At 36.1% G+C, this 288,358-nt stretch overlaps 13 protein-coding genes and 2 long non-coding RNA genes across 22 annotated transcripts in view; 6 read left to right on the top strand and 9 right to left on the bottom strand.

The window, feature by feature from the left end:
• Positions 1–266: 266 nt before the first annotated feature.
• LOC129745840 (PAT complex subunit CCDC47) lies at positions 267–2,260 on the top strand. Its single transcript, XM_055739199.1, has 4 exons — positions 267–427; positions 523–1,409; positions 1,483–1,827; positions 1,884–2,260. Exons 2-4 carry the CDS (start codon positions 525–527, stop codon positions 2,118–2,120), a joined length of 1,467 nt encoding a protein of 488 aa, XP_055595174.1. The 5' UTR covers positions 267–427; positions 523–524; the 3' UTR covers positions 2,121–2,260.
• A 32,032-nt stretch (positions 2,261–34,292) lies between these two features.
• LOC129744295 (PI-PLC X domain-containing protein 3) lies at positions 34,293–70,082 on the bottom strand. Of its 2 annotated transcripts, XM_055736752.1 has the most exons (3): positions 69,912–70,082; positions 38,347–38,669; positions 34,294–36,230 (listed from the first exon to the last, which is right to left on the bottom strand). In XM_055736752.1, exons 2-3 carry the CDS (start codon positions 38,598–38,600, stop codon positions 35,498–35,500), a joined length of 987 nt encoding a protein of 328 aa, XP_055592727.1. In that variant the 5' UTR covers positions 38,601–38,669; positions 69,912–70,082; the 3' UTR covers positions 34,294–35,497. The 2 variants fall into 2 exon arrangements, with proteins under 2 accessions (XP_055592728.1, XP_055592727.1); XM_055736753.1 differs by lacking the exon at positions 69,912–70,082 and having other exon boundaries at positions 34,293–36,230.
• On the bottom strand, positions 38,609–44,244 carry LOC129744293 (thyroid receptor-interacting protein 11). Its single transcript, XM_055736748.1, has 2 exons — positions 40,419–44,244; positions 38,609–40,133 (listed from the first exon to the last, which is right to left on the bottom strand). The coding sequence occupies exons 1-2, from the start codon at positions 40,921–40,923 to the stop codon at positions 38,806–38,808; spliced, it is 1,833 nt and encodes a 610-aa protein (XP_055592723.1). The 5' UTR covers positions 40,924–44,244; the 3' UTR covers positions 38,609–38,805.
• Positions 47,778–54,422, bottom strand: LOC129744294 (uncharacterized). Of its 3 annotated transcripts, none has more exons than XM_055736751.1 (3): positions 53,826–54,422; positions 48,149–53,763; positions 47,778–48,093 (listed from the first exon to the last, which is right to left on the bottom strand). In XM_055736751.1, exon 2 carries the CDS (start codon positions 51,884–51,886, stop codon positions 50,351–50,353), a length of 1,536 nt encoding a protein of 511 aa, XP_055592726.1. In that variant the 5' UTR covers positions 51,887–53,763; positions 53,826–54,422; the 3' UTR covers positions 47,778–48,093; positions 48,149–50,350. The 3 variants fall into 3 exon arrangements, with proteins under 3 accessions (XP_055592726.1, XP_055592725.1, XP_055592724.1); XM_055736750.1 differs by having other exon boundaries at positions 48,149–49,342; positions 49,442–54,422; XM_055736749.1 differs by having other exon boundaries at positions 48,149–54,422.
• A 611-nt stretch (positions 70,083–70,693) lies between the features above and the next one.
• On the top strand, positions 70,694–77,700 carry LOC129746859 (uncharacterized). Of its 3 annotated transcripts, none has more exons than XM_055740764.1 (14): positions 70,694–70,809; positions 71,060–71,225; positions 71,289–72,329; positions 72,590–72,730; positions 72,795–73,313; positions 73,375–73,486; positions 73,566–73,831; positions 73,903–74,115; positions 74,316–74,357; positions 75,401–75,593; positions 75,666–76,003; positions 76,063–76,501; positions 76,578–76,753; positions 76,821–77,700. In XM_055740764.1, the coding sequence occupies exons 2-14, from the start codon at positions 71,135–71,137 to the stop codon at positions 77,303–77,305; spliced, it is 4,056 nt and encodes a 1,351-aa protein (XP_055596739.1). In that variant the 5' UTR covers positions 70,694–70,809; positions 71,060–71,134; the 3' UTR covers positions 77,306–77,700. The 3 variants fall into 3 exon arrangements, with proteins under 3 accessions (XP_055596739.1, XP_055596738.1, XP_055596740.1); XM_055740763.1 differs by having other exon boundaries at positions 70,699–70,830; XM_055740765.1 differs by lacking the exon at positions 74,316–74,357 and having other exon boundaries at positions 70,699–70,830.
• Positions 77,701–100,204: 22,504 nt separating this feature from the next.
• LOC129748177 (short neuropeptide F) lies at positions 100,205–210,588 on the bottom strand. Its single transcript, XM_055742685.1, has 7 exons — positions 210,065–210,588; positions 161,421–161,473; positions 122,351–122,441; positions 121,006–121,163; positions 113,719–113,889; positions 113,440–113,622; positions 100,205–101,013 (listed from the first exon to the last, which is right to left on the bottom strand). The coding sequence occupies exons 3-7, from the start codon at positions 122,436–122,438 to the stop codon at positions 100,966–100,968; spliced, it is 648 nt and encodes a 215-aa protein (XP_055598660.1). The 5' UTR covers positions 122,439–122,441; positions 161,421–161,473; positions 210,065–210,588; the 3' UTR covers positions 100,205–100,965.
• A 9,297-nt stretch (positions 210,589–219,885) lies between these two features.
• On the bottom strand, positions 219,886–221,380 carry LOC129748782 (uncharacterized). The gene is made up of 5 exons (XR_008737814.1): positions 220,841–221,380; positions 220,685–220,779; positions 220,555–220,621; positions 220,393–220,463; positions 219,886–220,282 (listed from the first exon to the last, which is right to left on the bottom strand). It is a non-coding gene; the product is annotated as an uncharacterized LOC129748782 (long non-coding RNA).
• A 12,757-nt stretch (positions 221,381–234,137) lies between these two features.
• LOC129741964 (uncharacterized) lies at positions 234,138–234,892 on the bottom strand. Its single transcript, XR_008736499.1, has 4 exons — positions 234,570–234,892; positions 234,414–234,508; positions 234,284–234,350; positions 234,138–234,192 (listed from the first exon to the last, which is right to left on the bottom strand). It is a non-coding gene; the product is annotated as an uncharacterized LOC129741964 (long non-coding RNA).
• Positions 234,893–239,422: 4,530 nt separating this feature from the next.
• LOC129749965 (uncharacterized) lies at positions 239,423–240,104 on the top strand. The gene is made up of 2 exons (XM_055745120.1): positions 239,423–239,564; positions 239,625–240,104. The coding sequence occupies exons 1-2, from the start codon at positions 239,478–239,480 to the stop codon at positions 239,949–239,951; spliced, it is 414 nt and encodes a 137-aa protein (XP_055601095.1). The 5' UTR covers positions 239,423–239,477; the 3' UTR covers positions 239,952–240,104.
• A 779-nt stretch (positions 240,105–240,883) lies between these two features.
• Positions 240,884–243,866, top strand: LOC129747305 (DNA replication licensing factor Mcm6). 2 transcript variants are annotated; one of them, XM_055741451.1, is made up of 4 exons: positions 240,884–241,171; positions 241,234–242,326; positions 242,389–243,602; positions 243,663–243,866. In XM_055741451.1, exons 2-4 carry the CDS (start codon positions 241,276–241,278, stop codon positions 243,765–243,767), a joined length of 2,370 nt encoding a protein of 789 aa, XP_055597426.1. In that variant the 5' UTR covers positions 240,884–241,171; positions 241,234–241,275; the 3' UTR covers positions 243,768–243,866. The 2 variants fall into 2 exon arrangements, with proteins under 2 accessions (XP_055597426.1, XP_055597425.1); XM_055741450.1 differs by having other exon boundaries at positions 240,885–241,171; positions 241,293–242,326.
• A 338-nt stretch (positions 243,867–244,204) lies between these two features.
• LOC129747306 (GATOR complex protein WDR24) lies at positions 244,205–247,675 on the bottom strand. 2 transcript variants are annotated; one of them, XM_055741452.1, is made up of 3 exons: positions 247,476–247,675; positions 246,861–247,414; positions 244,205–246,791 (listed from the first exon to the last, which is right to left on the bottom strand). In XM_055741452.1, the coding sequence occupies exons 1-3, from the start codon at positions 247,579–247,581 to the stop codon at positions 245,055–245,057; spliced, it is 2,397 nt and encodes a 798-aa protein (XP_055597427.1). In that variant the 5' UTR covers positions 247,582–247,675; the 3' UTR covers positions 244,205–245,054. The 2 variants fall into 2 exon arrangements, with proteins under 2 accessions (XP_055597427.1, XP_055597428.1); XM_055741453.1 differs by having other exon boundaries at positions 247,469–247,565.
• Positions 247,676–251,701: 4,026 nt separating this feature from the next.
• On the bottom strand, positions 251,702–252,916 carry LOC129746645 (proliferating cell nuclear antigen). Its single transcript, XM_055740437.1, has 3 exons — positions 252,762–252,916; positions 252,198–252,701; positions 251,702–252,140 (listed from the first exon to the last, which is right to left on the bottom strand). Exons 2-3 carry the CDS (start codon positions 252,691–252,693, stop codon positions 251,854–251,856), a joined length of 783 nt encoding a protein of 260 aa, XP_055596412.1. The 5' UTR covers positions 252,694–252,701; positions 252,762–252,916; the 3' UTR covers positions 251,702–251,853.
• Positions 252,917–260,936: 8,020 nt separating this feature from the next.
• Positions 260,937–264,899, bottom strand: LOC129742476 (uncharacterized protein K02A2.6-like). The gene has a single exon (XM_055734375.1). It carries the CDS (start codon positions 264,897–264,899, stop codon positions 260,937–260,939), a length of 3,963 nt encoding a protein of 1,320 aa, XP_055590350.1.
• Positions 264,900–269,826: 4,927 nt separating this feature from the next.
• On the top strand, positions 269,827–276,094 carry LOC129749552 (uncharacterized). The gene is made up of 5 exons (XM_055744559.1): positions 269,827–270,134; positions 274,822–275,051; positions 275,124–275,375; positions 275,446–275,629; positions 275,701–276,094. The coding sequence occupies exons 1-5, from the start codon at positions 269,948–269,950 to the stop codon at positions 276,069–276,071; spliced, it is 1,224 nt and encodes a 407-aa protein (XP_055600534.1). The 5' UTR covers positions 269,827–269,947; the 3' UTR covers positions 276,072–276,094.
• Positions 276,095–287,432: 11,338 nt separating this feature from the next.
• The window catches only part of LOC129748961 (uncharacterized), a 2,886-nt gene continuing 1,960 nt past the window's right edge, over positions 287,433–288,358 (top strand). Inside the window, exons 1-3 of the mRNA XM_055743777.1 lie at positions 287,433–287,748; positions 287,805–287,989; positions 288,168–288,358. The exon at positions 288,168–288,358 is cut by the window's right edge and continues 61 nt beyond it. Coding sequence (XP_055599752.1) covers positions 287,598–287,748; positions 287,805–287,989; positions 288,168–288,358 — 527 coding nt within the window. The 5' untranslated portion in view covers positions 287,433–287,597. The remainder of the gene's footprint in view (positions 287,749–287,804; positions 287,990–288,167) is intronic.

A 288,358-nucleotide genomic window follows, 5' to 3' on the forward strand; every position in this document is an offset into this window, starting at 1 on the left:
TGTTTAAAAGTCGTAAAAAAACCTCTAAAAAGAAGAAGTCCAATGTATATTGTAAATCATTGTCTGAGCAATGTCTGTATGGGAAATGGGAGTTTTTCAAAGAATACTAATGCTAAACCTTTAAAACTATATAATTTCCCAATATACTCAGTATACCATATGTGGTGAGTATGAATTGATTTACCTCTTCAGGGAATGCTTCAATGGGTATTATCAAATTACAGTGTTGTACTAAAATCAGTTGTCACGTGGTCTAAAGTAATGTCACTTTCATAAATCGAATCTGCATTATTTTCCAATTTTCGTGGCCTGCCCGTCTTTAAAATCACCTATTTAGAATAAATTTAATTTAATGAGTAAAAAATAGAGTTTCTTAAAATTAAAGATTTAGAATTCAAGTGGAAAGGGTAGTGTCAATCCTCGCATGGTAAGTAGACAACCTAATCGTTTAAATTAACACCTTTTATGGAATTCACACGGCGAAACTTAAAATAATTTCATCGATTAAAAATCTATTTCTAGTCATGAGGATTCTCACTAAAGTATTGGCCGTGGCCATCCTCTTGGTGGTACCATTATTTGTTGTATCAGCAGACAACTTCGAAGAGAACGACTTTGCGGAATTTGAAGATTTCGATGATGATGAATTCATTGTTGGCAATGGCGCCGGTAATGAGGGTTTTCAGCAAAGAGGAAATCAAGACAGAGAAGGTCCACCTTCGGTCCGTTCTAATGATAACACCCCATCAGATGATGATAACGCCGATTTTGCGGAAATTGATGCTAACGACGCTGACGAGGCCATAGTTGAGGACGAAGAAAACGAATTTGAACATTTCCAGGACGAAGAAGAATTCGAGGGCTTCCCAGGAACAGCAAATGATCAGGATGATATAAAGCTGAGTGACACGAAAAAAACCGAGCCGAAACTCACCATGGCGAAAGTGCCAATGCATTTCAGGACACACTGGGACTCTTATTGGATGGAAATGTTGATGCTAGCGGGTCTTCTCGCATATTTTGCAAATTACTTATTCGGCAATAAAAAGAATTCATCAATAGCCAATCTTTGGTTATCGACACACAAAAGTTTGCTGGAAGATAACTTTGTGCTTGTCGGTGACGATGGCAAGAAAGAAACTCAAGGTTCTACACTCGCTTTCATTAAAGAAAGTGAAAGTGTGTACACTCTTTGGTGCAGTGGACGTACATGTTGCGAGGGCATGTTGGTAGAACTCAAAATGATAAAGAGGCAAGACTTGGTATCATTGATCGCTGGGATTATGAAACCGGTTCAAGATCAGCTTCACATCAAGGTTGAATTGTCACAAGATGCCATGGACAACTATGTATTTTGCATTGCTACCAAGAAACAAGCAACGAAAATGTTCAAAGAAATGAGCGATCTGGTAAGTTCCTCAATTGCGTATAGATACATATGTGTTCCAACTGTAGATATATGTAACTTTTATAAATTTTTAGAGTAAATTCTGTACCCTAGTCAACAAAACGGAGGAAAAATTCAACATCCCCGGTTACTCACTCCTTTCGGAGATTGCTGAAGCGTCTTCCAGCTTGTTAGATAGTAGATTAATTGCAGCTTTAAATAAATATGCGCCTTTGATCGAGTACATTCACGTATCGGATCAATATTGTGGACCGATTCAACAGGAAGATTCTAGCGCATTGAAACAACCAGAAGTCAAACGTATTTTGCACTGTGGCTTCAATATACCAGCGAAAACGACAATGGAAGAGATGAAACCTCTGTTGGTTCTAGTATTCTACCTAATGGAACGCATCAAGCGATTCCGTTTATCTAAGGAAGTAAATATTTACAACATCAAGTTTTCAAACAACTTTTATATTGAAATTTTTTTTAGGGGAAAGCAAAGTCTGATAAAAATCGTGCACGTGTTGAAGAAGAATTTATGAAGAATACTCATGCTGCCCGAGCTGAAGCCGCCGCTCAACGCCGCGAAGAAAAACGTAAAGCTGAGAAGGAAAAAATACTAGCTGATGACGACCCAGAGAAACAACGTCGTTGGGAGGAAAAGGAGCGCAAGCGGCTAGAGAAGAAACGCCCGAAAATGAAACAACTTTCAATCAAAGCCCTTTAAAAGCAGTAAAAATTTGAGAGCAAGCAGCCATTTGCTGTACCATTTGCGATAGAACAAATTCAATCCATCAAATAAGTGTTTAATATATAGATGTAGAAAATTGTAAGTTCGTCTTTTCATGAATAAAGAATCGAATAGAACTGCGTTGGGCGAGTTTTTTTTTAATTGAGAAAATATTTCAAGCATTGAATAACAATAAAATAGTCTCAGTTCTCAAATCATAAATGAAATGAACAATTTATTTTAAATTGTTCAACGGATATTTCAAGCATAAGTTCCTTCTTATGGATGAAGCAATTGGCATTTATGACCAAAAATATGAAAAACACAAAATTAAGAATATATCTTAAATTGACTGTGTAAAAGTCACCGTTCACTATAGTTCAAATTTCACATGTCCTAGAAAAATATGTAGGTAAATCTTCAAAAATGATCAATTATCGTCCGTTCCATCACTGAAATAGCCGTTGAAAATGAAAAATTAAAACATGTTGTAATAACTTCCATCTGTACCGTTGAGCCGTCAACGCGTACGCCGGAGCATCGTATCATTGCTATGTACCTGCAGGAACATTTTACATTATTTATTTTTCCCTTACCTGTTTTTCAATCAGCACTTTTCAGTGCTAAAATTATTTTCATTTTCTGTTATTCAGATTTTTCTCTTTTCTTTCCAGCATGGGGAGTCATCGGCCGGCTCAAGAGCCGGAAGAAAACGGATTGCCGAACCTAATTCAGGTCCATCGCCCAAAAAAGTTGAAATTTCCAATTCATTCGATGTCCTTCATAACATCGGTTATGAGGAAATATTCATATTTAATTCTGATAAGAGTACTAAGAAACCTTCTTCTTACTCTTAAAAACGAAAAGGTTCCACCAATTACGGTCACGATTCCGGACTTCAATGCCTTTCGGAAAGAAATTGTCACTTCTGTCAAGGATGTGAAGATTTCTTTTCAAATCGGTCGAAGGGGAACTGCTCGTATATTGGCGGAATCTTTAAATGATTTTCAAAAAATTTTAAACTATTGTAATAATAAAAACCCCAATTTTTTACGTACGACTCTAGAAGTGATCGTCCATAATCAGACACCGGGTGAGATCACAACTGAATTAAATTCTTTGTTGGGTTTTTCTCCGATTCAAGTAATTCAAATGAGGAAAAGAACCAACACGAATAATATTAGTAGTGATGGTTTTGCTCCTGAGCTTTATTTGATCCATTTTAAAAAGAATAAGATGAATAATTTGCAAATTCATGAAAAGGCTCGTCTTATGTTTCATTGTCGAGCCAAATTCGAACCTTTTCGAAAATCTTCAATCTGAAGTAACCGGGTAAATATTGTAATTTTGTAACTTAACATTTGATTAATTTAGTTATAATTAAAACTGGGGTTTCTTCTTTAAAATAAAACACACGAGACACGCGTCTGGTTTGGTCGGATGTCAGGACTAGAAGACCGATTCGTTTATTGAGAGCTTAACACAGAGACTCGCCAGCGAGGATCTCATTTTACTTAATTCCCAGAATGGAATTACACCTAGACATCGAATAGCTATCTGGCCGAATACCACAACTCCTTCATCCTTTAAATAAAGTTTTCATTTGAAAACTTAACTTTTAAAAATCCGATTTTTAACATTTTCGACCGTATTTTACAATACAAAATTGTTCAAAAATAATCCGAATCCTATCCTATAGGTTATACAATAAACATAAAAATCTTCTAAATTTTCTTTTACACTTTTCTTAGGTTTTTTTTTTACTTTCCAAGGTTTTGGCTGGTAAACGAAACAGCAAAAAAAAAAGGCAAAATCGCCGATATAAAACTCAGTTGCTTCAGAGCAATTTTCATTTCATCGCTAGCAAAAACTATCGTGCTACAAAGGTAGTAAATCCTAATACTGGAAAACATAATTTGACGCTCCTTCTTCTTCTTGTTGAAAATCTTCTTGGTCATTAGGAAAACGTCTTAGTTTTCAAAGAGAATTCCAAAAACTCCTTCATACGACGCCAGTGATGCCACATTTCTATCGGTATTTTGAAACCAAAAAAAATCTTTTATCGGTATGTAAATCCTAAAAATCGGTATGAGGCCTTTATCTCCTCCTATCTAATACTGCAAGAAAGCAAGAGCAGAAACTTCAAACGCGTTTTTCTCGAAAGCACATTTTTAAAGTCCCTGGACATCGTCATTTGAAATCTACTTATCTGATTCTTTTCAAATTTGGAACATATTTTCTACATATAAAATACCAGACCCCAACGTTTTTCTTTTTTTTTTTACTTTGGGGAGATTTTACAGATAAAAAATGGCGGATTTTATCGTGAAAAATCGTGGTTTTTACTTCAAACAGCCACAAAAATGTCATAAAATTTTTTTAAATTAAAAAAAAAACGTTGGGGTCCAGAAAAACATCTATTAAAAATATTTTGCTCTGATTTTTTTGATTTCAGATGATTCTGTGCTGAGATACAGTTTCCACCGCAAATCCTGTTTTCTAAAAGGCATCCTCGAAAGTGCTGCGTCACCGGCTCATTTTTCAATATTTTTCTACGAAAAAATTACTAAATGTTCTTTCAACAATGCTTTGTATAATGCAAAAAATTTGAATACATTTGTTTGAACTATAGCTCTTGAAAAAAATCGTGAAAATGGTGTTCTTTCTACCCGTTAGACCCCCCCCCCCCCCCCCCCCCCCCCCTCCCCTTGAATAGAAGCTTGCAATTAACAGCAAGTCTAAAAACTCTTATGAATGATCATTTTTAGTTCAAAACTAGCTGACTAAATGTGTTTTAGCATATATTATTGCATTTTCTCCGTAACTTGGTTCTAGGTAACACATAGTTTACACAAAATGAAGGTTTTGAAATTTTAACAGAACATTATGTTTGTTATGACTTGTACATTTTTTTTTAAATTTTAAAACTATCTGCTTTTGCTGACGAAATCAAACATCACAAATGAAAATTCAGCTGAAAATCCGAAATAAGTATTTCTTTCCAGTGCTCATAACTGAATCGAAATTTATTTTAAAAGTTACCGTTTGATAAGAAAAATAGGGGCATTGTGAGCACCTTCAGGTTACACGTTGTTTAGGCATATAAATTAAGTAAAAACTTGAGACTTTGATGTTTGGCTAAAGTGGGATGTAAATTTGATAAATTCGATAAGGCAATAGAACCAGGTCAACCTAAAGAAAATCCAATGGCTTTTTGATGTTCGAGGTAAATAAAGGTCCAAGTTGGTGTTCTTCGTTTTATTGATGGATTTTCGCCAATCTGGCCATTTCAGCTTTTAGTATTAGATATGAGTTCTAGCGATTAGAAAAAGAAATGATTGCAGAAAGTTGGGAGAGTTGTTGCTTCAATTTTTTTTAAAGCCAATTAAAAATTAATTTTATTTTATGAAAAATCACGCATTAGTCATATGAAAATCCAAGAATTTTATGCGAAAATAAATGAGAAATGTGCTCTAAAAGAAGGTGTTCTTTCGAAAAAGATTAAAAAGTACATAGTTTTACTATAACTGAAAGTATCCATTTTAGGTACTTATGAAATCATTTATTTGGCTAACAAGATGCAGAAGGATTGAACATTATACCAATGATATTACATACCGTGTATCTGATTGTACTTCAAATCTCGACATACCCCGTCTGGCGACGAGTTGAACAAGGATTATATTAAAACGGTGTATGTATTTCCTTGAAAAGTTAGCATCTCACAAGACTGAGATGACCACCAAATATAATAAGTTATATAGAAATAGTTACACATGTGAAAATTAGGGGAATTTCAGTAACAACTGGAAGCAATAGAAAAACACATCTGGATACGTTTGTGGTCACTTCAAAAGAGAAGGACTCTTCGTTTATTCTTTCTTTAATCTTTGTACAAATTTGAGCACAGCTCTCTCACTAAGTCGATAGTCGACTTAGTTCCCAAATGGGGTTTTGCTATCACGTCGAAACATGGATACTACAACTCCTCCATCCTATAAGAAGCTTAAGCTTTTAACCTTTCAATACAAAACTAGTTTTACAATATACATTAGTAACACTGCGTTCGAACGGTTTGTTAATTCAACTCGAAAATATTATTATTATTTTTTTTTTTAATTTAATAGTTACTTATTTTTAGAAATCCTTATAGAGGACATTATATTCAAAAATGAATTGTGTAATTTTTTAATTTAAAGATTTTTTTTTTATTTTAAACATTCCGGTATATATATTTTTTTATATAGTTTAAACTAGTAGGACTATTTACCCCAATTTTTTTTTAAATAGCAAAAAGGTCATTCAACTTCGCTCCATCCCTCTTCGTTGAGTCAAAACCATCAACCATACAACAGCTGTTGGAAACAAATTTAGCTTCACTGTCAAAAACTGGCTTATTGGTTCTAGCAATAAAAATTTCAGTTACGAAATCAGAAGGAAGTAGTCTTTCTTTCCTGCATGAACCAAGGACACTTCCAAAAAAAAATTTATAAGCCACTTTGATCCATAATTATAAACACCTGTGTGACATTATACAACCTTTAATAGTTATAAAGGTGAAAAAATTACATTTCAGGAGTTTTGAAGTTTATAAAAAAAATCATGCTTTGAATTACTCATTCAACAAAAGACTATGCTACTCAAGATTAATTGTTCAAACAATTTGATGTTTGTTTGATTAATTAAAATTGTTTTTATCAGATTGGATGAGAATATCTCCAACCAAAATTAGAAAACATTCTTGTATGGGCAATTTAAACATCATGATATTATGATTACGATAACAAAACTTATCTGTACGTTGCAGTCAGCCTATATATTATAAAGTTATCTTCATATTTTGTAAATTAATTTAATCAAAAATTTATAACCAACCGACAAATCCTCTACGCTTGAAAATTCACTTTTTTTGTTTTATTTTTTCAATTTGGGTTTGTTGAACTTTGAGCTATAAACTAAAAACAATGTCTGATATTGGTATCGGGTGTGTCACAAAAAAATCAGCAAAAATACTGTGCAGCTAAATAAAAAAACTGTGTTGTGTAAAATGTTTAAAATTCTAAATAAAATAAAGCACAATCGCAAAACACAAAAAAAAACACAAAATATCACAGTTAAAATATCTGAGGGATTTTTATATACCTGACACACCTGTTTGCTGGACCGGTGTGCTGTTCACGAAAATAAAACAAAATCCTCAGTATAGAAAAATCCAAAAACATTTGTTGAAACATTAGCAAAACTCACTGATAAATCCATTTTCACATCAGCAACCAACCTCATAATGAGGGAAACGTAACTTTGCAGCTAATGTTTTGGCCACAACATCCGCGCGTTCTATAAGTATTATCCAAGTCTCTGGCAAACATTTGGTTCCTCCAATAGATCTTTAGAAAACCACCAAACAAACAGTCGGAACCGACACTCACCCGTTTGATGCAAATCCATTATGAAGCGGCAATGTCGAAAAAATTCTTCTGTTTATCAGCGTCAACAACTTCGTTTTCGTCATCTGTAAATCAGCGGGTCCAGAAAAAACACAGTCGAGCACTAGCAAGGAACTTCATGTTACCAAAATGGTTCTTTGGACACAGCATCAATCCATGGAACCAGTAGACATGAAAGACGGCAATGTAGAACGTGTTAGAACTGTTGAACGGCATCACCTTTCTCACAGTTCACTTATGTTTCCTCTGATGATGAGATGTGTGCCTGTCACTAAAAGTGTGACCAAAATTTTATCTAGAATAAGAAAGGAAACTCACTCCTTCAAAAGCTGATGGAAAAAAAAAGAAAATATCATAAACTGCTAAAAAAACAAAATGGTGATAGAAATTACAAAAAAAAAGTGTTTCAACAAAACCTTCGGAAAATTGCAATGTCTATCAAAATTTCCGAAAAATACTCTAAATACTCTAAACTAATAGAAATCATCAGATAGCTGATTCCAAAACTACAAAAGACAGCTAATAAAAAGCTTTGGCCACAATTAGCGTTCATCTCACCTAAAATCACTCCATTTGATACAATCAGAAAAAAAACTTACACAGCGTATATTCCAAAGATACAGATTTAATCCGTAATCCCATCCTCGTCGCCATTTGAGATGACCACCAAATATAATAAGTTATAAAGAAATAGTTACACATGTGAAAATTAGGGGAATTTCAGTAACAACTGGAGGCAATAGAAAAACACATCTGGATACGTTTGTGGTCACTTCAAAAGAGAAGGACTCTTCGTTTATTCTTTCTTAAATCTTTGTACAAATTTGAGCACAGCTCTCTCATTAAGTCGATAGTCGACTTAGTTCCCAAATGGGGTTTTGCTATCACGTCGAAACATGGATACTACAAAGACAAGAGCTTTAATGCGATCGTCAATTGAGATTGACCTTAAGAAACTTCTGTTGGCAGTCGCAGAAGGTCAAATTTCAGCTTTGAGCTTAGTCCATTGGCTTTGAGGTTGAGTAATAATTGTGCATCATTTGACAGAACAAAGGAACAAAAAAAAAAAAGGAAAAAAGGAAAAAAATTATGAGAGTGCGCCGTGGAGATCTTTGCAAAATACTTTAAAGGTTGTACAGATCAAGGTTACGCAACGCCAGCTACCGAACTATGTCTTCTTTCTACGGGACCTTTACGAGGATAGCTTGAATGAAGTGGGAATGTTGAAGTGGAATGAATTTTGAGTTAAAATCTTAAAAATCGGTATGAAATCGGTATGTTTTGACAAAAATCGGTAATCGATATAAACCGATTCTTGGTCAAAATATTGCTCAAAAATCGGTATAAATACCTGAAAATCGGTATGTGTGGCATCGCTGTACGACGCCCAAGCGTCAAAATGGTTTTTACAAAACACCTCACCAGGATATTTGACTGGTGTTCCAATATCAACAAACCAAAAAACTTTCTTCCACTGACCTGAACGCGCAACAAAATGTAACAATATCAAATCTTGCTCGAAAAACCAAAAACACTTCTCGCACAACAGCAGCAACACAACTCCGGGTATAGCGGCAAAACATCCCCTGGCTTAAGCCTAGTCCACACTAGGAGACGGTTCGTCTCGAGACGGTCTCTCGCTAAATTTGAAATACTCAGAGCCCGACTACCTTTTACTTGTTAAGATGGATAGGTTATGACATCCCAATTAACCACTGGGCCCATAACCTGTAGAGATTTCTAGAGTAATCGAATAAAAACCGAATTCAAACTCTTGTTTAAGGTTTAAGTTTAAGATTAAGACAACTTTATTTGAGACGAACACAGAGTATAGCTTTAAACTAGATCGGTTACATTAGTGATGTTTGTATTTATTTCATGCACTTTCTTCCACGTGCTTATTTCCTATTTGTAGAACCATGAACATTTAATCCAGTTGTCTACTAGATTCCGTTCAATATTGTATCAAACATTGTATCCAATCTCGTGCAATGTTCCGTGCAAGTTGTCCGTTTGACAGATGACAGCTGACAGATGAAGTCTCCACACGTGGTTGTGTTATTGTTTGTAGAATGTCAAATTGATATTGTGTGCAATTCACTCGACTTGTATCTAAAGGTGCATTTACAGTTCTTTCGAACGTGAAAATGAAAAAACTTATATTCTTCAAAAACTCGACTATGCTGCATTTCATGGCTGCGAAACTAGGTGGAATAGATGCGGAATGGTTGAACGATTATTTTTGAACTGATTTCCTTGTACAAAGCCCTTTAATATTAATTTTATTTCAATTCCCCCGATTTTCACTGCGGAATATTTTTTCCACGTTCACTGACATTCCGCTCGAAGTGTAAACGCACTGAGCGAACGTGAAAACTGATGGGCGGAACGACTAGCAGAGCGCACGCACATCAACTATCAGCGGGATAAGTTGGTGAAAAGGATATTCCGGATTAATAGGGAGAAAACACTCGCGTTAGTTTAATACAAAAGAACTTTATTATAAAGAAGCAAAACGATGGCGACTTGTCGTGTGAAAAACGCGGTAAGAAAAGATACACACTCTTAATGTATTCTAGTCACTTTACAGCGAGGGATAAACCACCAGCTGGACTAACGTATGCGAAGGGCGTAATCATTGTACTTCGACACTCCTCCTCAATGTCGCGCCTCTTCGCCTCTACTTACGGACTCCCATAATCTCGCGGAATCGCTCAAGCTTGCACGGACCAAGGGGTTTGGTCAGTGCATCGGCTACCATCATATCAGTCGGGCAGTACACCAGGTCCAATTGTTTGTTTACGTACAACTCCTCAACAAACCTCTCTCTGGTGTCGATATGTTTCGATCGTCGACTAGTTCGGCCCGTCTTCACGAAGGATATGCATCCTTGGTTGTCCTCGGCGATAACGGTCGGCTGCTGCTGAATCTCGTCCAAATCTTTGAGCAGCTGCCGGAGCCACAGCGCTTCTTGACAGGCTTCGCTGAGTGCCACGTACTCAGCCTCCATCGAGGATAGGGTAACACATGATTGACGTCGACTAGCCCAAGATATAGCTCCGACGCCAAACTTAAACACAAAACCAGACGTCGAACGCCTCGTTTCGATGTCATCACCCCAATCGGAATCCGAATAACCAGACAATACAAGGTCGGATTCTCCACCAAGGTGCAAGAAATACTCTCGGGTCATCTTCACATAACGCAACACCCTCTTGGCTGCGGTCCAGTCACGTTCCGAAGGTTCGGCAAACTTACGACCCAAAATAGCGGTGCAAACGCTCAAATCCGGTCTGGCAGCTACGGCCAGATAAAGCAGTCCACCAACTAAACTACGATACAAAGTGGCATTACTCAACTTTTCACTAGTGTCTACAGTCTTCACATAACCAGGATCCATGGGAGAACTAATAGTCTTAGCTTCTTCCATCCCAAACTTCACTATCATCTGGTCGATATACGGTAGCAAACGAATTTTAAAAGTTTTCTTCTCTTGTTGCACTTCCATGCCTAGAAAATGTCTAACTTTTCCCAAGCATGTCAACTCAAATTCGTCCTTGAGTTTGTCCAAGACACTTATCACTTCACGATCGTCTGCTGATGCTACAAGCATATCGTCAACGTACACTAGTAGTACCACTTTGCTACTCTTATTCTGTTTCACAAACAAACACTGATCTGCGTTGCACCGAACGAAACCCAACTTCGAGAGTACTTCGTTCAACTTCTTACTCCAACACCTCGCCGACTGTCGCAGGCCATAAATACTGCACCGCAAGCGGCACACCAGCTCCTCCTTTCCCGGTGCTTCGTAGCCAGGAGGTTGCCGCATGAAAAGCTCTTCGTCTAGCTCCCCATTCAAATAGGCCGTCTTGACGTCGACGTGTCGAACGGTGAGACCTTGCTTCGCAGCCACTGCTAGAAATGCACGGAAGGTTGCCTGCTGAGATACTGGAGCAAACACTTGGTCAAAGTCAACTCCGAGCTGCTGGGTAAAACCCTGCGCCACTACTCTGGCCTTACACTTCACTACATGGCCTAGCTCGTTCTTTTTAACTTTATACACCCACTTTGACCCAATCACTTTTCTTCCTTCCGGCAGTGGAACCAGGTCCCACGTCCCGTTCCGTTGATGCGATTGGAGCTCCTCCTCCATTGCGTCGCACCATTCCTTCTTCCGTCGCGCTTCGTGAACATCAGTGGGCTCCTCTACAGCACATGCCGCAACACCAGCGGCGAAATCCAAAACAAAATCATCAAGACGTTTTGGAGCTACACCCTGAGTTCTACGAAAAGAACGACGTGGTTGCACTATTTCATTCTCACTTGCTGATTCATAGTCAGCTTCACTTGTATTGTTTTCGCTGTCTTCAGCAGCCAATGGATCACTTTCACTCACTAAATCGTCTTCTTCTTCTTTCTTTTGTACACTCACTTTTTCAATTCGACGATTTTCTGCTTCCACTGGAACCTCCTCCACGGACGACGATCCATTCTCGAGCTCGATAAACCGAGCGTCTCGGCTAACCGTGATGTATCCCGTTGCTCGATCCACAAACCGGTACGCCTTGTGCTCCATCGAGTATCCGACGAGCGTCAACTTCTTGGCCTTGCTCTCCATCTTGCTTCTCTTGGAGGCCGGCACGTGAACATAGGCTTCACTGCCAAACACCCGCAGGTGTCCCAAATCCGGTTTTCGCTCCCACCAGAGCTCGTATGGGGTTTTCTCTAGCGATCTCGATGGCAAACGGTTTTGAAGATACGTTGCCGTTAGCGTCGCTTCGCCCCAGTACCGCTTCTCCATTCTTGCGTCGAGCAACATACACGTAGCCATTTCGATAATTGAACGGTTTTTCCGTTCCGCTACACCGTTCGATTGCGGGGAATAAGGCGTCGTAAACTGTGGCTTAATTCCTTGCTCCTTGTAGAATTTTCGCAACTCGGTATTATCAAATTCGCCGCCACCGTCGGAACGCACGACGGCGGGCTTCCGTCCGAAAATATTGTGGACCCACCGCACATAATCCTTGAGGCACTCGGCAGCCTCGGATTTCAACTTGAGCAAGTACGTTACAGTAAAGCGACTGTAATCATCGATTATGTGCATAATATACCGATTGCCACTAGGAGTTGCCACGCTCATTGGGCCGCACAAATCTGTGTGCACAATATCGAGAACTCTGGATGACTTCCGATCGAGTACAAGGGGAAACGGGGCACGGGCAGACTTGCCCTCCAAACAACATTCGCAAACAATTTTCAACCCACATGAACTCACCTTCATCCCAGTTGCAAGGTTCTCCTTCTCGATACGCTCCAATGCCTTCCAATCGCGGTGGCCTAGACGCCTGTGCCACTGGTGCTGGCAGTTCTCCAGATGCTGTCCGATCGTCGCTCTCATTGATGGATATCCTTGTCGCAGCTCGTACAATCCACCATTGCGACAGCCCGTTGCCAGTACGGTTCCATCACGATCGATAATTTTACAGCCATCACTGCCAAAATTCACTTTCAAATTCATCATGGCTAATCGTCCAACCGAAACAAGATTGGCAGCCAAACCAGGCACAAATTTCACTCCGCTTACATCGATTCGAATAACTTTTTCTTTGCCGTTAACACAATACAAAACACCGCTACCTTCACCCTGGATTTTGATCTTGTTGCCATCGGCAAGGGTAATAAATCCACCCTCACTCTCCACCAATGACGTAAAAAACGACCGATCGTTGGTCATATGTGCAGTTGCACCACTATCAATGATCCAGGAGGATCCACTACAACCCGTGACGAAAGCAGAAGCTCTCTCATCACTGCTAGCCACTTTGGCATTTACACTTTTCTTCGGATCAAACTCTTCTTCTTTGGTAGCATATTTCTTCACTCGGCAATTTCGAATCAGATGGCCATTTTTGCCACATCGGAAACACTTTTTCGAACTTGACTTGCTCTCAGAAGAGCGCATAGCATTTTCCTGCTTTCCACTTGCACCATCACGCTCGAGCCGTCGATTGTGCTCATCCATGAGCTTCGACTTTACCACATCCATGGTAACTTCCTCTTCCGACCGACTATCCAGGGCCGAAACGAGGGCATCATACGACGGAGGCAGGCTTCTTAACAACAAACACACTTTTGTGTCAGCCCCCAACTCCGTACCCGCTGCTTCGAGGCGATCGAAAAGTTCGTCAACTTCACTCAGGTGCCTCTCAAGTTCACCGTGTTCCGGAAGATTCTTCGCGCACAGTTTCTTCAATAAAGAAACGCGCACCGATCGACTGCTCTTCTGGTGATAATCCTTCAAGGCATTAAAGGCATCACTCGCAAAAACACTTCGCTTAACTAGCGGTAACTGGCTATCTTCCAGCAACAGAATGAGCGTAGCTTTAGCTCTCCTGTCATCAGCCAACCAATCGGCAGAACGATCTTTTTCTTCTGGCAGGGGATTTTCGATTGTATGCCACAAATCTTCCCGGCATAACAATGCCTCCAGACGCAATTTCCACGTCTGCCAGTTTTGCCCATTCAATTTCGGAATGGCAAACTTCCCCTCTGCCATTTTCACACACTTTCCGTTTGTCCAAACACTAAAAACGGACAGTTCTTTTCTTCGCTATCTCCCGAAAGCGGAACACGCAAACCACGCGGAAAACTTAACCTCAATCGGTTACTCCCGGACACTTTCCGAAAACGAACAACTTTCCACGAGTCTATCTGCTGGGCCCATAACCTGATGGGCGGAACGACTAGCAGAGCGCACGCACATCAACTATCAGCGGGATAAGTTGGTGAAAAGGATATTCCGGATTAATAGGGAGAAAACACTCGCGTTAGTTTAATACAAAAGAACTTTATTATAAAGAAGCAAAACGATGGCGACTTGTCGTGTGAAAAACGCGGTAAGAAAAGATACACACTCTTAATGTATTCTAGTCACTTTACAGCGAGGGATAAACCACCAGCTGGACTAACGTATGCGAAGGGCGTAATCATTGTACTTCGACAAAAACGGAAAACGAACAAGAGTGGTGAATATAAATTCCGCGTTCATTTTCACGTCCGAATGGCAATGTGCATTCTGAAAAAAATTTCACTGATGACGGAAAAATTTTTGCTTCATAAAAAATTAGTTTTTTAATTTGTAAGCACATTTGAAGGCAATTAAAGGCTTAAAATACTACGAGTTTGAAATGAAACGCATACGATATTGTTTTTTTTTAACTTTAAAACCCGCTTGGGCATCATTTAATTGCACCTGTTGGAAGAGTTTCTCGACGAATAAATGTACCTGTTGGAAGAGCTTCTAAACAAATAAATGTAAATGAAGATCATCGAATGGCCAGATTCCATTGAAATAAAAATATAGATTCCGCTTTGTTCAAATGTGTGTTTCAGAAAAGGTATGGAAATAATTATAAAAATTTATGAAATCATTCAAAAATAATGTGTTTTGAGGAGAACTGAAAAGCAGAAAAATTAACAAACAAAAGAGTACTGATGCCTTTTAATTAAATAAAAACCTTTTCAATTGTTTCACCAATTAAAAGTAATTTTGAAATTTTTGATTGTCAATTTTTAATCAAGAACAAAAAATGGCTATCTTGTAGAAGTTATATTCATAACGTCCTTTCAATAAGTTTTTCAAAAGAAACGAATCGCTAAAGCTCGTTACTCCTTGATCGATAAATACTTTTAGGGAATACTTTAAATTCATAAAATTTAATTTAAATTCATTAGGTGGTATGAAAAACCCCTAGCAATTGCTTTTGCTAAACTTAATCGAGCATTCGAGCAGTCGCAGAAAGCAATTGCTTCGGTTGATATGAATAAAGTTTTTTCTTACAGCTGTTTTCTCAGTCAGGAGCTTTTACTTTTAGAACAAGCTAGTTCGGTATGAATAAAGCCCAAATCGGAAGCAATCGCTCGAGAAATCTCCTAGCAATTACTTTATTTTCTAAGCATGCTTAGTAGCAGACTTTTCCAATAAACAAATTCTTCAACAACGTCATGAATTTATAAAATAAGAAATATTACACTTCAATACAATTTAAAAAGCCATTTTCAACATAGATAAAGAACAGTCGAAGTGATAATCCAACTTTTTTCATATTCCTGTCATTGTATGAAATGATTCGTCTAAGACCTAAGATGAAACAAAACAAATCAATTAGTAAATATTTCTAATTAAAAAAATCCGGCTACAGTGGAAGAAGTCCCAATCGCCTTGAAGTTGGAAGAAAGTTGTAATAATTTAAAACATAATTCAGATCTCCCAAATTTATATTATTTGTTTATAATTCAAAGATTTAAAAAAAAAAAAAACATCTAAGTTAAGATGCGCGCCTTTTGCCTATTTTTTTTATATATCGGATTATCCCGATCCGAAAACGTGTGGGAGAGCTTATGATAAATGCTAAAAAGCTAGGCCATTTTTTGTTTGACAATATTCAATTTTCTTTAAACATCAACATACGAGCATGCATTGACTTAAATTTTTCCGATCGTTCTTACACCCACCACCCGCACCGTCGATTTCATGGCTATTTTAGCCGTACTTTTCAATTTTTTTATCGTCTTCTTTCATTTTACTTTAGAAAATTTCAGATTCTGCTGGTTGGATAGCTCTTTTTTTCGAAGCAAAAGCTATGTTCTAAGACTTTAGTACACATCTGCTAAGCAAACGTTTATTCATACCAAACTAATACCGTATTTGTTTATGCCGAGTGTTGCACTAGTGTTGCACTGGTGCACCACTAGGTGCTGTCAAACTGTTTGTTTATTCGGACGGTGTTGCACTGGTTTTGACCTGGTGTTGCACTGCCATCGGGCGGTGTTGCCCCGAAAATTTTGTCAGTGTTGCGAGAGAGCGTGTGAGTTAGCTAGATAGCAATACACTGGCGACGATTTGTGTTTGTTTTTATCGGGTACGGTGGAACACTCCACGAGTGGAGAAAACAAATACAATATAAGCAAATGCTTTGGGCTTTTGCTTTGCTTGATTTCGAGCAAAGTAAAACCTACCGAAGCAAATGCTAAACCTTATTCATACCACTAATTGTATCACTGATTGTATTCAAAGATAAGAACTTTGGGATTATTTGATTAAATCAATCGTTTTCAAAGCTGAATATGTTTTGAAGAAGAACAATATGTTTTTTTTGAGAAATTTGAATTTAAATTTGAGCATTGGTTCGACAAGTATCGATCAAAACATTGGTTGAATGATCTGTCATTTTCCGATCGAAACCAATTTGTACCCGCAGTTGAACAAACCTCTTACTAATTTTGAAGATTTGACCGATTTGACATTTCACTGCGGAATATTTTTTCACTGTGGTGAGTTCACGTTCACGTTCGAGTTCGAGTTCACAAGAACTGTAAACCGGGCTTAACCGATAGTTCCCGAATGAAATGATTTCTCAACACTTCCCCTCAATTTGAATATTCAACACGCTGAACAATTTCCGATGCGATAATTAAGGTAACCCCTTTGTAAATGCATCTGCCTGTTGATCTTCGCTTGGGATGAGCTGCAACTTCAGTCGACCTTGTCTGATGTGATCTCGTACAAACATATATTCAATATCCAAATGTTTCATACGTCGATGTGCCTCGGCTCCTCAGCTATGCTAATGCACGGAATGCTTTCTTCCATTATGATGAAAGGTGTTAAGTTAATTTCCAATCCGTTGAGAAGGTTATCCACATTCCTTCTTTTGTAGCTGCACAAAGTGCAATAAGTTCTGCTTTGCTCGTTGACAAACTGATTGATGGCTGACGTTTCGTTGACCACGAAACGAAGCTGCCGTACAGTATAAATAAATATCCTGATACCGATTTTCCATCGTCAGGATTATTTGCAAAATCTGCATCTCCAAATCCCACTAAACGTGGGTACTCGCTTTTCTGGCTGTATATTATGTTTGTATTTCTGCTGCCGCTTAAGTATCTTAAGATACGTTTCAATCCAGACCAATGCCATCCGTGCACAGTTGGCATAATTGCACAAAATGCTAACCGCTGCGCAAATATCAAGTCAAGAAATTAATGAGAGATATTGTAAGCCTCCCAATAGCTCTCTGTAGGGTTCTTCAATATATACTAATCTTCAATTTTGAACCATTTAATGTTGGTATCTAGTGGTGTCCTCACTGGTGTTCATTTATTCATTCCGAATCTTTGAATAAGTTTTTCGGTATATTGTACTTGAGAAATCGCTAACGTTTGATTCTCAAAGTCACGTGTTATTTCCTTTCCCAGGAAATGTTTCACTTCGTTCAAGTCCTTCATTTGGAATAACCTTCCAAGTTCCTTTTTGATCCATTTTATGGTATCAATATTTTTGGCTATCAATAGGATGTCGTCTACGTAGAGTATGAGAAATATTCCTTTGGATTTTGATTTATAGATACAACAGTCAGTTTTGAGAGGAGTAAAATCAAGAGCTCTCATAGCATCATCAAATCGTTTATTCCATGATCTGCTAGCTTGTTTCAAACCATACAAACTTTTATGCAGGCGTACAGTTTGACTTAACCCATCCTCATTTCGTGGTAATTTCATGAATATTTCTTCATCCAATTCTCCATTTAAAAATGCCGTCTTGACATCCATTTGATGGACTTATAATTTGTGCTCGTTTGCAAGTGCAAGAATAAGTCGAACACTTTCCAATTTTGCAACAGGTGCATATGTTTCACAGTAATCAAATCCAGGTCGCTGTGAACATCCCTTTGCAACCAATCTTGCTTTATATCGCCCATCTTCCTTCATTGTGAAAACCCATCTCGAGTGAATTGGTTTCACTCCTTTTGGAATACAGTTTACCACTGTCCAAGTTTCGTTTTGATGTAATGCATCAAGTTCTTCTTGAATTGCAACTTTCCATTCCGTCCAGTCGTCCGTTTTCTTCAACTCGTCGATTAGTTGTGGAATATCATTAAAAAACGTTGCTAACTTCGCTGCATAATCCGTAAACCACGTTCTTGGTTCTATTGCTTCGCCGCAATGTTTGGTACAAGACGTTGTCACTTATATCGTCTTTCATTCGGACTCTCATAATCACTTATTCCAAATGATTCTTCAGTTTGACCATTATCGATCGAAGTATCATTATCTTCTCCAGATACTGATTCTTGGTCCTCAATTTCGTTTTGCTCCCTTTCGAATTTATCAATTTTCTCGTGCAAGATAACCTCCTGCTTTTCATCAATTAAAATTGATTTATCTTCATTATTTACAATACTGGTTTCATCAAATATAACATTTCTTCCGATTTCAATAGATCGTGTTTCTTCGTTCCAGAGTCGAAAACCATTATTTGCGTAACCCACAAAAATTAATGTCTTGGTTTTCGAATCTAATTTTTGACGTCTTTCATTCGGAATTTGTTTGAATGCTTTGCATCCAAAGATCTTTAAATGTTTTACGTTTGGTATTTTCCCATACCACATTTCGTAAGGTGTTTTGTCTTCATTTATCCCGTTTGTAGGCGATCTATTTAATAGATATGTTGATGCATATAATGCTTCACCCCACAAATCTTTTGAAAGTTTACTTTCATAGAGCATTGATCTTACCTTTTCCATCAATGTTCTATTCATCCGTTCACTCACTCCGTTTTGTCGTGGAGTGTATGGAACTGTGAACATCATCTGTATGCCTTGTTTCTTGCAATGAGATTGAAATTTTGTATTGGTGTATTCCCCACCATTATCACACCTAAACTTGGAAATTATAGTTCCAAAGTGTGAACATACCAGTGCTTCATATTCTTTGAATTTCTCGAAGACTTCCGATTCCGATGCTCCATCAAATATACCACCACAAAGTGCGTGTAATCATCTATGAAGGTGACGAAGTAACGATACCCATCGTACGTTTGCTCCTCCATGCTACCACAAACATCTGAATGCACCAATTCTCAAGGTCTTTTTGAACTTGGAAGTTCCATCTGTTGATACTTATTGGCTACTTGCTTTCCTGCCAAACAAGCATCACATACTTTCGCTTTGCTGATCTCATCAGAAGTAAGATTGATACCTCTCAACCATGCCCTTCTGTACGAGTTTTTCCAAACCTGTGTTGTTCTGATGTCCTAGTCGTTTAAGCCATGTCTCTAGACTTATTTGCTCTCCAACATAAAGGTTCCGCCGACTTAACTTCCCTAATGGTGAACGATAACCTCTTCCTAATATTTTCATTTGTAAAAGTAACCCTTTTACCTTGTTTGCTGGACTTTCTTACTGAAAGTAGATCCTCCCATGTCGAAGAATAAATAAAACTTTTTATTATTCCAGAATGAGTTCTTTCTAACTACACTCATTAGCCTTTTCTTCCCCATCTTCGTAGCCCAAAGATTCTTTATATGCTTGGCTATTCAAATTATCGCCGGATTCTTCAGCTCTTGGATTTCTTCTATGTCCACTAATACCGCTATTCCTGCTTCCTAGTAGATTCCATCCGGGAAATATAAATGCATCCTCAACGCCGATGATTTTGTTGAGCACTCCGTTGTTGACCACAATGTTGATTCCGTCGAGCCCGCTGATGTACGCTTCCTAAGAGTGACCTTAAGCTCTTACTCCTGCGCTTCGGTAGCCCCTGCTACCTGGTTGACGATTTCTTGGTTGACTGGCGTCCGCAGCAATATGTGTGCTCCGGCTTAGCCAGCCGATTATCTGCTCGCCACTTACGAGCTGCCAAAGTAGCCTTGCTGCCGTCGAAGATCAGTGATTTATCTATGTGAAGAGTTTTCGTGTACGACACTGTACGCTCGAGAGTTCCCCTCTCGTAGCGACTTTCTCTCCTTTCTGCATAACTCATGCTCCAACCAGATCCTTCGCCGCCGTCGGTTGACATCCTGCTTCCGCTTTTGTCCGTCAGTCCAAGTTTATCAGCTTCATCCTCGATGATCGGTTCAAGTCCAACCGATTCCTCCAATTTACCAATTGGAATGATTTTACTAGTAATCCACTAGTCTTCTTATTACCAGTTAAACCACTGGTTCAAATTTGCCGCGTCTGGCAAATTTGTTATGACCAGAATACTTCTGGGCCCAAAACCTGTTAAGATGGATAGGTTATGACATCCCAATTAACCACTGGGCCCATAACCTGTTAAGATGGATAGGTTATGAGAACACCAGTTAACCACTGGGCCCATAACCTGTAGATATGGATAGGTTATGACATCCCAATTAACCACTGGGCCCATAACCTGTAGAGATTTCTAGAGTAATCGAATAAAAACCGAATTCAAACTCTTGTTTAAGGTTTAAGTTTAAGATTAAGACAACTTTATTTGAGACGAACACAGAGTATAGCTTAAAACTAGATCGGTTACATTAGTGATGTTTGTATTTATTTCAAGCACTTTCTTCCACGTGCTTATTTCCTATTTGTAGAACCATGAACATTTAATCCAGTTGTCTACTAGATTCCGTTCAATATTGTATCAAACATTGTATCCAATCTCGTGCAATGTTCCGTGCAAGTTGTCCGTTTGACAGATGACAGCTGACAGATGAAGTCTCCACACGTGGTTGTGTTATTGTTTGTAGAATGTCAAATTGATATTGTGTGCAATTCACTCGACTTGTATCTAACCGATAGTTCCCGAATGAAATGATTTCTCAACATTACTCAGACGTCGCCACATGTATGAAACAGCCGACGGCTGATCTTAATGAACTCACATATCAGCGGAAAAATTACTCAGACGTCAGCCAATTCGGCACTCAGAAAACTCGAGTGCATGAAGGCGACAACTGAGTAAATGTTGATCAGTTTGTGCGAGGCGGTCGAACTTTGTTTGTTTTCGTGCAGCAGAATTTACATGGTGAATTTTAATTTTGAAGGTAATTTCTAAATATTATGTGTGTTCAATGGAAGTTAGTCGAAATAGGTCGAAACAAGTAGGAATGGATTTTGACAGTTGGTAATCTGTCTCTTTCCAATTGACTTCGACCGATTTCAACCAGGTCGTCCGTTGAACATACTTACACCAATACTAATGCGTGTTTTGTGAGTTTTGCACACGAATTTCTAGACAGACCAAAACAGATCACGCGAAAATTGAGACGCGTATCGTAACGGGCTAGAAAACAAGCTTATATGCATGGAATCCTTAAATGTATTGAAATAAAAAATTTCGTTATATTAAATGAGACTGAACAAGCGATGATGGGACAATCTGAATTTATTGCAGAGTTCCGCGACATTTTGGCGGTTTGCTTTTTGTGGACGTGTTCACATTAGTAGACCATCTTAGTCTTAGCCGTCCGCAAACAAAAGATGAATAACAAAAATTGCGTGGACTTGTTTCAAACGCATTCGTGAGGTAAAACCATTAAATTTCTTATAAATAAGATAACTTTATGACAAGTTTTTATTTCATTCATTCCCCCCGGGGCAAGTACAAACGTCTTCTACTGCACAGCACAGGAATAATTGCAGGAAGAGTTAGCACAGTGACAATCGACTCGAAACACACAGAACCGACTGCCGACTGAATCCAAACATCCAGAGCACTTGACGAAAATGAAATGGCGAGAACAAAACAAAAACTTGCTCTCTGTCTGACACACACGCTGCATGTGTGTTAGTGTGGTAGAAATGAATCCTGCTTTCGAGCTGGATCGGTTTCGACTAGTTTCGATCGATTTCAACTTGCTCCGTTGAACAACGACCAGACCTGTTTCGACCAAAACATGAGCCCGTTGAACAACGACCACTTGACAGAAACTAGTCGAAACCAATCGCTACTTACGATTGAACGCAGCTATTAATCTGATTTTCTTCATATTACAGGGTTCTATGACGGAGTGATAATGGTCCATAGTTAAATCTGGTACGGCATAATAGATTCCGGCGTGGAAGACGAAACCCGACGGGTGAAAATAAAATTCATTTAGTTTGTCGATTTTTTTTTCAAAATTAAAGATGTATGAACAATATTTTGACTTTTGTTATTCATGAAATCAACCAATCCATCATTTGTCTGAATAATAATACAGGTTTTAAGTATTTTAGCATGAAAAAAGCGGCCAAAACCGCTTCAGAATTATTCGCGCATTCTGAGTAACCATGACTCAGTTGTCGCGAAAAGGGCTGTTAGTCAGTTCTGAGTAAAGGCCGTTTAGTCAGAACTGAGTAGGTGCGGTTTTGGCGACAACTGAGTAACCGTCACTCTGAACTGAGTAGCTGAAAGTTAGCGAGCTCAGCGTCTCCCATTTTCTTCGGGAGACACTGAGACCGTCACCGTCCCAGGTTTCCAACAACAACAACAGACAACAAAGTTCGTTTCATAACAAAAATCGCAGTTCATGTTGCGCAAAAAATGCACTTTTCTGACCCCCTCCCCCCCGTATGTCACAAATTGTAACGCTTCGACGTACCCCCCCTATGAAAATTACGTAACGCTGATAATTACCCCCCCCCCCCTTTCAAGTTTTAAAATACTGATTTTCGAAGGTAAAAAAGACTTATATATCAATTTTTTTAACGTTCTTCAAAACGCAATTCATATCTATCCAAATCGCTTCTTACTTAGTGCTTATTGATGAAAACTGTCTGAAAAATTAATTGATTGTGTCTAATTACGAGATGCACTGTGCTTGTTAACTGATGATCTACCTTGTTTTCTTTATTTTGTTCAAGAAGCTTAACTTGTTATACAAAATATACTCCACTGGGTTATATTCGTCGGTATAGTCAAAATTCCATTTTTTAAATCAATTGAGAAAAAAAAGTTAAATTTCCATTTTACTTTTGAATTGAGTTCTTGGAGGTAAATGTTCCTAATATTTGGTTTTCCAACGGTTATTTCACGGCTATTCAATACACATTTTAAGGGGTTTATCTCAGAATTTATAAAGAGGACAGGTTACAAATCAGTTTCAATCATGTTGAAATTTTAAGCTGATTTGGGTTTGTTTATTATTCTGCAAAAATTGCATGACATCCAAACAGCTGCGATTAAACTGAAATTTTTGAGGAAAATATCGTTACGTAACGATGCGCATACCTCCCCCCCTCCCCTATGTAATAGCTTTTCTATTCGAAAAAATTCTCGAAAGGATCTCTACGATGCACTTGATTAAAAGGTTGATGCCGTTGATGCCGATCACGTTCAATTTGCAGTTTAAAGAAGAAACTCACCACTCCTGTCGATGATGTGGCGTTTCTTCTGCAAATGAGTGCCGTTGTAAATATCACTCAATGGCCGTGCTCCCAGGAGTGTGGTCAAAAATGGCTAAGTGGGGAACTCACCACTTAACATAAAACTGTTTGAGAAAAAACAAACAAAATAAAATCATAAAAAAGAAGAAACAAAATGGCGTTCAATCGACCAAAAATGTGATTTCCTAAATAATAAAATATTATAAATTTTATTTAACGAGAAACAAAAAAAGGAAAACACCATAAAAACGTCTATGCGTAAAGAATACAAATCCGGTAAAAAAATGGTGCAGCGTGAAAGAAAATAAAACTTCTATTAAAAAAGCATAATTAGCCACTAATGAAGAAACTCTTTCAAAACCACAAAATGCACCAAACCAACTTACAATACGGCTGCTCAAAAGTTAAAAACAAACTTTGAACTAGCCGCTCCTGCATCCTCGTCGCCACTTGAAGTAACCGGGGAAATATTGTAATTTTGTAACTTAACATTTGATTAATTTAGTTATAATTAAAACTGGGGTTTCTTCTTTAAAATAAAACACACGAGACACACGTCTGGTTTGGTCGGATGTCAGGACTAGAAGACCGATTCGTTTATTGAGAGCTTAACACAGAGACTCGCCAGCGAGGATCTCATTTTACTTAATTCCCAGAATGGAATTACACCTAGATATCGAATAGCTATCTGGCCGAATACCACACAATCAATATCCTTCAAAATATTACGCAATGTCGTCGTTGTCAAGCTTTTTGTCACGGCACTAAAAATTGTAGAATGAATGCCAGATGCATGCTTTGCGGCTCATTAGATCATGAAAAATCTAAATGTCTTTTTGGTGGTGATAAACCACAATCAGAATTTTTCAAGTGTGCTAATTGCGCAGGTAATCATTCCTCGAATTCCATAAATTGTCCCATTAGGGCAAAAATGATTGCTTCTAGAAAAAATCCCAAAGTTGACAGAAAAGTTTCTTCTCCTCCTTCCTCTTTTTCCTCTTCACACGTCAGGCCGGCAAACAATCTGCCTGTTCGCGGTCAGCCTCTGCCTGTTCTCAGAGGTGGTTGAAAGTGGATTGCCCTCTTCAGGTTTAACTAATGAAAATGGGAAAAAACCAAGTCTCAACGTTCATGCGAAGGCTTGGGAAAATCCCCGAAATTCAGATTCAAATACCTGTTCTTCTCCTTCATTCTCTGATCCTAACAATTTTGATGATTTGGGTGAGATTACTGAGGAAAAATTAAAATTAAAATTTAATGGAAATGATACAACTTATGTTGAAAGCAAATTAAATGTTTGAAGCTTTCCAAACTTCTTTTAATTATGCTAACAAAATTATTATGACTTTACGATTCCCTCATGGATCCAAATAGATGTTTAAATATTATGAATTGGAACGCCAGATCTTTGCTGGCTAACCAAGATGAATTCTTTTTATTTTTGAAAACTCAAAACATACATATTGCTGCCATCACTGAAACTTTTTTAAAGCCAGACAATAACTTGAAAAGCAATGCTTTCTTTAAAATTTTGCGAAATGATCGACTTGATCGACAAGGCGGGGGTGTAGCTATTGTCATCAATAGTCGTCTTAAATTTAGACTTCTTCCTTCTTTCAATACAAAAGTCTTAGAAACAATTGGAATTGAATTAGAAACTCCTATGGGGAAAATTATAATTGTTGCCGCATATTTGCCTTTTCAATGAAGCGGTGAACAGAAAAATTTTTGAAGGGAGATTTACAAAAACTCACCAGAAATAAATCTAATTTTTTTATTATTGGTGACTTAAATGCAAAACACCGATCTTGGAATAATATTTCATCAAATTCTAATGGGAATATTTTATTTAATGACTGCTCTGCAGGTTATTATACTGTTGAATATCCTAATGGGCATACTTGTTTCTCTTCAATTAGAAATCCTTCCACAATTGATTTGGTTCTAACGGATTTAGGCGAGCATTGTAGTCAATTAGTTACTCATGCGGACCTCGATTCAGACCACCTTCCAGTAACCTTTTCTTTATCCCAAAGTCCCATTGAAAACCCTTTAAAATCAACTTTTAACTTTCAAAAAGCTGACTGGGACTGGGACTAGGAATTTTATTGAAGGTAATTTGGATGTAAAAGTTCCACTGAATTCAAAAGAAGATATTGATTTGGCTGTAGAAAATTTGACAACTCCAATAGTCAAAATAGTTCAAAACGTGTTTGTTTGCTCTCCGAGTAGGTACGGTGGGTGGTGATTTGGACAGAGAGACGAAATAATGATGCGTGTCGTGCGTTTCTTGGTTGCAAATTTTCTATTGACAGTAGTTCTCGTTTGCTAGTCACGACACGCATCATTATTTCGTCTTTCGGCTTCGCTCTCTGCCCGAATCACCACCCACCGTACCTACTCGGAGAGCAAACAAACACGTTTTGCTGGACGTGCTGCTTGTGGTTCTAGAAATTCAGGAATGATTTTACGTTTATAATTTGAATATTTTTGTGAAATCTCACAGCGTGAGTTGTTGCACCTCACTAGAATGTAGATTAAATGTGCTTTCCAATGAATATACTTTTTATTGGTCCAAACAAAGTAAAAGCACTGAAAATCCGGGTACAACCTGACGGTGGACCACAAAAACAAATGAAATTTCAATTTGTAAAAAAATCGCGCAAAGTAGTCAACTTTTAAAAATTCCAGTAAATTCAATTTTTTTTTTTTGTAAATTCTTTATTTGAAACGGCTCATACCTTTAGGCTTTAAGGAGCCAAACTCATTTTGTTTGATAACAATTGTGTGCTTATATCTAGTTCACTTTTTCAAGAAAAGATAGAAGATAGATAGGGAAATGTGAAAATAAAAAGAATTATAGACGAAGATCAATAGCTTTTAGGAAAAGATATATTTCGAACATGTAGTCCAAATCTATCACAGCCAGCACATCTCTCACTGGAACATAGGGTGGTTTTCCTCGGGCCCTTAGGGAGTCTATTAAATTCGTTCTAGCGACAAGATGGACCTCGCACGACCAAACAATATGCTCGATGTCATGGTAACCTTGGCCGCAACCACATAGATTGCTGCCAGCAATATCAAAACGATAGAGTACCGCGTCTAAGGAACAATGATTGGACATGAGACGGGAAAATATACGAATAAAATCCCGACTCAAGTTCAATCTATTGAACCATGGTTTAAGGCTTACCTTTGGGATAATCGAGTGGAACCACCGACCCTTCTCATCCTCGTCCCATTTGCGCTGCCAGTTGACAAGAGAGTTTCTTCGCACCAAATAGTAAAATTCGCTGAAGACGATTTCACGTTGATACGTGTCGCCTTCCATCGCTCCCACCTTTGCCAGAGAGTCTGCCTTCTCATTGCCCACTATCGAGCAATGAGAGGGAACCCAAACAAAGGTGATGGTAAAGCGACGTTTTGATAAAGCACTCAAATTATTTCGTATCTTCTCGAGGAAGTACGGCGAGTGCTTTCCCGGTTTTATAGAATGGATTGCTTCAACAGAGCTCAGACTATCCGTTACAATATAGAAGTGTCCATCTGGCCGTGATGCGATACTGTCCAAAGCCCAGTGAATAGCTGCTAACTCCGCTACATATACAGAGCATGGTGACTGAAGACTGTGAGAGGCGCTATATATTTCGTTGAACACTCCAAATCCTGTTGATTCCTCTATAAGTGATCCATCGGTAAAGTACATTTTATCAGCATCGACGTGTCTATATTTAGCTTCGAAAATTCTTGGAATCAGAAGAGGGCGATGCGAGACCGGGATTCCACGAATTTCCTGCTGCATAGACAAATCAAACTGGACAGAAGAATTGTCGTAGTCTGGGCTACCAACACGAGTTGGAGAATACGAAGAAGGGTTTACCTGCATTGACATGAGGACATAGTATATAGACATAAATCTAGTTCGAAGATTTTGCTCAAGTAACCTTTCAAAATTCACAATCACCAATGGGTTCATGACCTCACACCTGATGAGGAACCGAAGTGATAGTAGATTGTATCGATCTTTCAAAGGAAGTATTCCTGCCAAAACTTCAAGACTCATGTTGTGCGTTGTGGACATACAGCCCAAAGCGATGCGAAGACAACGGTATTGGATACGCTCGAGTTTGATGAGGTGAGTTTTGGCAGCCGACTGGAAACAAAAGCTACCATATTCCATCACTGAAAGAATAGTTGTTCGATACAATTTTAAAAGATCTTCTGGATGGGCTCCCCACCAGGTGCCAGTGATTGATCGGAGAAAATTGGTTCTTTGTTGGCATTTTCCTTTCAGATACTCAATATGGGCTCTCCAGGTACATTTGGAATCAAACCAAACCCCAAGATACTTAAAACACCTCGATTGAGTGATCGTTCTACCTAGGAGTTGAAGCTTAGGTTGAGCAGGTCTATGTTTCTTAGAGAAAACAACCATCTCCGTTTTCTGAGGGGAAAACTCAATCCCAAGCCCCAAAGCCCAGGAAGACAATCTGTCTAAAGTGTCTTGTAAAGGTCTGTGCAGATGAGACTCGGAAGATCCTGTGACAGACACCACGCCGTCATCTGCAAGTTGTCTTAGAGTGCAGCCTTCAGAGAGACAACTGTCGATGTCACTTACATAAAAGTTGTACAAAAGTGGACTCAAACATGAACCCTGTGGAAGGCCCATGTAGGAGATTCTTCTAACTGCAATATCTCCGTGAGCAAAGTTCAGATGTTTCTCACAAAGCAAGCTGTATAAGATGTTGTTCAATAGAGGAGGCAGACCCCGGGAGTGCAACTTGTCTGACAAAACCTCTATTGAGACTGCATCAAAAGCTTCCTTTATGTCTAGAAACACTGAAGCCATTTGCTCACGTTTTGCGTACGCCATTTGTATCTCTGAAGACAGCAAAGCAAGACAATCGTTTGTTCCTTTGCCCCTTCGAAACCCAAATTGAGTATCTGAAAGGAGACCATTTGTTTCCATCCATTTATCCAATCGGAACAAAATCATTTTCTCCATCAATTTCCGAATACAAGACAACATCGCTATTGGACGGTACGAGTTGGGGTCAGACGCTGGTTTTCCGGGCTTTTGGATAGCAATGACTCTCACTTGTCTCCACTCTTGGGGGACAATGTTGTGCTCCAAAAATTGATTAAATAAATTTAACAAGCGAAATTTTGCGGCATCCGGAAGGTTTTTCAACAAGTTAAACTTGATTTTATCAATTCCCGGAGCTGAATTGGTGCAAGAGAGGAGGGCAAGTGAGAATTCGACCATCGAAAAGCTGGAATCCAGATCGCATCTGTCTAGGGACACATTCCGGACAACTTTTCGGTTCGGTGTGGAATCGGGACAGACTTTTCGTGCAAAGTTGAATATCCATCTATGTGAATGTTCCTCGCTTTCATTTGTTGAAGATCGATTACGCATGTTTCGTGCTACTTTCCACAAGGTATTCAAGGACGTTTCTCGTGATAACCCTTCTACGAATGTACGCCAATGTGCTAGTTTTTTCCCTTTAATCAATTTTTTGAATTGATTTTCAAGGGACAGATATGCTTGAAAAAGATCGAGGGTTCCATGTTTTCTAAAATCTTTGAATGCTTTTGATTTGTCCTTATAAAGCTTGGAGCACTGGTTGTCCCACCATGGGTTAGGAGGTCTTCGACGTACAGATGAATTTGGGATGGGTTTCGTTTGAGCACAGACTGCGCTTTCATGTATCAAACAAGCTAGGAAGTTATACTCTTCCAAAGGAGGAAGAACATTCATAGAATTGATGGCTGTTGTAATCGTGTCCGCATATTTTTTCCAGTCGATGTGTCTTGTAAGGTCATATGCCATATTTGTTTGATTCGAAGTGCTGGCCCCATTGGTGATTGTAATTTTGATTGGTAAGTGGTCACTACCATTGGGATCAGAGATTACCTTCCACTGGCAATCCAATGATAGTGAATTTGAGCAGAGTGAGAGGTCAATTGCACTTGGTCTTGCAAGAGGTTTAGCTACTCGTGTTTTTTCACCCGTGTTCAAAATTGTTAAATTGAAACTGTCACAAATGTCATAAATAAGAGTAGAACGACTATCGTCAATTTGTTCTCCCCAGACAGTTCCATGTGAATTGAAGTCACCCAGGATCAACCTTGGCTCAGGAAGTACTGAGCACAGGTCCTCTAAGTGACTTCGATCCACTGCAACTCTATGAGGCCAGTACAAACTGACAACGCATAAGTCCTTACCTCTTATAGTTGTATGACATGCAACAGCTTCAATTCCTCCTGATAAAGGGAGGTGGATTCTAAAAAAGGAGTGGCGCTTATTGATCCCCAAAAGCACCCCTCCATAAGAATCGTTGCGATCCAGACGGATAATGTTAAAATCGTGGAAGGAGATGTTTGATTCGGAAGAAAGCCATGTTTCAGAAAGGGCAAAAATATCGCAACTAGTTTCATGAAGAAGAAATTTGAACGGATCCAGTTTAGGGATAATACTACGACAATTCCACTGTAACACAGTGATATCTCCGACCTCTCGGCGTAAATTAGCCATCGAGAGAGATAAACACTGAAATGAGGGGCCAATTTTCCATCAATTGCTTTAAAAATGTCTTCACAATAGGAAGCATTGAGAGTACAATGCCTCTGATTGATTCTGATACGTTGAAGAACTTGAAGACTCCATCCAAGATATCCGACAACTTAAAAAGTCCCGATTGGGAAGTTGATTCAGGTGAAACTACGTTGGGATTGAAGGTATTAGATGTTCCCGCTACTTCGGGTTTATTTTGAGGTGTAAAACACATTCGGAATCCAGGAGGAGATGGTTTTTCTTTCTGTACAGTTGGCGCTTTTTGTCTTTCGACGACTGGAGGGTTCAACGTGACTATTTTTTTGGGGATTCTGGTGTTCTTAGGAGCTGGTTTTGGACGTTTCCGGGAATTAGCAGTAAACACAACTGGAAGTTCTTCGTCGGCTGTGTCCGTGTCTACATTGTCAACTGGCAATACAGCAAAAATATTACTCGAATGAGTTTGGATCGGAGGCGCCGCGCCCTTTAAAATGGCGGCATAAGACCGCCTTGACCGTTCCTTTAAAGAGCGCTTTTGGTTATCCCAGCGACTCTTAAATGCCTCACACGAAGAGATTTCATGGGGTGAGCCCCCGCAATAGACACATTTCTGTTCTATTGCTGAGCACGCTCCATCCCCATGATTCTCCCCGCATTTGGGGCACCGCGGCTTGTTGCAGCAGTGCGACGCAGTGTGCCCCAACTTAATGCAATTTTTGCAATCCATTGGGCGAGGCACAAAGAGTCGCACAGGTAATCTTAAAACTCCGTCAATCAAAACGTAGTGAGGGAGGGCGGTACCCGCAAAGGTCACACGGAATGAGGCCGAAGGGGAGTACTTTTTAACTCCATTCACGACGGTGGCAGTTTGGAGTTGGCGACAATCCAAGATATCGACCGAAGTCGAATCAAGGCTCCTAAACTTACCAACGCCGTTGGATTTAACGTACTCCGCCTGTAGGCTCATTTCAGTGATCACGCCCTCGATCTCTACGTTTCGAGACGGGATGTAGACGTGATATTCTAGGTTTATGAACTTGCTGGCCACAATCTCATTTGCGGCTTTCCAGTTAGCCACCACAACGCGCAGCTTGTTCGGACGCAATTTCGTAACACTGGTTACAGAGGGCCACCTCGCCAGATCTTTGGTGATCTGAACCACATTTAGATGTTTACCGTTCGCTTTGGGCCGGATGAAAACCACCCATGGCCCAGAGGAAGATGAGCCCTCTGTATATTGTCGGAGCCGGTTGACTCTCCTCTCAACAGGGGATGATGCAACATTGTCATCCACCCGAGAACGATTTGCATCTGAAGGACCGGCATCAACCGAATCCTCCAGATGCTCCTCATCTTCATAGGAGACATTTGCATCATCCCCAGTTGGAAGGTATAGTCCCCCGCCTTCGCTCATATTTCTCAACGGGAAAACGAATGTTCTCCGTGTTTAAAATATGAGCGAAGCTCAAAATGATCGAAATATATATATTTAAAGGGAAATAAGATAGAGGAAGTAAAAGTGAAAAAAGAATAAAAAAAGAACTCACAATTGTTTTTTTTTTATCGCTTCGCTTCAATTTTTTTCCTGAGTGTCCGTTAATTGTTTCGAGCACGTGGTCCTCCGTTGAAAAAAGATGGCGACGTCGATCGGGGAGCACGACCAACCAAACACCGAATCGACCCGTAGCGTAGCTCTGCAACTGGGTCACGATAATCAAGCTTGTCCACACACTGACGGTAGAAAAATCCGGATTCCTGGGTGAACAGGGGGGCGATGATGATGGTTATTGCCGTAGATGGTGATGGCAAATACTTGTGGTAGCAAACCAAATGGCGATGGCAATTTTTTCCCAATTTGTTGTAGCGCGCGAGTCTCGGCAATTGACGACCGAGCGGGATGAGCAGGAAAATCACTCCGGGCTAACAAAAATGCACTTTCGCAAATAACCGACAAATAATAACTCCGACTTGGTAAAAAACCAAACTTCGTCACAGCGGTGAGGAAACGCATCCGAACTGATCGAACGATTGGAACAGAATGAATTCAATTTTTGTTGCATAAAAAATCTAAAGACAACAAAATGTCAGAATTAGAATAAAATTTGTAATGATATTTTTTCAAAAACTCTACCACCGCTCAAACAGTTTTTACTAGCAATCTAATGAAAAGTAGGTTTTTCCGATCACTTTTTTTTTAAGTTTTTGTGACCATTTCATTAAATTTTTTTAAAAAAAATATTTCTTGGCTTCATGATGTAGACATTAACTTCAGCTTTCATATGCATAAAGCAAATATTTTTTGGACGTGTAATAGATATATGAACTACAGCACTTTTCCTGAGGCATGTTTTTTCGGATTTTTTTATCTTTCATGCTGAATAACGAGAAAACTATAAGCTAAAGCTATATATAATGTTCTAAACATAATTTACTGACATTACAAGGTTTCTAGTGATATAAGTTTCATTGTAATCGGTTAGATAGAAAAAGAGCTATGACGATTTTAGCTTGGAGTGTCAAATTGACACTCCTAGTGCTGATTAGGGTAATGAAATCGAATGTGGATGAGGGTTAAGGAATTTGAATATATCGATAAGAACTTAAATTTTAAGCTGTATAGAATGCTATACAGCCCTCTAGCAGGGCTGAGTAAACTTCCTCGAAGCGAAATCTCAGGAATGGTTAAAGGTAGGTACATGAAATTTTGTGACTTTTCCTACAAGAAGAGCTCTACAATTTCTCATTTTTAAATTTTTGAATAGGGTTACCAGAGTCAATGTTTCAAATACAGAAGCGTCGTTGACTGCTTCGATTTTTTGGCACTGAATGTAGTAAAGCATGGCTCAGTAAAAATGGTAGATTTTCGCAACATTGGGTTAAACTTCCTATCGCTTTGTACGAAATATTTACTTATAAATTGAGAGATTAAAATCAGCAGTTCACCACTGTGCAGGCCGGTTATCCAACAGAGATCACTGACCAAGATATTCTCGGCCACTTGACGGCTGTGCGCCTCACTATTAGCTGACGGCTGCGTCATTATTGGGGGAGATATTCGTGCCTCACACAACCAAGGGATTCAAATCGAGAGAGAATACTTTGCATTTGGAATGGTAATGATCAAAATTGCACAACTGCTTCACAAATTGCAACAATTAGTACATTTTCGTTCTCTCTGAGCACTGGTTTCTCTCATTTCAACTCAAACCTTCTCATTTATTCTAACAAATTGCCACAAATTGTGATGCACAATTTGTGTGATTATTGACGTATTTTCTCCCTTCATCTCAGTACCTCGCACACAACTACAAATATATATTTTGCATTAAATTTTCATTAAAAAGATAGCCTTTATTTTAAACCATTCGGTTGATGTAAAATACAAACAAATTGGATATATAGTGGAAAAAGTTTTCATTCATTTTTTAAATGAAGAATTAATCACAGTGAATTAATTTTAAGAAATTATTTTATACATCGGTGAAATTTTATATTTTTTGAGAAAGAATATTATAGACGGATAGAAGATTAGAATAAGGTGAAAGATGTTGAAAATGAGCGGGAAGGGTAATTTTAATTTGAACAACTTTTCATAACATTTCATCTTTTTGTTCCTCACGGGTCTACTAATTTGCAGTGGTAGATACAGTTAGAATTGTAGCTACCACCACACAATAGTAGGCCTAGCGTGGTTCGCCCCACAAGAGGAAAACTTGCAGAGCGACCGAACAAAAAAGACTGTCTCGATCGAGTTGTATGCAAGCCTTCTAAGCAACGTTTTGTAAATTGCATAAAGTTTAAACTTCAATGGGACTAACACTGAATCGCATTCTTCTGTCCAATACTCGACGTTTGAGATCGATTGGCAGACCATATACCCCTTTTCATGTAGTAAATATTAAACCATATCTTACTGATCTGCCCCATAGAACGGCATACAATATAAGACTTGATTTCGGATGCTTTAGAGGAAAAAAAAATGAATTCACTACAGAATTACCTGTTTTATTGAAACGCTGGATTCATAATACATTCATTCAACATCGAGTTTCAGCACAAAAATGTTTTGTACGGTTACAAATTTGTTGGTTCAAATATTTTCTACGTTTTCTGTAATGATTTCCGAGAATCAGGAAATTCTAAATACGTGCAAAAACTCCAATAACTGCAATCTACTGGTCGTGTAATTGATTTAAAAAAATACTTGGTAAGGATTACATATCTTACGTATCAACATGTTAAAATCTTAATATCACGTTAAAACAGTACGATAAAATATGTGCTTTTTGTTCACTCTTAACTATAGTTATTCAATTAGTTCCCGTTTTTTTGCATTCATAGATACTTTAACCGGACGGGATATAGTAAGATTAGCATTGGAGATTTTTTTTGAATCTTTCACTACTTATAGTAACCGAAGTTTATGAGCGAAACTGGAAATTCAGTCGTCGTGAAATATTATCAGCTATCTATATCTTGTTGAGCATTAACATCATAGATTCCCCAGTCAATTAAAGATACTTATACGTGAATACTTCTAAAGAATATTATTATCAGAGAATGGTAAACAATTACTATGGAAACTAGTCACCTGAACTATTTCTTTGTTATTTATGTAGAGTTGTATTCGAAAGGAAACGTCTTTCATGTATCGCAAGGTAAATCACAAAGAAATAAACAAAATGCGTAACCTTCACCTTTCACACAATATGTTCGTTTTAAGTTTGTATACCTAGATATAGATGTGCGATGAAATCCAGAGGAACTAAAATATGCTTCTTTTGCCTCAAAACTTTCTAATCTTAAAGGTAAATGAATCCTATTTGAGGTTTGATTGTTTCTTTAATTCAAAATATTGTGCTTGACTTACAGTAACATGAAACTGGTGATTGTGAAGAAACTGTTCTATGGAAAATACACTGTTTATATAAGAATAGAGTTCAGTTTTCGTCAGTAGATTATGTAGTTGAATTTGGAAAAGCCATTATTCCACTGTAATATTACAATAAAATACCATCACAGAAACACACACGATTTATGTATAAGTGGTTAATTTTGATTATATAGTAGAAAAGTGAGCCTAGCTATAATCAGTTCAGTTGTTGCATAATATTGCACAAACCTGTCTTTCAAGTATGCATTAGCGTTTTTAACGATTGTCCCTGGAGAATTAGTCTACTTAAAATATTAGACACTTTTTTTGGATGGTGAGTTTTGTGTGCTACTGTTTTGATCGAGAATTTTTTTATTGAGGCTCACTACAGTTTTACAAAAGTTGTTATCTTGAATATCGATAAAGTCTGCCAGAAAAACATTGCATTTTGGTTTATCATCGGCTCCAAACGGACCTGGAACTTGAGCTTTCACCCAATCGAGTAACTTTCTTTCCACTTCCTTGGCACAAGTAGCACGCAACGAGGACATGAATCTTGGTACGATAAATCGAACGCTCGGGGTAAGAACGCACTGTGAGACATAACCTGTATCTGGCTTACGTTGGGTTAGAGATTCGTCGAGATACTGGCGTAATTGTTTTACATTCACTTCGTTAGGCCAAGGCGTTGGCCAATCCTGGCTGAGCCAAAAGCGTTCATTGACGCATGCATCGCTACGATACACAATGAGGATCTGTTTTCCGTTTGCTGTAGCAGACTCAAGGGTACAATCTTTGAGCTGGCTGGTATTGCGAGAGTAGATTTTTTGATCAAAAATACGATTCAGCTCTGCCGATAGAACGCAATGATCCGTTGGATTGAAGAGATAAAAATGCTGACAGTCCAACACAACGAATTCACGGGGATGGGTTCGCAGAAAGTTCTTAAGCTGTTCCAACGGTTCATTGATTTCTTCACAGAAAAGTCCGTGTACGAAGTAAAACTTATTTTCCGGCCTTTTCATGCAAATTCGTAAGTCGAAGTAGCTGAGGGAATAATACAGAGCGTTACTCGTGATTTCTCTAATCGGCGTTAAAGTTGGATCAACTGTTTTGAAGTGGTAGAATCGAACAGGGTTGGTTCTACCACTTCAAAATAGTCTATCCGTGCTTGAACAAAAGGTTAGTATGTGATGAAAAATGCTTTTCAAAAATCTCTACTCGCTCATTTTCAACACCGGACATTTTCTTCTAATCTATCTATGATTCATCAAACCTTAAAAAGTTTATACTTCACCTATAAGGCCGTAAAAATATGATTAACAAACAAAAAAAATCACGGTGATGTTCCATCTGCAATTAATATGTATAAATCATTTTAATCAACGGGAAACCTCATTAGATATATGCCTTTAAGTGAAAAAATGACTTTCTGAAGATTCAGCTCATTTGGTTGAAGCACGAGCTAGCGCAATCTGCTTCTTTGTATGGAGGTTTTCATGAAATGCATTGAAATTCTTCACACTTTCACTCAAAATGTTTCCGTTGTACTATACAGCTCAGAATTTCAGAATGTTACATATAGTTCAAACAATGAGGAAAAAATTTGTAGAAGATTGTTATGCAGTACGAGTTGACTATGGTATAATATTACCAATTGAATATTTAAATGTTTTGCATTTTGTTGATGTATCGTTCAAAAATTACTTTGATTCTGGGAAAAATAAAAAAAAAAATCCTTTGTTTCTAATCTGTTTTCCTTTATTTCAAAGAATTTTTCATCCTTGAAATTAAAACCAATTCTTTGATTCAAAATATTTTTTTAAGTTCAAAGAATGAATCCTTCGTTTCAAAATTTTTTCTGAATCAATATCATTTTTTTTGGTTCAAACACCAAGATTTCTCTGATTGTATATCCAAAATCCAATTTTTTCAATTGAATCATTCAAGTAGGCACAATCATTGAGGCACAAGTAAATGAAATTTAAGGTATATTTACCGTTCTGGTTCGATTTTTACATTAACAAGGTAAGTTTTACCCCGAGAGGTTGAAGAACATTTTCCGGTTTTATATTTTTACCTCGGTGAATTTTACCTTTTTATTCTGCTCTATTCAGATAAACTTCACCTTGTAGTGAGGTTAAAAATTAACTTTTTGGATTTCATGAGCATTCACCTTATTATATTTTCTTTTCTTTGTAGATTTTCGCAAGACTTAAACAAAACTTTTTCTTATCAAGCACGACAGAGTTCAAATCGTGGGTGCTAAGCTGCCTTCCAATCGACAAGTCTTGCAAATTTTGTTTTACAATCTGAAGAAAGTAATCCTCAGTCTTAGAAAAGGTACAGCTTCGTTGGCTAAGGCAAGGTTGCCGAATAAAAATTCTGTGTTTTTGACAAAAAAAAATCAATTAACGTGTTACTCAAGGGGACGACTGTATTTTTATTTATGTTATTTTTTTTCTTTTTTTACGGCGAATTAGTCCAAGCTGTTTTATGACACGAATTTTATTACATTCTCGACGTTTCGGTGTCGTATGATCTTCAGGGATTAAATAGTCGTGGTGTCTTGATTTTGAAAAAGCGTACTGTTTTAGATTTCGTTACTAGAACAGTTTCACAAATATCAAGAAAACATTTAGCCGTAACTTTTAGGCGGCAGAACTCTCAATGACTATTTAATCCCTGAAGATGGTGTCATACGACACCGAAACTTCGGGAACGTAATAAAATTCGTGTCATAAAAAAAGCTTGGACTGATGTGCCGTAAAAAAAATTAACAAAATCCATTTACATTACCTTGTTTTCACATTTTCATGAGTTAGAGTCAGAAATAGAAAGTCGAGAGTGACATAAAAAAAATCAAGTAAATGAACGGTTCAATTGAAGCTTGTAATGAATATTCACGGAAATCAATTTGAAGCGATTTTTTTTGTCCGGTTAGTTCCAGTTAGAATTGCTAATGTTTGGATTTTACAGGATATGTCTTTTTTTAAGGGCTGACTGATTACATAATGGTTGAGTTTCCTTGATTTTTGAAAAGTATCCAGGTAATAATTAACACATCTTCTATTCGTTCCCAATAGCTTGTTCCTTTCCCAAAAAGGCGAGATATAGGAACTTATGAAATAGAAAATCAATCAAGAAAAACTAAACTACTTACCGCACTCCATTTTTCAGCTGCTCGGTTATGTCATAACGTTGTGTAACTGCCCAGCGCCTCACAACGCAAGGAATAAACTTATTCAACGTTCCAACGATTGGATCTGCATCAGGTGCGATTTCAGCGTTATCTTTGATGCCATAAGACATCGTATCATGTGATCCTGGAATCGCAAGATTGATGATAGGGACAGCCTTCAGCTCTGACGGGAGCTTACTCATCCAGTTCTCTAGATCATCCACGAAGTTGTTCATTTTTAAACTCAACAACACTATTTGGTCCCAAAGTCCTATTCGCAAAATATTCCCGCCTGCGGGATAGACCTAATAAAAATAAATTAAGAATATTAGGTTCATCTAGAATTGTCATTTTACTAAAACTTTATTAACTTTAATAAAAAATTAACGGATTGTTATCATTTGCTTTATTCAGAATAAGAAAAACAACAAAAGAAATCAGTTAAGCCCTCGAGATCCTTTCATTCTGCAAATACGTCAGCTGGTTCCGAAGGGATTTGATTTGCATTTGTGCATCTTCAAAGCTTGCGGACAAGACACCGATTTGGCGATGCATCTCTCGTAATGCTTCTTCCCGGTTTTGAATCGTTACTGCAGCTGCTGCACGACATTGCGCCAACTCCAATTCCACAACACGCAATCGCTCTTGTGCGGCGTTTTTATCCTCTTGAATACGGTTGTTTGTTCGGCAGATGATTTTTGCTGCTTCAGATCGCACTTCTTCCATTTCTTGCTGCATACTCGATACTTGTTCTTGGAGTTTTTGTTTCGCTTTCTTTTCTTCCTCTAGCATGTCTGTAGTTTGTTCCATTTCTGTTTTCATTAAACGGTAAGCTTGTTCCAATTCAGAGTTTTGCGAAACATGTGCGTTATGCAGTTTACTTTCTAAGCATCTGATTTCTTTGGCGGATTTTTTCAATTCTGCCAGCAATTTTTCATTCGAATCCTTGAGATTTTTAACTTTTGTTTCTTCGGCCTCCAACAAACCAGGGAATGGAAGAAGCTTTCGTAATTTGTCCTGAAATTTGGCTTTTATCCTTTGCACCTCGATGTTGATTTGCTCCTCAATCCGATTATTTGTTATATCCATCTTGTTCATCTTAAGTTTTTGCTCTTCAACTGTTTGTTGTGCATCCAAGAATTTTTTGCGATATTCATCAAGCTGTTCACCTTGTTCTTTAATTAGTATCTTGAATTCATCATGTTCGTCCAGAAGCTCCGAGCACCTTTTCTTGAGTAAATCTAACTCAACCTGTTCAGGAGAATCGGCTTTACAAGAACATGATTTCGCCAAGCGATCGGTTAGTTTTTTACATTCCTCGGATTTGTTCGCGAATTCTTTCATCAACTCGTTATATTGATCATCATTATTTTTGGGACATGATTTCTTTGGAGTAGAACATTCATGGTTCCCACTGAAATTCGAAGTCCGATGGAGACCAGAACAGTCAATAAAATCAGGCGATGTTCCTGCAATGTTGGTTCCCAGCTCTGATCTTATGACATTCAAAGCGGCTCCCATTTGATGGAGGTTTTGTTCAAGAGCATCAGTGTTTTCTTTATAGAACCGTAAACGATTCAACATATCCGCTTCGCAAAATTTGGTATTTTTTGGAGTTTTGTCCAGAATAGCATTGTTGTCTCGTTTTACTTTCATCACATCTGCCGTAAGTCCATCGAGACGGTTTTGCAAAATTTCAATTACTCGGTCTCGATTCATCAGTTCTTTTTGGAATTGTTTAGTAACATCATCATACTTCATGGTGTCATCTGCAGAATTGTAAAATTTTTTGCGTTGCTATCAATTTGGTTTAGAAAATATAGATAAACGTACGGTATTGCCGTGTGGTCAATTGATTCTATACAGTACCCACTATGAAATGAAATGTTTGATTTTCTATTTCTTTTGTTACGTTGGTTCAATTCGATTCATAAAGTATGGACGAAAAGCACAATTATACTACGGCGTCATCGTGAAGTTAGGACTGCATTTTACGAAATGAAACCATACGGCAATGTGAATTAACTGATTAAAGACTAGACATAAAAAGTCACCTATGTCTCCATGACCCTGCGAACTCAATGAGGATAGCGTTGAATCAAATGAAAAGCGTGGATCTTGCATTGCAACGCCACCCAGCATCCACGGACTTCGAACCACATCGTCCATTGGGTCGGTGCACAAACGGATCGGTTCCCAGGATTGTTCCTTCTTCTGTTCTTCGATGAGGGTTCTCATCAAGCTATTCAGCAAATCATTTTCCTTGGCTAAACGACTTTTGAGAAAAGCCAATTCTTCCTGATCAGAAATCGATTTCGGCGAAGCAGCACCAAGAACACGGATCTTTTTTTTGAGGTCAGCGATAAAGTTGTTCTGTTTGTTTAGTTGTTGGCGCATTTTCAAAATTCTTCGAGTTCCCATAGGCTTGGAGGTAGCACCTTGGGTTGTTGTTCCGAATGCGCTTGCATCAGTATGTTCCGGTATGGAATTTATAAGATTTTCAATGAAATCGAACACATTGTCCTGGGCCGAGGAAGAGCAGGGAATTTGGGAATCCATTTTATCAAAATTTTGTGGTTTAAACTTCTTAATTAAAGGTAAGAATGAAAATTAATGACACTGACGAAATGTTTGTCCATGGCATGCTTTTCTTCAATTCCATGATGCAATATTTTTAAAATAAGTAAAAAACTAAAAAACTAAAAATTCTAAAAAATTATTTAAATTATCAAAATTGTTAAATTTGTGCGAGTAGTGATGTATGTATGTTTAAATTTTCGTGAGCTAAGAGCAATTCAAACAAGTAAAAACTTCAAAGATCATACTTTCAACACTTGGTTTATCTTTGAATAAACGCACTTTTTAAGTTTATGTCATTCCCAGTCATTGAACAACTTACATGGACCATGTTCTGATTAACGGTTTTTAACACTAAATCATTTTTCTAACTTTAAATGATGATTACGCCTAATCTAATATTTTTTCGCCAATTTAACGACAGGACTATTTTTATTTTTAAAATGCAAGTAATTTTGCATTTTTAGAAATTTTCTAAGTGTTGTGGTTTTCGAATAACGCATGTGGTATACCTATTCATACTGCGAGCGGTCAAATGATGGCTTACACTGTATTCGCTGAAACTCTCTTGTTTCTCAACCGATGTCTACAAAATCTATAGTTTTGAAAAGCTGATAATGTGACTCAAATATGTTTCTCCGACAATTTTCAGTTACAATCAATAACATAAAACTCATCCAAAGACCAAAATAATTTTTATGAAAAAACATGCTTCAGAAAAAAGCCTGAAAATCAGTTATTAAGGGCCCGTACAAAATTTTGCTTAGTGCCTGAGAAAGCTAAAGATAGAAAAAAGCTGTTCCTGTTACAGTAGACAAATTTTAAAACGTGAATTGGAAAGTTGACATAATTTGTCACATTTTGGCATCTTTAGATTTTTAAAATACGAAATACATAATTTATGACGACTTTTCAAAAGTAGCTGTTTTTCGAACTTTTTATCAGTTTGGATTTTCTGAGACAACTCCTACACCTAAGCTCAGCTTTGCACTGGATTTTGAGTATGTTAACGTAAGGTTTAGGCAATAAAATTATATTCAAAAGAAAGCAAATTTCATATCAATTTTAGTGATGTAACTGCATTGGCGGTGCAATGCTTGACAAAAATATGATAAATAAAACAGTGAAGTAGTTTCTGAATTTTTTAAAAGACAGCACAAATTCTTGCTTGGCAGACGGGCGCAGTGGGTGGTAATATGTCAAAGGTATTTTGCACACGAAGACGGATAAAAGAGAACAAAAAAAAAACAAACAAGCATTAGCGCAAATTTTCTGGTTTTACTTTCAGAAATATATTTATTATATTTTTGTCGATCATCGCACCGCCATCTAATGCAAATACATCACTAGAACCAGTATGAAATTTGCTTTCTTTTGCATATAGTTTTATTGCCTAAACCTTACGTTAACATACTCAAAATCCAGTGCAAAGCTTATTCAGGTGAAGGAATTGTCTCAGAAAATCCCGATTGATAAAAAGTTTGAAAAACAGCTAGCTTTGAAAAGTCGTCATAAATTATGTATTTCGTATTTTAAAAATCTAAAGACGTCAAAATGTGACAAATTACGTCAACTTTACAATTCACTTTTTAAAATTTTTCTACTGTAACAGTAACAGCATTGCCGGTTAATTGATGAAAAGCACGAATTTTACAAATTTTTTGTGTATATTCCCTTTTAAGTATATCCCCTGTACAACATTTAGCTTCTTATTTCAACTTTCTCAGGCACTAAACGAATTTTTTTTCGAGCCCTTAATAACTGATCTACAGCTTTTTTCCTGAAGCATGTTTTTTCATAAAAAAAAAATTCTTGAACTTCAAATAATTTTCAAATTATTGATTTTAGCTGAAAATTGTCTAAGAAACATATTTGAGTCACGTTATAAGCTTTTCAAAACTATACCTAGATTTTGTAGATATCGATTGAGAAATTTGACCGCTCGCGTTATGAATAGGTATATACAAAGTGTCGGTATGATTAGAGTTGATTATGTTCTATGATTTATTAAAAATAAAACGGGCTCAAAACTCTCGAAGGAAGGAATGGAAGGATAATGATTCTTTACAGTCAGTCAAAGCAATCTCCGAGAAGATTCAGCGTGAAAACCGGTAGGAGAGGCTTTGAAGTTTGAACCTATAGTATGTACATTTACACAGCTTATGGAGGAGATATTCAAATTCTCCAACCGCTTGTACTTGGACACCATTGCTACACAGAGTACACAGCATTATTGAGTTTTTAAAGTTCTGCTAAAACTTAAACATAACATATATTTTCTAGTTTTATCAAAGTTAAACACCTCCGAAATTTTTCAAAATTTTCCAAATTTAAAGTATTGTAAATTTAATCTTCTCTTTAAATAAAAAAAAATAATCGAATAATTTTCCAATGATTTTTATTCAGAGGATTTGTCTGGTCCAAAACTAAACCGGAAGTTTTGAAAATCTTCTGCAGAGTTTGTATTAAGGTACTCCTGGGAAAGTGCAAACGGATTTCACCATAGTACCTTACCAACGGTACTTTAGTGAAAAATTTCAAAGTCTGCACTTGCCCCCATAAATGCAATACTGTTTCCTAACTATTCACAGATGCGTCAGCGTATCGGTCCTAAAATAAATTAAATGCATGTTCTGGTATGTTTTATTAACTTTCATTGATAAATTTGTAGAATTTTGTGCAGATTTTTTAGGTGAATTTCAGAGACCTGTTTCTTTAATAGTAAATATTATTCATAAAGAATCAATTCCATCATGAAAATCCTGTGGATGATTTTATTAAATCAATTTTTTGCGTAAAACCAAACTAAGAAAATAAACTCAAATTCTATTTTATATTTGTGGTTTTAGCTGAATTGTGTTTATAAACAAATTTTGATTAAGAAATTTGAAATCTGTAAATTGCATTGACAAGAAAATTTTTAAGTTCATGTTCTCTTGAATTCCTCAACAATTTTATGTTGATTGAAAAACTCATTTACAAGCTAAATCCTTTTCTGAATTTTGATTCTGCATTCTGATCCTGAATTCGTAACCTGAGTTCAAAAATTGTGCTTTGAATTTGTTTCCAAATTTTCATACGATTCCTGAACTGTACAAACAAAAAACGAATTTTGAATTTTCATTCCAGATCAGAATTTTATGAGCCAATTTTAAGAGCCTTCATTCAGGAACGTAATATTTAAACTCTGAAATTCTGGTATAATCTCAATTTATCATATCAACTATTTATTTTTAATCTGTATTGTGAATCTGAATTAAAATGTGAAGTTCAAATGATAAATCTGACTCTGAGTTTTTAATTTTGTTTCGCCATTTAGAAGCTATGTTTAAGAACTTATAATTTGAATTTAAAACAAAATTCTTGTTTCCTTCATATTCGGATAAATATAATCAAAATATTGAAAATGCATATGATTTGCGAAAAATATGATTCAAATTTGCTATAAAATGCAAAACCAAGTTTGAGTTAGGATTTTAAAGCAGCTTTTCATTTCGAATAATCATTAGAAATAAGGAACTTTCCTTATTGCTTATGATTATTCGAAATGAAAATCATGAATTCTCAACTGTATACAGAATCAGAAATACAAAAAATAGAGATACAATTTTGGTTATGGGAAAATGGAACCAGAACCTCAAAAATGGGTTATATTTAAAATTTGGTAAATTTTTTCATTTAAAATTATATATATATATATACAAATATATATCTATTATATAAAATTCTCTTGTAACGGTGTTTGTAGTACTACTCCTCCGAAATGACCCAAAACATTCAAATGAAATTATTTTAAGAATATTCTGTAGGCATGCGAATCGGTTTATATCGAATAAAAATAGCAAAAAGTCGCATCAATTATCCATATTAATTAATTTTGTAATAATTTGAATGAAATAAAAGTCATGACATCCATTTTTTTCGAGATTTTCTTTACTTTGGGCGCCGGGCGGGCGGTTTGTTTTTCGTCTCCATGGTCGAAGCGTCGCGAGCCAACGTCGTGAGAGGATAGTAACCATGACATGGCATTCTGATTAGTGGGAACATTTGGGCGCCTATTTCTCAACCAAGCATACTATTAATGCACGTGGTGGCGATATGAAGCCTAGATGTATTTTTTGGTTCTTGATTCCTAGCTTATTTGTACAGCACATATGAATAAATGAAACCTAGATGTGACCCAGATTGATATTTTTCTGATCAAATCAAAACCATTTAAACGATTTTGAACATTGAAACTATTTTGATTTCATGTTAATTGAATCAGCAGTGGTTGTCTGAAAAACATGAATTTAATACTGATGCATATGAAAAAATGGTATGACTCTTTGCGGACGTTTGAAAAAAAAAAAGAAAGTGGGAAGATTTGCGTACGATTGTATAATCCAATACGCCTAGAAACATTTTTCGAACATGTACAAATGTGCGTTACTGTAGATGAATCAAGCGCCTTTAAATTTACAGAACAACAACAAAATCCGTTGAAAATGAACAGACACATGAACTGAACAAGAGTCTGTCCTTTAAAATGGATTAAATAGGATTGATTTTTATTTAAAGGCCGGATGCAAAGAATTTTTAGATTTTTTGCAACCATATGTGAAAGATATCAATAAAATAAGAGGAATTTTTAGTTAAAAGATTTTGAAGGTACACTAGAGCGAGTGCAAACGTTCAACATTTACAAAAAATGTATACATCATTTCTTCATTTATAAATGGTTGGGCCCAAATAAACAATCTGACTAAAAAATCTCAACGTTTTCTAAAATCATTCATCGAAAAACTGTTTACAAGTTCACTGTTTGTTTACACATAATTGAAGTACGTACTGAACATAAACGTGAGTTTTTGTTTAACATATTTTGGCTACATAGAAGAGACTTTAGATCCGCGTTTTTGTTGAAAAAATTTTTTTTTTGATTGATATTCCAGAAGCATATTTTTGTTTATAGCAGAAGCAGATTTTTTTTTGATAACCATTGGATAACCAACATACATAGGCAGATATTTCTTTTTGAAAGAATATGAAAGTTGAACTGTGATGGTATCCGTTTGCACTTGCCCCGATGTTTCTGTATTGAAAATTACAATTTATAATAAAAAAGAAGAATGAGGCTTGGCAAGTTTGATGGTTACGTTGAGTGCTGAAAAAAAAAACTATTTTACGACGGAAAGCTGATACCTGATACCATTTGGCAATATTCAAAGCATCAGAATCCCTGAAAGGGTAATGAAAAGTATTCATGTTAGAAAAGTATTCATGTAAGATTGATTGGAGGTTTTTTTTTTTATTAATTTACATAATTTACAGCCGTAGAATTGAGTTAAAATTCTAAGGTTTGATTCCGATAGAATTAAGCAGGACAATTCGAGTAAACGGAAAGGAAGGATATGTAAAAAAAACTAGACATGTTTACGAAAGCGAGACGATTAACAACTCAAGATTCATGCTTTTTTAAAGTCAAACAGCGAAGAAAAAATTGAAAATGGACGACAAGTTTAACATGCAGGGCTGGTAGCGGTTTGACAATGAATTAGTAGGGACTTTAGTGACCAAAATTTGAAAAAAAGTGACCAAAAAGTGACTTTGAGGACCGAAAAAAGTGACCAAATAGTGACTATGTAGAACGAAAAAATAACTTTGAAGTACAAAAAATGTGACCAGTCAGGCCCGTGCGATGGACCCTTCCGGGGGGGTTTTCAAAATTCAAATTTAGATAAAATTAATAACAATACCAAAAATAAACAATTGAAAAGGAAAGGGTTTTCTTACACCATTTGTCACTCATGTTCAACACAAAAACTAAAAAAATGACTGATAAACAAAATTTTGGAAACATATTACAATGAATGTTTCAAATTTTCGATAAGTCAAGAAAGTAAGAAATAAATAAGTTTCAAAAGAATTTCTTAGCAAATTTAAAATTAAAAAATATCTGAATTCTAAAATAAATGTCAAGTCTTGTACAAAACTTAGCATGAATAGATGTTAGGAAAATGATAATAATTGTTAATTTTTATTCATTTAAATTGGGAATTCTTTTCCTCATTTTTAACTGGAAGTTTAGTGAGGAATTCCGCTGTAATTTTTTAATTTGAACAAAAAATATTTAATCACGATCTAAAATGTAAATTATCGATTACTGAATAGAAATGAATTTTGAACAGAATTTATTCAATGTTTGATGTTTTAATTTAATTTTATAAAAAGAAGAATATATTTATAATTATTTTAAAAGTGCCAGTTATAGAAGCCAGACATGAAACCTTTAATAAAGTAAAATCCTCCATGTTCAACTACACTGACAAAGAAATGTTAGAAAATGAGTAATTATGTGAATGATAAAAACTGATAAAAAATTAAAAATAATGAGTTCAAAACTTTTGTTATTAACACTGCGTATTAAAATTTATTTTGAAAGTTGCTACTTAGAATAATTTTTCAAACTTTTTAGATTAATTTCAAAATCATGATCGATCCAAAAATATGATTTCATATAAAAAATATTAATAAAAAGTTTATAAAGTTTCAATCGCAGGTTTTTAAGCTTTGAATTACAAGCTCTGAGTGTTTTGTCTCTTTCGATTAAAATATTGGGTCCTGAAAGAACAGAAGGTTGAAATTGTGTTTTTTTTTATTTAAAATTTGGAGTTAAAGGCTTATGGTTTAAGAACACGAACATTTAGAATTTAAAAATGTGATAGCGATGTGCCACGGTCGAGAGTCTACGTTAGAATGCTCGAGACGGCTCACCCACGATGTATGCTTGCTTGCCGTGATCGTTCACTGCGTGGGTGTTAGTATGTGTATTAGTTGAAAGTAGTACTTACAGTATGCTGCGGATTTCGTACATCACCACATCTCCCTTTCCTTGAAATAAATAAAACATTATTATTTTGAACAGATTTTTCTTTTGTTATACTTTAATTTTAAATTTCAATATCAATGATTATTTTTCTTTAACAATGAAAAGATATTTGATTGATCACTCTTTGTCATTTTTAAGAACGGCTTGATAAGCCCTAAGTCGTGTAGATCTTCTCGGCTGTAAAGATGATAGTTCTGTGGTTGTTTCGGTGTTCGCTGTTGATTCCGTAAACTCATCTGAAATTCTTTTCAAGTGAGATACGTTCCTGTTGAATGTTTTACCTAAAGAAACCAAATTTATAATTACTGTTGTTCAACTTTTAAAGTGACCGATTACCTGTTTCAATGGATTTGATTCGACATTCTGAACCGTTTCGTTCTTCAACTATAAATTTCTCGGGTAAGAAATTCGTTGAGAGTTTATTCCCCGGAAGTAGGTTGCGCATGAGCACTGTATCGCCAGCTTTAATGTAATTCTCCTTTGCGTTACGTTTTTGGTCTTCTGTTTCCTTTCCTTTTCTCTTGAGGATTGCATCACGATCAGAATAATCAGTCGATACGGGCGTTGTTTCAAGATCTCCTGCGTCCGGTAATTTAAATCGGAGTTTCCTATTTTGGAGCAGTTCACTCGGTGCTTTCCCAGTGGTCGAGTGTGGGGTGTTGTTATACATTTCGAGATAATTGGCAATTTCTGATTTCCAGTTCCCGTTTATAGCGTTTGCAATTTTTAAGCGTTTTAACAGTGTACGATTCTGCCTTTCCACCTCCCCATTGGCTTGCGGCCAATACGGTGTGATATGATTCAAATGAATCCCTTTTATTTTACAAAAATCATCCATTTCAGAAGACACAAATTGCTTAGCGTTATCCAGAGTGATTGTGATGGGATTTCCCCAAACGCCAAAAATTTTGGATAACCTTTTGACAGTCTCTTTAGCCGTTATCATGTTCATAACCTCTAGTTCCACATATCGACTGAAATAGTCAATAACTACCAAAATATACTCTCCTGTTGGCATCGGACCCAGAAAATCAATTGCAATGTCCACCCATGGTTTAGAAGGTAGACATCTACGTTGCATGGGTTCGGGTGGATCTGATGTCTAAACCAATCGACACCCTTCGCACTTTTCACATATACGTACTGCTTCTTGATCCATATTAGGCCACCAACAGCGGTCCCTCAGTCGACGTTTCATAGCAGACTGACCAGGATGGCCTTCGTGAGCCAATACTAACATCCTTGCTCTTAGTTCAAACGGGATGACCAGCTTAGAACCCCGCATAATCAAGCCGTTAATGTATGAAAACTCATCTCGAAATGCAGAATATGGTTTAAGATTTTCCGCTTTCCATTCGTTTGCCATTAATGCGTTTTGTATAGCATTCATCTCCAAATCCTTAGAAGTAGCTGTTTTTATCTCATTTATATCTATCGCAGCTGCTTCTTGGATAGCTCTTATTGCTATTTCCGTACCATCATCAAAATTTGTAATTTCAAATTTTTCATTCAGGGTGGATAAACTTTCTGCTGCAATACGGAAAATATATGTATCAGAATCATCACTCCACGATAGGTCTTGTATGTGGGAGGCCATCCTTGACAAAGGATCGGCAATGTTCGATTTACCTCTTCTGTACACAACGTTGAATCTAAATGCCTGTAATCTTAGGACCCATCTTTCAATTCTTGCAGTAGGTCTGGAGTTTGTGGAGAACAAAACTTCAAGCGGCCGATGATCGGTTTCTAAGGTGAATGTTATTCCCAACAGATAAATTTTGAATCTTTCTACTGCCCATATGATGCCCAGTGCTTCTTGCTCAATGGGCGGATATCGTTGTTCTGCGGAAGTTAAGCTTTTAGATGCATAGCCTATGACACGTGGGCAGTCTCCTTTAAATTGAAGCAGTACTGCCCCAAGGCCCTTGCCTGAAGCATCGGTTATCAAAACTGTGCGATCCTTGGGATTATAATAGCCCAAATGTTTTATAGATCCAATCAAGCGTTTTAGTTCTTCAAATGATTTTTGATGTTCGGTGTTCCATTGAAACGGGATGTTTTTCTTAAGCAGTTGTCGGACAGGATGACTAACTTTAGCAAGATTGGGAATAAACTTTGCGACGTAGGTCACCAAACCTAGAAAACTACGAAGTTCTTCTTTCGTCTGTGGAGGCCTGCATTGTAGTATGGATTTCACTTTGGAATCAGCTGGTGCAACTCCATTACCAGAGAGCTTATGTCCCAAAAAGTCTATTTCGCATTGTTTGAACCGGCACTTGTTTACATTCAAAGCAATGCCTTTTTTGGTCAATGCAGCTAAAGTTGTTTTAACTGCGTCATCGTGCTCTATTTCAGTAGCTCCCCAGACAACTATGTCGTCTATGAATACAACTGTATTTTTGCATTCTGCTAGAATTGACTCCATTAGATTTTGGAAGAATTCAGGAGCGTAATTTATTCCAAATAATAATCTGGTATAGCGAAACAAGCCCCAGTTTGTGATGAACGTAGTAGTATATCGACTTTCTTCCGCCAGTTCTACTTGATGGAAAGCCTGACATCAAGTGTAGTGAAAAATTTTGCTCCATTTAATTTTGGTAAGATGTTGTCGAAAACTGGTAACGGATGATTCAACCGTTGTATAGCTTTGTTTGCTTTTCGCATATCTACACAAAGTCGTAAATCTCCATTGTCTTTGATAATTGGAACCAACGGTGACACCCATGGAGAAGGTTTATCAACACGCTCGATAATACCTACGCTCAAAAGCTCATCCAACTTTTCTTTCACTTTATGCAACATAGGAATAGGACAACGACGGAGTGGTTGTATAACTGCTGGTATAGAATCATCAATAGGAAGTGTCAGCTGAAAATCTTTGATTTTTGGAAAGGACTTGTTTACGTTGACTCGATTCACTTTATTGTTGACGCAGCTTGGCAGTCCAACTCTTAAAAGCCCCAAGTTTTGAGCTGTTACTTTGCCCAGTAAAGGCTGCTGACCTCCTTCGATGACGTAAAACGTTGTATCCGCTGTAATTATGTCGTTTCCATCGATTACATTTAGAGTAGCGTCAAACACTGTAAGCAGGTTCAACGGCACTCTTCCATAAGCCAAAAATCGTTTGGTACTATCTTTTCTTTCAGATTGGTAAGACACTCCTTTCATTTTCATAAACTCCCATGTTCGATCATCGATTAGATTGTGTGTTGAACCTGAATCAATTAACATTTCAATAGAAACACCTCCGATTTCACAAGTCACCATTTCATCTTTTTCATCATCAATCCTGTATACCGACAAGTGCACTTTTCTGTCTTCCTCCTCCTCGCTTTCCACTCGATGTACATACTTGGGTCGTTTGTCATAATTTTGGTTCCGTTGACTAGACCATTTTCGCTTATTTGAATCCCGGCCTTTAGCTATTCTTTCAATGTTCTGAGGACACATGTTAGCTAGATGATCGTAGTCATGGCATCGAAAGCACTGCTTCCCTACTGCAGGGCATCTCATACCGTCACGATGTCTGGCAAAACCACACATGGCACATTTAGCTGGTATGTACTCCATTTTAGATTTATTTTTATTGAGCGATGTTCTAGAGAAATCAACTCGATTGATTTGCGTTGCATTTGTTTGCTGACTCATTCGAGCTGCTTGGTACTTAATCGCTTGAAATGAGTTCACAATTCGTGTGGCATCATCCAACGACAGGTGTTGTTTCTCAAGCAGTTTCCGGCGCAGTTCTTCTGGAGCATTTTGGTTAAGTTTGTCTAAAATTGCAATCTGGCGACTTTCAACTTCCGTTTTTCCAAAATAACATTTTTCAGCCTGTTGTTTAATGCGAATCAAATATTTCTCAATAGGTTCGTCATCACCCTTTTTCAATGTCCAGAACTCAAATCTTTCATAGCTTTCGTGTTGTTTTGGGGCAAAATGGTCAGAAAGTGTTTGTTTAGCCTTCTCATATGGATCAGTTCCAGCTGAAACTTCTGAATCATCACCAGTGATTCCGTAATAGACAGATTGTAGTTCAGCTCCTCCAATGGCCTGTGTCGGCAAGCGCCAGCACATAACGACCGCTTGGAGCCGCCACTAGTTCCCTCTCATTGGAGAGAGAGAATCAGTTGAAAGAGAGAAAATTTTATCCGTTTTGTTATGATCTTGATTTTCGAATTTGATTTTACACGATAAACTTAGAACACTTTATAAATTGATTTTTTTTTGTTGCACGGTCAAGAAATGAAACCCAAAATTCAGTTTGAGGAAGGCAAAACATTAAAATCCAATTACGAAATATAAATTTTCACGCATTTTCATATCTGTTTAATTTTTTTAGGGAATTGATCGCCAGTTGCGGACTAGATGTCCAGTTGAGGCGATGATCGCCAGTTTAGGACTTTCAAGTCCAGTTCAGGCGTTGATCGCCAGTTGCGGACTAGAAGTCCAGTTGAGGCGATAGTCGCCAGTTTGGGACTTTCAAGTCCAGTTCAAGCGTTGATCGCCAGTTGCGGACTATAAGTCCAGTTGAGGCGATGGTCGCCAGTTTAGGACTTTCTAGTCCAGTTAACGATGTTGAGTGCCCAGTTAATGCAACACAGCAAAAAATTTCTAAAAGTATACGGAATCTAAAACACGAGTAGTCTAATTTTTTACAAGTGTAAATCGAAGACGATGTAATTTTCAACTCCTTTTGATGTAATTTTAGTCTTTTTTCAAAAAGTGAATAGAAATACATTGTTTTGCTATAATTTTACATTCCGTGATGTAAAAATCAAGCGGTCAATGAATTTTATATCACAAACAGTGTAAAATTGTATGTTTGATTTAAAATTAAATGGAAATATGCACTTGTGTGGCGCGCGTCGGATACAAAGTAAACAAGTAAGAAAATTATTCGAAAACGAATCGAAGGCGTAGCTCTAGCATTTCCAGAATCCTTCAAAAGCTGGTAGGTTCATAATAATGTCATATTGAAATAAGAATGCTGTTGAAATTAATCTCTCCATTGCAGCAAGATCAGTTTTTTCGCAGCGGCAGTGATTTTTCGGAGAAATTTTCGTCAGGCGGAGGTGACGCTGACCGAAAAATAATGGTGTTCTGGGACGAATCGAGGATCCTGGTGACGGCCATCTGTACAACATCACGGTGCTGGAAATCATCGGATGAAACTAAAATTCCAGGCTGACGCTGTGCGTGATGGTGTATATCTTTTTAGGTTATTTTTGGAAATATATGCGAAATTAAAATTTTAAAAGCAGCGTATTCATTCATAGACAACAGCAAAACCTGAATATTTAGCAAAGATTTCTAATATTTACGATAATAAATCTTAAAATTTACATCCCCGTATATTTTTACACGACGGCTTTCGTCGTCCGATTTCGTGCATTGTTTTCGATCTAAATTTACACGCCTCAAAAATTACATTCTTGAAAAAATTACATCGTGATAGAATTTTACATCAAAATCGATGTTCCGTTTTCGTGCATCGTTTTCGGTCTAAAATTACACGATTTTTTCTTGCTGTGAATGATCGCTAGTGGAATACTTATAAGTCCGATTTAAACTAGAATGATTAGTGTGGATTTTAGAAGAGTGATGTAGAGTTGTTTCCGAGTTTTTAATATACAATATATTAAAAAATTCCTGTAACGATTTCATTGTTTAACTTATGGCTAAATCTCATAGGTAAGTTACTTACGTTTACTAATTTTCTCTATTTATACTCCTGCTCTTCTAAATTCTGTATGCGGCTTAATAAGATGTTCCTAAATAGTGATTGCAAGATAATAATTTTGTTTGTTTACATTCTTTTAAGGTAACCTCACTTGTATGCTACCGACTGGTAACTATAGCAACGATCTTCTTAAAGCCGACGCCTTTGACGCCGTTTTGGTTCTGTTACTGCTGGACGCTGGTTGCGGTTAAATAACTTGCACAGTGGAAGCCTGATGTGAAATCATCATAAATATTCATTTGATATCAACTTTTAAACAATATGTAATCTTACTTTGATCGCGGATTGCTCGAAAGACGTAGTACTTATATCACAACGTTGTGCAATCGTTTCCACTTGCCTATTCGGAGTATTTTACAAATTATTTAGTAATTTAATTCTTTTGGTTTTTTCTCTTTTCAGATGCGGTTACCTTTCACGTGACGTGGTCTAACTAATCATCCAAGAATGGCCTTAAATTTGTATAAAAAAGTAACTGCTCAATAAATCTGGCGCTCTATCTTCACAAAATGCTTCTATCAGTAGTCGCTTATTCTTCTTTTAGAGAAATCTCTCCGAACTACTTCCTGACAACTTTAAAGGTTCTTTCGCACAGCCTTTGCTATCTGTTGTTAGCCATCTACACGGAAAAAATATCGAAATTTCATATGATGGAGGCGCGCCGTGACAATTAGTATCCTTTCCTTTAAGTATGATATTTTAGGGAATACTATTGCGGAACTTCGTATAACACGTAAAAATCATCAAAAGAACAGTTCTCAAACAGCAGACAATGTTATTGAAATCTCAATGATAATACAAATTATCTGAAATATTAAATTAAAGTTAAAGTAAAAGTAAAGAAATAATGAAATTAAAGTTTTCAATGGACATTTATTAGTAAAGCCCTCACGCGAAAGTCTGGTAAGCTTTACCGAAATAATCTTGTAGAAATGTGCTATTGAGTGTAACATAGGGTCTGAGTTGAGACTTGTGTAATTTAGATGAAAGCGAGAGCAAAGTAGTAAAGCTTAGATTGTCAAAATATATACGAAATGTTGTAAGCAAGAAAAATTATCAAAACAGGCTCAATCGCTAGAAAGTATTCATATCAGACCTAGGTTTGGAAAATGGAATTAATTCGGGATCAATACAAAAGACCTCATTTTGTGTCAAACGATCGAAATTAACAAGAGGTTTTTCAGGAACTGCTTCGGTGCCGTAAGTTTACTACTTTGCTTCTTCTTTTCAGCGCTCTTTTATCGTTTTGCGATTCACTATGACCTACAACCAATTACGGGTTCAGGAAGATTCAGTAGAGCTTCTTCCAGTGTTTGCCTGGGCCCTTAATAGAAGTCGATTGAAGTGTCCGGCCCGATTGTTTTTCACCAAATCACCAACCAAAATTATAAATAAAATGGAAAAAGGAAAAAGAAAAAGTTTTCGGAGCGACAGGCTGAAAAAAGGAAGCTTATAATCGCAGTTCTGAATGTGGTTTAGTTCTAGGAAACTCTTGATGGGAAATAGGATTGAGTTCTGGGTGCATGATGTATGTGGTGCCTTCTGGTAGTACCCGCGTATGAAATAATCTCAATTGAATCCTGCGGTAAGGAGGGATAAAATGAACGGTCATCATCTGACAAATGGTTCCGATTGCACCTATTTCGGGTCCTTAAACGCAATCCTTTCCGATGGTGGACTGGGATTACTGGCATCAGAATCGCACTGTTGAGTGGAAATTTGGTTTATTCCGGCGGGAGATTTATGTCAACAAATTCTCAGCTACGGAGATAGTTGTTCCGTCTGCCAGAGATCGATGCATGGGAATCCGAATGTGTGCCGAAAAGGATGGGTTTGCCCTTAAAAATTCGCCATAGAACTGGAGCGTTTCTGAAACTCTGCTTAGTAGTGGGGCCGCATTACGAATGTCACCGGTTGCCGAGGGTCAAACCGGGAAATTGCACTTTTGGGTTACAGAGATTGCCGAAATCTGCCATCTCGTTGTTCTCTTTCGAAGGGATGGGCTACGCAAGTATCCTTTTTTTTATTGTATTGAGGTTGAGGCTGGAGTGCAGCCGAATAAGTACCATGAAACTGATTGGCTGAGAAATAACTTGTTTACATTTGTGCACGGAAAACATATTCAAGCCAAATTTGTGGTTTTGAAAATCTCAATTATACACGGTTATCTTTTGGTTCCCAGATTGACTAGTAATCAAAACATAGTCTATGAAATGAACCTAAAATTGTGTTTTCTCGTTTCAACGATCCAATCTTAAGCGAGTTTGTTTTAGAAAACTGAAAACTTTTTGTACTTTCTTGCGTTGAATCAGCTCATACCAAACTCGTGTTGTATGTTTGCAATTGTTTGCTTAGGTCTAGATCGTAAGCTTTTAAAGAGAACAGTAAACAAAAAAAAAATGAAAAGAATAATAGGCGCAGATCAATGCTTTAGGAAGGTATATTTCCAACATGTAATCAATGTCTATCGCAGCTAGTACATTTCTTACGGTGGTGCAGGAATGATAGGATAAATTTAAGCCAGATGTTAACCAGTTTATTGAGAGGAAAAGGCTCTTAGCCTTAAAAATTGAAGTTTAAATAGTTTAGTTTTTTAGCTGGAGATTTAAAGTTCGGGGTAATTGAAACGAAAAAAAAAACAACACAGAGGGGAAAAAGTTGGTGCGAAACATCTGACAGACAGGCATTGGACTTTTTTTTTGGGTTGATCCATCAATTGACGTTTAATGACGTTAGCTGAATAACTTCTCCAGATCAAGATGATTAAAGGCTGAAGACAAGTGAATCAGTAAATTTTTGAGGCCTTCTTTCAGCCAGATTGCTGATTAAAAATTGATCCACAATATTTTTTCAGCGTTTATGCAGCACACGCTCTTTTTTTTAAACTCAAAATTAAGTATGACCGAGGTTCAAAACATAGTTCGATTCTATGAACTTAAAGTTAAGTACCCTTTTTTCCTCCTTGCTATGGATCAAAACGGAGTTCGAACTGCGAACTCAAAATTGATCCCTTTTTTTCCTTCGGCGAGGGATCAAAGCTGAGTTCGACCTTATGAACTAAAAATTGAACTCTCTTTGTTGGACTGAAAACACTTAGCGAGTTCAGTCCGAACCGGAACAACAACCAACGAACACGTCGCAAAATTTAGTCACTCCGGAACAGTTACCGGAAGACTATGAAGGAACTTCATAATGAAATGCATGTTCACCGTGTCAGCGTAGAATTCTGTCCGTCATTGTCATCATATGGTGAGCGGCTTGGAATGTCCGTAAACTTCCGGATGTTGTTTACTTCCCGTGGGAAGTAACATCCGGAAGTTTTCTTTGACCGGGAATGTCAAAACTTTCCACCGCTCTGTAATTGCAATGCAATGTACCGGAACAGCAACATCCGGGTACAACAAATTTTAATCATCCTTTAATTCCCTGAAAATCAGCTACCCTCGAAAAAAAAAGGATAAATCCGAGTTCGGCTGCCGAACTTAGTATTGAGTATGCCTATCAGAACTTAGTTTTGCTATTGCCCAGTCAAACTCAAAGTTGAGGGAAGCCACCGAAGTGCTGTTTTGAACCAAAACTACTTAATTTTGAGTTTAAAAAAAAGAGCGTGCAAAAAGTGTTTGTTGGGCTAGGTGCAGGTCTCATTTTCGATACACCATCCGTGTCCGTGTCCACCCGAACGTTGGCGTAGCTGCTGGATCCAGACGTCAGGATGGTTTCGCTCTCCGTGACTTGTCTCCATCAGGGAATATGTTGCTGAAATATAAAAAAACCTTTCTCATATGTGTTAAGATTAATATTTTTGTTAATGAAAATTACCTCTTGGAACATCGCTGGTGTCCGTTTTCCTGTTTGCAGCTCCCGATTGCCGTTCGTCGAACCGGAGAGGGTGCTTCTGGTACGGCGTCCGGGAGTTGTAGTGAGACAGTACGTAGTTTCACCGGCTGGATGCAGTCAAATGGCCCGGTGGCACTAATTTTTTGTTATTGTGTGGTAAAAATTAAACCAATTGGATAAAAATACACGCATCCATCTTCTAAATACACCGTACAATCGTCTTTTTTCTTTTTGAAATCAGAAATTGCATTCAAAAACGCTTTGAAATTTCATATATTTTTGATTTTTTTCAATTCAGTCGATCTATGAACAAGCCTAAATCACCCTGAACAAAACAACTCAGAATTTGCGAAAACCCCTACAATTCATTTCTGAGTTTTGACGCTCTAATTAAAATTTGAGTTTTCCTAGTTTTGGCGCATTTTGAATTGTTTTCCTTCAAATCTGAGCCAAGGAGAATTAGAGTGTAGTGTGTGAGGGTTAAAATTTTGGTTCATTACGTAAAAATTTACAATCGTGTAGAAAAGGAGAATAAAGCAAAACAAAAACGGATTGGAATCGAAAGGGTTGCCAAATGATAACCTTTAAATCATTTTGAAGTATGAAAAATGTGGATTCGTATTAATTATGTAGAACTGCCGATTTATCAATATTGGTTCCTGAAATTAGTCCCAACCCATTTCTCCGACCAGTACAGAGTGCCGTCTTCTAGTTTTAACTATTACCCAACCCAGTTGGCTTAACAATAACAATATTGCTTTGTGGCATAACATTTACTCAGTAACCCATTTTTATGAAGAAACTTACAACCTCGAATAAAAAAACTATAGATTTTATTCAAACAATATTGACGATAATCATATTACATAATTGGTTCAAATACTGAATAGATTAAGAGTTTTAATATGGTCTATAAATGAATTCTAAGAGAACCATACGAGCGTATGGTTAAAATACATCGTAGACGTCAATATTAAATCGATAACTGGGAGTCGATTGTAAGTTACAAAACTTATGCAAACAAATTGTTTACAATTTACCAAGGTCAATCACATCCTTGTAACAGTACTATCATGAATTTATCAGGACAGCTTAACATCAGCCTTTACAATTTACTTAAACTGGTATCATTAAAAAAACAAATCCAATATTGAAATTTTCTTCATATGTTTATGTGTAAAGCGGGTCATAGACTACACAAATGGCATGTACAAATTAGATGATTTTACGACGATTGTTTGATTTATGCTCGCCTACACACGGTACAAACAAACGATTGCTGGCGAAAAGAGCATCAGCAACAACAAAAAACCACCACAGAGGGTGGTTTGTACAAAATATTTCGATCAGGACCGATTTTACCCAAACCGTTTGAGCGCTCATTCAAGCAGTGTCATACACGATGCAAATCCTGTTTACAGCGACAGAATGTCTTCGAATTTCATCGCATTTGTACAAATGTGGTGTAGTCATATGGCCCGCTTAAAACTAAGAAAATTTCACGAAACATAAAAATACATTCCAACTGGCAGCCCTGCTGCCCCCAAAATAGTAAATCAAAACAAAAAAAATTACGCTCTCACCGACAGTTTTTCGCGATTTTAACAACTTTCACCACCTCGTTCGATATCAGCACCGGGGGCAAACGATCCGGAAAATGTGTGGGAACCTTTAGAAGTTTTGAAAAAGTGTGCCAGGTACGTCAAAAAAATTTAAAAAATGTAACTCTCAATTTTTCCATACAAATTTTTGTCTAAAGGAACCATTTTGATGAGCGCCATCTCTTATTGGGAAATGGAACTAGTGTTCAAAAAAACTCACCCCATTGCTAATAACTGTGCTTTACGTGTGGTTCCATCCACAATACCAGTAGCGATCATGACATTTTCAAACCAGCGAATCCAAGACACCCAAGAATTGCGAACTTCTGATGAGGGCAAATGTAGGAATCGAAATTTAGGCATGTTATATGACGCTGGACTGAACAGTGCAACATTTTGTTTAATTTGTTGTTCACGCTGTTCTCCCGTGAACTCGGTGCCACTGCGATAGCGATGTGCCACGGTCGAGAGTCTACGTTAGAATGCTCGAGACGGCTCACCCACGATGTATGCTTGCTTGCCGTGATCGTTCACTGCGTGGGTGTTAGTATGTGTATTAGTTGAAAGTAGTACTTACAGTATGCTGCGGATTTCGTACATCACCACAAAAAACAAGGAAACAATTGTTAAAAATATGTCCTAAAAATTTAATTCATATAAAACTTTTATTTCTAAATAATATGTTTTTGATTTGAGTTTTTGTAAAAAGAAAGTGCAGAAACATCTCTAAAGATTCAAATTATTTTCATTTCAATAACAAACCCACCGTACGAGGAAAGGTGTGCTCTGATATGTCTAACCTCACTCGAAAAGCGGCGCGTCGAACTGCAGCAAGGTTTTATATTCGACACATTGACCAACCGTATTGACTGTGCTTACATTCTACAACGTGTTAACATTTATGTACCAACGAGAACACTTCGACAACGTCAGTTTCTTTCAATTCCTCACCACCGTACTGCCTATGGCCAAAACCACCCTATTGACAAGTGTTGTGAACTTTTTAATTTAGTGTATAATTTGTTAGATTTTAATATGTGCAAACGTCGTTTCAAAATAGGCTTAAGAAGAATTTCCTAGTTTTTAAGTCATCAGTCTGTACGGTAATAAAACGGAATAAATAATAATAAATATAAAAGCTGATAGAAATATTGCATACATATTTAGATTCGGGGAACCCAAATTAGTTGAAATTACCGTTTAAATTCATTGCAGCTAAAAAAATTTAATTTTTGTGGCCTTGTGTAAATTTTTACAACCCTTTTTTTAAGTATTTAGAAGAACAAAAAACACGAAATAAAATTGAGTCTGAAATTGTTTTTTAAAGAATATTTCATATAATCATAACCTTTGTTATGACATAAAAAAATTTTTTTCATAAAAAAATGGTTCGTTTCAATCTCAATCTTAGTTACACTTCTTAATAAAAACCCCTTCTAACTAAGGACGAGATAGGGTTTTTGTATATAAAGTTTTGAGTTCCAATACAAAAGGTTGATTGAACTAAAAACTAGAATCTACAATCAAAGTTAGTTTCAATTCACGAACGTCAAATAATGTCGTAGATCGAAATGTCTCAAGCCAATGGTGATTCATGCTGAAATTCCGCCGGAGGCGAAAAAAATTTCTGATTGACTGATCAAGTAATTTACCGTTACTACCCTCAATATTAACACGCGCAATTCAAATTACTCTTTCATTGGTTTATTATCGGTGAAAAATGTGACTTTTGGTGATAAAAGTGACCATTTTTCGGAAAATAGTGACTTTAGTGACCAAATGATGAAAAAAGTGACTTTTTAGTGACTGACCCAAAAAAAGTGACCAAGTCACTAAAAAGTGACTCGCTACCAGCCCTGTCATCTAATTCGATATAGAAAAAAGCAAATTCAAATAGCTTGACACCTGTTTTGGAATGTTTTGTCCCAGATTTCAGTGGAAACCAACCTCATTTTTTATAAACATCCTAGAAGCGACAAGTCATCAGATTTCCTTCAAGCTAATGGTGACATTTTGAATATCAAAGAGATCTCTACTTAAAAAAGATCTGATGAATTATACATCTGGTTGGAAATAATCGACTTAAAAACATGAGGGGCATTTAGATGGCAGAAATAGAAGAAAAATGAATATATTGTGTTGTTTTGTATTAAAAATTCAACAGAATATTCGACCGAATATTCGGCCGAATATTTGAAAAGGTCACTATTCGGTATTTGGCCGTTCGCCGAATACCACTATTCGGTACATCTCTATATTGTAGCAAACAAGCTTTTTCATCCTTCATTAGATGAAAAGGTCACAAAAAACGGGTTTACTTCTTAGAAACAGAAGGATTAATGGAATCAGCGTGGAACCTATTATTTTTCATGATTAACATTTAAGGTTTTATGGTAAACTGGTCTGGGCAATCTGATGAAATTACAGCTTATCGATTTTCCACTCGCATGCATTTTCGGAAGACTATAAATATTTGGTTGTATTTTACTAACTTCAATCAAATTTTAACTAAAATCAAGCATATCAAAATTGGGGCAGAATGCCCACAAGACCACGTGTTTTTCGCTCAAATTTTGAATGCTGTTAACTTTTGAGAAAAACCAAATATCAAAACAAAATGCCATTCTTTTTATTTGCTGACTCACAAATTACGATATCAATGCATAATTATAACAAATTTCGTCCTTGTTCGAGTAAAAAGGTGCACCAATATTCGACTCGAAAAAATTATCTGCCGCCATGTTTGAAGCGATATCTGTCAAGAAATTGAATTTCGTTGCCTAACTGAAGGCGTTTTATCTATAAGGATATAAAAAAGTGAATTTTGAAAAGCAAAATTTTCGATAAATTAAGTAATAATACATGATTTTTTACCAAAGTATGGTTAGTTTACAAAAATACGATAAACATGTTATCAAAAATTTGATGTTTCAGTTATTATATTCCGTATAATCATAGTTCCATTTCTCACCACACTTTCGGTATGGTGCGTTCTGTCCATTAGTTTTGACGTTCTACCCCGCGGCTTGTTTTCTGGCTGTTTAAGATTTTTACAAAAATATAACCAAAATCGTGTTTTCATCATATTATTTCTATTTGATAAGACGTAAACCTGATCCCTGAATCGTAGTATACTTTCAATTTGGTTCATAGATGATGGGTATCGCTGTAAATAGCGATTATGCTTAACTGGTGCGTTTTGTACAGTTTTACCCTATATTGTAATGAAACTCACATCTTTATTGTCATTTTTCAAACTCCCCTTCGTGTCGGTGGGTTTACGGGATTTTGATAGCGTGATTTCTCTAAAATTTGAACTCAAATTGGTAACTTTTTTTTATATAGTGTTTTTATGTAGTGTTTGTCGAATTTACTGAAAGCTGCCAGATTTTAACCAGTTTGGCCCACGTTTTCAGCAGGTTGGTGTACAAATCTCGCACCCCTAACGCAGCCGCGGGAGAAACAAATCCTTTAGGTCTCTTTTTGTTGCTCACCAAATCTACCACCCAACCTAACCCAGCAGCAGGAGGAACTGCCGTTTCGCCGCGTGGTTTGTTGATTGATTGTGTTGCTTATGATGATACCTCTTTGCGTAGTAAATGTTTTGATTTAAAAATAGAGAAAGATTATTTCTCCAAATTGAAATAAACTTCCTGAATCTTTTTAGATATTTTATCATTAGAATTCTTCAGTGATACATTTGTTTTGAATGTTATCATGGTTCTTTTCTTTTATTTTAAGCAGTGTCTACTGTAGGAGAAACAAAATCTATGATTTAAGTAACAAATATTCTGAAATTTTAATCAGAAACTATAATCAGAAATCGGAATCTGAAATCTGCAATCTGAATCTGAAATCTGAATCTGAAATCTGAATCTGAAATCTGAATCTGAATCTGAAATCTGAATCTGAAATCTGAATCTGAAATCTGAATCTGAAATCTGAATCTGAAATCTGAATCTGAAATCTGAATCTGAAATCTGAATCGGAAATCTGAATCGGAAATCTGAATCTGAAATCTGAATCTGAAATCTGAATCTGAAATCTGAATCTGAAATCTGAATCTGAAATCTGAATCTGAAATCTGAATCTGAAATCTGAATCTGAAATCTGAATCTGAAATCTGAATCTGAAATCTGAATCTGAAATCTGAATCTGAAATCTGAATCTGAAATCTGAATCTGAAATCTGAATCTGAAATCTGAATCTGAAATCTGAATCTGAAATCTGAATCTGAAATCTGAATCTGAAATCTGAATCTGAAATCTGAATCTGAAATCTGAATCTGAAATCTGAAATCTGAATCTGAAATCTGAATCTGAAATCTGAATCTGAAATCTGAATCTGAAATCTGAATCTGAAATCTGAATCTGAAATCTGAATCTGAAATCTGAATCTGAAATCTGAATCTGAAGGTTGAAAACCATCAAAAAATGCAATTACCATCGAGACGTTCGTTGCTGATAGTCTGCGTCCTTCTTTACCACATCATGTTTTGTTGGAATGTATCCAATACAGCTGCGTCGTTGTCATGCATGATTGTTTATATGATTTGGTTAGAGAGGAAAAATTGACTGCTTCGATTTTTTGGCTCTGAATAAAGGAAAGCATGGCTGATCGAAAATGATTGATTTTCGGAACATTGATTGGTACACGATAGTTTTGAGTGACGTGGAATCGATTTGAGGTATCAAATTTATTGTAAGGGGCCGGCGAAAGGGGTCGTCCATATTAACTTTTCAATATCTTTGTGATATTGACGTTTTTATACATCGGATTGGGATCAACATTTGCACACAGGAGTTATAAGGGACAAACAATTGGTTTCACTTATCCAAATTAAAATAGAGGGTCGGCCAAAGGGGTCGTCCATATGACCTTTTCATTGTTAATTTGCACACGGTAGTTTTCAGGGACGGACAATCGATTTCAGATATCAAATGTTTGCCAGGGGTCGAAGAAAGGAGTCGTCCATATTTATTATTTGTTTAGCAATATTGACGTAGCTGGGCAACAAGTTGAGAAAGTGGAGTGCTTCCAGTATCTTGGTAGCCAGATAACGCCTGATGGTGGTACCAGAAAAGACATCGAAACCCGGATAAGAAAGGCCCGATTTGCGTTTGCGAGTCTCCGAAACATCTGGCGGTCACGCCAGATCTCTCTACGAACGAAAATCCGAATCTTCAACTCAAACGTCAAATCCGTATTGCTGTACGGGTGCGAAACTTGGTGCACATATGCGGTAACGACGCGAAAACTGCAAGTATTTGTAAACCGCTGCCTGCGGAATATCATCCGCGCTTGGTGGCCTGGCAATTGGATCTCGAATGAGGAACTACATCGCCGGTGTCATCAAAGGGCGCTAGAAATCGAGATTCGGGAACGTAAGTGGAGATGGATTGGGCACACGCTGCGAAGAGATGAAAACGAGATTTGCAGAGAGGCGCTAGATTGGAATCCAGAAGGTCATCGAAGAAGAGGCAGACCCAGAAACTCGTGACGGCGAAGCCTAGCCGCTGAAATCCGAACTGTCGACGAGAATCTTGACTGGGACCAGGTGAAGACGCTGGCTCCGGATCGTCAACAGTGGAGGTCTTTTACCACGGCCCTATGCACCGGAGGATCGGCGCGGGATCATTAAGTAAGTAAGTAAGTAATATTGACGTTATTATGCAATGGATTGCTATGAAAATTTGCACACGGGAGTTTTGAGGGATGGATTTCAGATATCAAAGATTGTATAAGAGGCCACCGAATAAGGGTTTAACTTTTTGGCAATAATTGCGTTGTTATGCAACGATCGAGTGGAAATTTATACACGGGGTTTTTTGGACGGTAAATTGATCGTCCAATATTTTTGCAATTATTACTTAAAAAATGAATTCGAAAGTGCATCTGAAATATGTTTTTCAATTGACTTTCAGACAAACTGTTCATGACATATTCCAAGTTGAAAGCGAAACGGAGTTCGTATGGGATCAGCTAGTATGTACATAAAAAGTAATTTCCGTTGGTTTGTTTTCTTGAATGGGACCAGGTGAAGACGCTGGCTCCGGATCGTCAACAGTGGAGGTCTTTTACCATATGCACCGGAGGATCGGCGCGGGATCATTAAGTAAGTAAGTAAGTAAGTTTGTTTGTTTGTTCGTTTGTATGTTTGTCTTCAATAGGCTCAGCCGCCTTAACCCTCATCCGCATTAGAGTGTCATTTTGACACTATTGCAAGTTTGAAGGCTTGTAACTTTTTTCAGAAACTTAAAAAAACAAAAATTTCTTCGGGTACCCTAAATGAATTCAAAAGCTCTTTAATATTGCATCTTTACTTTATTTATGGACGAACCCTGGAAGCCTGGACAAAAAAACTCCCTTTTCCGACTTAGAGTGTCATTTTGACACTCTAAAAGTAAAATCTATTTAAGTCGTTTGAATTATTATGAATTTCATATAAAACTTATATCAATAGAAACCTTGTAATGTCAGTAAAATATGTTCAGAACATTATATATATAGGGGAGAGTGGGGTATCGTGGGCCATGGGAAAACGTGGGCCACTTTTAATATCTCAGATGTGAGTTGAGATAAAAATCTCAAACCAACTGTCATCGTCGTCGCTTTGCGTGAGCATGTGTTCCTATATGTTGTTGACTGAAATACGCATCATATACTTCTTATATTTATCAAGCTTAAAAAAGTTAGAAAAATTTACTTACATAATTAAAAAACACCCGCTGATTTCATCGATGGGAAACCTAAAGTGCATAACAAAAATATGCTCATACGCTTATATCTTAGTTTTGTCATGATCTTTCACGTGGAAAAGGAATTTTTGATGAAACATCAATAAGTCACACAAACGCAACCAGTTTGCAAATCATAGCTTGTGGGGAATCGTGGGCCACACATCTTAAACCACCTATATTTTCATGTTTTTATACACATTCAGAACTTAAAATACGTTTTAACTATCTGTAAAGTTTTCTTATGCCAAATGAAGAATTATGAATAATATTTTGTCCATCCTATATAAGAAATTTTTCTAAAACGTTCGCGAGCCAGGTTTTGGAATCTATGCGATCATACACAGCTTTCTTTTTTATTTCATCATCTGAAATTGCTTTAAAATAACGAAATTAGTTAGGAAATCACAGTTTTGTGTCAACTTATAAACTTTGCATGTTATTTGGTCAATTTTGATTTGGTGGCCCACGATTCCCCGCCATTTTTCAAAATCCAAAAAATATTGCTTTTTTAAAACAGTCAGAATTTGGGGAAAATAACTTATTAAAAAATTTAAAAAAATACCTTATGATACCTTGAAAATGTAGAAAACCATACCATTTTTTATTTTCAATTTATTTTTTATAATAAAGAAGTTATGGAACAACGAAAAAAAGTTACCCATGATTCCCCACTGTCCCATAACTAAAGCTTCTAGTTTTCTCGTGATTCCGCATGAAAGAAAAAAAATCCCAAAAAACATGCCTCAGGAAAACTGCTGTAGTTCATATATTACACGTCCAAAAAATATTTGCCTTATGCATATGAAAGCTGAAATTAATGTCTACATCATGAAGCCAAGAAATATTTTTTAAATTTTTTTTTTATGAAATGGTCACAAAAAGTCTTGTGTTTTAAACATATTTTACTGACATTACAAGGTTTTTAGTGGTATAAGTATCATTTTAATCGGTAAGATATAAAAAGAGTTATGACGATTTTAGCTTGGAGTGTCAAATTGACACTCCTAGTGCTGATTAGGGTAATGAAATCTAATGCGGATGAGGGTTAAGAGCTAGAGAGCTGAAATTTGGCATGGGTGCTCATTAGGACCAGGAATGATGAAAAATGTTTTTAGATTTTCGGACGACCTCTTTTGAAGGGGGTCATCCATACAACACAAATGTTGTTTTAGCGATATTGACGTTATTTTTCGTCGGATCGTGATGAAAATTTGCACATGGGGGTTTTGAGAGATAAGAAATGGATTTCAGGTATTGAGTTTCGGGTCAGGGGTCGTCCATATTAAGTTTTCAATATTTTTGTGCTATTGACGTTATTATTCATCGGATTGAGAAGAAAATTTGCACTCGGATATTTTTAAGGACACGCAATCGATTGCCGGTATCAAATTTTGTATAAGGGGCAAGTCAAAGGGGTCGTCCATATTAACTGTTCGCTTTTTTGCGATATAATACATCGGATTCAGATGAAAATTGATACACAAGAATTTTGAATGATGTGCAAACGATTTCAGGTATCAAATTTTTCGGATTGAGATGAAAACAATTGATTAAAATTATCCAATTTTGGGTCAGGGGTCGGCCAAAGAGCACGTCCATATCACCTAATCACTGTTTTTTTTGCGATATTGACGTTATTATGCAATAAATTGGTTTGAAAAATTTGCACACGGTAGTTTTGAAGGAAGGGCAATTGATTTCAGACATAAGTTCGGAAAAGAGGCCATCGATCTGCAAAGACCGAGTCGAAATTTATACACGGTTTTTTGGGGCTGGGCTGTGTCAATTGATTTCTGATTTCAATATTTGTATCAAACGACAAAAAAGGGGGTCTTATAAACTGTCAAATATGCTTTGCAACAATGACGTGAGTTTGTATCGCATCGAAACGAAAACTAATAAACGGTTTTTTTTTGGCACGGTCAATCGATTTAAAATTTAATAGCAAACGACTCAATTTAGGTAGATCTATTTTATTTTATTTGTATTTTGTTTTTCAAAAAACTCGGTTCGAACTCACGGACATCGCCTCAGAAAGCAATTCTGACTTGCCAACTAAGCTATATCACAAGCCCATTTTCTATTGTGGTTAAGGGTTTGTGGAATGAATCTGTCTCCTGTGTTGTTGTGTTGTATAAAACGACCATTTACGACAGTTCAAAGCAAAAGATACAGTCTTGGTAAATTATTTTTTAAATCTCATTCAAAAGTAAATTTGTGCGGCTGGTAGAGCGATGCTCAAATGGTTAGATAGACTGTCATATCTATATTTAGGTGAAATTGCATGATTCTGTGACGCTGTGATAGGAATGATGTAGCTTACTTCTACTATGAATTTGAGTTTGATGTATTATTAGTTTGAGCTAGGCTTCTTTTTAGATATTGGTAGATGATATGAAGGTAATATTTTCTTTTTTTTTGTTTTTCATTTTATGTATCGTTGCATGCACTAGCTACGAATCCTTTAGTTCGACGATGACTAACTAGCGTCGAGTTGGAAGAACTCGGACAACCTTAAAGTCATCTCCTAATAGCATTGAACCAAGACGATGGTTTCGCATAATGTGGTTGTCAGCCCAAGGATTTAACTAACAATAGCTGAAGATGGAGTTCTTGAACATGGTGAGAGCTGTCCTTTTTATTTTTAATATTTTTAATGCGAAAGACACATGTAGTAGATGCTTGGGGAGTAAATAGAGGCCAGTCTTAAACCCGCCCTTGTCCTTCCGTAATGCGAAAAATCATAATATTCCAGGACCATTCGAGGGCGCTACAGATGCTACAGATCTGTAGAACATCGCCATGCTGGGAATCATCGGATGCAACAACAATTCTAGTCTGACGCTGTCTGTGATTTTTTTTTAATGTTAAGTTTTAAAAATACATGTAAAATAAAAATAATGGCGTAATTATTCATAGAGAAAAGCAAAAACCTAAATATTTAGCAATTTTTACGATAATAAATCTTAAAATACATCTTAGAAATAAATTATTTGTTTAAACCTCAACAATCCCAACTTATCTTTTAGATTTACAAATTCTTAACAATCTTGATAGCTTCTGTTAGATTTTAAAAATTTGGGGTATATTTTCTTGACTCTAATTATGATTTTATATCGATGGGCTGAGTTAAATCTATAAAGAACAATATTACAATTACAATATACTTGAATTGCATAATCTATAGTTTTTGCTTCCCTTGTGTAGTTTGAAACAGATTACTGATTATATATAAATAAACCGCGAAGCTGCTTGAGACAATTGTTTTTAATAAAAGCTTGCAGTAGAAATTTTCATCGTAAAAAGAACATGGTGAAACGAACTAAAACTGGTACCTCAGTAATTCTACAGAGTAGTAATACCCTTTGGATAAATATGCAATGACGGTAAAACAAGGCTATTTCTCATGTTCAACTAAAGAAAGAACACCTTGATTCATGATTTTCACAAGAAATCAGCACCAACACGTGAAAAGGGTCTATGTTCATTTATGACGTTTCGAGAAAAACGCGTTTGAAAATTTTGCAATTTTTTTTAAATCGCTAATTAAAATTCACGAAGAATCGCCCAAGTCTTTATGGTCAAAACGGTGCGTAGGATCATTCTAAATATGTTTTCATCGATACGACGGTTTTATCATGTAAAAATAGCTCGCAATTGTTTATAGACCCCAGCTGGAGTATGAAATTCGTCTAAATGTTTTATACACCCTTCGCTTTGTACTGTATGTCTCATATGTGTGAGTGAGATGGGGATGAAATTTCCCCTATTTTTTTGACAAAGGCTTATGGTTCTCGCTATAGGAGTAAGTGAATAGCTTTCCGTATTCTTCTTCTTTTAATGTTTTGCATCTAGAACGTTTGCTTTGTTGTGGAGTAAAGGGTGTATAAAACAATCTGTGTGAGGATAATGTCATTTTATGGCTCTAAATTTTTTAGATCCTTTACTCAAACTGCATTATAAACCTTACGAAATCTGAAAAACTAAAAACGGTTTTTGTGTTAAGTAGAGCTTATATTGGGCTATTTGAATCCACTGAAAACCGGTTTTGTTTACTTTGTCTTTTATACCCTTTTCACATGTTGCTGCTGAAATGTTTTTGCTTGAAATTCATTAACACAATGGAGTATCCCCTAGGCGTCGAACAAAAAATGTTAACAATTTCAACGAAAAAAACTCACCGTCACGATTAGTTGCTCCTGTTTATTTCACAGCGTTGCACAAAATAACCAAATTACACACCAATCAGCCCAAAAGAGCATAATTCAAAAAGTTTTTTCCACAAGTAAAATAAATAACATGCACTACCCAAAACAATTTTGTTCTAAATCGCGTTGAACAAAAAATTGACAGAATCAAGGAGCGATTTTCTTTCATGAAATGATTTTTGTAGCTGTGTTGGTGTAATAATTTTTGTTTTGATTACACTCTAAACAAAGAATGTACAAATGTTAGATATTGATCTTGGCAAAAACATAATTTCAAATAAATTTAATTCATAATTGGGAAACAGTCGGTTATGAATCAGTTCGTGTTTTTAGCAAAAAAGCAACAACTTACTATAAAATCGATTGTTATTGTGATGGTATTTTGAAAATCGGGACAATTCAGGACATTTTGAAGATCATTTTCCAAAAATCAGATCAATTACAGAGTTTTTGAAAAACAAAAACGGTCTCTCGAAAATAAGGACAAACCCTGAAAAATCATAACACCTGTCACCTCTGACCTGTACAGATGAGACGGGAAAATTAACCTCAAAAACTGCATGAAAAACGTATCTTACATTTTCGAAATGTTTAGCTGCGACTTCTTTAACTACTGAAAGATTTCCAGTTCCTACAACTCAAAATGTAGCATGAAGAATCCAAAAACTCAAACTGGGGGTTAATTTCTTCATGCCTCAGCTATTTTATGCTTGCGTGTGTATCGCGATGATTCGATGATGATGATGACTGGATGACAGCTGATTTACTTGAAATTTATTCGCGATTGCTGTAGCTTGATGGGTCTGGGCTCGTTTGTTTTTCGCTTAAACGTTTTAACTTTGGTGTGAAATTTTTGAAAACTGTGGAAAAGGTACTTTAAGAGTAGTATTCGGTGAGTAATATAAATTCATAACAATTAGGCTGTGGAAAACGGATGAAAAACTTTTTCTAAATTTGTTTCTGCAAAAGCTTTCTTTTTTCTTTGTAGCAACACATTCAAAACAAGTTGCGCGATTTCACACACACAAACAAATAACTTGTAACTGAAATCAAAATATTTTTAATTTCTGGTTTGTTTTTACTATGCCACCTTAATAAAGCTTATAAATTTATCCTTTTAGATAACAATTAGTATGTTGATCAGTTGATTAACATAAGGAGTAGCATTCAGATATCCGCATAAAGTCGGTTTAACAATGGATCCAAAACAGATAACTGCCTTGGCTAAGCTGCTGAAAGAAAGCGGGGATAAGGTGCTGAACTACGAATATAAACTATCTTTATCAGGTGAGTTGAATGTAACCTTTTGAGTTCAATTGCGTTCTTTTCATGAGATGGCCTTCATTTCAGCATCCATGTTGCGGGCGTTGAACGATTCGTTTAGTTTGATAGTGGACAAGAATGAGATACTTCCTCCTCAAAGTTTTCAAGTAGTGAAGCCGAACAATGCCAAGTCAGACGTGTTTAGGGATTTACAATTTATTTATGACTTCGTACAGAAAACTATAATCTTGAGTCTAAATCAGTACATTAACGACGATCCATACGAATATGAAGTTGATATAAGCAAGTTTCGAAACTTGCGCAAACTAGAAATTCAGAAACTTCCAATCAGTCAAGTAACTGGTATTCAGCAGGTGAGATCACAGCTCAACGAAATTATCTGCATACGAAGCATATCACACGTGAAAGATTTTATAGTTTCATGTGGAGGAGACAATAGTAATGGTTTCACGTGGAACGAACTCAAGGTTGCCAATTTTTCTTACAATATGTTGGACCACATCGACAGCTCACTTGAATTCACCCCTTGGCTGGAGCATTTAAACTTGAGTCATAATCAGATTGTAAGCGTTTCTGCAATAAAATGGCTTCCTAATCTTCGAATGCTTAATTTGAGTTTTAACCGGCTAACGCATATTCCAACATTTCACGTGGACACTGTTAAAAAACTTCAAATGTTTTACATTTCAAATAACTTTATCGAAGATTTGGCTGGAATTTCACGTTTGCTGAGTCTAACAGAACTCGATGTTTCTGGTAATTGTATTGTGGACCACTCTGCACTTTTGCCAGTTAGTACATTGTCTTTGTTGAGGTACCTCAACGTCAAGGATAATCCTTTGGCTTGCCACAGTAAACACAGACAAGCAACGGCTCGTTATTTGAATAAAAATACCTCAAACGTAAAGTTTGTTTTGGACGATGAGCTGTTGTCGAAATTCGAAAAAACTCTTACTGGAAACTACGACAGCTATAGTGCTATTTTGGCACCAAAAAGTCCTGGCAGTGTTTCTTCAAGCGGATTCAATACTCCGAAAAGAAAGAGCGTTGTGAACACACCGACGGGAAGCGTTTCGTCCAAGAAAAGTTTTCAATTTGACTCTAGAGGTAAGTCGGATTCAGTTTTTCATAAGCAGCAGTTGTTTTGCCTTTTTAAATTTTGGTTAACGTTTATCTATAAGTCTTTCATATAAAGATAAAAACGAATCAGGGAATATTAAAGGTAATGTGTTGAATATGTGATTGATTGTTGTTCGTGAGATGGTAAATTATGAAAATAAAAGGTGCTTGAATGATGATTTATTTTTATTCGTTTACGTTTTTTGTTGTCATTTAATTTGAATTATTTTTGAATATGCTTTTCACAGATGATATGAGCTCTTCGATCACAAGCCAAAAGAGAATAAAGGTTCGGCGCGCAATAATTTCCGAAGATGATGTAACGAATGAAGAACCTATAACTCCAAAAGCAGCAAAACCTGTTTTGAACCCATCAGGATCTAATTTGGGTATACTTGATTCAAATGTAAGTAACCTTCTTATTGTCATGTCTTAATTTCTTGAAATTTGTAGAATCGAGTCGTGATCATCTAGAGACCAAAAAACAGCTCGAGAATATTCGCCAACAATTTGGTAGTGAATGGCTTCAGAGCCAAGCGGGAGATATGGTGAAAAATGTGATCGGTTTTGATCCGCTAAAAGATAAGGAATTTGAAAGCGTCATGCATTATGAAAGCGACAACCAGCGAAATAAGAAAAAATCTTCTCTCAGTTCTATTGCTGCTCCAATCGAAATGGCCTCAAATTCTAGAGCTAGCAACAATGCTGATGAAATTGGCAATATGATGATGCTAACTTCGACGCCGGTCGATCGAGATCAATCGACGCTGGTGGAGACATTTGAATCTCCCATACGACCACCGCGTGATCGGTGTGTTGATTCAGAGGGGAAGGCAAACGAATCCGATTTTCGAAGCGTAATGAATGAGAGTGATTCGCACTACCAATCGATATTAAGTACGACTTTGGAAAATACGAGAAGCTCGTTGGATCTGACGAATATCTACTCTAATAACGATAAAATTGATTCAGGTAGGAAATTGCATAATTTACCTAAGGGTTAAATAATTAAAATTTCAATAATTACTTACAGAATCGGAGGAAGAAGACAATGAAAAATGCTATATTGTTAAAATCAAAGGTAATCCAGTGGAACTCTGCTTGATAATATCAGATTTAAGCATACGAGAAAAAGACAATGGAAGGTAATCTTACTCTTTTTAGACAATGATTCAAATTATATATTATCACAAAGAGGTACAAACTTGAATTTCGATATTTCAGAACCAAAACTCGTTGGGGCATCAAAACGTTACAAGCATGCGAGCGTCCAACGTCCAACACCATAACGCTCTTATTTGACACTATCAAGAAGGATAAAAAAGTGCGGACATACGAAATTGAAGAACATAACTGCCAGGAACTGGAAAGCTACCTTCGAGACATATTGTCTAAACGACCACTCTCCGAGATGAACCAAAAGCTGTACAAATGTGTCGTCTGCAATGCTAAATTTTCTCGTGAAATAAGCAACAATAAGGCAGTTGATGGTATGTCGTTATTAGTATTTTGATTTTTTTTAAAGATCGGCGCAGTTTATTAGAAGTTATAACTGTTGCAGATCTTCAATGTCCGGAGTGCAAAGGAGGTTATTGTATCGAGATAAAGGAATCTCCTCCCAAGGAAATTTTGGATGAAGAAGCGAAACCGAGTGTTAGTGGTGTTGCTACTAAGAACGTTTTAGCTGGCGTTCCTGAAGATTCGAATCAACCTGTGCCGGGGACATCGGGCTTAGCAACTTTTTTGCAAGACAGCGGATCTAAACAAAGTATAGGTAAGTGCTGCTTGTAGATGGCACGTTTTATAGTTAAAATCTGAAATAATGTCACTATTCTACAAGATTGAGAGCTAATGCTACATGATATACATACTTACTGAGAATATGCATAATATCAAACAAAGACAGTGATGGCGAAGAATCTTTTTTACATTTCAATCAAAATCATGCATAAATCAAATGCTATCATTTTGCAGTCTTGCTGGATGGACGCGTGTCATCATTCAAAAACAAACTGAGTAAGCTTATAGATGTTTAAACAGTACTTTAACGTTATGTATCTATATTATTTTGAAAAGTCTAATTCCTATCACATTATATTTTTTGAACGATTCTCTATTCACTTTTGTAATAAAGTATCAATTAAAATATTTTGGAGATAGACTTATACAACATTTTCCTCATGCGTATAGTTTATATCTTTTCAAATAAAAATGAACAATCGATAAAAAAAAATTGGTCAGTTATTGTCAGTAAATAGATTTGTCTGGAAAAAGTTCAGAATAACATATAAATTTTAATTCCATACGAATTAAAACGTGCTTTCTCTTGATTCAAATTGGCTCAAATACATATTGGAAGTGTAAACAAATCATCAGTTATCAGCTGGGTGAATAAATACGTTCGAAGATCTACATTTGGATTGGACAAAATTATCTAAAGAATATTTGGTTTTCTAGAAATAAAGAAAACAAACTAAAATTTTTGCTGGGATCTTATCGAGATGTCAAACTTTAAACGCGTTTTTTTCTGGAAACAGTGATGTTGGCACATTTGCCGTATTTAAAATTCGATACCGATATGTTTTTTTAAGGGATTCAACATGTTCGTCGTTACAGCAGCCGTGCTTGGGTTCCGAGTGTATTTTCTGGGGCTCCGTTATCTAAACATGGCTGGCGCTATCTTGTCAATAGCACGTACAGTTTATGTCCCACAAGAAACGAGCCTTGTTAGATATATTTACAACTCGTGCTAAAAAACCTACTTTTTGCAACTTATTGCATATAATAGTTATTTATCACAATGTATCGTTCAACGGTAACGAACAAGAATATATCGAGAACAAAAAAGGTAAATAGAATACGGTGCTTACGTTAGAAAGTTTCACTGCTGTGTTTAACTCACTATTCCAATCATTCTTACTCTTTTGCCAATACTACAACTTCAGAAAATCATTTAGCCATCACTTTTTCTTCCAAAATCTTGAAACCACATAAAGAAATTAATTTGTTTCTTAATTATAGTTATCTATCAGCTAAATTAAAGCCATCAACTTTTTTAGGATCGACAAACTCCTTGAATGATTCCTCCTCATGCTCTCGGATTTCCCAACCCAGTAGCTGTGATTCTAATCGAAGCGTAGCCGGTAGCACCAATTCCGAACGCGATCGGGACATGGATCTACTAGGCAATGAAAGTGATATAGAAATTCTCAGCAATCCTAGTCAGAGTAGCATCGAAGTGTTGGATCGGGGGTAAGAGATTGATAATCAACAGTAATTTGTGGTAGACACGAAGTCGTGACTTTTTCTCGTTGCCTGTTCTAGATGTTACCCGAGCAGAAAACATTCCGAAGAAAGAAAACTTCTTCTGATGGACGACGAAGAAACGGTGAACGATGAAAATTTTAATATATCCAACACATTGATCAATCAGGAGACATCCACTCATGATCTCATGACCAAGGTATCGGATACTTTTAATAAGATAATCAAAATTGAAGATGCTCCCACGCTAACGGAATCAAGCCATAAAGAAGTCATGACAGGTTCTAAAGCTGGTCTGCAACACAAAAAGTCTTTTCTATCGGCTGCGAATCTTACTGAGAGCAGTTCATCGGGATCAGTTACGGACAGCGTATGCACAGCTTATGAATCTAATCAAGGTATTTGTGGTGCGTTCATTCAACAAACTATATATATATTTTTTACCTTATTTTCACAGATCAAAAGACTAATGCGTCAGCCGGAGAATCAAACGTTCAGAAGGTGCGACAAGAAACACAAGCGAATAAAAATATCTCTATTAGTTCTCCTGTAGCTAAATCGGAAAACTCGGTAATCGGCACTATGCTCGGTGGTCTGTTTCAATCTACCAATATGCTAATGTCCAAGGCACCCAAACTCAACAAAACTGATTCGTCTCTCAAGATCGCCTTCGAACCGATGCGGTATTCGTACACCGATTATGCCAATGTTGACCACAGGCTGAAATTGTACTTGTATCAGAATCTGTTTGAAGACGCCAATGAATCACTCAAATGGTTGGTTTCCTGTGTGGTTTTCGATGATAACCAAGTCGACGAATGGCCAGCAGGTTTCGATGGATTTTTCATTATGTCTACCACCAAATTTTACGTTATGAAAAAAGTTGCTGCAGAGAAGTAAGTGTAGAATAAACAATAAACTTTATCAGTGTGTTTCTTTACCTCAGCTTTCTTATTTGTTTCTTATTTGCAGCGACGATCCTTCGACATGGATGAAAAAGTACCTAGCCGGTACAATCGATCGAGTTGGGATCGCTCAAGTGCTTCCATGGAAAATAGGCATGAAGTTCGTAATAAGCGCAGTCGGTGGGATTCACATAATTCTACAGGATATTTTGAGAACCGACAGTCTCATTTTATTCTTTGCGGGTAAATTTTTGTTGAAAACGAGCATGAATGATTAGTGTATCAATTTATTGAATCTTTGATCCCGCAGATAATCCTCTCCCGGAATATTGTACATTTGACTATCAGCCATCGGAGGTACTTACCGGTAAGCTTAGTAAAGCGACAAAAAGCGAAACTGTAAAGCTTATGACGGTTATAAACTTCTGTGAGGTTTTATCAGACGAGGTATTACAGAGTTTACAGCTGGCCACACTTTTGCTGACCGATAATAATCTGTATCTCGCGCCGGATATAAAGTGGCTCAACGAAAGCAGCAAACATCAAATAGAATCGAAATATACCCAACTGATGACGAATCTTGTTGAGCTGGAGGACGTCAACAGTATGTCCTGTCGCTTAAATTTCATGGACGAGCAAGAGGACAAGTACGAAACCTGGCGCATTGATTTTGCCACAGCTACCGCCAAAGAAAGCGCCGTCACCACTATTTGTCATTCGTGGGAAAAAATCTTCGGAGTGCCTTTGATTAGCAGTAAGAGTCAAAGTACCAGCAATAATAACAATAGTAACTAGAGATAAAAAAAAACTTGTCTTCCTGATGCTAATCGACAGGAACTAAATTAAGCGACAGGACAAAACGAAAATATTTGATAGAGTCGTCCCCCGTCCACCGTTGTGGTCTACAAATGCGAGAACCTAGCTAGCATGATAGGTTTTGGAATTATTTCCTAGGAACCATTAGTAAATTTTGTGTTAGATGTCCTTTCATTTGTTTTTAAAGTGATATTAGACTATTTGTAATGATTGTGTTTTACCATTTTAGTGTTAGCGATTGTGACGAGTGGTATTTATTATTGAGCTTGTAACTGAAGCTATATTCTATTTTAGAAGACATTCAAGAAATGTGATCTAATCGGCATATTGTATTATTATTGTGTAAAAAATATAAAAAAAAAACATTAAACGTACCTTATTAAATAAAATTTTTTTTTTGTCACATATCATCATTCTCCTTAGAAGATATTCGGGCAAGGGAAACAGTGCGAAACAGTATTTTATGCAACTGAGGACTTTAAAATCCTTAGATTTTAGGGCACTGAAAACAGTATAGAAAACTTCTACTTTTCAATAGTATTTTTTTGTTAAGTGATATAACTTAAAGGTGGAGAAAAAAGCCAAAGTCGCGGTGGACGGATATGAATAAAATAAGACAGGTAGTATTCAGCTTTACGATCCAAAATGTAATGAACCAGCATTTATTGGGCAAAGCATTGCAGGGCTTCAAGTTCCCTTTTTTTAGTATTTTCTTTTTTCTCTTTTACTCTTCTTTACATGCTCTCTTACTGTCTTTACATGCTAAAGTAAATTGTAAAGGTTTTTGGGTTAAAATATAACAATTCCTTTTCCCTTAAATTTGTTTATAAATTCGAATTCAAACAAGCTTGAAATTTTCAAAACAATTCTACTAAATTTCGAAATACTACTTAAAATGTTTGCAAAATATTTACGTTCTTTAAACTTATTCGATATGAAACTATAAAAAATTTAAACTATTCAAAAGTACACGTAGTCACATAATTTTCGCTTCTTGGGTTTTCTAGTTGAACGACGAATCGAACGCTGCTCTGGAACAGCTTCCTTATCAACATGCTGCTCGAGTTCCGTCTCCATTGGAACCAAATCCGGTAGAGCTTCTTACTCAGTAAACAAAAATGAATCGGCTGGGAAACCGAAAAAACCTTCAGCATCTGAATCTGAACTGACATCGTCCCGATCTTCTCTCCTCCTCTTAGTATGCTGTTGTGTGATGTTGGTTTGCTGAATGTTGCTACGTCGATCAAAATTATTGGGATGCAGTACCAATTTCCTTCCTCTGCGAGATACGGGCAAAATCTTCAATTGACGTCTGTGCGCCTGAAGAATGCGACCACCGAGCGAGATCTGTGAAATATTATTTGAAACATGTGTTAGAAACTTTGCAGGTAACCAAATTCTAACATCAGTCAGATTAGGATTTTTATAGTAGATCAGATCACCATTTTTAAGCTTATTAAAAGGATTAGGTAATACCTTGTTTTCCACGGTTATTGATTTATCATCATCGTCAATATTTTTAGTAAAATTTGGTTTAAAATTATGTTTAGGGTTAATTAAGTCCAATAAAGTTTTTGGTTTAAAAGCTAAGAGGCGTTCTGAAGGAAATTGACCAGCTGAATCTAAACAAGTGTTCCTATAGTTAAATAGGAAAAAGTTTATTTGCTCGTCGGTATCCAATTCGTTCATTTCCGGAACCAAAAGAAACTTTTTCCAAACGTCCTTCTTCAGAACTAAGTCCCCCTCAGAACCTTTAATTGGACTAGAAAAATCTTCTTTGAAAACGTTCGTAAACTTACTCCTTATCTCTTCTACAGCTTGATCTTCTTTCAACAAAGGTACGCTTCCGCTAAACAAATGTTGCTTTGCAAAATTGTTCCTCCACTCCGGATATAGTATGTCCAACCATGTGCGTCCCATTAATGGAGTAAACTCGTTGTCGCATCGCAGCACTATGAGATTCAGTTTGTGTTGAATCCCCAAATTTTCTACCTTTACTGAAAACATTCCTAGAATTTTTAACCTTTTCCCATCAATCACGACCAATCTTTTATGGCACGGACTCAAACTATGATTTTTAAAATTTTTGAAGAATAGCTCCTCCGAAATCACGCTTTCAGCCGATCCGCAATCGACTTCCATGGTTAAACGCTTGTTTTCAATTAGGGTTTCAACATAACAAGGACCATTTGATCTAGGTTTAGATCCAATTCCCGATGCAATCATGAGACACGACAATTCGTCTTCACTATCAGACTCCAAGTCTGCTTTCAAACGCTTGAATATTGAAGAAGAAGTAGAAGGAATGGGTGATTTAGGAGTATCCAAAAATTTTACACTATTTTGATTTTTCGTATAAATTTTGTTGTTTTGTTTCAACTGATAGCAAAATTTTCTGGTGTGTCCCTTTTTTTACAGAAGGAACAAATAAAAACTTTCTTCTCGTTATTAAAACGTTTTCTATTAGAAAACCGGTCTCCACTCCTACTGCGTGAAGAAAATGATCGATTTCTAAAATTGTTTCTATCTAGGCTACGATCTCTCCCTCTAAAACCTCCAGAAAACTTTGAAGAATAGGCACGATTATGGCGAGAACCAAGACGTGAAATTATGTTAATATTTTTCTCCTTTTTCCTGTTTAAAAATCGGGTACGGCTCATTGCATGTTCATAATTCAAAATTAACTGCTCATCCCTTTCGGCTGTTAAATCTTTTTCGTTAAATAATTGCTTTTGCAATTCTTCGTCGTTCACACCTATAGCCAAAACATCCCGAATACCCCTTTGCTTCAGTTCACCCAAATTACATTTTTCCGCTAGTACTTTGACTGCTAAAATAAAATCTTCTGTCTTGTCATGATCACCTTGACGCCTCGTCCAAAATTCTTCACTTTGTAAAATCTCTGTGTCTGACTTATCAAATCGCTTTTTGAGGGCCTCAGTTATTTCTTTGTATGTAAGATCCCTAAAATTGCGTCCAGGAAACAATTTTTTAAGTTCTGAATAAACTTCTTGGCCACATACTGCCAAAAACGAAACCTTATATCTGGCTTCCGTGTATTCGTTATGCTCAAAAATGAACTCTAATTGTTTCAAATATTGTGAAAAAGGGACCGAACCGGGAATGTACGGTTCCATGGTCGCAGTCAGAGCCATAATGAATAAAAAGCAATGAAAATTGCTGAAAAACACAGGTGAAATTTAAAAAAATATGGAGAAAATTGAAAAAATTAAATCGTTAATAAAATAAAAAATTGCCAAAAAATATGCTTCAGATATGTTTCACAATGACAAAAATTAAATGAAAGCAAAATCACATACCTGATCTGAAAACCTCGCACCGATCCGCTCGTGTCGCAAAAAATCCCGTTCTCGAATTGTGAATTTATCACTGCGCTCGACCAATTTCTTCTCGAAGCAACAGCAATCCACACAAAAAATCTGGTATAGAACCAACAGCTTAAAATTCCGTCCAGGCAAAAGTTCCAGCAACCACTTACTGTCTTCCAACAGCAGCAAAAAAACCAATCTTCCTCTCACAGCAGCGGACAATCGCAACTTCCGAACCGCAGCAACAACAGTCTTCCGAGTAGCAGCAGGCAATCCCAATCTTCCAAACAGCAGCAACAACAGCCTTCCGGTTAGCAGCAGTCAACCCAAATCGCACCACAGCAGCAACAACAACCAGCAGAATCCACTCTGGATGTAAAAAACAGCAATAAAAAACTTTTAACGAACGCTTTAGGCGATAAAAGACACAAATTGTGTTTCTGCTGCACGTTTTCGCTCCCAATTGCAGACAAAAGACTTCCACTTTGACAACTGAAATTTACCACAGTTGATTTTTATTAACTGTCTTGTGGGTGAGACAGTGGTCAGATAATGGTGAGACGTGAGATGAACACCAAGAAAAAGGGATAATGAAAATCTTATCCGATCACAAAATGGTACACACCGAAAATTTAACCTCGTGGTTAACAAAATGGTGGCGTACGGCTGTTGATGAAATTTGTAAACTATTTGCAAAATCGCTTTTCGTTAAATTTTCGCTCACAAAACTTGCTCTAGCATATCATGCACTTGTTCTGGTTAAAAAAAATAAATTCTTTTGCAGGAATTTACAAAAAAAATCCGCAGAACAATTGATCGTAACAATGAAGAGCCTCGTAGAACAATATACCTCGTAGAACAAAAGACTCTTTGTTCTCCAAAACGTGGTTTTTCTAAAACCAGCAAAATTGTCCACTACCGTCGCGAAAAAAACTTCTCGATAATAAAATATCGGTTAAAATACAGGGCACTTTTCCCGAAAACCACGCGCTTACAACTTCGATAAAAAAAACTCACTTTTTGACCTCGTCGCCAGTTGATATAACTTAAAGGTGGAGAAAAAAGCCAAAGTCGCGGTGGACGGATATGAATAAAATAAGACAGGTAGTATTCAGCTTTACGATCCAAAATGTAATGAACCAGCATTTATTGGGCAAAGCATTGCAGGGCTTCAAGTTCCCTTTTTTTAGTATTTTCTTTTTTCTCTTTTACTCTTCTTTACATGCTCTCTTACTGTCTTTACATGCTAAAGTAAATTGTAAAGGTTTTTGGGTTAAAATATAACATTAAGAAAAATCCATGAACACCTTGAACAAAAATTTTCAGATCAGTTGCCAGGTATGGTTGTCTCCATGCAAATTAAGGTGCGCAGCGCATTAAATGGACTTTTTTCAGCAATCGTATTTATTCGGTACTCATAACAGTTGAAAAAACCGGTATATTTCCTCTTTCTCGTGCCCCGTATTTTTATAACAAATGCATTAATCGGCACACGCATCTCAAAGTTTCGATTATATACTTGTATTTACCTACACACAGAGGTGCAAAGAGATCCCTACATGTAGCATGCAGCGCACGACTTTTAGCCGACTCTAACAGCCCGCCGTCAGCCACGAAAGAATCGTCTAGCAAAGTTGCAAACTGATTCTTTCTGCCTTATGTGCAGAACGTCGAACGTGTCTGCAAGTAAAAGTCAGCCGCGCGGTAAAATCCTTTGACTGCACGTTCCGAAAATTACAAACGATTCTCCGAAGTTAGGAACAGTTGCAAACTTGCAAGCCCGAAGATAAAATCCCTTGAGCCGAACAGAAAGAATCATTTCCGAAGATAGCTACAGTCTGCAAGTTGCTTGCATGCAGCGGGATGGTGCGATGTACGTTTTCAAACTTGCAAGTTACAGAACGGTGGACCCGTTGTTCTGTGGTTGGATTCGTTCCACTAACCTAAGACCGACCGAACCGAATCCATGGAGGAAGAAAGTGATAGGCCGAGGTGCCGTCGACTATCCATTCAGTTGCCGTTCAGCCATCGAAGCGTGCGTGCGTAGCGTATGTACATGGCTATCCGCATAACGCGCGGCATGCCGTACAACAAGAGCAAGGACATGATGGAGTTGTTGTTGTTGGTGCCTTCGTGTTCGTTTCGTTTTCTTCTAAGACGGATTCGAAAGGAAGTGGTGCTCAACTGTTATTTTAGTTTTCAATTATCATACCAGGGTGATTGATATAAATCATCAAAGCTAATACAAGCAAATTAGTTTTGATTATAACTTTGTCATCTTACAAGTTATTTATGAACACAAAGTTGTTAAATAAAACTGATCCAAACTATGTTGAAAAATCATCTATGATGTTTTAAAACAGTGCTGCGTTAAAATTCTTTGAAGTTTCGTCCCGAAAACTTCTTTGAAGTTACGTCCCGAAAATTCAATCGATTTTCCGAAGGCAGGATCACTTGATTAGTAGGATCACAGATTAAATTGTGTAAATTTCGAATTTAGAATTCAGTTTCATTTGCTTAGACATGTATAAGAATCACGTCATCTTTACCAAGTAATCTTGGGAGTCATGTCTTCTTCTGTGGTCTGCAACACTCATTTGGTTTTTTACAGAAAGTTTGTACAGCTCAGTTCAAAACTCAATAGAAATTCAGTGCTTGTTCGTCGTCATTCCCACCTTGAACTCAAAAACTCCACACTCTGTTTGATTCAAATCTTCTATCAATGTTTTATAACTGGTTTTGAATGATTTTGGCGTACTGAACTCGAATATTTGGTGAGATTTTGTCTATCGCATCCAGTTTTACTGATAAGGCTTTTAAAAAACAGTTCTATGATAAATCAATCATTGACTATATATTATGTTTTATTTCTTTGCTTAAGACTGTAAAGCGTTTTAAGTTATACTTTGAAAAAATATCTATGATTCATTTTGGTACAAATTTTCATCAGAATTTCGTTTCAACAGAAGGAAAAAACCAACAAAATTTCTTTGACTTCAAAGCCAAAATTACTTGCAATCTTCGTAGAAACTTTAATTTTAAAAATCTTACTCTACAGTTGTATATATTTCAGATATTACGAAACTGCTTATAAAAAGCTGGACGTTTCACGGTTAAACATATCACGCTTTCGACCATAAAATTTGGGCACCACTTCCTTTCGAATCCGTCTTAGAAGGAAACGAAACGAGCACGAAGGCACCAACAACAACTCCATCATGTCCTTACTTTTGTAGTACGGCGCGCCGAGCGTTATGCTGATAGCCATGTACATACGCTACGCGCGCACGCTTCGATGGCTGAACGCAACTGAATTGGTGGTCGGTGGCGGTGGTTCTTCGGCCTATCACTTTCTTCCTCCGTGGATTCGGTTCGGTCGGTCTTAGCTTAGGTTAGTGGAACGAATCCATCCGCACAAGAACGAGTCCACCGTTCTGTAACTTGCAACTTGCAAGTTTGCGAACGTACATCGCCGCGCTGCAAGTCTGCAAGCAAGCAACTTGCAGACTGTAGCTATCTTCGGAAATGATTCTTTCTGTTCGGCTCAAGGGATTTTATCTTCGGGCTGGCAAGTTTGCAACTGTTCCTAACTTCGGAGAATCGTTTGTAATTTTCGGAACGTGCAGTCATCGCGCGGTTGACTTTTACTTGCAGACACGTTCGACGTTCTGCACGTAAGGGGAAAAGAATCAGTTTGCAACTTTGCAAGATGATTCTTTCGTGGCTGACGTCGGGCTGTAAGAATCAGCACTGCATGTAGCGTAAAGGGATCTCTTTGCACCTCTGCCTACACAGTAAATTTTTGCCTCAATTTTCAGCAAAAAAAAAATTGCTGGAAACGTTCAGCAATCCAAATTTTTGCTGGAAACCAGCAATCGGTTTTCTAATTGCTGGATTTTTCAGCATTCGGTTGTGTTCTTGTCATTTTTGCTGAAAAACCAGCAATCGGTTTTCAAATTGCTGGACTTTCCATCAATTGATCTAGTTTGCTGGAAAATCAGCAATCGAGTTGTCAAATTGGAATTTGTTTGTTTATTTTATTTAAACGATCGTTTAACAGCTTACACACAAAATTTTCGAGGACGAAATTTAGCAAAATTTTGCTCAAATTTGACCAGTTAGAAACTTAGCAATCAATTTAGCAATTTTTTTTTACTAAAATTTTAGCGAAATAGTCGGAAGTGTCCGGACTAAATTTTGACTAACTTTTCAGTAAACCAAATACTTCTTTGCTAAATTTGAGCATATTTTTTTTGGAAAAATTGCTATGATTTTAGTAAAATCAAAAATTTTATTATTAATAATAGAAGGAGTTCCTTTTTTCAAATAAAAAGAAATTGGAGATTGTATCCTTATTATTTTATTTACGTATACGTTTCTTCGGAAGCTTCTTTGTTGTTGGTCATAAAAAATTAGGTAGAAAAGTTTGGTGACAAATTAGGGGAGGAGCGGGCTATATGCGCCTATTAAGCAGAACACTGATTTAATCAAATATCACATCGAATATGTGTACAAAAACTATATACACGGGTGCAGGCATCTGTTTTCTATACATTGGAGTAATTTTTATGTTAAAATTTTCTTCTGTTTCCAAGAAAATGATTTTATTATAAGTGTTGTCTAAAATACCGAACCTCAAACCGTGCGGGCTAAATGCGCCTACTTATGTTTTGAACAAAATTTCTGTTTTTTTGGCAATATTTGCGTATAATTTCATTGAAACTGCTAGAAAGTAATAATTTCCGTACGACAACGCTGAAGTTTTATAAAAATCTATGTATATTATAATTTTATGGAATAAAACCAAAGTTAGGGTAGCCATACTATGGAGGCAGTTCATCCATGAGAAAAAACTTTATCAAATCTGTTTTTAGATCGTCAATTCTCTCTTAAGATGTTATTCAGAGATTAGATTTGAAGGTTCAATGATAAAAATCATTTATTTATTCTATTTAACCTGTTATTTTAGGATGGAGGCATTTTACAAACATGATGGGGGCATACAAAAACACTCTATTATTCTACTATATAATCATTAATAAACCTCCACAAAAGCTGAAATATGTTTAATTTCTAAAATTCATTTGAGTAAGAAACAAAAACCATCCTAGTTTTTGTTTTAAGCTTCTTTACGTATAATTTTTAAAAGTCGAAATATTACATCAAAATGTATCGAAACCTTGTATGATTTTTTTAATTTTTCTGAGTTTGTAAATTCATAAAATTCTTTCTTGCCTTATGTTCTAAGCGTATCACCCTCAAAATGCATTGGTCAGATAAGCTGTCTAATCAGCCATTTCATCAAACAGCCGTAGGGTCATTTAACCCGATAGGCCCATTTAGGAAACCTTTCCCCTACATTCGAGTAATGGTCCTGAAAAAATAAAAAGAGTTTCAAGATCATGAAATAAGCGAGTAAAAAATGATTGTTACCATAAAGTCCATCCCGGAAAATTATTTAAATTTCTCTTACCACGGTTCCCCAGGCTCGACTCACCACGAACTTCACTAAAATCTGAAAAACAAAAAACCAATTTTGTTTAAAATAAGTTTCGATTTGGATTTTGTAGAATGGAAATGAAAATAATAATAATAATAGGCAGTCTAAGTTTAGTGAAGTTGTCACGTCTTTGACTTTTTCTGCCATCTATTAAATACTATAGGAAGTACGAATATTAATATTTCCATCTATTAATACTATAGGAAGTACGAAACAAATCCTCATGAAAATTTGTTTAAGAAAATCTTCATCGAGTCGAATTCGCTGCTAGATTCTCCGGCAGAAAATGCTCGTCGTGTTAATGGTGCTTATACTGCCCCAGGGAGGTTCTCATTATTCCCCCACAGTGACTGGTTTTCAGCTCTCGGACAAAAAATTTGAAAATGCATTTTTAAATGTTTTTATCTACTTTTTAAATTTCCATACAATTGTTCAATAGACTATTTGAGTTTTTGAACACGAAATTATTATGTAATTCACATATTATAGCTGTTCTTTATGGTTAAATAGGCGTTCTCCTTAAGGTGGCCATTATGCCCTTATCTCCCCTATCTGTTGTTCATTCGTTACTTTTTGAAAAAAAAAAAAAGATAAATTCTATAAACATTGAATATTAAATATTAAAAAGATATATTTTAAAGTAGGATTGGACTTCAATGCCCTACACTTCTTTAGTGCCTATTAAAACTGTTGTTTTGTGAACGCTCCTACGGAGTAGATATTTTTTTAAATTGAAGGGTACGACAACGAATAGGAATAGTTAAAGGTTTTTATAGAATCTTGAGCAATTTTATGTATTTTGTACCGGTGGAGAAGGGGTTAAAACCCCTATCACCCACCCCCTCCCCACCATAGGACTTCGCATGGAAATAAACTATCATATTCCATTTAGGCTTAAGATCAAACTATCTTTTTATTTAAGAAATTTGCAGGATTTAGAAAACAGAAACGTCTAGCTATACAAATTTACAGAAAAACTCTCTAAAATGAGTGCAACAGAGTGCTGCGGATATTTTAAACTTAATCAAATTCATTGGAATAGCATCCTCTTTACCGTTACCTACATATATGGTTGTCTACCGGTTTAACTCAAACGACAAACATGGTGTCAGCCAAGCCAGCACACATGTGTTAAGAATTTTTCCTCGTGGGGTAGCCTCTGGCAGTCGTCGTCAGTCCGATGCCGATGATGATATAGTTACAATAAACTGCGTCAATTAAAGCATCCTTCTCATCAGGTTATGAGGAATCTATCAGATAGGTAGGTAGGAGCATGTGTCTGGTGCTGGACTACTGAAGGATGCTGCAGGGACACGAAATTGTATCACGTACAGCTATGATCGATATTGCAACAATAATAACGATGACGATGGCACGATACTCAAGATGCTTCAATCGACACAAGGGATCGGTACACGTTCAACTGGTAAGGTAATTTCGACTCGTTTCTCCATACACACGTGGTTATTCCAAGCTGAACTATACGATTCTTTTCTGCTAAACAGCTTGAACGTATGTGTATGGGCTTCATGGAGCGCATTATCCTCGCCAAAAGGCCCGCCTAGGGTGTTGATGGTGATAATACATGAACATAAGGACGATACCTTTGTGAGATAAGACTGTAATAATCCGTTGTTGATTTTTCCAATTTTCAAAAAAAAGCTGAACAAAATTATTGGCTTTATAATTAAAACGAAGTTAATATTTTGAAAGGAAAACAAACGAACAAACCAAGATTGAAGCAAGGATGCATGCCAATTATACCCCAATGACGGACGCTTCGTTCATCATTGAATGTGGTTCACCGGGCCATATCCTACTTATAGTAAATTTCCTCGCATCTGGTCAAGGAGCAATGAATTGTCATTCACGGGAATATCCAATCTGTTTTCTGCAACCATCATTGGAACGATAAAAACTCACCGTAGTACCGCAGCACAGGTAGAAACGACGATGTGTAAAAAAGTGCAAAACGCTTTAATCTGATTGTACTTTTCTCCTTAAGGAATGTAGGTAGGTAATCCAGTGTGAAGAGAGACTACTCTTCTCTTTGTTTCAGTTTGCTTTCCGTGGTTCGTCTCGCGTGCTCCTAATCTGTTTGTTAAGTGGTGCTACAGATTAAATGGATTTTGTTTCGCACCTAGCTATATAGTGGAAGGGTTACACGGCGTTTTCGAGCCACATGCGATAGAAGAATATCTGCAAACCCGAATGATTCGGCACACGTGTAATTTTTTTTGGCTTGTTTATAGTTTTGATAATTATCGTAATTTTTTGCTCCCATATCGCTTGATTTAGTTTTTTGTAGAGGTGCAACTTGGGATCTTATTTGACATAGAATACAAATTTTGTAATAAAATTTTGTACTTGAATTCAAATGTTCGGTTTGCTAGTTATTTATTCATGTAAAGTACACAGGGGTAAGTGTGGACGATGGCTATTAAAACAATACTGTGCACTATTTTTTCAAACTTTTAATGCAGAATGTTCAATTTACTTGTCATCTATCCAATCACTGTGAAAAAGATACGATTCCGACAATAACGGATGTTTACAGTGAATTTTTGCGAATTTTCTATTTTCCACTACAATGTCGAGGTAATGAGCATCTTTTTCAATTGCAAATTTTTCGTAAACTAGCTGGCTCTTGACGAAAAACTCTACATTGAAACAATCCTCACATTCGAAACAACCAGTTAGGAAAAGAAACGGCGATTAAAAATGATGAAAAAAGAGATTATTCACAAAAAACTAAAATTTTGTCTTCAAACCCTACCTGGGGTAAGTGTGGACGGCTTTATACAGGCTTGATATTTACATATTTTTTCAATTTTCTGTCCTTCATTCAATAGAATTTAGCTATATTTAGCATTCGGATCATGAAAAGTTGGGTTGTTCTGAAATAAGTATATATTTTCGATAAAATCGGATCTCGTGTGTCGCAACATAAATTACTCAGAATAATCATTGAAAGATGCCTTACTAATAGCACCATGAACTTTTTTCAAAATTTTGGACGGTTCAAGCAATAAAATAACGTATTTAACCAAGAAAACACAAATTTGTTGAAAATTTCCTGAAAAATAAAAGGGAAAATCTACTGTCCCCACTTACCCCATAAAGCGGGGTAAGTGAAGATACCAACAGTCCATAACAATTTACGTGATAGCTTTTCTCGCTTTGATTATTTCTAGCTTATCTCTTCAGCGTTTGTAAAAAACATGTTCTGCATCACATTGAACGTAATTTTATCAAAATGGATCCACTGCTGATTTTTTAAATAATTTTTTAAAGTTGAACTATACGAAAAACCGTCCACACTCACCCCGGTGTACCTTATCAAAAAAAGGCTCCAGAAGTTCAAGTGAGTAATTTTTTTATTTTAAACGGACGATTTGCTAGTGACTCCAGGGAGTGCATCAAAAATCATCAAATTTACCATTGAATAACAACAGAGAGTATGCTGCGGCCCTTGGCTTAGAGGATAGCCTTCAAGTTTTCTAAGCCAGTGGGTATGAGATCGAATACATGTCACGGCATACATAGTACACTTTCTGTGGGTTGGTGGTTTTAGCATTTGTAAGATGCTAGCCATCATATGCTCGAAAGATGTACGCCTAGAGTTAAGAAAAAAAAAGGATTCTCTTCCAGGAAACATAAAGTTTCCTTGAAATCCTATATGTGTTTGTGTACGTTGTGTTCGTTTGTGTTCGTTATATTTTAAACGATCGATTTGTTAGTTTACTGATTTATATACTTCAAGGTGGCTCCAGAGAGCGCAATAATTACACATAGAATTTAAAATTGAATCTCATCAGAGAATTTTAAATGAATCAATTCTTACATTTTTAACAGACAATTTGCTAGTTTACTTATCTATATACTTAAGGGTGGCTCCAGAGAGTGAAACAAAAACTCATCAAACGTCTTCCTTTCCATGTAAAATCTATTCTATCTAGGTCAGAATTCAAGAGAGGTTCATAAGCAGGACTTGCAGATTAAGAACGACGTAATCTTTCTAACAGAAACCAGTTTCAAAACGAAAATTTTAGCTAGGAAACCCATCAGAATAATACATTGTAACAATTTATAAGATTGTATCCTACCCGTGGATAGTTTCTGCGATTCCTCTTGCTTCAGGATAGATCGTAGATGAGTATGTTAGAACTTTAAAGCCTCACCGCACGTATGAGTCCAGATTAGGGTTATACAGCGCCCTAAGATCGCGTTGCTTTTGATTGGTGGTGATAAACGAGGCCCAAGACACTCGATATTCGAAATAAACTTACAAATGAATTTCAAAAAGAGAGGTTCAAATGAGTCAGTTCTTACATTTAAGCAGACAATTTGCCAGTTTATTTACTCATTTAAATACTTGAAAGTGGCTCCAGAGAGTGCAGCAATAGTACATAAAATATTAAACTATTACAATAAAATATATTTACAGTAGTTTCTCGATTTTATCACTGTTCGATTTTATCAATACTCGCCAAATTCACGCTCGATTTTATCACGGTTATTGTTCCGATTTTATCACGCTTTGTAAGAAATCATTCAGAAAGCGTTTCTAGGACCTTAGTTTTCGTTCAAAAGCGGAGAGCATCTTTGTTCATGATATTTTTATGGTTTATGTTATGGTATAAAGGTATTCAATTATATGAAAATGCCACTGAACTGTTTATTTTAGCTATATAGTGTTTAAAATCGTCATTTGGATTTAAAAACACTTGTAATAATCGACATAAGTATTTTAACGTCACGCAAATGTTAGTGTTGTCACTTGTGCTTGGTTAGCCGCTCTAAAAAAGTAAACTTTTTTGGTTTTGCGAATTATTTAAAAATGTGGATGAATTGAAGCGTTTTTTAAAAGAGATTATTTTCTCTGATTTCTTTGTTGAATTTGTTTATTTGAAAAGACGACATGCGAAATCCTGATTGGACAGCCTTTAGTATTGTCTGAATAGATAATATTGGAAGATCAAAATGAAATTCTGCTAACATTGACTTAAATATGTAAAAAGGACTGAAATTTCTGCTTTTTCTACATATGAAAAACAAAGGATTATCTACCCGCATAAAGCTTATTTCGAGAAACACACTATAAAAGTCTAAATTGAGCAAATTTTAAAATATTTTTCACAAAGGTAAACTTTTTAGTAAATCAAAGGTGTAAAGATTAAAATATTGAAATTTGAAGAAGAAAATTTTTTGATGAATTTCTCTTTGAACTCTTTTTTAAAGCCGAAATAAAAGATAACGACTATTAAATTTCTTCAAAAATTAAATAACTTACTTGATTTTATTAAATGAGTATTGTATAGGGTTTTATTTCAAGAAAAAATCTTATAATTGCTAAAGAGAAGAATAATTTTATCTGAAATATGTTTTTTGAGTTTATTAATTTTTGATTATTACATCGTATGATCCACATTTATTGATACAAAACGTTTCCAATACTGAAAACATTATAAATTATTGATAAAAGACAGTAAAAATACTTTTTTCCACTTTAATTAGTTTCGCCAAATTCACGGTTTCGCCATATTCACGGTGAAATTTTTTTTGACCGTGATAAAATCGAAAAACTACTGTATATACCAAAAAGGTGGCTCCAGAGAGGGCAGCAGTAACACATTACTAAATGAATATTACCAGAGAAATTAAAATGAGATAATTTTAACAATTTAAAAGGACGATTTTCTAGTTCACTTATTTATTAACTTAAATTAAGGCGACTCCAGAGAGATGAATGAACAAATTCTTATATTTTAAAAGGCCGACTCATACCTTTACCCTAAATCTGTAGATTTTCGTGTATGCATTTCTCTTCAATTTTCTCTATTCTTTTTATTCAAAGATATTTGTTTTAAATAATGAACTGTTACTGTAAATAAACGGTATGAGCCGTTTCAAATAAACGAATGTATAAAAAAGGACCACTTGTTAGTTAATATAGATTTTAAAGAGTGGCTCCAGAGAGAGCAACAATGATATATTAAAATCAGTCGAACGAACTATAATATAACCTGAACAGGTCAAATGAAGAACTCATTCATGCAATTATTGGTTAGTTAAAAACATTATCTTTTTATTTGTTTGATTTATCCAACTTTTTTTTCGTTTTTCTGAACCTTTTACATCATTGTTCTTCATATAAAAAAAAACCGTTGTCTTGGTCATTTTCAAGTTTTGAAATTCTTCTGACTTTCAAAGCCAAAGGGTAACTAGAGCAGAAATGTTACTTTCGAGAAAACACGAACTGCCTACGACATTTTGCTCGACTCGACTCGTTTCATGTAATAGGCACATAATCTTTAAAAACTTATCTATTTGAACAAAAAAAAATGCACCAAATGACTGCTAAATGTCTACTGCAGGAATAGGCATATTTCCAATGAGTTTTGTATGACTACATTTTCAAAAAGAACAATAAGTATGGTTCCGGAGGCTATCAGGCTTTTCCAGAGGAATAATTTCATATATGTCGGGAATTCCCGGGAATGAAACTATGGTTCCCGGGAATCGGGAATTCCCAAATTTTTCAAATTCCTGGGAATTTCCGAGCGGGAAATCCTGGGATGGACACTCTACTCCTATGCTCCTAGATTTTTCTTAGGGAAACTCCTATTTTTTTCTGATAAAATGATAAAATGTTTGAAAGTAATGTAAATAATGTGTTGAATTTTATTTAAACTAACTTGTTTTCCTAATTCTTGTTCCTGATACACTAACGCGTTTTCAAAAATGATCCTTTAGATTGAAGATACTTCTATCAAACTTCGAAGAATGTGTATAAGAATATGTTCAAATTATTAAAGTTTTGTTAATGGATGGAGTGATTCTCCTTTTTGTTCCTTTTAATTTTGAATTTGTTATGTAGGTTGTGATAACGGAATAAGATCGTTTTCGGAAACTCATAAGTGCAATTCAACTCTTTGCCTCAGTTTGATTTTGCGATTGTACGTAGAAAACAAATCAACCAAAAATGATTGTTTTGGTGAGATATTCACTCTCATGTATCAGATTAAGGTTTACTTTTAAGAATTCGTAAAACAACTTTAAGAAGAGTAAGTATTTTGTAATGGTGTTGGACGAGGATTCAGAATCTTGGAATCTATTATCAACCATTTTGATTAAGACAAAATAAAGTTGAATACACTAATACACTCAAAGATCACTTTTGACTTTTGAATTCAACCTTTCCAAGCAATGTTTTGATGCCATACTGTGAGAAACTGATGATAATTTATAATTGTTTGTAATTTATAGTTTTGCTGTTTTTAAATATTGTGCTTATTTTTGAGGTACATAGAGTTATCAGGACATACAGTGAGGGGCAAAATAAAGTGTCCAAATTATTTTTTTTCTATTTCTTTTATTTTTCTGGTTAAAATTCAACGAAAACACATCGTAATCATTTTTTTTAATATTTTTTATTATGTTCTTTTCAATTTTTGTTAATGTTGCGCTGGTAAAAAGAAAAAGTTTTTCTGATAGAAAAAACAGTTAATATTCCAAAAAAAACAGGGTCAAAATAAAATGTTCAGATCGGTACAGCTTCAAATTAATTCAAACTGAAGGCAAACAAGATCGATTTAATAATGGGTATGGCCTCCTTCGGCCTTCAACACCTCCTGCAAGTGCTGCGGTATACTTTCATCAAGGTTGTGCAAGTGTTGTGGGTCGAGTTCCTCCCACGCATACTCCATGGCATTAAAATAAGTATTTTTAATTTGTCACACCATTCTTATCAATCAGAGCATCGAGGATGGCCCACAGATTTTCGATGGGGTTCCGATCAGGACTTTGTGGGGGCCATTCAAGGGGTTTGTTGTGTTCCTTGGATATGGCGATCTTGGAGCTGCTCACCCGACTTGCGCCACATATGATCCCGCTTCTTCCGGTTGACCAGCTCAAATTTTGATTCGTCGGCCAACAACAATGTTTTCCAGTACTCGAGCCGTATATCGACGTGTTCCTTGACGAACTTGAGCCGCTTAGCCTTGTTCACCTGGCCTTCTCACTGCGATCTTTCTATGGTACTCCTTTGCATGGATGCGGCGACGGACAGTACAACGCAATACCGAAAATTTGAGCTCTTCCTGTATCTGACGGATCGTTATTATTGTGTTTTTCTTCACTTCAAGAATGATTTTCTTGTCCGTTCTGGCATCTGTGTTGGGCTTCAGTTGTAAGAAGAAAAGGGGTTGGCTAAGGGAAAAGAAGATTGAAGTTTTTCTTCTTCCTTTTCTTTTGCTCCGGCTAGCTCAATCAATTCAGCCAAAGAGATTTCGGAACTGTTCCCGAAATGAAATTTAACATGTAATTTTCGATTAAATTAATTTACTTTTATTCTGGCCATGCCACTTTGCTCAATTTGTAAAAGCAGGAAATTCCTCCCGCCAGACATTTACAATGTGGAAAATAGTGATTGGGCACTTACATTTTGGCCTCTCCGACACGGCATCGACAGTGTAGCGAAAACGCTCATTTCTTCGCTTGCAAATGGTCATCAGCCGACCAACCAATAACAGAAGCGCGTGGGTGGCTCTGAACAGAGCCGACTGACTCCCACGCTTCGACGGCGGAATGATGACGAGCACTTTGATCCCGGAAACTGTAGATGAAAACCGCGCCATGCGCGATTCCGATTGATGTCGCTTTCCTGAGCGAGGCTCGCTCCACTGCGATGATCCCTGATTAGCTCGCAGGCTCTGCTCCCGGATTCGAACACTGCCCGGTTCGCCGTTCCGATTCCTATTCGGCATGCGGATTCGGTGCTTTTCTTGGCTCGTCGGTCCAGCTCCTCTATCGGCTCGAGGGTTCCGGTTGCAGCTCGGCCCTCGGATGATGCGACCACCCGTGTTGTTGTCAGTTTTCGAAGATGCGGAAAGGACCCAGAAATCTGCGAAGAAGAACAAGAAGAGAGGAAGAAAAAAGAGCCCTGTGGCCATTTTGGTGTTAGAACCATGGCCAGCTTAATTTTCTTCTTTTTCTTTTCTACTCACCCTTTTACTGGGGTTCTTTCGGGCTTTCTTTTCCCTTCTTCCTAGTGCTTTTCTGAGCACTTTGCTTGTCTCGTGGTGACTTATCTAGCGGGCGCAAACGAACGAAATTATTGTTGTGTTATGTTTCGCAAGTCGGTTTTAACTTTGCACTCACCAACTTTCCAGAACTCTTTTCGTCCGTTTCCTTTTTTATGCGGACCGTCTTTTCTTTCCCGTGCGGTGGAGTCTGTCTGGATGGCGTGGATACGGAAATTAGTTTTTCGTTTTTTAGACAATATTGTCCAGCTTTCGAACTCACCAGTTTTCTCCGCGCTTGACCGGCTCGTCAGAATCTGTTGTAGCCGGATTCTGGAAAATCTCGGTGTTGCATGATTTTCTTCCTTTTGACAACAGCGGGTATTCAGGTCGACTTACACTTTTGGTGCACGGAGCTTAACTTGCACTGAGTTTTTTCTCTTGTATGTTAATACTATTTTTATTTATTTAATCTTTTTTACATATTTATCCGAATGGGTTCATAAAACACACAAATGAACCAAGTTTTAAATATAACCGCTACACAGTCCTCTTCCTGGGCGATACATCTCCGATCCGAACGTTTTCATCTTCTTCATGATTTTTGATACCGCTGTCTTGCTGATTTCGTAGTGCTTGGCCACTTCCCGGTGCGTTTGGCCGTTATTCACATCACGAACAACCAGTTTCCGGATGGACAACGGAATGGAACCAGAAATTTATGCGTTCTCCATATTTTACAACTTATTCGAATGTAGACACCTGTTTGAATACTCCAGAGCCAAGCCAGTTGTTTATGAAACGTCAAAATACACAAAACAAACAAATTCTAGGGGCCTCGCGATGGAAACTTATCGAAATTATATTGATTTTTGAGTTGGACACTTTTTCTTGCCCATTTTTTATTGGAATATTAATTTTTTTTATCTATCAGAAAAACTTTCTTTTTTTACCAGCGCAACCTGGACAAAAATTGAAAAGAACATAATAAACAATATTTTAAAAATGATTACGATGTGATTTCGGTGAATTTTAACCAGAAAAAAAGGAAAGGTAAAAAAATTGGGGTTACTGCTATTCGGTTGTTAATAATCGGCTCGCAGAATTTGTGTTGCGCGTGGTGCGGAGAGCCTAATTTGCTCTTAATAATATCGCGTTTGGCGAGATTGAGTGGATAGATGTGTGAACCTTGTCGTACCCTAAGTATCAACGGACGAATCCAGAGTTTGAACGTGTGCCGAAGAAAAAATGCGGATTGGCGTTATGGCACTACAATGAACGTATACGAAAAACGTAGGAATGAATGCCTGTTATTTGATAAGATGAAAATAAATATGGTTATAATACTGAACAAGGCCGGTTATATCTTAAGGTAAGATTAGAGTATTTTGAGGTAAGATGGGTATAAAGGTAAGGTTATTCTGTTGTATAACTATTTCATTCATTCACTATATTATATAAGAACGTTCAATCAGTTGCCAGCTGGGCAGGTATCTAAAGCTTAGTTCTTTTAGAAATGGGACACTTTCATTTGCTAATAGCTCGTTAACTAGTTATTGGATATTAAAAATTTGAACAGCATTTTGTTGCCTGTAAGAAGTACTATTCGACCTATTTTTTTCAAAATTTAAAATTTACGCGTTTTTGAGATATGTACGATGCTTGAGAAAAAGAAAAAAAAATTTTTGCACAGATTCCTTTAAAATTCGTCATTATCAAATTGATAGCTGAAAAAACCGTTGATTATTCAAAGAATTACTGAGTTTATGTGGTGGATAAGTATGCAAACACTGTCAATAATGTCCACAAAGTTCAAATCAAGCATTGGAGTGAAGCAGATGATCGGCAACAACGGTTAAGGATCATCAAGGAATGCAAGTCTCATACCAGCATTTTTAATTTTCAATAAACGAAAAGCTAAGGGTAGATCGCTGAAATGTCCAAAACAATTTTCTCCGATAAGCTGAAAGTGTTGCCTAGTGATGACTCATTGAAATCCAACCTCAAACAGCCATTTTTTTGATAGTTCCAAAGCTCTTAAGCTGTAAAACCGGTACCGAAAAAAAAACGTTCAAAAATGTGATAAAAAATAACCAAATTTGTTCATTTCGAAACAACTGTATCCACTAAAATGCTTCCAGTTTCCAGTTTCCAGAGAAGTATTGGACCAAAAAGTATCAGAAATTGAAGAAGGAAGGTGAAGCCACCTAAAATATAGATTTTACAAAGTATAAGTTGGAGAAACTGATCAATACCATGACAGAAAAAAGTGTGCGCCGGCCAATGGGAGACACCAAGAATAAAGTAGAAATTTCTTTTACAAAAAACGGTAAATATTTTTTTTCAAATTTTTTCATGAAATATCATAACATTGCCTACTTTTCCTTCATAGAAAGTATTTCGTTCAAACGAATGGTTTTTGAGATACAGGCATTTGTAACTGTCCCATTTCTAAAAGAACTAAGCTTTACACGCATGCGGAATACCTGTCAAAGATTTATAACATTGAAAATGTTATGAATTTTATACGGTTGCGAAACTGTTTGCTTGTTCTACAAATAAGACATACACATATACGAAATACATCCATTACATGACAGTTCAAACGAAGCCATGGTGTCGGGTATGTGGTATTTTGCATTGAAGATTGGCCGAACTAATAATCTAAAGAATGCAATTTAGCGCATACGTTGGCGAAACTGCGGTGAATCCGTGCACCCATGGTGGATTATCTACATACATACATACAAAAAAAGGAAAGGTAAAAAAATAATTTGGACACTTTATTTTGCCCCTCACTGTAAGTTTGAATTAAAATATATATTTAAAATTGAAATTTAATTCACGATTTCGACTTCCAGCTTCTTTTTTAATTTGGTTCAAATGAGTCAGCTTAACATTGCAATCGGTTGCTTTGTTGGTTACGTATCCATATACTAAAGAGTGGCTCTAAAAAGGGCCACAATAACACACTTAACCAACCATTGAATATGAACAGATAAGTTCACATGGATCTATTCTTATATTTTAAACGTACGATTTACTTGTTTATCTGTTTATATAATTAAGGGTGGCCCCAGAGAATGTAACAAAAACTCATTGAATTTACCATTGAATATCTATAAAGCAGTTCAAACTAGTCAGTTCTTACATTTTAAACGGGTGAATTGCTAGTGTACTTATTTATACATATAAGAATGGCTCTAGAGAGTGGAACTCTAATATATTGAACTGAACATTGATCTTGAACAGAAAAGTTCAGATGAGTCTTTAGAGAACATCAGCAAATGACATCAAAAATGCAGAGGAAAATTATGTAGGTTAATAAAGTATTTAAAAAAATCAACGTATATAAGATGAAAGAAAGAAAACGAGGAATTAAAAACAGTGAGCCAAGTTTGAATTAAGATGCAGGAAATTAATGAATAACAGGTACAGTTCGAACGTAACTCACATGTACTGTTAGGAATGAGTAGGGGAGAGTGGGGTATCGTGGGCCATGGGGAAACGTGGACCACTTTTAATATCTCAGATGTGTGTTGAGATAAAAATCTAAAACCAACTGTCATCGTCGTCGCTTCGCGTGGGCATGTATTCCTATATGTTGTTGACTGAAATACGCTTCATATGCTTTTTTAACTTATCTAGCTAAAAAAAGTTAGAAAAATTTACTTACATAATTAAAAAAAACACCCTAATTACATGGATGGGGAACCTAAAGTGCATAACAAAAATATGCTCATACGCTTATGATCTTAGTTTTGTCATGATCTTTCACGTGGAAAAGGAATTTTTTATGAAACATCAATAAATCACACAAACGCAACCAATTTGCATATCATAGCTTGTGTGGAATCGTGGGCCACACATCTTGAATCACCTATATTTTTATGTTTTTATACACATTCAGAATTTTAAATACGTTTTACCTATCTGCAAAGTTTTCTTATGCCAAATGAAGAGTTATGAAAAATATTTTGTCCATCCTATATAAGAAATTTTGCCAAAACGTTCGCGAGCCAGGTTTAGGAATCTATGCGATCATACACGGCTCTCTTTTTTATTTCATCATCTGAAAATGCTTTTGAATAACGAAATGAATAAGGAAATCACAGTTTTGGGTGAACTCATAAGCTTTGCATGTTATTTGGTCAATTTGGATTTGGTGGCCCACGATTCCCCACCATTTTTCAAAATCCAAAAAATATTGCTTTTTTTTAAACAGTCAGAATTCGGGGAAAATAACTTATTAAAAAATTAAAGAAAAACCTTATGATACCTTGAAAATGTAGGAAACCAAACCATTTTTTATTTTCATTTTATCTTTTATAATAAAGAATTTATGGAACAACGAAAAAAAGTGGCCCATGATTCCCCACTCTCCCATACAGTTAATGCGGAATAGAGATGGCAAGAAATAATATCGGCGTTTACTGAAACCGATAGTGAAAGAAAAAAGAGTGAAAATGAGATATAAAACAGAGCATGAGGAAAATGTTCTTGTTAGTCATAGGAGGCTTTGGAAATACGTTTGTTGTCATGAAAAGATGAGTTTTAATAACCGGGAAGAAAATTCTAAAATTCTTGATTTAAGTATAATGTCAATTCTTACATTTTAAACGGACGATTTGCTAGTTTACTTATTCCCATTCATTCGAAACGTTCCTTAACGAAAAACGTTCAAAGGCTCAACAATCTGCTGCCTACCACGCAGAAAGAAGAAAGATTGAACAAACCTTCGAAGGCAAACTTTCACAAACCGTGGGATCAGAGTAATAATTCAATCTGATGAAGACTGCTGATGGTTCCCACGTGGTTCATAAAAGTCGGAATCCGACCCGATAATTGTTGCTTCGTGACTGTCCGGGGGAACTTCAATTGTCCTTTAGCTGTAATTGCCACAGCTATATGAAACCTTTTATTTTGTCCTTTATCCGAACCCTGGATAAGCAACAGGACAAAGATGAATTTTAATTGGAGCCTAGCGACAGGGAGTTGCAATCATTCGCAATGAAACAAGACGCGGTTGTGTATTCCACTAAAAGTGAATATATTGGTTGTTTATACACATGTACATGATGCTTTTTGTTTTAAATACAATCTCTTCACATGTTCTAAAACTGACGCTTCTTGACGCTTTCGAATAAATTGTAACATTCGCTAATATAGTTTAAGGATACACCTGATCCTAATCTCTAACTCTAGTAATACTTCAACTTGGCTTATTTGATAAAGACTTTTGGGAATTGGAATGAATGGCGAAACTTGTTTATAACCGTAATTGAGAAACATTTTATTATCTTGGTGCATTTATTGGCTGTCTAGTGCCGAAAGTGTTAGAATATACAGCGTCCCTTCAGCTCGGCTTTAGTTTGGAGTCAATCTCGTCATGATTTATTTAAACAATACTGAGAATATTTGCGGGTATGCACTATTATTGACACTTATCATCACACTTAGTCTGCATTGTAATTGCTGCTGAGTTGAAGAAAGAAACGAAGTCTCTATGAGAGGATGTAACTCGATAGAATACGTTGATAAGCTGGCTATCGTTTATCCTTATATCCTACCTATATGCTTGCATACTTTTCATACAAGTGCGATTGTTCGATGAAAACTTTCATAACTATGCAACACATTACAGTTTGCCTTTCTTGATTACTGATATTAGCTATAGTTAAAATTTCCTTTTGGGGGCCAACTAAAATCAAATCTAAATTACGACAGTGAAAACTGAAAGGGAAATTCGCTTTGATTTGTCCGTTCTTGAATTCTTTGGGTCTGCAGTTAATTTTCATCCATGGCTCTTGGTTCAGTTTCCTCCGAGGTGGTTGACTGTAAGAAGGATAGAATAAAAAAAGAAAAAAGAAAAAAGAAATATAAATATTAGAAATCAATTTATATTTAGAAAATTCGCATCTGATAAACTTTAAAAGAAATTTTCAATTCTGATTCTTGAAACGGCATTCAGAATCTGAATCCCAATTCTGTATCGATGTTTTTTGACGACTGTTACTTTAATTTAAGGTGATTTTTCGGCTTTCAGTCTGTTCAAATAGCAAAAACGACTATTTATTTAACGTTCCAACGTTTCAATCCATATAGGATCGTCATCAGGGACTGTAATGTTTATTGTGTGTTAACAAAATATCAAAAAATCTTCACGAAATGAACTGATTCTTACCTAAAATGTGTCGTATTTCTTGTCAGGTTTGATTCGGCTGATCGGGTAAAGCTGTCATTTGTGTCTGTTACAATATTTTGTGATTAATTTGTGATTCTAGTGTTTTGTAGTGCTGTCTGACTTACTGTGAAAAAATCCGTACTTTCTCCTATTTTCTGGATTAAATTTCCGCAGCATCGATTTTCCACAGTCACTACTTTTCACTTTTTGTTTTGCTTTGATCTGTTATTACTAGTCCGTGCTATTGTTTTCTGAATGTTGTTGGATTTGTGTTTCTGTGTTGGTAGTTTTATGTTTTTGGTTTATTTTTCGTATGTGTTGGATGGTTTTAAAAATGTTTGCGTATGATGTATGTATGTTTTCGGTGTCTTTTTTTAGGTTTATTGCATGTTTTGTTGTTTTAATGTGGCAACTCTCCAGTATTAACAATTTGTTTTCGTTGTCACATCTGTCGATGATATCCGCTTTATCGATGTCGAACAGATGATCCATAGCTATTTCATGTTCCAGTAAGGCTGTTTGTTGGCGAAGTTGTTGAATTGCATAATCCTGTTTCGTGTATCCGATGTTCCATAATCGTTTGAGTTCATTTGTTTGGGTCCTGTGCTGTGAAATCCGTTGTTTTAGTTTCCTCGTAGTGCATCCAATGTAGCATCCTTCGCAGTTTTCCGTTTCTTGTGTTTCCTCCTCTTTCCAATGTCCTTTGCAATTTATCCTGTAAATTACATTTGTTTGTTCGTCCCGTGGTGTTTTGTCTTTTATTATCGGGAAAAGGCATCCAATAGTCTTTGCTTGTTTACTTGCTGTTCGTATATCTGCATATTCCGAACGCAATGTTTTTGTTATGTTGGCGCTTAGACCATCAATATTTGTGAGCGAGCGTGAAATTTTATTTTCTTCTGCTACCATAGCTGTTTGGATGTCACTTTTTTCGTTGAGACGATTGATAATCCCATTGATTAAACCGATTGGGTAATCATTCAGTCTCAATTTGCGAATTTGTTAAAACTATCACTGTGCCCGACGGACACTTGATGGTTTCATTCGATGTCGTGGTTCTGTTTACATCTATACCAATAGAGCTTGTACGCAAAAGCGTGATTGCCAATTGGGATCGCATCACCGCTCATACTCCCATTTGCCTCGATCTATTTTTAGAAACTATCGAGTTCTGTGTGAACAGTAGTTTCTTCTGCTTCAACCAGACTTACTACAAGCAAAAAACAGGCCTGGCTATGGGAAGCCCCATTGCTTCTCCCATCGCAGAGATTGTGGTTGATGATTTGCTCGATTCAGCAGCCACACAAAGTTCCATCCCGCTCCCACATATAAGAAAATATGTGGACGATTTATTCCTGATTCTTCCCGAAGACTCTGTGGAATATGTCCAAAGCGTTTTCAACTCACAACATAGAAACATACAATTCACCGTTGAGGTTGAAAAAGACAGAAGTTTGCCATTTTTAGACATGATGTTGCACCGAAATGAAGAAGGAAAAATCACCACCGATTGGTACATGAAACCGATCGCGTCTGGCCGTTTTTTGAATTTCTACTCTTTCCATCCACTCCATCAAAAGTTAAACGTCGCAACCGCCTTTGCAAAGCGTGTTTCATTGTTTTCATCCCGAGCAAACAACAATGAAATCCATGAAATTATTCGCACCAATTTGAGACTGAATGATTACCCAATCGGTTTAATCAATGGGATTATCAATCGTCTCAACGAAAAAAGTGACATCCAAACAGCTATGGTAGCAGAAGAAAATAAAATTTCACGCTCGCTCACAAATATTGATGGTCTAAGCGCCAACATAACAAAAACATTGCGTTCGGAATATGCAGATATACGAACAGCAAGTAAACAAGCAAAGACTATTGGATGCCTTTTCCCGATAATAAAAGACAAAACACCACGGGACGAACAAACAAATGTAATTTACAGGATAAATTGCAAAGGACATTGGAAAGAGGAGGAAACACAAGAAACGGAAAACTGCGAAGCATGCTACATTGGATGCACTACGAGGAAACTAAAACAACGGATTTCACAGCACAGGACCCAAACAAATGAACTCAAACGATTATGGAACATCGGATACACGAAACAGGATTATGCAATTCAACAACTTCGCCAACAAACAGCCTTACTGGAACATGAAATAGCTATGGATCATCTGTTCGACATCGATAAAGCGGATATCATCGACAGATGTGACAACGAAAACAAATTGTTAATACTGGAGAGTTGCCACATTAAAACAACAAAACATGCAATAAACCTAAAAAAAGACACCGAAAACATACATACATCATACGCAAACATTTTTAAAACCATCCAACACATACGAAAAATAAACCAAAAACATAAAACTACCAACACAGAAACACAAATCCAACAACATTCAGAAAACAATAGCACGGACTAGTAATAACAGATCAAAGCAAAACAAAAAGTGAAAAGTAGTGACTGTGGAAAATCGATGCTGCGGAAATTTAATCCAGAAAATAGGAGAAAGTACGGATTTTTTCACAGTAAGTCAGACAGCACTACAAAACACTAGAATCACAAATTAATCACAAAATATTGTAACAGACACAAATGACAGCTTTACCCGATCAGCCGAATCAAACCTGACAAGAAATACGACACATTTTAGGTAAGAATCAGTTCATTTCGTGAAGATTTTTTGATATTTTGTTAACACACAATAAACATTACAGTCCCTGATGACGATCCTATATGGATTGAAACGTTGGAACGTTAAATAAATAGTCGTTTTTGCTATTTGAACAGACTGAAAGCCGAAAAATCACCTTCAATTCTGTATCAGAATTTCAAATTTGAAGAATTTCTGGATTTGAATTTTGAAAAAGAATTTTAAATTTGAACTCTGAATCAGAATTCTGAATCTGAGTTTTGATATGAATTTTGAAATCTGAATCTAATTTTGAATCTTAATTTGAATCTTAATTCTAAATCCTAACTCTGAATATGAATTCTGAATCTGAATTCTGAATCTGATTTCTGAATCTGAATTCTGAATCTGAATTCTGAATCTGAATTCTGAATCTGAATTCTGAATCTGAATTCTGAATCTGAATTCTGAATCTGAATTCTGAATCTGAATTCTGAATCTGAATTCTGAATCTGAATTCTGAATCTGAATTCTGAATCTGAATTCTGAATCTGAATTCTGAATCTGAATTCTGAATCTGAATTCTGAATCTGAATTCTGAATCTGAATTCTGAATCTGAATTCTGAATCTGAATTCTGAATCTGAATTCTGAATCTGAATTCTGAATCTGTATTCTGAATCTGAATTCTGAATCTGAATTCTGAATTCTGAATCTGAATTCTGAATCTGAATTCTGAATCTGAATTCTGAATCTGAATTCTGAATCTGAATTCTGAATCTGAATTCTGAATCTGAATTCTGAATCTGAATTCTGAATCTGATTTCTGAATCTGAATTCTGAATCTGAATTCTGAATCTGAATTCTGAATCTGAATTCTGAATCTGAATTCTGAATCTGCATCTGAAATCTGAATCTGAATACTGAATCTGAATTCTGAATCTGAATTCTGAATCTGAATTCTGAATCTGAATTCTGAATCTGAATTCTGAATCTGAATTCTGAATCTGAATTCTGAATCTGAATTCTGAATCTGAATTCTGAATCTGAATTCTGAATCTGAATTCTGAATCTGAATTCTGAATCTGAATTCTGAATCTGAATTCTGAATCTGAATTCTGAATCTGAATTCTGAATCTGAATTCTGAATCTGAATTCTGAATCTGAATTCTGAATCTGAATTCTGAATCTGAATTCTGAATCTGAATTCTGAATCTGAATTCTGAATCTGAATTCTGAATCTGAATTCTGAATCTGAATTCTGAATCTGAATTCTGAATCTGTATTCTGAATCTGAATTCTGAATCTGAATTCTGAATTCTGAATCTGAATTCTGAATCTGAATTCTGAATCTGAATTCTGAATCTGAATTCTGAATCTGAATTCTGAATCTGAATTCTGAATCTGAATTCTGAATCTGAATTCTGAATCTGAATTTTGAATCTGAATTCTGAATCTGAATTCTGAATCTGAATTCTGAATCTGAATTCTGAATCTGAATTTTGAATCTGAATTCTGAATCTGAATTCTGAATCTGAATTCTGAATCTGAATTCTGAATCTGAATTCTGAATCTGAATTCTGAATCTGAATTCTGAATCTGAATTCTGAATCTGAATTCTGAATCTGAATTCTGAATCTATATCCTGAATCTGAATTCTGAATCTGAATTCTGAATCTGAATTCTGAATCTGAATTCTGAATCTGAATTCTGAATCTGAATTCTGAATCTGAATTCTGAATCTGAATTCTGAATCTGAATTCTGAATCTGAATTCTGAATCTGAATTCTGAATCTGAATTCTGAATCTGAATTCTGAATCTGAATTCGGAATCTGAATTCTGAATCTGAATTCTGAATCTGAATTCTGAATCTGAATTCTGAATCTGAATTCTGAATCTGAATTCTGAATCTGAATTCTGAATCTTAATTTTGAATCTGAATTCTGAATCTGAATTCAGATTCAGAATATAGAATTTTGAAATCTGCATCTAATTTTGAATCTTAATTTGAATCTTAATTCTAAATCCTAACTCTGAATATGAATTCTGAATCTGAATTCTGAATCTGATTTCTGAATCTGAATTCTGAATCTGAATTCTGAATCTGAATTCTGAATCTGAATTCTGAATCTGAATTCTGAATCTGAATTCTGAATCTGAATTCTGAATCTGAATTCTGAATCTGAATTCTGAATCTGAATTCTGAATCTGAATTCTGAATCTGAATTCTGAATCTGAATTCTGAATCTGAATTCTGAATCTGAATTCTGAATCTGAATTCTCAATCTGAATTCTGAATCTGAATTCTGAATCTGAATTCTGAATCTGAAATCTTGAATCTGAATTCTGAATCTGAATTCTGAATCTGAATTCTGTATCTGAATTCTGAATCTGAATTCTGAATCTGAATTCTGAATCTGAATTCTGAATCTGAATTCTGAATCTGAATTCTGAATCTGAATTCTGAATCTGAATTTTGAATTCTGAATCTGAATTTTGAATCTGAATTCTGAATTCTTATTATGAATTCTGAATCTGAAATCTGAATTCTGAATCTGAATTCTGAATCTGAATTCTAAATCTGAACGCGGAATCTGAAATCTGAACCTGAATTTTGAATTCTGAATCTGATTTCTGAATTCAGAATCTGAATTCTGAATTTTAATTTTGAATCCTAATTTTGATGCTGAATCTGATTTTTGAATCTGAATTCTTAATCGTGGATCTGTATTTTGAATCTGAATCGGAATCTGGATTCTGAATCTCTATTCTGAATCTGATTTCAATTTGGATCTGGATCAATTTTCTAAATGATCCATTTCTTATCCCTAATGAAGTGAGTCACAATTTTGAATCCGATTGTTGAAGACACATTTATTCGATGCTTTTGGATCATTCAAATGATTCATATTTAAATGTTTTGGTTTCCATCAGTTTTGATTTTGATTTGAAACTCGTTTAAAATTTGAAAGGGTGTCATGTGCAATCCCGTTAAGGCACCCGTCTATCGGTTTTATATATGAAAATAAAGCTCCAAGTTAAACGTTTCATAAGTCATCTTTTTCTTTTATCAAGTGTGATGAGCTAATTAAATGAAAATGCTGAACATAATTCCTCACTGAGTTAATTTGGTACTCAGGTGAGTGTGTAACCACTATGAGTTTAACGTGTATGTAGCATCGTCTCGTAGACATACGTTTCTCTCTATTCAAGAAGTGACTGAACAGAAAGACTCCACGCCACTTGGCTAACATTCCTATCGGTTAAGTTTATCTACCAGAAGCTGATGCGGGAATAACTTTACCCATTCCATAGCTCATTTCGACACGGTCGAATTTTATTGTGAATGGAGCTGACTCACAGCACAACAAAGACTTGAAGCAACTTCTTAGATAGATATTTTATCTGGAGAGATGTACTATTTTTGATTTTATCGCATCTCTCAGAGGTATTTTCATCCACTTTGGGTTGAATGCGGTTAACTTCCATTGTCTAAGTCTTAAGCTAGGCGTCCAATCACCGTCGAAATGTAGGCAGCACTCTACTCTAATCAGACCACGTTGTGCCAGCTAAATGTTATGGCAAGAGTTTGTAGATTGTTTCACATCCGATGATCACAAGGATAATTTTCACCTACTCCATCCGGATTATGTTAATTTGTGTCTAGCTTATGGTGTAAATTTAACGCCTTTGATAATTAGTGCCGTAGGGCCGTGGCCAGGTTCAGTGTTTGTATGTTGATCCCCGTCTTGTAGGTGAGGATGAGGACTGTTTGTACATGTGCGGAGATATTATTTGACCGGAGTGATAAACGTTTTTGCAGACGTAAGCATCAGGGGAATTCAGAAAAAAAAGAAAGGAAAGGGGAAAAGCCACACACAAAAAGGCAGAGAAGGCGTTTTTCGCTGCAAAGCAATTACCGGTGAAAGCAACAATCGCTGTTAGTTGGTTGTGTTGGATGTATCGCGCGCCCTGTTTAGTGAAGTTGGAGCTCAGCAGAGAACCGCAAAGAAAGGCTCTGGGGGCTAATGACGGTACCGCGAACTACAATGAAATGGTCGTGTTGGCCGTAACTGGTAACATGTGTCTGCGAGGATGATGCTTAAACTTTTTAACGATTACAAACATTGAAACATGGTTTTTTTTTTCAACAAAAGCACCTTTCTTCAGTATGCGGACTTAGGAAAAAAATTCAACATAGTTGTCATTCCAGAAAAAAAAATGAAATTCTTGTCATCATTAGATAGATTAGGATCGTATGAAAGACATGTATACACATTGTATGTATGTACATAGGTATGTATGTACATACAATGAACATTATACATATCTTTAGGTCAGTGGTTGGCAACTTGTGGCTCGCGATGTGGCTTTTTGAGTGAAAAGTTGTAGCTCTTCAACGTCAATTGCAAATATTGTATATTTCTGTCAAATATATACCAAATCGGAATAAACATCATTAACTTTGACGAACAGCATTTATTTTTGTATCAAATTAAAATAACGTGTATGACTATCAAATTTAAGTTTGAAAAGAAACATCAAGACAAGCGAAATAAAAATTATCAATTCAGAAATCACAAATGCAAAATAGTTTTTCAAATTGAGACAAGACTCACATGGAATGATTCTTAGGTGGTCCACAGAGTCTTATGAGATTCGTTTGAAACCCTATCAAAATTATTTTAAGATTGGTTCAATTCTCTTTGTAGACTGTTTTCAGAACAACCGTAGAAGCTTATTTCGAAGCCATTAGACGCTCTTTCAGAAATCTTGAGATTGGTCTGAGACTGCTTTTAATTTGACCTTAAACTTTTTTATGACTTACTGAGACTATCTGAAAGAATTTCGAGGCTCTCTGGAGCCCTTTTTTAGATATTTTAGTTTCTTTTAAATTGTCCTTTTAAACTTTTTAAAGATTGTTTCGGGATTGTTATGACTGTTGTGAGGCTGTTTCAAAACTCTTCTAAGATTTATTTACAGTTATCAGGACTCTGGAGATATTTTAAGGTATTTTGGAGACACTTTTACGACTGCTTTGAAACTCTTTTAGGATTTTTTTCCCAGAGAAGATTGAAACTCATTTGAGCCCATTCTTTGGAAATTTCTTCGACTTTCTTTTTAATCTTTTTTTTTCAAAATAACTTCACACTCTTAAGACACATAAATCAGGACTCTTCCGAGACTCTCTTAAGACTCTTTGATGTCTATTGTGGGGCTCTATCAATATTCTTCTGAAAATTTAAAGATTTTTAAGTAGCAATCTGACTGTGAAGAACTTTAGAATCAACATACAAGAGTTGAGAATCATTCACAGCTCTTGTTTTCTTTATATGTTTTACTTAATATTTTGGTTTCAGAGTCAAAATTTCACAAATTTCACAAAACATTTCTAAGTCCCTTATATTGAAGATTCTATTTTTTTAACAACCATGAACAACCATGACCACAATTAGTTAAGATTTATGCTTTTAAATTTAAAAATTTAATATATGTTTCAGCCTGTTTAAAAATTTAATTAAATTCTCTTTTTAAACTGAATGAGGGCCAGAAAACAGAAAGAAAACTTATGTCAATCGTGAGAAACAGAATAAAATCCTACAGTGTTGCAGAAAAAATTCAAAATTTTTAAAGTTCTCTTTAAAATCAACCCTTTGTTTCCAAAATCTAGTGCTGCTGGAGACAAAGTGTGAAAAACTTTTGTTTTTTTAGGATTTTTAATTGAAATTGCGAATAGAAAAATTTAGAAGTTTTTGATAGACATTGCATTGCAGCTAACAAATGTGGCTCTTTCGAATTTTGAGATTTAAAAAAATTGAAATTTTCGGCTCTTCTTACTCAAAAGGTTGCCGACCACTGCTTTAGGTTAATCATAAATATTATTGCTTTTGAAAAAAAAAAATCACATTTCTTTGAGTTTGAAACTTAACTTGAAAGCAGGCGAATTCTGTGCACAAATGTTGTAGTAAACATTTAATCTGTTGAGTGAAACTTATGTCAGTCAAAAAAATTGCAGTTTTTGATTGTTTGTACATTTATGAGGCCCTCAGAGCCAAAAGGGTAATAGTACAAAAATGTTTGATTTAAAGTTATCAACGTCAAACGATTCTTCATATATCAATATATATTTGGTAATTTTTTTAGACTTTTTCAATTATTTATATATTTATACACTCGAAAAAAAAAATGATAAATGGTCAAACACAACATCTTAAAGGTGTGTTCCTAAAAATTTTCTTTCATGCACTTGTACTCCTTTGGCTCAATGGGTTTAATATGTAAGTGATGCAATGCCTCCTAGAGATTAATAGCTAATGTTGGTCAATTGAACACCCATGTGATTGTAATTGTTCTCAGAAAATATGCATCATGCAATTCTTAGATGAGTTATGAAGTTCATGTAATTTTTCATCTCAAATCTATGCCATGCCTTCACGCAGGCGCTAAATATACTATTAATTATTCATTATTTTGGTATTTTTATAACCTTTTATTATAATTAGATTATACTCTGTTGTACGCTGGCGACTTTTTCGCTTTTTAAGGTAGTAATAATTTAAGCAAAATTCTAAAAAAAAAGTGAATTGTCCAGGAGCTTCTTTAAAACCTTTGGGATACTAAAAAACGCCTTAAAATGCTGTTATCTATTAGAGACGAGCCAGCCAAAGGCTGAAAGTCTCTCAATGAAGACAAAAAAAATGCTGTTATCTATTCACATAGTTCGTAGAAGCGTTATCATTCACTTTTACACAGTAAATTTTAAGAAATAATCTTGAATTATGAAAAAAAAACGTAAGGGGTAAATACTATTCTTATTTCGCCCATTTTTTGCATAATTTTGGTACTCAACGTCAATAATTGTTCTACTAGATTTATCCGTTGAATAATTTCATTCAAATTGTAGAAGTAAATTTTGGTGATTTTTAACCATTCATATTTTAACAAGCAAAAATATAGTGGTACTTGTTTCGATTTATATATTTCATATGCGACAGACATGACTTGGTATTGTTTCATATATGATGAGAACAAAGTGTTGTAAAAGTTTTTAGTCTACATTGAAGAACTCAGGGCATAAGAACGATTTTTGAGATAAACTGAAAAATGATGAAGATGCATATGGGACAGTCTGGCGAATAGCAGCAATTTAGTGATGTCAGAAAAAGTTGTGAAGCATTTTTTTGTAATTTCTGAAGATTGTAGAATTGTCATATTTTAAGCATTGTATGATATCTGAAACTAGAGGTTTAAAAAAATAAAAATCAGATTTTATTTTTCATGTTGATTCATCAGAGTTATCAATGATGGATTTTACTCAAAATTAACACATTGAAACTTATAAACGACTTATCACTAAAACTAGAAATGATAGATAATATTTGACAAAAGATGCGAATTCAGGACATTAAAATCTTTTAAAATCAGCTATTGAACATAGACTTAAAAAAATGCAATTCTTTTGCTCAATGTTTTTCATGAAAATCTTCTTCATAAATTAACAGCACTTGTAAGAGCTAATTCGTGTTTGAGTGAAACAAATTGAAAATTTGTGTGGGATTGGAATTGAGATTTTTTTTTCGTAAATTTGATGATGGTAATACTCAATAATTTGCGTGAAATTGCTAATGACTGAAGCTGTAATTGCTTTTTTTTAAACACATTTTGAAACGCATTAAAAAAATGGAAAACATACATATGAGTACTCTGCCCCTACTCGCATAACAGTCCCGTATTGTTAGCGTTTCCTATCCATATGGGACTGTTATGCGAGTAGGGGCAGTACTATGATTTAAAATAATTTCAAAATGAACGCTTTTTAACAGGAATAAATAACTCAAATAAATTTAAACAAGTCAAGATGAGCTCTTGGAAAATTGCCTTTAAAATTGAGGAATCTGTTTTTGGAAAAGTATTTCTTTTTTGTTTATATGATTGATGGACATTTTTACCAAATTTTATCCATTTGACAGAACATGGAACTATTTTTTTGAAGCTGATGGTAACTTTTTTTTCATATTTGAGCCATATAATGCATACTAATCAATTCATAATGGTTCGGGGAGTTTGTTTTTATATTCATATTCTATTTCAATATTGTTAAACATTGCAAACTACCTGAATACCTCAAAAATTCAATTGGCAATTATATAAATAATGTTAAAAAAGTTGTTACTAATTTTAAACTATTTTAATTTTAAAGAACTTGAAAATCAATTTCGTTTGTTTGCATAAATGTCTTAGTTAGTGGCAGTGATAAATGAAATTATTTCCATCGATAAAAATTTGCTAGATTCATAATTCATGCAATTAAAAAAAGTAAAACAGGAACAGGAAAACTCAATACGTATTTTACTTTCAATTCAATCATGTTCTATGATTAGTTCATCAATTTATTAAAAACCAGATGAATTTAAAGTAATTTTTAATTGTCTTTTTTCATTTTGATAAATATACAAAATATATCCAGTCGGTTCACCAAAATTTGAAGAGTGACAAAAGTAGCAAACATGATGTGATGTTAAGGGTTTTACGGAAACCCTTAGCCGGGATTACGACACTAGAGGTTTCTTAGTTTTAGAGTTTCACTAAAATTTGATTGGAGATTTTCAACTTCCAGTTGAAAGTTTGGAAGAAGGGATTTTTTTTTGATAAATCATTACATTTAATAATGTGATTTACTTCTCAGATTTAATTACCTACTTATTTAACTGTCGTTTTGCATTCATTCCCAGCTCTAATATTATTTGAATTTCTTGTTCCCATAACAATTTTCCACTTTCAATGTCTCATAACTCTGTTAGTTGCACATAAATTTTATTTTACATATGTTTGGAGTATGTTTCTTCCAGTTCACATTTCTGGACAGCCATATCCGATGTTTATGGTGGCTTCTTGTCCTTTTACTACTAGCCGTAAATAGAACGCGCAATTTACAGCTGCTGGCATTGTTTTTCCTCTCGAGCACGCCATAAAAGGAATTCCTAAACAACCATACGCGGGTGTAACATTTATTGCAAAACAAGTGCCACCTACCTACAAGGGATGCTGCTGATGTATGAATAGAACATATTTCTCATTGAATGTTTCTGCTTATGTAGCAATTTTTAAATATGAGTTAAAATTTCGTAATTCAATGTATTTTCGCTTCTAAAGTTACTGTATTGTAACATAGTATGTTACAATTTTTTTTCATTCAACTTCAACTGTAAGTAGTCATGCGACATTTTTGAATCGTTCATTCAATACCTACAGTGTGGAGTTTACTATGAGCGTAATTTTCAAAGCTTTGTTTATATTGATATGATGTAAACGGCAGGTTTTGGATGACACAAAGCATGAGTTATCCTCAAAACAGTTACCTATTTATCGTCCCATTCGGGAAAATATATGGATATCTATGAAATGCAACATTATCTAGCTTTAGCGAGTAAAACTTACATCTCCTGATTCCACTAACGCTGGGTCGTTCGTTTGTCCAAATTGAAGATTTTTTGCTGCCGTCTGTCCATTCAGCTGATGCTCGTTAAAAACTGCCCAGGAGGGATCGCTTCGACCGAACCGGAGTCGCAGCTGAGGGGCTCGAATTGATTTCTGTTGCATGACATCGTCGGCACTGTGGAACTGTGCATAATATGAAAGAATGATGCCGAAGCAAATTAGGTCACTCTCTATTGCACACTTTCCTAAACAAGCCTGAAGCTGAGAATCGAAACTTACCAGTCCACCTCCAGAACGACCCCACCGGAGCCTTTGCGTTGGGGCTCGCTTAACGAAGTTTTCTTCGAGCAGGGCATTCTCGTTGAAAGATGTCCACAGTGGATCGCCTCTTCCGAATCGTAACCGTAATTGTGGAGCCCGGATGGATTTTTGATCGATAAGATCGTCTTCCTGATGAGTGAGAACAAATAAACAAACAAAATCACTATGAAATAGGTTTGTTTCCCCTACACTTCAATAAAGGTATTTATAATATATTCAGCGAAATTAATGTTAACTAAGTTCGTTGGAACAGGTGTAGCTGATTCATTTAAATTTTGATAAACGTAGTTTTTCTGGTACCTTTTTTCATGTGTACGAATGGTAAGAATCAATAATGGGAAAAATGGGGCGTGAAAATCCTTGAAGTTTCAATAAAAATTATCGAAATAACTGAAAACGCTTTTCAAAGAGTATTTTAAAACTTCAAAGTGTTACGAAAAAGTAGCTCTTTCTTATTTGTTGATAATTAATGAAAAAAGTGATTATAGTTACAGTTTACGGTAACTTTTTTAAGTAATAAAAAATGTAAAATGTGAAATGGGGAAATTATTCATCGTCAAGCCAGAAAATTTCCCCACAGCATTATACTTTTCGATGGCTATAGAACTATCACTTCTTCTTCTTCTTTTTTTCTCAACATAGACAAACATGCATTGCAGAAATTATTACGGCCATGCCAACCATGTTGTAAATACCGCGAAAGATACTGATATGATGGAAGGAATAAAACGTGGGGTTCCCTGCCTAAAGCTTCATATAATTTTTTTTATAAAAATAATTCAATGTTATAGTCTAAAACTTGGATAAAATGTTGGATCTCACCAGATAAGTTGTCTCCGAGAGGAAACATTTTTAACTAATTTGGATCCGTGCGTCTATAGTTGGCAGGAGCAACGCCTACTTCACCTCTCTCGATGGCTACTGAACTATCACGAAACTAATCTCAACTAAGAACAAGTTCGCTGGTGTTGGGAAAAAGTGGTAGAAATTTTGTCACTTTTTGCACATTTTGAAAATTTTGCCATGCAAAAACACTTTCAAGATCTGTGGCCTTCAAATTTTTTAACAACACGTGTTGTAGTTTCGGATGGTGTGATGTAAAAATAGCAATATTTCTATCACATACGGCTGAAATAGAAACAGTGCTGTAAAAAAATACAACGCTCAAAGACCTTGAAACCATTTTTGCATGGTAAAACTTTCAAAATGTCAAAATTTCTACCACTTGCTCTAAGAGCAAGTTCACTCGTGTTGGGAAAAAGTGGTAGAAATTTCGACACATGTGGCTCATTTTAAAAATTCTACCATGAAAAAATGTTTTCAAAATCTTTGACCATTGTATTTTTTTACAACACGTGTTTTATTTTCGCATGCTGTGACGCAAAAATAGTTTGATTTCTATCACATACGGCTGACTTAGACACAGTGTTGTAAAAAAGTACAACGGCCAAAGATCTTGAAATATTTTTCGCATGGTAGAATTTTAAAATGTACCACAAATGTCGAAATTTCTAACACTTTTTCTCAACACGAGTGAACTTTCTCTAAGGATGTTGAGTAGATTTGGATGATGGAAAAATTATTATTTCCAATCTTTTAGAAAATTTGTATTTGACCAGCTGTGTGTAGATATTAGAATTAATTTGAGCGTACTCCCCCCACCCTCTACCCCCTCCTGCTGTAAATCCAATTAAGGATTTAGCCATTTATCGAAGACTTTGTAAAATTTTTATCCAGGACGGTTTCGATGAGTACAAAAATACAGGGTGGCCACTCAAAATCAATTTTTGATTTCCCGCATTTTTCCCGTTTTTTTCCCGCATGGTCTCACGAAATTCCCGGTTTTATACAACAGAAAACTAAAGAAATTTTCGAATATTCATTTTTGAAACCATATAAACTAAAATCGATTAAGCTTTCTTTTGGAGGTTTATGATATTTTACATGATTTTTGTTTCAGTTATGTTAACCAATTAATTCCTTTTTCGATTCGCTAATAAGTTCCATCCAAAAATGTCCAATCGTTGTGTTTTTCTTCGATATCCCGAAATGATGTTTTTATTGAAGATGAAGGTATTGCATATAATTGTCCGAATTCGTCCTTAATTTTATCGGCACAAGCTCTACTTAAGTGTTGCTTGTCAACAAATACTTCTAGACACAGGTCTTAACGTTTGTTGGCAAATTCTGGATAGTGTGCAATCTCATCGGGATTAACGCACGATAAATACCGAGTGATGAGATAAGACACGGGAGATCGTATGGCCATTTTATTCAAAAATCCACAGTAAAACGAACGACAGCTATTTCTGAATACAAGGATATCCTTGTCGGAAACATGACCATTAGACTGAGTCGATTTGGGATCATTTTCGAATTTCCCAAACCCTGGGGTCTTAAAAGCTTCGTCTTGGTCCAAAACTCATCCATGTTTTCTTGCAGAATTTTTAAGTATCGTTTACATGAGTAAATTTGAACTTTTAGGTTTGTATGGAAGAATTTAATATTTTGCACTGAAAAATCAACATCGTTTCTGTTTCTTTTGTGGAGCCGAGCCAGCTGATGGTTTTTGTGCCAATTTATAAAATTCCTAAGGGAAATTTTCCGCTGAACAACTTTGTCCAAGACCTTAACTTTGTATCTCATTAGGCAAAAAAGTTATTAGCAGTTAAATAGGGGTATGTCTTTTCGCATTGATACACATAAAATTCAATTGACAAAAAAAATCCCAAATCGACTCAGTCTAATGACCATACTCTTTTGCTTTCTTAATTGCCGATTTAGTTGAGAATCCAATTTCTACGCTTCCAGGAGGTAGAGGATTTATTTTCGAGAGTTCAATTCCAATAAGTGTTTTTGATTTTACGTTTAGTCGTTCAGGCTTTACAACTTTCTCCATCAATGCTCTTACAAGCCCGGTTAAATCATCGAAGAGAAACGGAATTATCAGTGCTTCTGTCTGATACTCGCGTAAAAAGGACTTTAGTCCCAGCAAATTATCACCTACAGCTTTAGCAACAAGGTCGAATACCTTCGACCGGGAAATCGATGGAAAAACAACAAACCCTTTGAGGTACGGTAGCATTTTGGCAGCACGTTCATTTTCCACCTACCGAACGTCACAAAATTTAACGGAAATATAGTTGAACCCGTTACTGCAGTATAATCTGCCCTTCTAAGAGGAATATTTTTGAACAGGCGCCCTCAAAAATTCATCCAAATTCCATTCACTTTTCCTCAGTCCCTCCTTGAACGAGTTATGTACAGTGTGAAGTCCAATGGTGAGAATCTCGTTCGCCGGATTCGAAACAAGTTCTTGTGCCTTGCTGTTCATATAGGTTCAACTAGGTTTGTGTTTTGATTCCAGAAGCGCGCACCAATATCCATTTGTTGCTTCTGCACAATCTTTTTTAACGATTCATCAAATCCTAGTAATACTAACTCGCTGCAATTCGCATTCGCATTCGCATTCGCAGAAACAGTCCCCTAAAACTTCGGTTGGCGCTACTAGTCAACTCTCGGTTTTATGAAATTACTGTCATTAAGAATTGCATCACCTTCTTCTGGTGTTACACTTCCTGACATGCAATTTCAAAAGAAGCAAAGTCTTCCAATTCGTTGCCTTAGATTATAGAATCTCTTAAATTGGAAAACTTGCCCTCACAGAATGTTGAAGGTGCCCTGGCCGAACCCTGCGGACTGTGTGGGGATAGAGAAGGGTACATAAGTCGCTTTAAGTGACTCACGTTTACTTAAACGGTAGATGCAGAGATCTCTACGATCCACCCATAAACGTGGGGAGGTTTCAGAGGGGTAAAATTTGGGGAAGGTAAACCCTGTGAGATGCTAGGCCAGCATTGCGGGTGATAATTTCGTCCTACACCTCCTATGCACCTAAAGTTTCCTACTGAAACTCCTAGAACTAACAGTGAGGCTTATGAACAACAATCTCGAGACGTTTAACATGAATAAGTGATATTTTATGAAACGCATAAGTATTTTAATATGATGAAAAGAAGCATTCTAAAGCGTTCAACCTATTTTAACTTTAAAAACAAAGAAAACATAAATGAAACCCCCAAAAAATAATTATATATTACATAAATCGAAATCTTTTATTTACTTTCCCTAATAAACTCATAAACTTTCAAATCAATTTTTGTCAAACATATTCATGATGAATCAGAAACTTTAAAGTTTACCAGAACAAAGTTGTAAAAAATTCGATCTTAAAAATTATGACTACATAATTGTTTTGAAAATTTATGGTTCAATTTCTAGCTAGCCTCAATTTATTATTTATTCTCATACAAGAGTAGTTCAAAATATATTGTATTATCTCAAAATAAAGATGAAACCGCAAAGAAATATTAATCAAATTCAAATCGGGGTTAAATAAAAACAAAATTGAGACCCTTTTCAACAGATAAAACTAAAGATTTAAAAGTAGATAAAATACTGAATACTTAGCTTGAGGACTTCTTACTACTCCTCCAAGAACATATTTGAATCAGGCTTGAAAGGACCCTCGGAATACAGTTTCCACATGGTGTGCAGAAATGACCAATGCTGTACCGCAAGACTTCAACCGGCAGAAAAGAACAACTTCATGCCGCTTGATCAGCTCGCTCGGAATTGTTGACCGCTGCAAAAGCTTATAACAGTTGGGGTGTTCCGTAATCCACACACATCGTTTGCTCCATTTAAAGCCTTCCATATCGACATAATAACGATAATAACACTTAATTTCTGCCGAAATAACAATAATCTTTTCAGATTAACTTAAGAAAATTGGAGCTGGGAAAAACACGTCATTTTCCTGTCGTTGACTACTTCGATCCCCCTAATACTAACTCGCTGCAATTCTGTAGTAAATTGAAAACTTCATTCGAAAAATAGGGAGCAATACTGTGTGGAATAAAATATCTTATTTTTGTTTTTCCCATTTCTATTCGATTAGCAATCTGGCTGTTCGGGAACATCCTTTTGTTGTTCAATGAAGCAAGTTCAAACTAATCGAAACCGATCCAGCTCGGCAGGGGGATTCGTTTGGACCTGGTAGAAATAGGTCGAAGTCAATTGGAAAGAGGTCACAGTCAATATATTTCCACTTGTTTCGATTCTCGACTAAACTTCATTGAACAGACTTTCCCTGAGCCAAAAATTCCCGACTTTTTGAAAAAATTCCCGGCTTTTTCCCGCTTTTTTCCCGTTGGATTTCAATTCCCTTCTTTTTCCCGCTTTTCCCGTTTTTCCCGAATGGGTGGCCACCCTGAAAATAGCAACCTGTAAGCATCCACTTTCCGTAGTAGGTATCAGTAGAGGACAAACTAAGACAAAATTTGGCAACCTGGCAACCTCCCCCTTATTGAACAATGAATAGTAATAACTTAATAGTAATAACGCCGCCGGTAGTCGCTTCGTCGATGGTTGCGCCGTCGGTGCTTGCGCCGTCGGTGATTGTGCCGTGTCGAAGTCGTGCTGCCTGGCTCGTTGCTGTAGAGGACCGATTTTTATGCCTAAACAATGAGATTGAAGTAAGCACTCAATTTTCCTTTTAAGATTTTAATTATCTTATTCAAGAAAATTAAACCTTATCGAATTGATGTTCTTCAAGTATTCCGAAATCGTGGCATCTGATGACTCTAAATTTCTGGTAACTCTTTACGATGTTTTGCAAAAGAAAGTTAATTCAGTGTAGATGAGTTGACGATGTTCAACATTGATTCATTGTAAAACGATCTACCATCTTAAGCCGAAAAGTATTTACAAATTTTGTAGTACTGAAACTCGAAAAACGTCAGCAACACTGGACAAGAAACTGTATAGGTAGGTTAATTTCTTTGAAGCATTCAATCGTGTTCCTCAAAGACCTCATAGTGATCGCAAACTCTGACACCTGGGTCTTCCTGAGTGGTTAAAAAAGTGCAAGTCCGGTACTTGAACTCCCGCTTGGCCTACGTCAGAGCCAACTCTTTCTACTCTGGGAACTTTTCGTTCGGGTCTAGTAACAACAGACTCTGAGTCGAAAGTGTCCAGTCGAAAGTGTCCAGCAAGCCTTTTCTGCTACGCTCTTCGAAAACTTAATTGGAATCACGAAATCATTACTCTTTTTTAACCCTCATCTGTCCCTGAAATTTTTAATTGTTACAGTCCCTGGAGGGTCCATTTGACACTCCTGACTAAAACTAATTTTCCCAACCGATATTTTCAAAATTTATAGTTTTGGAAACCTCGTAATGTAACTATGAATATGAATATGTAAATATAAATCTCTTAAAATGTTCAGCTATAAAACTTCAGTTTTTCGTTATTCAAAGTTTAAGAAAAAAATCCAAAAAAACATGCTTCGGAAAAACGAATGTAGATCAGCTATGGAATGGTAAAAAAAATTTACTAAGTGTCCAAGGAAGATGAAGTTACAATGTACAAAAGTGGTATAAAAACTACTGTACTTTGAATTACATTACGAGGTTTCTAAAACTATAAAATTTGTTAATATCGGTAGAGAAACAAGAGAGATAGATCGGTTTTAAGATATATTTTTATTTGGATGCACCCGAATAAAGTTACAAGGCGCCAAACTTCCAATAGTGTCATATTGATACTCAAGAGCGGATTAGGGTTAACAAGATGGTAATTTGACTTCAAACCATAACAGCCGGGTTTGTTTTGCTGCCATTTTTTAATTTGTCCCACTTTGAACTGCATGCTTGGCATTGTCCATTCCATATGCACAGCGATAAAACCTAATCCATTGAGAATTTTTGATTTTACGAGGATTCTTGACCCACCTCTAAAAATGCTCCATGAAGTTGAAATTTGTTAATTTGTATACTTTTTGAAACGTTTTGAGCTATTCAACGGAAGCTGCTCTCGTTCTAAATACGTGACATATCCAAAACCACATTGTTAGGCAGTTTTTTACCATTGCCTGTTGATTCTTAAGCATGGAGTTTCTCAACTCAATAGTGTGTCAAACGGATTTTTTGACCGTCCTCATAATTTGCATTTGCATTTTTTTAATACAAAACTTCAAAAATCTGAAACAATGCACGCTTAGCTAATTTTAAAAATAAAAGTTATGTTCTCAATTTTGTCCAAAAAGGTACAGCCATGTTCGTTATTTTCTTAACCCTATCTAAATTAGTTTTGAAATGAACCGTAAATGTATAAATTCTAAATTCTCCGGTTGAAAGATGAAAATATTCCAATCTAAAGATACTGGCCATACAAGGTTCTTACCTCAGGTTGTACCGGGAGCGATGGATCACTGCGCCGTCCAAATCGTAACCTTAGCGAGGGCGATCGAACCGCTTTCCGTTTTATTTGGTGATCCGCGTACGACACTGGGGCGGGGTACTCTCGTTGTAGCAGGTAATCGTATAAATCCTTCATCGAACCTAGACATAATTGAAAAGGATAACCATTTAAGAAATGTTTTTATTAGAAGTCGAACGTAAAAAATAGCATTTCTGGATGCATGCATAAGTAGAGACGAGTATTTATGAGACCTGGATGTTTTGTAAACAGCACAAATCACAACATCGCATAAAAAATTCTGATTCAATTGTTTTTCGGAAGCATCCGATAGTATTATTCGACTCCCACGGCCACCCTCCATACATAATAAGCCAATAAGCCGATAAGCAATTTCTGGGGGATCCTATTTTTATTATGCTTGTAAAATTCAATTTTCCCCTGCAACGGTCAAATGAAGATGTTCCACAACCTTTTTCAAGAGGGACGGAAAATGAAAACGAATCGGTGCTATTTGGTTACAATGGAAAGGTGTCAACCTTTTCAAGGTGTGTGACTCATACACATGTTTGTACTGCGTACTCAACAGTAAGAATTTTCTCAGTTATGTCGTCAGCATATCTTGAAGTATATTTTCTTGGTCTAGTTGTTTGGGGCTTTTTAGTACTTGATACTGTGCTTTATAGTGCAATTTGAGGTTAGGTGTCAAACTGTTTAGGCAATTAAAACTACACAATATTCTTAATTATTAAAATTACTTTTCTTTTGTCTGAGTTAAAATAAAATAATATTTCTGAAACTTTCACTTTTTTTTGTAACTTTATTCAGAGTTCTTGTAATTTTTATATTTTTTTGTAATTTTTGTCTTTTGTTTTCAATCCTTGTAATGATTGTAGTTTAGTAGTTTTTAAATTTTGGAGGCATTTAGCATGTAAATGTATCGATTTTCCCGATTTTTCATTTTTACCATTAAACTAAAAATCTACACTTATTGCGCTTTGAGGTATATCATGTCCTATTGAAATGGAATTTTGCAAAAGTAATTTGGTATTGGAAATTAGACATGACAATTTAAGCGGTTGAGCTGTGCAGTCGCTTAAAAACTGAAATTTCGTTTACAAAGATTCAAAGTTGAGATTTTTTAACAACGTGTATTTTAGCGGGTTTATTGAGCTTGAGAGATATCTCAAGTTTGCAGTAGTTTGTACAGGCCCTGGACAAATATTAAATGATCCTAATCATAAAAGGCAACGATTATTGCCATTTCTGATAAGAAGAAGACTGAAGCAGAGATTTTAATTTGACCGCAAATTTATCAGCAAATACTTACCGTCCGCGTTTTGAGAAGGTTCCGACATCAAGCTGCCCGTCCCCAGTACCAGGAGCAGTCCGAGCGTGGTCAAGTTTATCCGGTACATGATCTGCGATGGTTTGCGGCCACCAGGAAACATGCAAAAAGGAGAGAAAAAAACACAACATGAAAAAGGTTACCTTCTTCTAATTAATGCTGGCCCTTTCTTAAGTGTCACCAGAAATGGGTGGACAAAGTCATTTCGGTATTTTCAATTAGGGATTCATTCGGTGACAGGTGTCGAAAGTATATTTCGGCTGTTTGGTACTTTTGAACTGATTCATTCTGAACAAACAGGAAAAATATGCAAATATGTTCCCCTAAAAAGATAAGTTAGGAAGAGAAATCGAATGTTTTCAACGCTTTAATAAATATATTAATACTTCAACCTTAAAGATTCTGTTTCTAAGCATTTTATCTGGAATTTGTTTTGTTTGTAATTTTAAGAATGAAAGATCTCACCCTATTCTGTTTACTGAGACGCCATGCTCGAGTTCAAGGGTTTCAAGCATTTGAAAGACGCCCCAATGTGATGTCACCGAACCAGGTAAACTGCTAGTTTTCCGCTTCGATAATTCACTAACTAAATAATCACTTTCGCATCTGGTCACGTAGAGAGCTTTGCATCTGTAAACCATGGGAAAGCATCGCGTGATAAAAGCAGGTTTTTTTTTCTCCATTCCAGCACATCAGCAGACGCTTTTATAAGGAAATTATGTCCACATGTAATCTTCATCTTAACCCTTTACCCAGTCAACGGAGGATGTTTAGATTCTGGTGACGAGGATGGGGGAAAATCTACAGGTGTAAATAAGCTATCCCTACACGTACTTCTGATACTGACTGTGGGTATATCCTTGGGAGGCTACAATAGTTTACGTACATATAACCAACTTTCGGTTCATTTCCTGCCGTTTAGACTGCAACGATACAGGCAGGTAAGCACAAACAATTCTTGAAAGGACGAAGCATGTTGTTAGACAGGTACGGTACTTAAAGTTACCAAAATTGGAGATTAGCGTAAAACTATGAAACTATGAAATCTTATTGCAGAATCAGAATTTAAAATTTAAGAAACCTATCAATATTCAAAAAGAGCATTCAATCAAAATAAATGTTTGGCGATAAAATTTCAAAATGTGAAAGCTCATAAGATGGAACTTTCTCAACGTGAATCAAAATTCAAAGATGAAATTTATTTATAATAGAAATTTCTATAAGAATTTTTTAGTAGAATGTTTTTTCGGTTGCCGCTTGTATGCTACACTAAGTAGCATAACTCAAATGATATGAGTCTAATAATAAAACTTATTCTACCTACAAAATTGAACATAACTCTTCCAGTATATCAAATGTACTAAAATTGAAGAATTTTGTTCAGTGGTTTCTGAGATAAAGTATTCTGAACTTTGGAGTTGAAGTTCAACGGCTTAGATTTCTTCGCGTTCCTAAATATCACAATATACTAACAATCATTTTTAAGCTAAATCAGTCAAGTCATTGATAGCTGAACAACGATGCAAAATTCAAAACTTGAATTAAAATTCAGGGAAGGTACTTATTTCAGAAATATTGACTCATAACAAGCAAGTAAGAATGTAGATATTTAAATTTTGAGAACGATCTTTTTTGAGCAAAATCTATCAATGAAACTGAAAAAACCTATTTATAAGACGAACACCGATTTAAATCAATTGTCCTCCATTCATAGCAGGACTGAGTTTATTCTTGGATATTGTGGTATTAAAGATATAACCCAATTGAAATTGGAAACCAGATCGAACGGCCCTTTATGAATAAAACTGATTTTGAATTAGTTCATTATACACTATTCATAGCAGAATTGAGATTACTATTTACTAATGTAGTATCGTAACCGGGGCAACATTGATCAACATGAAATATTCTACACCCAGAATTCAGCCTCTGTGCCAATGGCGTGTAGTCAATTACATAGCATCATTGGTACAAGAAGATAACGCGATCGATGCTGATTCGATTTGCTCCCACCGGCATTAATCTCCCAAGTTAACCGAATTGCGTATGTCTGAAAGAAACAAAATAAAAACGCTTTCACGTCCCTCCCTATCGCATCACAAGACGAAGAAGTATGGAAATAAATACCGGCCAACACCAGGCAGCCAGCGAACCGAGCACTGTGCGTGTGAATGTAGCAAAAGCAACAACAAAAACATCCTTCTAATTCAATCTCTTCAATCCACCGGCAAACAACCACGGCCGAGCTGTGCGTGTGTATGCAGTAAAAGCAACAAAAAAAAAACATTCCTTCAATTCAATTCGCCAGCAGCCAGCGAACCGAGCACTGTGCGTGTGTAGCAAAAGCAACAACAAAAATATTCCTTCGATTCAATCCGCCGGCAAACAACCACGGCTAAGGTCGAATTCACAGTGAGCGCGGTGCGAAGTGCGAAGCGAATTTCCAATTCGCGCGAAAAACCGCTTCTCATTGAAACACGTTGAAAAAAACATCGACCGGCCACAGTGCAAGCGAATTTTCGTGCGAAGACCCGGCTGGATCGCGCGAATGCATCCTGTTCATCCGGACATACACTGAAAATATTCTCGCGGATATTTTTTATCGTAAAATGATTTATCAAAAAAATCTTTTTCAAAAGTTTATTTATTTAATCATCATTGCCGTTTCTGTGTTGGTAATGAAAAATGCACGGTTTTTTAACGCGGATTTTCGAAAAAAAACGCGGTTTCATTCTTTTTCAATTGAAACAAATTATAACTGCCAATAAACGACCGGTGGCATGAAAGCCCCACAATATGTGTATAGGGTGAAGGGGCTGAACGGATAGAAGTTGGAATTTGCTATCCGACGCCATCTTGAAATCCAATATGGCCTCTTCCACTCAACTTTAAAATGTTGGAAGTGACTGAAAAGCACGCGAAACTCCCACAATATGGGTATCGAATGGAAGTACTCAATAACTAGAAGTCGAATTTGGCTGTCCGACGCCATTATGAAATACAAGATGGCGGTTTCCGCTTAATTCAAAATGCAACAAATAACTGAAAATCGTAAGTTCCATCCACAGTATAAGAAATGAGTAAAAGGGATAAAAAAGTAGATGAAAAATTACTGACAAAAATTTAACAAAAATTTTGAGAGAACTGCAAAAAAGCACTGAAATGAATAAACAAAAATATAACATGGCTTATAAAACTAAAGAAATATTGACAAAAATAAAACAAAACTGTGGGAAAATATGAACAACTATTACTAAAATTTAAAAATATGACAAAAAAATAGTGACAAATGACAAAACTTTGAATAAAACACGCCAAATGTGGTTAAATAATTAAGCAAAAAATATGACAAATATTACAAAATTAGACAAAAATATGAGAAAAAAATCACAGAAATGGCAAAACTATGACAAATGAAAAAAAATTATGACAAAATTATAATCAAAATTTTACAATAAAATGACCTGACAGAACTAATATAAGGGCCAATATTTGACAATAAATTTACAAAAATGACAAAATAATAACAACAAATTTACAATAAAATCACAAAAATCTGACAAAAATATGGCAAAATGGCTAGAATATGACAAAGTTCTGAAAAAAATATGACAAAAATTTGTCAAAAATAATCGCAATAATCTAACAAAATTATGAAAAATGAGATAAAAATATAAAAAAATACTTTCAAATATATGTAAGAAAAATGACAAAATCATGACAAATACGACATAAAATCACAAAATTTAAAAAAAAGACAAATCCGAGCATATAATAATAATAATAATAATAATTTATGAATGATGAATATTTAAAAGATATATCGCAAATACGACGAAAAAATGACACAATCTATACAAATCTATGGGCTTGTGATATGTGTAACTCAGTTGGCTCCCTAATTAGTTCCCTCCTAAGCCAATGTCCGTGAGTTCAAATACAAGAGTAATCATCGAATGCAGTTGTACTGGAAAAGACTTGCAGTATGAAGAGAAGGTGGTAAAACGAATATAATCGAACGAAAAAAGACAAAACTATAAAAAAAACTTACAATCAAATGAACAAAAAATCTGACAGAACTATGACAAAAATATGACAAATGAAAACATGACAAAATTATGACAAAAATTAAAATAAAATGACAAAAATATTACAGTACTATGACAACCTTTGTCAATTGTCATAGTTTTGTTTTGTTTTATTATAGTTTTGTAACATTTTTTCATATTTTTGTTGCATATATTTTTATCACATTTGTAAGATTTTGGTCATAGTATTGCCAGATTTATGTTATTTTATTTCAAAATTTTGTCATACAGACCCCGCTTGATTTTGACAACATTCGATTTTGGCAACATCCGAGCAAAAACCGTTCGTTTTTGGCAACATCCAAAAAAGACATTTTTTTGTCTTTTTTTTATTTTTTATTTTCATTTCAAATCAATAAAAATTAATGTAAAACGTAATATTATGATAGTTTTAAACAGTAAAAACATGAATTTTTCCATGTTTTACTGCTTATAACTAATACAGTGAGCATTCTTTATAAGCAACCTTTACACAAGCAACATTCTATTGAAGCAACCTCTGCATTAGCAACTTTTTTTATTCCAAAATTTCTGTACAAGCAACCATGGTTTTATTTTTCATTTTAATTTTCATTCTTCCGTAAAAATGGAGAAGAAAGGCAGAGTGTCAATTTCTTTGAAAACAAAATTATACATTTTAAATGAACTCCAAGATGGCAAGACACTGACAGAGATCTGCAGAAGCTACAACATCCATAAGTCGACTTTAACGAGGTTAAAAAATAATAAAGAAAACTTGGAAGAATTCACCTCAAAAACGTATATTAGTCAAAAAAAATCAAGCAAATGAAGCCATTAAAAAATCCTGATCTTGATGATCAACTATCCGCATGGTTTTTACTACGGAGAGAGGTAAACGAATCGGTTTCAAACGAGATGCTCAAAGTTAAAGCACTAGATTTAAAAAGGTCACTGAATGGACACGAAGAATTTTTACCCAGTGATGGCTGGCTTGATAAATTCAAAAACGCCACGGCATAAGAATTTTGACGGTTTCCGGTGAAAAACTTTCCTGCAATGCTGAGAGTGCTGCTACATTTACAAGCTATTTTAAAAAGATTATTGCCGAAAATGGGTTTTTAGCGGAACAGATCTACAATTGTGACTAAACCGGTCTTGTTTACAAAAGTTTGCACAAGAAAACAAACGCTACCGTTTTCGAAAAAACTGCTGTAGGACGGAAATCCATGAAGGAAAGGGTCACCATTATGCCTTGTGTAAATGCAACTGGGACGCATAAACTCGATTTGATGATGATTGGAAAATCTAAAAATCCTCGGTGTTTTAAAAATGTAAATTTACCACTGTATTAAAAATCATCCAAAAATTCTTGGCAAACTTCTGCGCTTTTTAAGAAGTGGTACAACGATTTATTCATCCCTGAAGTTTCTCGTCAGTTAGAAGCTAAAGGCTTACCAGTAAAAGCAATTTTATTGGTCCATAATGCCACCTGTCATGGGACAGCAATCACTTTTTCCCATGATGAAAACTTTAAGGTTATTTTTTTCCACCCAACAATACACCCTTGTTGCAACCACTTGACCAAAATGTCATAAAATCCCTTAAGCAACGGTATCGAAAGCACCTTCTGTCAACACTATTGGCGTTATGTGTAAACGGCAATAACGACATATTTTAACTATGTAATAAAATATAAAACTGCTTATTTATCTATAAATCACAAAACTGATTTTCTTAAAATTTATACTCCTTTTTTCTATACAAGCAACTTTTTCTACATAAGAAACTTTTTTGAAAAAATTGGTTCAGATTAGTTGCTTGTATAGAATGCTCACTGTATAATTGAGTCAAATTGAAAAATTGTATGCTAATATAAGGTTTTACATCAATTTTGACTAATTTGAATTAAAAATAAAAAAGTGACAAAAAAAAACCGTTCAATTTTGGCAACATTCGAATTTTGGCTACATAAAATTTTCGGGCGTGTTGCCAAAAACGAACGGGGTCTGTATTTGTAATTTTTGATTGGTTATTTTATTTGTCATATTTTTATTTCATTTTTCATATTTTCCATAATGTTGTCAAATATTTGTCAAAGTTTTTATTTCGAGTTTTGGCATTATTACCAATTTGTTGTTATTATTTAGTCAATTTTATTAATTTTTGACAGATTTTTTTTTAATTTGGTCATGGCTTTGCCATTTCAATGTCAAATTTATCATAGATTTGGTATATTTTTCTCATATTTTTGTAATATTTTTATCACCTTTGCCATATTTTTATTAAAGTTTTGTCAGCGTCTCGTAATATTTGTTATTATAATATAATATTTTTTTCAAAATTTTGTTTTATTTATGTCATAGTTTTAGTAGATTTTTTTTGCGATTTTCAGTCATTAAAATTATTTTAAAGTTGAGCGGAAGCCGCCGTATTGGATTTTAAGATGGCGTTTCATAGCGTCAGACTGCAAAATTCGACTGTTACTAATTGATTGAGTTTTTCGGAATTAACGCGGATTAGTTTTTTTTGCGCGGTACGTATCCCTCGCTCACAGTTTTGTTAATTTGCAAAGATTTTTTCACGTGTGATTAATTTTTACAACACCGAAGGTTTTTTTCAGTGTTGAACCGCTTCGCAATTCGCGTGCACTGTGGCCGGCCTTCAAAAATGAACTTGCGAAATTCATCCGGTGAATGAATATTTCGCTTCGCAGTTCGCTTCGCGCTCACTGTGTTCGTACCCTAAGTTGTGCGTGTGTATGTAGCAAAAGCAACAAGAATATATTCCTTCAATTCACCGGCAAACAAGCACCGGCCAAGCTGCCCGGCTTTAGCAGCTGTGTATATGTAGCGTGTGTATGTAATAGCAGGCAGTAAGCAAAGCACAGTTCTCATTCAATGGGTTTCCCGTTTCCTCCACTCCCTTTCCCTTTTCCGTTTTCATCACAAGACAAATGAATACCTTGAAAGGAGGCCAAACGCCGGGAAGCCACTGTCGTGCGTTTCTTTTGTGATTGATCGGTGGCAGAATGCCTATGACAAATATCCCTCTTCCTACATGAAGCTCAAATAGTACACTGGTTAAGATGTCGGTCTGGTAAGACCATTTGGTTAGTGATTTGAGTTCGATTCTCCCTACGGGCGCTGTGGTTTATATTTTTATTTTCTTGTTTCTGGGATGAATTATCCAATAGGAACGAAATCCCATAAAATATTTTTCTTGTTTTGCTTGAATGTAGTGGTCATGCATCATTTTAGTTGGGAGCCGAGTCCTTATGCCAGTTACGGTTTTTCAAACATACCGTGTTCGGCACAGTGCACATTTCAGCGCATTATTTGCACAGAGATGTGCTAAATAGGCATTGGATTTTTGCAACCTCTTCTATGGGTGTATATATTCCAATACATAAATTGTTAGAGTCTATTGTGAACTTCATAATACCATATTTTCAAAACAATTGTTAACTCTCAACATTTCTCAGATAAAGTTTTCTAAAATGTTCACTTTGGGCTCAATTGATCCCTAGACTATTTTTTTTTCTTCTAAATAGATCGTGATCATTGCTGATTACAAGATTACGACTATTTATCCGATAACTGATAAGTATACACAATTTGGTTGATTTTTACCCAAAGGTAAAAATTTATGCCCTGCATGAATGTGTCGCAATAACTCGTGTTCGCCCTTTAGTTAAGGCCCATTTACACTTCTCGTAAAAATGAACGTGAAAAATGTTAATTCGTCGATAACTGCACCCAAAATTCAGCCTCTGTGCCAATGGCGTGTAGTCAATTACATAGCATCATTGGTACAAGAAGATAACGCGATCGGTGCTGATTCGATTTGCTCCCACCGGCATTAATCTCCCAAGTTAACCGAATTGCGTATGTCTGAAAGAAACAAAATTAAAACGCTTCACGTCCCTCCCTATCGCATCACAAGACGAAGAAGGATGGAAATAAATACCGGCCAACACCAGGCAGCCAGCGAACCGAGCACTGTACGTGTGAATGTAGCAAAATCAACAACAAAAACATCCTTCTAATTCAATCCCTTCAATCTACCGGCAAACAACCACGGCCAAGCTGTGCGTGTGTATGCAGTAAAAGCAACAAAAAAAACATTGCTTCAATTCAATCCATGGGCAAACAACCACGGCTAAGCTGTGCGTGTGTATGTAGCAAAAGCAACAACAAAAACATTGCTTCAATTTACCGGCAAACAACCAACGGCCAAGCTGCCCGGCTTTAGCAGCTGTGTATATGTAGCGTGTGTATGTAATAGCAGGCAGTAAGCAAAGCACATTTCTCATTCAATGGGTTTCCCGTTTCCTTCACTCCCGTTCCCTTTCCCGTTTCCATCGCAAGACAAATGAATACCTTGAAAGGAGGCCAAACGCCGGGAAGCCACTGTCGTGCGTTTCTTTTGTGATTGATCGGTGGCAGAATGCCTATGACAAATATCCCTCGTCCTGCATGAAGCTCAAATAGTACACTGGTTAAGATGTCGGTCTGGCAAGACCATATGGATGGTGATTTGAGTTCGATTCTCCCTACGGGCGCTGTGGTTTATACTTTTATTTTCTTGTTTCTGGTTGTTAATTATCCAATAGGAACGAAATCCCATAAAATGTTTTTCTTGTTTTGCTTGAATGTAGTGGTCATGCATCATTTTAGTTGGGAGCCGAGTCCTTATGCCAGTTACGGTTTTTCAAACATATCATCTTCGGCACAGTGCACATTTCAGCGCATTATCGGCACAGAGATGTTCCAAATAGGCATTGGATTTTTGCAACCTCTTCTATGGGTGTGAACAACGCGATGAGGTTTAGTAACATTGTGGATGGGGAATGGTTGAAAAACAGAATTCCAGCCGGACTTGTTCCTTAAAACCTGAAAGAACTGTTATTATTCTGATTCAACCTTACTCTCTATTATGAAATTTCCGCGATGAAAATTAGGGAATCGAAATTTAAACAGTTCAAATTTTCTATGATGTTAAATCTCATTTGACATTTCACTTAGGCTTTTTTCTTCGGAGTTCTGTAAAAAGTAGAAAAAATCAATTTCAAAGTCTTCTTTTATATTTCAAACACATTTTGAAAAAAGATTGTAAACTACTAAGCGATGAATTAAGTTTGAAAAACTGGTGTTTTTCTTGCTATTGAAAATACGCCTTAATATTTTGATAGTTTATGAATTATAAGGTATGTAATATTTTCACAAAAACTTACATTCAAAATAAGTGTTGAAGATATTTATAAGCATTATGCATTTCTGAAAGCATTCTATCAGGGAAAATAGCTGATTGTAATAATTTTAATTTTATTATTATGAATTATTTATTGAGTCATGTTTACCAGTCGGCATGTATTGGAAGTACCTTCTCATTACAACATGTTTCCCCATTATCATTAAAAAAAATTAGAAACTTATTTCCTTTGATTTATTTGCCTGTAGTCTGTACCCAAGAGCTTCCCGAATGCTCTAAACTCTATTATGAACAGTGAATCAAAAATCGCCTACTAACGAATGATAATGACATTGTCCCAACTTGAACTTTTCGTGACAAAAACAAATAAATATTTGTCGTTGTCGTACGCTTGGAACGATAAAGACAAATTTCTTTGCTGATGGATCCCGATAATATTTTTTCAGAACATTCGTTTGTTGCTGTTGAAAAATATAAGGATAAACGCAACCCCCTGGCAACTTGACGTTTCCCATACAAATCGCGTGTGCCAGTTTTTTCTGGTTCTCTGGTTCTGTCAAATCGAAAATCGAGCTGCTTAACATGTCGGAAGGACCCATATTGAAATATGTTTTCTGAAACTGATTCAATAACTAAAAAAAAAGTTTTGAATATGGAACTTTATGCTATGTTTTATGTGAAGTGAATTTGTTTTCAAAATTTTAGTCCAAGAAAACGAGTAGAGCGTTAATTTGTGCGTCCTACATAAGGTATGAAAGTTCTGGACTGCTTTAAATAAATTACTGATATCCGGCAGTTTTTGGGACAAATTTACCTTCCACCGAAACTGTTGAAGACACTCAAGCACAATAAAAGTAAAATACAACATTAACACATCAATCGTTAGGTGATTGCCATAAGCTGCGATGCATATGAACATTTTAAAATGACAAAACAATCATTTTATAGCAGAACTTTTGCCATTTTATAGAAATACTGTTCCTACACAATATATAAATCGGTAGAATATTGAATAAGATTAACAATTTCGGTTAAAACTTTTTTTTTTGTTCATTCGAAAGTTATGAATTTGCCTGATTCGCACCACATTTAATAGTGTGCCCTTCCCATATGCATGACTCGAAAAGTATGTAAACAAGCGGCACACATGCGACATCTGCGATTTTGAAACAGACACACGAAACTCGACCGAACTGTCAAGTTGCCAGGGGGTTGGATAAACGGTTCCAAAAATACCAACTAAAAGGTATCAGATCATAACTTGCGAGATATTGGAAGAAAGCTCTTGGCCTCTTGATGAAGGGAATCGATAAGAGAAGCGATTCGGGGACACTGGATCGTGGCCCTGGCCACTTTGGCCGGTTCCGGAACGAAATATTTCAACGTTATCGGATTGAGACTTGCGGCATATTAATGGAAAGCTCATGGCCTCTTCATGAAGGGAATCGATAAGAGAAGCGACTCGGGGACACTGGGTCGTGGCCATGGCCAATCTGGCCGGTTCCGGAACGAAATATGTCAAAGTTGTCAGATTGAGACTTGCGACATATTGATAGAAGGCTCTTAGCCTCTTCATGAATGCAATCGATTGGAGAAGCGATTCATGAACACTTGGTTGTGGCCATGGCCAATCTGGCCGGTTCCGGAACGAAATATTTCAAAGTTATCGGATTGAGACTTGCGGCATATTGATAGAATGCTTATGGTCTCTCCATGAAGGGAATCGATAGAAGAAGCGATTGGGGTAAACTGGGCCGGGGCCATGGCCCAGTAAGGGATCAAGGGCCACATAATGTGGGACATCTTGGGTAACCTATATAAATGTGTTTTTTAACAATCATAACTTAAAATATCTCCACCTTATCTGAAAAGTTTTTAACGCCAAGTTACTCAGTATTCTTGAATCACTTCTTCTATTGATATCGTTCATGAAAAGGCCAAGAGCCTTCTATTCATATGCCGCAAGTCTCAATCCGGTAACTTTAAATATTTTGTTCCGGAACCGGCCAAAGTGGCCACGGCAAAGACCCGGTGTTCCCGAATCGCTTCTCCTATTGATTTCTTTCATGAAGAGGCCATAAGCTTTCTATCAATATGTCGCAAGTCTAAATCTGTTAGTTTTGATATATTTCGTTCCGGAGCCGACCAGAATGGCCATGGCCACGACCCAGTGTCCCCTAATCGCTTCTCCCATCGATTTCCTTCATCAAGAAGCCATAAGCTTTCTATCAATATGTCGCAAGTGCCAATCCGATAACTTCCGGAACCGGCCAGATTGGCCATGGCCACGATCCAGTGTCCCCGAATCGCTTCTCCTATCGATTCCCTTCATGAAGAGGCCAAGAGCTTTATATAAATACTAGCTGATTTACCCGGCCTTGCTCGGGTTTGCATAAAATGTAAATCAAAATGAGTCGTTTGACTTTATGAAATTTTGGTAGCTTTGTATTCAATATGTTTTATATCTACCCAGGTTGTTCCATGTATGTAAGCTTTGAAAGTTTTTTTAGTGTTTTTCAATTTTTGAATGAGAATATTTACTGTGTTTCCCTTCACATATTTTTTGAAACACTTATAGTTATGAAATTCTTATTCATATAAACTAAAAATAATTTCCCATGAATGCTTTTTTATTTCATAACGAAAAAAATTGTATGCCTACTCTTTCTTAAAGGAAACTTGAATAGCTTTGGCCTTCTTTTTTTTTTATCTTAAAATGATTAAACTATATTTTTATCTTTCCCACCCCCCATCTAATGAAATCTCTTTTGGAGATAATCTCCTCGGACGCTATATGCCAAATGCTCCTAAATGCTATATTCAAGTTTTATTTGCCCAGAAAGTTCTAAGAAGGCTTCCGAAACTTGCCGCAGCTCGTGACATAGAGGATGGCCTTCAAGTCTTCCAAGCCAACGGCCATGAGTTCGAATCCCAGTCACGGCATACACAGTAATCTTTTGTGGTTTAGTGGTTTAAGCATTTGTGAGATGCTAACCATCATATACTCGAAAAATGTACGCTTTGAATTAAGTAAAAGGAATCTCTTCGAGGAAACATTAAGTTTCATTGAGATCATTTATGTGTTTGTATTTGGTTTTTAAACTTGTTGAAGACTCATTTTTCATGTTTTCAAATAGATATATGTGTACTTTTCGTTGTTTTTCCTACACCGTTTTATGATTAGTTTTTCTTAAATGTTCCAAGTTCCACTAATAGTTTTTTGATGTGATCTAAAAGAAAAAAATTCGGAACTCAAATGGCCCATTTTAATAATGTTATAACACATAATTTATTTTTAATTTTTCCATTCTTGGATAAAATCTCATTAATTATTGTGAAGAGTGATAAATTAAAAATTCTTGGAAATAATTGATTGAATTCGCAGTACTAAACGGTTTATGTTTTCCCATAATTGGTTGGTAAAATTGAACACATTGATGATCAACATTTATACAAAAGTCCTAGATTGACCGATAAAATTGAATTGTATAAAACTTAAAACCTCATACTTAATTTCGAATAAAGTTTCTTGCGTTGGATTGGATTTTTCCAGATAATGCACGTTAAACTGTTGAGTCCTCCATTTAGATTTCTCGACGGCTTTCAAAGCGTTGAAATCACAGCTCCGAACTTATAACTCTGAATTTAATTATTTTATCTTATTCTATAAGGAATTCTAAACATACGAAAATGGTTGGTTCTAAAAAGCTTGATTTTGTTAAAATAACTTAATATGTTTTCAGCACTCAATCCAAATTCATAATGAAGATAAATCATTGCATCCATACTTCACACACTGTATATTCTTATAGACTCCAAAACCCTGTAGCTGTGGTCGGGAGTACTTTGAAAACCACTACAATTCAAGTCAATACATACTTTACAGGTTAGTTGTATTTTTCAATCCGAAATGTTAGCTCATTATTGCATCCAAAATTCTCGTATCTACCGGTAACATGTGCTTTAAGCAGTAGAAGGTACAAAAAACACCCGCCAAAATTTCCCCTTTCAAATCTTTTCCGCTCAGCAAGCTTTGATTTGCTTTCCAGTACACGTGAACTCGTGATAGTCGTTTCTTACGCTCGGCCCATGGTGATGGAGAAAACAACCCGCCAAAGGAAACGAAAATCGGCTGCCAAATGGGTGCCATGACTTTTGGTTCGTGTGAATAAAACCGAAAGTTGTTTGGGAGGGTCCCTTTTCTTAGGTGGGAGGGGCTCATAACTATTACTAAAACCTTACCCTGGTTCAACTACATCTCTGTACCAAATTTCAGGCTGATCGGTTCAGCGGTGTGGATTTGTATAAGGTGCATACAAACAAACAAACATATATAGTCCAACTCATCTTTATATATTAGAAGATGTCGCAAATCTCAATCTGATAACTTTGACATATTTCGTTCCGGAACCGACCAAAGTGGCCATGGCCACGACCCAGTGTCCCTGCCCTGAACCACTTCTAATATATTTTCCTTTCCCAAGAGTTCTTCTCAGATAGGCTATGATCTGATCACATAATTTTTCATTTTTACGAAATCAGATAGTTTAGCCACATAATCGAAGCGGATTGTCCCACATTTTAAATTTCAGGACAATTTCACATTAGAATTTGTCATTATCTTCTCAACGACGCGACAACTCTTGGTTGCCTACTCATTTTGTCATGATAAACATACGGGAGAGACAAAAGGTTGTCGCACAGAGATAGAATAAAGACAAAACCACACGCCGACTTTGTCGCTTGTTTCAAGACAATATCAGAGACAATTTGATTCACTGATTATGAAGGATTTTGTGGCGCTACTGTTTGCCTATATCTCCCATAATTGCATGAACTCAAAACGAAAGTCACACATCGTTAAATTTGAGTTTTTGTTATTGAGAGGTAAAAAACTCGTCAAACCCACTTACTTTATGTTTTTTTCCGAATACTGAGATGGTTGATTTTTTTTTTGACTGTTAAAGTTTCTAGTGCAATACAAAAATTGGACTATCAAAATTAAATCCCTTCCAGAGAATTAAATGCCCACCCCATTCGTGATCTGAATTGTCAAATAGTTTAGAACTGCTTAAAATTAAATTCAAATAACTCAGTTTTGGATCAATACATATACCCGTTCTAAAAAAAGTTGAGTTGAAACGGATATAATGGACGACCAGTGCAGTTGATTTGGTCGGGATTTAGGTCTACACGAGCTGACCACGAATACAAATTTATGAAAATATGGATATTATAGTTCTTTTCGAAGGAAAGAGAAAACCTTTGCCATTTTTGTGTTATGTCAGGGCATGGGCTTTTCCGCCCAAGTCTATCTATGTAGGTATGTGTATCATTTATTAATACTGTAGAAGTGACCGATTAAAGGTTCGATAAAAGAAAAATCTTTAGTGACCCTATCTGAGGAGAACGCGTCGATCCACCACAGGGGTGATAACATCAGTATCAGGTATATGGAAATGATGTAAAATCAATAAAATATTAATAAACTGAACGTTTAAACATGTCTCACCAACCAAAGGGGTTCACCACTCGCAGACTCTGTTTTCTAGTTAGTTACCTACCGATTCGCTTTTCGGATTCCTAACCCCTCCGACATCCCCATCAACGGAACGGATGGCATGCACAGCACAGTACTCGAGCAAACAGTTACCTTCCCAGTACCAACTAGCTGCTTAGCTAGAGCCCTACACACCTCCGATGAAGCGAGAAATGTGGGAAAATTTACGCTAGCAAACCACACTGTCTTCTCCGGTTCGATGGGTGGTCTGCCAATGCCAATCAAAAACACCAGAAAGTGTGTCACATCGATTGTTGTCGATTGTGACTTTATATTTTGGAATCTGCACGCAATCTACAAGGGGATAATCCATTATAACACAGATAGTATTAGAAGGTTGTTGAACAGCTTTGATGAATGATTGATGGAAAGCAAGTTAATTGTTCAGCCGGATGTATTTTGGGGACTTTACTCCTGCTAATGAACCTGGATTAGGAACAAGTGTTATTTGATGAAACAATTGAACCGTTGATTTCATTTGTTTGTTTTTTTACACTTCTTTCCATGTGTCAAAATCTCAAAAGGAAACTAATAACAAATTTCAACAAGATGATATCTAAGCTGATTTCGAAGTTTAGTTTCGAAACAGCCCCAGAAGCATAATGAGTTTTGAATTTCCTAGTGGTTTACTATTTCTTGGCCTTCATGAGTAGAACATTCATTGTTGACAATGGAATCTGAGCCGGAGGATAAAAATTTTGTTTACTAATCCCGTGAACAAACAGTGGAATAGTACAAGTATCACGAAAGAACTCGGATGTTGCAGTCGCGGAATTGTCAATGCTCGGCTGAATATATTCATGGGACACTACACACATCCGCAAAATTCATCCAGAATGGAAACTGAGATAATGTGAGGTTCCACCGATAGGATGAGCTGTAACGTATTGCACAGTTGGATGGCTAAAGGCGGTCAGATTGATGACTTGTTGTTCTGTTGTAAAATAGACTTTTTCACGGTTGAATTCGGATATCGATTATCAACATTGAATGGAAAAACGTGACTAAACGTTAACATGAATTTTAATGAAGAAAAAACAGGCGTTTGTAAAAAGGGCAGATCAATATTGGGGAAATCTGCTATACATAAATCTATTACAAAGAGGTTTTTCGCCAGCAGCGGTCCATCAAGAGATCCCTCTTTTTTCTCAGGGGATACCGATAGAAAATTAATGAAGGTGGGTGGTAACGGAAAAGTTCTTTTGCCCAGCCAGAGTACCATTGCCATGTGAGTCAACAGGTTGCGAACAATTAAGTCAAAAGTCGCAAACACGTGAATTATGAGCGAGCGTGGTAAGGATTGGCGAATCGCACGTTGTAGGAGCGATTCCAATTAATAGAAATTTATTGCTAATTTATTCCGGTCGAAAGTTGAGGCCGCGAAAGTTTCTTGTGGCGAAATGGGGAAACATGGCCTTGGCGAACATTGACAATCGTACTGCCACGCGCTTTGATACAATCGAAAGACCGATTTTCTTACGGTGAACGCCTAATTAGCCTCGTGAATTTGTTAAATTTAAATCTTTGGTACTTTCTTATTCTTCCAAAACATGTACATACGAAGTTATATAAAACGTTCTTGGCTCATTCTTCTATGCGTCAAAATACCGCTGCAACTTTTTATGGAAATTTTCTGATTTATTTGGTTGATTTTGCATCCGCAAAATCTCTGTGAAGTTTTAATTTTGGTTGGAAATATGTATGGGAAATCCACACTTTTCTTTAAAAAATCACCTTATAAACCAATTAAAAGGTGAGTTCTCCAGCTTTGTATTGCACTAAAATAAATCAAAATGGACTTATTAAAAACGAGATATGAACAATTCAATAAGTTTTTTTAAATAACAAAATTGCTCTTTTTGATGAAGGCTTACAATTTTTCACAACACGGGCTATACTAAAAAAAATTAAGTCCTGTACCCAAAACCATGAGGAATGCAAACTGTTTTCTGGATGTCAAGGCGTTTTGCATTATTTTTTTAAAATAATTTTGTATTCACAAATCGTGGAAAAATGGCTATTTTTAATAATGTGACGCAAAGCAATTTAGAGGTTTTTTTCAGGTTTACAGTGCACTCTTTAGATATATTGTGATGAAAACTCGGATTCTCTTCGAATTTTTGAATTCACGCTCAATGTTTTTTACAGAATTCAAAGTGTTGTGTTGTGGAAAAATGTTTGTTCGTTTTCGTGGGGCATCATGCAGCACTTTTCAACTTCTAAAAACTCAATGTTAACACATAATCATACCGCTTGTACATCAAATGTTTAAAGGTTGATGGGGCATCAAATCTACGTTATCAGAAAAATTATTGGTTAAACCAGTTATTTTTTAAATTTACAAAAAATGCGATTTTACCCTACTAAGAAAATGGGGTAAGTTGCATCAAACTTTCTTTTTCTTCTTATGTTGACATCAAACGCATAAAGCACCAATTGCAGTGATTTTTGGTTTTGTTCGAATTAAATTTTACATTTTTTCTATCAAAAATGTGTATAAAGAAAAAGGGGTGCTGCATTCATTTAGGGGTAAAAATACTGCATAAAATTCTACTAGCTGAAAACATAAAAAATAATGTTTGGATGGATGAAATTTGGAAATTAACATTCACGTGATGCAAAACAATCATATTCCAGAATATGGACACGAGATTTAAAAGGCGAATCTTTGATCTGCATTTTTGGTTCATTTTAACCCAGACTGGTGACTGAATTATAAAAATAATTATTAAAAAAAAAAATTATGATTAGCTTAGCTTAGTTTAGTTTGATTGACTACTCACATCCACTTTAAATCATTGAACTTGAAATGCAACATGAGAAATATTCTAAATCAATAGTTCTTAATAAGCTTCGTCAACCAATAAATGTTTTCATCGTTATTAAAACAAACACATTTCAAATTCCATGATCGCAGGCGTGGCTAAGTAGAACGAATTCCACATCGCCAATGGTTGCTACTCCGTGATTGACCGAGGCCATCAATTTTGTCCAGAGGTCAAATGAATGGTATCTGGGATTGACAGCACATTCACAATGAACAAAACTGATGCTCTCTCTTTACACATCAATAACGGCGCTGGCCACGTCCTAGTAGTCAATAGATAGGAGGAAAATAGAGAAAAAGGATTGAAAGAATAACAATTCATGCTTTAGGACCGAGGTCACCTCTGCATCCTAGCAAAACAATTCATTTGTGTGGATTGGGTAAAAAGGATATGATCAGGAGATACTTTTGGCTAGTGTTATGCTATCTTGGTGAAAATTCTATTCTCCTAAGCTCCTGGGATTTCGTGTTGAAACTTTCCAATTCAGATGATGTTTTTTTTAAATAACTACTCAATTAAAATTTGATCAGAAATCATAAGGAATACCATTACAAGTTCTCGCATACTTAACTCCCTGCCACAAATAAGATTGAGTTTTAACTAAGACCCAAAACATTTTTTTCATATTTTTGTTTTAAATTTGTATGTACTAGGTAACCGTTTTTTAAGATGTTCTAATCAATGTACAATAAAGTACAATTATGTACTTTAATTCGCCCTGTTTCGTTTGAAGATCTATGGCATGGAAATAATGAAAACTGATTACTCATCTTTGATTCAAACAGGGCTTCACGATTCCAATGCAACGCTCGGCTGGTAGAAAAAAAACCTGAGTTGAACCGGAAGGCGAAGCACTAGCCCCAGAAATTCTGTCACTTTGAATAATAAAGGGTGATACGGTCAAAATTTGGTCAAGGAAAACGCGTGTAAATCGGTGAAATCGTTTATTTAAAAAATCAAATTAAATTTCTTTTTCAAGTTTAATTAGTACAAAATTCAGGAAAAATATTCAGTTAGGCTTCCGCTTTTCCAAATCCGAATTGCCGGGCCTTACGCTTAACCCCTGCCATCAGATTTTGTACAGCCACCTTGTCCACCTTCTTCGCCGCAGAAAGCCAGTTTGCCTTGAACTGCTGCTCGTCCTTAGCAGTTTTGTTGGTCTTCTTTAGGTTCCGCTTGACTATAGCCCAGTATTTCTCAATTGGGCGGAGCTCTGGCGTGTTGGGAGGGTTCTTGTCCTTGGGAACCACCTGCACTTTGTTGGCGGCGTACCACTCCATGGCCTTTTTACCGTAATGGCAAGATGCCAAATCCGGCCAAAACAGTACGGAACAACCGTGTTTCTTCAGGAAAGGCAGCAGACGTTTATTCAAACACTCTTTCACGTAAATTTCTTGGTTGACAGTGCCGGAAAGCTATGAAAATGCTGCTTTTCAAGCCACAGGTACAGATGGCTTGCCAAATCAGATATTTCTTCGCGAACTTTGACAGTTTCATGTGCTTGAAAATATCTGCTACCTTTCCCCTTCCTTTTGCCGTATAAAACTCCTGTCCCGGAAGCTGCTTGTAGGCTTTGACGTAGGTTTCGTCGTCCATTACCACGCAGTCAAACTTCGTCAGCACCGTCGTGTACAGCCTCCGGGATCGCGTTTTGGCCGTCGTATTTTGTTTATCATCGCGATTTGGAGTCTCTACCTTCTTGTAATTCGATAGTTCGACTCGTTTTTTATTGTCTCGATGCACGGTTGTAGACGATATACTCAGCTTATTTGCGGCATCTCGGAGAGAGAGGTTAGGGTTTCGCTTGAAACTACCTCCAGCTCTCTTTGTCGTCTCAGCGGCTTCTGGTTTTCGATTTCTTCCCGATCCAGACTTCCTGGTTGTCGGCAAACGTTCCCCAAACACTTTAATTACATTTGTAACGGTTGATTTGGTGACTTGTAGCGATTTTGCCAGCTTTGCGCGCGTGTAGCTCGGATTTTGGCGATGCGCGAGCAAAATTTTGATTCGCTGCTCTTCTTCCTTGGACGGCATTTTGACAACTGAAGAGTGAATTCCAAAATCAAAACAGGAGCAACAATCTGCACACACACCTTCAAAATGAGGGGTGTTCAGGTTTTTTAAATGCAAAATTGAAAGAAATACGTCAAGTTCATATTGACCAAGCAGGTATTTGTTCTTGAATGTTTTCCACCAAACTCCCATTTATCACGCACAACAGTTCTAGTTTCGCACAACTTATTGCAAAAGAAACAATTTGAAATCCTTTTTCTTGAATTAATTTTCGGAAAATTCTTTACGAAAACAAAAACGCGTCCGTCACTTAAGAGTCATGGCTTACTCCTCTTATTTAAAAAGAAAATTATGATTGTCTGAAAATTATTTTTACGCCAACAGTGTTGGTAAAGGATTATGAAAGCATTATTAAGTTTGTAGGTGATATCATTAAACCAATCCGCCATACTGCGTAAAGTTTTTTTACGGCATCGAAAAATTGTTACACACACTCTACAAAGCACGAAAAAATAGTGTTTTGATAAGTTCTTTTGTTTCCATGTTGTTATAAGTGCGCGCTACCTCCATATGTGAGTGCAGTTGTTCGACCATTGTTTGTTTTCGATGCAAAAAGAGAGATTTATTGTCATTATTTCTTTCACAACTCTTCAAGGAGTTATTGGTCCACTTTGCGGTGTCTTGAGATGAAAGTTGCATCATATATTGAGCTATACAATGGTATTTTTTGCAAAATATTCGGTGATGCAGACGGTACTTTTGGACGCCATTTAAAGCTTATTTACAATTTTTCATGTTGAAGGTCATTAATTAATTTTTTTTAAGCATTTTATTTGGAATGCTGATAAAATTACAATGCATTTTGATGCGCTATTTTATGATTTCCGTTGAAAAATAACAGAGTTATGTAGCTTTGAAATATTTATGGTTATTGTTTATTTAAAAATAAATCTAACCGAGGCTAACTCAAAAAATATAAATGTTAGAAATTTGATAAAACACATGTGTTTCTAAGTCGTAAAAATGAACCACATTTTCAATTTTGGGAAAAATCTGAAGACCCCCGGCGCAAACTCGTCAGATAATAAAAAATTCCCAATAAGTCAACAATCAGAATTTTAGGTAATTTTCAAACCATCATCTCTTTTTATTATTATAACTCTAATCGAGGTGCAATTCCGGGTGAAAACAAATCGATCCCCATTGAAATAAGTTGAAGGTAAAAACCACGTGCTACCTTTTTCATTGCGTCACATCAGGAGCAAAATCCTGTTGCAAAAAAATCGTGTGATGTAACGAAACGAGAGTAGATCGCTGGTAAAATTACAAAACGCATTAAAACTAAAAACTACAATCCTTTTTCTTCAATTAATGCAAACCGTTTTCACAAAATTTCGTTAAATTCCGTAGCTAAACAGAGAATGTATCTTAGAAACCGTGAAGAATTTCGGAGACGCTGAAAATTCGCCTATATGAGTTACAAATTGAAGGAAAACTCGAGCAAAGCACTGCGATATATGTTTGTCTGGTAAAATTTTTACATCAAAAAGTTATCTCAAAAACCATTAAAAAAAAGTTTTTTTCAAATGATGTGACGCAACGCTGGGATGAGCCAAAAATATAAATATTTTCGATATTTAACGTCTTTGACTGAAAATTTCAAAACTGGTTACGCGTAAACATTAAATACAAAATCGCAAAAACTTATTTGCGTAACCAATGCGTTTTTTTGTTTATGAAATTACTAACTTACCCCTGGGTGCGTTGCAACACATTCATTGAAAAGAGAGACTTCTCTAATGAACCCCTTGACTCTCAATAAGCTGAATAAAGCTTTGTTTTGTATTAAAGAAATCTTGAGCACTTGTGTTACTTTATTATGGTTACTTTTATTCGTACCATGTCCCCAAACATAAAGGCATAAACTATCAAACCCATCTGAACGAATTTGAATCGCATTTTGAAATTGCTACGATTTATTCGCATTTAATTCTTTTTAACCTGTACCAGAGTCTCTACCTTCTCAAAATTTGGGTTTTTTATGCATTAAACAGTTTTTTTTTTCAAATTTTCTCCACCAAACCTTTACTCCCGTTTTCAAATTTCATGGCTTCAAAAGCCTTGCAACTATAACATTAATAACTTTAATAAAATATCTGAGAAAAATCGGATTGTTTCATTTTTTTTTTTGTAGAAAAACTCCAATAACGATGGAATGTATTTGCGTTTTTGCAAACAAGAATGCTAACAGCGATTGGGTTCCTCGATTCGGACTAATCTTGGATTAAGAAACAATATCGAGACTATCAATCATGAAGCCCAATTACAGCAAATGAAGCTGGAAAGGACACCCAAACATCGCACATTGGGAAAATTTGGCCCTAAAGTCCGAAAAAATTAAAAGCCGCAGGTTCAAGGACCTGAAGAAATTCTTATCTTCCGTGAAATTTTCTCGAAAATTCAAATCTGACGTTGGATTTGACTGGAGACATCTGAGTGATATCCTGAGAAAATTTCACATATGATAAGTATTACTTCAAATCATTAAACCTGCGGCTTTGATTTTTTTGGGATTTAAGTCCAAATTTTCTCACTGTAAACAAGGGTATGTGAGATAATTGCTGATGGAATTGACTCTTCCAATGGATAAAGATCTCTCTATCAAGAAATGATGACGTAGAAAGGCGTTCGTTTAGAAATCTTTCAAACTGTGACTGTGAATGAGATAGGTTATAACCAAATAATTGATACCATGAGCCCTTCATCGTGTTTGTACACTTACAACTTCTGTTTCACTGGGACAGCAATTAATTGTCCTCGTCTGTCATGCATAAGTGATACGACAAGCTTCCGATGAATCACACAAACACAGTATGGGCACAGGATAATGAAATAGATCATCGTTACTTGCGATGATCGCCCAGTATTGCCGAACATTTGATTGATTACTGCAGATACGTAGACAAGCTATAGAAATCAATAAATGAATAGAATTCTTTTGGGATAGTGTGAGTACACACAGATAGGTCCCTTCCTATAACCTTTTTCGAACTGAACCGATATCGAATCTATGCTCTTTTCATCACAGGCGGATGATACCAATCGTTAAACGTCTTCTCAGGTAAAGATTACAGCGAACTTTCTCGCTACAAATTTCACTGGCAGGCTAAACTCTACTCACCGTTCTTGACTCAGGCTAATTAATTATAAGCCAAACGCTCGCCCTGGAAACAAAAGGACCAACTAATCTACAAGGTAACAAAACGGAAGATTTAAAGTGATAAGAAAATTAATTGGAATCACTCACAATTGTCAACTCCAATTAAATTGCTCGTTACTCGATGAATCAGCCAGACTGATTTCAATGTTTATGAATTACCGTCACCTTCGTAGTCCTACGAGACGACGCGCCAGCAGAGTCATCTAGGTAAACATGAGGAATGTAAAAACTTTATACAACCTGTTACGCGGAATTTCAAAAGCAAGCGCAAAAAAGCTACCGGAGGGCTTTGGGAAATAAATGGCAAGCAGGAAATGTTTGCTTTGTATGGATTTTCCTGGAGTTAAAAGACAAGGGTAAATAAATAATCTGAAAAAACTCTAAGCGATTACAAAGTGTCCCTCAAAGTTGATCGTTTGGAAATAAAATAAAATAAAAACGGAGGATTTTTTTTTATTTTTTTCTTTGCTCCATAGCTTCTTCAATATATAAAAGATGAATCGAAAAAGATAAATAGTATGGTTCCTAACGTATCATTTGGAACTGAAATTTATTTAAAAAAAATCATTTCCGCGTGGTGTGACTGTTAGAAAAAAGTTTATTTTGAAAAATGGTGAGGAAATGTGGGCCACCAAATCCAAAATGATCAAATAACATGTTTGAAAAAAAAATTTTTTTTTGACAAAAATCGATTTTCAAACTTCAAAAATCACCAAAGTGGGACCCAAGGGAAATTCGGAAAATCGACTCTTTAATTTTGATGCCAAATGACTTAGAAATGCGTGGAATGTCCAGATCTGGTGTTATTTAGAAATTTCTTTTGTCAGGAATCGATTTTCTAGGACTTCCAAAAAACGGACGATCCCAAATAGTCGATAATTGGTAGTGCTAAAGTTAGCGATCTATAAATCAAACCCTAGTGTATAATTAAAAACGATGAGCAAAAATCAAGAATTGAACACATTAAAAACATTATATTCGTCTGTCAACGATAAGATTGGACAGAAGGATAACGAAGAAATTTTTTAAACCTAATTAATCTGTTCAGATAATTTTCCTTCATTTTAAATCAATGCATTTTATTTACTCAGCAGATGTTTCGTCTGACCCCTTTTTTCAAATTTTCCTCAAGAATTGAAGTCCTTCTCGTGATGCATAAATCCAGGGGTAAAGACAACTCGAAGAAGAAGTCTCAGATTTTTATATGATTTCAGTATTAATTTAGATTTATTAGAGTCTTAAATCATCCTTTAAAAAACATTTTTAATACTTGATCGGACAGAAGATTTTTAAAGGGAATGATGACAAAATTATGACCTTAATATTTCGAATGTAGCAAAATAAACACTTGAAAGATAATATGCAAGCTAACTGAAAATTAGATAATTTGCTTAATCCACTACCATTGACTAAATAGCGATTAGCGGATGAGTGTTTTAGTTTCTGACACTAACACAATGATTATTCGGGATTCTGTACTCCAGAGTTCGGAATCGCTAACTGGAGAGGACTCTTTAATGAATTTAAATGCTAACGATCGTTAACTGGAAGCACTAATTTCATACTGACAATGGATTTTACATTTAAAGATGGTTGGCGGAAAAAATAAAATTACAGTTCTATTTAGTGTATATTATAAACTATTGTAGTGATGGTAGAGGAATTTTCATCTCAATTTTCCAATTAATTTACAGATACTATTTTACTCAACAAGTGTTCAAAGTTTCGGTCGAATCAAAATGATACCGCCGAATATCAGTTCAGTTGGGTGGATGATCTTGAATGGTAAATAAAGACAGTTTTGGGATTGGTGTGGAATTCAGATAGAAAACTAAAGGTTTTTTTTTAATTAGGAGTATTTTTGTAATTATTTTGTAACTATCTGTTCTTTTAACCAAGTGACGTTAATGTTATTTAAATTTCTGTATTTTGAACAATAATCTGGTCAAAGTTTTTCGTTCAGTAGCTATAACTGTTTCGTCAAATTGAATAAATTTATCTTTCTTTCATCGGCGCTAAAATAAAGCTTGAAATTCAAGCATAAATTTAGGGGTTAAACAATTGAGCGCAAGAAAATTAATTTTCATTAAAAAAAATCTCAACCAACTTTTCAACCTAAATATTTCCTCGAGTTGCATTTCTTAAATGACACAGATGACCGATTGCAATTTGTGCTCTAGTTCAAATTTCCAACATTCCGTCTACCTAGCTGAGTGAGATTTTTTTTCCTTGTTGTTTAACCACAGCTGAAACTTACGCCAGCCACAAGCGATTTTGCTGAAAATTCTTCAAATCCAATTGTAACTTATACATCATCCTATCATGTCACCGTTTATTCATGCTTCGTTGGGTATGACAAAAGAAAAAAAAATGAATTAAATTTGTTTCTAGAATAAACATATTCGGAATGCCGTTTCAGAGCACAGCAGCAGGGCTTCCTCGTTGCTAATAATGCTGGAAATCGTAACTTTTCCGTAGAAGCTTGGAACCGTCTGCTAAGCTTTTAAAGTTCCTTTCACGACGACCGAATCCGGAATGACTTCAAATCATACATATGTTTTACTTAGGAAGGTACGCGGAGACTTTCAATTGAGCAAAGATGGGTACGAGTAAATCCTTCTATTGAAATTCGGGCAACCAGAATGGGTGTGAGAAAATGGAATCGTTTCGATACGAATTCGAATGTTCCTTTTTCCTTCCTGTGACGGATCTCTTTTAATGTCAAATAGAGAATTTTCGTTCCACTATTTGAATGATTCGTATGTATGGTGGTAAATAAGCGTTCGTACTGTGTAAGGAGGAAGGGATCAAACACAGAACGTTTCTATCCTACGGTTCATTTCATGTTGGAAGGTTTTTAGAAATCTGTTTAATTGTTTATACCCACGTTATCGATTTTGCATGTCCCTTTTGAGGTTCCGTTTAGATTTGATTTTCGTGGGAAAAATAGTGTGTTAAGAAAGGTCTTTTCGAACGCAAAATTACAAATATCCGGGAAATAGGAAATGTTCATAGTGTGGATAGTTTAAGTGAGAGCTTGATTTTAAAAATGTATTACGGTCTAGGCGTTGGTGATTTTTCATTACAAGAACAAGCAGCAGCCTTTGTAAAGGCCACCGGAGTTTGGTAAACTATTTTTTCTATGATTTTTTTGCTCAAATAATGCATGAATAAAAAAAATAGCAGATTAATATTTTAAAACTATTTGGATATTGATTTTAAAGTTCTTGGAGCTTGGAAGTTTGAAGCTGGTCGAAGATGAAAAGCCGTTGTAGGTAAACGCGCCTTGATTCCAGTGTCGGCAAATTCAATAACAAGCGTTAATAAGGGCGGAGATTATGAGCGTCAATCCACGGTAGTAATAAAATGAAGATTTGCGGTTTAAGTCTAATTCTTGCAAACACAATGCAAATTTCAAATTTTAGCCTTTAGTAAGATTAAAGATGCCAAAATGTCAAAAATTACGTCATCTTTCCAATTCACTTTTCATAAATTTCTTTTGTTACTGGAAAAACTTTGGCGGTTGATTCATTAAAACGTATGGTTTGTACACCACTTTTCTACACTTTTTGTGGCCATGATCTTAAGAAATTAAAAAAAAATCCATAGGTGCAATATACAGCTTCTTACTTCAGCTTTCTCAGGTACTGAGTAAATGTTTTTTCTGCGAGCACCTGATAACTGACTTACAGTCTTTTTCCCGAAACATATTTAACATAAAAAAATGGTTCGACTTTGAATAACTTTGAAATCAATGATTGTAGCTGAATATCGGTTGAGAAACAAAAGAGTTTTAGCGGAAAAAGTGTTAGGAACCACCGGCTGTATAAATAGGTATACAACATACAATTTCCGAAATCTATAAACTTAAAAAAATTTCTAATAATGGAAAAATACGTGCATTCTGAAAAAATTGCGAAAAATCAATTTTAATAAGGGTAAGTTAACAAAAATTCATTTAACCCCCTCCGGTACGTTTAGTGTTCACAACTATTTTGAAGATATCCTGCTCAAATTCGACCTTCATTTAAATCGATATTAAAAAAGCAACTTCAAATTGTTTGGCACCTGTTTCGACATGTTTTGTCCCAGATTTCTCAGGAACTACTAGAAGTCATTTTGATGATGAACGCCTTAGAAGCGACAAGCCATCTGATGTCCTTTCAGATATTGGTGACATTTTGAAAATCAGAGAGACCTCTACGAGTATGAATTACAAAATTTTCCCGCTTTTTTTTTGTTTCGATTATAGTCGTTTTACCATCTTTATGGCATTCGCGACTTTATATCAACGTTGCAGTTGGCAGACAGTTATTGAAAAACTCATCCGGTACAACTGTGTTCGATATTTACTCTTGGGCTCGAACTCGCGGACTTCAACTTTTAACTTTATGAAAATTTTCCCGCATTTATATGGGCTGAGCAAATCTACCTAAATTTTCCCGAAACCTGGCCGAAATCTGGGCGTTTGAAATTTTCTAACACAAAATCCGAACAAAGCAGAATCCAGAAATTGTTTTAAAACACAAGAAAGTGAAGTGAAGTCTGTGAAATTGGCGGACGGTAAAGTAGCCAAAGTAGGAGGTAAAGGACCCGGGGTGATGAGTTGTGTAGATGACGAAGGCAAAAAGACAAGTTTGACCCTCAATTAGGCTTTGTACGCACCAAGTTTGGCATTGAACTTGCTATCTGTCCCGGCCTTAGTGCAAAAATAAGCAAAAGTGATTTTGGATGTGGCTGGCTGTCGGATTGTGCGGGATGGTGCTGTTGCAGCGGTGGCAACTCTAGAGAACGGTTTCTACCAGCTTCGGCAATCAAACGAGTGTAGGGAACAACGTGATATCAAAAGAATTTAACAGACTTGTTTTGAGTCACGATAAATAGAGCAATTTTAGTAACTGAACGAAAGAGAGAAGCAAATCTCTCTCTGTGCGTAATCCCGAGAGAGAAAAGAATTTTCAATTCAACGTCATTTCATTCTGTTAACTACTTTTAGCTCGAACGGCTGTGATTTGAATAAAGTTCACTGGTGTTAGCGGCAAGTGGTCGACACAACGGCAACTGCAGGCACGGCAACGGCAACTGCATAGACGATTTGGGCTCCAAGAACCGAATGATATCGGCCAACTAGTGAAAGGAAACCTAGTGCGAGTTATGAAAATCACCGAGTGCGTCGTCGATTAATCTTGTCTGAAAGAGAAGAGCTGCCGTAACCCTTTTCCGAAAGAATCGACCACCAAAACAAAAGCACCTTTGGAAATCGTATCAGAAAAACGATAGGCTTACGACTTTTCTCGATACTGCGTCGTGTACTTCCTGAAGTACAAAGGCGAAGCGGCTGACAAACTTGAGCGGTATGTCGCCCTAGGAAAAATAAGTTCGGCCGGTGCCCAAAAATAGTGCGTTCGGACCAAGGAGGGGAGTACTTCAGCAAGACGCTTTGCTCATTCTACCAGCGAATAGGGATCCAGCCGCAGTTTACGGCGGGCTATTTGGTCGGAATGTGTCGTTGTTTATTGTTCGACGCCAAAATGGATCAGTGCTTTTGGACAGAAGCGTTGAACAACGCTGTTTATCTCCAGAACATCCTCCCCACAAGAGCGACAAATGCCACTCCTTTCGAACTGTGGCATACCGTGAAACCTGCTGTCGACTCCTTAAGGATTTTCGGAAGTGAAGCCTGGGTGCTGATCCCGAAACATAAACGGAAGAAGCTCAACGAAACAGCTAGAAAGATGACATTCATGGGCTACTACGGGAAGCACAAGGCCTACAGGTTCCTGGATCGAGCAACGCGGGAAATCGTCATCAGCTGTGACGTCAGGTTCACGGAAGTGGTTCCAGAAAACAGTGAATTAAAAATGGTGGACAAAAGTGATGCAAAAACAATCAAATACGATTCGGTGCTTAAGAAAAAAGTAATTGAAGTTCCGGATGCAGATGAAGGAGAGGAACACGAAAGTGCTACAGAAGATTTCCATGGATACAGTGATGAAGAAAACTACGAAGGGGAAGAAGCTCCCTCTATCCCAGTTGAAGTGAGGCGGTCCAAGGAAACCGAAAGTCGAACTCCGGTTACCTGATCAGCTGGGGCACACGAAAGCAAACATGCGTCGCTCTATCATCGACAGAGGCAGAATTCTTGGCCTTGGCGGAGGGCTGTCAAGAGCTGTTGTGGTGCAAGAAGCTGCTAGCCGACATCGAGATCCATCAAGCACACCCAATAGTAGTCTGGGAAGACAACCAGTCTTGCATCAAGAGGGTGGAATCGGACCGTGTAGAAAGGCGTTCAAAACATATCGATACCAAACACGCCTTCACCAAGGATCTCCATCAGCGATGTGTCATCAAAGTCCGTTACCTGCCAACTGAGAAGATGGAGGCAGACATTATGACCAAGCCACTGGAGAGGGTCAAGCTGGAACGACACCGAAACGCCACCGGAGTGTTGGCGAATTAATCACAATGATTTCTTTGAGGAGGAGTGTTGTGATCAGTAAATCGACCGAACAAACAAGTCATTCTTAAAAGTAAATTTATCGCAGTGTATAATTCATTCATTCATTCCGGTTTTGTTAGTCACTCACACCACACGTGCTTTTTATTTGTTCTGCTCTTACAACAGTTCGCTTAACTTATTCACTTTACTTTGAAAACCCAGGCTTGTCCGAATAAATCCGGAGAATCTGGAATGCTAACCCTACAATATAAAATATATCATTTTCTCTTAATAATTCATTAAAAAAACATTTTTTAGGAAGACCCAGTAAATCAATCGTTATGTTATGAATATGATAAACTTTTCCACATTTGAATAAAAATATCTTTTGGCGAAATGGCTTTTAACTGGCATGGCGGCTAGAATAACTTTTCCCAGATTTGTCAAAATTTGAAATAATAACAGTATTTATCCCTTCTTGAAAAAACATTTTAAGGAACAGAACAGGTTGAGTAGAGAAAAACATATCCCATTTTCATTACGCACATATTTCTCGCATTAAGTACAAAGATATATGGCTTTTTCTTTACGCTTTTACATTATTTGTGGGGAATTTTATAAACAAGCAATTTATGGATAGATTTATGTTAACTAAAATTAATTAAAAGACTTCATAATAATAATGACAGATTTTTCACCTGGGCAATATTCGGGTATTATTGAAATAAAAAAGGGGCTATCTAGAATAAATTTTTCGATCATTAAATAAATTTGTCTTAAATGCTTTTTCCGAGAATCAATTTAAAAAACAATATTAAAAGTATTGTAGTAGCTGAATTTAGACCAATCCACCATACTGAGATTCTTTTTAAATTTTCTATTCCAGTTTCAGTCTTCGATTTGACATTCGAATATATGTGAGCTTTTCTAACTGATTCAACTGAAGGTTTATGCTTATGTTTCAAAGGTAGGTACTTTTATTTTTAAATAATCCTCTACTGAATAAAAAAACATCCTGCATTCAGTAAATCAATTGCCAATTGACCATTTTCAAATGATTTTCATCATAAAAATATTCTTATATCAAAGGAGTGTATTCGAAAAAAATGCAACACTTTGTTCTGTCAATAACTTTTGAATGAATTAATGAAAATTGATGGAATTTATAGTGAAGCTACCTTGTAATATAATGTGTACGTGAACAAAATTTTGTGACAATTTGTCAAGTGTTTTCTGAGATAGCGTCCAAATCATTGACAAAAATTTATGGGTAGAATAGAGAAAAATCAAGAAACGTTCCAGTGGGAGACCCAAAAACAGCTGGAAACCAACTATTTGAACAAAATTTACACGGTAAATTGTTTAAGAAGTCTTAGAGGATCCAATTGAGAGCAAAAATTTGAATAAAAGTGAAGATGATTGATTCCATAAAGTGAGGGTAATGGGAGAGATTTTTCCAAGCTAAATCCGAAAAGATGAAGTGATAAAAAAAGTATTTCTTTGTGACTGGTTCGTCTACCAGATTTAGGCCTATTAACTTCATTTCTACAAGGCATAAAAGCTGCTCACCAGTAAAATAAACAAAATACGGTGGTCAAATCGTGCGCAAAATGTTTGGACTTCTTGTGGGGAGATATTTAAAAAAATAGCGTAATTGACAGCAAAGCGAACTCTTTAGCAGTTACCTGTCAGGTTTCCAACTAGACACTTTTTGTTAACTTGTTGTTAAGTCTTGCCTGTGTTTCTCAGAGATAAACAAGGAAAAAAAATGCAAGATTTAATGTCTAGTACTTGAGGAGGCTAACGATTTGTGGAAACAGCAAACTACTCAGTCTTTCATAACGATTGACACGATGAATGGCTTAAAATACAAAGAAGACTGCCTGAAAATGCGACCGTTTTCTCTGAAAAGCACTTCGATTGGACCTATCGTTTATACTCTATTTAAGTTGGATCTGGAATCGTGCCATTAGGCAAAAACGGTGGTGGAGTGGTGAAAAGTCAAATATGTTGTTTTTGTGCCGAAGGAGGACAATTGGCTGAATTTTGTTATAACTTCGACCATTTTCAAAATTTGGTATTATTTTGAAGCTCAAGCTTCAGGAAATAGAAAACGTAATCAAAAAAAGCCTTGATTTGAAAAAAAAGGTGGTACAAAGTATTCAATATAGATGGCGCACGTGTTGCCCAAAAATTAAAATCAAAAAATTTCTTCATTGGACACTATCTCAGAAACCACCTGACAGGACGTCACCAATTTTGCACATGTAAACATTACATTACAAGGAAACCTCGATGAAAATTTTATCAAATTTCATCAATTTATTCAAAAGTTATTTTCAAAACAAAGTGTTGCATTTTTTTCGAATACACCCCTTCGTTGAATTGCGAATTTCTTTGAGTGATGAACAAAGAGATGAAATAGGATGATATGTTTATCAAATTAATATTACTCTTCCGCTTATTTTCAACATTTTTAACCTAAATCTAATCTTCTATCCATCTTTAATCTTTAAATTCTTGAATATTAAAATCAACCGATATATTCAATAAACTCATATCATAAAACTAAAAGACTTCATAGACTATTTGACCGAATATTCGTTTGGCCGAATAGTTAAAAAAGTCAATATTTGGTATTCGGCCGTTGGCTGAATAGCACAATTCGATAGTAATTACAATCAAAATTATAAATCTGCGATCCACTGCAATTTAAATTCCTCAGCGAAATAGTCATCTTGATATTTTGTTGTTGTTGTAAAGCTCATTTACAAGCTGAATCTGAATCTGAATTTTGAACCTGAACTCAAAATTTGAATTTAGATCTGTTTCCCATTTTCAATAATATTTCTGAAATTCAAACATGAATCCTTAATTCTAATCCTGCTGTTTAGGATGTAAATTTAAATTCATTATTGGAATTATTTATATTAAATCCAACTTGCGAATCCGAATTAAGAAAGAATTTCGAATAATAAATCTGATTCTGAGTTTTTAATTCTGGATCACCATTTTGAAGCTTTTTTATTCTTGAATTCTGCATAAGAATCAAATTTTCGAACTTCGAATTTGAATGTGAAAAAAATGTCTTAATGGTTTCTAATTTTATATTCATATTAATTTTTTTTTCTAAATTTAGAAAATGCTCATGGGTTTCGAAAACCATATAACCAATTTTGGACGAAATGCAAAACTAAATTTGAACGATTTCAAAACAGCATTTCAGATCCATTTTCTCATGATGATTCACTAATCACTAATCGTACTTCCACAGCCAGAACTTATGTCGGAGTCCCAAAGAATAATAAAAGAGTGTTATTATTCTTCTTTTCTTTGTTCATGTTTTTAATCATTTAAATATAAAACATTAAAATGATCAAAAATATAAAATGGTTGGGCCTACCATGGAGCACAGAACGCAGAGACATCTGGAACACAGGAACAGGAAGAAACGTGGACCACCAGTACCATACGTTTCAAATGGGAAATATCGTTGGAAGCATGCTAAAAAAAATGCTCCTTGATGAAGAAACCATTCGTTATGTAAAGTAACTTCACGAATCGCTGGGACCATTCTTTAGCGGATGGAAATGATTTATTTTGTACACAGAAATCACAAAAGCTGAGTGTATCATCATATTGAAGAATATAATTTTATAAGTCAAAGGATTTTGAAATTCAAAGCTAAATTTTTCTTTGTTGAACAGTTTTGGATTTCAGTGTACGATCATTTCTGGTCATCGACCAAGGATAAAGCGCCTTTACTCGCTCTTGAAAGTAAAAAAGAGAAGTGGGAAACATTAGTAGAACATGGAACCTTTAGAGCTCTGTATGAAACTTGAAAGGTTTTATTAAAAAAATATCCACTCATTTAAATTTAACTTTTATTTAACCTTGAAAGATTGCGACAAATAATCAGCTTTCAATTCTTAATGTTATTGTATTTTATTTAAATTTTCACTGTAGGAACATAAAAATCTATTATTTACGGCATCCTTCGTGCATTTGAGATATTCTGTGAAGAAATTATTTATTTATCTGAAGAAGACATGATTTGACAAAATTGCGCTTTCTAGAAAAATCTCATTCAAAATCTTAGCCCCAACTGATTTAAAATGAAAAAACCTTTCTTAAAAAACACTCAAAAATTAATAAGCTTTATTATCTTTGAGCAATTCGTCTCTTTAGCCATTGGAAATGCAAGCAAACAACTCTTCTCTTACTTCTCCGGAGTAATCCGCCAACTCCAATCCGCAGTAACTTAAGAAAAAATCGAGGCCTGTTAAAAAGAGGCAACATTTAACCAAAAAACAAAGGTGGGGAATTTACACAGAATCAAATTTCACAATGAATATCAACGAGGACAACTAATGTTTGCGATTACCATTTAAAGATGATAATTTATTTTTAATTGATTTGGTAGGTATTTTGTGTCACAGACCACAATTCCCTGGGCTCGAAACGAATCAGTCCAACGGACCATGATTTGTAAAACAAAAAGTTGCACCAGGAAATTCTGAAATTTGCAATTGGTTTTCCGGAATCGACTCTCGAAAATCGAAGATACTTGAATCTATCCAAAATTAGATATAATCTGATTTACTTTAAATAATTATCATGAAACGGACTCACCAAATACCACTTTCCCATCGTTTCGTACAGCACATAAGGAAAACGATAATCGATTTTTCATTGCGCCGAAGGTAACTGTAGCTCTCGACCTCGACCACTTGATCACACTTAACGGCAATTCGACACATCCGGCATTCCGACACTTCAAAAGTTTTAACATTTTAAATCGGTTTTAACACTTAAACATCAAAAATAAAAACACGACCGATGCCCAGATCCATTTTCTCATGATGATTCGAACCAAAAATTAAAAATCCTAAACGGAACACAGAATCCGAAATATGAAACATAAATAAAATTTTTATTATGATAAAAGAGAACGAACGGAATATTCAATATTTTATATTCAGAAATGAATTTCTATCAACAAGTAAGGAAATTTGGAAAACCTGTAGCAGAATTTGAATCCGTGATTAGTTTTCGAGGTTTTGGCATTTTTTCTGAGGCTCTCAATGAGTTTGTTTACAAACATAAGATTATTTGCTCAGCTTTTCTGTGGTTTGTAGCCAAAATGGCTGAATCGGGAATTTGATATACGGTAATACCTCCTACATATATATACACACCTTGGTACATACTACGAATAAAATGACAAAACCGATCCAGATTGACCACTTCTTCCATATTGTATAAAGTACACTCCAGCCATTCGTGTGTGAGGTCTTATTTAAACTTAGTTCTACCTGTCGTGTCAATTACTGTAGGTTTTTCTTGCAAAAGGTGACCATGAAATAAGAAGATAAAAAAAATCATGGTACTATCAATTCAAATTTATTTTATGTTCCATCCACGCGTAATTTAGAAAACTCTTTGTTGCGTAAAAAAATGTGTATTATTATGGCACTTCACTCGGCCTTTGTATCAACTCCGAAAATCAAGAACTGTCATCAATGGCATCAACCTATCGTTAGCGCTGAACATGCTCACAGGTCAAGTCGTTTGCGAAATATGTCGCTCTTTGCAATCGTTTCGCTTGAGTCTGATGGGACGATAAAAGGTGTTTTAAATCGCAAATGTCTACGAGGGCGGAATTTGCCTGTGGAAGTGGATAGTAACCTACTTGTTAGAAATATTTCAGGTCTCATTTGGAAGTAAATCGTTCGAAGAGTGAAGCATAGCTATATTTTGTTATACAGCAGGCCTTCAATTTGAATGTCGCATCATATTTTGTTATATTTGTTGCAGGTTTGTTGCTGTTGATATTTGTTGCAGGTGTAATCTATGCATTGCATATACACGGGCGTTTGATGTTTTTTCGTATAGACAAAAAAAATTATATACAGTGTTTTGCATAAGAGCAACTATTTTTGCAGAACTCAGAAACCATTGAAGCGCGCAATAAGTGGTTATGATTAATAGACATAAAATTCGATTATCAAGTATATAAACTGAAATTTACAATTTGACATATTATTTGTAAATGATTGCAAATAGTATATTTTAAATTTTTGTTCAATAAAACATTGAAATTGATGAAGGTATTTTTGAAAAAAAATATTTGCAGAAAATTTAACAAATTTAACATATAGGTCACCTTTTTGCGTGCGAGATGCTGAATCTGCGCCGCGTTACCGCAAGAAAACCGAGAAAGTGGTTTCGGATATTTTAAGCTCAGCGTCACTCTGACTGCAGGAACGTACCTACCATTCCAATCCCAGATCAACGTTAAATGGCAAACTATCGCTACCAGATCTCTATATCTATCTATTTGTTCCCATTCTGGGTGTAAATTAAAATCATCACCCCCAGGGTGCCATCATCGAATAGCGAGTTCCCTTGCACTACTGTCGTCGTCGATTGGTGTGACTTTTGTTTGCCCGTGTGGTACAATTGTGTGCCACATTCGGTTGAAATCTTGTCAACACGTCTTATTTAAGTTTGCCAGCGCATCTCTTACATTACAGCATTACAGACACCTACCAGTTGAATGTCACAGTTCCGAACACGGGTTGGAAATCACAACGGTGTGTTTTAAGAGAAGGGCAGACGGTAAGTTTTTTTTTTTTAAGTTCAAAACGTTCGTTAGCAACGTTTGTTTCATCTCTGCACAACACAAATCCTATCATGTAAGAATCTGAAAACGTGGAAAACTCATCATAACTAATTCGTTGAAGAAAAAGGGATCTTTAAAGTAGAGATTGGATGACCCCAAAAACCTTACTACTTTCAAACTTATTTCATACTTCTGCAGTTAGGAGGGAAGTTTTGCTGTCATACTGCAAGCAAACAAGCGAAATAAACGTGGCTTTTCAAGCAGGTTTTTTTTCGGATTTGTCTCGCTTCCCGGGTTTAGTCAAAGTGTGCATGTGAATGTGTTGACAAGAGCGTGCTTTACATCTGTCATCTTCTGCTTGATGAAGTTGTCTCTTGTGCTGTAAATATTAATTAATGTTAAGAACTGCCTACACTGCTGATGCTGGCCAGCGTCGCCTCATACACGAAATGGAGCACATTCTCTTGGTTTGTTGCGAAACTTGCTTCTATTAAATATGCACCGACTGAATGAAGCACACCTTCGCTGTTGTGTGCGTCTCCAAAAGTTGAAATGTAAGAAATGCTCAATCATTTATTCATCATGCTAACAGGACCACGTTAGAAAGTGCCGTATGTCACACAGTTTTGATATGAAATTTTGGTACGTTCATAAAGCTATTTTGTAGCTTCACGAACAACAGGTGTTCAAATGTGAAGATCGATTATCTGTTCTCACATATACCTAATTTGAAGCGCAAAAACATTTATTGTTCACATTTCTGAACAAGGCCACCACAAATGTATAGCTACCGAAGTACGGGGTAAAAAGAAGCTAGTATTTTCGTAATATTACCGTCCAATCTCAGCGTTTGGATTTTGATGATCTATTGCAGGGATAATCAATGAATTTCTGTCATTGAAATAAAATTGATAAAAGAATATGTTCTAGTCGTAGTTTTTTCAAATATTGGGAAGTTATGGAAGTGTCAAATCGTATGAATTTAAACGAGACTTTTTAAATTTTTTGATAGTTTTCTAATACGTCCAAAGAAATTTTATTCTCAAATTGGCCCTCTGATTGCTCGCCCCTGATCTATTCTATGGACATAAACAGTTTAAGACGATATATACTATTTTTCTGAAAAATTCACAAAAGTTTAGTTCTATGATAATAAACAACTTTTTTTACACAAAAACTTCATCATTGAATTTTTTTTTCATAAATTTCATAACCACACGGTCTAAAGGTTTTAATGTCCAGGACTTTTCGATTGTAACTGCCAATAACACTGGAAAAAAAATCAAATCCTTATTTTGTCACTCGGAGTTAGAACACCGCGAGGGGGGGGGGGTATAAAAAAATAATGCGAAAACACATTAATTCGAATAAATTGCATAAAAACTTGTATGCAACAAAACCTATAAATCAAGTAATTTGGTCATACTATTCAATATAAACAAGAATAAAAAAGGTGAAATAATTTCCATATTCCACAATTTGTTTTTGGTTTTAAAATCTTTCGGATATATGATTTTTTCAAAATTTAAATAAAATACTTCAAACTTTATTTATTTCTCTCTTCGGTTTTTTTTGGAAATTTCAAAGGGGGGGAGAGGATGACAAAAGAAGAAATTTGATATTTGTTGCAGCCAAACAGTAATTGAAAATAATTGTTTGACTTTGGTTCTATGTCGCTTTTATTAAACTAATTCTGAAGGCTGGATTGGGGTTAAGAAATTTAAACTGGATTTTGTACATTTGATAATTTTGTAATTTTATGATTTTGTTAAACCTGATAAACTTTGATCGAAAACGCTCCAGCTCACTGATTGAAAATGTCGCTATTCATCTCACGATGGAACATTTCGGCAAAAAATATATTACCATTTTAAGTTGTTTGTATTATTAGTTTGCTAAATTAGTGTTTGAAGGAGTGAAAAAATTAGGCATTTTTTTCAATATGTAGTACGTAGAGTAAGGTGGGGTAAAAGTACGAGTCGGGTAAAAGTACGTTTTGAGATTATCCTAAACCGGGAACAGTAAAATTCAAAACTATGACGTGGATTGGTGAAGATTTGGACTGCCTACATCCAGACATAATTTTTATTCGTAGAAGTTGAAAATACTCCGAAAAATGAGGTAAAGTAGCTTTTATGCATAAATGATGTAATATTCAAAATAACGGCAAACAAGTTTAAGCAGTCGAAATTCTGGCTCTCGATGAAAGCTTTAATGTGTCTGTTTAGTTGTTTTCAACCACTTTCAAATGCCGAAGAAAGAATTTCATGAATATGCCTCTTTTTTTCACAATAAACTGTGAATCACAAGAAACCTAGAAGGGGCAAAAGTACGAACTGTAAATGGGGCAAAAGTACGAATGATATACAGGGTCCACTGAAGTCAATCTGAACAAAAAGTTCAAACTTTTTTTTAAAGTCCACTGAAAACATCAGCGCATATTTTTGTTTCTACAAAGACTTGCTCGTGCGAAAAATTGCACAAATACGATGAGAACTGAATTTCGTAAACCCGTTGAATAAGGAAAATTAGTGGATAACTCCAAATTCGCGCAGGTTTTTCGCCCATGTATAGGATTTGTATCAGAAGCTAACACAGAAGCCGCTGCTATAAGCAAAGATTGATACAAAATAATTTTCCTCTTGACTTCATGCAAAATTGTGGAATTTTGAATGGTCGTACTTTTACCCCACATCATTCGAACTTTTGCCCCAGGCAGAGGTGGGGTAAAAGTACGTTTTGATAACAGTTAGGCATTTTCACTACTGCTATCAAATGCGTCGATCGATTATCTTCGTAATTTTTTAGAAGAGAGATCAAAGTCTAAGGAATCGAATGCTGTTCTCGGTTTTTTTCGAAAAACAACTGCAAAATTTTCTAAAAATAGGATAGCACTAAGGTCGTACTTTTACCCCACCATACTCTACATAGGTAGTTTATAAACGCAAACTGAGATTTACATCTTATTCTTTCTTCTAAATGGTGGATAAAGCATAATTATATCAATAATACATGTTTTTTAAGCCAACTAGGATATTTTTTTTATCATGAATGAAATCATCAGTCAAGTTAAATCAGTGGTGAAATTGTCATTCAAAGGTACTTACAGTGATTGGATTTAGCTTTGTTTCAGATGGTTAAGATCCAAAGGCCATAAAACCTGAAAACGAAAAATGTCGGTTATTATTATATCCCAATAGAATTTTTCATCTGTAAAAGTCGATTTTAAAGATAAATTGAAAAGCAGTTATAACCTGGAGACAGTTATAAATTGACAGTAGTGATTCAACACCGACCTTTTTTTTTTTTAATTATACTAAATTCTAAATAAAAGGATTTTATAAAGCTTTAATCTGGAAGGTTTGTTTACTTAGTGGTAAAAATTTCGTCAGGATTGATTCAAGCGTTGAATAGTTATCCAGATTAGAACGCTAGAGAGGAGAAATAATTCTGCACAACTACGTTGAAAACCCATCATGGTCAGGAGGAATGATCACGCTTGTATTTGTTTAACCAATTTTGGTTCAAAAGCAACAATTTCCTACCTTAGTCCCATCATCATCCTCTTCTTCTTCTTCCATGCCGCCTCTGCTTTTCTTCTTCCATTCTGTTTCTACTCTTCTTCTTCTTCGAGCTCGCCAGGCCTTCTTCTTCTTCATTATCCTTTCGCTTTTGTTTTTCTTCTTGCTATACTGCTGCTTCTTCTTTTTCTATGTACTTCACTTTTTCTTCTGACCAGCACTAGTACTTACTTGTTCTTTTGTTTATACTACTTCTAGTTTGCAGCGACCTTGATGTCATCCGATGACCAACAACAGTTGAGCACCACTGGCAGCAGGTGAGACATCCAGCTTCAGCTTCCGGGAAGAGACGGCACCAGTTCTCGGACGGAACAACTTTCGGCTCCAGAAAAAGACCCCTATTCGGGGTCAAGGCACACTTGGATGCTGGTTGCCAGAGCTGCTGCTAGCCACAATCACAACACCAGATATTTCCAACGAGGATAATTTACGGTTGGGCTCCAACCCGCAAACCATGGTCGAGTAGATGTCGGCTCTCCGTTCCTAAAGAAGTTCACCGGGTTGTGCTGGACGATGTAATGCTCCAGTTTCTTCTGGATTTCTGCGCTTTTGCGTCGTGGTGGCACTTCCAACAGAACGGCTAACGATGCGGAAAGTTTTGAGCCAGCTCTGGGTAACTGCCTCGGTATTATTCTCCGGCAGGCAACAGCAGCACACACGCGGGAAAAGCAAATAAAAACGTGGTGTCGACTAGTAAAGTACGGTGCGAAAATGAAGAGTTGCCGATTTTCTTGTTTGTCTTTTTTCTGTCTTGTTTAAATTTCAGCTATAAACAGAGCTGGACGATGAGCTGGACGAGAGTCGGCACGAATTTCGGTTTTGAAGAAATGTATGGACTCGCTATCTTCTTTTGAGGAATTGATACCTTGACTCGTCCATTTTGTCCTAGTTTGTGGTAGAGGCAGGACCGGGTATTATAATCCGCGAATCGTGTGCTCTTATTAAAGGTAGAACTTATAATGTGAATTTTCTACCCTTTGGGTTTTTAGTAGAATTAATTTTGTCGTTTTCCCCCGTAGTATAGTGAAGCATTCGCCAATAAAGTGCTTCAGGATCATAGGAGTTTTCTTGAAAGTGCGATTCAGGAAATCCTTAGGTAAATTATTGCGGAAAGTTATTAGTGCGAAGCGTGTTCTAATTCTAATCCCAAAAGCAGATTCAGATCACACTTCCGGTACTGCGTATCACCGACTCGTGACAAAAAACGCCAACCGAAGCTCCCCCTACAACAACGGTGGTACGTTCAGGCGGAATAGCAACCGTTACCCCTGAGCGGCATACGCAAGACGGCTTCAGTTTTTGGCTCGACGACTACGATATTCATCGGGACGCCGACGGCATCGACCAGACCTCAACAACGACGTCGACATCCGGTGAAGCACGCTGGTGAATCCACTGGCGGTTGTAACCGTGCAGCTGCAGCGACAGCAGCACAGCAACGGAAGATTCGATGGGTAAAAAAACACCAGCCCCATGCATCTCTAAGTAAGTACTCACCTTTGAAACAATTATCCATGCGCATGTGATGTAGTTTGATTGGTCCATAGACAACCTGACAGCCTAGTTGTCAGCGTTGGTGCTTTACAATCCAATGACCTGAGTTTGAATTTTGGATCTAGACCAATCATTTTTTTTCTGCACTGAGTTGCTTTTTTTAAGACGGTTGTCGTTATTAACCGTCAAGTCCATGGTCGGCCAGCAAACTACTGAGCCGTTTTTTGATTAGAACACGCACTACTTTACCGGATTAGTAGGCTGCGGCCGTGAACGACGGGTGTGATTTTTTTTCGCTGCCAATTTTAACTCCTGGAGAAAAAATTAATTTTTTCTTGTCATTTGTGCTGAAAATTTGTTCAAATGTTAAAAATTCTCAATCTGTTTTCAAGAACGCCCGGAACGATTACCACGACGTTAACAGCAGACAGAGTGTCCTCTGCAACCAATGCAATCAGTATCAGCAATGCTTCGGGAAGTAACATCAACGCTTCGCAACAGGCCAGTTTATTATTAGCTGACTAAAAAGGGCTAGCTACAACTGCCCTCGAATTTCTGATCAAGCCACGGGGATTCTGGTGAGGATGTGCCTCATGCGGCCTTTTTTGGTTGGCTAGCAGAGCACAATTACGAAGAACCTCGGATCGACTTTGACGAGGGGGTGACACTAATCAAGAAATCCAAAATATCGTGTAGAGTGTACCCGAAGAGGTGGTCGGCCAACAGGAAATGCTACTGCGGGATGTCTTGGGGCTCGAAGATCGTACGTGGTGAACCGGGTGGAAATGGTGGTGCCGAACCTTCAATTTCGGAACTCGTTGAACTTTTACGGGTCCCAAATGTTGCTGAGCAATTGCTGTTGCTCGCAAGGTGGGTGTTGTTGGTCACTAGTCGTTTCTCAAACCCTTTCACACGTTGGTCAACCTCCGGTAAGTGCAAGAAGAGCGATTGTTGGCAACTGGCGGATTTGGCTGCAGGCTTGCCCATTCCTGTCTTTTAAATATTCCCGGAAATTATCCCTTTTAACATGTATCCTTTTCAAATGAAAAAGAGGTAAGATGTGAAAAGTGTTTTTTTTTCAAATGTTCAAATAGCTTGACTCTATTATGGAGTTCAGCGGGGGGTTGGACAGGACATCAAACGATCGGAAGACTGATATACAATGGATTGTGGGTTCAAGCCAGCCGGAGTATCTCTACAAATTTAGAATCATGAGAAGGTTGCTTAAGAACCTTTTCAGAATTCTTTATTTGTTTCGAACAGTTGGAAGGGAGTGAGATGAGTCAAACCTGTCGCAAGCCAGTGGTAACGGACCCCTTGGTTGTGCTGCAATTATTGTTGATGAGTTAAGCATGAACAATATTTGAATATGCGATCGAGACTTCCCGTACCGCCTTGGGTCGAAAGACCTATCAGCCACTGGTGGGTTTTCATACATACATACATACATAGAACACGCACTACTTTACCGCACCTGTTAATTGGGGGAGAATCTGCAGAGTAGGCCGCACCCAGGGTGCAGATTTAAAAATAGAAGCTAGCTAGCAAGAAGGAGTTGAATTCCGAATACAAGATTGTAATAAAAGTTGTATAATGGAAATTATTTTTTGAATACAAAACTTTTTTCGTTTTTACCGATGAAATTTAGTTTTAGTGGAAATTTCAGAGGAAGGGAATTCACATTTTATCGGGCGTATTTTTCTTTTGAGTTGGGTTGGCTCCGATGTTTCCAACCTCCGTTTCTTCCTCCAAAGCAATCTAGGATATCCCGGTCAGAAGAGGTTGACCTATGATAATTTTGCGTTATTTTCCAGAGTTTCTCTCTTAGCCAACCGAGCATTCATTTTTCTCAAATTCTGTTAAATTTTCCACCGAACATTCGGTTGGCATCGATCAACTGTTGAGGATCCCAGGGACAGTTGGGGGCTTAATTTTTTTTGGGTTAAAACTAAGGACTATACCCGCCCTGCGGATAGGTCTCATAGCCGGGCAAAGCAAAACAGGTGAAGGTCTCCCTCTGGGGAGTGGCGCATAAATCGGCCACTTACCCCTTTTAAAAAACTTCCCCAACCGAACCCCCTCCGGTTACAACCAGAGTCACCTAGCAAAAAAGGACAATTAACCGGTTAGGGTCATATAGACCGGGATAATTGATTTGGTTATAAAATCAAAACTACTAAATTCGGCGAGTGTGCTGCTTGCATTGGAAAACCCAAAAAATCGCCACCCTTGGATTCAACACATTCAACTCGCAGCTCCTGACTACTTTACGTTCTGCTGGATCCCTGGTCATTCTGGAATCCATGGAAACATCGAAGCGGACAGACTAGCAGCCTTAGGTCGCAACGAAACCCAGTATAAAGTTGGAATACCTAAATCAGATCTTTCACGTTGGGTGAAATCCAAAATATGGGACGCATGGCTAACGGAATGGAGATCGCAAAGAAATCTAAACCTGGCAAAAATAAAAGGCGAACCCAACAAATGGGATGATCGGGCAAATAGGAGCGAACAAATACTACTATCTAGACTGCGGGTGGGGTGCACTAGGTACACTCATCGACACTGTATTTTCGGAGAACCAGTAAGGATATGTGACTTATGCGGCATATATATGAACATTATAATTCGTCTCTATTTATCCCATTCATTTTACTTTACTGCGTTCGTTCCATCAACGTATGCTATGTGTTGTGCAACGATTACCAAATGAACTAATGCAACCAATGTTAAGAATTTTTTTGAAATCGATTGATTTTTTCCATTCGTTGCGTTGCGTATGTAGCGGATCCATTACGTATTAAGTTTTGATGACTGTTGATATATTGTTTAATCGGCTTTCAGTCGAAATGCTACTTTCGTTGCCTATACACCTTTTTGCTGGAATGTTGCCAGCATGCTGCTGGTCCATTTGTCATCATGGTATATTTTTTTTAGAGCTATGTAGAAAAGATCAAGTGTAGGACCTATTTATATTACTAACAGCTGTAAACGGCATAATGCTCTGAATTTTTTTTTGACTTTCTTTTCGTTGAAACTAGATTATCGCTGGCATGATGCAACGTTCGTACAATACTTTGGAATCAAAAAATTGTGTCTAAATTTATTGTTGGCATGAGATTGTGCAGTAGATATCTAATCAATGTAAATCATACTCAAGCACCACATGTGTTTCCATGATCCTGGCAAACATTTTTTCGTTAAAATATAGTCAAAAACAGTTGGGTTCAGCGTTTCGGCAGAGTTCCGAAATAGCAACACAAAAAAAGATACAGAATGCCACGTGATACCGTGCAGTACCACGTTGTTGTGGGGATGGGCCACGTTGCGATACAACAATGACGCTGTACAACACACGTCAATATTTAATCATCTCTACAGGGACGTTTAGCATGTTTTCTCGATGATTTATGGCGCAATAGGAAACACTGTTGATTTTATTAGCTTAATTTTTGTTTGTTCGCCTTCCTTAGTGCGATCCATTTTTTCGGGGAGCGTCCTTTTCACACTGCGTCCCGAGTGCAGCCAAGTGGCGGGCCAATTTGTATTTTCGAATTTAACGTACCGTTTTATCGGTGTCATTCTAAACATTGCCATGGGAGGAAAAACACACAAAAGTTCCCCAATGACACAGGTGGCGAAGTCCGATTTCACGGCGTGTACGCAATTTTTCTCTTGCTTCCGTTTCGCATTTTCGTGCGCTTCTATGAGAGTGGCCCGGCGGATGTGATACAGATTATTTCGCACTCCATTAAATTAACATTAGCTTCAGCCGGTAAGTCGACTACTAGCTAGCTGATACAGCTACACTAGTTATCAACAGGTATTCGAATTAGATTTGGCAAAAGGGCTAAACGTAACCCGCTTAGGATACGTTCTGCCTTCCCGATGATATGTGGGAAGATGTAATGGAATACCGAATGTCCAGTTCCGTTAGCTAGTCAATCCGAACCCGTCAATTGCAGTTACGCTTCGAAGCAGCAGATGCTGTTGTAGAATCAGTAAGAAAAAACCTTCAACTCGCGAAGCTCTAATCAATGTGGACTGGTAGTTAGCTAATCCTAGCCGTTCGGGTTGCATACAGTTAGGCCGTTTGATGCTAAATCTGACCGTGTTGGTCGTCGAATGCGTTTTGTCACGTTTCCCAATAATGTTTGGTGGAAATCCCACATAATCGCATAATGAGCTGGTCTTCTTTGTGGGTTAGAATAGCTGAACAGGAGCGTAACTTCTACAGCACACATAAATTCAAAATGCAATTGAAAATATAGAGGAATGCCGAGCTGGTTCTCTGACAAAAAAAAATCATTTCTACATTTTAACATTTTGAAGCACAAATGCACAAACTATGTTGCCTTTGAATCAAATGATGTCCATCAAATCATATGATAAAGGTGATCACTCTGTTTAAATAGTTTTTTTGTTGTTGTTCCCTTGACACACCGTGGGTAGTCGTTTCCCGAAATGTACTGTCCGGAACCGCATGCACTTACCGGTGGTTTCGGCGATATTCGGAGTACAAGTAAAATATATGGTGGAGAAACCCTATTCCCGTGAAATTTACCTATTTGGCTTACAAACGATATAATGAGTGAGTCTGCGGTTGCATCCTCCATTAGTTGCGTTCTTCCGGTGATTTACACTGGCTAACTCCTACTAGTTGCATTTGATAGCACGTGGCGTGCAGCATCCAAGTGTTACCGTTTGGGTGTGGGAGATAGAAAAGGTCAGAAAGGAAAACCCACCAAAACAGTTTGCGGCTAGACTTGCCGCACTTAGATGCAGTTGGTGGATTTTTGATTGTAGGATTTTTGTTCGGAACGACACTCGAAGTGTGAAGGAAAAATCCATTGTGATACATGCTGTTGAATTAAATCTGCATTTCGAAAAGAAAGAACTTCCGCTTTTTTCTCTCTGCAAACAGACACCGATAAGATGACGCAAGTGGTTGCTCAACTGCTTCAGGACACGTGCAGTCTTTGCAATCAGTGAACCATAACGTTGCGCAACATCATGAAGCCATGAAGCTTCACACGGGAAACTAAGTGAATCGGAACGAGGCAACTTTTTTTGTTAAACGACTGCGTGAAAATAGATGCAGCATTATTTGAAACTGAAAATGTCTTCTGTTTATCAGCCTCTGAGTAGCCGAGAAGCCAAATGATGGTGGCTCCAGAGAGTGGTCATGTTCGAATCGTTGTTAAACTTTGATCAACTTTGATTTGAAACTACGATACGCATTTTTTCAACCAAATCCCAAATAAAAGCTTCCAAATAGTCGCGATTGTTTTTATATTTTTTTTTCATTTTAGTTGAACACTTGAAAATTATGTCTAAATAAGTAGGGGAGAATAAGGATACTTGATTCCTTCGCTATATCTCGATACAGGAATGTCTTACAAATATCAAATGTTCTAGAAAAATGTACCAAATAGAACAAAACAACAATGCTGTTATCTTAAAAAAAATAAAAATATTTTTTTAGTTCTTGCACTTTGTTTGAAAAAATTTACAAAATGTGAATTGAAGATCTTTTTTTATCACTTCAAAATGTTTCTCACATGTTAAAATTATAAAAAAAAAACTTATTCCAAATATTCAATCGTTAGAGTATAAAATGAACTTCAATATGCCATATTTCCAAAGCAATAGTAAACTCTCAATTTTTTTTAAGAAGAAGTTTTCCAAAATGTATGTTACGGGTATAATTGATCCCTAGAGTCCAAAAAAAAAATATTTTTGAATGGATCGGGATCATTGGTCATTATTAAATTACTAATATATGTCAAAAAACTAATGTTTCAGTTACTAATGTTTCAGATACTTTCAGAAAAAGGCGGAACATTTCACGAAGAAAAAGCGGGACACAGCCGTAAAAAGCAGGACCTTTAAGAAAATGTTTGAAAAAGATTAATTGTGTAATCAAACTTATAATTTTATCATCAGCCAAGTTGTTCATAGAAAGTACACAAAGGTTTTTTTAAACGCAGATTGATTTTAGCCTATTTTTCTAAATGACTCCTATTTACACGGTTGTTTGCCATATGCACTGTTATTTTCCACGATTTTCGCGAATCACGTTATTTGAGAGAAAATAGTTCGAGTCGTACATGAAAACGGCGGATATGATATCGTGAAAAAAATCTTTGTGTAATTTGTTTAAAAATATGTTTGTTTGGTAATTTGTTAAAAAATTTGAAAACTCAAGAAAGCTTCCATCATCTTTCATCTTTATATACTTTGGACAATTGAGTCGAAAAAGGGTGTGTATAATATAACGCAATTTAACTAAGATTCCGGCACAAAAAATAATCTGTTTAATTCTATAATCTATAATTATTTTGAGGCAATTTAAACAATATTTTCTTCATACATTGGTTGAACTTGCTCCAAGAACACTTAACTGAATCAGAGTCTTACTGTAATGCTAGAGCTTAAGAGTTATTCAGTATTGCCTTAAAAAAATATGAAAAATGCTGCTTTTTTAAAGTAAAACCAAGCAACATTTCAGGTTTTATACAGGCTTCAAGACCAAGTTAAATTTTCATTAGTGGCCTGAAGATTCTTATAAATCGTTCAGTGTTCCTTGAGAAAGATGTATTTGAAAGATTTTATGTTCATCACAGAATTAAAAATGAGACTAAAGTTTGCTTTTTCCATTGTTAGTCAGTTGACTTTGTAAATTTTTTCCAAGAAAAAAAGCGGGACATTCAACAAAAAAGCGGGACATTCAACAAAAAAGCGGGACATGTTCCGCTTTTGCGGGACGGATGGCAACCCTAGTTTATCTAGGAGTTATCTGTTAAAAAAAACTAAAAATACTGTTTTTATCTAAACACTAGAAAATTTCGCCTTAAAGTATGCAATGAAAATAGGGTGGTAAACGAACTTTTAGAATTCACTTTATCTGATACTTACAAACTGTGAAATTAAAACTAAAATGGCGAAAAATAGTCAACAGACTTTTTATCTTCGAATTTTATAAAGGTTCAAGTTTCCTTTAGTAAAGGTTCGAGTCTCTTGTAACTTTAAAAATATCACAACTTTTTTAGTTTCACAAAAATGTTTCTTGTTCATCTACGAGTTCAAGTATCGTTCTAACTTTTGGAGCATATAAACTTCAAACTATACGCTGTCAGAAAATGCAAAAGACGTCAAGTTGCTAAATTTCCGCAAAAAGAAATGATGAAAATAAGAAAAGGATATCAAATATCCCCATTCTTCCGAAAGTATTTTACTTTTTTCCTTTCAAGAAATTTTATGTCCCCAACCTACGATGGAAAGAGTTAAAGGTTGCCCCAAAATATTTAACATTCCAAAATAAATTAAACAACTAACTAGCTGCCTCGTTTATCTGCGCCCTTAACAGGGATGAAAGAATAATGTGACATTTTTAATGGTGCTCTGGCATGTTGAATAGATTACTCAAATTATAAAATTGACGCTTTTATATGACGGTATTTGAAATTATATATTTTCTAATGTCGTAAAAGTTAAGTAGATTTTTTTTTATTTTTTCATAGTAGTAGCTTTTTAATAGCAACTTTGTATATAAAATGTTGTTTGAGAATAATTGTCCAAGTGGCTCCAGAGAGTTAATAAAACGTAACGTAATAGTGAACCGCAAATGCATTCGCTGTCTAGGACAAACAAATTGTGTGTAAATGTAATACATAATAATTATCATGAGCGCTTTTCCATTGTCAGCAATTATCTGAAATGACAGACATATCATTCACTTTCTGGGATTCACTTTCATTTCTGTGTTTGTTGCCTTAAAAGATTTTTTTTCTATTTATTGAAGAATATTTGGAAGCTAAGATTCATTTAATCAAAAATTAAAGGAAATAAAGGGTTTGATTTCATAACATAGAATTTGAATGAGTTTTGATTATCTTTTAAAAGGAATCAAAACGGGATACGATTGATCACTTTTTTCAATAGTTTTCGATTATTTTTTAGGTTAAGGGGAATGTGGCATGTTTCATATTATTAAAACCAGTACTGGACTCCTTTGAACGTAAAACATGGTTGCAGGAATTTATTATACTACTTTGAATTTGATTTAAAGATAAAAAGGAGATTGCATGATAAAGTAAGAGTATTTCTTGAAATCAACGATAATTTTTTTTTTATATATTTACATTAAATATCATATTCACACCTTCATTTCCTACATAGAAAGTTTTTTGATCAAATGAATAGTTTTAAAAATACACACGTTTATAACTGCCCGGATTCTAAATTATCATAGCCTTATTAATTTAAAATTAAATAAATCGACATTATAAGGGTATGTTAAAGTGAAGAGAAAATAATGCTTCGTAAAAGAACTTTCCAAGTTGCTTTAATGAATTTAAAAAAAAATCAACTCCCAGGTTCATTCAAAAAAGTAACCGTTGAATGCCCAAAATTTAAATTTGAGTCTCACTAAAATTGTTCCCCAAGCCAATCCCCGAGTCAATCGACTTTTCAGAGATTGGATCATTTTTCTCCACAACTATGAAAAAATCCCTGCACCGAGCAAATTGATGGCGAAGATTTAATCAAATATTCATCACTACCTTGTGCCACTGAAGTCGCATTCAGATATATCCGTCGAATATTCGTCTCCATCCTTCGATGAATGAATAATTAGAGGGTTACCGTCACCTTTCCAGGGTTTTACCCAGCAGTTAGTGCGGTTTCCGATGACATGTGATCCAAACTTTTACTCATCAATATCATCGCCATATTGATAAGGAATTTCATTCAGAATTTTACACCGTTTTAGATATGCAATAAATTTCACAGCTTATACCTAATGCAGGTGATGGCAATGCGCAGAATTTAAACGCAATCTTGGAATTCAAGGCAGCAACTTCTCTTTTTTTTATTTAAATAAAGCATGAGCTATCACTGGATAATAAACCTTATCATTCACACCAACGAACGGCGGAGCAGATTTAGATTGAATTTCAATGCTCTGCAGAAGTACACCTGATGATGTTTTATTTAGCGATTAAATTATTCAAATAATTAAATTGTTCCACCCTCCACTTTGGCCTCTCCAGAAGCCGAGGTAGGAAAAAGTTGGACGTATGATTTTACCACTTACAGCTGACCATTTCAAGTTTCGGATTCTGTGTGGGAAGTCTCAGCATCTTACCGGGGCGAAAAAAGCGTGCTTATTCTGGCTTCTCTGGAGAAGGGATCTCAAACGGGGATAAACAATCGTGCACAGAACGTGTAAATTAAAGGAGATGAAATTAGTTGAGAGTTTTAGAATTGATTTTCTCTAACAAAATTTTGACAGTTCATCATTCTATGCATTGAGATGCGGAGTTATTCCAGTGCGGTTGAGGATACTCGTATGACTTATCTCTGTAATAATATTCGAGACTTTCCCTTATGCTTAGCTTCAGAAAGGAGTGGGAGAAAATCTAGTATGAATGTTTAATTCATACACAGCTGGTACATGTTTTCGTGAGAAAATTCGCTAAACATTTTGCATACAAAATCCGAAGCCTAATCTGTTTGTTCTACCTCCTCGCGAGGAAATTCATTTGCATTTAGACGACAATTAGTTTAGTTGCATCCTCATACAAGTATCAAAAGCAACAGGTGAGTCTTTCCTTGTGTTACCTTTTTTATAGCCCGAAAATATATTCCAAAGATAATTTTTCCTAGATAACGTTCTTTTTTAAATAAAATGAAAAATTTTGAGTCAATTTACATATTTGGCAAGTTTGATTGGGACTTCTTCCGAAGAAATCCTGGCGATCTGAAATATTTACTATTAGATTTGTTCAATTTCAACGCCAAAATATGAAGAAAGTTGGACATTCACTTCGATGTTTGTTTATCCATAATGAAACTTGTATTGAATTATGATATTGCTAATTTGGCAAATTTATGGCGTTTTAAAACTTTTTTGATTCAAAAAGTTTGCTACTGAGCATGCTTGGAAAAGTAGTAATTTTTAGCAGTTTTGTCGAGCAATTGCTTCAGATTTGAACTTTATTCATACTGAACTTGCTTGCTCTAAAAGTTAAAGCTTCTTACTGAGTAAACAGCGGTCACTTTATTTATAACAACCAAAGCAATTGCTTGAAGGGGGGAGTAGGGCCTAGGGGCAAAAAAAACACCATTTTTACGAATTTTTTTTAGAGCTATCGTTCAAACTAATGTATTCAAATTTTTTGCATTATACAAAGCATTGTTAAAAGAAAATTTAGTAATTTTTTCGTAGAAAAATATTGAAAAATGAGCCGGTGGCGGGGCACTTTCGAGGATGCCTTATAGAAAACAGGATTTGCGGTGGACACTGTATCTCAGCACAGAATCATCAGAAGTCAAAAAATCAGAGCAAATTATTTTTAATAGATGTTTTTCTGGACCCCAACGATTTTATTTAACTTAAAAAAAATTTCAATGAAATTTTTGTGCAATCTATGATTTATCACGAAAAAATCCGCCATTTTGTATCTGTAAAATCTCCCCATAGTAAAAAAAAGAAAAAAGGAAAACGTTGGGGTTTGGTATTTTATATGTAGAAAATATGTTCCAAATTTGAAAAGAATCGGTGAAGTAGTTTTCAAATGACGATGTCCACGGACTTTAAAAATGTGCTTTCGAGAAAAACGCGTTTGAAGTTTCTGCTCTAGAATTCTTGCAGTAGAAGAGGAGATAAAGGCCTATAATTACTACAGTTTTGCTTCGATTGACTTGAAAATTTGACACAACATTCTTGAAATGTTTTACAAAAAGAAAATAAAAAAATCGATTTTTTTTAAAGCGTTAGGCCCTACTCCCTCCCTTAAGCGAGCGACTGCTTGATTTAGCTTAGTAAAAGCAATTGCTGGGTTTTTCTCATACCACCTATTAGATCCTATTAAGTTATTACACACAAAACTTTCGGGGCTCCACTTAGTAAGGATTCGCTGTTACTTTCCGTTAGCAAAAATATGACGTGATTCAGTCCGGTTCCGGAAATTCGATGTTAGTTGTGATTATGAGTCAAGTACTTACAAATATAGTAGAGGAAAAAGAGGAGAAGAAATTAAGAAAATGTGACTTGAAGATATTTTTTTTATCACTTTGAAATATTTCCCACATGAATTCCCAGAAAAATTATAAAACTGCGCCTTTAAGTATGCAATCACTATAATGTCGAAGACAAACTTTCAAAATTCTCTCTGCCTGACACTTTCAAACTGTGAAATGAGGATTTTGCTTTATTTTTGCCAAGGGCCAAAGGCTCCTTTAACTTAAAAAATATCACAAAAATTCTTAAAGTTCATCTATGGGTTCATGTATTGTTCTAACTTTTGGAGCATTTAAACTTAAAATTATATACTGCCAGAAAATGCAAAAGACGTCAAGTTACTCAATTTTTCCGAAAAGATATGATGAAAATAAGAAAAGGGGATCAAGTATCCCTATCATCCTCTACAGATTGTTTATTGTGCCCAGTCCGATAAAAAAGCTTCAACCAGTTTTCACCTTATTCAAACTTGCAAGACAGAAATGCAAATTTCTTAAGATAGGAGTATTGCTTAACGTGGATCTTTATATAATTTCTTCTAACCTTGAAACAAAGACTTAATGAAATATTCAAACTTTAAAAATGCCAATTCATTTTATTTTTTTTACAGAAATTTCCATCCTATTGGATGATTCATCCCAAAATTCATTTTATGGTGAATTCATCTTATTTTTATATGAACTGAGCTGTGAAAAATGTATTGTGAAAAGAAAACATCTCAAGCACTTAAAAACAAAAAGCGGATTAAAGGGTGTTTAAAATAGTTTAATATGGTTTAACAACTTTTATTGAAAAACCGCAGCACTGACACTATTCGAAAGTATCATTTTCACATAGAGCGCATATTGGAGTAAGAATAATACTCAATGTCTCCTTAACTCGACAAATGACAATCATAAGGTTGCCAGATTGCCCGGTTTTATCCGGGTTTGCCAGAATTTTCAATACAAAATTCGGGAACAGTTCGGCCCGGCCCGGTTGCCCGGATTTTATTGAAAAATGCCCGGATTGTGCCTGGAATAATTCACATTACTTTGCAAATCAAACAAAAAAAAACAAATTGTGTTGTACTTTTTTTTATTTGTGCTTCCATTACGAATTTTTTTTAGCAAGTTTTATCAAAATAATCATGAAAAGTTATTTGGAAGCCCCAAAATACGATATAAAATCTGTAGATGAGTTATGATGAGATGTTTTTTTTCAATTTTGTTTCTTGATTTTTGTTGAAATATTTATGGGTTTTGACAAAATTTACCCGGTTGTTGCCCGGAGTTTTGGTCGGCAATTTTGAAATCAAATGCCTGGATTTTGCCGGGTTCTTATATAAAATTTCCCGTAAATCTATTACATCCATCAGTTTGAAACAAATAATATGAAAGTTAGCGGTCTTCAAAAAGCGGAACCAAAAAAAGCGGAACCTTGTTAATTCGCTATCTCGATCAGAATTTGGCGACGATATAAACGCTAACAAAAAGCGGACTAACTAGCGATCAGCGGATTAGCGCTTTTGTGCCGAACACTGGCAATTAGGATTTATTTTCAAGCTGTCGAAATATTTTAATGATCCTCACTGCATGAAAGCACTGTATTGTTCACGCGTACGACTTATCCGGAGAAGTTCAGTGTTGGTATGGTTGCCGTATCAAGATTTTCGGAATCTAAGAATTGAACGTGTTATGCGAAAATGTGTTTATAGAGCACTTAGACGTTTACAATTGAGAGAACTGCATGAAATGACACCGTATCCCGATCGCTGCCAGTTATTGCAACTAGAAACACTTTCTCATCGTCGAAGTTTTCAACAGGCTACATTTGTAGATAAAATTTTGAATGGTGGAGTCGATTCAGCTGCCTTCAATATGCACAAATCGAAGAGCTTCGAGAATTAACACCATAACTAGACTGAGTCGATTTGGGGTCATTTTTGAATTTCCATACCCTGGGGTCTAAAAGGCTTCGTTTTGGTTCAAAACTCGTTCACTCGTTTTTTGCAAAATATTGAGGTAACGTTTTCATGAGTAAATTTTTAGGAACTTTTAGGTTTGTATGGGAAAATTGAATATTTTGTAGTTTTGATATTTGATTTTTCAGTACAAATAATTCAATTTTCCCGTAAGTCCCGCGCGTGTGCCGTGACAGGCGCGAGTCTAGGATAAGCTGCTCTCGATCTGGCACACGACGGGCAAGGTGGCAAACTTCGAACCCTGAAGATAAGAGGTCGGGCTTCAAGTCGTTAGAGGAGAGGTCAGGCCTCAAACCTTCAGGCGGAGAGGTTTGTGTGGTCAACCCCGAGTCTTTATGATAAGAGGTCGAGTCCCGAGTCGTAAGAGGAGGGATCAGGCCCCTTACCAACAAGAGGAGGGGTACAAGTGGTCACCTCGAGTCATTACGAGGAGAGGTCAGATTTCAAGTCGTTAGAGGAGAGATCGGGCCTTGAATCGTGCAGAGGAGAGGTAAACCTCGAGTCGATGCGAGGAGGGGTCGGATCTCAAGTCGTTAGAGGAGAGATCAGGCCTCAAGTCGCGAAGAGGAGAGGTTTGTGTGGGAATCTCGAGTCATTGCGAGGAGATGTCGGTTCTCAAGTCGTTAGAGGAGAGTTCAGGCGTCGAGTCGTAGGGATGAGAGGTTTTGCTGAAAGTGGTCTCGTTAATGAGTATTGCCTTTGAGCGCATTAGCGCGAATAGACCTCCCACTATTGAAGCATAGTGTACTAAACAGTTCGAGGTGGGAACCAGGTCTGCGGCCCCAGGTGGAGTTTAGGGAGTAGGGGGTATACACGGAGTATATCATGAGTCTTTCCATTGTACCCATGGACCCAGAGTAGCAAACTGGGGGGACGCGGTGGCTCGCCGTGCCTTGGAATACAATCCGTAAACCGGGATTTACCACCTGTGGTTACCAACAAAAAAAAAAATAGAAAACACAAAAAAAGTCAATTTTAGTAAAATTCGGGTTCAGTTTTCTAACCGCGAAGAAGCAAACGATGTTGTTCACAACGAGAAGCTGACAAGTCTTTATCGCGTCTATGTTCCTGCAAATAAAGTCGAAATTGACGGTGTGATAAAACAAGCCGACTTAGACTTTGAATCCCTGGTACTAAATGGAAAGGGAGTATTCAAAGATTCTCGAATATCAGCAGTTCAAATCCTAGAGTGCCAACAACTTCTAGAATCCAAAATTCAAGAAGGAAAAAAACATTTTATCCCATCGCATTCCATTCGCGTGACATTTTCTGGCAATATATTACCAGACTATGTAGAGTTCGAGAAAATTTTGATCCCCGTTCGATTCTTTACCCCAAAATTGATGATTTGTAAACGATGTCAGCGCTACGGACATACATCGCAATTTTGTGCCAACAAATTGAAATGCCGGTGTGGTGAGGAACATGACCCCTCAACCTGCACAGTAAACGTTTGCTTTTATTGCAAAGGAGTTCACATTGGAATGCGCGACTGCCCTGAGTACAAAAAGAGAGCTCTACAAGCAAAATTGAAGCTAGCCCAGAAATCGAAGATCAGCTACGCCGATATGGTACGAAAATCTTTGGCTGGAGCTGAGGACTCGAACCCATTTAGTGTGCTGAGCGAATTCGTAGACAGCGACGAAGATATGCCCGATCATGACTGCAGTGGAGGAGCAACGCGCAAGAAGAAACCCAAACCACGTAAGCGATCCATATCGATATCTCACCAACCAACTACCAGCACAACAAAGAGATCGAGAGAAGGAAAACATTGGCCAGAATTGCATCCCTGCTGAAATGCTGAAAGCCGACCCTGCCCTATCAGCACAAATGTTGCACCGTCTTTTCGCTGACATCTGGGATACTGCAACATTCCCGGCCGACTGGATGCAGGGTATCCTCGTAAATGTCCCGAAGAAAGGAGACCTGACAGAGTGCGGTAACTGGCGAGGCATAACGTTGATCTGTACAACCCTCAAAGTACTCTGCAAAGTGATTCTGAACAGGATCCAGGAGAAAATAGACGCTACACTCCGACGGCAACAAGCTGGATTCCGATCTCGACGATCATGTGTGGACCACATCACAACGCTACGAATCATACTGGAACAAATCAACGAATTCCAGGACTCTCTTCTGCTGGTGTTCGTTGATTTCGAAAAAGCATTCGACCGACTTAACCATGAAAACATCTGGGCGGCTCTAAGGCGACGAGGGGTCCCAGAAAAACTAGTCCATCTCATCGAAGCACAGTATGAGGCATTTTCGTGCAAGGTCTTGCACGACGGTGTCTTGTCCGAACCAATCCCGGTAACCGCTGGAGTGAGACAAGGATGTATTCTATCACCGCTACTTTTTCTAATCGTAATGGATGAGATTCTGATTGGATCGATTGACTGTGCACCGAACCGAGGATTGCCGTGGAATCCTTCAACAATGGAGCAACTGAACGACCTTGACCTGGCTGACGATATTGTTTTGCTCGCCCAAACACAACCAGATATGCAGAGCAAACTCGACGACCTCACCGAAAGTTCCAAGGCAGCAGGTCTCAAAGTCCATGTCGGAAAGACCAAGTCGATGGAGATCAACACAGGAGATCCCTCCAGTTTCATGGTAGCTGGGCAACAAGTTGAGAAAGTGGAGTGCTTCCAGTATCTTGGTAGCCAGATTACGCCTGATGGTGGTACCAGAAAAGACATCGAAACACGGATCAGAAAGGCCCGATTTGCGTTTGCGAGTCTCCGAAACATCTGGCGGTCACGCCAGATCTCTCTACGAACAAAAATCCGAATCTTCAACTCAAACGTCAAATCCGTATTGCTGTACGGGTGCGAAACTTGGTGCACATATGCGGTAACGACGCGAAAACTGCAAGTATTTGTAAACCGCTGCCTGCGGAGTATCACCCGCGCTTGGTGGCCTGGCAACTGGATCTCGAATGAGGAACTACATCGCCGGTGTCATCAAAAGGCGCTAGAAATCGAGATTCGGGAACGTAAGTGGAGATGGATTGGGCACACGCTGCGAAGAGATGAAAACGAGATTTGCAGAGAGGCGCTAGATTGGAATCCAGAAGGTCATCGAAGAAGAGGCAGACCCAGAAATTCGTGGCGGCGAAGCCTAGCCGCTGAAATCCGAACTGTCGACGAGAATCTTGACTGGGACCAGGTGAAGACGCTGGCTCCGGATCGTCAACAGTGGAGGTCTTTTACCACGGCCCTATGCACCGGAGGATCGGCGCGGGATCATTAAGTAAGTAAGCACCCAAATCGACACCCGTGGATAGACCAGCAAGCCGCCCAAATCAAAATGAGTTCATCCGATCCACCTCTCACGTTGCAACGCCACCCAAGACAGGAGGGAGTACTGCGACCGACTTGATATCTTTTGCCATCCTATTGTTTGATTTGAGCCCAGCTTGGACGACAAAGCTGATAAACCTGAAGCCCATCTTGAACAACATCATCATTCTGCTGATCAATATTTGGCCCGCTCTTGGAAATGTGCTGGCAGCAGAATAGTAAATAGAACGGTTCATTTATGAAGTTTTGGTTATTTTTACCTAAATATTTATGTTGATGTGATTTAAGTTAGAATCCCGGCACTGATATGGTTTATAGACCGAGTGTGCCTTGTGTGTTTGTTTATATCAAATAAAAAAAAAAATTTTAACGTTCAAGAATTGGGGCGTTGGCGTTCAAATCGATTACCGTTATTGTTCCCCAATTTGCGACCTTTTTTTAGTTTAGTTTTAAGTGATTTACAATTTACTCGCCAGTAAACGGTACATGTCGACTTAGAAAAGCCGCAACTTCAGTTTGAGTGTTAAGTATCTGCTAAGTAAATAATATTTGATACGTTATACAACGATTTGTACTGCAAAATCTATACATTCCATCCACAGTTTTTACTGAAATCACATAAAATTGTTTCCCATGGTTCCCACCGAGCTTTCCATTGCATACAATAAGTAACAATCTACCGACAATAGACCTATCAAGCGTCTGTTAACACGTGGAAGCATTTCAAGAATTTTCTTTTTCCGAAACATTGAAAAGAAAACGGCAAAATAGAGCCACGCTTTCCATAAACTACCGGTCGCCACTCAACAAAATTCATGCTCCTTTGGCACCGGTTCGGGATCTAAAGTTCGCTTCCGGTTAGACGGTATTGCTACCATTGCAGGGCGGCCGTGTGCATGTTCATAGCTCTCGCTGGTGTATGAGACATGAATCGTCCCAGCATTCCACAGATGGGAGGCTTAGATCCCGCTGTTTCATCCGGTCGGTAGGTACGCACGCAGAGAGATCAAACTACACAATCCACTAACAATTCGGTTCAGCCGTCGGTTACGTTTCTTCCACCTTCACAGGGTAATGTTGATTAGCTATGTCTGTGATAATGACTTGGTAGAATTACGGAAAAAAATCACTTCTTGAAAAAAACAATAAATTTCAAAGAATTTCTCAAAGGGAACATGAAGCTGAACAGGCCCGAAAAAAGTACCCCTACCCTAGCACTAGAACGCGTATAACTTTCCGAAACGGGTTCACGTTAGTGAGCCGAAAAATTTGAAAAATGGCTTCATGATGGAATAATAATGGGTAGGTACATATATGGCGGTTGGTATTTGTGGAATCTGAGCACTGGTTGAGTTGAATCAGAGCATCTTATGGAGCACTTCTATTGAGTCTTGAATTTCTATTGAGCTGCAACACTTCGCCAGGTATAGAGTAACAACATAAAGTAGCTACAAATATTGGAATTTCATGAGTTCAACAGTAAATTAGGTAGGTACCTATGTATATAGTTTCATGTTTCATGCTTTTAGGAGAGCTCTTCAACGAATTTATGCTGCCCACCGAATAAATGAAGTAAGTGGTAGAATTTGTTCTCCTGGATATATGTACATTGTTATAGAGAAGTTTAGAAAGATCAGTTTAAGAGATGCGAAGAGGTCTTTTTTTATATTCAAAAACTTATTTTGACTTTCAACAATTGCTTGCTAAACAGTTCTCATTTAATTGAAGTGGGGCAAATGTATACATAAGTGAAATACCACATTTTAAAGTTTTATTCAAATACTTCAAACTTAGCCAAAAACTACTTGTCTCCACGCACCCGTTCTCGAGTACGGGTGGCATAAATTTGTTAAGTACTTAGTTTTGAATGAGAAAATAGAGACTTATTGACAACATCAAAATTACGTTCATGTTACTTCAAAACTAACAATAGTTAAGAATAAAAAACAAATTTTAAGTATGTTTTAAACTAAAAGTGTTAATAGTTTTATCACCGCTGGTTTATAATTTTAATTTAATGATTAATGGCATTTCGGTGAAGTATACATTCTAATAGGAAGAATTTCAAATGAAAGTAATGTAAATTATTGACGGATAGATTAGATTAGGAAGCATGAAAGGTGTTGAAAATGAGCCAAGAGCGTGATTTGAGAAAACTTCTTGCTGCACAAGACCATTTGTCCCGCACTGTATCATTATCTAGAAGAAGCAAAGTCGATAGGCTGACTTTGCATTGATCTATACAATGATACTATATAAAGGTCAATAAAGCTTTGAAACTATTGATCGACAAAAATATTGGAAATAAAGAGAAAAAATCAATTCATTTATTCAAATTTATAACTGATAAACCAGGAAAAAAAAATAGCTGTAGAAATCTTAATGTTTTAACTTACATTTGCGTTTTTCCTTTTGCATAATCCAGCAGTTAACATTTCTTAATTTTTTTGATAAAAGCTTGATTGATTTTCAATGTTAAACGTAAAATCAAGTTGATCGCTTTTCAAATGTGCAATTGACTTCAAGCCCACGGCATTTCCTTTTGCCGAAAATTTCAAATGAAGCAGGTGTTTCGAGATAAGCAAAAAGCAAGAAAAACAATGAGCATGAACCCTTTACAAGGCAGGAAATATGGTCGTATTCTGCTTTTGTTTGATCTTCATTCATTCCGACTTCAGCAGCCAGCAGAGGAAAATCTTACTGTGCTTGTTGATTCACACATGGGGTGAAAGAAGTCGGTTTATGGGAAAGAAAGTCGGAGGATAAGTGTAGGTAGGTACTAAAACGTAAGGAGCAGGAAAATTGAAAGAAGATTATTTGCGATTCACTGTATTCTCGATTATTACATTTGTCGTAATTTGATCCACCATTCCACCTTAGATTGTTGACTCGACTTCTTGTCACACTGTGACAGGGAAAAGGATGTTAAACGGTTCTTTAGCAGTCAGACACAGGCACAGCATTCCTGCATGCTGGAAATAGGCACAGATAGATAGGGGTTTGATTGTTCAAACCAGCCATGATGGTATGGACAGCAAAATAAATAAAAACACTTTCCACTGTTGCTAGTCCTACAAGTGCACAAGTGTTGAGGAACAGAAAAGACGTTCATTGAAGACTGTTTGATAGCAACCTTTCATTATTGGCTGTGATTTCGCCCTTTGGGTACACAGAACGATCGATAGTTTTTGTTGAATTTAGGAAATACGGGCAGGTGAGCCAAACGAATGCTGTAACCTATTTTGTACTCAACTGCTGTCCTCAAATTAACAGGAAACACCTTTCGTTTAGGGTATTTAGTGAAGCTAAGGACAGTTCACGAAAGAAAAAGGACACTTCTTATTTAATGTTATTAAGTAATTATACTGACTAAATAGAATTGTGAGTCGATTTGGGGTCATTTTTGAATTTCCCAAACCCTGGGGTCTTAAAAGCTTCGTTTTGTTCCAAAACTCATCCATAATTTTTTGCAGAATTTTTAAGTAACGTTTACATGAGTAAATTTGAACTTTTATGTTTGTATGGGAAAATTGAATATTTTGTACTGAAAAATCAACATCATTTTTGTTTCTCCTGTGGAGCCGAGCCTGCTAATGGATTTTGTGCCAATTTATAAATTCTTCGAAGGAAATTTTCCGCTGAACAACTTTGTCGAACATCATAACTTCGTATCTTTTTAGACAAAAAAGTTATTAGCTGTTTAACAGGTGTATGTCTTTTGGCATTGGTAAACAATTATGATTGTTTACTAAACTTTCCTTTAAGCAAAACATGTGAAAAAATGTTGAAAAAGCTGGATTGAAGCTTGCAAAGATGGAGTTAAGTGATACAGAAATTAAGTTCACGGCATGAATCGGTCTGCATTTTTTACGTTGATCACAATAAATGAGACGACTCATTCCAAAAATTAAATCAACAATGCATTTTTTTTAAACAAAAAACAATGTTTTCTTAAATTACGGTTCAACTTGATTGTTTGGAAAATATAAATTATTCAAGCTTTTGAAATGATAGATAAAGTGTAGCCGTGTGACCGTTTTTCGTAGAACTATAGCATCTATAATCTATATGCGTTCTGATTCTACGCAAAAGTGTCACACAAAGCATTTTCCGCTCTAATTATCCATTTTTGTAGTAAATGTATTTTTTGGCAGAAAACATTGCAAAATTATAAATTTGAACGGTGAAAACATAGCTGAAGTTTCGATCGCAATTTTGTCGTTTGCACGTTTTTCAACATGGGACAATTTTGCTTGGAACGGCAGTACATTTATTTAAAATGACTCTAAAGTTAAAAAAATATATGGGAGAGTGTGGAATCATGGGCCACTTTTTTTTTGTTTGTTTCATAACTTCTTTATTATAAAAGATAAAATGAAAATAAAAATTGTTATGGTTTATAACATTTTTTGGGTATCAGTGAGCAATTTTTTAAAATTTTTAATAAATTATTTTCTTCAAGTTCTGACTGGTTTTGAAAAAAAAGATCATTTTTTGGATTTTGAAAAATGGTGGGAATCGTGGGCCAATAAATCCAAAATGATCAAATAACATGCAAAGCTTATGAGTTGACCCATATCTGTAATTTCATAATTCATTTCGTCATTTTAAAGCAATTTCAGATGAAGAATGAAATAGAAAAGAGAGTTGTGTATGATCGAATAGTTTCGAAAATCTGGCTCGCGAACGTTTTGGCTAAATTCTATATATATTCCTTATATGAATATGTATAAAAACATAAAAATATAGGCAGCCCAAGATGTGTGGCTCACGATTCCTCACAAGCTATGATTTTCAAATTGGTTGCGTTTGTGTGAATCACTGATGTTTCATAAAAAATCCTTTTCCACGTGAAAGAACATGACAAAACTAAGATCATAATCGTATGAGCATATTTTTGTTATGAACTTTAGGTTCCCCATCGATGCAATTAGCGGGTGCTTGTTTAGTTATGTAAGTAATATTTTAAACTTTTTTAAAATTGATAAATAAAAGAAGCATATGTTGCGCATTAGACTGCCCCAAATGACCCGACTTTTGAAAAAGTTATACGCTGCAGGCTAAAATTGATCCTGGGCCTAGTACAAGATCTCATGCCAAATTTGGGCCAGATCGGACCACGGGAAGGGGTCGCTCAACGAGCCTGAAGTTTGTATGAGATTTTGAGACATTTTGTTCGAGAGGAACCACCGGACGAAAAACCAGTTTTTCGTCAATAACTTTTGTCTCCTTCAATCGATTTCTTTCAAAAACGGGTTTTCTTAAAGCCTAAATTATGACAAATATTTCATGCCAAGGTTGCATTTCTATTAAAGTTAAGGTAAAAAAGTTATTAAGCTTCAAAAATTGGCTAACTTTTTTAAGGATGATATTCATCACTGTTTTAATGTCCGACCAGAACATTCAATGTGAAATGCATGCCGTTTCGTCAAATAATGACCGATTTTAACCATTGTGGTTGCGCTCGATTGCAGTTTTTAATGTTTTTCTAATATTTGAGTTTGGATGATATTCATTTGATAGTTGGGAAAGAAGTATGGGCGGAAAAATGCTTGACAATTAAAATAAATTGCATAACCACAGGGGCTTAGGAACATGACTTGACGATTTGTGATGCCAATAAAAAACTAGGTCATTTACAGTCTGTTCACGTTTTTCTATAATTTTAGCAGTAGTTAAAACAAAGTACTTCATTTGGTTTAGAGCAGGGGTGAGCAACCTTTTGAAGCAACGGGCCACTTTTGATTTGAAATTCTTTCGGCGGGCCGCATTAAAAAACATTTATTTAAAAATAGTTTTCAAAGCTTTACGTATTTTTTATAAAGACAAATTGTTACCAAAAATAAAACTGAAAAAGTCTAAATAAAACGAATTCATGTACTTGCATAAACATTTTTCTAAGTATAAGGTGATTAGACCAGCCGAAATTGAATAATCACTAATCTTGATTAGAGATCCATAAGGTTTGAATTGATTTGGAATTTTAAGCGAAAAATTTTTTTTTTTGACAAAAGGGAAACATCATTTGCTTCCCTTTTATTTATTAAAAACGAAAAATGTTGAAGGTCTTTCTATGGTTCGTAAATAGATTTGAATCGTTTTCTGAGAAAACCCCGTTTTTGTTCGAACAAATGCGATGGTATTTTTCGTCATCACTTCCATTTAAAAGTTTAATGGAGCTTAACCATAGCGATTTTTTTCTCTGTCCATTTTTGAAAAGATTTTTTTCACAATTTATATAAACTTTGTCGTGAAGCCTCAGTTTTTTTCTAGAAACGGTGATTATTTTTTAATTTGAAGCTTCGTATGAATTCGATATTGATATTGAGCAAGGTTTAAAAATAATGAAAAATTAATAATTTCACAGATTTTTATCCAGATTTGTTTGTCATTGCTACAGTTTAAATTTTTGATTCTCGAATTTTTTTTACAGATTTCATAAATTTTCTCAGATAATTTAATTTAAATACCTGTAGGATAGGTCTTCTGAGGTTCTTATGACTTTGGTAATGTGGATTGCTAATTTTCAAGTAAAATGACTCAATTCAATCGATGTTTGGCATGATTTGCCAATGAAGTTTCATAAAATAGCACCACAACGAGTAAAACAACGATATTCACATTTTTCCGAGGTGCAAGGAATCTCAGAACTGATTTTTATTCATTCGGGGGCGCTGAATCCAAATATTCAATGATTTTTTTTTGGTAGCTCTAGTTTTCGAAATTACTTTTAAAAAGAGGTAAAAAAAAGTAATTCAATTTGTGTAGGTACTTATTTGACAAAACTGTAAAAACCAAATACTTATTGACTCAATAATCAACCTTCCCAAAGATCGCGCGTAATTTTGAATTCTGAAGAAAAAGTTATGGTAGTTTTCTTTTTGTTTATTTTTTTCCAATCCTGCAAAACGGGAATTTTAAAGAAAAAATAAACATAGGCACCAAAAATGCTGTTTTCCTGAGTAGTCGTTACATACTTTTTGGGTTGAATCACAGAATTACAGATATGGTTTTTATCGAGAAATCCTACAAAAAAGTGAACAATCTGAATGATTATGGGGCTAATGCAACTGCTAATAAGTGACGTGTATATTAGATCAAGTAATTAATACATCATTTTTGGTTCAGTAGGGACTGCTAATGCTATTTTATGACAGTAAACAATCTTTCGTAGAAAAAAAACATATTATAAATATAATTTGAGAAAAGTTTCGCGGGCCGCACAAAAATGTCTCGAGGGCCGCATGCGGCCCGCGGGCCGCGGTTTGCTCATCCCTGGTTTAGAGCGTTTTTAGTACAAAAAATAATGAGATTGACACGTGAAGTTATTTCCTAGTAGGTTTTAAACTGCCTTTGCCTCAACTACCTTCAACTACCTTTGCCTCACAAATCGTCCAGTCATGTTCCTAAGCCCCTGTGGTTATGCAATTTATTTTAATTGTCAAGCATTTTTCCGCCCATACTTCTTTCCCAACTATCAAATCAAGTAAATATCATCAAAACGCAAACATTAGAAAAACATTAAAAACTGCAATCGAGCACAACCACTATGGTTAAAATCGGTCATTATTTGACGAAACGGCATGCATTTCACATTGAATGTTCTGGTCGGACATTAAAACAGTGATGAATATCATCCTTAAAAAAGTTAGCCAATTTTTGAAGCTTAATAACTTTTTTACCTTAACTTTAATAGAAATGCAACCTTGGCATGAAATATTTGTCATAATTTAGGCTTTAAGAAAACCCGTTTTTGAAAGAAATCGATTGAAGGAGACAAAAGTTATTGACGAAAAACTGGTTTTTCATGTTCCTCTCGAACAAATCGTCTCAAAATCCCATACAAACTTCAGGCTCGTTGAGCGACCCCGTCCCGTGGTCCGATCTGGCCCAAATTTGGCATGAGATCTTGTACTAGGTCCAGGATCAATTTTAGCCTGCAGCGTATAACATTTCACAGGTTTTAAATTTCCCATACAAATTTGGGGTAGTCTAATGCGCATTTAGGTCAACAACATATAGAAAAATAGGCTTACGCAAAGCTACGACGAAGACAGTTGGATTGAGATTTTTATCTCAACACACATCTGAGATATTCAGAGTGGCCCACGTTTCCCCATGGCCCGCGTTACCCCACTCTCCCCATACTGTATAAAATTACTAGCAAAAATGTTGCCAAATACTTGTAAGGTTATTTCAAGTTGTAGCCCATTTTAAAAGAAAATAAAAAAACTTTTAGTGAAAATTCCAAAAAGTTATTCGTGTAAATTTATAAAAATCTTCAAACAAAAAAAGTTGATTGGGGTCTCAATGATCGATTTTTTCGTGAATAGTGTTTGGTGGGGAAAGTTTACTCTATAATGTGGCAAACTTTCAGAGATGACGATTATTTTTTGAATGTTTAAAAAAAGACATAGGTTTCAGCATCCGAATTAGAGTATGTAGTTGCAGGTCTCCGAGGTACATATTTTATGAAGTAGCAAAACATAAGTGGTTTTGGACCTGAGCAAGCAACTTCATGGTTTATTCCGTACCAACAATAAAAAATCATCAAAAATAGTGATGAACTCGAACAGATTATGGAACTTTTAGAAAATTTTCTTTAATTGGACAAAATATATGGAATCACAATGATTTTGTAATTTTAAAAACCCCTGAAGTCTAAAAAGTTTCCGTTTGATAATTCCGTTTGAATAATAGACAAAATTTTTGCTGTTTTTTTAAACGAGTTTATGGTTTTGATCAGAAATTTTGAAGCTTGACACTTTTTTGGTTTATCTTGAATATTTTATTCTCATGCGATGCAAAACCAATTTTTATTATTTTGCCAAAGCTATAATGGAGACTGCAGAGCGGTAAAGAGAGAGAAATTTCTTAAGAAATATTGTTTTAGACGAGATGTTATGGATTTTAGAGTCTTGATAGGTTCAAATGAATCTACATTAAATGTTTCATAATTAGCAATAAAATGTCTTATGGCTATCAGAAGTTTTAAATAACCAGATCCCTGGTCTAGCAAAAATAAAAATACTTAAATTTTATCGAATTGTTTTTTTTTTCTGCTTGAACTAATATAGAATACAAACTTATAATAAATTGTACAATTTACTGTACAGGGACCTTACAGTATTCCAAGCTTAATTCGAAAGGGCAACGGACTTATTTTGCACCGGGTGTATATTTTGGACCACCTTGTAGCTTTGTTTCAATATTTCTCTCATAAATCGTGTTAATCATGAAAATTTTGAACAATTATACTTAAAGCTACTTCTTATGTTTCTAATCATATCTAACATTTCATTTACATAAGCTTATAAGGGAGAGAAAATTGAAAGTAAAGTTTTGATTTTTCACAGTTAGACCGAATCAAGCCCATTTCAGGAGGACGTGCCATTATTGGAGTCAAGTTTAAAGAGGTTTGCTGCATACCCGATCAGGAGAGCATATCAAAATAATAACTCAAACGTATCTCATCAAGATATTTACATCTGATTCAGTTATAATTAAGTATTCCAAATTTTCGATTTTAAGTTTCTCCAATCTGAATTATATCTTATTCTGATTAACAAACTTGAATGGGGTTGAGCTCATATTCAATGATCAAGATTTTTTTCGGATTGTCCTAAAATAAAATAATTATATCTTATTTTGATATACGTACAACTTTTTCTGAAACACGGACATCGAAGTCAACGGCTCAAACCTTACATTAACGAGTTTCGCTCAACCATATTCATTTTATTGAATCCAATTTTTAGGAAACCAAAAATGGGGCATGGTTTTATCAAATAATGTGTATTATTGACCTCCCACTAAAAATTTTTCTCGAAGCACTCATATCTTGATAAGTTATAATTTTGATATAATTTGTTCTGTCCAATATCAAACTATGCTATCTGAACGAGATATTATCTTGATAGGAGCATATCAAAAACTTATATAATTTAGCTATGATCGTATAGATTTTTTGATATAATTTGAGATATTTTAACATCCTACGAGTACTGCATTATAACTCATTTAGATAGAAAAAAATAAGTATCAAAATAACTCATTTTGATATAATTTTGTTTTTCCCTCCTGATCGGGTAGCTGTGATGAATTCAACAACTACACACATGTTCACAGCTTTGATAAATAAAACCCTCGAAAACTAGTTTGCAAGCTCGAAAAACCAAAAAAAAAACTTGTTTCAATAGCAATCAGACTCATGTCGAAATAGATCATACTTTGTCACTCACTATTCATGCACTATTTCAATCACTTATTATAAATAAAATTTCTAATTTTAGCATTAATTTATTCAATTAACACGCTAAAGTTCAAACTCGCCTTCAGCCGAGGTTCACTTCAATCGGCATAAAACCAAGCCGATCATAGTTTTTACTTACTTTTTGTGCACTATGCTTTTAACCTCGTTAAAGTTTAATAACATGAAAAACTGGACCTGCACCAATTTTTTATTAAGTCGTTGTTTTTTATGCTTCATGATGAAAGCATGGTCTAAAAGTTACAGCCATTCAGGATTGATTTTCGAGAAAAAAAACTTGGTTAGGTAAAAGAGACGAAATATAAACCCCGTCTAAAGGAGGGGTTTGGAAAAAATGACAACAAATCGTCAAATATGCAACGAGTTTAGTTTTCGTAACAGTTCAAAGATCTCATTTAATATTGGAACAGTTTTCAAAAAATATATTCAATTATATATGTTGGGAAAAATTGTTGAAATGTGTAAAGTTTACAAGCAAAAAAGTACTAAAAAATCTAGTTTACAGCCCCTGTGGTTATGCAATTAAAAAAAACTTATGAAAAATTACTCCAACGATAATTTTTTGCCTAGAACAAAAGTAGTTTTAAACCCAATACTGAATTTTTGTGAATTTTTCAGTGAAAAATTCTGGCCTTAGATGGTTAAAAAGATAATTCTCGCACATTTTTATCTTTTTGAGAACTGAAGTCAAAACAAATCCACTAAGGTTTAGGAAATCGAAATGCATCAATTGATGTCGCGGAGTAAATGTCAGCCCGATCAGGAGAGAATATCAAAATAATAACTCAAACATATCTCACCAAGATAATTACATCTGATTCAGTTATAATTAGGTACTCCAAATTTTCGATTTTAAGTTTCTCCAATCCGAATTATATCTTATTTTGATTGACAGACTTGAATGGGGTTGAGCTCATTTTCAATTATCAAGATTTTTTTCAGATCGTCCTAAAATAAAATGATTATATCTTATTTTGATATACGTACAACTTTTTCTGAAACACGGACATCGAAGTTAACGGCCCAAACCGAGCATTAATGAGTTTCGCTCAACAGATCAATAAAATTGAATCCAATTTTATGGATCCAAGAATTGGGGAATGGTTTTATCAAATAATGTGGTTTATTGACATCCCACTAGAACATTTTCTCGTAGCACTCATATCTTGATAAGTTATAATTTTGATAGGTTTTGTTCTACCCAATATCAAACTATGCTATCTGAACGAGATATAATCTTGAAAGGAGCATATCTCAAATTGATATAATTTAGCTATGACCGCAATGATTTTTTGATATAATTTGAGATATTTTAACATCCTACGAGTACTGAATAATAACTCATTTAGATAGGAAAAAATTAGTATCAAAATATCTCATCTTGATATAATTTAGTGCTTGTGATATAGCTCAGTTGGCAAGTCAGTTGCTTTCTGAGCCGATGTCCGTGAGTTCGAGCCCAAGAGTAAACATCGATCACAGTTGTACCGGATAAGTTTTTCAATAACTTGTCCGCCAACTACATCGTTGATATAAGTCGCGAATGACATAAAGATGTTAAAACGACTATAATCGAAACAAAAAAAAAAAAAAAGATATAATTTAGTTTTTCTCTCCTGATCGGGAGACTTTCTAAACTTATCATTGGGTCACCTGAAGGAGATTTACTTTCTGAAATTTGATCCTAAAGATAAAGAAGGTTTAGGTAAGGGTAGTTCTAAATGGGTCCAGAGGGTGTTCCAAAATAGAAAACTGGTGGACCAAAATACAGACGTTTCGATAGAAAAAGCCTTGATCTTGAAAGTTTCAAAAATTGAAACATGTGCTTTTTTATTTTAGAAAATAGCATAGACACTTCCCAACGCGGTCCAAAATATGTCCGTTACCCTATTTTGATTAAGAAGAACTAAACTGCGTTGATTTCTTTAAGTATGAAAACATCGTCACACGTGCTGTTGTAACAACAAACGTGTTAAAGCATATTATGCGGATAAAATAAAAGATTGATTCTTTTGATAAAAGGAGTGGTTCAGTTTGTTCAGCTTTTTTTTTAATTCGGTGATGTCTTAAAATTGCATACATATTTTTCAATCGGTTCTAGATATAAAATTATAATTTGACAAGCTTTTACAAGACCTATGGATCAATATTTTCAAAGCCTGAAGTTTTAATATAAATGGCATTCGTTTTAAATTACACCCAACATGAAAAATAGATCACAGAGGCATCCGTTAGCTTATAAATGAGCTTATCAAACAACAACCTAAATTTTTATAGTTGTTTAACAATGGCTGAGATAGATATCTTGTTTATCGGTAAGCAATTTACTCAATTGACCACCTCTGTCTCATTATGTATGCAAAGCTGACAGCAAACTCAATCAACATTTCGGTAGCTGACGTTTATCATACCGACACTGATGATGGTGCTATTAACATGTAGGTTCATATGCTCGTGTATATGTGTTTAAGTATTGGAAAATCCATTCACGAAAAGTGGGAAACCTGCGGCGCTGTTCTCATACTTCCATCTCTAAAATTATGTCGTGTCAACTCAGAGGCGGTTACGATAATTGCTTTAATTCGATACGCGTAACGATTCGTCACTCTCGCGCGATTGGCAAGTCACCTACTGTCATTCAAATCTGTTTACCACAAGCATCAAACCGCTCTGCGTTGCTGGTGGCACTAAATTACTGTGGATTTAAAAAGGAATGCTGCACGAGTCTGCTCCAAACTAGGGTGGTTCATTGACAATAAACGTTAGAAAATTAGTTGTTCCCAAACAACTTTTTTTTCTAAATTATTATACCTTCCAAAACAGAAGCACTACAGCCTCAGTTATACCGAAAGCTTTGAGTGCTAAAAACCATGTAGCATTGAACTTCAGTATGGTGCTTTGCAGAAAAAAAATTAAGGGCTTTTTTTTTATTTCCTCTATCACAGTAAATTTTTAGAATTATATTTTTTCGTTCCCAAACGTATGCATTTGAAGCATACATATTAGACCGCTGCAAAAAATGACTTTTTGCTCTCATACGTTTTTTCGATGCTTCGGGGTTACCAAGTATCATTGTAAAATTTGAGATGATTTGGTTGATTCCTGAATAAGCGCAACGCGTTGTATGGAAATTTGTATGGGAGAAGAAATTTTTTCATATGCATATAACCATCAAGGAAATTCAAATAAGCTTTAAATGAAGTATGTCTTAAATTATTAGTTTTGTCTATTTTTAAGCTTCAATTTTTGGTAACATTAAGAGAGACTCCGTTGTCTGTAATGCTAATCTCATGTGAAATTTTTTTAGAAGTTCAAATTTGCCGTCAGATTTGACCGGAGACATCTAAGTGATGAGTTTTTGTGAGTTTTTACCTAGAGAAAAAAAGGTACATATAACTTTGTAGAAATAAATTTGAGCAAAAATTGGCTTCATTTTAACGGTTTTTGGGAAACATTCCGATGTGATGTGAAAGTTTCATGAAGATTGATAAAGTTTTACAGCAGTCAAAGTTCTTAAAGAAAAGTGAATAACTTTTGCATTCGTTAGTCGATGAATCTAAAATTTTGAGTATTAGTTCTCAAATATGCTTTAAACTGAAGTTCATTTCGTTAACATCGATCAACATTCAACATTAATTTGATTTTCATGAAACCTTCGATATCTCAATTTGAAGCACTTCGTTAAAATGTTAAAATGTTGTCAAATTTATGTTGACAGTAAAAACTAATTGTTTAGAATTTTCCATCTTGGCTCAAAAATCGTGGGAATTCAAGCTACCTACCGATAATTCATCATATATATTTTTACATATAATTTCAGATTTTTTTCGTCCTACGAGTACTGAATTATAGCTCAATTTAATAGAAAAAAAATAGTAGGGGAGAGTGGGGTATCGTGGGCCATGGGGGAAACGTGGGCCACCTTTAATATCTCAGATGTGTGTTGAGATAAAAATCTCAAACCAACTGTCATCGTCGTCGCTTTGCGTGAGCATATATTTCTATATGTTGTTGACTGAAATACGCATCATCTGCTTCTTTTATTTATCAAGCTCAAAAAAGTAAGAAAAATTTACTTACATAATTAAAAAAACACCCGCTAATTTCATCGATGGGGAACCTAAAGTGCATAACAAAAATATACTTATACGCTTATGATCTTAGTTTTGTCATGACCTTTCACGTGGAAAAGGAAATTTTGATGAAACATCTATAAGTCACGCAAACGCAACCAATTTTCAAATCATAGCTTGTGGGGAATCATGGGCCACACATCTTGAATCACCTATATTTTTATGTTTTTACACACATTCAGAACTTAAAATACGTTTTTCCTATCTGTAAATATTTTTCTTATGCCAAATGAAGATTCATGAAAAATATTTTGTCCATCCTATATAATAAATTTTGCCAAAACGTTCGCGAGCCAGGTTTTGGAATCTATGCGATCATACGCAGCGCTCTTTTTTATTTCATCATCTGAAATTGCTTTAAAATAACGCAATGAATTAGGAAATCACAGTTTTGGATCAACTCATAAACTTTGCATGTTATTTGATCAATTTGGAATTGGTGGCCCACGATTCTCCACCATTTTTCAAAATCCAAAAAATATTGCTTTTTTTCAAATAGTCAAAATTTGGGGAAAATATCTTATTAAAAATTTTGAAAAAATACCTTATGATACCTTGAAAATGTAGAAAACCATACCATTTTTTATTTTCATTTTATCTTTTATTATAAAGAAGTTATGGAACAACGAAAAAAAAGAGGCCCATGATTCCCCACTCTCCCATACATATTAGACCGCTGCAAAAATGACTTTTTGCTCCCATATGTTTTTTCGATGCCTTTGGGGTTACTAAGCATCAGTGTAAAATTTGAAATGATTTGGTTGATTCCTGAATAAGCGCAACGCGTTTAAATTTCGTATGGAAATTTGTATGGGAGAAGAAATTTTTGCATATTAAACCATCAAGGAAATTCAAATAAGTTAATAAGTTAAAGTATGTCTTAAATTATTATTTTTTTCTATTTTTAAGCTTCAATTTATGGTAACATTAAGAGAGACTATGTTGTCTGTAATGCTAATCTCATGTGAAATTTTTTTAGAAGTTCAAATTTGCCTTCATATAACTTTGTAGAAATAAATTTGAGCAAAAATTTTCTTCATTTTAACGGTTTTTGGGAAACATTCCGATGTGATGCGAAAGTTTCATGAAGATTGATAAAGTTTTACAGCAGTCAAAGTTCTTAAAGAAAAGTGAATAACTTTTGCATTCGTTAGTCGATGAATCTAAAATTTTGAGTATTAGATCTCAAATATGCTTCAACCTGATGTTCATTTCGTTAACATTGATCAACATTCAACATTAATTTGATTTTCATGAAACCTTCGATATCTCAATTTGAAGCACTTCAGCACAAAAACTAATTGTTTAGAATTTTCCATCTTGGATCAAAAATCGTGGGAATTCAAGCTACCTACCAATAATTCATCATATATATTTTTAGCTGACCCGGTAAACTCAGTTTTTCCTTCTAAAGTATAAATCGTAAAAAATGTTTAATTTTATCTACACGTCCTTAACTGCATCGTGCTCGCGAATAGATTCTTAAGGAAATCGTAACAAATAAAGTTGAATTTGTATTGGCACCACCTTTCATAAAAAGTGAGATCCTTGAAACTATTATACAAACCATCCAAAAAACCCAAAAAACCCTCGGATACCAAATTTCACTTCATTCCGACCGACCATTCATACGTGATGTTGTTACAAAGAAAACGCCTCCATTTTTATATATAAGACTTTAGATTTTCTTCGTCTTACGAGTACTGAATTATAGCTCTTTTTAATAGAAAAATTTAGTACCGCAATCCGGGGTAAGATTGATCACTTTTTTCAATATATTTTGATTATTTTTTCTGTTAAGGGGAATGTGGCATATTTTATATTTTTAAAACCAGTACTGGACTCCTATGAACGTAAAACGTGGATGCAGAAATTTATTAGACTACTTTAAATTTGATTTAAAAATCTTTTTCGTCTCTGTTCAGAATTTGATGCTTTGGGGTGACATCGATCAGTCTATATTCTGACGGTTTTAACGAGTTTTCTTGATCATAAAGGATACAAAACACCTTCATAATATTTACAAATGATAGTTTCTCGATTTAACCTTGATTTTTAACGTTTTATTTTAAAAATATTTATGATCGAAAAAAGAACTATGATGCTGCCTACATTTAGGGGCAATAATTGCTTAATAGTTTGAGCTACAAAATACAAATGAAGTTTTACCTTCCCTCATTCCCCTAGGCCCTCCCACTATTTCCATTTTCATTTTTTATTCAAAGTTAACGATTTGGTAAGGTTCCTATCCATTTATCCAATACGGGCTTACTCTTGGAAAACGTCCTCATTTTTTAAATATCAAAAATTTATCATTAAGTTACTATAAAAATAGCACTATAACTGTTCATATACAAAAAAAAGTTGTTCTTTCACATTAAACAACCCGTTTGCTTCTAAATGCTTTTTGGTATCATCAGGAGAGCTGTTTGTTTGCGAGCCTTGGAAAAAAAAGATATTTAAAGATTTTGAAGTTAGATTTTTAGTTGCAGAAAAATATTTCAAATACAAACCAAATTTTGCCTATTTGATACTCAACTCATAGGCTTTCAAACGTAGAAAACAGTTTTCGAAAATTCAAACTATAGACTGATTATTATTGATGATATTGTGGAAAAGTTTATTGTTGGTCAAACTTACCCCGGTAATCAATATTACCCCCTTTTACGGTACCAATATATCTCATCTTGATATAATTTTGTTTTTCTCTTCTGATCGGGTTCAGAAAACGTCCTTTTTTTAAAAAAAAAAAAAACATACACCGTATTATCCGATTTAGGCTTTACAGACATTGACCATTGTTCAATTGTTATTGATCTATTTATAAACAAAATATCAAATGGCAATAATTTAGGCCCCTCTAAACTGAAACAACCTAAGGTTGTCCATCGTTCAAAATAAAATGCCAAAGTGTGTAGGAAAATCAATAAAACAATTGTATCTAATCCTGAAGTTGACATTTACATGAATCCATCATCATACTAGCAGCAGCATTTGAGTGAATCGTTCCCTGAACGAGCGCGGGCTTGAATGAATAGGTATTGCGAGAAAAGCCTTTTTGGAGAAAAGTACCTACCGGCAGGAATTCAACTTCAAAACTCAGCACCTATGAACGAGGACTAAACGACACAGAAAAGCCGCTTTCGATTTTTTTTGTCAAAATATTTTGAAATAAAACTCTTGCCGAATTCTTCGAAACTACAACGTTTGTTTGCCGTTGAACTAAATTTCATACGGATTAATCCATTCATGTTTCGGGCTCAATTGAAATTCCAAAGAAATTAGCTCTGATACATACTTCCGTGACGTCATGAAATTGGCCGTTTTTTTCAAAGAAATTGAGGATTTAAGTTTGTTATTTACTACATAGAGGAATAAGAGCATGATGGCCATACGAAGCACTTTCAGTTTTAGCAAAACTATGTATTTTTGATTTTTTTTTTTTTCAAAGAACATTTTATTTCCAACTCCAAAACTTTCCAAGAACACGCACGCCCCTCCCCCCCCATGAAGATTTTTTCCAAGTAAAATTTTCACCGAAGTAACAGAAAATTATTTGATGTTAAAATATTTTTGATAATAAGTCAGAAATTTTTCTCGCCTCCGGCGGAATTTAGTCTTTAATCACCCTTGAGACATTTTGATCTACGATACTTTTCGAAGTTTATGAATTGAAACTAACTTTGGTTCTAAATTGCAATTCAATTGATCTTTTATATAGGAAGTCAAAACTTGACATACAAAAACCCTACTTCGTCTTCAGAATTGGTTTTTATTAAAAAGTGTAACTGAATAAGAACAGAGTTTGAAACGAACCATTTTTTTTAAATCGTTATTCTAATTACAAAAGTTATGCTGATATGAAAAATTCTTTAAGAAACCAATTTCGACTAAATTTTATTAAGTCTTTTTTGTTGTTCTAAATGCTCAACACGACACATAATTTACACAACGCCACATAATTTATATTTTTCGAAGTAGCAATGAATTAAAAAGGTAATTTAGACTGATTTGGGTACCTTGAATCTGAATATGCAATATTTCTATCAGCATGTTATTAAAATAACTTTAAAACAAGTAAAAAGTATTTAAGAAATTTCTGCCGTGTTCATACAAAAACTCAAATCAAAAACCTATCATTCAAAAATATAAGTATTAAATGAATTATCATTTTTTAGAAGTTTTATGTTTTTGTTTTACTATTTTTCATTCATCAAATTTTAAGTAGTTTGAAACTAAACTGAATATATGATATTTAAAAAAAAAACATGTAAGGTACACCGGGGTAAGTGGGGACGCGGGGTAAGTGGGGACGCGGGGTAAGTGGGGACGGTGGCTATTAAAACAATACTGTGGACTATTTTTTTCAAACTTTTAATGCAGAATGTTTAATTTACTTGTAATCTATCCAAAAACTGTAAAAGAGATACGGTTCCGACAATAACGGATGTTTACGGTGACTTTTTGTAAATTTTCTATTTTTAACTACGATGTGGAGTTGATGTGCATCTTTTTCAATCGCGAATTTCTCGTAAACTAGCTGGCTCTTGACGAAAAACTCTACATCGAAACAATCCTTACATTCGAAACAACCAGTTAGAAAAAAAACGAAGGTTAAAAATTGAGAAAAATGGGTTTATTTGCAAAAATCTAAAATTTTGTCTCCAAACCCTACCTGGGGTAAGTGGGGACGGCTTTATAAATACTTGATGTTTACACATTTTTTCAATTTTCTCTTCTTCATTCAATGCAATTTAGCTTTATTTAGCATTCAGATCATGAAAAGTTGGGAAAAGTACTTGTTTTTTCCTAAAATAAGTATATATTTTCGATAATATCGGGTTACACACAATAATCATTGAAAGATCCCTTATTAATAGTACCATGAACTTTTTCCAAAATTTTGGACGGTTCAAGTAATAAAGTAACGTATTCAACCAAAAAAACACAAATTTGTTGAAAATTTCCTGAGAAATCAAAGGAAAAACCTACCGTCCCCACTTACCCCATAAAGCGGGGTAAGTGAAGACACCAGCAGTCCATAAAAATTTACGTAATGACTTTTTTCGCTTTGCGTCTATCAAGCTCATATCTTTAGCATTTGTGAACAACATGTTCGGCATCACATTGAACGCGATTTTATCAAAATTGATCCACTGCTGATTTTTTAATGATTTTTTAAAGTTGAACTATACGAAAACCCGTCCCCACTTACCCCGGTGTACCTTAATCTTTTTGTAGGTTTAAACAAATGTGTTAAATGAAATCAAGTTTTATTTTTACATTTTCTACAGTTATGTCAAAAGTACTTATAATGATATCTTTCCATTTTTTTAATGGTTGAATTTTATAGTTTATAGATCATGCATAATTTTCATCATAATAATATCCCTTAATTGGATGAAGAATCAGATTTTTTCGTATATGAAGGTTTGTTATTTAATCAGTTTTAATGTTTGATTTTACTTAAATCTGATATATATTAAAACTCCTTATCACCAAAACTCGAAGTGTTCGACCAAATTTGATAAGATTCGAGTTCATAACGCTAAAATCTATCAAATCAATCATTAAAAAAAGCACCAAAATGCTGTTGCCTTGAGTCATCAATTGAATTATGTAAATTCTTATGGTGAAGCGTGTTTATTAAAATAAACCTCCTGAAATGTTTAAAAAAAACTTTTTTTTTCATTTTCATATTTTGTTTTAATTTTCAAATAAATTAACGAAATTTAAAAGTAGGTACACGTTTTTTTTTTTCAATTCTTCTATTAACTTGCCGAATTTTTTAGTCAAAATATTTTAATTTTTGGAATAATTTTAACAAATTTGTTATTTTTCAATTCTGAATTTTTGTGTACTTAACACATTAGCCCTTAAGTCTTAATTTTTAATATGAAAACAAAGTTTCAACCTTCTGTTCTTTCCAGGACTCAATATTTCAATCGAAAGTGATAAAATACTCAAAGCTTGTAATTTTAAACTTTAAAACTTGTGATTGAAAATTAAAAAACTTTTCATCAATTTTTTTTAAGAATCAATCGTCTTTTATGAATCAATCATAATTTTTTAAATTAATCTTTAAAAGCTTGAAACATGATTTGAAGTTGGTAGCAACTTTAAACTTAATTTTAATGCGAAATGTTAACTAACTTTGTATTTGCTTTGTTCTTAAAATATTTGTTGTAACTTGGAACTCCTTATCTTTCAATTTTTATCAGTTTTCATTGATCATTCATGAAATTACCCATTTCCTAACATTTCCTTTAAAATATAATTGAACATGAAGTTATTATTTTGAACTTCAAAAATGAACGATTTAAGCAATTTATTTTTCTATAAATAGGTTTTTTCTCTGACTTCTTTCACTGGCACTTTTCAAATCATAATAAATATATCTATTCTTCTTTTTATTAAATTAAATTAAATCATCAACCATTGAATAAATTCTCCAAAGTTCAAATTGTTTTTTTCTGTTATCGAAAATTCACATTTTTAGATCGCGATTTTTTGTTAAAATCCAAAACACTACAGCGGAATTTTTCAATCAATTTTCATTTGAAAATAAAGAACAAAATTTTAATTAAGATGAATAAAATTTAACAATAATTATCATTTCCCAAAAAACTAATCATGGTTAGTGTTTTACTTGATTGGATATTTATTTTAGAATCCAGATTTCTTTTAAGCTCTGTGTTTTGGAAACGTTTATAGTAAATTAGCTTAGAAATTCTTTTGAAACAAATTTCCAGTTAAAAAAAACATAATTTTGAAAAAAAAATTATCTATGACTTCATTCTTCATTCTGGTATGATTTGAAAATTTTGTTTTTTTGTTAATCAGTCCAATTTATTTTTAGTTTGTGTGGTAATCAAGAATGAAAAACGTTGTTAGAAATTTCTTTCATTTTTGTATTGTTAATTTTTGGCATTGCTATTATTTTTAGCTAAATTTGAAATTCGAAACCCTCCCCCCCCCCCCCCCCCCCATGGACGGGTCCTTCGCACGGGCCTGGTTGAAAAGAATCGACTCGTAAACATAAAAGGCATTCATATGGAAGAAATAGAAGGAATAAATCGAATATTCGACCGAATATTCTTAAGGCCGAATAGTTGAAAAGGTCAATACTCGGTATACGGCCGTTGTCCGATAACCACTATTGGGTACATTTTTAATATATATATTTTGTGTTTTGTGCACAATATTTTTAATGATTCCGGTTCCCATGTTTAAAAATCAGTAGGTTGAGGTTAAATCCAATGAAAGATAAGCACCGTAAAATGGTTGAAATCTGCACGATTGTCGGACTATTTTCGTAATATTTCACTCAAATGCAGAGCTTGAATCAGTGGGTTGTTTTTCGCTGAGCCTATATTTGCTTTGTTTTTTTTTTATCAGAAGCCATAGTCACCTTTTATATCAACCATATTAAAGAATGAGGATACTTTATCCCATTTTCTTTTTTTCATTATACCTTTTTGAAAAAAAGCAGATCGCCATATTTTTTTTATTTGCATTTCCTGACAGCGTGTAATTTCAAGTTTATATGCTGCAAAAGTAAGTTATTTGGTGGGACGACAAAAATTGTGATATTTGTGAAGTTGAAGAATGACTTGATTAACCCTCATCCGTGCTAGAAATTTTTGCCCGTTATTACCCGTTACAGTCCCTGGAGTGTCAATTTGAAACTCCTGACTAAAACCAATATATCAATCTTGTTTCCCAACCGATTTTCACAAAATTTAAATTTTTGAAAACCTTGTAATGTAACTCAAATATGTTTTTCAGATATTATTCACCTAAAACACTTCAGTTTTTCGTTATTCAAAGTCTTAAAAAATCTGAAAAAACATGCTTCGGAAAAAAACTGCAGGTCAGCTACTAAAGGCTCAAAAGAAAAATTCACTCAGTGACCAAGAAAGCTGAAGTTAGAAGCTAAACGATGCACATAAGTATATATTTTTTTTTGAAATTTTTTAAGATCATGACCACAAAAAATGCAAAAAAGTGATGTAAAATACGTGATTTTCAATTAAAGAACCGTCAAAATTGTTCAAGTATCACCAAATAAATTTAAAAAAAAGGATTGAAAAATTGACGTAATTTGATACATTTTTGCATTTTAAGATTTTCAAAATACAAAACACAGAATTTTTGACAAATTTTCAAAAGTATCTGTTATTCAAACTTTTTGTCGATTTACTATTTCTCAGAATTTCTCGCACCTAAATTCAACTTTGCACGGGACTGAGTGATGAGTATATTAACTAAAGATTTTAGCAATAAATTTATATTCATCAGAAAGGAAATTTCATACCAATTCTAGGAACTACAAAAGGCGATAGTTTGCGTAAACTTATGGCACACACAAACTTATGGATATTTAGAAAGTGTTTCACATTTTTATTTTTCAAATTTTGTAAATTATTGCAGCGCTGATGTAATTACACCACTAGAATCGATACAAACTTGGCTTTCTGGTGAATATAAATTTATTGCAAAAGTCTTGTGTGAAATCCAGTGCAAAGTTGTATTTTAGTGCAAGAAAATCTAAAAAATTGTAGATTGACAAAAAGTTTGAAAAACAAGCTACCTTTGAAAATTTGTCAAAAATTCTTTGTGTCGTATTTTGACAATCTAAAAATACAAGAATGCGCCAAATTACGTCAACTTTTCAATCCTATTTTAAAAACTTATCTGAGTTGACTGAAACAATTTTGACGGTTCGTTGATTGAAAATTATGGTTATTACACCACTTTTTAACCCTTTTTGTAGCCATGGTATTTAAAAAAAATTCAAAAATATATATATGTATACTTATGAGCAAAGTATAGCTTCTAATTTTAGCTTCTTGGACACTAACTGAAATTATTTTTTAGCATTCCAGAGATGATCTATAGTCTTTTTCCGAAGCATGTTTTGCAGATTTTCTTTTATTAGGCTTTGAATACCGGGAAACTAAAGTGTTTCAGGTGAATAATGTCTGAAAAACATATTTGAGTTGCCTTACGGGGTTTATAAAACTATAAATTCAACACAAATCAGTTCAATAACAAGAGAGGTACAGCGAGGAGTTTTCAATTGACACTCAAGGTTTGATTAGAGAGTTTTTTTTCACTGGGCTTTTAGGCTGCGTCCATAAAAAGTAATGATGCAGAATTGAAGATTTCAAAAATTCATTAAGGATTTTTGAAGAAATTGCTTTATTTGAATTCACCCTAATAAAGTTAGAAGCCGAGAAACATCCTATAGTGTCATATTGACACTAAAGAGCGGATTAGGGTTAAAAGAGATTTGATTCAGGGTGCACTAAACCTTGCAAAAATCAAGTCAAATCTGAAGATAAAAAGTCAATTGACTATTTTTGACCATATTTGTTGTTATATCACAGTTTCTAAGTGTGAGGCAAAAATAATTGTTAAATTTGTCTACTTCTCTAACGTCACTGCATACTTAACCCTTCGTTTCATAAAGTTACAAATATGCAACAATTAATTAAAACTGTTCTAAACTTCACATTTAGCTAAAAAGTAAATTTTTTTTTCGATGGGAATAATATTTATAATTTCAAGATCACGTTCAATTAAAAAAAAATATTTTTAGTGTTTATAGGAACCAAAAAAAACCCACTTGAATTTGAAAAATATGGAATGTGGAAAAAGCCTAATTTTTCAAATTTTTGGCCTAGTGTAATTCATATTGAGAATTTTTTTTCGACTCAAAAAAAAATATTTTCGTATTCCCACTAAAGTAATTTACATAATAAACAAAATTTGAGATTTTTTTTTGTTTTTTCTCTGATATAATGGGTTTTCAATAACTGTTGCAAATATGCAACACCATGCAACGGTAGTACCCTAGCTAGTTATATGGGTTCCATAGTGTGTTTTCGAAACTTGCATCGTTAAACAGTGTATTTGTTTCCCGATGACAATGTTTTCGTTATTAATGATTTATTATCATGTTCAGGCCGTATTAAGAGGGGGGGGGATGAGAAAAATTGCCCCCCCCCCCCTGAATAAAGAGGGCCCCCGAGGTGAAAAAAATAAAAGTTTTGCTCTAAACCGTTATCAAAACTAGAAAAATATTATAAAAAGTTCAAAATTTATCAAACTTTAAACTAGGACGGGTCCGAATAATTAACTTATTTAGGATTTGTAATTCAGCGTATGTAAAACACATTATTTTGATTTTTTTTCCACAGCCCATTGGTATAACAAATACATATTTTGAATAAAAAAAAATGTCGGATACCTTCATAACTTGCAAAATAAGCATACACCAATTTTCAAAAGTTCTATATTATTCAACGTGATTCAAACTCAAGAACGGGGCATTATCCAGAGAGTTTAAAAATCTAAAAACAAACAACGAATACGCTTTTTTATTTTTCCACTTGAAAATTCAGTACTATCTGCCAACATTCGATAACCGAGATTTGAAGTATTGTTTTGCCTTTTTTTTTCTAAGAGATGAATGAATGATTTGATTGAAAATTACAATGCTCATTATTTTTTACTAAAGTATGAGCCGTTTCTTATTATCAATCGACGAAAAATGCTCTTTATTTATACTATTCAACCTTTTCCTGGAAGCTCTGGAAGTTGATTTTAAATTGAAACTTTTTGTTCTCGAATTTAGTTTTATTTTTATTTCTTTTTTATTCTTAAACTGATTTCAAGTTTGAATTCTAATTTTAGAATCATGTTCCAAATTGTAATGCTCATTCCGAAGAAATCTTTATTGTTCTTTTAATTTTGCCAACAAATGATATTTAATAGTTTAATGTAATTTGTAATTGGATCATTCCTTCAAAACTAAATTGAGACTTTGCTCTTCAATACTCAAGTTTGTTTATTAAAACTGGCATATAGTTATGGTGTAATTTAAGATTTAGAATCTTTATCAGAACCAATTTAAATACGTTTTCGGAATTGATTTGTGTTGATTTGTTCAAGGTTATGTTCAGAAAAGTTGTATAGGTAAGAAGCTTTCCATGTTGCCGCCGGTCGTGGCCTAGAGGATAGCGTTCCAGCCATCTAAGCCAGAGTCCATGAGATCGAATCCCGATCACGGCACATATAGTGCTCTTTCCGTGGTCTGGTGGTAAGATGCTAGCCATAAAATCCTTGAAAGATGTACGCCTTAGAGTTAAGTAAATTAGATCTCTTCAAGAAACATGAAGTTTCACTGAGATCCTATATGTGTGTGTTCGTTTTTTTTAGCACCTTCAAGCAAACGTAAGGAATAATTTCCTCAGTAGGTGGTATATTATCGCATAACTACTCCTAGCTAATTTCTTGAGAGTCTTTGTAGTCCAGTGGATAATCTGGTGCGAGTCTGGTTTCGATGTGCCAGGCTGGGTTCGATTCCCGGTATCGGCGAGACAACTTTTGGGTTCGAATCCCTTAAGAAGCCGACAGGTAAGATGTGTTTCCTCTTATAACTGATTATATGAATGTTTAACCAGCTGCCAGCTGGCCAGGTATATGCACGGATGCCGGAATACCTCTAAGTAACCTGATTGACTCGTTCTTCCAAAATATACCTACATACGAAGCCATGGGGTCGGTCCAAGAATGCATGTGAGCACATACTTAGGCAGAAACTGCGGTGAATTCGTGCACCCATGGTGGAAAACCAACATACATAACTACTCCCAGATAAATTCTTAACTTTCCGGTGTCCAGAAATCTAGATTTGCGAAGTTCCTGTGCGAAAACTATGATTAGTGCAAAAGAAATTAGGAATAAGCATTTATTTCCAGTTGTGGAGTGTGAAGAAAAAAAGGTGTAACCGTTTCATGTTGTTGCACATTTGCAACAATTAATATTTTTGCTAAATAACCGAAATATGTGAAAATAATATTTTTTCCTTATTTTTCCCTTCATGTATTCATCATTGCGCACTATTGAGAATTTTTTCGAGAAAAAATAAAAAATCATGAAATGAAGGGTTAAAGGCACAATGCTATAGTTTTAAGATAAAAGCACTTTTTTGAGTTTTTTTTTCCAGGTTTTTCGCGGATAAATATTAGTTATTGGATAAATATTAATAATTTCGTGCTTTGCAATAATGAAGATCTATTCAGAAGAAAAATATGTTTTTTGTTCAAGGGATCAACTGAACCGATAACATACATTTTAGAAAACTTGTTCTTAAAAAAAATTGAGAGTTTACTATTGCTTTGAAAATATGGCATTATGATGTTAATATTAAACTCAAACAATTGGCATATTGGAATGAATCTTTTATTTATAATATTTCTTGTGGGAAACATTTTAAAGTGACAAAAAATATCTTCAAGTCACAGTTTGTTACATTTTTTCAAACAAAGTTCTATAACTCATGAAATATACCTTCTTTTGAAAATTTTTTTTTGTTGTTTTGTTCTATTCGGCAAATTTATCTAGAACATTTAATCTTTGTAAGGCTTTCATGTTTCGAGATATAGCAAAGAAATCAAATATCCTCATTCTCCCCTACTTATGTCCTGGTGATACCTACATCCAGGGGCAAAAATGATTGAAGAAATTTAAGATTCTTTTTCTTGATTTCCAGCAAATACCTTTTGGGCGGATCTTAACACTAAATTTTCTTCCAATCATAGTTTTTCATTTTTTACGTTCATAGAGGGTCATAGACACTTTTATGTCCCGATTAACCCTGAGATAAGTGTGCCAAAGAATGTTTTGTCGAAAAGTGGCGCCATTTTAAGCAGTTTTAGAGAATTGTCTTTCTTTTTTCACCAAAATTATGTAAAAAGCATTCTTCATCGCCAAACTTGCGGACATGGCACATCACTTTTTATATTGATTCCAATCAATTCTTGTCATATCATAAATTTTTTGAGCAACCTAATCTACATTTAAGGACTGTCACTGACCTAAATTGGGCGCTGAATTCGAAAATGAAATTCAAAAAAATATCAGTAGAACAGTTTTTGAGTTATGTTCCAAATATGAAATTTTGGAAAATTAAAAAAAGTTCTTCAACGCAGATTCAAATATCTCGAACTGCTTAACATTAATTTTAAATCATTAATTTTTAAATTTGCTATCGATCACCTGAACTTTAATTTTAAATATGATCAAGAGTTTTGTTGATATTAGTTACTCTATGATAAAAAAAAATTTTTTTAGAGAAACTTTGTCTCAGCGAAAGTTTAAGACTTGATGGTAACATTTAAAAAATCTGATTTTCTTTTGACCTTTAATGCAAATTCAAAACGAAGATTTCAAGTGGTTATTTTTCAAAATCGGTTGAAAATTGAAGAAGTTATGGTTACTGTACCATAACAGTAATTTTCGCATTTTTGTATAAATTAACGAATCGCAGTGTACTAATCATAGTATAGGAAAATTTAAACATCTCACTCGCTCCAAGTCAAAATTAATTCTTAGCTTACCCGAAGGTCACATGCCAAATTTCGGATAGATCAGATCATGAGGAGGGGTTGCTGGAGTCTCAAACGTGAATAGGATTTTTTATGAACAGTTCTCATAAAGCCTAGATTAAGACAAATATTTTGCTCGAAGATTGCAACCCGATTGGAGTTAAAAGGAAAAAAGTTATTGCGGTTCGAAAAGATTGTATTTTGGCTGCAAATTGTCGTATAAGACGCGATAAATACTTTTTACACATTGCGTTTTGTACGAGAATTTTCGGCCAAAGTACAATCTTTAAACCGCAATATTTTTTTGTTTCAAGTCCAATCGGGTTGCAATCTTCGAGTGAAATATTTGTCTTAATTTCAACTTTAAGAAAAAAAAATTTATAAAAAACGATCGGCTCGTGAAGAAAAAGGTTTTTTTTATGAAAAACCAGTATTTTTTGTTCCTCCCGAGAAAAATACCTTAAAATACTATTTACGTTTGAGACCCCAGCAACCCCCCCTCTTTTTTTTTAGTTGGTAACCACAGGTGGTAAATCCCGGTTTACGGATTGTATTCCAAGGCATGGCGAGCCACCGCGTCCCCCCAGTTTGCTACCTTGGGTCCATGGGTACAATGGGAAGACTCATGATATACTCCGTGTATACCCCCTACTCCCTAAACTCCACCTGGAGCCCATCGCCCCGCATCGCCCAGCAACCCCCCCTCTAATGTATGTATGTATGTATGTATGTATGGTTCCCCCATCGGTAGCAAGGTCCAGCCTATGTCTGTGTGGCTTGCCCTTCGAATTGCTTCTAGGGCTTCCACGGCCGATGGTTCGTCGAGGGAAGGTATCCAACCTTCAGAGACCTACAATGGTTGGCAATCCACTCCGCTTGCAATAGTCTCTTCAGATTATCCCCACATACATTCCTTCTGAAATATTTAGTACATTTAGTTATTTATACAATTAAACACATCTTAACTGTCGACAACTTATGGGATTCGAACCCAAAAGTTTTCCTGCCGATACCAAGAGAAAAGCACATTATTTGTAGATTGTTTGATATTTTATTCTCAGCAACTTTCCCACTTTTAGTTCCGGAAAAAATGCTAAAATAAAATCAATCTGGAAATTGCACTTAATGTATTTGAAGTTTTGAAGAATTTGACATTATTAATTCGAAATTGACATTGTTTGGCATTATTAATTCAAAATTGACATTTTCGCACTTTTAAGCCTCTGAAGGCTTAAATTGTGATCCTGAGCAAACGATAGTTTTTTTTTGTTCAATTGATGTAATTGATTGGATGAGGATCTTGCTTTTCCAAGCTCCGAATTGTTATAGTTACAGTAACTCAAATTTCTCATTTTCAATTAAGAAGTCTGAATTCTAAGTTAAACATTCGTAATACAGAAGTATAAGCCCAGACGTTAATCCTGAGCACATTGAAACCGGATGGAATTCGTTATTTAATTTATAAATCCATTGATTAAGTGCTGAATTCGAGAGTCTTTTATTTCAAAATCCATTATTTAAGAGACTTTGTTTATAATGTTTAATTAATGATTCTGAAATCTGGAACCTCCATTTATAACTATTTCTTGCTAAATTTTCTACCGTCGGGATCGACAAATGCTATTTTTTCCAAAACAGAGCCTTAACTTATACTACTGTAGACATACAATATTTTACGATTGTCATAAAACACATTTTTTCGGGAAAATAATTACAGAAGCTTAGTTTTATAATTGCAAACAACTTTTGTTCTCCGAAAAACTATGTTGGTAAGGATTTTTTTATAATATAAAGAATAGTTTAGATATTAGATATAATTTTCGAATTGTTGTCGTTGTTTTCCAACCCTGCCTTTATACGGGGTTCATATTTTATCTCTTCTACCTAACTTAGAACATTTTTTTTTTCAAAAAAAAAAGTCAATCCAGAATTATGGTAACTCTAAGACCAGACTACCAATTTTTTCTAATCGAAAAACAACTTGGCCATCGATTTCTTAGTCTAGCAAATTGATAATTTTTGGAAAAACGTCCATTTCCTGTATTCTCATGTTATCAAACTTCTCCTAGCTGAACCTTTTGACAAGTGCCTGTCAAACAGTTTTCATGAGTAAGTTCAGCTTATCATATTTTAAGACATTCTTCGCAAAAAGTAGGTTAAAATAATGATTGGCTTTGGTTTAGTTGAGCTCAAAAGTATTTGAAACTGTCACACAAATCATATTTTATAAAAAAAAAGAAAGAATTAAAAAAAATATTATTAAATCGGATCGAATTAAAATATCTTTATCTAAAGTAGAAACTGAGTTTTAACATCTGAAATAAACACCAGTTCCCTGTTCTAACCTGAAACATTTCGATTTTCAGTGTTAGTTTCTACAAATCGTTTTGGAACCATCAATATGCCCATTCGTGGTTTGGCTGGATAGAACAAAACCATTAGTTTTGTCTGCTTATTTGAAGATATTAATTGAACACAACACGTGGTACTAATGATTTTTCGATGTAGCCGTCCTTTCACTTTATACCGGGTCCGATTTACAGCTAGTATGTACACAATAATAATAGTGGAAGTCTCACCGTGTCCAGCCAGATGTTGTTATTCGGGATGTCCGATGGAGGAAACAAGCGATGGCCTTTTCAAACTGTTTTCGAATCGTCGTTAAGTACCATTCAATTATTAACGATTACCACAGTTATGTATATTCTTCTTCGGGTTGCGGGAGTGTTTCTTCAATATCTCGACGGTTGCAACTTCAAGACAGGAACACTTTATGATGTTCACAAACGCAAAATTCACGTCGGCTTTTCACGAAAGGTTTGCACAAACAGATCTCTAAAGTGGGCAATTTGCCACTCACTCTTGCCGTTTTCCACGATTTCTTTTCTTTTCTTGAAATGCCAACGGAACAAAAGCACCAAACAAATATCACACCACTCCTCGGACAAACCCTTTCAGCCAGACCAGTGTCGCTAAACTGTTGCTTTGCGTCCTCGTCACAGGCTCTCGAGGCCCGCCAAAAAGATTCTTGGGTCCTGCTTCTCAACCGATCGGTTAGGTTTGTTGTTGCTCTTTCGGTTGACACGAGCTGTATGTCATTAGCAGCATTCAAACCCACCGTATTTATAAAGCAACACGCCAAAAAGGAGCACCTTTTTCTTCGGCTGCTGCCGTGTTTCAACCGAGGGTGATGTTGATTGGCGACGAGGAATGCTGATGATGACGATTCTGGCGCACCGACCGATGATGACGATGATGATGATACTGATACTCACGGCGGCGATAAGGACGATGTAGCCACCCCACACTGTTGCTTCTCTTCTGTTCATGTTAACTCAAGCTGATACGGCCAGTTAATACAGCAGCATGGAGCGGGAGTCCTCAATGCGGTTCCGTAGGCCTTCATGTGTTCGACGAAATACAAGACGATATAATGCTAGCCGAAATGGAAATCTTAGTGGAAAGTGGCTCCAGAGAGTAGTATTATTTGAAAGTTGTATGTTTGTTTATTCAATCAACAGAACAGGTATAAGTCCAAATGAAGACTTAAAATTAAAGTTACAAAAAATTTACATGTAACTAACGATTTCTCGATATACTTATAACTTTTCTTCGGAAAACATCCCTCGATACGTCATAGTCGAAGAACTCGGAAAAGCGGTTGAACGTTTTTATCACGCCGATGAAAGCACTATTGGATCCGTAGTTGTTCAATCGAATTAGAACATTCAGTTGAAGATCCATGTGGGGTCTCACACTAAGAGGTATCGCATCCAGTAGCGTAGGTCAATCGATTCTTGATGTCAGTAGATCGGCGACGAAAAAGGCTCGTGTTGCATTTCTTCGGGCTTGAAGAGTATCAATGTCTATGAGACGACATCGATGTTCGTAGCTTGGTAGGTGAAACGGGTCTCGCCAGTTTAGGTGTCTGAGGGCATAACGCAAAAAGCCCAAGCGGCTCGAGGCTATCCTGTGGCGAGCCTCGAGCCGCTTGGTACCCTTCTGGTAGAAGGGGCATCAGACAGCTGATGCGTGTTCTAGGATGGATCGAACTATGCTAGGCTCTTAAGGCAGCATACAGTGAGGGGCAAAATAAAGTGTCCAAATTAATTTTTTATCATTTCTTTTATTTTTCTGGTTGAAATTCACCAGAAACACATCGTAATCATTTTTAAAATATTGTTTATTATGTTCTTTTTAATTTTTGTTAATGTTGCGCTGGTAAAAAAAGAAAGTTTTTCTGATAGAAAAAAAAACAAATAATATTCCAAAAAAATGGGCAAAATAAAGTGTCCAACTCAAAAATGTATATAATTTCGATAAGTTTCCATCGCGAGGCCCCTCGAATTTGTATGTTTTGTGTATTTTGACGTTTCATAAACAACTGGCTTGGCTCTGGAGTTTTCAAACAGGTGTCTACATTCGAATAAGTTGTAAAATATGGAGAACGCATAAATTTCTGGTTCCATTCCGTTGTCCATCCGGAAACTGGTTGTTCGTGATGTGAATAACGGTCAAACGCACCGGGAAGTGGCCAAGCACTACGAAATCAGCAAGACAGCGGTATCAAAAATCATGAAGAAGATGAAAACGTTCGGATCGGAAATGGATCGCTCAGGAAGAGGACTGAAGCCCAAGACAGATGCCAGAACGGATAAGAAAATCATTCTTGAAGTGAAGAAAAAAGCAATAATAACGATCCGGCAGATACAGGAAGAGCTCCAATTTTCGGTGTTGCGTTGTACTATCCGTCGCCGCATCCATGCAAAGGAGTACCATAGAAAGATCGCAGTGAGAAGGCCTTTCATCAGCCAGGTGAATAAGGCTAAGCGGTTCAAGTTCGTCAAGGAACACGCCGATAAACGGCTCGAGTACTGGAAAACATTGTTGTGGGCCGACGAATCCAAATTCGAGCTTTTCAACCGGAAGAAGCGGGATCATATGTGGCGCAAGTCGGGTGAGGAGCTCCAAGATCGCCATATCCAAAGAACAGTCAAGCACGGAGGAGGTAACGTGATGGTGTGGGGGTGCTTTTCTTGGGGTGGGGTGGGTAATTTGGTAAAAATTGACGGAATCATGACAGCTGAGTCATATTCCAATTTCCTGCGGGAAAACCTCGAGGTATCCCTCATCAAGACGGGCCTCGAAGAGCGCTTCGTTTTACAGCAGAATAACGATCCGAAGCATACGGCCAATCTGATGAAGTCATTTTCCCGTTCCTGCCGCATAAAAGCCCTTGAATGGCCCCCACAAAGTCCTGATCTGAACCCCATCGAAAATCTGTGGGCCATCCTCAATGCTCTGATTGATAAGACTGGTGTGACAAATTAAAAATACTTATTTTGATGCCATGGAGCATACGTGGGAGGAAATCGTCCCACAACACTTGCACAACCTTGTTGAAAGTATACCGAAGCACTTGTAGGACGTGTTGAAGGCCGAAGGAGGCCATACCCATTATTAAATCGTTCTCGTTTGCCTTCAGTTTGAATCAATTTGAAGCTGTACCGATCTGGACACTTTATTTTGCCCCTGTTTTTTTGGAATATTAAATGTTTTTTTTTCTATCAGAAAAACTTTTTTTTTAACAGCGCAACATTAACAAAAATCGAAAAGAACATAATAAACAATATTTTGAAAATGATTACGATGCGTTTTCGTTGAATTTTAACCAGAAAAATAAAAGAAATTGAAAAAAAAATATTTGGACACTTTATTTTGCCCCTCACTGTACGTCCTTGAAGTCCTTGGCCACTCGAAATAAAAATCCGAGGCTTCTAGAAGCTTTATCGGACGACGTAGTTCGTATGTGTTTTGAATCCTAGCTTACGGTCGAATATTACGCCCAGATCATTGATGTGGTCCACCGGCGCAATGGACTCATCTCCTAAGAAGTACTCCGCGCAAAAAGGCTGCCGTCTTCATGAGAAACTGATGACTGCACATTTACAGCGATTCAGAAGCAGGCAGTTGATGCCGCACCACTGTGTGAATTGATTGAACTGGTTTTGCTAGAATCACCAATTTTTTTAAAGTTAATATTTTATTAATTCAGTTACTAGTCTGGGCTAAAATGCATCAAAATGGAAAGATTCGCCTTTCAAATCTCGTTTCCATATTTTGAAATATGATTGTTTTACATCACGTGTTTGTTAATTTTAAAATTTCTTCCATCGAACCATTAATTTTTAAGATTTCAGCTAGTAGAATTTTCTTGTAGTATGTTTTACCCCTAAATGTATGCAGCACCCTTGTGATTTTTCTTTAAAAAACATTTTTGATAAATAAATTTAATATGAACAAAACAGAAATTACTGCAGTTGGTGCTCTATACGTGACGACATTACAAATATATCAAAACTATAAAATTTCAAACGATTTTATTTCATTTTTCATTCAAAACAAAGTTTGTTGCAAATTTGCCCCTTTTTCCTAGAAAAGGTGAAAATCGTATGTTTTTGTAAATTTCAAAATAACTGGCAAAACCACTATCTGACTATCTCAATTTGAGCCTATCAACCTAAAAACTTTTAATGTACAAGCGGTTGAAGTTGAAAAGTGTTGCATGATGCCCAAGTCGACGGTATCTGATCTTTATTGGTAGCTAGAAACATCTGCAAAAGCAATTATGAATAGTAATCAAAAGTTCCTTCGCCTTATTGTCTTTAACTTGTCATTTCTCTCATTTTTGTCATATTTGTAAATTTTGTAATTTTTGTCTTTTTTGTAATAATTTGCAATTTTTGTAATTTTTGTAATTTTTGTAATTTTTGTAATTTTTGTAATTTTTGTATTTTTTGTAATTTTTGTAATTTTGGTAATTTTGAAAATTTTGGTAATTTTTTTTTGTAATTTTTGTAGTTTTTGTAATTTTTGTATTTTTTTTTTATTTTTTGTAATTTTTTTAATTTTAGTAATTTTTTTAAATTTTTGTAATTGTTTTCATTTTTTTGTAATTTTTGTAATTTTTGTAATTTTTTGTAATTTTTGTAATTTTTGTAATTTTTGTAATTTTTGTAATTTTTGTAATTTTTGTAATTTTTGTAATTTTTGTAATTTTTGAAATTTTTGTAATTTTTGTAATTTTTGTAATTTTTGTAATTTTTGTAATTTTTGTAATTTTTGTAATTTTTGTAATTTTTGTAATTTTTGTAATTTTTGTAATTTTTGTAATTTTTGTAATTTTTGTGATTTTTGTAATTTTTTTAATATTTGTATTTTTTGTAATTGTTGTAATTTTTGTAGTTTTTGTCATTTTTATATATTTTGTAATTTTCGTAATATATGTATTTTTTGTAATTTTTGTAATATTTTTAATTTTTGTAATTTTTGTCATTTTTGTTATTTTTGTTATTTTTGTCATTTTTGTCATTTTTGTCATTTTTGTCATTTTTGTCATTTTTGTCATTTTTGTCATTTTTGTCATTTTTGTCATTTTTGTCATTTTTGTCATTTTTGTCATTTTTGTCATTTTTGTCATTTTTGTCATTTTTGTCATTTTTGTCATTTTTGTCATTTTTGTCATTTTTGTCATTTTTGTCATTTTTGTCATTTTTGTCATTTTTGTCATTTTTGTCATTTTTGTCATTTTTGTCATTTTTGTCATTTTTGTCATTTTTGTCATTTTTGTCATTTTTGTCATTTTTGTCATTTTTGTCATTTTTGTCATTTTTGTCATTTTTGTCATTTTTGTCATTTTTGTCATTTTTGTCATTTTTGTCATTTTTGTCATTTTTGTTATTTTTGTCATTTTTGTCATTTTTGTCATTTTTGTCATTTTTGTCATTTTTGTAATTTTTGTCATTTTTGTCATTTTGGTCATTTTTGTCATTTTTGTCATTTTTGTCATTTTTGTCATTTTTGTCATTTTTGTCATTTTTGTCATTTTTGTCATTTTTGTCATTTTTGTCATTTTTGTCATTTTTGTCATTTTTGTCATTTTTGTCATTTTTGTCATTTTTGTCATTTTTGTCATTTTTGTCATTTTTGTCATTTTTGTCATTTTTGTCATTTTTGTCATTTTTCCATGTAATTATCTATTACGAGGGAAAATCCTTTCTTTTTGTCAATTTAAATAGGAACAAACAAGACTCATTTAAATTAAACAATTGGCTCAGCCAATTGTTTTTAATTTGTAAACTTAAATAGTCCTATTTGCCGCTGGTAGTGTTCGTGATATTATGCTAGTTGCTTCACCAATACTTTTCAGTTTTGGGACAATCAACCTCAAAAACGACCATGTGCGTCGACCGGCTGCCCGTTTTTTGTACCGAGAGTTTTTGAGGTTAATTGTCCCGTCTCATCTGTATACGCTCAGCAAGTGTGCGTAAGAAATGTCAAAAACAACTCTATAGTCTTATATTAACACGTTCGTCGCCACGCTCATTTTGGTAGTTTTACTTACCGGGCCCAAAGAAATTTTCAGAGAGAGAAAACAAAGAGGGAGAACTCCCATATTTGAAACGTGTGGCGAAGCTGAGCGGTAAACTCAAGTAAGAGAGCGTCACACGCTTTTTGATGTGACGGGGCCCCCCAGGAAAAACACCCGTCATCCGAATATGGGTGCCGTGGCGACGAACGTGTTAATGGTTAGAGCCTAGTTAATTTTACCTGGTTGGATTTTTGCATCGAGTTATGCTGTTCTGGAAAGAATTTTTATTGCAAAGAAAACCCTTAAATAGATTGTCATAAGGTTACATTCGAGCATGATAAATCCCTCAGGTTTTCTTCAATTCTACAAACAGTATTCAAAAGAGCTTGAGCACTTCTGAATTTGTTTTATGAACAGGTGGTTTCTTTCCTAACCGAATCGTTCCTTCTTTGCCATGCGGTGAAATCTAACATGGAACAACTTCCAGTTCCACCCGGTTGATAGTCGTTCAATGATGTGACGCGACATGACGAGTGGCGGTGAATTCGCGCCAAATCCGGTGTATCATCGTATCATCGTCCACGTGGGAAGCTGCTGGCTGAGTACGAAGAAAATTCTCCCTTTTTGGTAGGTACTTCCTGCGCAACAGATGCTACCTCTGCCTGTTAATCTCGTTACCATTACAGGCATTACAATTGTTTGTCGTGTCGGGATGATTTACTAAGCAAATACATACGTCATCGGTTCCATACATCATTTATTAGCATCCGGTTGATGTTTGATTTGGAGTCCGATTTCATTTTGATTTCGCTTCATGCGGATTGGTGTAATTAATTTTCATTAGAGGCAAAATGTCGTCGATTGTAAAGACAATACAATGATGCGTATTCAATGGCATGGTTTCCATACGTAATACCCAAAACATATTCATCAGATTATCTCATGATATCATCTCAAGCTTTTCTCTTTTTATTTTCAGACTTGCAATGACAGTAACTATGTCAATATCATAAACACGTTTTTCACAAATTTATAGCAGACAGGAAGTTTTTGAAAATTCGAGGGATTTATATCATTTATGATTATTCAAGTTTCAGTCGTATGACGTTTTGAATCTTGAAAAATTATTACAAACATAAAAAATAGCACTCTTACGAATCTTGCCGTTTTGTTTTCATATCGATTTCTCATGAATTGAAGGAATAGGGAAATTACTCTTGTACTCTTTTTAAGACTTCAACCCATAAAATTTACCTGTGGAATAAATCCAAAATCATTATTTTTACATACTTTTTGCGTAGAATGTTCAAAATATGTTAATCTACCAATCTGTACGTATGGTAACTGTATGAAAAACATTAGAGCACTGGAAATGGACCTATTCATCAAAAAAAAAATCATTATGGCAACCTCAGAAATCCTTGTTCTGTGTGTTTTTCGGTATAAAAAATTACTAGCAGTTAGGTCCAAGAGTAACAACCATTCTGGATTGATTTTTTTATCCTGATTTAGATAGAAGAGATGAAATCTTTCCCAATTCCGTCTGTTGGGCGACAACAAATAGACGAATGTACTACCTTTTACTTATCGTATAAGTTCAAATATTTCAGTTATCTGTGGAATACATTTACCAAAATTTACAGCTGTAATGCAGACTTAATATGTTTCGAAATTTGGGAAAAAATAGGTTGAACTATTTTTTTACGTCGAGTTAGCAAAAAGCTAAATTTACTTGATTTTAATAATTTTAAAGTTTATCTTGCTTGATTTTAGTAAAACGAACGAACGAACGTTTTTTAGCCGCTTTGCGTACAGACAGCAGCCGCCGCGTGTTGAGAGGAAAAAAAACAAACTGACACGATTGAGTGCGGTTCTGAAAGTTTGATTCTGGTGTTTCTAAAGGTTGCTAAGTCAACTACGATATACTAGCCTAATCGACGCCGGAGGCGTACAGGTAGGGTCATTTATGAATTATAAAGATTTTCCAACTTATCGTATAAGTTCAAATATTTCAGTTATCTGTGGAATACATTTAACAAAATTTATAGCTGTAATGTAGACTTAATATGTGTCGAAATTTGGGAAAAATAGGTTGAAGTGTTTTAAAACTACAACCGAAGAAATACTGATGATAAGATTGTTTAGCCCCTGTAAATATCTGATTTTGGAAAAAACTTTCGTTAGCGATAAAGTTTTTCATACAACAAAAGTTATTTGAAATCATAAAACTTAAGTTCTATGAATCTTTCAGCATTGAATTAGGTTCCAATATTTAAAATTTTGTTTTAATATAATTTCATGGTATATAAATTAAGACGCTGAATTATGATCAACTAGCTTTAAATTGAACGCTCAATACAATAACTTAAATGAGGATTCAACTTAGGGATTTGGAATTGAGAATTGAGAATTAGATTCGGGTAGACAAAAAAAGATTTTATTTTAAATTTGTATCAGATTTTGATCAAGATATTCACCATGAATTGAATTAAAAAGATCAGAATTGATTGGTAATCATACTTCAATTTTACAACCCGAGTTCAGATTCAATGAGCTTATTAATTCCGAATTTATATTTGGAATTCAAATCTAATGCTTTTTTAATTGAATTAGTCTTGGTACATCTTCGTACCTTAAAATGATCACATTTTCAAAGGTGATGGGAAGTATTAGAGAAATATGATATATCAAAGAAAGAAAGAACACAAGCCGTAAATATCATAAAATTCTCGTCCTGCCAGTGAGCCGTTGTATCTTTCCGAAAAATTTATGATATTTACGGCTTATGTTCTTTTTTTTTTCTTTGATGTCTCATGTTTCTCTAATACTTCCCTTATCACCTTTGAAAATGTTTTGAATTATAATTTCAAATTTACCAACTATCAACTCAGTTATCCTACTATTAATTTGAATTTGAATTCTGAAAGAAGATGGAGAGTTATGAATTTGTAATATATTTCTTAAGGACTGTATTAAAAAAATGCAACACTTTCATTCATAAATTACTTTTGAGCGGATGGATGAAACTTTATGAAATTTTCAGTGATATTACCCAGTAATAAAATGTTGACATGTGCAACATTTTGTGGCGATCTGTCAAGTAGTTTTGGAGATAGCGTCTAATAAATAATTTTATTGGCTAAAATGTTTGGGAATGTATGCGCCACCTATACTGCACACTTTGAACTACTGTTTTTCTAAACCAAGGCTATTTTAGTTGACGTTCTTCATTTCCTGGAGTTTGACTTTCAAAAAAACTCAATTTTTTCTATTTTATGCAAGATATGACAAGTTTAGCAGATTGCTCAACCAAAAAAGAGTTTTAACTTCATGAAACCTTTGAAAGTGCTATGGAAGGAAACCGGTCGCTTATGTGGGTTATTTTTTTGGTATAATTGGCCGTTAATTTTGCCAATCGTAATGTACCACTCATCAATTTGCATCTTTCACAGATCGCCAGCCAAGTTGAGAATCAGATACAATTTTTTTTCCTCTTGTTCTTTTTCGGAACATTCAGGTGAGGCAATGAAAAATTTTTGACACTCCTGTCGTCAGATGCCCACAAGAAAGATCGTATCGATTTCCTTCACAAAATTTTACCCCGATCACCCCCTCCCTCCATCAATCGGCAAAAATTCTTACGGCATGCACGTAAACGCTAGAATTTCTATAAAAACTGTAACTCGAGGTTAACTCAGTGGGTGGGTGGTTTTGGTTAAAGGTGTATTGAGTGGAATTGTGGACTCAGGGTCGTAATCAGGAATCACCACGGGCTACTCCCTCTTGAGTGCTGCAAGGGTACCCAAAATAGAGATGTCCAAAAGCGTAACAAACAAACCCTGTTATAAAAAGCGAGTGGTACCTCGCATGTCACCAACCGTTTTTCGGAGACTAATTTTCATAGCTGACCAAAGTAGAAATTCTTTCTCGGAACGTATCAGGGGGAGGCATGGGAAAACGTAGTATTAACGATAACAAATCAAAAAGTGGAAACAACTTCAACTAAATAAATAGTACTAACACAGGATATTGGGTTTACAAAGTACTGCGGGGTTATTTATTGGCGACAATAACCCTAAACTCAACATCACGTTTGCTCTTATACTTGCGGTTTTACAGGTGTAGGTTTCTGGTTAGTTGTTTGCGTTGCGATCTTTGAAGCTTTCCTTATCGACCCGGTTGATTGTTCTGGTAGATTCTCACCGATTTCGGCGTCCCGAAACGGTGTCGAATCAACAATAGCTGATACAGGTCCGAGTTGGTGCGGTTGTTGTTAGGTAGACTGGATTGAGGTTATGTCCACCCGATGCGTCTTACTTTTCTGTCCGTATTTAGCGTGGTTATTTGTGTTGGCCACAACCGCCACCTGTCGAGGTCGATGCAAAGCTTGAAGGGAATAAACCAAGAAGAAAAAGGTCCTCTGGACCTGACCAGAGCAATTACTACACGTGATGTCATATTTTTGTTTACCGCATGTTTTCTTTCTTATAACTATTTTACAATATTTATATGAATATAAGTTTTAACAAAATTTACCTTTTTCTTCGTATTTTGTTTTTAATCTGTTTCAGTGTTTCTTCTATGTAACATTTCACGTGGTTTTACGGCTATTTGATATAAGAAAACAATTTAAGTATTCTCGCACAGATCCCCGTGGTGTTTGTTCTAACATTTTAATCTAAACTTTAAGAATTTTACCTTTTCGTTCGTAATTCGGTGTAACTTGTTATTATTTTGTTATTATAAACTTTTACGACGTTTTTAGCTGTGTGATACACAAAATATGTTTTAGTTACACATTTTAACACGTGACTTTGTTTATACGTACTATTTCTATCAAACATACAACTTATATTTTTAGCCACTTTTAACTTTCCGTGTTTTACGTCTTTTAACTTGTAGACCTTACTTGTACTTTTTAACCTGTAATTAGTATTTATTCTTTAGAATTAGTTGAACCACTTTAAAAAAACGCGATTATTACTTTTAACTTTACGGACACGGCGCGCACTTCATAGCCCTAAGGCGTTCACGGACAGAAAGAAGCCTTTACTTGCTAGGCCGAATCTAAGCAACCTTGAATCACATAGAGTTCATCCGACCGTCACACCAATATATAAGTACGTCGGCAAATGGAAATGACGTGTGCGACGTTGATTGGGTGATGACACTTCCTCGCGATAACAAAAGCCTGTTCATCCGCGCCCATGGGTATCTCTCGGGAGAGAGTAGCCGCGTAGTGAGAGGGATGGGAGGTAAAATGGGACGAACCCCTGAGTGGCGATTGTTTTGACGTCTCTCGATGAGAGCTAGTGAGAACCCCTTACCAGGGATGTAGTCTGTTTTGCAAAAGTGTCGGAGACACATTATTTTTAGGTTACAAACGGTTACATTACCCCATCGTCCCTTCTCAAAATGAATGAAAATCATTCATTTTGTGATCAAAGAGATGAACGCAAACATTTGTTTTTCTATTTCATTGTGAAATATTGGAATTATTAATATTTTATTTGGATCTTTGATATTCTCGAATAGCCTATTTCTCAATCAGCATGTGATTGGAACAGCCTCAAATTACCTCAATGGAACTCATTGAGTGACGTTCACTCACGCGATACGTCAGCGATTATAAAAATTTCGAAAGCTTTCAATGTAAACAATGGCTCAGATGGATGGTGCAATTTTGGTAAGTTTTTCACCTTATTTTCGCAAAAATAAGTCCTCAAAAGCGCTAATATGGGCAGATTTTAGTACTATTCTAACGTTTTTCTATCTCTCTTTTCTTTTCAGCTAAAACTGCGGGGAGGAAATACCTGGAAAGGTGCAAAATTAGGCCAAAATCACCAGGTGCGAGCGGATAATTTTCTTTATAGATCGAAGTGCTACAACATTTCCGAACGTGTTGTGCTATCGCGATTAGAAATACTAGTTCCTGTGCTTATTTCGTTTCTTCGCATCTCCTGGGCAGATGGCTGAAGCTAAACCTACGGATGGAAGGAAATCAATACAGGATACGATTTAGGGTAAGTTTTATGTATCGGTTATTGACCCGAGCAGGTGCAATAATATTTGTTTTCGTTTTCTTCTTTTTTTTTCAGGTACAAGGTTTTAAGTCGGCTGCGGAGAAGACCCCAATGGATTTGCCCGAAGGATCAGCTAACTCATAGGAGCTGGTGCCAATCCGAGCAAGGATCTTGCAAGGATTATAGCACGGTCCAAGTTTGGCGTTGTATTTTTCACCGGCCGAGGACTGACGAAAGTTTCGTTTTAGGACCTGTTGACCGACTTCGTACACCGGAGCAGAGGTTTTATACCGTAAATTATATGTTTTCGCATTTTTATCAAAATTTTTCTTGATATTTTTAGATACAATATCGTGGATAAACTGATTAGTGCTGTTTTGTTGTTCCTGCCTTACTGAATCCGAAATTCCCTCAGCATCACGATCGATGCGATGTTGATCGCCAGAATCGACTATTTCGTGACCAAATAATATTTTATAAGGGGAAAATCCAGTGGCGGAGTGAGGGGTGTTGTTTAGGGCGTGTTCAATTTCCGAGATTCGCGTGTCCCATAGAGTTTGGTCGGACCTAACGTATGTTCTGACGCACGCGTTGATTGTGCAATTAAGCCTTTCCACCGGGTTTGACTGGCTGTGGTGGCGGGCATTAGTCCAGTGGCGCACGTTGTATTTATCGAGGAAAATCTTAAACTCCTTCGACAAAAACGTCGATGCGTTGTCTGAGATAAGACATTCGGGAGTTGAGTAGCGTCGAAACCAATTCTCTTCAAGGAGTTTACACACTATCGGCGTGGCTATCTTCCTAACAGGAAACAGAAGGGAAAACTTTGAGAACAAATCCATTACCACAAAGAGATGGGAGTTGCCCTGTTTACTCCTGGGTAAGGATTGTATGAAATCGATACCAATTATCTGGAACGGTTTTGTGACAATTCTTTGATTGCCCATGGTAGGATGTTGGGAGGTGTTAGCAGGCTTGCATTCTTTGCATAAGATGCATTTTCCGATGTATGAACGTACATACTGTGCCATTTTGGGCCAATAGTACAACTTTTTTATTTTGGCAAGTGTTTTTTCATAACCCAAGTGTAGGGCATCATCGTGGTTCTCTACCAAAACCTGCTCATGCAGATCCGGCGGAACGCAGACTTTCCACGAAAAAGAGTAATCGGTAGCGGGTTCGTTGGATGATATTAATCTTTTAAGTACACCATTTTCTAAACGATAATCTTTGTGTTTTTCAGGTTCTTGCTCGACTTTGGCTACCATTGTCAGATACCAGCTAGGATGTCCAGGTGAAGTATTGAGCTCTTCGACTGCACGAGATAGAGCGTCAGGCACCACGTTGTCAGACCCTCGTCGGTGCTTGATCTCCATGTCATATCGTTGCAGCTCAATGCTCCACCTGCACAGTCTAGAAGAAGTTCTCCAGCTGCTTCTAAGGATGTATGTGAGGGCCGAGGCATCCGTGTACACGGTGAACTTCGTACCCTCAACATAACATCGGAACTTTTCGATGGACTTGAGGACTGCTAAAGCTTCCTTTTCTGTAGCGCAATAACGTTGTTGCGTGGTCCCTAGTTTCTGGGAAAAGAAAGCGACGGGCTTTTCACCGTTGTCGTAGAATTGAGTCAGTACTCCCGCTATAGCGATATCACTTGCATCACAGTGTATGCAGAACGGCCTGCTGAAGTCAGGATTCGTTAAGATAGGGGTGCTGATCAACAGTTCCTTTATCGTAACGAATGCTGTTTCAGCGAGGTCATGCCATTTGATAGCTTTGGGCTTGCCTTTGAGAAGATCTGTTAGGGGCTGTACAACTGCACTGAAGTTAGCTATGAATCTTCGATAGTAGTTGCACATCCCTAAAAATCTTCTCAAAGCGCGAAGCGAGTTTGGTCTCTCGTAATTAACGATTGACTCAACTCGTTCTGGATTGGGTCGTAATCCTTGCTGACAAAGAATGTAGCCAAGGTATCCCACTTCATGGACACAGAATTTGGATTTCTTGATGTTTATGGACAAGTTGGCCATATTCAGGCGAGAAGCTACTTCTCGTAGTCGAGCCACGTGATCATCGAACGTGTCGCTTACCACGATAATATCATCGAGGTAAACGAACACGAACGGTTCAAGCTCACTTCCACCCAGTATTCGGTCCATTAGGCGGGCCAGGGTCGCCGGGCTGTTGACCAAACCGTATGGCATCCGTCGGAACTGGAAAAACCCTCGGCCTAAAACGGAAAACGCGGTGTATTTCTTCGATCTTGGATGTAATGGTACCTGTAAAAATGCCTTTGACAGATCTATAGTGGAGATAAACCTACAGGGGCCTATTCGACTAAGAATTCGGTCGGCGTGTGGAAGTGGGTACGAGTCTCTAACGGTAAGTTCGTTTAACTTGCGGGCATCAATGCAAAGTCTAACAGTGCCATCAGTCTTGTCGACTGGGACCAGACGTAGAGACCAATCACTGTATGACTTTTCAATGATGCCGCACTCGAGCATTCTGTTGAGTTCAGTGTCGATTTGAGCTTGGCGTTTTGGTGAAACCGGATATGGGTTGATACGCACAGGCGGTTTCTTCTTAGCATCTTCGCTGAGTTCGATACGATGGGAAATTAAAGGGGTCGCTTCTAGTTTATCGTCTACGGCTACTTTAAACAGGTTTTTCACTTCTTCTAATTCCAGCTGCTGATCAGGGGACAACTGTGAAACGTCCTGTAAGCTTTCTACTTCTTCAACAGAGATGGGGAGAAGCGAAGGTACAATCCCAAAAACGTTCCAGAAATCGGAACCAAGGATTAGTTTCTGTTTGAGTGAGGGAATGACCAGCAAATCCACCATTTTTGTCGAACCGTTGAAGTTCAAAGGAGCGTTCACGTATCCCAAAACTTCTAAGTTTTGTCCGTTAGCTGTAGCGACATCTAAGGTGGTTTTATGGATATGTAAACGGCAAGATTGGATCATTTTTTCAGCTCCTGAGCCTAACACGCTTCTATTGGCCCCACTATCGAGTAGACCGATAATGGGCACCCCGAAAATCGTGACCTTAGCGAAAGGACGACTGTCTTTTCTCAAATTGAGGAGAAGCTCGTTTACTTCGTTGTTATTACAAGGGACATAATCAGTGGGTTCAACGATTTGGTACCCTAGTTGGACCAAATCAATTGCGTGGGTGGGATTTTGTAAGGGATTTTGCGATAATTGAGGAACTACTTGCCCTTTCAAGCAGTTGTGTGCGAGTTTTTTGCACAGTAGGGGCAATTTTTAGTTTCATAATTCATGAAACCGCAACGATGACAAAATATGTGCGCAGGTCTGTCACAATCTTTGAAGTGATGACCTTTGAGCCTACAATTGTAGCACATATCTTCTGGCAAAGGTGAGTATTTCGACAGCAAGAGTTCATGACCATCAAGAACCGGTTTTTTCTTCGGGAATGGTTCCTGATCTTTCCTATATGAATCCCTATAAGTGTTTTTCGGTTTTCGGTAGTCATTTCCGGTTTCGTGTTTTGAATTACCGTAAAAGTAACGCGATTTTTGATACGATTTTTCCGTGTCGTCACGAATTTTCGGTTTTGTTCCGGTGCGGAGTTCATTAACTTGAGGACGTGTACGCGGATGGTCGTCGGTGGATTGGAACTTGTACCAGAACGTGGCATCTAGTTGACGTCCGAAGGTTTTAAGGTCGGCTAGATTGTCGATTTTAGACGCGATCGCGTATCCGCGGTAATCAGATCGCATATTCCGGAATATGATTTGAAATTTTCGTTTCTCTGACACGTGCTTGGTAAAACCGTTGAAAATGTTTTGCATCTCGACAAGGAAATTTTGAAATTTTTCTTTAGGGCCCTGTTTTCGGGATATCGCGCGCATTTCACTGGCGTGGTCGTGATCAGGGGATAGAAATTCCTTTTTGATTTCGCGCGTCAACTGTTTCCAGGAAATGAATTCTTCGTTTTCGACGCCTGACATAAACCATGCTCTAGCAGGGCCGCGAAATAGATTGATGGCTGATCGGAATAACTCTCGATGTGATATGTTTTCGGATTCTGCGGTGAACTCGACTTCACGTAAAAATCGCATAAGACCTTGACCGTTGTCTTTGCCGTCGTACCAGAGGTTCCAGTCGGACACTGGTCGGCCTCTACGCGCACGGTAAACTTGTGGTGGTGATCGATCTACGCGTCGCGGTCGTCGCGATTGAGAATGTCGGGGATCAGAGTCAGAATCTGAATTTGAAGCGCGATAATCAGAACTGTCGTGATATGGGCGAGATTTGCTGGGTTTCGTTTTAAGGGAAATACGCCTGAGATACCTTTCGTCTCTTTCCGAATCTGGCGAACGTTTACGTGGATGGTTTCGAACTGACTTCAAAACTCGAGGCTGAGCACGTGATCTCTCACCACGTGGGTTTAGATCAACGGCTTCTTCTTCAGTTTCATCCAGACTACCAATATCATTATTGCTACCCCCATATTCGCTACTTTCTGATTCTTTCGGATTTTCTTTTTCTTTTCCATACTTTTTCTTTTTCAATATCCTATTTTTGGAAAGATTCAGTTCTGCCAATGAGCTTGCAATATTAGCCATCAGCGTTGATTGCGTTTTCTGAAGTGAAGCAAATGGGGCGAAGAATGAAGTTATATGTTCGCGAATTGCGGATTGTAATTTGTCTAAATCATTTAAATCGTTTTCATTTTCAGCGATTTCTAAAGCTCTTGTGCATCTAACGAAATAATGAGCTAATCTGGTTTTAAGAGTATCCCGAACACCTTCAAAGTAAATTCTTCGTTCTAAATAATCAACAATACATTTTATTTCTCGGTCAATCAATTGAATTTCTTCATCAATAGTTTTATCCCATCGAGTGGAATCAATATCTTGGGATCCAATTTTCTCTGCTTTCAGACGGTCTTTGAGCCGTCTCATTAATGCTGCTTTTGTATCTTTTTCAGAACATTCTACTGCTCGTATAGTAAGCTCATAAATGATCTCACTTCGATCTAAATGATGCACCATCATATTTTTATACAATTCGTTAATTTCCGAATCCATTTTAATTTAATTTATTTTTTTAACTATTTAATTTTAAATAATATATTTATGAATAAATATACCAAGAATTAGAAACTCTGGCCAATTTAATAATAAACAGGATAAGAAAATAATGTATTTTTAATTTATAATAATCGGTTGGAGAACGATCCAAAAATTTAAAACAAAATGTTTTTCGTCCCTCCCTAGGGGAATGGGTAAATGTAACCTTGGTGATAGTATTTTTTTTTTGCGGGCGCCAAATTGTAACTCGTCCCTCCCTAGGGGAATGGGTAAATGTAGTATTAACGATAACAAATCAAAAAGTGGAAACAACTTCAACTAAATAAATAGTACTAACACAGGATATTGGGTTTACAAAGTACTGCGGGGTTATTTATTGGCGACAATAACCCTAAACTCAACATCACGTTTGCTCTTATACTTGCGGTTTTACAGGTGTAGGTTTCTGGTTAGTTGTTTGCGTTGCGATCTTTGAAGCTTTCCTTATCGACCCGGTTGATTGTTCTGGTAGATTCTCACCGATTTCGGCGTCCCGAAACGGTGTCGAATCAACAATAGCTGATACAGGTCCGAGTTGGTGCGGTTGTTGTTAGGTAGACTGGATTGAGGTTATGTCCACCCGATGCGTCTTACTTTTCTGTCCGTATTTAGCGTGGTTATTTGTGTTGGCCACAACCGCCACCTGTCGAGGTCGATGCAAAGCTTGAAGGGAATAAACCAAGAAGAAAAAGGTCCTCTGGACCTGACCAGACCAATTACTACACGTGATGTCATATTTTTGTTTACCGCATGTTTTCTTTCTTATTGTGGTAGATAAAGGCAAAATGACAGTAATGAAGAAAAATACTTTTAATATTAGTTTAACTATTCTTGAAAAGTTATTGAGGAATCTAAATGTATAATTTCCTGGCATCACGGAGTAGGCACTTGAATGAACTGCAACACTTGTAAAGCTCCCATTGATCGAAATCAGCGGAATACATTGAACAGACTTCATTCGGAGAGTTTTGAGTGAGTGTTCGTGTGGAGAAATGTTATGTGTGTTCAATGGAAGTTAGTCGAAACAGGTTGAAATAGGTCGAAACAAGTAGAAATGGATTTTGACAGTTGGTATTCTGTCTCTTTCCAATTGACTTCGACCGATTTCAACCAGGTCGTCCGTTGAACATACGTTCACCAATACTAATGCGTGTTTTGTGCGTAGTACACACGAATTTCCAGACAGACCGTTTTCATTCAAAAATTTTTGGAACCTGCGAAACGATTACATTTATGCTTTTCTAAAATTCAATTTGGTTTAAAATTTCTTTCAAAATTCATTAAATGAGCAAAAGTCATCAAATAGAAAACTTCTATAGCTTTTTTCGCAGAACGCAAAATTATTTGAAGTATTAAGGAAAGTTTGATAATTGATTCGAAACTTTTTTTCTAGAATGTCACGTTTTTGTTTTCAATTTTTGTCAAAAAGCGTTAAATAATTTTAACTTATTTAGAAAAGTTATTTCAACATCAAGAGCTAGCAGAAAAATTGCATATTCAGATTCAGGGCACATAAATATCATCAGAACATTTTCAATTACATAAATGAACTCCTGTTACATGGTTTCCAATTTGTCGATGTATAAAACAAGTATTCGATAAATAAATTTTGAAGTTAATATGGTTCGTTTCAAACTATGTTCTTATTCAGTCACACTTCTTAATTAAAACCCATTCAAATGACGAGCTAGTGTTTTTATATGTCTTATTTAGAGTTTCAATTAAAACAAAAGGTTAATTGAATTGCAATTTAAAATTTACAATTAAACATTATATTTTCAATTATAGTGTTGTCAAATGATATTAGGTTGATTAAAGTGTTAATTCCGCCGGAAGCGAACCAAATTTCTGATATGTTTGTCAACACTTATTATTAAACACCTTTTAAGGTTAAGCAATATTCCGGAACTCTACGAAAATTTTACTTGGAAAAAATCTGCATGGGGGGCGGTTTCGCACGGCTTTGGTTGGTACCTAAAAAGTTCAAAAGTACCTCCGGCAAGCACCACATCAAACCGTTTGATTGCGGTGCCAGCAGAGATCATGTATGAAAAATTAATTGCAGGCAGCACAGCGACAATCCCGACACGAAACACACAGGACCGACCGCCGACTGAATCCAAACATCCAAAGCACGAAAATGAAATGGCGAAAACGAAACAAAAACATGCTCTCTGTCTAACACACACGCTGCATGTGTGTTAGTGTGGTAGAAACGAATCCTGCTTTCGAGCTGGATCGGTTTCGACTAGTTTCGATCGATTTCAACTTGCTCCGTTGAACAACGACCAGACCTGTTTCGACCAAAACATCAGCCGATTGAACAACGACCACTTGACAGAAACTAGTCGAAACCAATCGCTACTTACGATTGAACGCAGCTGTTATAATGGAATGAGAAAAAAAAACGGTCATTCTTTTGGCGTGTTTCGAGAAGGAAGGTTTGTCTGTCGGTTTGGCTTAGTGAGTTTTAAAAGTCGGTGAATTGGCAATTCCTTTATCGGTCACCACAATGGCGTAAGTCATGCTCCCGTAATGGTGAATCAATCGGTTTGTGTTGTGATCAGTTTATGAAGATTTTAACAGAAATAGTGGAAAAGAAAAGTGTTTGACAAACGAAGAAAATTTGTTGTTCGGGCTCGTGGTTTTAAAGTTTCCTGTTTCGGGTGATGATTTAGTCGTTCAACGATGACTGCTGCGTGTTAAGATAAGTATAGTTGAAATTATTAGCTCAATGTGAATAACAAATAACGGTGTGTTTTCCTTAGCATTCTTCCCGAATATTTTTATTATGTAAATTCTACCACTTAGCAGAAATATGAAGTAAAACATCCCTATGAATTGCTAAGTGTTTGTGTGTTTGTGCATCGTTTATTCTGATGTTGAAAAATTAAATTATTCATCCTTAAAAAAAAAAATCACTAAGTTTCTAGTAACGATCACAAAGTCACGTCACGTAACAATTAAAACAATGAAATACTTTCAACTTATTTTCAACAGTTTCATTGTTATCGAAGAAAGTTCTCTTCCGAACGAATATACTAATTTAGTATAGTTCAATAAATTTGGTTGTGTTAAAGCTAATTTTTTTTATTTATAATGCGAATTTTTGCAGTCTGAAACAAGAAATTTTTTTCTGGAGTAAAAATTATGATATATTATAAAATTATGAAAAGTAAAGAAAATTTAAATGAATGCTTCAATTTATGATTTATCAATTCGAAACCAACAAGCTTAAAAGTAATATTAAAAAAAAAGCATTTGAATATAATCATAATCAATCAAATCTAAAAAAAAAATCATTTTTCATGTTGAAAACCACAATTCAACGAACACCTGTTACAATTCAAATCCATCAAAAAGAATATCGACTTAATGGAAAAGCTTACTCATCATTCATCTCTCTCCTATTAATCCTCATCTTCCAAATAAATAAATCTTCAATCTTAGAAAATCCAGTTACCTTTCTGCAAGAAATTTTTTATCGGAATTTGAAAAAAAAAGAATTATCTTGATCCATTTTTTTAGGTAGATACATGTACTTTTATTTTATATAACAATTTAATAAACATTTTACCATACCGATATAACGTAAAGCATTGTTTTATGATAACATGCTTTTATTGAATTCATCACTGAACCTTTACCATTGTATTATAACTAATTGTGCAAAAAAAAAATATATAACATTGGATGAGCTTAATTTTATTGAAAATATGACAAGAAGAAGACGGTCATCGACGGCTTGCAAAATGAATTTTCACCATGAAAAATGTAAGTTCGTTTCACTTTCAATTTCTTGACATTCTATCAAGTTGTTCACAATTTTCAACACACAAAAATTTCTACAATAACAAGAAGGGTTGCCATTCTTTACAGTTTTTCCTCCAAAAGATAGTTACCTCATAGCAAGTTTTCAATCATTTTCAAAATTCGAATTCATTATGGCTTGCAAAACAAAAGACAACAGTTCCATTGATTTTAAAATTTGGAATAAAACGATTTCTTCAAAATGAACATTTTTCCATTTATTTGAATAGTTTAAGTGAATGAATGGCTTGGAAGAAGAAAAGTTCTCATAAATTTAAATATTTTAATAAAAAGACGGCTTTAGAAGATAAAAGTCTCCACTTATTTCTATCATCTAAATGAAAAGATGGCTTGCAAGACGTCAAGTCCCAATTGATTTGAAAAGTTTGAATGAAATGATGGCTTCCAGGGGGAATAGTCCTTATTGATATGAATAATTTAAACGATTGATTTAAAAACAAAAATTAAAATGAAAAGATGGCTTGCAAGAGGACAAGTCCCCATTGATTTGAATAGTTTAAATGAAAAGATGGCTTGCAAGAGGACAAGTCTCCATTGATTTGAATAGTTTAAATGAAAAAAGATGGCTTGCAAGAGGACAAGTCCCCATTGATTTGAATAGTTTAAATGGAAAGATGGCTTGCAAGAGGACAAGTCCCCATAGATTTGAATAGTTTAAATGAAAAGATGGCTTGCAAGAGGACAAGTCCCCATTGATTTGAAGAATTTTTATAAAAAGATGGCTTGCAAGAGGACAAGTCCCCATTGATTTGAAGAATTTTAATAAAAAAGATGGCTTGCAAGAGGACAAGTCCCCATTGATTTGAATAGTTTAAATGAAAAGATGGCTTGCAAGAGGACAAGTCCTCGTTGATTTGAATAATTTTAATAAAAAGATGGCTTGCAAGAGGACAAGTCCCCATTGCTTCGAATAGTTTAATGAAAAGATGGCTTGCAAGAGGACAAGTCCCCATTGATTTGAATAATAATAATAATAATATTTATTAATGACCCTTTAACTTTATAAGTCATTCAGGTCAGCAACATTGATTTGAAGAATTTTAATAAAAATGATGGCTTGCAAGAGGAAAAGTCCCCATTGATTTGAATAGTTTAAATGAAAAGATGGCTTGCAAGAGGACAAGTCCCCATTGATTTGAAGAATTTTAATAAAAAGATGGCTTGCAAGAGGACAAGTCCCCATTGATTTGAATAGTTTAAATGAAAAGATGGCTTGCAAGAGGACAAGTCCCCATTGATTTGAAGAATTTTAATAAAAAAGATGGCTTGCAAGAGGACAAGTCCCCATTGATTTGAATAGTTTTAACAAAAAGATGGCTTGCAAGAGGACAAGTCCCCATTGATTCGAATAGTTTAAATGAAAAGATGCAAGAGGACAAGTCCCCATTGATTTGAACAAATTTTATAAAAAAGATGGCTTGCAAGAGGACAAGTCCCCATTGATTTGAATAGTTTAAATGAAAAGATGGCTTGCAAGAGGACAAGTCCCCATTGATTTGAATAGTTTAAATGAAAAGATGGCTTGCAAGAGGACAAGTCCCCATTGATTTGAAGAATTTTAATAAAAAGATGGCTTGCAAGAGGACAAGTCCCCATTGATTTGAATAGTTTAAATGAAAAGATGGCTTGCAAGAGGACAAGTCCCCATTGATTTGAATAGTTTAAATGAAAAGATGGCTTGCAAGAGGACAAGTCCCCATTGATTTGAAGAATTTTAATAAAAAAGATGGCTTGCAAGAGGACAAGCCCCCATTGATTTGAATAGTTTAAATGAAAAGATGGCTTGCAAGAGGACAAGTCCCCATTGATTTGAATAGTTGAAATGAAAAGATGGCTTGCAAGAGGACAAGTCCCCATTGAGTTGAATAGTTTAAATGAAAAGATGGCTTGCAAGAGGACAAGTCCCCATTGATTTGAATAGTTTAAATGAAAAGATGGCTTGCAAGAGGACAAGTCCCCATTGATTTGAATAGTTTAAATGAAAAGATGGCTTGCATGAGGACAAGTCCCCATTGATTTGAAGAATTTTAATAAAAAAGATGGCTTGCAAGAGGACAAGTCCCCATTGATTTGAATAGTTTAAATGAAAAGATGGCTTGCAAGAGGACAAGTCCCCATTGATTTGAATAGTTTAAATGAAAAGATGGCTTGCAAGAGGACAAGTCCCCATTGATTTGAACAATTTAAATAAAAAAATGGGCTGCAAAAGGACAAGTCCCCATTGATTTGAATAGTTTAAATGAAAAGATGACTTGCAAGAGGACAAGTCCCCATTGATTTGAAGAATTTTAATAAAAAGATGGCTTGCAAGAGGACAAGTCCCCATTGATTTGAATAGTTTAAATGTAAAGATGGCTTGCAAGAGGACAAGTCCTCATTGATTTGAATAGTTTAAATAAAAAGATGGCTTGCAAGAGGACAAGTCCCCATTGATTTGAATAGTTTAAATGAAAAGATGGCTTGCAAGAGGACAAGTCTCACCCATTGATTAAAAAAAAAAATCGAATTAAAGTGGATTGTAAAATGACCTTTAATATTTGGAAACTTTCTTAAAACAGGACAAGTTATCGTTGGTTTAAAGTCCTCAATTTATTTTTGAAGCTCCGGTTAAAAGACGTATTGACAATGTTAAGTTACATGTGACTTTTCATTTTTCTTGGTAGTGCCAACTCCACAGGTCTTTTGTCTTATTTGAGATAATGGCATCGACATGAATGAGAAAAAAAAAGAAAAAAAAACCAGTTTGCTTTTCCAGAGTGGAGAAGGGGACGAATGTGGTAGATAAAGGCAAGATGACAGTAATGAAGAAAAAAACTTTTAATATTAGTTAACTATTCTTGAAAAGTTATTGAGGAATCTAAATGTATAATTTTTTTCAAGAGTGGAGAAGGGGACGAATGTGGTAGATAAAGGCAAAATGACAGTAATGAAGAAAAATACTTTTAATATTAGTTTAACTATTCTTGAAAAGTTATTGAGGAATCTAAATGTATAATTTCCTGGCATCACGGAGTAGGCACTTGAATGAACTGCAACACTTGTAAAGCTCCCATTGATCGAAATCAGCGGAATACATTGAACAGACTTCATTCGGAGAGTTTTGAGTGAGTGTTCGTGTGGAGAAATGTTATAATGGAATGAGAAAAAAAAACGGTCATTCTTTTGGCGTGTTTCGAGAAGGAAGGTTTGTCTGTCGGTTTGGCTTAGTGAGTTTTAAAAGTCGGTGAATTGGCAATTCCTTTATCGGTCACCACACTTATAACTATTTTACAATATTTATATGAATATAAGTTTTAACAAAATTTACCTTTTTCTTCGTATTTTGTTTTTAATCTGTTTCAGTGTTTCTTCTATGTAACATTTCACGTGGTTTTACGGCTATTTGATATAAGAAAACAATTTAAGTATTCTCGCACAGATCCCCGTGGTGTTTGTTCTAACATTTTAATCTAAACTTTAAGAATTTTACCTTTTCGTTCGTAATTCGGTGTAACTTGTTATTATTTTGTTATTATAAACTTTTACGACGTTTTTAGCTGTGTGATACACAAAATATGTTTTAGTTACACATTTTAACACGTGACTTTGTTTATACGTACTATTTCTATCAAACATACAACTTATATTTTTAGCCACTTTTAACTTTCCGTGTTTTACGTCTTTTAACTTGTAGACCTTACTTGTACTTTTTAACCTGTAATTAGTATTTATTCTTTAGAATTAGTTGAACCACTTTAAAAAAACGTGATTATTACTTTTAACTTTACGGACACGGCGCGCACTTCATAGCCCTAAGGCGTTCACGGACAGAAAGAAGCCTTTACTTGCTAGGCCGAATCTAAGCAACCTTGAATCACATAGAGTTCATCCGACCGTCACACCAATATATAAGTACGTCGGCAAATGGAAATGACGTGTGCGACGTTGATTGGGTGATGACACTTCCTCGCGATAACAAAAGCCTGTTCATCCGCGCCCATGGGTATCTCTCGGGAGAGAGTAGCCGCGTAGTGAGAGGGATGGGAGGTAAAATGGGACGAACCCCTGAGTGGCGATTGTTTTGACGTCTCTCGATGAGAGCTAGTGAGAACTCCTTACCAGGGATGTAGTCTGTTTTGCAAAAGTGTCGGAGACACATTATTTTTAGGTTACAAACGGTTACAAAACTTAGAAATTTTATGAAACAAAAGGCCTAGGTTGAAAAAAAAGTCTTTCAAACTCAAACAGCTGTAACTAGCAAATCCTGGGCCGAATTTTTCCAAATATCTTTTGTTGAGTTATTCAGAGTGTTGAGTTTAAATTTGTTGGTTTTTCAATCTACTGTATACTTCAGCAGTTTGAGCTACGTAATGAAGTGTATATGCAATTTTATTTTTTGAAAAATTGGCACTATTTTGCCCACCATTTAAAATAAAAGATTTATTGAGTTATTGAACTTTGTTCAAAAGTTCAACAAAATGTGAATAACACGAGTGTTAAAATCCCAGAAAAACAAAAACAAAAAAAAAACCTTGAGTAAAAGATCAAGCCTCCTTTAACTTCAAAAATATCACAATTTTGTTCGTCTCACAAAAATGTTTCTAGTTCATCTTTGGGCTCATATATCGTTCCAATTTTTGGACATAAAAACTTATACCCTATTTTTTTTTCACCTGGAGGCAACCCAGAGGCAACCTAGGTTCGCTCTAACTGCTGTCATCGTGCTCATTTATTGCTCTAGAGGCAACCTAGGTTCGCTCGAAAAACGGACAGAGTCGCCCTGAGAAGAAAGGTCGAATTCACAGTGAGCGCGAAGCGAAGTTCGAAGCGAATTTCCAATTCGCGCGAAAAACCGTTTCTCATTGAAACACGTTGAAAAAAGCATCGACCGGCCACAGTGCAAGCGAATTTTCGTGCGAAGACCCGGCTGGATCGCGTGAATTCATCCTGTTCATCCGGACATACACTGAAAATATTGTTTCGGATATTTTTTAACGCAAATGATTATTTATCAAAAAAATCTTTTTCAAAAATTTATTTATTTAATTATCATTGCCGTTTCTGTGTTGGTAATGAAAAATGCACGGTTTTTAGCGCGGATTTTTGAAAAAAAAAACGCGGTTTCAGTCTTTTTTAAATGAAACAAATTCTAACTGGCTATAAACGACCGGTGTCATGAAAGCCCCACAATATGTGTATAGGGTGAAGGGGCTGAACGGATAGAAGTTGGAATTCGTTATCTGGAGCCATCTTGAAATCCAATATGGCTCCTTCCACCCATCTTTAAAATGCTGGAAGTGACTGAAAAGCACATGAAACTCCCACAATATTGGTATTGGATGAAAGTGTTCAATAAATAGAAGTCGAATTTGGCTGTCAGACGCCACTTTGAAATAAAAGATGGCGGTTTCCGCTAAATTCAAAATTTAATAAATAACTGAAAATCGTATGGTCCATCCACAATATAAGAAATGAGTAAAAGGGATCAAAAAGTAGGTGAAAAATTACTGACAAAAATTTAACAAAAATTTTGAGAAAACTGCAAAAAAGCACTGAGATGAATAAACAAAAATATGACAAGTGTTATAAAACTAAAGTAATATTGACAAAAATATAACAAAACTCTGGGAAAATATGAATAACTATTAATAAAATTAAAAAATATGACGAAAATATGACAAAACAAATAGTGATAAATGACAAAACTTAGAATAAACACGACAAATGTGGTAAAATATGTATGCCAAAAATATGACAAATATTACAAAATTAGAAAAAAATATGAGAAAAAATTCACAGAAATGGCAAAACCATAGTTAAGAAAAAAAATTATGACTAAATTAAAATCAATACTGATTTTATGAATTCGCTTGATACATCTTTGTACCTGAAAATGATCACATTTTCGTATGTGATGGAAAGAATGAGAGAAACATGAGGTATCAAAGAACGAAAGAACATAAGCCGAAAAAATCATAAAATTTTCGAAAAAGATACAACGGCTCACCGGCAGGACTTGAACCTGCAATCTCCGCTTCGGTACAACGGCGCGTTAGCCAATTCTACCACGGTGAACATGTTCAAAAAATGACGAAATGATGACAAATTCGATATAAAAATCACAAAATTAAAAAAAAACAAATCCAAACATATAATGATGAATATGTTAAAAATATATCGCAAATACGACAAAAAAAAATGACACAATATAGACAAATCAATGGGCTTAAGACATGTGTAACTCAGTTGGCAAGTTTATAGTTCCCTCCTAAGCCAATGTCCGTGAGTTCAAATACAAGAGTAATCATCGAATACAGTGTACTGCATAAGACCTTCAAAAATACGACAAATGAAAACATGACAAAATTATGACAAAAATTAAAATAAAATGACAAAAATCTTACAGTACTATAACAACCTTAGTCAACTGCATGTCATAATTTTGTTTTTTTTTATCGTAGTTTTGTTACATTTTTATCATATTTTTTTCATAGCTTTGTTACATATACTTTTATCACATTTGTAAGATTTTTGTCATAGTATCGCCAGATTTATGTTATTTTATTGCAAAATTTTGTCATATTTGTAAATTTTGATTAGTTATTATATTTGTAAAAGTTTATTTCGAGTTTTGGCATTATTGTTAACTTTTTGTTACTATTTAGTCAATTTTATTAATTTTTGTCAGATTATTTTAAAAATTTGGTCAAGGCTTTGCCATTTTAATGTCAAATTTCTCATATTGTTGTAATATTTTTGTCACCTTTGCCATATTTCTATCAAAGTTTTGTCAGCGTTTCGTAATTGTTGTTGTTATGATATTGTAAATTTTTTTTTATTATTTTATTATATTTTTGTCATAGTTTTGGTAGATTTTTTTTCTTGCGATTTTCAGTCATTTAAAATATTTTGAAGTTGAGCGGAAGCCGCCGTATTGGATTTTAAGATGGCGTTTCATAGCGTCAGACTGCAAATTTCGACTTTTTCTAATTGATTCCTCTCACCTAATCACATTATGCTTGTTTTATGCGATTTTCAGTCATTTAAAGCATTTTGGTGTTAGGCTGAAGCCGCCATCTTGGATTTGGGTGACAAAAATCTATTCTCCGGCGTACTCATAAAGTCCAGGCACCGAGTGTTCATGACCTTAAGATTCCTTTTTATAATCCTTGCGGTCCTAGAACGCGCAAGTTTTTTTTCCGCGGTTTTCCGGAATTAACGTGGTTTTTCGGAATTAACGCGGATTAAATTTTTTTGGCGCGGTACGTATCCCTCGCTCACAGTTTTGATTCTGCAAATTAATTTGCAAAGATTTTTCACAAGTGATTAATTTTTGCAAAACACCGAAGGTTTTTTTCAGTGTTGAACCGCTTCGCAATTCGCGTACACTGTGGCCGGCCTTTAAAAACGAACTTGCGAAATTCATCCGGTGAATGAATATTTCGCTTCGCAGTTCGCTTCGCGCTCACTGTGTTTGTACCCAAAGTCAGTTTTGCGAGAAGTTCACCAATACTCTCAACGTTGTTGTCAAAACATTAAACAGCTGTTTTTGGCTGAAAGCAAAACAGTTGAAAAAATGAAAGGGAAAATGATTATTACCGCGATTTTGAACCTCTCAGCCAAGCAAAATTGTACTATCTGCTGTCCAGTGCAATCCGGACACGAAAAAAGGCAATCCGGATGTGAAGAACCGAGTGAAGAAATCCAGAAGGGAGAACAAAATGACAGCTGCATGTAAACATTGCGCTCGTTCTCACGCACACCTACATATTGAATAACTCGAAACCCGAAAGACGTTTTTTTATTCGGACGGTTCCAGAGCCAAATCCGGAATCAAAAAAATACGCCATTAGAAATAAAAAGCTGTCGGAAAATGTTTAATTTTCCTGTAGGCACTTTAGAAGCATATGACTTTCACTGGCAGTCGAACTTTCTTATCTTTTTTGAAACATGGTTGCCACTATTTTATGTTTATGAAATCCGATTTGGTAATAACATAATAATAAAGTAACAAAATAACAGCAAATATATGTATAACATTGAAAAAGCTACAACATTGTTCCTCAATTTGATATCCGTTGAAATTGTATATCATTCATGTCAAAAATTAAAAGGTTTAAAATCAAGGGTTTAGATTTGTTTGTGATAATTTTTAATAATCTTCTTTTTAAAAATGCATCCAATCCGTTTTCTAAATTAAAGATAGCAAAACTTAATAGACGATGGTTCTACCACTGGTTCTACTGTACTAGTAAAACGAAAAATCCCTAAATGTATACAATCAAATGTATACGTGAATAATCGGAACAGGGTCTGTCCAATAATTGTTACAAACAAATTTTTTTTATAAAGTAGCTCACGCAGAAAAAGAATGGGGGTTGGTTTCAACAAAACGTTTTGTTATTTTATTTTGTATTTCAAAAGCAGATTTTTGGATGACTTTCATAACAATTTTGATTATGGATAAACGAAAAATGTTGTTATTTTTGCACGCTCATTTTTTATTGAATGCAATTAAAATTTGGTTTATTTTGAAACCAATGTTGTGTTTATTCGATAAGCGTGTAATTGAAAAACGATAAGTCAAAAAAAGAAAAAAAAATGATAAAAAATTCCCTCCAAACTCCGAACAACCAGTCACGGAATGTGTGCAATCAGAACAGGTGGAAACCAGGGAGCCATATATGATTATAATCATGTCGCTTGTGGCCAGCTTGAAAGAGCTTTTCCAGGCGCGAAACGGTGTTAGTTGGTGCAGCGATGCGTCACAGGTAATAATATTTAAAAAAACGAATACATAACGAATTCGAAATGATTTTCAAAATTTTCAGGAAATAACCCTGCTTATACACCTCTTAGACGGATGGTCTGGTCGCCGATGGATTGCAAGATCGTCGATCTTTTGGGGGAACTGGACATCACAAACAATCGAGCACTTCGGCCAACGAAACATCATCGCAAGTGTTGGACTTGTTCAAGGAAATTCGGCCGCTAAAAGTGGACTGCCGCGGGGGACAATTGTGAAGAAAACTCCCACCCGGTTTCCGCATCCTGCTACAAAGTCAACACCAAATCCGACTTCCTGCTTCTGCTCATCATCGACGAAGCCTGTCGGAGATGGTGGTTTATTCCAGTATCCGGAAGTTGAGGGTGATTGATGAAGTGAGTTGGGCCCTTCCTGCATACAGGAAGCAACCCAGACTTCCCGTCCTCAATGCCAATGGATTTAATTTAATTACCATTGGGGTTGTTAAAAGAAAAATATTCGCAATGGTTTCGTGAATAAAGAATAAAGAAAATAATTGAAAATAGTTTCTTGATAATTTCAATAAATCCGAAAAAAAATCAAATCTATACCTATATCTAATATGAAATTAAAAAAAATTATTCCAGCACTAAGTTTTTTTTTTATTCTGAACCCCTCAATGATTTATTTTTCCAATAAAAACAAATTTTGTAATCCTCAACCAAATCTCGTTTTATTGTTTTGACAGAAATTTCGATTCATTTTTAAAAAAGGTGCATTTTAGTTTTCATCAAACGATAAGTTTAAATCGAATAGATGATTTTTGTCAGTGTTATCAAAAATATATTTGTGCTTTTTCCCAACCAAAATTTTTATTATTTTCGGCCGAAATCTTATTGTTTTCACAATATATTTTTCTGCGTGCTCAAGTAATGATTTCAAACCGTATTTCTAGGAACTAGTGAACCTTCACTGAAACAAATCAAATAATTAAAAAGCTGTACAATTGAAACAATTCACTTTTGAGAGCTGGTCGAAAGGTCAAAGTTAAACAATTTTAATTTTATCCGAAAACCTTTGATTATTTTGTCATCAGCAACAAATTTTCCTATTTTAAAAGGTGGTGTTCTATATGCGGTACTTTACTAATTTGAAGTTATGGCCAATTAATTTAACTTTATTCAACTTTAGTTTTATAAGTAATCAACTGCTGTTAAAGAATTCATATTACCTGGCACCACTTCTTAGGAGAAAAGTTCCACATGAGGCGGTTGCCCAGCTCTAACAACAGCATAAATGGCTGTCAGCATGTTGTCAACAAAGCATAACATTTTGGCGCGCTTTCCTAGCCTGCGGAGGCCTTTAGCAAGTACAGTCGACGGCATTCATTCAATTTTGTTGCATATAACCATCCCGTTTTCGATAAATACTGACTTTTACTAGTTTGTCCATTATTCATTGCGATTATCCTAAGAAATCCTTGAATTTTAGTTGTTTTTGTTACTTTTAACTCGCCCAGTGATATTTCTAGTAAATAATCATGGATGTTGCTGATGTTCACGTTGGCCAGCTACGCGTCAAGGATGAAGTGGGGATTCGTTGTCAAAAATTGTTCCAAGACTTTTTGGAAGAGTGAGTATCAAAATTTTTAAGATATTCTGGGGATTAATTTATTTTTTGTACATGTCTTAAAGTGATTTCAGCAGGAGAAAGTTTAAAAATAACCATTAATTTAAATGTTATTTTCATCAAGGTTCAAAGAGGATGGAGAAATTAAGTACCTGAGAACTGTAGCCGATCTGATCAATCCGGATCGATCAACTCTTGAAGTCAGCTTCGAGGATATTGAAAAGTACAATCAAAATTTGGCCACCACCATTATTGAGGAATATTATCGAATTTTCCCTTTCCTGTGCCAAGCCGTTTCTAATTTTGCCAAGGATCGTACCGAATTGAAGAAGGAAAAAGAATGTTATGTATCGTTTACTGACGTTCCAACGCGCCACAAAGTACGCGAATTGACTACATCTAAGATTGGAACACTGATTCGTATTTCCGGCCAAGTTGTACGCACGCATCCAGTGCATCCGGAACTTGTCACTGGGACATTTGTTTGCCTGGATTGCCAAACGGAAATACGGGATGTTGAACAACAATTTAAATATACTCTTCCAACTATCTGTCGTAATCCTGTATGCGCTAACCGTCGACGGTTTATGTTGGAAGTGGACAAATCTCAATTTATCGATTTCCAAAAGGTTCGAATCCAAGAAACGCAAGCAGAACTTCCCCGTGGATGTATTCCTCGATCAGTGGAAGTAATTTTGCGGTCAGAAATAGTAGAAACCGTTCAGGCTGGCGATCGTTATGATTTTACTGGCACGCTGATTGTTGTTCCCGACGTGGGAGCTTTGCAGATGCCAGGCGCTAAAGCCGAGATTGGATCGCGTCATAAGCAGGGTGACAACGCCGCTGAAGGTGTACGCGGATTGAAAGCTTTGGGAGTTCGTGATTTGAACTATAAAATGGCGTTCCTAGCCTGTTCGGTGCAGGCTACTTCTTCGCGATTCGGAGGAACAGATTTGCCAATGAGCGAAGTCACTGCCGAAGACATGAAAAAACACATGACCGATGCTGAATGGAACAAAGTGTACGAAATGTCAAGGGATCCAAAACTGTACCAGAACTTGATTACCAGTTTGTTCCCTTCAGTCTATGGCAACGACGAAGTCAAGCGAGGTATTCTGCTTATGTTGTTTGGAGGAGTTGCTAAAACTACACATGAAAGTGAGTTATATCTAGCTCTTAACAAATAATTTATTGAAATCATGTCATTTATTTCATTTCAGAAACAACACTTCGTGGTGACATCAACTGTTGCATTGTTGGAGATCCCAGTACAGCAAAATCACAGTTTTTAAAACAAGTTGCAGATTTTTCTCCTCGTGCGGTATACACTTCCGGAAAAGCGTCATCGGCTGCTGGTTTAACAGCTGCCGTCGTTAAAGATGAAGAAAGCTACGATTTTGTCATAGAAGCCGGAGCACTTATGTTAGCAGATAACGGCATTTGTTGCATCGATGAGTTTGATAAGATGGATCCTCACGACCAAGTGGCGATTCACGAGGCTATGGAACAGCAAACAATTTCGATAGCCAAAGCTGGAGTTCGTGCTACACTGAATGCAAGAACTTCGATTCTTGCTGCTGCTAATCCGATTGGCGGTCGTTATGACCGTTCAAAATCATTACAACAGAATATTCAATTGACTGCTCCCATTATGTCTCGTTTTGATTTGTTCTTCATCTTGGTGGATGAGTGCAATGAGGTTGTTGATTATGCTATCGCCAGAAAAATTGTTGATCTCCATTCCAATATTGAAGATCGGGTTGACATGGTTTATACAAGGGAAGAAGTTCTCCGATATATCATGTTTGCCCGTCAATTTAAGCCAATCATAACAAGTGACGCTTTGGAACTACTTGTTGAAAATTATGGTCATTTAAGACAACGTGATACCGGTACATCTGGCAAGAGTACTTGGCGTATAACTGTTCGGCAACTGGAGAGTATGATTCGTCTTAGCGAAGCAATGGCAAAATTAGAATGCAGCGAGGAAGTTACCGAAAAGCATGTCAAAGAAGCCTATCGTTTACTCAACAAATCGATCATTCGTGTTGAGCAGCCTGATATCCATCTAGATGACGAAGAAGATGCTGAACTTGCTCTGGCCATGGACGCTGAAGACGAAAGCACGCCCCTGCAAAATGGAAACGTTGAAAATGGTCACCACGAAAATGGACATGAAAATGGACACGATGCTCCGAAGAAAAAACTCACTTTGTCCTTCGAAGAGTATCGCAATCTTTCCAATATGCTGGTCATTCACATGCGTAGCGAAGAAGCTCGCTCGGAAGTGGAAGAGTCACAAAGCGAAGGTGTGAAGAAATCAGAACTCATCAACTGGTACCTGGAACAAGTGGGTGAACAAATCGAAACCGAAGAAGAACTTGTTGAGCGGAAAACGCTGATTGAAAAGGTTATCGATCGACTCATGTATCACGTATGTTTGATTATTTGTAAATTTTGGAAAAAGCTTTCCTAACGCATTTTTACCTTACAGGATCAAGTAATCATCCCTCTTAAAACTTCTACCCTCGGTGAGAAAGAGACTCAAGAAGAGGATCCTTTGTTGGTGGTGCACCCGAACTACATTGTTGAGACGTAATTTTGTTTTGTTTTACTCTGCAAACTGACTTATTGGAACAGTTTGATAATCTTTAATCTTAAGACATTAAATTGTAACTTTGTACACATATTAGATAAATATGTCTAATACGGTTAACTATAATCCGAACATTCCTCATCAATAGTTCTCTATGCGTGAAGTGTACAGTTTCTCTAACAAATCTACTCCAATAAAGAGTAACTAGTGTTGGTATTAGATTAGGGATACCATACGCACTGTTTTAAAAGTACATGTACTCTCTTTAGATCGAGAAATGGGTGTACTCCTCTTTTTTGTTTTTTGTTCCATATTATGGAGTTGTTTCACATTTTACGTAAGAATTTCGAAAGGAATACAACATACAAAAATTACTTTAACATTTTATTTTGATCATCATAGATTGTTAGTTGTTATAAACAGTGAGCGCGATAAGCGCCTTTGAGTATGCAACAAATCAATATGCACAAAATTTAGGTATAGTACAAGAATATTTTAAAAGAAAATTTATAATTAGTGTAATGTAAGTCACCTTATCTCCAAAACATTAACAGTTTTTGATTAAATTGATGGCCCTTATTCTGCGCCGCGCGTGACGTGTCTCGGTGTCACCAAAGATAGCACGAAATATGTACAGTAGAACCCCGCTGATCCGAGCTTCCGCGTTGTCCGAGCCAAAATTTTTTATCCGACATCTATTTAAAAATATGTTTTATCTTCGCGATATATTGTTAAGCTATTTAATTGACAGTTTAAAATCTGAATTTGCCAGAAAAGTAGAGTAAATAGAAAAAAAAAACGCCAGAATTATATGCAATACCAGCGCAAAAAATAGGGTTTGTCAATGTATTTCCTTTAATCCGAGGTTTCATCCCGCGACTACCTCAGGTTGGCGGGGTCCTACTGTACATCCTTTTGCATACCATCCGGTCGCAATGCTCAATCAATATATGAATCTTGGGTCAACCTGACGACTGGGATAACGCGAGAGCTCAGAAAACTGGAGTTCGGATAAACAGGGTTCTAGTGCTTAACGTTTCTCCTGACTTTTGGATAAATGATCTCAATTTACTCTTTTTGGTGTCGCGGGATATGGTAACCCTAACTAGATGCGCAAATCGCTCGATTGCCAAATGGAGATACCTAACCAGGAAGTAGGTAAAAAAAATAAGCCATCTTGTAGTATAAAATATTTAATTTAAAATAAACAGTTAAACCAATTCAATTTCGCCAAAAAAGTTAAATTACCTACGAATTAAAAAAATAAAATTTATTTGAAAAATAGTATTTCTATTCATATTCACACAAGTGGCCACACTTGGGACACTTGGAATTGTTGGTGAACCAGCGCTTTAAATGTTCCAAATGTCCACCGTGAGAGCACCCTTGGCACCAGGCGTAAAGGCCACGTACTACACCGTTGCACACACTGCACTTGGAGCTTTGTGCAGATCGACACTTTGAACAGTACCAGCCTGCAGAGTTCAAAAGGGGTCTTCCACAATCGCCACAGTTAGTGTGAACCGTGGTTGATTGTTGATTAAGTTCCGCCACTGAATGGATCCAGCTAAGGTTGATGATTTGAGTAGCTTCGTTCCACAACTGATGACGATGGAGTAGCTCTACGTACGACAGGAGCCAATTTTCATGAATAGTTTCGTCAATCTGCAAACTATGGCGCCTTTCACCGAGCGCAATAAGAATGCACGTGGAAGTTTGAACATCGCCAATTTCTGTTTGAAGCATAAGACAATCTGCTAACACCTGATGGGGTTCCCAGAGGGGTGGATTTGATAAATTGTTGTCCGATACCTTTAAGAAAGCAGGAGGATTTGGCGGAGGAGAACTCTCGGATGCATTTTCGGAACGCAACTCCTTTCTTGGTCGCGCCTGTAAATCGTGGGCATTCATTAGATTGGACGATGGAAAAGTATAATCTTTGATCAGGTCATGCGGGCCAGTGTAGAGAAAACCGTCTCGAAAACCTTTGATACAATTCACATTATCGAATGTTAGTTCCGTTTCTCCAAACACAAAATCACAGCATTGCGGATCAATATCAACAGATAACAGTTGACCTTTTCCCGATAGTAGTGTGTTGAGGTCATTCTTTGGATTCAGCAAGTCCAGTACATCATCAGTGCTGCTGACAGTTTGAGCGGTTGATCCGAGGTTGGGATTGCTTCCAGCTTTTTCATCACCTACCCTGCCAGAACTGGACTGATTGGAGTTTTGTGCCATCAAACGGTTAGAGTGACTAGCATTTGAATTTCTTTGTTCAAGTTTTAGATTAGCGATGGAAGTAAAAGAATACAACTGGCTGATAAAATTCCATAAAAAGCTTACATTCGTTTTGCCATACTTTTTAGCAACTGAAGCGTTGTGGGTACAAATTTCAACTAAGGTGAGGCCAGTTAATATATATTCTCTAGCGCATCCTTTTAATGCATTGAAGTCTTTCAGTAGTGATGTTTTAGTTATATCTTTCGAGCTCGGAGAGGGAGTTTTGGTTTGAAAATGAAACATGCTAGACTTGGCGAGATGGAATTGATCTGTCGAAGGTGGTGTCTTCTGTCTGCTACCAAGCAGCATCGTCTTTTGAATTGGAGGCGGAGTCGGTGGCCCAACCAGTTTCATTTTGTATGCGTACAAGAGATCACCTTTGTAATTGAAACTTGCTCCTTGAGGATTAGCTTTGATGGCTGGACGTGATGCATCTTTAAACACGTGTTTGAAAATGGTAGAATCCTTACTGGTAGACAGCAAAACGTGCGAGTCGTTCCCCTTGAAGGCAATTCCAGTCGTTACATTCGAGTGTTCGTTGAAGGATGCGTAAGGTATAAAAGGTCTTCTAACGTCCCATATGTAGATACTGTTGTCAACCACCAGAGCACAACTGGCAATATGGTACATTTTATCTGGGCGCCATCGTACACGTCCGACGACGGCTATTGTGTGGATACTGTACTCGAGGGATACATTTTTGGGATTGTCTAGTGATGAGTTTTTAGGGTTCGTGTTCCAAATCTAGAAACAATGAGAAAAGATACATTAGAGTTTGAGCAATTGTTGAAATAACTCAAAATCTTAATTAACCTTAATTTGCTTATCTCTGCTGCCAGTTGCCACCCACTGTTGTTGGGGATGCCAATCACAGGTGTAGATTGGTCCACTATGAGCAGTAAATTGCGAGGTGCACCGATCGTTTTTTCGGATGTCCCACAGCTGTACAGTTCCGTTCTCAGAAACAGCTGCAAAGGTGTTCGGGGCATGTGGGCTAAACTTTACATCGCGAACGCTTTCCGAGTTGCTGGAATAGGTATTGATGGCCTTATCTGATCGCAAATCGAAGCATTTGATGGTTCCATCCTGCGAGCCAGAGATGAGTAAATTTGCCTCTGTCCCATGGAAAGCTACAGAATGAGCCGTTCTTTCATGTTCATTGTACACAAGAAGCTGCTTTTGGCGACCAAATCTGGACAAGTCCCAAACCGACACAACTCCGTTTGTAGCTGCCGTGGCTAAAATGTTCGAATCTAGTGCACTCCAAGCTACGTCATTTGACGAGTAGCTCAGATTTTGGTTCTTTCCGCCACGCATGTTGCAGACTTCGGTGAAGCCATCATTTTCAATGGAGAAAACCTTAAGAACTTCATGTTTCTTTTAATAAGTATTCTTGCATACCAAATTTGAATAATCCATACTACTTACGACTTCGCCCAGCTACAGCAATTTGGGTACACTCTCGGTTTAACGCCAGAGCATTGGCGTGGCCATCTTGGCATATTCGTATCGAGCAGGTTGTTTCATCGTTCATTATAACTGACTTTAATGAACGATCCAGTTGATATTAATATTTTAAATAGTAAATTGGTTAACAGGTAAAATGCGGCAAGTTTTGTTATCTGTGTTTGTTGATATTCTAATCTACACGTTCATTTAAAAACAAAGTCACTCGGTTGGTTTTAAACCAAAATGTACATTTCAGACACTCTGACTAAAACATCTATTAAGGCCCTTATTCTGCGCCGCGCGTGACGTGATGATTGTCACCTCACCTCGGAGTCACCGTGAGATTTGTCGCCTTATTCCCGGAGTCGATACGGGTAAAGTGACAGAGGTTCATTCTAGGTGAGTGACCGAATGAGCACATCTGTCAAAATGGTAGAATTTGTTCTGTATTGATTTTTTTTGGCTCGCAATTCGAATTTTCCGAGCTAATTTTCCAAGTTTTTTGTGATAATTCCGGTCTGTAACTAGTCACCAACGGGTCGTAAGGTGACAGCAAGCAACCAACAGAAAAAAAACGGGCATTATTGTGCGCCCTAAGTGAAAACGCAGAATTCGGAATTCGCATTGAAAAGCACAACAAAAAAAGCACAACAATCGTAGCTGCTGCTTCAACCAGCCGGGTCACAAAAGGCGGATTTTATCGCGGGACATCGCGAAAGGCGTGGGATACTGCGAGTGAGGAAGAATTGTTTAGAGCAGGACTGCGAAGCCGAACCTTTAATTTGTCCGAAATCACCACTACTCGGTGCAAGTGAAATTTCCCCCCAGCGACGGGAATCGAATAAAATGGAGTGAAGTGCTATAGAAGTGTGTTTTTTTTTATCATGTTGAATATTAACAGTTAAATAAAATTAACCTTCGCCCAATTTTATATGCTTGAACTTATTAATAACGTCGTTAAAAAACCCGATTTAATACACTTGACAGTGGATTGTAGCCTTTCTTACAGCCTGTAAATTATATTTGGGTATATATGGCACAAAATGAATTATGAATTATGATTAATGAATTTCATACGCAGTAAATCCAAAAACAATGTAGGAAATAAAGATTCAAAGTTTTTAATAGGATAAAAGTATTTTTAATATTATCATAATTTCCATATCAATAACATTATTTGCAACTAATTGGAGATTTTTGAATGACTAGATTCTGGAATATCTTGTATGATTCCGTTTCTATGACATTATAATCTAACTCAATTTACTCCTTTTGGAGTTACAGCATATGGTAACTTCAAAATGGAAGGGGTATAAAAATTAAGAATACTATTTCAAAAAAGATGCCTGACCATGTATTTTAAATTATTCAACCTCTCAAGTAATGGAAACAAATGCATAGATAAATTTATTGGATAAAATTTCAATTGCTAGAGAAAAATACGATACCGAAACGTAAAAAATCAGCAGAATTAATTTTGAGATCGCAATATTTTTGATTTTGTCAATTTTGCCATTTTTGTCTGTTTTGACACTTTTTTCACTTTCGTCAGTTTTGTCAAATTTTTCAATTTTATCAATTTTATAATTTTTTTTCTATTTTGTCAATAATGTCAATTTTATCAATTTTCATGATTTTGTCAACATTGTTATTTTAGTCTATTTTGTAAATTTTCATGATTTTGGCAATTTCAGTCAGTTTAATCAATTCTGTCCATTTTGTCAATCTAGTCAAATTTGTCAGTTTTATCAATTTTGTCAATCAATTGTATTTGTCGATTTTGTCATCGTCAATGTAAATTGTCGATTATGTCAATTTTTTCAATTTTGTCAATTTGGTCAATTTTGGCAATTTAGCCAGTTTAATCAATCTTGTCAACTTTGTTAGTTTTAACAATTTTGTTAGTTTAGTGAATTTTGTCGATTTTGTCTTAGTCAATTTTGTCAGTACTATCAATTTTGTCAATTTTGTTAATTTTGTTAGTCATGTCAATTTAAAAAAAAAAATATTTTGTCAACTTTGGCAATTCTGTCAATTTTCATGATTTTTTCAACATTGTTAGTTCAGTCAATTTTGTCAGTTTTCTCGATTTTGTCGATTTTGTCATTTTTGTCAATTTTCATGATTTTGTCAACCTTGTCAATTTTGTCAATTTAGTGATTTTTCTCAAATTTGTCATTGTCAAATTGGCCAATTTTTCAATTTTGTCAATTTTCATCGATTTTGTGAAGTTGGTCAATCTTGTCGATTTGTCAATCTTGTCAATTTTTATGAATTTGGTCAATTGGGTCAATTTTTTAATTTTGCCAGTTCAATCAATCTTGTCAATTTTGTCAACTTTGTCAATTTTGTCAATCTTGTCAGTTTTATCAATCTTGTCAATTTGGTCAGTTTTGTCAATTTTGACAATTAAGTGAGTTTTGTCGATTTTGTCATCGTCATATTGGTAAATTTTTTGTCAACTTTGTCAGTTTTGTCATTTTAATCAAATCATTGAATTATGTCAAGTTTGTCAACTTCTTCAATTTTGTCAAATTGTTCTATTTTTTCCATGCTTCAAACTCTACTATGGAGGGCTTGGTGGCGCTACTGTTTGGTTGTTATTTTCCATCGGTCTCAGCAAGTGAAAGTTCGGATTGACTTCCAAGCCGTCATCGTTTTTCTAGACACCAACCCCAACAAAAAGAACGCAACAATTGCACTGGTTTTTCGATGCGAACGAAAAGTTTTCATCGCGCAACGTTAGATCTGGAGAGAGGAAGATAAAAAGGAACAAAAAAAAAACTAGCCCGAGAGCTTAAAGCTCGAGAGGATTCAGTAGCATTTGTCCTATTGGATTCAATTTGCTTCTACGGGCGAAATTCTCTCCTGTCGTTCGTGCTTAGAAAAAGCTTCCTGAGCACGAACGGTACGTGAGAAGATGAGATGGTGTGCATATATCGTTCGCGTTCCCGTGTCGTTTTCCCCTTCTCAGAGCAAGCTGTGATTGAGAATCTAACGTTGGACTTACCATCACTATAGAAATATGCGATGTGGGGGTCTAGTCCTTAGGCTTGAGTCATTCAATTTCGGGGTTGTACCTCATGGTGCAATCCCTTTTAAGGAAATCTAATTTTGGGTGTAAAGCTCAGAATTAATTTTTGTTTCCGGTTTTCCAATCGGTTGACTGGTATTTTAAGATTAACTCTTTCGCTTGTTAAATTTAAATCAAAACAACTTAGTTTGACTGACATTTATGTTTGTCAATCGATTGGAGACGCCCTCTGTTTTCCTTATGCGGAATTATACGGAGTGAGAGCGTACCCAGTGCTTGTCGCGCCATGTTTTCGATAATCTTGATTTTAGTGATTGCTGGTTGTGGCTAGCAAGCCAAATGGCCACGTTTTTTGGAGTGATGATTTTTGATAATTACTATGAAAAAAATATTTTCAAACTATTTTGTAATTTTTTCTTTCTTTTATAGGTTGAAGAAGAAAAAAAATCAAATTTTTCAAGATAAAAATCATTTTTATTGTACTGCTCAGTTTCACAAAAACGTCGAGAACAAAGTTTACAAAAATTCACACAAATACACACAAATACACAGACATCATCAGAACTCGTCGAGCTGATTCGATAGGTACCTATAAAGGTATATCTAAGACCCATAATTAATGATCTCTCAAATCGACCGATAACTATACCTTTCTGAAAGAAAGGCAAAAAATTGTTTCGCTGTATGAATAAATTTAAAAATTCAAATATGAAAGTGAATTTTTCTTTATTGATTCTTAAACTATCTTAAATATTACGCATAAACCCACGTGAATCGTCATCATAAATGTTGATCGTGGTTTGATTTTTATTTATTCATTATGTGTATAGCACAAAACTGAATAGCGACAGTATACTATATAGAAATTCTAGGCGACGGTTTTGCTATTTTAATTGCTTCCAGTCACAGGTCTCGCATGTTGCATGGGAGAATCGAGACATACGTCTCAAAGCTCCCGGACAAAATGAACGATCTGCGATTATTTTTTCAGCAACTGTTTACCTAGGGTGAACTTTGCCTTAATAGTTGAAAAAACAACAGGAAGACGTTGACGATTGAATCTTTTAAGTTGCGACATTAACGCAACACGTCTGAAATTTTGAATTTCATGTTAAACTTGCACCCTCACTTTAAAACCCGCAAATTGCTGCGCTAAATATATTGATGTGATATAAAATAAAAATGTATTTTTTGTTAGGATTAATGTGTATTGTAACTATGAGTAACGTAATGTAAAGATTTCCTTATCACATCCCTAGTTTGCGTATGTAATTATGTCCGCCAAGAGAGAATAATACCAAAAAAAGCTACACGCTAGGATGTTTAATTTTCATCGTCCTCAATCTTTGGCGCCAGGTAGTACCGAATGTGTCCCAGATCCGTAATTTTATATTCTACAACCAATGGAACATCAGCCGACATGGAAAGCTGAACCTGGCTGGACAGAGGGGTAGCTTTGGTGAACGAGTTCAAGTACCGGCAAGCGAAAGTGAGTGTGACTGGTTCTTGCATTTCAATAATGACGGCTTCTTCTTCTTTTTCAACAGACGATGTCTGTGCCAGCTTGATATTGGCAGATCCTGCATCTCCGGAAGCTGAGAATTTAACACCTGCCATAGGAAAAAAGTTATAATAATCTTAAAACAACGATTTAAGGAGTATATTACCTTCTTTGGTGCAGGAAATGACTACTGATTCCCCAAATTGAGACAGATCACGGCAGATACGAGCGAATTCCATTGCTGGCATACGAACAACGCAAGCATAGTCAGTTTCTGGGATTCCGAGATGTTCCTGATCAAGATTCATGAGTTTCATTTCATAGTCGGAAACTTTTTCTTGGTTTGCTGATTCAAACATAAAAGTGACGGTATCGGCGTTGTCCTGAGCTTTCATGGTTACTGTGTCATCATTGTTAGCACACTTCATGATCTTGGACATGTTGGCAAGATTCATACCCATGGACAAATTACGATCGCATCGATATTTATCAAATCCGTCCGACCGAAGGGAAAGTGAAACCAAAGACACGTGTGAATTGTCCATGGCTTGCAACTGGATACCCGAATCGCTGCAATCGAATGTGGCCTCATTCAACAGATCCTTAACGGCATCTAGGACCTTCTTGAGGGTGGTGCTGGAAATAAGGCGTGCCTCAAACATTTTTGTGCCTAGAAATAAAAATTAATTATTAATTGGTCCGATGTGAGTAAAGGATTACAAGAACTAACTTTTTGAGATATAATTATTGGAAAACAACACTAAAATTGGTCTTCAAGATTTTGCAAGCTGGACTTCGCGTCTGTACTTGAATGGAGACGGAGTTTAAATGAATGAATTGAAAATTTTCGTGGGAAATTTCCGATGATGCCGATAGAAAATAGGCGCCAAATGAAACAACGAAGACATCTGTCAACAGTTCCAACATATGTTCCACACTTGCAAATTAGAGCTGGGCGCTACGGAGATACACGAAAGTAAAGTATAATAGAAATTGCTTTATTTCTTTTTTTTAGTGTAAAATCAAAACATTCATATCTTGTTCGTTGCGTTTTTTTTATCATGGATTTTAACACGATGTCATTCATCTCTCAAATTGGATTTCGTACAATGTTTTGCAGACGCAGTTATCTTTACAAATTTTATCAACAAGCGGCGAGCGTGTAAAAAATGACACATTTTAGAAATACTTGACAACTTGCATTTATTTATGCCATTGTTGATAGATTATAAAATGAGCAGTCCAAGATAATTCAAACTAATTCTCAAAATGTCGTTTCTCATCAATACTAGACGGAGAAGGGAGCACGCTTGTAGCTACCGTGTTTTTCTTTTTGAAGTTTGGAGTAGAGATCTCAGATGGTTTCGGTTAAAAGCAGTGCACATGGACGCAATATATATCAATAGGGCACTGAGGATGAGAGGGGTGGAACTGCTCAAAGCTACTTTCGAGAGAACACGCGTGAACATTGTTGATGGCCTAGATTTACCATACATTTTTCTAATTTGTTGATTTGAGCTGTTAAAAAGCTTGCCCCTTTTCGCACTGAGTCAAGCGTTTAGAATTTAGATCTAATGCAATCATTTTAAGCTTTTCTCGCAAACGTTTGATACAAAGCTCGTGTATTGGTCGCTTTCGTTGCATAACTGTCAGGCGCAAATGTTTCGACGACATCGGTCTTGAAGCCGCTTTTACTCATATTCATTTCGCCTTTCGTTATGCAGCTGTAAAGAGGTGCAAACTATCGACAGTTTATGAAAGAACAACTTTGCTTGAAATTAAATTCTTGGAAAAAAAACCGACAAACTTTATTCGAGTTTGCTAATTTAATACGAAAAACACATGATAAAAGATGGGTTGTCGTATTTAATTCTTCGTGAACTACTTGGTCGTTTCTTTTACACAACGTCTTAAACTTTTTTTGTTTTCTTTTCTACCTGTTAACAATAAGATTTGTTCATTCATTTAATTTTGTGGCGAAAACCGAATTAGATGCCATCGACAAGCTTTCGAAAATGCTAATAACAACGTGGTTATCTAACTATTGGATGAAATGTCGAGGATTGTGAAAATAGTCCGTTTCATAAGATGGTAATATTGAGAAATGCAAACAAAAAAAATTTCCTTGTATGCGAGGAAAAGATTGCTGGAAAGACCAGCAAACTCAATTTCTGGAAAAACAGCAATCTTTAAACAGATTTTCTAGAAACCCACAAATGTTCTGATCAGATTGATTTCTCTCAGAAATTTTGTTTTTTATCCATATTTTCCAAAGTCCAAACTTTCCACATGCTTTGGTATACATAAATTTAAATTGCCTAAAAATTTAACCGTTTACGCGTACTTTTCCTGAATGTTGAAGTAGCTATCCTGCCGAAATTAAAAACTAAATAAGTCTGTAAAATAAGAAAAACATTGTCAGCTTTCTTGTCAAATTCATGATAATCAATCTACTTTCAGAATGATTCGCTTAGGGTTTTTTTTTTCTATTGGACATCAAACTTCGAGCTCTTTTTTTCTTCTTCTTCTTTTTAATTGTGGATTGTGGAAATCCACGATTGGATTGGTGACAATGACCATATATCCAGCGGTGCTCTTTATTTGATCGGTTGTTACGTTATCGGACAGAGTTTTGTTTTGTTAGGTTGCTAATAGTTTTACAAGTTCATCTTTGAAAGTTTAAGGAATTCTACAATTTCTTTTAAAAGCAATGTTTCTTTTGTCTTGAGTAAGTCTGAAATGTTGTTGAATTTGCCATCGAAGTTGAATTGTTTTCGAAGGTCGTTGTATAGGTTGCAATTCAGGATAATGTGTTCTGCGGTTTCAGGTTGATCACATTGTTCGCAGTTTGGGCTGTCTGCTAGTCGCATCTTGTGAAGCCAATATTTACTGTAATCATGTCCGGCCATGATTCGGTTGAGAGTTCGCGTTTCGGTGTTTGTAGGATCTAGTTTATGATGCCATGGTCTCTCAGAAAAGTGCGGTTGTATGCTGAAAAACTTGAGTCCTTTCGAGAGTTCTTCTGCATAACTTTTGTACCAGTCGTTTGCATGGTTCTGTTTAATTCTCTCAAAATAAAGATATGAATCTTTGAGTAAAATCGGGTTTTGTAGCAATTCTATATCATTCGTTTCGGCTCCTTTTTTGGCTAGCTCATCTGCTATGTCGTTCCCTGGAAGGTCGATATGGCTGGGAACCCATTGAATATGTATATTCAGTTCTTTGCAGGACTTGAGGATTCCGTCGATGATTTCGCTGCGATAAGTTTGGTTTAGGTTGTTTTCGAGCATTGTACAAGATGACAATGAGTCCGTAAGGATAACAGCTTTTTCTAACCGTGCTTTACGTATTTCCACTGTTGCGATGTTGATAGCTATAAGTTCTGCCGTCATAATGCATGTTTCTCTAGCAAGTGCCAAGGAAATTCTTCGTTTTCTGGACTCTATATAAACTCCAATTCCACATCGTTCACCCATCTTGGATGCGTCGGTATAGATTCGATGAAATTGTTTGTATTTACTGTTGAGCAGGCCCAACACGTTTTGTTTTAATACTCGAGGGTTTACATTAATTTTCGAGCAACGTATTCCTATATTTGTGGAGATGTTTGTTTCTATTTTTTCCGTTTTAACCACCGGACTGATGCTCCTGAATGTTGCGGAACCTGTTGGACTTAACGATGATGCCAAACAGATGCGCTGGGAGAACACTCGGAAGCGGACAAAGGGAAAAAACGCCGGAGAGCAAACGACCGAACCGTGGGATACTTTCGGGGAGAAAAAGAAACACACGTCTTAACACGTTAGGCGATTTATTGTAACTGACAAAGAAGAGCTAACAGGGTAGCCAGAAAGTTTTCTCTACACGACTAACATAGAATAGGCACAAAGGTGTTCATCCAATCCCAACACTCCTCCTGGATGAATACCGTCACTGAAATCCTATCTTGTTCAAGAACTTAGTCTGTTTGGCTGGTCCGACTGGTTTAGTTAAAGCGTCGGCAGCCATTTTCTCACTAGGACAATACTTCAAGTCTATGGTTTTACTCTCACATAACTCACGGATGAAATGACGTTTTGTGTCAATGTGTTTCACCCTACCACTACACCTCTCTGACTTGGCGAAACTCAGGCAACCCATGTTGTCCTCGTACACAACTGTCGGATTTCTCTCCGTCTCCTCCAACTCTTGTAGCAATCTTCTCAGCCATATCACTTCCTGGCAGGCCAAGGACAAGGCATTGTACTCGGCCTCCAGTGATGAAAGAGCAACTGCATCTTGCCCCTTGCTGGTCCAGCTGACGGGGCCTCCTCCGTAGAAAAAGATGAAACCGCTGGTCGAACGCCGGGTGCGTCTATCACCGGCCCAGTCCGAATCCGAGAAACCTTCCAGGTTCCATCTCCCTGGTCCGTAGCGTAACTTGAAGTTCTTCGTTCCCTTCAAGTACTGCAGCACGCGCCGTGCTGCGCTCCAGTCACTGTTATTCGGTTCACTCACTTTGCGACCTAGTAGACTGACACTCAGAGACAAATCAGGTCTTGCATTGACGGCAAGATATAACAGCGCGCCAATCAAGCTCCTATACAGCGTGGTATCTTCGAATGGTTTGCTCAGGTCATTCTCTGCAATATACCCGGGGTCCATTGGTGTTTTTACTGCATGGCAGTCCACCATCTTGAATTTTCGAAGCATGTACTCAATGTATTGAGTAAGTCGCAATGAGTAACAACCGTCTTGTTTGTCTATCTCGTAGCCGAGGAAATGATGGAGTTGACCAAGCGATGTGACTTCAAATTGGTCTCTAAGCTTCTTGTAGACATCATCAATTTCTTTCTCATCAACGCTACCAATAATCAAGTCATCAACATAGACGAGTAGATAGACTGTACACTTTCCATGGCGCACGTAAAGGCAGGGGTCAGATTCGCAAGACTTGAACTTCATCTGCTGCAGCACTGCGTGTAACGCTTTATTCCAGCACCTGGCCGACTGTCGGAGGCCATAGATACTCTTACGGAGTCTGCAAACCAAGTCTTCTTTGCCTTTTTCAGAATATCCAGGGGGTTGGGCCATGTATAACTCCTCTTCAACCGTCCCATTCAAGTACGCTGTCTTGAAGTCGTATTGCTTAAGCAACAAGCCTTTCTTGCTGGCTACTGCCAACAGTACACGTAGCGTTGCTTGGCGGGTGACTGGAGCGTAAACATCGGTGAAATCGACTCCAAACGACTGCGTGTAGCCTTTGGCAACCAAGCGGGCCTTGTGTTTAACGGTCTTCCCCGCTTCGTCTCGCTTCAGTTTAAAGACCCACTTCACTCCAATCACTTTCTTCCCAGACGGTAACGCTACTAGCTCCCAGGTCTTGTTCGCGGCATGGGCCGCCATCTCCGAATTCATAGCACTTTTCCAATCCGGTACTAACACTGCTTGCTGGTAATCTTCGGGCTCTTCGTCGACAGTAACTTGCCCTACTAAGAAATCTTCATAACGGCTCGGCAATACTCCTTGAGTACGCCGCTTCGCTCTGCCTGGCACTGGTTCTTCTTCTTCCTTCATTTCAGGCTCGAAGGCCAAGGGATCACTCTCGTTCATTTCACTTGCATCATCATACACTGATAGTTCTAGTTCATTTATCATTTCTGATTGTTTATCACTTTTATTATCCTCCAAGAGGATTTCTTGTACACTATCACTATCACTATCACTGTTGTCACTCAGCTGCACAGGAACATCTGGATCCTCCTCCGGTTGTTCTGAGCCATTGCCCAGCTCCAAAAATCGTGCATCACGACTTATGGTGATGCGGTTCGTTGCGAGGTCAAGGAAACGATAGCCCTTATGTTGCGCTGAGTATCCGACAAACACTAACTTCTTAGCTTTCGGGTCGAATTTCTTCCTTTTCTGGTCGGGTACTTGCACGTACGCTTCGCAGCCGAATACTTTCAGCTCAGTCAAGTTCGGGACTCTCCCTGTCCAAAGCTCGATAGGCGTTTTGTCAATCACTCTCGAAGGCAGCCGATTCTGAACATAGTTGGCAGTTAGAATGGCCTCACCCCAGTAGCATTTTGGCAATCCAGCATCTAACAACATGCAGGTGGCCATTTCCTGTAGTGAGCGATTCTTTCGCTCGGCCACACCGTTCTGCTGCGGTGTGTACGGGGTGGTAAACTGAGCAACTATGCCCTCGGATTTATAAAACTCCTGCAAGGACGACCCAATATATTCGCCTCCTCCATCTGATCTAATCGCTTTGGGCTTCCGACCGAACACATTCTCAGTCCACCGAACGTATTCCCGAATTCTATGCTCAGCCTCGCTCTTCGCGGTAAGCAAAAATACTACGCACAAACGACTGTAATCGTCTATCAGAGAAATAAAATATTTATTTCCGCCTGGCGTAACGTTCTCCATGGTCCCGCACACGTCAGTGTGCACTAAAGCCAAAATCTGTGTGGAACGAATTTCGCCCAGAGAAGGAAAGGGTTTTCGAGTGAGCTTACCTTTTATGCAGCATTCACAAACCATGTTCTCGCCGCAGTCCTTGACCTCGAATCCGCTGGCCAACCCTTTCGCTGTGATTCGATCTGCCACATCGAAACCACGATGGCCAAACCGACGGTGCCACGTATGTTGACACAGATCTGTGTGGCAACCTCTGACGGCCAAACTCAGCTCACACCGCTTCAGCTTATACTGGCAACCAACCAGCTCACCAACAGCAACAACCACTTCTCCGTCATTCCGGATTTCACAACCACTCGCGCCGAACACAACCGTAAATCCTTTTTCGGTTAACTTCCGTACCGACACTAGTCCACCCTCCAGTGAGGGGACATGAAGCACTTGCTCCAATGTAATCACAACACGCTGGCCACTACTGTTCATCCCGATAACATTTCCACTACCGATACCGCACGACTTTGTTTTCGTACCGTCCGCCAAAGTAACGTCGACAACGACACCGCTCTTGTATTCAACGAAGAATTCCCGATCATTTGTCATGTGACAAGTACACCCGCTGTCGATTGTCCAGGCTCCCGGAATTACACCGCCCGCAACAAAACACACAGTACCACAGAAAGGACCATCTGCGGCCGCACTAGATTTTTGCTGCTTCGGTCCCGTTTGGACCTGCTTAGCCTGTTGTCCGAATTTCGATTTCGGTTTTCCCGAACTTTCACTTTCGTTATTTTTCATGGCTTGAAACTTTCGGCAGTTTCGCTTGTAATGGCCAGGTTGCTTACAATAAAAACACTTTGGTTTTTCACTGGGAACATTGGCATCCACTTTATGCACTTTTTCTTCTTTCCAGCCAATTCCACTAGAGCTCGCTTTTGGAGCTACCCGCTTATTACACTCGTCACGCAATCGAGCCACCACCAGATCAATCGTCAGATCTTCTTCCGGCCGATTCTCAAGGGACGTGACAAAACTTGCGAAAGAGGGAGGTAAACTGCGCAACATCATTATAACCCGCAACTGTTCACTCAGTTCGACACCGGCACTGTCAAGGCGGTCAAACAAACTATCGATTTCTTCGAGGTGTTTTTCTACGTCACTGTCGTAGTTTTCATTTTCTGTCGACATTTTAAATGTTCACAACTTCACTTTAAATTTCGCACAGGGAAAAGCTGACCATTCGCTATAACTTTGGTTAACTGAATGACCTTAAACCAGTGCTTAAACTTTGCTGCTCTCACTCAGTATCAGCGTTCCTCTCGCTCTTTCTTGCTCCGAATTTTTGGCGAGATACACTCTAAAGTGTTGATGTTGCAAAAGATGTTCGTGATCGCACAAGAGAACATCTGCTTAATTTAAGAAAATGTGTACAATGAATACAACCTTAAATTATAATTATGCTACTTCTCTCTACTTTCATTATTTTATATTATTCTATGCCTTATTCTCTACAGTCACCTCCTTCACCGAGATTAATCGAACACAGTTGCTGCAGGAGCATTGCCTGCGTACTGATTGTGGCTTTCTCATGGTACGTTTTGAGGTTATGCCACATTTCGCTCGCGGATTTTGCTTTCTTGATGAAACGTAATTGTCCATCATCAACGAACAACGAAATCGTTCCGCGCGCCTTAGCATCATTTTTCATCCACTGCGCGTACCCATCCTCCTCCTCTTCCGGCTTCACTTGGACAATTGTGTCCCACAAATCTTCGCGCTCAAGAAGCGCTTGCATGCGGAATTTCCAGGATGCATAATTTCCGCCATTTAACTTGGCAAATGCAACACGCATGCTTTCCGCCATTTTGTTTCTTTTCTCGCACTAATTTCTTCGGAATAAACTTTCCGGAAAACAGCTCTCAATTACGCAAAGTAACTTCCTTTCCGACTTCCGTCAAACTGGGCCACATAACCTGTTGCGGAACCTGCTGGACTTAACGATGATGCCAAACAGATGCGCTGGGAGAACACTCGGAAGCGGACAAAGGGAAAAAACGCCGGAGAGCAAACGACCGAACCGTGGGATACTTTCGGGGAGAAAAAGAAACACACGTCTTAACACGTTAGGCGATTTATTGTAACTGACAAAGAAGAGCTAACAGGGTAGCCAGAAAGTTTTCTCTACACGACTAACATAGAATAGGCACAAAGGTGTTCATCCAATCCCAACACTGAACACTTCTTGGTGTTCTAGGAACAATGTTTGTGTTATAACGGGGCCGGAAGGGAGCAAGGTTCGCGGAAACACACTACTTAAGTCGCAATAAAGGGACGATTTCGGACGTGTAGAAGAGACGCGTGTTTTCTCTATCGATCTACTTTTATTACTCACACTCTTAACAAAGGTTACTCAGGGATGGGTTATCATGAAGGCAATGTGTATATAATAACTAGGTATGACAACTCTCCCCCTTTTTAAAGAGATTCTTATACAATGCAAAGAAATTTACAGATTGAGCTTCTGTGGTGCTCTCTTCTCTCTCGTAGAACGCCTCAACGGTTCGGATACCACTGTTGGAACCTTTGGTATTTGTGGCTGGACTGGTTTCGGCGTTGACATCTTCGATTGCACGCCAACACTCCTTGGTGACGCTGGCGATTGATGATTCAACGAAACCGTTGGTGATGGAAGCTCTGGTCCGGCCTCCATTGTTGTATTCCTGGCGTCCGCACTAGTAGCACCTCTGTCTGGGTAAACCACAGTACTAGCGCTACTATTCGTTGGTAGAGGAACGAACGATTGATTGCTGTTCGGCGTTCCTCGGGGCATCAGCTCGGATCCAACACCGGCAATATGGTCGACGTGTCGTTCCCAAAGTCGGCCATCGTCAAGGCGTACCGCATATCGCAATTTCCCAACTTTGGATACTATTCTGCCAAACTGCCACTTGTTGCTCGACAAAAAATCCCGAACACGCACACGATCACCATCAGCAAATGTGCGCAAGACCAGGTCGGGAGACTCTTCCTTGGAGTTCTGTGGTAGCATCAGATCAAGCCTAGATCGGATTTGTCTGCCGAACATGAGCATTGAAGGAGACTGACCAGTCGAAGGATGGATCATTTTACGGTACGTCAGGAGGATGTTGGCCAGTTCTAAATTCAGCTTGGACTTGGGGCACTTCAACGCTTTGAGCTTTTGTTTGAACGTCTGCACATATCTTTCGGCCTGGCCGTTTGTGGCTGGATGGTACGGCGCACCCATTTTGTGTACCACTCCATTGAGCTTCAAAAAACGTTGGAACGATTCAGCGGTAAATTGGACTCCATGGTCACTGACAAAAATTGCTGGAATGCCGTAGGTAGCAAATATTTCACGGCACATTGTTTCGGTAGCTTCAGCGGTAATAGAACGACACACACGTATTTCGGGCCACTTCGTATAGGAATCGACTAAGATGAAGAAGTACGAATCCATAAACGGCCCAGCAAAGTCGGCGTGTACTCTCTGGAAGGGCTCAGTAGCAGGCTCCCAGAAGTGCGGCTTCAGTTTCGTCGGTTCGGGGCGTACTGATTGGCAATCAGTGCAGTTGGCTACCATATCCTCAATCTCCTTATCCATTCCTGCCCACCAGCAATAGCCTCTCGCAAGAGACTTGGTTCTTGAAACACCAAAGTGGGTGGAAAGCAACTCTTCAAGAACGCGCTTCCGCAACACTAGGGGAACGTAGACACATATTCCCCGCAACAGGCAACCCCGCTGGACCGAGAATTCGGTCTGATCGATACCAAAACGATCCTTTCCATCCACTTGTTGTCCGTATTTCAACCCTTGTAGCAAAATTTTAACAGCATTGTCATCCGACGTTGCTTGGGACAACTCCGTAGCAGTTAGCGGAAGTGTTTCTATTTGGTGAACTTCCACAATATCCGACTCCGCGATGACGTTTTCCGGATCGCAATGTTTCAGTGGAATTCTCGAAAGTGCATCTGCGTTAGCATGGTTCGCTGACCTTCTGAAGCGAACTTGGTAGTCGAAAGATTGGAGGAACGTAGCGTAGTGCTGCATGCGCAACGCTGACATCACAGGCAGCCCCTTATGTTCGCCGAATATTTTTGAAATTGCCTGGTTGTCTGTCAGTAGTAGAAACTTGCGGCCGTACAAGTATTGAAAAAACTTTTTCACGCCAAAGATTATTGCATATGCTTCTTTGTCAACTTGCATATACTTTTGTTGGGTACTGTTTAGCGTTTGTGACGCAAATTGGATTGGTCGCTCACTGCCATCCGGGTATACATGGCTCAAGACGGCACCCACGCCGTAAGGGGATGCGTCTGTAGCTAGAACCAAGGGCAATTCCGGCGAGTAATGCACCAAGCAGTTGTTCGATTGCATACACTGCTTAACTCGACGAAAGGCATTCTCGCATTCTCTATTCCACTCAAACGCAACGCTATCTTTGAGGAGGTTATTCAGGGGGTAAATTACAGTGCTCAAATTTTCAATAAAGCGACCGTAATAATTTACAAGGCCAATAAACGATCGCACTTCATCTTTATTTCTCGGTCGGGGCATGTCCCGGATAGCTTCCATTTTATTCATCAGCTTATGGATGCCATCGCGATCGATCAAGTATCCGCAATATTCAATTTCATTGGCAAAAAATTCGCACTTACCCTTGTTTACCCGTACATTGTGGTCATTCAAGCGGCGCAGAACCTCCTCCAATCGCTGCAGATGCACTATATCGTTGGGCCCGGTGATTTTGATGTCGTCCAAGAACACCGAAACGCCTTCGATTCCTTGAAGGATAACCTCGATTTGCCGTTGCCAAATCGCCGGCGCTGAGGCTACTCCATACATCAAGCGGGTAGGGCGATACAAACCGCGATGTGTATTCAAGGTAAGAATGCAGCGATCCGCCGGTGCAACTTCCAACTGTAGATAGGCTTGCACTAAATCAATTTTTGTAAACTTTTTTCCTCCGGCCAAAGTTGAAAACATCTCGTCCACTGTTGGAAGTGGATGTTGATCCACCAGCAGCAACGGGTTCACCGTCTGCTTATAATCTCCACAAATTCGCACTCTATTTTCAGATTTTTTCACTGGCACTATGGGCGTTGCCCAATCACTATGGTCCACTTTTGTAAGCACTCCCTCTGCCACTAACTTGTCCAGTTCCTTGTCCACAACACTCTTCAAATTGAACGGTAATTTTCGAGCCTTAAGGAACACTGGCTTCGCATTCGGTTTCAGGTGCAAATTTGCCTGAACCGAGGAAATTCTTCCGATTGAGTCTTCAAAAACACTGCTGTACTTTTTGAACAGCTGATCTAACGCACTTGTGGTAGTGGCAGGGGTAACCGTATTCACCGTAGCAGGACACAACAGATTGTTCCAATCGATATGCAGCTTCCTCAACCACTCGCGGCCCAAAAGGGGGTGTTTCGAAGAATCGACAACAAATAGCGGTAGGACACTTTTCTTGTCCTCAAATTCTACCACTGCCTCAAAGCAACCGTGGACACGAATGTCAGTGTTGCAGTAACTCATCAGGTTTAAAGCACTATCACTTAGTTTGTACTTTTTAAAATTATCCTCGTAGCATTTCAAATTAATAATGCTCACTGGGCAACCCGTGTCGATTTCGAAACGCACTTGAACCCCATTCACAGCAATAACAGCCCAAAATTTCGAATCACTTAGTCGACCATCGACTGCGCAAATTTCTCCCACAGAAAAGTTATCACTTTGATCACTGTGTTCAATGTAATGGGCCTTCACTGTACTCCCCTTTCGGACCGGAGCCTGCTTATTATTCTTCGCACTCTTCTTCATGCACACTTTTTCCAAATGGCCTTTTTTGCCACAAAATCTGCACTCGGTGTTTTCATGCTTGCACTGTTTCGCAAAATGCGATTTTTCACCACACCGAAAACAATAGAATTCATGGGAAGATGATGCAGCTGACTTTTCATTTGTTTTCTTCACATTCACTGATTTTTGCACTGTATGCACATCTTGTTTCCCGTAAGCACCAGCAATTTCAGCTCCTCCTTTCAGCGAGAGCTCCATGCTGACCGCAATATCGCGGGCCTCCTGCAGAGTCAGCCGACGCTTTTCCAAAAGCCGGCCTCGGATGTCATTCCGTTTCATCCCGAAAACAAGCTGATTGCGCAATGCAGTCTCAAGGTAGTTTCCGAAATTGCACGTCAGAGAAATTCTACGCAACGCAACCAAATATTCATCCACTGTCTCGTCGGGAGAAGCAGCATCTTTGTCCCCCTGACGACGGCAATTGAATCGAAAATTTTCACTTATCTCTAGAGGCTCCGGATTGAAATGATCCTCTAGAGTATCGATAATCGCACGGTAATCCATTTCACGAACGGCGCGCGGCGCGGCTTTGTCGCAGACAATGTCGTACGTGTCCGATCCCATTAAATGCAGCAGCAAATTACGTCGCATATTGACGTTGCCGATCCCGTAGATCTCGAAAGCGGTTTCTAGTCGCTGCACCCAGGGTTGTTATACTCCTCAAAAAAACACACTGTGTTCTAAAAGCACAATGTGAACGCAAGCTTTCTAGAACTGCGAGCTCGGCGATAGAATATCTACTGCTCGCTCTCTTACTGCGCGCCGATAATCCAATTTTCTGAGAGGTTTCTCACAATGATGAAAAACACAATGAGCTGATCCACTCTGCTCAATGTGCAGCTCAATGTGAACTCTGGCTTTAGAAATTTGCCAAGCACTCTTCTTTGTTATATTTTTCCTTCTCAACAAAAGAAAATAAAAACGACCATCGTTCGTCCAGCCCGGGACGAAGGCACACCGGCTGCTTGCAAGAGAGAAAATAACTCATAAACAAGCAACAGCAACAACACAAACGAAATTCGGTCGGGCTCGGCCTGCCGGCGCCGAGCAGCGATGCCACGAAAATCTGTACCATCAGTGTATTTATTTCTGTTAAATTGGGACACGTATGGACGAACATCAGACTCATTTATGATACAGATTTTTTTGTGGCAACGGTGTTCGGCAGCCGGCAGGCCGAGCCCGCCTAAATTTCGGCTGTGTTGTTGCTGTTGCTTGTTTATTGGGAAAGAATTAGCTTTCGTTTGTTGACTTTAGCGTTGTGGTGGTGGTGGTGGTATACTGGTACACATTGTGCAGCTCAATGTGCTAAGGTCTACCGCTGCGTAGCTCAGTGATTTGCTTCGATGTGGCACATTGATGGACAGCTAGCTCAGGCAGTGCTCGGATTTGCTCTCTCAATGTGCTATGAAAAAAATGCACATTGAGCTCATTGTGTGAGCAAATGACACCCCTGGCTGCACCCAGCGACTCCATTTTGTTTTCTTCCGGTCGTACGCTTCCATGTGGAAATTTGGTGGCGGAGCGCCACCCGCAATAGTGGCCATCGAATTCGATGCCGCACGGTCCGGATTGCTCATCCTCGTCGCCAGAACTGTTATAACGGGGCCGGAAGGGAGCAAGGTTCGCGGAAACACACTACTTAAGTCGCAATAAAGGGACGATTTCGGACGTGTAGAAGAGACGCGTGTTTTCTCTATCGATCTACTTTTATTACTCACACTCTTAACAAAGGTTACTCAGGGATGGGTTATCATGAAGGCAATGTGTATATAATAACTAGGTATGACAGTTTGCATACAGCTCAGCTTCTTCGGATCTCCTCTGAAGTTGGCTATTTTGTCGAGTTGGTTGAAAACTGGTGTTCTGAAGAATACATTTCTTGCCGTTTCCTTGCCCGTGATATACTCACATCTAATCTGCCAAGGCTCTTGCCCGGCTATTGCCATTAATGTATTTCGGGGAGTAGTTCTACTACAACCTGTTACTTTTCGCATGGCATCGTTGAGAGATACCTGTACTTTCTCCTTATATGTTTTTCTAGTGTTACCAAGGATCGATGCTCCATATTCCGCAGTACTACGTAGCAGTGCATTGAAGACTATTGACATAGTATGGGGATGGCTTCCTTCGCGAATTCCACAAATGACTTTCAACATACTAAGTCGATCTTGGATTTTGTTGACGGTTTGTTTGGCGTGAATACCAAATCCTAAGGTTCGGTCTATGTAGATACCCAAATATTTGTGACACTTAACTGTTTCTACAGGCTCGTTGTTGATGTTCACGTTGAGTTTTCGGTTTCCATTAATGAGAAGCAGTACTTTTGTTTTCGTAGAATTAATTTGGAAATTCAGTGTGTTGGCCTGTGATACGAACTTGTCTAGCAGACCTTGTGTTTTTCGTTCAACAGCTTCCATTGATCTTGCTCTAGTGACTAGAGCAAAGTCATCGGCAAATTGTATCAGAACTTCGTCTTCTTCTTCAGTTAGATGCAAGTCACAGGTATACAAATTGAATAAAGTGGGCGATAGTACGTCACCTTGGGGTAACCCATTACTGATGGTCCGAGTAACCGAACTTTGTCCAACTTGCATAGATAGCTTCCTGTTTCTCAGAAAGGAGCCAACCCACACTACAATTTCAGATGGAAATCGTTGTCTTCCCATAATAGTCTCGAGAGTTTCTGTTTTAACAGCGTTAAAAGCGTTCATCAGATCGATAAAGGTGACTGCTGTTATGAAGTTTTTCCGCTTGTTTTCTTTTATTATGTTGATAAGGAAATTTACGCATGTGGAGCTCTTTTTTTCAATCACCTGAAGTTAAATGTCAAAAATAATAAAGTTCCGAATCTGACAGATCGATCGCTGATTTTCCAGCAATACGGATCAATTGCTGGAAAATTTCCAGCAAAAAAAGAACAAGCGCTGGAAAAGTCAGCAAAACGAATAATTTCAGCTTGTTTTCAATAAAAACTTGGATTGCTGAACGTTTTCAGCAATTTTTTGGCTGGAAATCGAACTCAAATCTTAATGCGTACTGGGTGCTAGGGATATAAATACCTACCTGGACAATTTCATGCAAAATTTCTCCCAGTAGAGTATTTTTTACTCCCTTCTAGGTCACCGGGCGCTTTGAGTTTCTTCTATATATATAAAAATGAATGTTTGTCTGTCTGTCTGTTCCCTATAGACTCGGAAACTACTGAACCGATCATCGTCAAAATTCGCATCTGAGGGTTTTTGAGGCCGGGGATGGTTTCTGTAATAGTCAAAACTCCATCCGACTTAAGGAAGGAGATGCTTCCATACAAAATTTGTAGTTTTTCGAAACAAATTAAAGTCATGACATCCATTTTCTTGAGATTTTTTTTCCTTTGGGCGGTTTGTTTTTCGTCTCTATGGTCGAGGCGTCGCGAGCCAACGACGCCAAAAGAAAGTAACCCAGGCATAACATACTGATCAGTAGGAATATTTTGGCGCGTATTTCTCAACCAAGCATATTTTCTTTGAGGGGTTTGTTTTTCGTCTCCATGGGCGAGCAAACGTCGTCGCAAGAGGATAGTAACCAAAGCACACTGTTCATTGATTGCTGGAAAATTTAACAATAAGGCGCCTGTTTCTCAAACACGTGGGGCGATATGCAACCAAGATGTGTTTTTTTCTTGCTTATTTGATTTGTACACAGCACGTGGTAATAAATTACGCCTAGATGTGACACGGATTGGTATTTTATCAATCAAATCAAAACCAATTGAAAGATTTGCAAAAATACTTCCATATTTAGTTCGTGTTATTGTAGGTAGCATTCGACTTTTCATTCAAGGAACATTAGAACATGTTTAAACGTCCAACTTTTTCCGTTAAAAAAAAATTAAAAATTATGTTTTCTTCTAGAAATTGTTACTTCAGCCCAAATAAACAACTGAAACGAATTTAGAAATGAAAATGGGAGCTTTTTATTTTAAATAATTCTGAAAAAACCATCGTACTTTTTGCTTACATACCAATTCAAGTACGTACTTAACATGAAAAGTGTTTTTGTGTTACATGGCTGCATAAAAGAGACTTTTGATCCGCTTCGTTTTTGAAAAGCGAGACTTTAGAACTGATATTCAACTGGACGCAAAATTTTTAAGAGAAATTTTTAGTTTACCCTTAAAGTGTTAAAAACAATATTCCCTTCTGTCAACTCACACGGTGGGGCAAGGGCAAACGTCGAACTTTTAAGAAATTCATCTTCAAAATGATTCAATATGTTGGAAATACCAGAAGGGGTATTCCGAATGTTGAAACTGCAGCGGGTATTTAAAATTCTTAAATGCCTTTGTAAATGAAGGTCATTTGCTTTGAACAGCATTCTTTAAAAGTGGGCTAACAAACATAAATTTATATTGCAGGAATACTGCAGATATATCAGTGAAACTTGATAGAACAAAAAACAGGAATTCGTATTAAATCCATTTTAAAGCCATTACTCTGACGCATCTGTAAATAAGCTTTGCATTGACACTTGCTCCAATATACGGGACAAATGTAAACTTAGAAATTTGTTTTTGCCTACATTTTTGAATATTTGACTTTCAAAGAGAAAATAAAAAAAAACGCTGAGAACTTATTTAGTGATGCAACTGATATTCTTTTTAAATGTTTATATGTTTACCGTAGTAAATTTATTTAAAAAAAAAAAGAAATTTGCACTGTATTTAATACATAACTAATTAAATATATTTTTCATTACCATGATAAGTGCTGTTTGGGTATCGAGCCGGTTAAATTTGCCCACCTTCTTCAAGCAGTGGGGGACAAAATTGAAAAAGATGGGAGAGCTCCCATGTAAATTTAAGATAAAGAGCTTTTCAAAGAAGGGACCATATGTCAAAAAGTTTTTTTAGGTACAGAGTACAAATTTCAGATCTTGAAAAACGAGTTTAAAGACTGAAAATAATATATACCATCGTTGAATTGCAATTCAGAACTGCAGCTGCAGCTCCCATTTCAAAGTTGTTGGTTCTGAAGTATGATGAGGTTTGATTTAAAAAAATGCTCTCTAAAATCTAAATTTGAATAAATTTTTACAAATTACATTTATTTCCGGAAGGTGTAGCAAAGCACAACGGGTCAGCTAGTATTCAATATTTCCAGGGTAGGCTCGTGATCTTAACATGGATGACGCTTTCTTATTCTAGTTAAAAGATCTCTGAATGTATACAATATCTAATACTTTTTAATATAGTTAGTGATGAAAGTTTCAACTGCTAATTTATGATATAAATTCATCCTTTTTTCAAACTCCAGGCTCCAAGCCATAAAAATTTTGATCACTAGCTCGCCTATCTTAACAGCATTCGATGCAGCCATCGTGATACGAAATATTCCTTCCCTTGTTCAAGCTTTTGATTGGATCAAGATAAAGAACAAACTTCTGGTTTTATTGCCAAAACAAAGATAAAGCTATTTTCGCTCATATAAAATAAGATGCATTTCGGAAGGTCATTTCAAAAGCTGTGCAGGGTTTCAGGATGTGGTTGCTTTCCAATTCAACAAATTGACTTCCAATCAGTGTAATTAACCGTGGACTTATTATGAGCCTCAGTTAACCTGTGATTTGAAATTTCAAAACCAAAGAAGAAAATCAGAATGGGGAAGACGAAAAGAATCGAAAGTGAAGACAAAAAAGGACAATTCAAAAATCCATTCATCGAAGGAGTACGATGGATCGAGCGTTATGCAACTGCGTTGGATTCATTCTGGGCCACATTGCCTGAATACATTAGGAATACCGTTGCTACAGTGGCCATATTTTTGATGGCATCTTCAATTAAAGGTTGGTTTTTGTTTCGGGAAAAATCGCTTTCCTTATCAGTGAGATACAATATGTTTACAGAATATAAACGATGTGGTCAGTTATGGATAATACATTGTTATTGCAAAGAGGGTTTTGAGGGTTAAGAGCTTAAGTCGGTTATGAATAAATATGAAAAATAGAGTACAGTGATGATCAGTTAGGAATAATTATTATGGATTATGGATGATTATTGGAAATACCGTATTAAATTCGTAGTCAGATAGTGTGGGCGAATATGGTGCCGCAAATTCGAAACGAGATCTATCGCGAAGTGTTAAAAGTGTCATTTCACGAATAATCATAGGTTTGAAGAACCTCTTAGCTGAATGAAACTATGATTTCAAAGTAGTCGAAGATAACTTTGAATTCAGCTACAGTATTTGAAAGACCCAAATACTAGTATTTCATGCTAGGATGCTAGCAAGTAGCTAGTGAAATACTAGTATTTGGGTCTTTCAAATACTGTAGCTGAATTCAAAGGAATCTTCGACTACTTTGAAATCACGTCATTTCACGGTTTTGCTCACCATCTCTAGGCAGTTCTAATCTGAATAATTTAAAAAAGGCGATAAACACACAATTTTTACTTAATCTCTGTGGTTCAAAATGACAAAGGCTTTAACTTCGGTTCAGCTTTCGACGAAAGGCAGACGCGTTGGAAAAGTGGTGTTAACTGCATCCTAGCGCCTGTTGTTATACTCATTTCCAATGTATGTGTCTTTTTCAATCCGGAAAAAAACTAAATCACCGATTCAAAAGAAACTGCATTTAGATTTTCAAATATTTTGGATGGTAAAAAATACCAAAATACGGGGTTTCCATACTTATAAAACAATGATATTATTCGATAGTCAATCGTCTCAAAAAAGAGTTCATGGCGTTTGGCTCTTACCCACATGTATGCTTGATAGATTGCCCGGAACTTGCCCGAATATTTGACACAAATTTTTTTTATTTTAATATCCAATGGGGTTGTTTTAAAAAACGAACAAAAACAGTCGCAAATGTGTGAATTCACTTAACAAAAAAGGAAATTTTACAACTTACTTTTTTTAAAAATGACAAGAGGATTCTGAAACTCTAAATTTTATAGAAATCGGTTGGAGTCCAGCTGAGTTACAGCACAACGCAAACAGCTTAAACTTTCTAATTATAAAATTATATTAATTTTTAAGGAAATTCAATTTGCGACCGTTTACTACTGTTTTTTTCATTTTTAATGTGGAAAAACATGCGAAAAAAAATTCGCCTTGTCTGCCGGTAGGACTTGCACCCACATCTTGCGCCTCTCCGGGGCCCAAGATTACAGCGCAAGATGTGGGTTCAAGTCCTACCGGCAGACAAGGCGAATTTTTTTTTCGCATGTTTTTCAACATTAATTTTCATCTTGTCTAGTCCCTGAAATTTCAACTTACAGTTGGATTCATTTCTCTGCAAAAAAGTTGCGCTGACTGAATGTTTGAGTCAAGACCCATCTCTGAGTCACAGTTTAAAAATTGTATTTACTATTCATCTTAATTGAGATTTCTTTTCTTCATTTTCAACTGAAGAGTTGATTGAAAAATTCCGCTGTACTGTTTTGAAATTGAAAAAAAAATTTATCGCCATTCGAAATGTGAATTATTGATTTGGAAAAAAATCGTTTTTAGAATAAAAAAAATCAAAATTGAAAAACATAGACAAACTTATCGAAAATATTTCTTAAAATTGAAATAGCTTGTTTTTAAAGTTCTATAAATTTATTTCAAAATTTAAAAAGAAACCGTACTATAATATTTGGTTTAATAATTTGAAAATTTAAAACAAATATGAAGTTGAAATGGGGTTTTCAACATTAAAGAAGGATATTTTTTTCAACAAACACGACTTACCATTATAAAAACTTATTCATAGAATTTAATTGATAACTCAAGGGAACAGCATTTTAGTGCTTATGTTTTAAAAATAGATTTGGTAGATTTTAGCACCCTGAACTCGAATCTTTTGTTAAATTTGAACTTTCACATTTAGTTTCGATTATATGAACTTTTAACATGTGTAAGTTTTGAGTGAAATCAATCATTGATAACTTTTTTTTTCATTCATAAAACAATTTATTTAGGCATTTCTTTTTTGCCGGGTTACCACTTAGTACTAATAAAAATCAATCATTGATAACTGTTTAACTATCAAACCTACATTTAAGAAGAAATCTGTTCCTGATTTCGTTTATTATATTTCATTCAAATAAGAAATAATATTTTGATGATGAAGATGATGCATGTTCTAAAAAAAGTAATATTCAACAGTTTTTAAAACTTGGGAAAGATATCATTACAAGTAATTTTGACTTTATTGTCAGAACCAAATTCCATTTGGTTTAAAACTTCTTTACAAATTCTTTAAATGAGAAAAAGTAAACATATAGAAAACTTCTATAACTTTTATCGCAAAGTGACTTGAAGTCTTGATGAAAGTTGATGATTGATTCGAATCTTTTATTTCAAAATGTTATGTTTTTGTTTTCAAGTTTCGCTGTCTCAAATAATTTTAACCAATTTTGAAAAGTTATTTCAATACAAAAGCTGATCAAAAAATTGCATATTTGGATTCAGGGCACTCAAATTAGTCAAAATTACGTTTTAAATTCATTGCACCTCGGAAAAATGTAATTTTTTTGGCCTTGTGTAATTTTTAAAACCTGCTCAAATGGGATGCTGAGAAAAACAAAAACAATGTAAAATTGAGACTGAAACTGGTTTCTTGAATAAAAATTCATATCAGCATAACATTTCTAAAGACATAAATGATTCTATTTCAATTAAATTTTTAGTAATAAGCTAAAGGGTATAAGATTTTAGATTTTTTTTGCTAATTCTGTGAGAGTTAAACACTTGTTACATGGTGTCCAACTTGTCGATGTATCAGATTAGTGTTCGATAAATTAGTTATGAAGTTAAAATGTTTCGTTTCAAACTCTGTTCTTGTTTAGTTACACTTCTACACTAAAGACGAGGAAGGGTTTTTGTAATTCAAGTTTATAGTTTCAAAAAATACAAAAGGTTAATCGAAATTTACAATTAAAAATTAGTATCATAAGCGTCATGTAGTGTCGTAAAATTAAATGTCCAGTCTTGAGATTTATGAGAAAATTCCGCCGGATGCGAGCCAAATTTCTGACTTGCTTGTTAACACTAATTTTTAAACACCTTTTAATGTTTTTTTTTTCGATACTACGTTGAAAATTTTACTTGGAAAAAATCTCCATGGGGGGGGGGGGGGGGGTTTAACCCCTAACCCCACCCCCCCCCGTTCGCACTGCCTTGTAACATTCTATTATTTCGATACGAAAAAAACGATAGAGAGTATTAATGGACATGTTTGAAGCCATTAATCCTGTTACCATTTACATTACTTTATCTATTTTTTAAACTTTTCATATTTTAAAGTTCTTTTTTTTTTTAATTTTTACAACTGTCAGCTTTACACTATTTTTCAAATGTAAAAAGGGAGAGAGAAAGGAAAATATGATAATGAAAAGATTTGAGAAAAACGTTTATTTAACAAACAAAGGTTGAAGATTCAATTTATGTTGCATCTATTCGAATTAAGGGGGGGGGGGGGGGGGTAGGGTCTAACGGGTATAAAAAAAAACACCATTTTCACGATTTTTTCTAGAGCTATCGTTCAAACAAATGTATTCAAATTTTTTGCATTATACAAAGCATTGTTAAAAGAACATTTAGTAATTTTTTCGTAGAAAAATACTGAAAAATGAGCCGGTGGCGGAGCACGTTCGAGGATGCCTTTTAGAAAACAGGATTTGCGGTGGACACTATATCTCAGCACAGAATCATCTGAAGTCAAAAAATCAGAGCAAAATATTTTTAATAGATGTTTTTCTGGACCCCAACCTTTTTTTTAAACTTAAAATTTTTTTCATGAAATTTTTGTGGCTGTTTGAAGTAAAAACTACGATTTTTCACGAAAAAATTCGCCATTTTTCACCAATAAAATCTCCCCAAAGTTAAAAAAACAAAAAAGAAAAACGTTGGAGTCTGGTATTTTATATGTAGAAAATATGTTCCAAATTTGAAAAGAATCGGATAAGTAGTTTTCAAATGACGATGTCCACGGACTTTAAAAATGTGCTTTCGAGAAAAACGCGTTTGAAGTTTCTGCTCTTGCTTTCTTGCAGTATTAGATAGGAGGAGATAAAGGCCTATAATTTCTACAGTTTTGCTTCAATTGACTTGAAAATTTGACACAACATTCTTGAAATGTTTTACAATAAGAAAATAAAAAAAATAAAAAATCGATTTTTTGAAAGTGATAGACCCTACCCCCCCCCCCCCCCCCTTAAACATAATTTTCTGTTTTTTTCTCGTTTCGCTATATGCACTGACTTAAAAGCTTTGATTGTTTTTAAACAACTTATTAACAGCCTGAAGTATGTTCCTTAATTCAATACCCACTTTAAGATGCATAGATTTCATATAACATTCTTATCGGATTACGAAAAAAAGTACAAAGGTGCAGCCGGCGCTTCAGCCACACTTTCGGACCAACACCTGTTCAGTTAATGATATTGATTTGTTGATTCGGGTGTTTTCTTATCAGGGCAGATTTTATTGAGCTGTCATAAACCGCATTTCTTCTTTATAAATCGTTTTATCTCCCGTTCCAGGTGATTGGCTGGCTATCGCAGTACATTTTTTTAAGCACGCTACAGGAGGAAGCCAAGTACTTGAGTCCGCAGACAAGCTACCTCCGTTGAATCACACCGACTCGAATGTGAATGGCTCCCTGGCTATCGATATACTCGAAAACCTGAACCTACGGGGATTACCTCATTACCTGATAACGGCGATTGTGGGATCGTTTTTCATTTACTTCGGAGTAGGTGGGTTTATTCACGTGAGTTTTCAATGGCCGGTACAGTTCATTCACGAGACTTGATTGTTGATGGTTTGCTTTCGATTTTCTCAGTGGTACTACTATATCAATAAACGTGATCGAGCACGTGAATGGAAATGCCAGCCGGAGAAATTCTTATCACCCGAACTGGAACTGCACGAGATTTGTGTGGGAGGATTTTCGATGCTGTTGATGAGCTGTTTGAGTGGAATACTTTCCTGTTATGCTATGAACAATGGTCGCCTTCTGACCCTTTATTATCGCTGGGATGAGTACGGATGGTGGTGGTTTTTCGCTCAAATCGTTATTATTTTCGTTTATCAGGTAAGTCGAATCGGCTCTAATTGATTGGGCAAACAACGATAATATGTGTTTTTTTTTATTTATATTTCAGGACTACTTGACATACTGGATCCATCGAATATACCATTGGCCATGGTTGTACAAACATTTTCATAAGCTACACCATACCTACAAACAGCCGACAATATTCTCAGTCACTGCTATCCATCCGTTTGAAATTATGCACGTACAATTGACCATGCTGCTTCCGATTTTCGTTATACCAACACATTGGGGTGAGCTAGTTTTCACTTATAAGATTTATGCTTAAATGTTCTCAAATGATGAATGTATTTTCGTTTCGTAGCCGCGTTCTACTTCATTGAACTGTACACTTACGTCCATGGAATGCTGAACCACAGTGGAGTGGACATCAAATCGTTTTGGTGGCAACCCTGGCAACCTGACACCATGTTTCACGATAACCATCATCAATACTTTCACGTCAATTTCGGCTTCAACATTTACCTTTGGGATAAGTGGCACGGAACGTACCGGAAGAAAGATCGTGTGTATTCAGAGGACATTTTCTTCGGTAAGGGTAAAGCATTCGAGGAAGTTTCCAAAGAAGCTTTGCTGAATGATCTTAACAACAGAAGAACCGAAAACGTGAAAGCCTATCGGGATACTGCGGAATATAGTATCGATGAGAGGCTTTCGAAACAGTTATTGGAATGATGAACTTAGGCGACGATTTGATCTTTCCCTTTTTATTGTTAGCAAAAAAAAAAATAAATGTTAGCTGAAAATCATTGTTTCATTATTTTTCTTACTTTTTAATCACTAAACAGTATTTAAAGTGTTACTTTGATTTATCGACCTAGCGGTGAAAAGTGATGTCCTTTTTAGTAGGGACATCTAAAGATTATGAAATTTTTTATATAGATGGATAGAAGGTTAGAAGAAATGAAAGATGGTGAAAATGAGCGGGTAGAATATGTTTAGAAGCATTACCACCACATATCAAATTTTTGTTCCTCACGAGCCTACTACTATGAAGTGGTAGATACAGATAGAGTTGCATCTACCACCACACATTAGCAGGCTTAGCGTGGTCCGCCCCACAAGCTGGAAAACTTGTAGTGCGGACGAACAAAAAGATGATATGTGATCGCTCAGATAAGCTTCCTTTAACTCAGAAACGCATCTATCGATGTTTAGTCTTCTCAATTTGTTATCTTCGCATTTCGTTACATGCGGGGTTCGCATGCGAAACGGTACGGTCGATAGTCTGATAGTGACCTACCACCGATGCTATGATGTCGTGTTTTATTAAAGGAAGCTTATCTGAGCGATCACATATCATCTTTTTGTTCGTCCGCACTACAAGTTTTCCAGCTTGTGGGGCGGACCACGCTAAGCCTACTAAGGTGTGGTGGTAGATGCAACTCTATCTGTATCTACCACTTCATAGTAGTAGGCTCGTGAGGAACAAAAATTTGATATGTGATGGTAATGCTTCTAAACAAATTCTACCTGCTCATTTTCACCATTTTTCATTCCTTCTAACCTTCTATCCATCTATATAAAAAATTTCATAATATTTAGATGTCCCTACTAAAAAGGACATCACTTTTCACCGCTAGGCCGATAAATCAAAGTAACAAACAAAAATAACGGTGATTAATCCCTCCATAGTATTTAAAGTTTCCGCGAGTTCGAACCCAAGGGTAACCATCGATCACAGTTGTAACGGATGAGTTTTTCAATGACTATCCGCTAACTGCATCGTTGATATAAGATATAAGTCGCCGCGAATGACATAAAGATGTTAAAACGACTATGTTCGAAACAAAAAAAAAAGAACTTTCAATCGTATACTCCTTTGAATTCATGAATAGAAACATTTTCGTGTAAGTGGGATGCACTAAAAACTTCGAAATCTATCGAAGAACGGTGGAAATAACCCCATCAAGATTGTTAGGACTGATATACCCTTAAACACGCTCTAATGTAAAGGTTAAATGAGAAATTATGATGCGGAATTGAAGGGTTCTTCCAGATGTTTATATCATATCGTTTTAGAAAATTTTTTCGTCTTATGCATTTTCTGACAGCATGTGTTTCAGTATGATGCTCCATCTCGTAGATGAATATGACGAATAGGGGAGCGAAAAGATAGTGATATTTTTAAAGTTAAATGAGACTAGATCCCTTAATCCATTATCAAAGGAGATTTGATCCATTATTCAAGGGACCTTAAACTTTGGCAAAAATCAAACAAAATCGAAAGATAAAAAAATCTATTGCTTATTTTTGGCCATATTACTTTTTATGTCCCAGAGTATAAGTCTTAGAAAAAGGGAATTCTACAAGTTTTTCTACGTCACCCAATAGTCATTGCATACTTTAAGGCAAAATTCTATTTTTAGCTTTTTTTCAATCAGGAAATTTTCAACATATTCTCGTGTTAACAATGATCACAGTCTACACAGCAAATTTATTTTTGATGGAAACCAGCAAAGTTTCGCTGGTTTTTGTCCTGCTGACTTTCCAGCAAAATTTCCAACAATTTGAATTGCTGAAAACGATCAGCAAACTCAATTGCAAATACAGCAATCTCAATTGATGGAAACCAGTTATCTCAATTGCTGGAAATCAGCATTTTGTTAAAAAAAAAAACAACCGGAAATTTTGGGATTTGATATTAGATTTTAAATTTTATTATCAATATTAAGCCCTCATGGCAGTCATATTTATAATGAGATATTGGTTATTTCATTTTTCTTGAGCTACATTTATTTAAATTTTTAAAATAAAATAAAATAACGGTCGTGTTTTGCCAAGTTTTGCACATCGTGCTCCGTATGAAATAAAAATCTAATTATTAGTTTCTTTATGAAAAATTTTATCTCTTTAACAAATTTACCTTTGGTTTAAATACTTTATCGCATGGAATATAGAAGGAAATAAATTCGATGTCTCCATTCTTGCTACGCACCGTTGCATACACGAGAAACAAACATACAAACAGTTTTTGTGCGCAACGAAAAATAACTAGCAAAAACAAAAACAAACTCGAGTTTGACAGATCGATTGCTGGTTTTTCAGCAATGAAGATCAAGTGCTAAAAAAATCAGCGAGAAGGAGAATATTTGCTGTTTCTCAGCAAAAAAATGGATTGCTGGACTTTTCCAGCAATTTTTTTTTGCTGGAAGCCAAAGAAAAAATTTACTAGAATAATGTATTTATTTTTTTTTTATCTGAACCATGGCCGTAGAAACAGCGGGAGCGGGAGGGGGGTTGGGGGGTTGGTGGGTTGTTGCCTTGTTTTTAAAATTCTCGGGAAACCGATAAAAGCAACCGAGGAATTCTCTACTCTATCCTAAAATTTTAAATTCTCAAACAAATTTTAATCATTGAGAATGGTATTCGATATAAACAATCTCGAGTCAGAGCTGATGACAAATCTTGAAAAACTATTCCCAGATTCAGAATTCTGCTAAGAAAAGTTTTTAAAAATTTTCGCACTTAGTGATTCAAATTCAGAACTTAATTTAATATTTTATATGAGATTTAACTGGTTTCAGAGGTTCTGGAGCCATATAATAAAAAATGTGTTTCTGTTTCCATATTTTGGATTATGTATCCAGTTTCAATTCTGAAAATTACTTGATTCTCAATTCGAATCATCACTAGAAATTAAAAACAAAAAGGGCCTTTAAGTATGCAATGTTATTAGCGTTGAGACAAAGTTATAGAATTTTCTTCTTATGTCTGCTACAAATTGTGAAATAAGAACAAACATGACCAAAATAGTCAATTAACATTCTATCTTGGGGTTTTGTTTGATTTTTATACAAGGATTCGGGCTTCCTGAATAAAAGATCAAGTCTCCTTCAATAGGGGATCAAGTCTCCCCTAACTTCCGAAAAATCGCAATCTTTTTACTCCCACGAGAATGCTTCTAGTTTATCAACGGGTTCAATTATCGTTCTAATTTTTGGAGCATAGAAACTTGAAGTTACAAGCTGTCAGAACATGTCAAAGACGGCGTGTTGCTAAATTTTTCCAAAAAGATATGGTGAAAACAAGAAAAGGGGATCAAGTATCCCCACTCTCCCCTACAGAGTTTGTTGCAACTTACCCCTTTTTCTTAGTAGGGTGTAAATCGCATGTTTTTTAAAAAAATAACTGGTAAAACCAATAATTTTTCTCACTACGTAAGTTTGGTGTCCCATCAACCTTAAAACTTTTGGTGTACAAGAGGTATGATTATCTGTAGGGGAGAATGAGGATACTTGATCCCTGGGGATACTTGATTCCTTAGCTATATCTCGAAACTGGAATGTCTTACAAAGATCAAATGTTCTAGAAAAATGTGCCAAAATGAGCAAAACAACAATGCTTGTAGTTTAAAAATTGTTAACAAAATAATTGTTTGAGTAATTGAACTTTGTTTGAAAAATTTCACTAAATGTATCAGTATCAGTATCAGTACAGGGGTTGGCTTTAAAGCAGCACGTGTCTCCTTAAATTTGGTAACATTGTGCCTAGCCTTTTTTTTTGGTATATTTCATCATTTACCTGTTACGATGAGAAAACACATTAAAATTTAATCACGATGCAATTTTGGCAGTTGCATAAAGGAACCAAAGGGCCCAGCTGCAATAAAAGGGGGTATTTTGTTTGTTCGAGATGTAAAAAACAAAAACATTTTTTTTTCTTTTTTGCACATGAGTGCTGAGACTATATTTTATCAAAAACAAAGGTGGAATAAAAAAGATGAACATAATATTCATCGTTTATCTAGAACAAATATGTGTATTGTCGAGAGTAGGAAGAAAAGTTTACACTTTTGATCCTTCAGCTCCATTACGGATTTTTCATCTATTGAAAAAATGACCAAATATCGATTATTTGGTCTGCGGGTAATTTTGTGGACCTTCCAGAAACGGACATCCAAAGAGCGATTTTGTTTCGCTATGGTTTGGAGAAAGATTTTTTCGCCTTCCTTTTCCAGCAGCGGAAAACCTGGCTCGTTGTCCTGGCTCGCCGTAATGGTGGAACCGGCGAAAACGGCAGCACGACCAGGTCAGGAATTTTACCATTCTTTTTCCGTTCGGTCAAAGTGTTCCTCAGCCATGTAAGACTTTCCATCTCGGCCGCATGGTACCATCCGATTCCCGATAGAAACCCAGATCCGTAGAATCTCGGCTGGAAATCGGTTTCAGCAATCATCTGAATCGATCTAACGAGTTCTGCAGATACCCGATCGAAGTACCGTTGGTCGATAACAGCTCCGTCCATGCGCTTTATCGTTAATTTCAATTCCATTGAATTACACGTACGCGCTTTCTTGTCCCTGTTGGCGGCTGGAGACTTGGCGGGACGTTTGGCTGTTTCTTCACACGGACTCGCGAGTAGTTCGTCTTCACTAACGGTGTCCATATTAGGATCAACTGAAGACATTTAGAAGTTTCTAAAGATTTCAAAACTATGTAGATACACTTTTTCTCGAGAAGGATCAAGGTACTAATGAAAGCAATATGCATTGCCACGCTGGGCTCTCGAATTAGTTGTTTTTTTTTTCCCCCAACAGTAATCGCACAAAAGGAAGGAATTCAAGAATTTGAAGAGTTCATCAACCTTTGCTATATATAGCTATTTATTTAAATAAAAAGTCACGCACACGAATGTTATTTATAGAATGTCTGAAAACCAATATTTGAAGCAAAACTTTTCAAAATGGTATATATTCAAAAGTTAATCAAATATACTAAAAGGGAATAGAATTGCATGTAGCGTTTATCATTCCAAATAGGATTTGGTGATTGATGACAAGCTTATTTGTACTTGCGACTTTTTGAAAAATGGTTTCTTATTTATAATCTAAGAAACAATATGTAGCAAATTGGATTGAGTAAAACAGCAACACAGTGCAAAAACTTTGCATACACTTACCTCGAGTTGACAATAGTAGTGCCTCACTACTGAATCTCACAAGGAAAGAGACTCCAAACTCGATCACAACTCACAAGGTGAGTTATTGTGAAGAGCTGAACTTGCCTTAAGCATTAGAGCTAATTCCTACGAATAATATTTTTTTTTTTCATGTATCGGCATGTAGCGTTTCTTCAGAAATATGTTAACATATATTTTCTAATTCCACATTTGGGTTGAGATTATGAAAATATTTACTCAACTTCAACTGTTAATCAAACAATCACTCGAAATGTTGGCGGTTTCGAAACCTCACTTGTACCTACTACAGTGAACATCAAAGCTCACTTCTCGTCACAAGTGGAAACCCACAAGGTATTTCGGTCGAGCACCAAAACGATGAAATTCATAATGGCTCCCGATTTTTCGGAATCACGTAAAACAAAAACGATTTTTGCCGTAACTATAGCAGCTTTACACTTAACGATGGGATAAATAATATTGCCCGTTCACTTATTGAAACTAAACCGACGAAATTACGCAAGAACACACAGTTTTTCAACAGTAAAATACTATTATTTTTACCGCGACGCAACAAAGCGACCATGACCGTGTTAGAAGTCAGTGAATGCTCAAAATTGAACTTTGTTTGAAAAATTTCACTAAATGTAACTTGAAGATCTTTTTTCATCACTTTAAAATGATCCTTACATGGGAAAATTATGAAAAAAATATTTGTTCCAATGTATCAATCGTTCGACCGTAAAATGAACTTCATAATGCCATACTTTCAAAGCAATGGAAAACTCTCAACTTTTTTCAAAAAAAGTTTTCTAAAATGTTGATTATGGGTACAATTGATCCCCTAGATTAGGGTACAATTGATCCCCCTTCCGAACGGCATATTCTTCTTCTGAATTGATCGTAATGATTGCTGATTACGAAATTACTAATATTTATCTAAAAACTAATATTTATCAAACAGTTGTTTGAAGAAATGGGCATAAATAATTAACTTTTTCTTAATTATAAAAAATAGCGCCTTAAAGTATGCAATGTTATTAGCGTTGAGACAAAGTTATAGAATTTTCTTCTTATGTCTGCTATAAATTGTGAAATGAGAACAAACATGACCAAAATAGTCAATTAACATTCTATCTTGGGGTTTTGTTTGATTTTTATACAAGGATTCGGGCTTCCTGAATAAAAGATCAAGTCTCCTTCAATAGGGGATCAAGTCTCCCCTAACTTCAGAAAAATCGCAATTTTTTTACTCCCACGAGAATGCTTCTAGTTTATCAACGGGTTCAATTATCGTTCTAATTTTTGGAGCATAGAAACTTGAAGTTACAAGCTGTCAGAACATGTCAAAGACGGCGAGTTGCTAAATTTTTCCAAAAAGATATGGTGAAAATAAGAAAAGGGGATCAAGTATCCCCACTCTCCCCTAAGCATTAAGATTTTAGAAGCCATTGAAGTTGAAAAGTGTTGCATGTTGCCCCAGTTGACGGTATATGAAAAACAGAAACATTTCTGAAAAAGTTGTTTTAAATGCGACTAAAGTCGAAAACATAAATTCTAAATGACGATTGGTGATATAAGATGTTTAAAGTAATTCAACAATCAGATAATGAATCCAAATTAATTTGGTACTTTCAAAAACAATCTCTTATTCTCAATACTCTGATAAATCATAAACTGAAGGAACAACACAAGACTTGAAAATCCCAATTAATTCAATCTCTGTTCTAAAGTCTAAAAGAAGACAAGATCCAGAATATTTTCTTCAGAAGAGGTATAATTTTCAAATAGAAGCAACTCAGAGTCAATAGAAGACTTTGGTTGGAAAAGTTTCTCTTTAAAATTTCAAATTAAAACCGGATAAAAATGTCTCTCAGTATTAGCGATTGGTCAAATTTAAGCAACTACAGCTGTTTTTTTCATTCTGGTTGTTCTTATCAAAATTTATTATCGGAAAGAGGGTGCATACATTAATTTTGCATTATTTATACTTATACCACATACTTATGCTTATAATGTAAGTATTCTAGATAGCCTGTAAAGTTCTTCACAAATAATTAATGTAAGATTTAAGTTATCCTGTAATTTTACATGACGTTTGTACTTAATAAAAATGAGAAAGGTAGTTTTTAATTCTACATCTTTTTTCTCCCAATCAAACCATTACTGTTATCTAAGCATTTAAATTTCGAGAAAGCTAAGAAAAAATCATTCCAGAACCGCAGAATCTGTATCATTTTTTAATATGAAGGAAATATTTCAAAATCAAAACCTAACGTTTGATTAGCTGGCCCAGTTTTTTTTAAAGTATGGTGGACAAGAAAAAAACCAACGAATGATAGAATATTGTTAAAAAAATCCGTATTATGCTGGGTTTATTCTCATTGGAATGAAACAGAAAACTCAAATTGTGCTCAAAGAGTGCTTAATCGAAATAGCGCACGGCACCCTTTCAAATAAACGAATATCAAATCAAATCAAATTGTGCTTAGTTTTTTTTAACTAGGTGACGGTAGCTTTATCTAAATCATTTTACTCGGGAGTTTGAAAAACGATACGAAATGAAAACTTAGGGTTTTTTATTTACCGTAAACCGGGGTAACTTTGATCACCGGGGTAACTTTGATCAACATGAAATTTTTGCAGATAATTATCATCAACTAAGTCTGAAGTTAAAACATCTGGAAACTGTTTTCTACGTTTGAAAGCCCTTAAATTGAGTTTCAAATAGGCTTAATTTGGTTTGTAGTTGGAGATTTTTTTTTATTTCTTAAAATGTAGTTTTGAAGTTTTTAAATATCTGTTTTTTTCGAAGACTCGCTAACAAACACCTCTCCTGATAGAATGATAGCATTAAGAAGCTAATCGGTTGATTTATATGAAAGTTTATAGATATAGTTTTAGAGTTATTTTTTATTTTTATTCTATAACTAGCTGACCCGTTGTGCTTTGCTACACCTTCCGGAAATAAATGTAATTTGTAAAAATTTATTCAAATTTAGATTTTAGAGAGCATTTTTTTAAATCAAACCTCATCATACTTCAGAACCAACAACTTTGAAATGGGAGCTGCAGCTGCAGTTCTGAATTGCAATTCAACGATGGTATATATTATTTTCAGTCTTTAAACTCGTTTTTCAAGATCTGAAATTTGTACTCTGTACCTAAAAAAACTTTTTGACATATGGTCCCTTCTTTGAAAAGCTCTTTATCTTAAATTTACATGGGAGCTCTCCCATCTTTTTCAATTTTGTCCCCCACTGCTTGAAGAAGGTGGGCAAATTTAACCGGCTCGATACCCAAACAGCACTTATCATGGTAATGAAAAATATATTTAATTAGTTATGTATTAAATACAGTGCAAATTTCTTTTTTTTTTTAAATAAATTTACTACGGTAAACATATAAACATTTAAAAAGAATATCAGTTGCATCACTAAATAAGTTCTCAGCGTTTTTTTTTATTTTCTCTTTGAAAGTCAAATATTCAAAAATGTAGGCAAAAACAAATTTCTAAGTTTACATTTGTCCCGTATATTGGAGCAAGTGTCAATGCAAAGCTTATTTACAGATGCGTCAGAGTAATGGCTTTAAAATGGATTTAATACGAATTCCTGTTTTTTGTTCTATCAAGTTTCACTGATATATCTGCAGTATTCCTGCAATATAAATTTATGTTTGTTAGCCCACTTTTAAAGAATGCTGTTCAAAGCAAATGACCTTCATTTACAAAGGCATTTAAGAATTTTAAATACCCGCTGCAGTTTCAACATTCGGAATACCCCTTCTGGTATTTCCAACATATTGAATCATTTTGAAGATGAATTTCTTAAAAGTTCGACGTTTGCCCTTGCCCCACCGTGTGAGTTGACAGAAGGGAATATTGTTTTTAACACTTTAAGGGTAAACTAAAAATTTCTCTTAAAAATTTTGCGTCCAGTTGAATATCAGTTCTAAAGTCTCGCTTTTCAAAAACGAAGCGGATCAAAAGTCTCTTTTATGCAGCCATGTAACACAAAAACACTTTTCATGTTAAGTACGTACTTGAATTGGTATGTAAGCAAAAAGTACGATGGTTTTTTCAGAATTATTTAAAATAAAAAGCTCCCATTTTCATTTCTAAATTCGTTTCAGTTGTTTATTTGGGCTGAAGTAACAATTTCTAGAAGAAAACATAATTTTTAATTTTTTTTTAACGGAAAAAGTTGGACGTTTAAACATGTTCTAATGTTCCTTGAATGAAAAGTCGAATGCTACCTACAATAACACGAACTAAATATGGAAGTATTTTTGCAAATCTTTCAATTGGTTTTGATTTGATTGATAAAATACCAATCCGTGTCACATCTAGGCGTAATTTATTACCACGTGCTGTGTACAAATCAAATAAGCAAGAAAAAAACACATCTTGGTTGCATATCGCCCCACGTGTTTGAGAAACAGGCGCCTTATTGTTAAATTTTCCAGCAATCAATGAACAGTGTGCTTTGGTTACTATCCTCTTGCGACGACGTTTGCTCGCCCATGGAGACGAAAAACAAACCCCTCAAAGAAAATATGCTTGGTTGAGAAATACGCGCCAAAATATTCCTACTGATCAGTATGTTATGCCTGGGTTACTTTCTTTTGGCGTCGTTGGCTCGCGACGCCTCGACCATAGAGACGAAAAACAAACCGCCCAAAGGAAAAAAAATCTCAAGAAAATGGATGTCATGACTTTAATTTGTTTCGAAAAACTACAAATTTTGTATGGAAGCATCTCCTTCCTTAAGTCGGATGGAGTTTTGACTATTACAGAAACCATCCCCGGCCTCAAAAACCCTCAGATGCGAATTTTGACGATGATCGGTTCAGTAGTTTCCGAGTCTATAGGGAACAGACAGACAGACAAACATTCATTTTTATATATATAGATAAATTTATGGATATTTAAAAAAACGGACATTTTCTATGAGATATTAGTCATTTCTATCAAATGGTTAAGTTTGAATAAAAAATGAACATAGGAGCAGTGGGAGGACCTAGGCAATTGCATGAACGTAAAATTTCATTTGTTTTTGAGTCCAAAAAATAATGAGAAATGCTTATAATTTTTGCCCCTAAATGTATGCAGCAACATCGTCCATATCTTTGGAGTTTATTTGTTTTAGAAAGAAAACATTGGAAAATTCAATTGAGTCCAAACAAAAAAATACTGTTATTGATGTTATAGCCTTCTGTGCTTATTGGCATCAAAACAATAATTTTGAAGATGTTGAGATACGTTAAAACCATAGAGATCAAAGTTACAAGTTCTGATTTTATAAGACCGCTTAAATGCAGGAATAATTCTGCTATGTTATGTCTAGGGGGACCCCTTACTTATATTAAAGTGAAACTATTCGAAGTAATGTTTCATGGAGCCCCCTTAGGTGTTTTAATTCCTTTTTCTAGTTTTGTGTTCCTTGATCTCTAGAACTTCAAGTAGTATGACTAAAGAAATGTTAAACTTTTTTAATTTCGGGGCCCGCGGCAATTGGCCCTCCCCTTCCCCACTTAATCCGACGTTGCCTAGAAGCATTACTCAGATGCTAAACATTCAGTAATAAACTTTTTATTCAAAATCAAACACAAACATTGTGGTTACTCATAAATACTAGTTTTATAAAATTTAGTTCAATAGTTTCTGAGATGTACAGTGCCGAATTTAGGTGTTTCACGGCTTCAATTTCTTTGCAGATCTTAATGTGTTAAAACAAACCTTTGATTTTAGTTATTATTATTATTATTACTTATTTAAGAACTTTTAACCACCCGTGTACATCGTCGTGAGCAAACTTGAAATAAAATGAGTAAACGATAAAAGGCACGATGCATCACAAATTTTTAATCTCAGATCTAGTCAATTGCTTGATGAAGGTTGAATCAGTTTCAACCACCTGCACAAACTATTTTAAAAAAAATCTCCGTTAGCAGTTGGTAGTGTAAGGACAAATTGAACTGTCGAACATAATGAAATGATGAACGACCATCTAAAAAAAGTGACCATCAGATCAGTGACCTCAAAACATTTTTGTCTTCACTCAATTCTACGATTCATTCGATAATCTAGGTAAAAATGCAAAAAATCCAAAACAACCAAAACACAATAGAAAAAAACTCGTATCAGTGAAAACAGTTTGAATTTACTGATAGCTGAGTATTGTTTTTTTTTAAACTGGGCGATAATCACCTTGAAGTGAAATGAGTGCATTCAGTTTGCCGTCAGAACGCCGATAGGAATAGTCCCAGGTGTGTTGCTTGAAACGCAATTGAATAAAAATGGTTAAGTTGAAAAATCCTTTATTGGAAGGAGTTCGGTGGTCCGAAAGACACTCTCAGTTATTCAAAACAGTGTGGAGATTACTTCCAAAATATTTGAAAAATGTTATTTTGACAACAGCAGTTGTTTTGCTTGCGTTAGCAATCAAAGGTATTCAACGAATGTGTGCATCCTCACCATTGAACTTAAAGTGTTATTCTCAACAGGTGATTGGATCCTGATCATTGTCCATGCATGGAAGCATTTAAATCTATCTGAAAATGCGGGAACAGATGAACAGTTGTTGAAAAACACACCATTGATTCATCGGTTTGATGGATTAACGTTTTATTTGACAGCTGCTATTCTAGGATCCTATTTCATATACTTCGCGATTGGCGGTTTCATTCACGTAAGTAGCGCGCATGGCTCCAGTTCAGCCACGCAACAAGTTTGGTTTTGTTTATACATACTTAGAATCGATAGATATTTTTTTCTACTGTTCAATACAAATTAAAAGAAATAAAAATATAATTCTTTTCTTGATTTATAAAAGAGCGTGCATTAGTTCTAAGTTTCATTCATTCCAGTGGTATTTTTACGTCAACCGTCGGGATAAAGCTCACGAGTGGAAATGTCAGCCGGAAAAATTCTTATCCCCAGAGCTGGAACTGCACGAAATTGTTGTCGGGTCTTCGTCCTTGCTAATGGTTAGCATCCTGACTGGACTGATATCGTGTTACGCTATGAATGATGGAAGGGGCCTCACAATCTACTACCG

This window comes from Uranotaenia lowii, chromosome 2, assembly GCF_029784155.1.
Source record: "Uranotaenia lowii strain MFRU-FL chromosome 2, ASM2978415v1, whole genome shotgun sequence".
Classification (NCBI taxonomy): Eukaryota; Metazoa; Arthropoda; class Insecta; order Diptera; family Culicidae; genus Uranotaenia; species Uranotaenia lowii.

Bases quoted from the DNA above. Each gene is read 5' to 3' on its own strand.
- LOC129745840 (XM_055739199.1), top strand. From the start codon at position 525: ATGAGGATTCTCACTAAAGTATTGGCCGTGGCCATCCTCTTGGTGGTA. The intron at 1,410-1,482 runs GTAAGTTCCTCA...ATAAATTTTTAG, and splicing joins TCAAAGAAATGAGCGATCTG to AGTAAATTCTGTACCCTAGT. The intron at 1,828-1,883 runs GTAAATATTTAC...AATTTTTTTTAG, and splicing joins GATTCCGTTTATCTAAGGAA to GGGAAAGCAAAGTCTGATAA.
- LOC129744295 (XM_055736753.1), bottom strand. From the start codon at position 38,600: ATGAACAACTTCGTGGATGATCTAGAGAACTGGATGAGTAAGCTCCCG. The intron at 36,231-38,346 runs GTAAGTAGTTTA...TTATTCCCTCAG, and splicing joins CAGCTGAAAAATGGAGTGCG to CTACTTCGACTTACGAATTT.
- LOC129744293 (XM_055736748.1), bottom strand. From the start codon at position 40,923: ATGGATTCCCAAATTCCCTGCTCTTCCTCGGCCCAGGACAATGTGTTC. The intron at 40,134-40,418 runs GTGACTTTTTAT...ACAATTCTGCAG, and splicing joins GCAGGGTCATGGAGACATAG to ATGACACCATGAAGTATGAT.
- LOC129744294 (XM_055736751.1), bottom strand. From the start codon at position 51,886: ATGTGCTGGCGCTTGCCGACACAGGCCATTGGAGGAGCTGAACTACAA.
- LOC129746859 (XM_055740764.1), top strand. From the start codon at position 71,135: ATGGATCCAAAACAGATAACTGCCTTGGCTAAGCTGCTGAAAGAAAGC. The intron at 73,487-73,565 runs GTAATCTTACTC...TCGATATTTCAG, and splicing joins CGAGAAAAAGACAATGGAAG to AACCAAAACTCGTTGGGGCA. The intron at 74,116-74,315 runs GTAAGTGCTGCT...ATCATTTTGCAG, and splicing joins CGGATCTAAACAAAGTATAG to TCTTGCTGGATGGACGCGTG.
- LOC129748177 (XM_055742685.1), bottom strand. From the start codon at position 122,438: ATGTACCGGATAAACTTGACCACGCTCGGACTGCTCCTGGTACTGGGG. The intron at 113,890-121,005 runs GTAAGAACCTTG...CTCACTCATCAG, and splicing joins CGCTCCCGGTACAACCTGAG to GAAGACGATCTTATCGATCA. The intron at 101,014-113,439 runs GTAAGTTTTACT...TCCTTCTTACAG, and splicing joins CGTTAGTGGAATCAGGAGAT to TCAACCACCTCGGAGGAAAC.
- LOC129749965 (XM_055745120.1), top strand. From the start codon at position 239,478: ATGATTATAATCATGTCGCTTGTGGCCAGCTTGAAAGAGCTTTTCCAG. The intron at 239,565-239,624 runs GTAATAATATTT...CAAAATTTTCAG, and splicing joins GGTGCAGCGATGCGTCACAG to GAAATAACCCTGCTTATACA.
- LOC129747305 (XM_055741450.1), top strand. From the start codon at position 241,080: ATGGATGTTGCTGATGTTCACGTTGGCCAGCTACGCGTCAAGGATGAA. The intron at 241,172-241,292 runs GTGAGTATCAAA...ATTTTCATCAAG, and splicing joins TTCCAAGACTTTTTGGAAGA to GTTCAAAGAGGATGGAGAAA. The intron at 243,603-243,662 runs GTATGTTTGATT...TTTACCTTACAG, and splicing joins TCGATCGACTCATGTATCAC to GATCAAGTAATCATCCCTCT.
- LOC129747306 (XM_055741452.1), bottom strand. From the start codon at position 247,581: ATGAACGATGAAACAACCTGCTCGATACGAATATGCCAAGATGGCCAC. The intron at 247,415-247,475 runs GTAAGTAGTATG...AGAAACATGAAG, and splicing joins TGCTGTAGCTGGGCGAAGTC to TTCTTAAGGTTTTCTCCATT. The intron at 246,792-246,860 runs GTTAATTAAGAT...CATTGTTTCTAG, and splicing joins GCAGAGATAAGCAAATTAAG to ATTTGGAACACGAACCCTAA.
- LOC129746645 (XM_055740437.1), bottom strand. From the start codon at position 252,693: ATGTTTGAGGCACGCCTTATTTCCAGCACCACCCTCAAGAAGGTCCTA. The intron at 252,141-252,197 runs GTAATATACTCC...TTCCTATGGCAG, and splicing joins CATTTCCTGCACCAAAGAAG to GTGTTAAATTCTCAGCTTCC.
- LOC129742476 (XM_055734375.1), bottom strand. From the start codon at position 264,899: ATGCGACGTAATTTGCTGCTGCATTTAATGGGATCGGACACGTACGAC.
- LOC129749552 (XM_055744559.1), top strand. From the start codon at position 269,948: ATGGGGAAGACGAAAAGAATCGAAAGTGAAGACAAAAAAGGACAATTC. The intron at 275,052-275,123 runs GTGAGTTTTCAA...CGATTTTCTCAG, and splicing joins GAGTAGGTGGGTTTATTCAC to TGGTACTACTATATCAATAA. The intron at 275,630-275,700 runs GTGAGCTAGTTT...TTCGTTTCGTAG, and splicing joins CGTTATACCAACACATTGGG to CCGCGTTCTACTTCATTGAA.